Source organism: Plecotus auritus (assembly GCF_963455305.1).
Source record: "Plecotus auritus genome assembly, chromosome: 1".
NCBI classification, from domain to species: domain Eukaryota; kingdom Metazoa; phylum Chordata; class Mammalia; order Chiroptera; family Vespertilionidae; genus Plecotus; species Plecotus auritus.
The window spans coordinates 61,008,774-61,297,131 of record NC_137770.1 but is presented as its reverse complement, the minus strand read 5'-3'; the positions used below and the strand labels follow the sequence as shown (position 1 = coordinate 61,297,131).

Here is a 288,358-nt window from a genome sequence, read left to right as displayed (position 1 = left end):
CAGCGGCAGTGTCACATGGAAACTTGTTAGAAATGCAAAGTCCAGGGCCACACGCAGATCTACTGAATCAAACACGTGGTGGGCCAGCATCCTGTGTTTGAACAAACCCTCTAGGTCAGTGGTCGGCAAACTCATTAGTCAACAGAGCCAAATATCAACAGTACAACAATTGAAATTTCTTTTGGGAGCCAAATATTTTAAACTTAAACTTCTTCTAATGCCACTTCTTCAAAATAGACTCGCCCAGGCCATGGTATTTTGTGGAAGAGCCACACTCAAGGGGCAAAAGAGCCGCATGTGGTTTGCGAGCTGTGGTTTGCCGACCACGGGCCTAGGTGATCCTGATGAAAGATCAAGTTGAGAATCTCTGCTCTTAACTGTTAGTATGTGGGTTTTATTTAAATGTATCAGCTGGGATTCTAATTCTTTCTGCTCTCTTCTCTCACTCTTTTCTTCTGAGTCCTCCAGTGACAAGGAATCACTTCTTTGGTTCCCCAGTCCCTTTATACCCTTTGAACCTCTACTCGTGGGGCCTGGGTGGGCTGCTTGATTTTAGGATGTGCTAGCAACACTATCAGTCACCTCATTAGAACTTAGCAATTAAGCCAGAGTTTTCCATCTGGTTTGATTAAGCAGCACTGCTAACCTTCTGGGCTGGCCTAGGTAGCTGCACACTTATTGGAAAGAAAGCAAATTATTGCCTTTGTGTCTCTATCCCCCTCCACCCAGCATCATAGGGGAGAGGTAAGGGACAGCCCACCTCAAAAATATTTAGAAAAGCAGCCTGGCAGTTTTAAGATTTCATTCTTGAAAATTTCTACTGGTTTTCTCTATGAGACTGGTGTGATGGAAGTCCACAACCCACCTAGAATTTTCAAAGACCAATTGCATTGAAAGATGCATAGCCATCTTCTATGCTGTATGTGAGATTACAGGACTCAGGAAAATGTCAGTTTGCATTGTTGCCTAAACATTGTATCTCCTTGTTCAAAGGCTCGGAGATAGGAGCAGGGAGGTTTGAGATCCAGATTCATTGGTCCTAACCAACAAAGTTTACTGGAACCAAATATGTTGAAGAAAAACACTGTGGTGTGGTATTTTTTATCCCCACTGAAGCTGCCTTTGATAAAATGTGGGTGTCATTTGAAAAGGGCATCATTTTCAATGAATTCTAAAAGTGTCACACAGGGTATTGATTGATCAGTCTTGCCGTCAGCATGACTGGGGCCAGCGTGGAACTGTCCCTGTGATCCAATTTTCAGAGCTTACAGACACCTTCACTCCCTGGCAAATAGCATCAGCAAGTGGCAGGACAGGGTGGGGGAGGCGGAGGTATGGGGGTGTGTGCAGAAATAGTCTGGCAGAAAGGAGGCAAGAATGAATGATTTTGTATCATGGTCAGTTTGTGTAATCAGTACATGCTGAAAGCTGCAACTATCATACCCTAGGTGTGTTGAATGATTAGGAGCCTGCTTTATTTTCTTTAACAAGCAACATTAAGCCATGAATAAGTCAAAAGTAGGTTCTAATCAATGAGAAATACCAATACCATTAGTGAAATCATTTTAAGGTAACATTAGTGTCTACGTTTATGTTTATTTTTGCCTTGCAAGTTCATATGCACAGTACAGATATGGGGAGAAGTATCCACCCAACTGTATTTCCTTTGCAGTACAAACCATGGTTATACTTAATACAGGTGATCCTTAGAATTACAACTACACAGTCTAGGCAAGTGACTTCCAAGTGTGCCTTCCTCGCTCTAGAATTGCCTGTATGAACGGATGCATGGATACATATGGTAGATAGATCTATGTTGGCCCATATCACAAAGAGTTTGTAGGTTGGCTGAATGACTTTAGGCAAGATGTGGGCTCCCATTTTTCTACTTATATTTTTTTCCATAGGTTTTACTCGGGGCAAAAAGATTGAGGCAGTAGAATAGGGGGTTGGTTTGAACAGAATGGTAGTGGCTGAGGGCTCTCTGCCTCCTGTGAAAATAGTTTCCTGGTGTGTGAACTCTGGACTACTTGATAAGAAAAATAAGCACCAAATTTGCAGCTGGGTGGGTCAGCTCCAGGGTTCTTCCCTGGAGCTTCCACTTCCCAACTCTTGGCTCTCTGGACCTCAAGACAAGGACTAATGTTGCTGAAACCGTGCAGCTGCAGGAACTGGGCAAGAAGTACTCATAGGAATTACAGACATCCTCCTTTCTGAACTGAGGGTCCCAAGGGTCTTTGCTTCTCCTTAGTACTCCTATCGGGGACCCACAGGGTACACTGTAGTGGGAAACATGCAAATGTGTTTCTTTCACAAGAGAATAGCATGCGGTGATTTACCTTCTCTAATTCTTACATACTCTTTCAACTTTGTGAGTCTGCTACATTCTGTGCTCATTTTCTCCTTGTGCTTTTCCCAGTCTGGCAGCCCATGCCCAGTCATGGATTGGTACATTTTTACACAGCAAGATCTCACAGGGCTGCTGGGAGGTTAAATCCTGCGCAGCATCAAAAACTTAAATCCTGTGCAGCATTTGGTTATTATTTCCAGTGGACTGCAAACCCCTCAGATACTAGAATGGTACATATTCTATTTAGCATTCTCTTTGCTTAGCACATTGTGGAGCTTAATGAATGCTAGTTCAATAAAGAAAGCAGTTCAAGACCTGCCTCTGTAGTTATTACAAGTGACTCACCCTCTGGATTCTTAGAGTAGTTTAGGAAAAAGCATTGGTATTTGTTATTGGCAAGGAGAATGGTCACTTAGACTTCTGCCATTTTTGTGGACAGTGTGTTCATGTGGTGCTTGGATCTGTTGACAGTGATTCTCTATCAGAAGAGAATCCAGGTAGAAAATTCTGTCCAACTTTTGACTTAATCTTGTTAAAGGTATACCTAGCTTCAACCTTTGTTCTCTTGCTGGAACTTGGCTTATAGTTCACTTTTGTTTGTTCCCAGATATAGGCAGGTCAATGGACTGGCTCAGCCTGGCCTCCTGCCTCACCCCCCTGGAGGCCTGTGCCATTGGTCATCACCTCCCTTGGCAGGAGGCCTCTTCACCATCAGCCTGGATGTGTGCAGTGGAAATAGGGACAGTCATCCTGCCACAGGGGTGAGTGACATCTATACTGGCACCATTCTAGATGATGAAACTGAAGGGCTACTTTATAAACTAGCCAGTCCAACCAGAAGAAGGGTAAAGAAAAATCAAATAATTATTATTTTAGAGGGGAAGTGAGAACTGGAACTTAGTGATGTCAAGTACTTTGCCTGGTTTTCCAGTGGTCCATCATACTTTTTAGTATTATGATTAAAAGTGATTTTATCTGTTTGAATGAAAAAAAAATACTAAAGTGTAAAGAAGTTCAGTGATCCACCCTCACCCCTAATCCTATATAATAAAGAGCTAATATGCTAATTAGACCAGATGGTGGAACAACCTTCCAGAACGACCAGTGGGTGGGGCCGTGGGGCCATGCAGCTGCCGGGGCTGTGAGAGCCGAGCCCCTTGCATGAATTTAGTGCATCAGGCCTTTAGTTGATTAATGATTTTATGGGGTCTAGAATCCAGAGCAATTGACCTAAAGTCCTTGTTTCTACTGCACCACACAGCCTCCAGATATCTAGTCATTCCTGTCTTATTGTTGGTTTGCTGACTCTCCTATTCACCTCTGAAAAACTTTCTATCACTTGCTGGGGGAAAAGTCCAGCTACTTTCTAAACCATTTCCCCAAATAGCCCAGTCCCTACCTCTGCTCCACTGGTGACTCCTCAGTTAGGAAAATCACAATGCAAACATTTCATTATACTTTGAGAACTATCCTAAATGATTTCAAAGGTAAGTTACTGTTCCATTTTTTCCACATTTTTATGTTTATTTTTTCCTAGAAACATTATATATGCAAGTTGAAAAAACACTTGGGTAAGAGAAAAAAATGATTATAATCTCATAATTCCTACCTGACATTATTACTGGCCTTTAGAAACTTTCTTTCCAGTATATTTTTTTCTGTGTCCATTTCTTTCCATCTAGTCATAATGATATTGTTGATAATATCTGCTAGTCCCTTCTACTTAATGTTAGAGTGGAGGAATTTCTCCTTGTTACATATTCTTTATAACCATCCGTGCTTTATAATGGCTCATTACCTTGAGTGACTGTACGCAACTTAATAATTTCATATTTTTAAAATTTAGATTTTTTTGTTTTCTTTTGTTTGGTGCTATTTTCATGGACCACTGATGTGAACCTCTTTAAGCATATTTTTCATTATTTAAAATTATGTCTATAGATTAGATTAAAAAGATATATTCATTCTAACGGCTATTGATATATGCTGCTCAGTTATTTTTTAAAATGGTTTTTAAACTAACTTACACTGCCTACGGGATATTCATATTACCATATTTCATCAATCATGAATTACCATTACTTTTTTTTTTGCTAATTGATAGATAAAAATGGTAACATATTTTAATTTGTATTTTTAATTTTGTTTTTAATTGCTTTTCCTTTAATTGTTTATCACTGGAATCTTGAGTTGAAGTAAATTAAAAAAAGATTAAATACAAGTAATTGAGAAACACTAAAAAAATCTGTGACATAGTTAAGTGAATAAATAAGCAGATGAAAGCATGGGAGCTAGCTTATATTGGTCAATTAAGTCTCTCGGACAACTGATAGTTCCAAGTGGAAAGAGAAGGTTTTTTGGGGGAGGAGGATTAAAATGGGGTTACTGAGGGCCCACTCCATACAATTTTAGAAAAAATTTAAAACACTGAAACTGGATAACAGACATTTGAAGCAGCCTTACCTTCCAGCTTGTCTATTTGGGAAATTTTGCTCTTGTAAGAACAATTTTTTTTCTAGCAAAACAAATTATTTTTTTTTGAAAATATATTTGTGAATAACATGTGACCTGGGTACCAGTGTCCAGATCAATGCAATATTTTACTCATAAGACACCATAGTCATCTTTTCATCTAATTGCTACCAGGAGATAAATGATTTCCTCTACTGAAAACTCCAAAGGCAGTAAAGAACGTGGGATCCAGAGGTGTGATTTGTAGATCTGGTCTGAGACGACTTGGAAGTAATTACTGCTAAGCATAGCCTCGTGGTCTGCTTATAACACACACTAGCTATTATTCCAATGATTTGTATTGTTGCACCTTATATCTGGCAGATGTGTGTTTATAAGGATTTTGTACTTTCTGTCTCTTCCTTAAAGAAAGGGATTTGTTCATAGGCACTTTCTTAACCTTGCTCTGCTGATTAAAAAGTGTAAGGACCACATTTTATGTCTTCTGAATGCTCATTCATGAAATTCCAGGAGGGATGAGTATGTTGAAAAAGAATTGTTTTCTAGAAGAGAAAGCAATGCAATCAGAATGACTCAATTAAATTATAAATGACTCAAAGCAATTGAATATTGCTTATTCAAAAGCCAAGGGTGAGAAGGAAGTATTGTTTTTGAAAATAAAGTGCTCACCTGTAATGGGATATGACAGCAAACAGGCAACAGGGAAAAAGAGCATGTTAGTTCTCCTAACCCTCTTTTTTTGGGCTTGTTCTGTGTTGGATTTAAGAATTATTTCAAATAATGGTAAGAGAAAAGACGGACTAACCAAACAAGAATGAGTGAGGGACTAGTATTTCAGACAGTTTGGGACCAAATGAAGGTAAAAGAGAAAAGGAAAGAAAAGACAAGTAGACTAATGGGAGATAGGCACTTTCACCACTGGTAAATTGGGCTCCTGCATGCTCTAATTCCTGCTGCTTCCTGGACTGATAACACGCCTTGATAAAGAGGAGAAAAGAAAGGAGGGGGAAAAAAAATCCATGCGGGAGGCTGTGAGTGTACACAGTCTGTTCCGAGCTCCCTCCACAGGCAGACACGGATCAATAAATCAATAGGAAATGTTCACTGGCTGTAAAATGGGTAGAGAATCCAGCGTCAAGCTGCTCCAAGATGGATGGACAGCAGGCTTGCTCTCTACCGAAAGGCCAGAGGTGACTATCACCTTGAGATACGATCAGTGACCAACAGCCTTGCAGCCCTTTGAACTCCGAGTCTATGATTGAGGACCTGGGCCAGGCTTAAAACAGTCCCAGTGTGACCTACGGTGACATCCCCTCTACTTTGTGCATCACCCCCCAACACTAACACCTCGTGGTGAGGCTGATGGTTTGCCATGCGGAGCCTGGCTGCTGTCTGTCCCTGGCCTGCTTTGCCGTCATTGAAGTAAAGGCTACAGGAGACTGAATCAGAAATTACTAGATGCCCTAGTGGTAGGAAGCATCGATCGGAAAGGGTAGGGATTTTCTGCACAACAGTTGGATTTCTCCTTTTATATAAAGGGGGTTTAACATAATACAGGCGGTGCTTTCTCTTCACAGCACTGGATGTTAACCCTTGCTTTCGTGGACTTAACCTAGGGCTGCCACAGGGGTGGCTGCAGCTGGTCTCTCTGAAATTCAGAAAAGTGCTTTCTGTTTGAAGGCAATTGGGTCAGGCCAGCTGGCTATGTGGGGTGGCCACTGTAGCCCTCGTGCTGTGTGGGGGCTCTATTGGAGCAGTGGGTGGCTTTTCTTCAGCTGTGCCTGGGCCAGCGGGCTGCAACATGGCTGGGTTTCCACATAGAGCAGCGACAGTCTCACTCGGGAGTCCCTGCTACTTTGACAGGCAGGGGATGGTGTATTCCTTGTCCTCTCTGTGACCCCAACTTATTCTCACTTTTGAGGACACAGGGCTCCTAACCTTTTATAATGAAGACCAAGTACTCACTTTAGGTTCAAACACTGTGCCATCTACCTCCTGTTTAGTTCTCAGAATGTGGGCCTGTCCAGAAGACAGGATGGCTTATCCTGGAGAAAATGTTAAAAGCAAATTTTCGGTAATATTTTAGCTTAGCAATTAGATAATTTACCAATATCTGGCCATATGTACAGTGTATGTATCTTATTTATTTCTTAAATTATTTATTCAATAAATGTTTTAAAATTTTCTGCCACTTGCCAATCCTACTATGTGCTAGAGATGGGCAAGAAGATCAAAGAAAGCTTTGTTCTAGCCCTACAGGAATGAGGGGTCCCTGAAAATAATTTATAAAACTTCTGTTTCTAGTATGTCTAGAAGCTCTTATTTTTTTTAAAAGACTTTAAAAAAATCTGTTTGTTTTTTAATCAATGTTTCTGAATAGACAGAAAATGCAGTTTTTTGGGATAGTCAGAAAAAGTAAAATGATATATTAGATTCATAATTAAATGAAGGCTGCATGGTGTAATGGAAAATTCATTGGAGAAGATTTATTCACTCATTCATTCATTCTCTCATTTCTCTACAAATGTTTATTGACTATTCTGTGCCTGGCAAACTGCTGATACTGAATTGCCTGGTGGATAGCAGACATTCAACACAGAACCCTACAAACAAATGTATGAAGGTATAGAGCACTATCTGGGCGAGTAGGAGGAGGATCTAATTTAGATGGGGTGGAGGTAAGGGAAGGCTTTACGTTGAGAACTAAGGAGGAGAAGGAGTTAGAGTGAAGAAAAATGGGGACATGGGCTAGGCTTCTCATCCTGGTTCTGTCACTAACCAGATGTGTGACCATAGGCAAGACCCTTGTTTTCCTGGGCCTATGATTTCCCATCTGTTGAATAAGGGGTTCATAATAGATAATTTATATGAGCCCTTTTGGCTTTGAAGTAGTATGATCCCTTAAAAAAGTCCATGTATGTGAAGGCTACGAAGAGGTCTGTGAATTGGGATTAGAAATAGCATTCTCAGGAGTGATTCAGATATTTCCAAAAGAACACAGAGTTGTTGGTTGTTGCTATATAACCTCAGTGGAGACAATCATCTGGAAAACAGTTAAGTAGTGCTCTTTCCCAGAGCTCTTTACTATGGCCGTAAAAAAGATGACTTGAGTCCTGGTCCAAATAACTCCTGGAGCTATGTAGAAAGACTGTGATCCATCAGATTGTATGTGATTCAGACATGAAGTTTGACTACCACACTTCAATTTCTGGTTAAAAAAAAGAAAGAAAAATGTATGATAGGCTGCATTTAGAAGCACTAACAGGCCTGGCCAGTGTGGCTCAGTGGTTGAGCATCAACCTATGAGCCTGGAGGTCATGGTTCACTTCCCAGTCAGGGCACATGCCCAGGTTGTGGCTCAATCCCCAGTGTGGGGGGTGCAGGAGGCAGCCAATTGATAATTCTCTCTCATCATTGATGTTTCTATCTCTCCCTCTCCCTTCCTCTCTGAAATCTTGATAGAAAGGGAGGGAAAGATGAATCAGACTAGCATTCTGTCCTCAAAAAGCTATTTAACTGAATGTAGAAAAAAGAGTAGTATTTAAATAATTGTATATATTTGATCCATGCATACTGAATACAGAGCCGATCCATTCAAAGATTTACATAATTATGTCAGAGGCTATTGCCTTTTGTCATCCCATTATAGTTGCCCATCTCTATTCACCTTCTTTATCTATATAGATGGAGACACACTGACTCAAGTTCAGATGTTGGCTAGCAATATTCATTATTTGTTCACTGGTATTAAATGTCAGCTTGCTCCTCTATCTAAAGTCCTGATGCTACAAAGAGGTCTGTGAATTGGGACAGCTACTCCACTTGGGTCAGGGGGAGCAGGAAGATGGAGCACACTGGTGGAGAGTACACATATGTCAGAAGCTGCTAGAAAAATGCCATTTGAACCCATATCTGTCCCTCCTGATTTGCTCCAGTCCCAGATGATACAAAGTGTCACACATGCCAAATGACTTCCAGTCATAACCAATGTTAAAGGTGGTGACCTGGGACCTGACAGTCCCTAGGATATGATGATATTAGGAGATCTACACCAGGATCTCTTGAGAAGGGTGATAAAAGGAGTCACCCTGAAGTGCGTCCCACTGGCTTGGTGGGGTCTGCTGGTGTGTCTAGGAAGCCCTTTAAACATGGCCTTCTTTTAATGTGGGCTGTCTTTGATACTAGGTATGTTGCTAGCGATCTCTACCAACCCAGGTTTTTGGTTGATTTCCTTTTTTAGTTTAGCTGATTTAGAAATTGCTTTTAGATCTATATATGGGTAACCTGAATGTTGCAGATGCCCCTGGCCCGGAGGCTGCTGAATTCTCACATAAGTATCTGGAAAGCCTTTGCCTCTTGGCCTTGCTGGTGGTCCTTTCTTGTAACCATCCCAGAGAAGCCTGCTGCTGCCTAGTTCAGGCTCGGGCTCTATAGAGACTTTGGCTCAAGTCCTGACTTTCCAGTTATTATCTCTGTGATCTTATAAAGGTTAATTTTACTTTTTCTATATCTCAGTTTCCTTACCCAGAAAATGGATTGTTGTGATAATTTAATGTAATGATACCTTTAAAAATACTGGCAAATAGATAGCCCTCAAAAGATGGTAACTCTTGTTATTATTAATAACTAGTGGCCTGGTGCACGAAATTCGTGCACAGAGGGGGCGGTTCTCTCAACCCAGCCTGCACCCTCTCCAATAGGGAACCCCTTCGGGGATGTCCGACTGCCAGTTTAGGCCCGATCGGGATCGGGCCTAAACTGACAGTCGGACATCCCTCTCGCAATTTGCGACCGCTGGCTCCTAACCACTCACCTGCCTGCCTGCCTGATTGCCCCTAACTGCCTCTGCCTGCCTGATCACCCCTAATTGCCCTTCCTTGCCGGCCTGATCTTGCCCCCAACTGCTCTCTCCTGTCGGCCTGATCTCACCCCCAACTGCCCTCCCCTGCCAGCCTGGTTGCCCCCAACTGCCCTCCCCTGCCAGCCTGATCTCGCCCCCAAAGGCCCTCCCCTGCCAGCCTGATCTTGCCCCCAATGGCCCTCCCCTGCCCGTCTGATCTCGCCCCCAACTGCCCTACCCTTGCCGGCCTGGTTGCCCCCAACTGTCCTCCCCTGCTGGCCTGATCTCACCCCCAACTGCCCTCCTCTGCTGGCCAATTTGGTTCTAATTGGTCAGTTTCCATGCCAGTCAGCGTCAAAAGCTCCGCCTCCTAGGCAGCCATTGGCTCCTCACAGTTGACCCAGATTTGGTTCTGATTGGTCAGTTTCTATGACAGTCAGTGCCAAAGCTCTGTCTCCTAGGCAGCCACTGCCTCCTCACAGTTGACCCAGATTTGGTTCTGATTGGCCGATTTCTATGCCAGTCAGTGTCTCTGGGCCTATCAACGAGGCCTGATCAGAAAGGCAGGGCTGATCAACAGCCCTGGTGGAAGCCTGGAGAGAAATGGAGGCAGGGCTGCTGGCCAGGCTCGGAGGGAAAGAGAGGCAAGTGATGGTCAAAAGCTGCCTCAGACGCTATAGATCAGCCCCTGCTTCTCTCTTCAGGTCTCTTTCCAGGCCTGATTCAAAGCCCCCTCAGCATTCACTGCTGGGTCACCGGGCCTGCAGCCACAGTAGTCAGCGCTGAGTCCCCATAGCAACGCAGCGCTGACTTCCAGGTGGTCAGCCGTTGGTCGTGATCGGTCGTTATACCCTGGCTCTTTATTATAGAGATAATATTAATTGCAGTTTAATATAACATCTAGTGTAACCTTGGCTATCATTAGATCTGAAATCTAATGAACCTGAGATCTGAGAACTGCATGTCTCATGTGTCCCTTCCACAACCACTCTTGGATAATGAGTGAAATATAGGATTCTCTTGTCCTGAGCCTCTGTCACTCTGCACGCTCAGATCTTTGGCTTGACCCTTTTGCAGCTCTCTGCCAGTATGTCATTCTAAGTGCCTTCTTTTACTTCAACACTTTATATCAGTTTTGCTTAAACATATTCCTGGTTACCACATTTTTTATCCTTCTGGCGTCCCACTGTTACATGTGCTTATTGGTTGGTTCTTCTTGAGGCTCCTGGAGGGTCTCCATTTCTGATAAGACTACTGCTTGCCTCAGTATGCACAGCCAGTTTGAGGGGGTCTCTTTACTATTTTCTCAAAGACCCATTTCCCCCATAGTTCTGCTCAAAGACTTGTGCATAAGACACTTTCATCCCAAATCTCCAAAGATTATGATTGAGGTTTTAAAGCAGATCTGACTTTTTATCTGTAGCCTCTCCCACCTCACCTGAGCCTTGGGTAGTTCATCTCATGGTAAAATTCATGAACATGCAATGAAACTAAAGCAGTCATATTTTTGTGCAAAAAAATTAAAATTTAAAGTTATCAAGACTGCATTATAAAATTTACAAAAGCCTCCATTAATCAAAAAAGGGGGGATAGTAGGGTAATAATGTAAGGAAAAATATCCTATAAGTAAATTACATCTAGAAAATTTTTACTTTACAAAATTAATTTTCATTTGTAATGCTAACAGCAAGACATGGTGTCTAAATAAGACCGAGGATATTTTTCCATTGATTTTTAGAGAGAGTGGAAGAGAGAGGGAAAGACAGAGAGGAACATCAATGTGAGAGAAACACATCGATTGGTTGCCTCCTGCACGCGCCCTGACCAGGGCCCAGGCAAGGAAGGAGCCTGCAACCGAGGTACGTTCCCTTGACCGGAATCGAACCTGGGACCCTTCGGTTCTACCCACTGAGCCAAACCAGCTAGGGATATCTTAACCATTTTTAAGTGCACGGTAAAGTAGTGGTAACAATATACACCTTGTTGTGCAATAGATCTCTAGAATTTCTTCATATTGCAGAAGTGAAACACTGTATCAACAACTCTCCTTTTCTCCCTCTCCCAAGCCCCTGGCAACCACCTTCCTATTTTCTGTTCCTAAAAGTTAGACTATTTTATTTTATTTATTTATTTTTATTTTTTAATTTCTTTATTGATTACGGTGTTACATATGTGTCCTTATTCCCCCATACAACCCCCCAATGCCCTTACCACCCTGTTGTCTGTGTCCATTGATTAGGCTTATATGCATGCATACAAGTCCTTTGGTTGATCTCTCCCCCTTACCCCCACCTTCCCCTACCCTCCCTCTGAGGTTTAATGGTCTGATCGATGTTTCTCTGTCTCCAGATCTATTTTTGTTCATCAGTTTATGTTCTTCATTATATTCCATAAATGAGTGAGATCATGTGGTATTTATCTTTCTCTGCCTGGCTTATTTCACTTAGCATAATGCTCTCCAGTTCCACCCATGCTGTTGCAAATGCTAAGAACTCCTTTTTTATTGCAGCATTGCATTCCATTGTGTAGATGTACCACAAGTTTTTTAATCCACTCATCTGCTAATGGGTACTTAGGCTGTTTCCAAATCTTAGCTATGGTAAATTGTGCTGCTATGAACATAGGGGTGTATATGTCCTTTATAATTGGTGTTTCTAGTTTCTTGGGGTATATTCCTAGAAGTGGGATCACTGGGTCAAATGGGAGTTACATTTTTAGTTTCTTGAGGAAATGCCATACTGTTTTCCACAGTGGTTGCACCAGTCTGCATTCCCACCAGCAGTGCAAGAGGGTTCCTTTTTCTCTGCATCCTCTCCTGCACTTGTCGTTTGTTGATTTTTTGATGATAGCCATTATGACAGGTGTGAGATGGTACCTCATTGTCATTTTGATTTGAACCTCTTGGATGATTAGTGACTTGGAGCATGTTTTCATATGCATCTTGGTCTCCCTTCTGTCTTTTTTGAAAAGTACCTATTTAGGTCCATTGCCCATTTTTTGATTGGGTTGTTTATTTTCCTTTTGTTGAGTTGTATAAGTTCCCTGTAGATGTTGGAGATTAAGCCCTTATTAAGGTGATAATATTGGCAAATATGTTCTCCCATGCAGTGGGCTTTCTTGTTGTTTTGTTGATGGTTTCTTTTACTGTATAAAAGCTTTTTATTTTGATGTAGTCCCATTTGTTTATTTTCTCTTTAGTTTCAATTGCCCTAGGAGCAGTATCAGTGAAGAAATTGCTTTAGCATATGTCTGAGATTTTGCTGCCTATGGATTCCTCTAGTATTATTATGGTTTCCGGTCTTATGTTTAAATCCTTTATCCATTTTGAGTTTATTTTTGTGTATGGTGTAAGTTGGTGGTCTAGTGTCATTTTTTTGCATGTATCTGTCCAATTTTCCCAACACCATTTATTGAAGAGACTGTCTTGACTCCATTGTATGTTCATGCCTCCTTTGTCGAATATTAATTGAGCATAGTGGCTTGGGTCGATTTCTGGATTCTCTATTCTAGTCCATTGATCTATATGTCTGTTCTTGTGCCAGTACCAGGCTGTTTTGAGAACAGTGGCTTTGTAATACAGCTTGATATCTGGTATTGAGATCCCACCTACTTTGTTCTTCTTTCTCAGGATTGATGTAGCTATTCGGGGACATTTTTTATTCCAGATGAATTTTTGGAGAGTTCGTTCTAGGTCTGTAAAATATGATGTTGGTATTTTAATGGGGAATGCATTGAATCTATAGATTGCTTTGGATAGTATGGACATTTTAATGATGTTGATTCTACCAATCCATGAACACCGTATGTTCTTCCATCTGTTTCCGTCTTCTTCTATCTCTTTTTTCAGTGTCCTGTAGTTTTCCGAGTACAGGTCTTTTGCCTCCTTAGTTAAGTTTATTCCTAGGTATCTTAATTTTTTTGGTGCGATGGTAAATGGGATTTCTTTTTTAGTCTCTCTTTCTGTAAGTTCACTATTGGTGTTTATAAATGCCATAGATTTCTTGGTGTTAATTTTGTATCCTGCTACATTGCCGAATTCATTTATTAAGTCTAATAATTTTTTGATGGAGTCTTTAGGTTTTTCTATGTACAGTATCATGTCATCTGTGAATAAAGACAGTTTTACTTCTTCTTTTCCAATTTGGATGCCTTTTATTTCTTCTTCTTGTCTAATTGCAATGGCTAGTACTTCCAGTACTATGTTGAACAGGGGTGGTGAGAGTGGGCATCCCTGTCTTGTTCCTGTTCTTAGGGGAAGTGGTTTTCGCTTTTGCCCATTGAATATGATTGGTTGTGGGTTTGTCATATATGGCTTTTATGATGTTGAGGTATGATCCTTCTATTCCCACCTTGCTGAGAGTTTTTATCAAGAAAGGGTGTTGGATTTTGTCAAATGCTTTTTCTGCATCAATTGATAATACTAGGTGATTTTTATCTCTCAATTTGTTTATGTAATGTATCACGTTTATTGATTTGTGGATATTGTACCATCCTTGTCTCCTCGGGATAAATCCTACTTGGTCATGGTGTATGATCTTTCTGATGTACTGCTGGATACGATTTGCTAGAATTTTGTTGAGGATTTTGGCATCTATGTTCATGAGGGATATTGGCCTATAATTCTCTTTCATTGTGTTGTCTTTATCTGGTTTTGGTATTAGGGTGATGCTAGCTTCATAAAATGAGCTTGGTAGTCTTCCTTCCTCTTGAATTTTTTGGAATAGTCTGAGGAGGATAGGTTTTAGTTCTTCCTTGAATGTTTGGTAAAATTCCCCTGTGAAGCCGCCTGGCCCCGGGCTTTTGTTTGCTGGAAGCTTTTTGATGACTGCTTCAATTTCTTCAATAGTTATTGGCCTATTGAGATTTTTAGAATCTTCCTGATTGAGTTTTGGAAGGTTGTATTTTTCTAGGAATATGTCCATTTCCTCCAGGTTGTCCAGTTTGTTGGAATAGAGTTGTTCATAGTATTTTTTAACAAGCCTTTGTATTTCTGTGGGGTCTGTTGTTTTTTCAACTCTTTCATTTCTGATTTTGTTTATTCGGGTCCTCTCTCTTTGCTTCTTGGTGAGTCTGGCTAGAGGTTCATCAATCTTGTTTATCCTTTCAAAGAACGAGCTCTTGGTTTCATTGATCTTTTGTATTGATTTTTTGGTCTCTATGTCATTTATTTTTGCTCTGATCTTTATTATCTCCTTCCTTCTACTCACTCTGGGCTTTTATTGTTGCTCTCTTTCTAATTCTTTGAGTTGTAGAGTTAGATGATTTATTATCATTTTTTCTTGTTTTTTTGAGGTAGGCCTGTAGCGCTATAAACTTCCCTCTTAGGACTGCTTTCATTGTGTTCCATAGATTTTTGGATTGTTATGATTTTTATTGTCATTAGTTTCCAGGATGTTTTTAATTTCTTCTTTGATCTCTCTGGTAACCCAATCACTGTTTAATAGCATTCTATTCAACTTCCAAGTGTTTGAATTTTTTGGGCTGTTTTTATTGTAGTTTATTTCTAATATTATGCCATTGTGGTCTGAGAAAATGCTTGATATGATTTCAATCTTCTTGAATTTGGGGAGACTTTGCTTGTGACCCAATTATATGGTCTATTTATGAAAATGTCCCATGCTCACTTGAGAAGAACATATATTCCATGGCTTTGGGGTGAAATGTTCTGAAGATCGTCAATTAAGTCCATCTGATCTAGTGAGTCATTTAGGATTGCTGTTTCTTTGCTCATTTTTTGTCTAAAGGATTTATCCAGTGATGTCATTGGTGTATTAAAGTCCCGTACTATGATTGTATTGTATTGTTGTCGATCTTTCCCTTGATATCTTCCAGAATTTTTTTTATGTATTTGGGTGCTCCTGCATTGGGTGCATATATGTTTACCAGAGTTATATCCTCTTGATATATCAATCCCTTTAATATTATGAAATGGCCTTCTGTATCTCTTGTTATGGCCTTCATTTTGAGGTCTATTTTGTCAGATATAAGTATTGCTACCCCAGCTTTTTTTTTTTTAAATAAATCTTTATTCAGATTATTACAATTGTTTCTCCTTTTTCCCCGCATAGCTCCCCTCCACCCAGTTCCCACCCCACCTTCTGCCCTTCCCCCCCCCCACTGTCCTCATTCATAGGTGTATGATTTTTGTCCAGTCTCTTCATGAACCCCCCATACCCCTTTCCCCCTGAGAATTATCAGTCCACTCCCTTTCTATGCCCCTGATTCTATTATATTCACCAGATTATTCTGTTCCTCAGGTTTTTAATTCACTTGATTTTTAGGTTCACTTGTTGATAGATATGTCTTTGTTGTTCATAATTTTTATCTTTACTTTTTTCTTCTTCCTCTTCTTTAAGAATACCTTTCAGCATTTCATATAATACTGGTTTGGTGGTGATGAACTCCTTTAGCTTTTTCTTATCTGTGAAGCTCTTTATCTGCCCTTCAATTCTGAATGATAGCTTTGCTGGGTAGAGTAATCTTGGTTGTAGGTTCTTGCTATTCATCACATTGAAAATTTCTTGCCACTCCCGTCTGACCTGCATAGTTTCTGTTGAGAAATCAGCTGACAGTCGTATGGGTGCTCCCTTGTAGGTAACTAACTGTTTTTCTCTTGCTGCTTTTAATATTCTCTCTTTGTCTTTTGCTCTTGGCATTTTAATTATGATGTGTCTTGGTGTGGTCCTCTTTGGATTCCTTTTGTTTGGGGTTCTGTGCGCTTCCTGGACTTGTAAGTGTATTTTTTTCACCAGGTGGGGGAAGTTTTCTGTCAGTATTTCTTCAAATAGGTTTTCAGTATCTTGCTCTCTCTCTTCTTCTGGCACCCCCATAATTCTGATGTTGGTATGCTTGAAGTTGTCCCAGAGTCTTCTTACACTATCTTCAACTTTTTGGATTTTTTTTTTTGCTTTTTGCTTTTTCGGTTGAGTGTTTTTTGCTTCTTTGTGTTTCAATTCTTTGACTTGATTCTTGTGTTCCTCTAGTCTGTTTTTGGGTCTCTGTATAATATTTTTTATTTCAGTCAGTGTATGTTTAATTTCTAGTTGGTCCTTTTTCATATCTTTGAGGGTCTCGTTATATTTATCGGCCTTTTCTAGGATATTCTTGAAAAGCCATATAACTGTGGTTTTGAATTCTATATCCAGTCGTTTGTTTTTCTCCTTTTCTTTCATTTGTGATCTGTTTCTTTGACGCCACATTTTCACTGCTTTCCTTAGTTGGTAGGGTAAATTTGTGTGCTAGGTTTCCTATATGGCCCAGTGGGTCGGCCTCCCCAGTTAACCTGAGGTGGACACTCTTAGTGCACCCCTTTGTGGACTGTGTGTACAGCCTTGTTGTAGTTAAGTCTTGATTGTTGTTGGTATCACTGGGAGGAATTGACCTCCAGGCCAGTTGGCTGTAAGGATCAGCTGCGTCTATGCTGGGAGAAGTTCGGTGCTGGAGACAGCATTATAGGATTAGACTTGCCAAATTGCAATAGCCTCTGTGCTCGGCTTGGATGGGGGGGAGTCTCAGGGCTGAGCAGACAGTCTTGGCTTCCCGGCAGCCTTGCCCTTGTGCGCATGCGCAGTCCTCTGCCTTCCCCGGCTCCCGAGTCTCCACCGGAGAGTCCAGACTCCCCCTACAAGAGCGTGGGTCCCCAGGGGCTTGCCTGGAACCGGGGTTCAGTGCAGTCAGAATTGGGACCCAGTGCGGTCAGGAGCCTCCGACTCCCTTCCAGTAGGGAAAGCCTGTGGCAACCTTTGCAGCCTTTGTGCGCACTGGCACGAGCGCGCCTTCAGACTTCTGCCTTCCCCAGCTCCCGAGTCTCCGCCCGAGAGTCCAGATTCCCCCCACAAGAGTGTGGGTCCCCAGGGGCTCGCCTGGAACTGGGGTCCAGTGCAGTCAGAACTGGGTCTCAGTGCGGTCAGGAGCCTCCGACTCTCTTCCACTAGGGAAAGCCTGTGGCAACCTCCGCAGCCTTTGTGCGCACTGGCACGCCGCGCCTTCAGACTTCTGCCTTCCCCAGCTCCCGAGTCTCCGCCTGAGAGTCCAGACTCCCCCCGTAAGAGCATGGGTCCCCAGGGGCTTGCCCGGAACTGGGGTTCAGTGCAGTCAGAACTGGGGTTCAGTGTGGTCGGGGGCTTCCTTCCCCCTTCCACCAGAGAAAGTCAGCCAGGCTCTCAGCCGCCCTTCCTCTCTGCGCGCACAAAGACCCTTTGCCGTACCTCCAATTCTCTGTGAGCTTTTCTCTTTCCTTCTAGTTGTAGAATTTTCACTCAGCCAGCTTTCCTGTGGTTCTGGATGGTGTCTGTTCTGTCTTTTAGTTGTAGTTTTGAAATTGTTGTGCGAGGCAGCAGTTTAGGTGTTTACCTATGCTGCCATCTTGGTTTCTCCCCCAGCTTTTTTTTCATTTCCATTTGCCTGAAAGATATTTTTCCATCCCTTCACTTTCAGTCTGTGTGAGTCCCTTGTTCTAAGGTGGGTCTCTTGTAGACAGCATATATATGGTCATGTTTTTTATCCATTCACTCACTCGAAGTCTTTTGATTTGAGCATTTAGTTGTTTATGTTTAAAGTTATTATTGAAAGGTAATTGTTTGTAGCCATTTTTACTTTTTGTTCCTGTGTTCTTGTATTGCTGCCTTGGTAGTGATAAATTCCCTTAGCCTTTTTTTTTTTTTTTTTTTTTTTTTTGTCAGTGAAGCTCCTTATTTCCCCTTCAATTTTGAATGATAGCCTTGCTGGATAGAGTATTCTTGGATTCAGTCCCTTGCTTTGCATCACTTTGTAAATTTCCTTCCATTCTTTTCTGGCCTGATGTGTTTCTGTTGAGAAATAATTTGATAATCTAATGGGAGCTCCCTTGTATGTAACTTTCTGTCTCTCTCTTGCAGCCCTTAGGATTCTCTTTGTCCTGAACATTTGCCATCATAATTATGATGTGTCTTGGTGTGGATCTTTTCAGGTTCATCTTGTTTGGGACACTATGAGCTTATGTTACTTTTTCTTCCCCACATCAAGGAAGTTTTCTGACATTATTTCTTCAAATAGGTTTTCTAACCCTTGTTCCTCTTCCTGTTGTTCTGGCACCCCTATTATTCGAATGTTGCTTTGTTTCATGTTGTCCCATAGCTCCCTTAGGTTCTCCTCCTGTCTTTTAATTTTTTTCTCCAATTGCAGTTCAGTTTGGGTGTGTTTTCCTTCCCTGTCTTCTAATTTGCTAATTCGGTCCTCTGCTTCTCCTAGTCTACTGTTGAAACCTTCCATGGTGTTTTTTATTGCAGCTATATCACTCTTCATTTCTTTTTGATTCTTACATAAGTTGTTGATTTTTTTCCTCCATCCGGTTTATAAAATGTATGACCCTTATTCTGTATTCCTTTTCTTACATATTTCTTGCCTCTGTTTCACTTAGCAGCTTTTCTGGCAATTTCTCCTTTCTTTCCTTTGGGGGTTTCTTTGTCTACCCATTTTTGGTCTCACCGATTGATCTAGATGTAGAGTCATGCAGGGGCTGCTCCTTGGGTGGCAATGGCTCCTCGGGTTGCAGTTGTTCCTCAGGTGGTCGTTGAAGTGGCTGCTCCTCAGTTGGCAGCGGTTCCTCCGGTGGGTGCTATTTTCAGCAGTGGTGTCTCCTCTGGCTGGTGGGGAAGGCTGGTTGCACAGCTGCTGTTCCTTGGATGGGAGGTGGGCTGCTCGCGTGGCTGCTGCTCCTCGGACAGGGGCGGACTGCTCATGTGGCTGCTGCTCCACGGATCAGGGCTGGCTGCATGCTGATGCCATTCCTCAGATGGGGCGGCTGCTCGTGAGGCTGCCGCTTCTTGGATAGGGGCAGGTTGCTTGCCAGGCTGGTGCTCCTCATATGGGTGCAGGCTCCTCACGCAGCTGGTGCTCCTTGGACAGGGGACGGGCTGCTTGCTTGGCTGTTGCTCCTCAGGTGGGAGTGAGCTGCACATACGGCTGCTGCTCCTTGGATGGGGGTGGGCTGCTCACCCAGCTGCTGCTCATCGGTTAGGTGCAGGCTGCGTGTAGCTCCTGCTCCTCGGACCAGTGCAGGCAGCGCAGGACTGCCACTCCTCGGACGTGGGAAGTCTGCTCATGTGGCTACTGCTCCTTGGACGGGAGTGAGTTGCACGTGCGGCTGCTGCTCCTTGGCTGGGGGTGGGCCGCTCAGCCAGCTGCTTCCCATCAGACCAGTATGGGCTGCGCAGGGCTGCAGCTCCTTGGATGTGGATGGGCTGCTCGGGTGGCTGCTGCTCCTTGAATGGGTGCGGGCTGCTCACACCGCTGCTGCTCCTCGGATGAGGGCAGGCTGCTTGTGCGGCTGCTGTTCCTTGGACAGGGGCAGGTTGCTTGCGCAGCTGCTGCTCCTCGGACAGGTGCAGGGTGTGGGCTGCACACAGCTGCTGCTCCTCAGATGGGGGCGGGCTGTGTGGGGCTGCCGCTCCTCAAATGTGGGCGGGCTGCTCTTGTGGCTGCTGCTCTTCAGATGGGGCAGGCTGCTCGCATTGTTGCTGCTCCTTGGACGGGAGAGTGGGCCACTTATACAGCTGCTGCTCCTCGGACAGGGGCAGGCCACGTGAGGCTGCTGCTCTTAGGCCTGGGGCGCGCTGCTTGCGGGGCTGCTGCTCTTTGGACAGCAGTGGGCTGCTCAAGTGTCTGCTGCTCATCTGGTTGCAGTGCCCTGGGCCGCTGAGTCTCCTTCACCAATTTGGGTTGGATGTTATTCGTTTCAGCTGTTCTTTCTATCTGCTCTGGGACAAGGCTCAGGACACGTCTGTCTGTTCTGCCACCATTTTGTCTCCCCCAGAGTTAGACTATTTTAGATACCTCATTTAAGAAGATTAATGCAGTCTTTGTCTTTTTGTGACTAGTTTATTTCACTTAGTATAATGTCCATAAGATTCATCCATGTTGTAGCATATGACAGTATTTACTTATTTTTTAATGCTGTATAATATTCCATTATATGTATATACCACATTTTCTTGATCTGTTCATTTGTCAGTGGGCATTTAGATTACTTTCATCTCTTGGGTATTGTGAATAGTACTGCAACAAACATGGGTGTACACATATATCTTTGAGATCCTGTCTCAAATTCTTTTGTATATATACAAGTGGGGTTGTTAAATCATATAGTAATTTTATTTTTAAGTTGTTGAGGAACCTTCATACTGTTTCATAGCAGCCACACCATTTTACATTCCTATAAACAGTGCACAAGGTTTCCAGTTCCTTTGCATTCTTGCCAATACTTATTTTCTGTTTGTCTGTTTTGTTTTGCGTTAAGGGCCATCCTAATGGGTGTGAGGTGATATCTTAATTGTTGTTTTGATTTGCATTTTTCTAGTGCTTACAGATATTGAGCATCCTCTTATATGCTTCTTAGTTCTTCTTATATCTTCTTAGAAAAATGTGTATTCGAGTACTATTTGCTCTTTGTTGCCAAGTTGTGGGCATTCTTGATATATTCTTGCTATTAACTCTTTATCAGATAAATATGGTTTGCAGATATTTTTGCCTATTCTGTAGGATGACTTTTAATTCTGTTGATTTTTCCTCTCTGCACAGAAGTTTGTAAGTTTGATGTAGTCCTATTCTTGCTTTTATTGCCTATGCTTTTGGTATCATACCCAAGAAATAATAGTCACACCTAGTGCCATGAAGCTTTCCTTCTAAGTTTTCTTCTAAAAGTTTTATGTTTTGGTCTTCAATCATTTTGAGTTAATTTTTGTATCTGGTTTAAGATTAGGTTCCAACTTTATCCTTTTGCATGTGGGTATCTGATTTTCCTAACACTATTTTTTTTTTTTTACTAATGTAGCTTTTTAATATATTTTAAATCAGGACATGTGAGGCCTCCAGCTTTATTTTCTTTCTCCATGTTGAGATATTTAAGAATTGAGTATTCGTTTTATCCAGTCCCTCTCTCTTCTTGCCTGCCAACTAGATGTCAATGCCATGTGGCTCAGAATCTCAAGTTGAAGATGGCAGAACCACTGGAACCCTGAGTCTCCGAATGACTGGATAGAGCACAGCACCATCCACTCCACCTTCCTCCCACCTGGGCCTGCACTGGATGATTACATGATCAAGAAATAAGCTTCTGCACTGTTAATTCACTGAATCTTGAGGATTTATATGTCCCAGATGTTGGCCAACCTTACATAATACTGTGCATATAAAGAAGTAATGAGAGTGGGAGCAAAGGGAATGCAGTTTGGAGTTGGTTTTTCCCAGCTTCTTTGTTTCAAGTTGGCTTTGTTACTGTAAGAATTACAGAGAGGAGGAAAAGGAGCTTCCATTCCCTGCATGATAATGAACATACTCGCTGATAAACGGATATCTTGATGGCTCATCTGAAATGGTTTTATAGCCAGAGCTAGAAATTAATATTGAAATTATTTTTTCTTTTTTTTCTTTACTTCATGGGAAGAAAGTGTTAATGTTTGGACTGTTCATTTCACCTAGTATTTTCATACGCATGACTCTCTTTTATCTCTGCACAGCCCTGTGAGGGGATGGAAACTTATTGATTTGGGGCTTGGAGAGGTTTAGTGAGTTGCCCAAGGCCACATAACTCCAGATTCAAACTCAGGTTTTCTGAATTCTAGGCTTGTGGTACCCTGTGTGTATCTATAAAGTCTCCTTTTCCATAAGAAAAAGCAATTTGAAGAACCCTATCCCAGGGAGTTTTTCCCTTGCAAAGATGAAAGGAAGGCTGGAGGCATGCCTGGTCAGACCACACTGATCGGCGAGGCCTTTGCAGCAGGTCAGAGCCTCAGTCCAAACTTTCAGGTGTGAAAGAAGTTCACTTCTTAATTTTCCTGAACTCAAATAAAATCAGACTCAGAACCTTCATTTTGATAGGATTCTGGGTTATTCAGACTTAACCGTTACCTGGACCTCTCCCCCATCTAAATAACCCAGGCAGCTATGTGGTGTTTGAGAAAGGAGAGCGCGGTCTTTTACATCCAGCCCGTTCTCATTGCCACTGACACCCTCACAGGGCAGACCTTGACGTCAGCTGGCTCTGCTTTGCTGCCATGTTTGGGGTATACATATTCATGGTTTCACCTCCTTAAATGTACCTTTAAGACCACTGAAATCTTGCTACCTTGCTTGGAGGCTCCCTCACAGGGTGTGGGCCTCTGTTCTCCCCTCCTAGCACTGTTCCTAGAGGGAAATCTCTCTTTCCTATGATTGCCCTAAAAAGCTCAGTGTATCATCATGTTGATGAGGTGAGGATTTTGCCATAGAAGGGAAAAATCATTATCTTTCTGCATTTTGGGATTTTGCAAAAGTCCTGGAGGCAAGGATTACTAAGGAGCAGGGTCCTGCCTGGAAGAGGGGCATCTGAGTATATAGGTTAAGCACAGTCAAATTGGCTTAATATAAAATTTGATTCAGTTCAGATTGTTCATAATTGCACTGGAGACTCATTCATTCAACAAATACTGCACACCTTTCTTTTGCCAGGCTATGATCCAGAGAGTGGAGAGATGATGGTGGACATGGAACTTGTACTCTAGTAGGATAACTTCTGATAATGACAGGTGCTATGAAGGATAGAAAACAAAACAATAAAGAGGGAGTGAGGGATGGTGGAACCAAGGGGTGCCTCTGAAGGGACAGTGTTTGAGCCGAGACCTGCATCATGAAAACTTCATGGTGACAATGAGACCACGCCATGCAGAGGTCTGTGGGTAATGTATTCCTGGCAGTGGCCACACAGGTACCAATGCCCTAAGGCAGTGGTCGGCAAACTCATTAGTCAACAGAGCCAAATATCAACAGTACAACGATTGAAATTTCTTTTGAGAGCCAAATTTTTTAAACTTAAACTTCTTCTAACGCCACTTCTTCAAAATAGACTCGCCCAGGCCGTGGTATTTTGTGGAAGAGTCACACTCAAGGGGCCAAAGAGCCACATGTGGCTCGCGAGCCGCGGTTTGCCGACCACTGCCCTAAGGCTATGGAAAGAAATCTGGATTTTATTCCAGTCCTGCGATAAGCTTTGGAAGGTTTAAAAAAAATGGACTAAAGGCTAGACGTGGAGCATCAACTTCTAGTATCAGTCTCTACCTCTCAAGAATTTAGGATTTAACTGGATGGCAAAACCTGTGCATGACAATACTGCAGTTCAGTTTGCTATCAGAGTTTTTTATGAAATCTTTTTCCTATCATGTTTAAATCTCAAAACAACCTTATGAACTCAATGGAACTGATAAGGAAACTATAAATTATTTATGCAAGTCAGTCCTTGATTCTGGTCCTATTATTCTTATACTACTGCTTTGGGTACTGCTATTGATTCATCAGGAAGCTGATCCTGTCTGGCCCCTGCTACAGGTTGAGCTATTCAATAGTGACCGCCCCCCGCGCCCCCCGCCAATGCCTCTTTACCTTGTATATACTTTTAAAAAATATATATTTTTATTGATTTCAGAGAGGAAGGGAGAAGGAGAGAGAGATAGAAACAGCAATGATGAGAGATAATCATTGATTGGCTGTCTCCTGCATGCCCCACACTGGGAATCGAGCCTGCAACCTGGGCATGTTTCCTGACCAGGAATCGAACCGTGACCTCCTGGTTCATAGGTTGACTCTCAACCATTGAGTCATTGCATATACTTTTATTTCTTCATGTCTTTTGAACATGAAGTGACAAAAACACAGTCTCTAGCTGTGCTTTTGACTTCCCTTGTGCACTAGATAAACAAAATGGGCATTCAGATGGGTATGTGTTGAATAAATAAATGTCAGCTATATGGCACTAACTTGTGAAAGGAAAACAAGATGGGCATGGACTGTCAAGGTGGAGGAGAGCCTCATGGACAAAGGAACTGGACTTTGCTCCTGGAAATGAGGGGATCATTCCAGGCAGGAGACCGAGGGGAGCAGAGGCACTTCTTGGCTTCTGTATGGTACTGAGCATGGTGTATGTATGAACAAGGCAGGTGACAGTCAGTAGAGAAAAAGTGTGCCCAAGGGGGCAGTTCATGCTCAGGAGCAGGAGTGATATGGCTGGAGCATAAGCTGGATCCACATGGTAAGGGCTACAAATGCCAGGCTCTGGAATGAGAATTTATTGGGTAGACTGTGAGGGGATCCAGTGAAGGTTTCTGAGGTGGGACAATCACATGATTAAGCTGGTATTTTAGAAAACTTGAGCTGACCTTTGAGGACCTCAAGAACAAGGGAAGCCAGCATGTGTGAAAGAAGCCGGGGGGATTTTTTTCCTGCCACAATTTTGGCTTCATGTAATAAGTTCTTGGGGGAAGGTGGTGGGAATGGAGGGGAAGGCATAGAGATGACAGAGCATTAGGTGGGCTCCCATGCCAAAGGGAGTCTTTACTGCCCCTGAGGAAGTTGGTATGATTTTACCTGTGAATTCTGATCCTGGTTCTGCCACTCACTGGGATGTTTTGAGGGTTGAGAGAAATAACATACATGAAGTACCTGAATGACGTGTGTTGAGCAAGTAGCATCTCTTGCCTATCCCCATGAGTGGAAGTCTGAACACTTCTGCAGCATCTTGGTATGAGAGTTGCCAAGGAAAACACAACATGGTAAACACAATAAGGATGGAACAACACTTTACTCCCATAGAAAGGAGACAGCAAGATCAGCTTTAGTAGTGGGCGTTGGTCCCCCATGGCCAGCGGAGCCCTCTCAGTAGGTGATTCAGGGCTGTTGGCCTGCATACACCTCTCCTGTGCTGGAGGAGTGGGTTGGCCAGGTGCCCTATGAGACACATCCTTAAGCAGAACTACGGAGTACACACTGAGCCTGAACAGGGAAAGATAGTCCTACATAAGGTGATAAGCCCAGCACAGGCTGTGAGGGCTTCTTAACTCTTGGTAAGGAAATGCTCTAGGCCCCAGAAAAGCTGCATACATGAGACTGCCTTTCCCAACAAGGTGAACCATCAATATGCACCTACGGATGGGTTGGTGTATTAGATAAAAGCATAGATTTTGAAGTCAGACTTGGGATTCAGTCTAACTCATAACCTTTACAAGAATAGGAGATATGTCTGCTTGTTCATTATGTCTCTCCAAGAGGGCCTGCCCCAGGGCCTGGTCTGTGGTTGGTGATGCGTAAGTAACTGAACTCTGGCTACATAGTTTACTAGCTTCATGTCTTTGGGGAAGTTACTTAATCTCAAAGGTCATCTTTAAAATGGGAAGAATAATAGCAGATAACTGATAGGTTTTTGGTGAGAATTAAATGAGTTAATAAATGTAAAGTCTCACTTAGCAAAGTGCCTTGTACACAGCTTAATATTAATAGCTTTATTACTATTAATATTATTTCATTAATCAGAATAAACTTTGGGGTTTATGGAAAAGAGAAAAGGAGCTAGCTAAATCAATTTTGCCAAAAAAAAAGGCTAATCCCCATTGAAATAGAATATTTTAAACATCTTCATGACCAATGAATCACTGAGGCTTGCATGTCTCCCCATTCGGAAAACATTTGGGATTCACATGTACACTGAGTTTTACTTGCAAACGATAGAGTCACAGATGATCTAGTCAGAGCTATAAAAGGTCACTCTGGTTTTTCACAATGTTGATAACTTCCCAGCCACAAATAATGGATTTTTGTGACAGATATTTTGGCAGCAATTGGACATGTTTTGTTAGCTAATTCAAGTAGTCATCACACTTTCCTGGGCATGTTGAAAGCTTTCAACATCATAATTACCTACTCATTTCAATCTGTAGTGCTTCAACAATCACCCACCATGGTAACTATTTCCAGGGAATTTTAAAAAGAGGAAACACATTGTCCTAAGTCCTGTGGGCATTTTGTGGAAAAAAAATAAACACACGGGCAATCTGAAGCATGACATTTTATTGACAGCCATTTGGGGGAAATATGTAAAATATGGCAGTTCGATATTGCAGAATTATCTAAAAAATTTGAAGGAAATGAGTCTTCACAGGTAATATATATTACATTCTGGGTTTTGACATACCACTTGCTTATGAACTACACATGATGTATTTATAATGCACTTATCATGCACTGATCTTTCATTACAGTATTCCTTAACAAGGGGAACGATTGGGAATTCATTAACAAACTATATCTATATAAATATCCCAGAGTTAAAGATTCTTAATAAATGTATTATAACTGAGAACTTAATAAAAGTGCCTTTCATGCCCATCTGAGTATGACAGAATGATTTGTGAACTAAAGACTTGATCAAGTATAATTTTCTGATCATCCCAACTACTACCGATAGTTAATCTTATCATCTCCATTCCATCTAGGTGAATGAGTTAGTGGTGTAAATATCAAATCAGACAAATGGTTTTATGCCCTGGCTTTACCACTTAACTGTTGTGGCCTTGAGCAATTATCTCATCTCCCTAAGACTTTTTCTCTCTTATAATGTGGGGATAATAGTACCTATGTTATAGGTTTGTTGTTAGGATAAATAAGATCAAGTTTGTAAAAAAAAATGCTAATCACAGAGAGCATGTTATAGAGCATGTTCTCAGAAGAAAGAAACAAGTATTATATGATTTTTATTACTAGAGACAGAAAAATACATAATTCATATTACAAAAGTGTTAACATATCAAAGTATACTGGAAAGTCTGAGAAGTAAGGGTAGTAACAGTTTGAAGGTTTTTAGCTCTAACATAACTAGAACCTACGTGTTCAAGATGGGTCACAGGATCTTATGGAATAGTCCCAGGGAATTGGACTGTCCACAGCTTTTCATCCTGCCAGAATGATTGCCTTTATAGAGTCTATGTCAATCTCAACAAAAAAACAACTAACAGTGTAAAAAGTTGGCTAATCAAATAGCTATTGAATGGATGCTTAGACCGCCAAAATATCTGATGCCAAACTATTGGTTTGGCAACCTTTTTATACTTAATTGACCTATTTTTATTTGGCTCTTATTATGTAGATGTAGTCATCAGCATGGGTATGTAAGAAATGTGTATTTAAATTTATGGTAGAGGGGCAAATTAGGAATTTAGCAAAATGATAGTTATTAAATTCACATCAAAGGCTTATCAAATAACAAACAGGGCATTGATATGGGGGGGGGAAGAGAAGGAAATGCATTAATAAGTAAAATTGTTTGCTACTAGCCTAATTATCAGTCTATTGTATTTATATAGATTTTTGAACACATAAATCTATTCACTAATTGTTGTTATTGCTATAAACAATTAAAAATGCTAATCGATTGGCAAGATAATTCTCTATGTTCAAAATTTTCTTAGACCAAAGAAGCAAACCAGTGCTCGATAATTTCTGTTTATGTTATTCAGGGTCTCATGTTTCTTTATCACCTTTGTTCCATATAGAAAAAAATGTGAAATTATTTTTGGAAATATAGCAGACTTAGCTCTGAGTACAAAAATAAATTACTGTTTAAGGGGCCAGAAGACAAGGTGATGTTATGTGTTTAATTTGCTCAGTTATGAAAGAACCTCCAGGGTATTGGGATATGAAAAACAGTGGTTATTTTGAGAGAAAATGGAGACAAATTGGGTGTATTTTAAACACTTTCCGATGTGTTTAGTATTGGATGGGACCTCCAGGTTGGGGTAGAGGGTGGGAGACTCTGTTCCATTGTTCGCTCTATCCACTTTGGGGAAATGCTCCTGCCTCCGACTCTGTTCTGAACACAGGCATTTCTCTAGATTGCTTTCTTGGAAATGGCAACGGAAAATGGGAGCAATAATAGGTTTTAAGGTGCTTGGCAGTGAATCATGCCATTTTATAAATTCATCTCCTTACACTTTATTTCCTTGCTGTGAGATAATTTAGACGAATGTCAGCAAGGGAAAAAGAAAGTGATTGGTGATTCCACCTCCCCCAATAAAGCAAATTCCTAATTTTCTGTCTTTTATCTTTTGCCATTCTTTTGTGCTCCTCTTTGGCCTTGTCAAAACATATCGTTCAGTTAGAGACTAAAAATATTTTCCCATCGATTGGGGTTATTGATTTTTTTTAATCTGTACTTTGGCTTGAAGAGCGCGGGTGAAGGGTGAAAGTTCACCAGCTTAGTCTGCCGTTTTATCTGGACAGCAGAAGAATGTATTGGCAGCAGATTTGATTTACCTTGTTGGGCAGTTGTAGACACTTCAGCCACTAGAGACAATCCTCTAGCATGTCCTGCTGCTGCTGCCTTTGTGAGTGTGTGTGTGTGTGTGTGTGTGTGTGTGTGTGTGTGTGTGTGTGTGTGCGCGCGCGCGCGCGCGCGCACACACCCAGGAACTCTTGAAAGATCCACATTCATATTGATTTCTCTGTTTCCAAGGGAGAGTTTTTTTTTCTTTTTCTTCTCATTCTAGGATTCCAAATTAGGCCTTTTGGAGAGTTCATGATGCTTTATGGACACATGGTAAATAAAATAGGATGGCATGCATCTGCTGAGGTTTGGCCACTCTGCTCATTTAACTTAAGTCTCAGATCATGTTCATCTACAATGTCACAGCAGAATCATAAATGACTGAATCAAATTTGTTGAGATCCTGACTCCCCATCACAGCTGCTCAGACACAAATGCTCAGGACAGCATTTGACTCCTAATCTGAGTCCAAGGATGGGACCTAAACCTTCCTAATGAGCACCAGGAATGTGGAAGGTGGCGCCACAGCCACTGTCAGAGAAAAAAAAAGTGTCATGACTAAAGTTATGGCTTCTTTCTTGATTAGAATTTCGGCTTCCACACTTGCCATCTGGGTCACCCTAGACAAGTTGCTTAGTTGCTTAGTGTTTTAGTTTTCTCATCAGTGAAATGTGGACAGAAATTGTACCTATTTCCTCAGGTGGTTGTCAGCTCACATGAATAAATACATATAAGAGTTCTGGAACACTGGAAGTTTTCAGCTAATGTCAGCTATTCTATGATTATACACAAGGAAGCTGAACTGGTGTGAGGGAGTGTTAAGAAACACAGGCAAGTTTTACACAGAGGAAGACAGAGAGAACTGACTCTCAGTATCAGAGATGTTGGGTACAGTGCCACAGCTGGCCTCCTGATTGCTGCCACAATTCTTACAATATGGTCTTGGCTGCTTAGTTGGTTCCTTCTGGTATTGGGTGTGGAGGCTCTAGGGTGAAACCTGAGGTTGCTGACCAGTGGGGCTGCTGGATTCACCATGCTCTGTAGAGAATTAGTCTGGATTTTGAGTTCCTGCCTTTGTATCACTGGGGCACCTCACCCTTACTGTAGACTCAGTCCTGCCACCACGAAGACAAACATTCAACGTGAAGCAAATGTACTTAAAGCCCAGAGGGCAGGCCTCCTTCAGAGAGGAAGTGCTGTGATGGACAGTGGTTCTAGAATGTCATTGTATACAAAATTACCTAGACCAGCGGTCGCCTACCTTTTGGACCTCACAGACCACCAATGGTCCGCGGACCACTGGTTGGCGACCGCTGACCTAGACAGTACCTGATTCAGGAGTGCTGGGCCTGAGTTTTTAACAAGCATGTCAGGTGACTTGGACACAGTTTGCCTGAGTCCATACTTAGAAAAATACTGAAATGGGCTATGGACATGAACAGACTTGGGTTAGAATTTGCTTATCAGTTAGGTTTATGAGGGCAAGTCATTTAATTCCTCTGAGCCTCAACTATAAAATGGACCAGTGAACTAATAATATATTGAAAGTGTTTGGCATAGTGCCTGACACCTAGGATGTCCTTCATAAATGTTAAAGATCCCATCCCCTTCCCTGATTCTATTTGCTGTCTTGGACTCCAGAGAATTTTGTACTCTGTTGGAATTAATTTTTCTTAATTTCTCTTTCCTCACTCATGCCTGTTGTTGATTTCCTGTCTGAACTGCACCTGATCTTACTATCCCCTTATAAACGCTTTCTTGTTTAGATAAGGTTGACTTTATTCCTACAAGTCTTTGTTCTTTCTTTTTCTTATCTGCGCTTAACACCATGCTGGTGACATTCTGACATCTGGGCTGGGTCTGTGTGCAGCTTGAGGACTAGAGTTCCTCTTGCCTTTCCTTGACCATCAGGGCTTGAGGTCTAGTGATGCTGAAGGCCATATCTTGCCTTTGTCTGCAGTGTAGCTAATGAATCTCTTCCCTCAGCCCCCATTTGGCTCCCAATGTTGGCATTTCTTGCTACCTCTCAATAACAGCCATGTGCTCCCATGATCTGACCAAGAGAGGACAAATTGGCTAACCACCCTGAGTTAACAAATATATGAGCTTGTAATGAGCCAATGGCATTTGTTTTTTACCCTTAATATCTAAACCTGGCTGGATAGTCAAGGCTGTGTTTTATGTGGAAGGGAAGGCATTGAATTAAACTGATGTCAAAACAGTTGACCTGCTTGTTCTCTTCACTCAAACACATGATCAATTGTGAGTGTAGGGAAATGCCATATCATGTATTTGGTCAATTCAGTCCAAATGGTAGTTTTCTGTAAACATGATCTTTAGCTTTAATAGACCGAAAGATCTATTGGCCAAAGAAAGGTAAGAGAAATGCTGGTCTTACAAGCAGATACTCTTTTGGGAATGCTGCTAACATGTCAGCTAGGGGGAAAAATGAAAGACATAAAGCAAAGGCTTGTAGGAATAAGATCAACACCACTAAAACAGGAATGAACTGTCAACTTAATGGAGAACTAGAAAAATATCTTGGAAATATGTTTACTATAAGTCATGGATAAAGGAATATGCTCTTACCTTGTATTAACAAGGGAGAAAACGATATCAATAGGTCATTTGATTTAGGGACTACATTAAATCTAGGACAATTTCATCTCAAGATTCTTAACTAATTATATCTTCAAAGACCCTATTTCCCAATAAGATCACATTCTGATGTTCTGGGTAGACATAGATTTTGTGGGGACACTGTTCAACCTATTACAGTACACAGGACCGGTAGGCTTGATATAGCTCCAATATATAATAAAAATCCAGAATCTGGGAAGTATGAGGCCATTTCTACCTACCCCTGTTTCATTCTACTGCAAGAGCCTTAGAAGCAGGGACTTGTGTAGAGAGGCTTGCATGGCAGGGCTCAGCAAGTATTTTCTGAAAGAGTAAACTAGGGATGGAGGGTCAGGACCAAAAGAAGTTCCCCGAGGATGAAGCCATTCTCAGAAGTATCCATTTCCATCTCTTCCACAACCATTTTAATGTGCTATGAACAGTCAGTTTTATGGCTGAGTGGACCATTTGAATCACAAATATTTAATCCACTACAAAGACAATTTCCCGGTTGGAGGAAGATAAAAACAGATGTGCACACAGTGTGTTGGTATTCTGAGAAGAGGGAACATACAGATGTTCTTTAATGAAAACATGCACTAAAAGTGTAGTGACACGTTAAAAAGGATGAGCTATGTCATTGAGCAGGGAGAGAACTAGTACGATTGGTCATACTCATGACAGATTTAGTTGATTGGCAGTACTTGGGAAGGATGTTTAAAATGAATAAATTCACTTACTGGTTTTTAACTCTTTAAAAACAAGATAGATCACCCACTCGAGTAGCTTAAGGCTATAGTCAAAAAGTGACAAACAGGCGCATAAAGACAGAAGTATTCAGTCCATTTGGGTGTGGACCCTCTTACTAGTTCCTGAAAATTGACCTATTTTATTGCATCCTTTTTACAACCAATTCCAGGTGGTTGAATTGAGTATATTTTTCATTCTGACTTGTTGACTTCTGGCCCATTAAGGCAGCCAATCCAATTAGGCAGGTTTTCTCTTGGTTTGCCTCCTGACAGAGCATCTGATTGGCTCACAGCTCTTGCTAAGTGACAGGCCTTCCACAACTGTGAATTATCTTTCTTAAAGGGATCTTATCTCTGGTTCTCTCTTTAAAATGCCTGCCTTTTTCCTGGTTTTGCTTAGGATTGGGTTTTAGGATGTTTCTCTTTCAAGTACATATTTGAGTTTGGATGTTTGAAGTTAGAAACTAGGCTGAGTGATGAGCCAGCTGAGTTGCTAGAGTGCACATTTTGACACAGTTCCTGCATTACCAATCACGATAGGCTGAATAATGCCCCTCTCTTCCCTACCCTCTAAGGAAAATCCATGTCCTAATCTCTGGAACTTGTGAGTGTTGCTTTACTAGTATGGGGACGGGGCGGGGGGCGGGGGGGGGGGGGTAGAGGACTTGGAAGATGTGATTAACCAAAGGATTTTGAAATGGGGAGATTATCCTGGATTGTCCAGGTGGACCCTACATACAGTGACATGTGTCCTTATAAGAGGAAGATTGAACACAAACACATACAAAAATAAAGCCATATAAAGGACACAGAGAGAAGAATCAGAGAAAGAAGGGGCTAGGCCACAGGCTGTGAAGACAGAGGAAGGGGTCATGAGCCAAGCAACGCAGATCTAGAAGCTGGAAAAGGGGAGGAAACAGATTTTATTTGAGAGTCCCTGGAGGGAGAGTGGCCCTGCAGACATCTTGGTCTGGGCCCAATAAAGCTGATTTTGGAATTTTGGTTTCCAAAACTGTGAGAGAATAAATTCTGTTAATCAAATTTGAGGTGATTTATTATAGCAGCCACAGGAAACATACATCAAAGAAGACCATCTCTGCCAAGACTAAATCCCTGAGTAATGTATGTTGCAGGCCTATGAACATCAGTTATGCTATTTTTTCATGTATTTGTCTATATTTTTGCTTTCAAGGATAATTTTGAGTGTGATTTTTGACTTTTACTAGTAACCTTCATTTGAGCTATTATCTGAAAAATTTGATGAGATTTGCTGGACTAAAATGAGAGACTTTATAAACCTTCCGTATAGTAATTCAGGTTCCTTGATCTATTAAAACTTTTTATATCAAGATTACCCAAACCCAAGGTTACTTATGGACCTTCATTTTCATTTAGCTATATGGACACTTAGCACTCACTTACCTGTTCCTTCTTGAAATTCTCTTATTCTTGGAACTTTATTCTTTGTATTAGGGTTCTACAGAGAAACAGAATCAATAGGATATCTATCTATCTATCTATCTATCTATCATATACCTACTTACCTACCTACCTATATCTATCTGCCTATCTATATTTATTGGTCTATATAATTCAGTTTCATATATATGCTATAAATATATTTATAATAAGAATTGACTCACATGATTATGGAGTTTGTCAAATTCCAGGATCTGCAGTTGGCAAGTGGGAGATCCAGTACTGATGGTATAGTTCCAGGCTGAGAAAGAGGTAATGTTTTGATTTGGATCTGAAGGTAGCTCAAGGCAGTCAGGCAAGAGAACTTCCCTCTTATTATAGGTTGGCTAGTATTTTTCTTTTAAATGTAAACCTTCAATTAATTGGCAGGGGAATAACATTAGAGAGGGCCATCTGCTTTACTTAATCTACAGATTCCAATGTTAATCTCATCCAGGAACACCCTCACAGACCTACTCAGAATAATGTTTGACCAAATATCTGGGTACCTCAAGTTTACACATAAAATTAATCATCACATTCTGTATTATCTGCTTTTCTTCTCATCCCCCAACTTTATTTTTATTCTCATTTCTGAAAGTGGATAACCCTGAGTTGAAGTCACTCACTGCTATTCTTCCTCTCTAAGTGGAGAGTTCCTTAACACTCTTCATCCCTCACACATCTTCAGCTCCATCTCCACCCCTAACTCACCACCGAGCAAGTAAAGCTTAGCCTTATTAAAATCAAACATCTCAAAATTGTAACAAATTACCTACCCTTTAGATGTTCATAATTCTTGCAATGATGTCACCATTGTTCCAGGCACCAGGCTCAAAACCAGGGAGGCATCATTGAAACCATCAATTTTTTCATAGAAAAACAAACAAAACAAAACAAAACAAAAACAACTGTTATTGTTTCTTCTTTAGAAGTTTTCCTCCCCTTGTTTCCTTTCTTCTTTCCTCCATTCCTCCTGCCTACACGCTAATCCCTGCCACAGCACGTGGCTATTGCTGCTGCTCCTACTCCTGACCAGATGTCATTTAATAAGCACTCCCTCTGTGCTAGATGCAGTACTGTGCACTTTACCTGTGTTATCTCACTCATTTGTCCCCCAAAATGCTTTAAAGCAGGTATTATTATTCCATATTTTACAACTCCCTTGAAGTTTAGAGAGGTTAAGTGATCTGTGCAAGGTTTCCTAGCTGGTAGGTAGCAGAATAAGAATTAAAACACAGGCTTATTTGAGTCAATAGCCTCTTTGGACTTTCTAAAATTTATTCCAACTCATGGTTCATTGAGTTTATTCCAAGTCAATGGTTTCACCTGGAACCATTCCCAGTGCCAATCACTGACAGTAAAATCTGGACACAGAATATTTGTCAGTTTCTTTACTTGCTCAAAAACTTTCAGTGGCTCCCATTGCACAGAGAAATTAATTTCAGTCAAGGCTTTCTTACAGACGTATCTCCTCATCCCTTCTGTTCCACTGCATACCTCCAATGGACTCACTCAGTTTATTGTACTTTCATTCCTTGGTTCATACTCTCCCTTGTATCAGGTATAGTTGTCCCTGACTATCCCAGCTGATACATTGCAGGGCATCCTTCCATATCCAGCTCATATGTCTCCAGCCTGAAAAAACCACCTAGAACCTCCACACTTTCATTTTCCCACTCATAGAACTAAACCTTTGTCCCATAACTTTGGTGAGAATGTGACTCATTGTGTTATAATTTAGTCACCAGTCTGTCTTCCTGATGGAGTAAATTTTTACTTCTGACTTGTTGACAAGTTGAGTTTGACAAGGACAGGGCCAGCATCCTACTCATCCCTGAATTGCACCTCCAGATATCCTCCTCTCCCCTTGAGGATTAAATCAATCATTCATTTCTTTGTTGAGGGTGTTTCTGATTGACGCGCTCAACTGAGGCCCTCTTCTTGAATTGCCTTTAGCTGAAGACAGCAGCCCTCATCCAGTGATTGGTTTATGTGGGTTAGGTCTGGCCCCTTGCTTTAACATGGGACAACTTGGAAGGGCCATCTCAGCTCCAGAGCTTCCCATGGGATTGACAGAGTCCTTTGTTGCCACTGCTTTGCTCTCCCACTTTCTCCTCTGTTTCGTTATGCTTCCTGCCTCCCTCTACAGGTGTTGATCTTGAGCGCTTCCAATACACTTCCTGCACATGAACCTTCCCTTCAGCATTTGTTTCCCAAGGAGCTTGACTGTGACAGGGAGGTCTACACTTGGTTGCCCACAGTATTTCAGTTGAGTGACAGAAGGCGGCTGGAGGCTTACCTTTTAGGATGAGGACTTTTTCTTATTCTCCTCTGTTTCACTACAGTGCTTTTGTTCTGCCTGTGTCACAAGTCTGGATTTTCTTTGGTTCATTTTCTCCAGAGAATAAACCTCTCAGTGTGGTAAGAGATGGCTGGTTGTTTGGCCGCTTGGGAGGGAACCTGGAATCTGAATGCCTCATATACCAACATTTGTCCACTTGTCCTGTTTTCAATCCCACGTACCCTTTATGTGATGGTACTGGGCATCTCCAATTCCTGAGCTTCCCAAAGATGCTGTTGGGGGAACTGTTGTATTTCTTATTCTTCTCTGCAAGTATTTAGTTGTTAAAATTTTTTACTTCTTTTAATTCCTCCCACTCTGTAAATTCCATTTTTTTTTTTGCTATCCTTCACTTGCTGTTGTTTACTTCTCTCTTCTTCTTCTCCTCCTCCTCTTCCTCCTCCTCCTCCTCCTCCTCCTCCTCCTCCTCCTCCTCCTCCTCCTTCTTCTTTTTACATTCAAAGGCTTGTAATTTATACATTCTTTACTCATGTTTCAGTGGAGTGTCTGGAGGAACCCAGGTTGACCAAAGGTATAAAATATGTCTTTTTAAACCAGGAATATGGGATATTCACAGTTTGTTATCAATTTTGGAGCATCTTGATTTTATTTAAAAAATAAAGCAATGGTTTTTAATTAGAAAAGACATTTTTATTTATTAGGGAAAAATTAGGGTGATATGTGGAGTACTGGGTTAAAGTCAGCCTGTTTTCATTCACCAGAAGTGAGAAGGGCATCACCAGCCTCTGTCTTGCCCAAGGACATGCGGGCTGAGGGATGCTGGCTAAGGTTGAGCCTTCCCTTCATATGCCTAGACACCAGAAAAAAGGGAAACCTTTGATCAGTCAGCTAGATGTTTTGCCTGCATGTTAAGAAAAATGTGGAGGTGACTAAGTATCTGAATGTTTGGTGCCCTGTAGACAGTATATCTATATAACTGCCTGAATTTTTCTTATCTAATTCTGATGTTTGGCCTCATGGAGATACAACTGTAGGCTAACCAATTGCATTACTGCATATGTCAATTATAGTGGGATCAATTAAAAACCATGCTTTTTTTGTTTCAGACTGTGTTTGATGCCTGCAGTCACATTTTGGTTCATATTTAGTACACGTTTTTAAAAAAAGATAAGGGCTAATTTCTGGAGAGTGGGCATGTGTACCGGAGGTGGTCTGCTGTGGTGCAGCCTGCCAATCAAAATCTGCCAGCAATGTCATTCAAGGTCAGAGACCCAGTGAACTGCCAATCAAAGTCTGCAGGGCTGTTCATGTTCACTTGTCAGTGTTGGAAAGAGGTCAGTCTCTCTTTGGTGTGGCCAGTGTGTGAACAATGAGAGTGTTTCAGTGATCAGAGCACATTCTGCCACCTACCCCCTGGCAATTTCAGGATGCTTGCCAAGGTTTTTTATCCTACAGGGATACAGGGCAGGGTAGTGGAAAAAGCCAACAGTATTAAAAAAAACCACACTGAGTTATGGATTCTCTATTCTAAAAGCACACATGGTGCCAAATTTAGTACATGGCTTTGTTTAATATTATTTGCTTAAATGTCTGTCTATAAGGAGGGATAACAAAGGAAAATTAGAAATATAATTTTAGATATCTAAATGAGATACCTCCTTTAAACATTTTGTACTTGATATTCAGTTTGTGTTCTTGGCTTCACTCAGATAATTATTATTTTATTTAATTTTCACTGTGCAAAGATAAGCTTTGCATTTCCGGGGAAAATGGCAATGTTTAGGATGCTTTAACATCACAGAATAAAGCTTGGAAAATTTCAGTTTCAGGGTCTGGTAGACAATAATGGTAAAAATATTAAGTTTTGCATTTCAGTAGGATCTTGATGGATTTTCAAATCTGAGCTCTTTCTGAGACCAAAGAGATGATTAATCATAATCAAGATGATTTGTCATTCAAAGTTATTTCAGCAGCAGCAAATACTGTGGTGGGCAGCTGTTCAGAGTTCAGTCAGGGTGCCTCCCTGATGGCAAAACCTCCAAATGATCTATTCTCTGAATGTATTGCTTCCCATGGTAAAATATCCAGGTATTTATGTAATGCAAGTGTAAGCACCTGCTTTAGTCATAGTCTTATCTTATTAAAATGTGTTAGTAACAGCATTTCAAAAGGCCACAGAAATAAAACACTAAAATGAGGCAAAGGGTATGTATACTAGGTGTGAGGACTCAGTAGAGATTTTTCTCTAATTTGTATAAGTCAATGGGAAATGCATTATTTAGAATTGGCCACAGAGCAAGAGCCTTTAAGGTTGGGAATGTCTTTGGGTTTCACTTCTAATTTATTTTGGTGTGGCATCACAGGGACTGGTGGAGGAGGCATAGCTAGTGGCAGAGGCAATCCCTGGGCCTGCTGTTGAGTTTTGGGCTCCTCCCCCATCAGGCTTCTAATCCAGCTGGGAAGGCTGTGGTAGAGGTGAGTTTTCTGAAGCTGCTTATGAAGTGAAAAAGAGAGGCTTTGGGAACTATTGTGAGAAAATAGCTCAGCAGACGCACCTGACCCACTCAGGTAGAGAGAGAACTGAGGGTTCACACAGGAAAGCCAGGGTCTCGGTGATGCAAAAAGACGGGGTAAGAGAAGAGAGCATGCTCCAAATTATCCAGGGAAGCTAAGCATCCTCTTTAAAATGGACTGTACCTGCTCTCCATTCTGGATTAGAAATATTCTTGGTCATCAGGAGCAACAATTTTTTTTCCTGTCAGTCCATGTTTGAGGGTGACGGACTCTCCATAGAAAGTACCTGCTTCTAGCCTTCAGGCTCGGCTGACTGTTCGATAGTAGAGTATGGGAGTGAGATGTGTGGGCAAGGGAGTACAGGTCATATTTTCCTTCCCTTCCTCTGATATTCTGATAAACACCCATAGGCTTGGAGGAAAGATTAAAATCCATGAAGACAAAGAGGAGTGAATCAAGCGTGACCAGCTTCTTTCACAGATGTGAAGGGGGCTGGCCGAGAGGCACAAGGCAGCCAATTTTCAGCTCTGACAGCTGCCGAGGTCATCAGCTTCCTAACGGCACCCCTCAATTCCTCTGAGGCCAGAGTGTCCTTTGAACTCAGTGGTTGTTACACTTCCAAAGCTAAGCTGAGAAGGGGAGAAACCTGCAAATTTTGCTGGCTCCTGAGTACACAATTACCAGGCCATTGAGACCTTAGGCTGAGGACTTAGGGTTCTGTATCGCCTCTGACCTGCAAATCAATAGTTGCTCCCAGATGATTCATAATACAGACACAGTGTGTGTGTGTGTGTGTGTGTGTGTGTGTGTGTGTGTGTGTGTGTGTATGTGATGTGTGTGTATTTGTGAGATAGAGGAAGGGAATGGTGTTTATATGCTAAGAGTTTCTAGGGTGGCAGCAGGAGTTTCTGAGAAAGCCCAATGCCCCAGTTCAAAGGATCTTACAGTGGGAGAGCAAGGAGCCTGAGAAATGCAGGTAGTCTTGCAATCTGCTTTTGAAGTGGGTTTTAGTACCTGGGAATATACTGGTCCAGTATTTGTGGAGCTTCAACTCCAGTGGGTAGGAGAGGGCTTGCAGTCTGGAGATCCACTGCTTCATACCCAAGTCACTTGGCTTGAGGTAATGATGTGGGAATTCAGGCCTGGGAAGTCCATGTTGGTGGGGAGCTCCCTGACCCCCCATAGAAGCAACATGATGGATAAGGAAGGCACTTGGAAAACTTCAGTATAGTATGATGGAGCATGGTGCATTATTTGAAACTTGTTTATAGAATTACATTATGTTAGCAATAAACAATGACCAATGAGCAACATATAAATAGTGTTTAGGACTATCATCAGATGAAACATTTAAACTACCATGAGTTAGAATTTTCAGAGTCCTTAATCTGCAGAGTAATGTAGCTTAAGTGGATGGCTGTTCGTTTAGCAATACAAAATAATCTTGCTCAATCGAACTTGTAATTTTTTCTTCCTTTCATGGTTAATTCATTGTTATCTATATTTAACTGTGATACTAGGTGCAATTTAATGCTTATCCTATATTCTGGTCTCACTCACAGAAGCAGAGGATGTATAACTGACCCATTCCTCCAAATGAATGAGCAAGTACAGATAAAAGGGAACCGTTATAGATATAAAAAAAATGATATAATAGGCTTTCACTGAAAAGCTCCCAAATTATACTAGTGATTTCACAATTGTTATAGCAGAAGATGGAAGAACACTTGAAAATTATTGTTTCAGAGAAGATCAAAAATAATTGCTCATGTTTCCTTCTATGGCGTATCTCTTTCTTCCTTCTCTCCCTCCCTCCCCCCACCCTCTCTGTTTCCAGCTATTTTCTACAGTCAGCTCAGTCCCTGGTCTTGAACCAAGGCCACAAATCCTAAAGCTGAGGCTGCCCTAGCTTTGAGAAGTGAGGCATTATTCTAGATGGAAATGACTATTCCCTACCTTGATCTGGATCTCAGTTCTCTATCCCTCATCTAACACTAGCTACATGGCTGGTGGATATCCCTTAAGACCTTCATTTATGTCTTCACAAGTATAGATTCCAAGCTTTTGAAGAGCATAGATCTGCCTTTCTGATCTCACAAGCATTGCCTGGCCCAATGTCTTGCATATGCAGGGCTTCATTCACTACCTAGAGGTTTGGCTCATATGAGGGTACTTGGTTGTCCTTGCCATAGAGACAGGACCAAGGGCACCTTGAGGCCAAACCATGATGGCATTGCATTGCAGCTTTAGTTAGCAGCCTCCCCTGGAGGAGCTCTTCTTCACTGGAATAGAAGTGTTTATCACACTCATGGAGGGGGATATTTCTGCCCAGGGAGGAATGTGATCTTGTAACCCCCTTTCTATCTATCTCTGCTTATCCTAAGAAACAAGCAGATACATTATTTCTGACTAGAGGCCTGGTGCACGAAATTCGTGCATGGGGGCGGGGTGTGTGTGTCCCTCAGCCCAGCCTGCACCCTCTCCAATCTGGGACCCCTCGAGGGAGGTCCAACTGCCCGTTTAGGCCCGATCCAGGTAGGATCGGGCCTAAATAGGCAGTCGGACATCCCTCTCACAATCCAGGACTGCTGGCTCCCAACTGCTCGCCTGCCTGCCTTCCTGATTGCCCCTAACCGCTTCTGCCTGCCAGCCTGATCACCCCCTAACCACTCCCCTGCCAGCCTGATTGATGCCTAACTGCTCCCCTGCCAGCCTATTTGCCCCTAAATGCCTTCCCCTGCAGGCCTGGTCACCCCTAACTTCCCTCCCCTGCAGGCCTAGTACCCCCCAACTGCTCTCCCCTGCAGGCCTGGGTCCCCCGCAACTGCCCTTCCCTGCAGGCCCATTCACCCCCAACTTCCCTCCTCTGCCGGCGTGGTCACCCCTAACTGCCCTCCCCTGCAGGCTTGATCACCCCCAACTGCCCTCCCTTGCAGGCCTGGTCCCTCCCAACTGCCCTTCCCTGCTGGCCTGATCGCCCACAACTGCCCTCCCTTGCAGGCCTGGTTCCTCCCAACTGCCCTCCCCTGCTGGCCATCTTGTGTCCACATGGGGGCAGCCATCTTGTGTGTTGGAGTGATGGTCAATTTGCATATTACTCTTTTATTAGATAGGATAGAGGCCTGGTGCATGGGTGGGGGCTGGCTGGTTTGCCCTGAGAGGTGTCCTGGATCAGGGTGGGTTCCCTTGGGGTGTGGGGCAGCCTGGGTGAGGGGCCTGTGGTGGTTTGCAGGCCGGCCATGCGCCCCGGCGACCCAAGCGGAGGCTCCGGTATCTGGGATTTATTTATCTTCTATAATTGAAACTTTGTAGCCTTGAGTGGAGGCCAGGGCCGGCCAGGGTGGGTGGGAAACTTGGCTTCCTCCATTGCCAGGGGCAACCCAAGCCTAATGCTTGCTCCAGCTCGGTAGCCGCTGCCATATTTGTTGGGTTAATTAGCATACTCACTCCTGATTGGCTGGTGGGCGTGGCTTGTGGGCATAGCGGAGGTATGGTCAATTTGCATGTTTCTCTTTTATTAGATAGGATAATGTATGTGACCCTCCATCCCTCAGGAAGTTCACATTAAAAAATTTTCCTGGTCCAGTTTTATTGAGAAATAAGTGATATATATCACTGTGAAAGTTTAAGTTATACAGCATAATGATTTGATTCACAGATATTGTGAAATGATAACCACAGTTGGTTTGGATAACATCCATTATTTCATATAGATACAATCAAAAGAAAGGAAAAAAATTCTCCTTGTAATGAGAACTCTTAGGGTGTACTACTTAACAACTTTTCTATATATCACACAGCAATGTTAACTATAGTCATCATGTTGTACATAACATCTCTAGTAATTATTTATCTTATAACTAGAGGCTTGGTGCACGAAATTTGTGCACGGGGGGGGGTGTCCCCTCAGTCCAGCCTGCACCCTCTCCAATCCGGGACCCCTTGGGGATGTCCGACTGCCAGTTTGGACATCCCTCTCACAATCCTTGACCGCTGGCTCCTAATCGCTCAGCTGCCTGCCTGCCAGGTCACCTCTTACTTCCCCCACTGCCAGCCTGGTCACCCCCAACTGCCCCCCTCTGCTGGCCTGGTCACCACTAACTGCCCCCCCTGCCAGCCTGGTCACCCCCAACTGCCCCCCCTTGCTGGCCTAGTCACTCCTCACTGCCCCCCTGCCAACCTAATCGACCACAACTGCCCCCCCCGCTACTGGCCTGGTCGCCCCAACTGCACCCCCCACCAGCCTGGTCGCCCCTAACTGCCCCCCATGCCGGCCTGATCGCCCCCAACTGCCCCAGCCTGCCAGCCTGGTCACCTCCAACTGCCTCCCCCCCCCCCCCCCCCCCGCCAGCCTGGTCACCTCTTACTGCCCCCCCTGCCGGCCTGGTCTCTCCCAACTGCTCCCCTCCCCCCCTGCCAGTCTGGTTGCCCCACTCAGCCTGCTTGTTCAGTCGTTTGGTCGCCCCTCACTAACCCCCGTGCCAGCCTGGTCATAGATAGCCATCTTGTGAGGGCGTGGGGCTCAATTTGCATGTTACCTCTTTATTATACAGGATTGGAAGTTGTACCTTTTGACCACCTTCCTCCAATTCCCTCACCCTTGGGATGCTCATATTATAACCGGTAAAAAAATGTTGCTGCTAAATTCAACAAACAGAATGGAGTGATAATTATAGGAACCTCAGGAATCAGCAGTGTTTTTCTATTGGGGGTGGTGATGTGGGGATGTAATGTGGGACAGACAGCTGCTCAGGGTAGCCAGGGAAGGGGATCTTTGTATAATTTCTGAATTTACACCTGCAGGTGACCACTTTCTCTGGCAAGATAACAAGAAGGGTTTCCCTTTTGGATCATGTTTTGCTTTCCTATGACACTCTTATCCCTTGCAATTAAATTTTCTTGACCTTTTGCTGCCTAAGTAAGGAATTGAATGGGAGATAGGGTGGACTCTTTTTCCCTTCTTTCTTTCTTCTCCCCAACAACCCCCAGTTTTTTTAGTACTGTGATTATTTTTTCTTTACTGTTTGTTTCCCATTCAACCCCCTTCCTTAGCTGGTTATCTTCAGCGTTTGTCTGCCTTGTCCTTTCTGGGATCATGATGTTTCCTGGGGCAGGTCGAGAAGCATTTGATTAGGTCTGATAGTAGCTGGCAGTGCACCCTGAGCATAGTCAGTTTATTTTAGAGTTTGAGTTATTTTGTTACCTACTCTGAGCTCTGTCTTTTTTCTGGAGAGAGTTCACGATCTCTATTCGCCAACTTGACATTTTTCTGCCCTTTCCTTCATTCCCAGCACTTCTTTCTGTCATTCACAACCCTGATTCCAGAGTGACCTACTTGTATTGGGTTTTTATTTTTGCACACTTTACAGTGACATCTTTTATTTTGATATACAGAATCACGGATCTTTAAAGAATATCTCTCGTGTTTCTACTTGCTCTGTAAAATAAAATTCTCCAGCCCACCTCCTTCCCTCTCCCAACTTAGTCTTCTCATAAAGCCTCTCTCCTGACCCTGCCAGGAAGGAATGTTTGCATTTTCCTGCTCTTGAACGTGTTTCCTCCTTATTACCTGGCATCATGCTACTGCCTGCCATTCTGAATTATATGAGATTCCCTGGAAACACTATACCCTTTCATGACTCTGAAAAGGTTATCTGTTTGCCTGGAATTCCTTTTAGGTCCCCTTTCTTTTGTAGAAATAACTTCCCTCCTCATCTGATCCCACTGGGGCTTGCCCATATGTGTGAATTCCTATGTAATCTGCAAGTCTTAGACGGTTGTCTCCTTTGACCTATTTTTTTGACTCTCTCCTTATGTCATACTGCTTCCTTTACCCCTAGTCTCTGGTATAATATATCTCTCTTATTACTCATCTCATAATATTTTAGTGATTTATGTGCCTATCTGCTTATATAGCAAGAACCTTGCCTTCTTCAACTCTGCACCTAGAAAGAGAGTTCTTTCGAGTTTCTGAATGAATAAATGAACCAAAGTGGCACACCAGCTAAATCTGACTATTTTGATGACTTCCTAGTGAAGGGGTGAGAATTGTACGAGAGAAGACAGCCTTGAATCCTGGATCAACTTCTGTAAATTGCATGTGAGTTTTTTTCTGGGGCTAGAAGCAAAAGTGTGTCTCTCTAGAAACAGACAATTTGGTAAAAAAACAAATTTGTTGAATCACATTGAACAAAGTAGCAAATTGGTTAAAATTTTCCATGTGGACAAAAAAAGAAAATTTCAGTTAAGTGGAGTTTTACATATTGACAGATTTTTGTGCACCATATAGATAATACTGCAGTATTGTATATACTTTTAATAATACTTTTATTATTATCTGTATTCAGGAGTTTTTAGGGGGTGTGGGCCAATTCTGTGGCTTTGAAGAATTCTTACAAGTTAGTGTTGCAGTTTTAAAATATTTTTTGGGTGCAGGAGAATTTTCAATGTGGGGTCCTCAAACTGTTTAAAGAGGGGGCCAGTTCACTGTCCCTCAGGCCGTTGGAGGGCCGGACTATAGTTTAAAAAAAAAACAACAACTATGAACAAATTCCTATGCGCACTGCGGGCCCGGGACGAGTCGGCTGCTAAGCAGGACAGGCAGCGGCACCTGGCGGGCTGGATAAATGTCCTCGGCGGGCCATAGTTTGAGGATGCCTGATAGAAGTTGGACAAATTGAAACCATTCTTTGGCCCTATTTCTGTTGAGAAATGAAATTGAAGGCCCAGACAAGAATTATATAATTAAAACATTTCCAAACAAGTAGAGATATATTTGATTTTAAATGAGTTAGAGATTTTTAAATGTTCAAACTTAAAAAATGAGCAAAATGCTAAAAATAGATGGGAAAGACTAGGGCCTAACCGGACATTCTGCTTCTCACTCCTGAGATAGACCCTGTGGCATTCCTGTGGAACCAAGGGCTCTGGGCAGCCTCGCTTCAAAACCAGTGACCATGCCCAACCCTCTCATTTTACAGATGCAGAAACTACAGTCCAAAGAAGGCAAGTGAGCCATGACTCAAACATGACTCTTGTGGGGCAGTGATAGAAGGAGGAAACCTGTTTTGACTCCAGACTCAAATTTTTTCTGAGAGGGAAAATGTGGTGTCATTATGTCATTGGATATGAGTGGAATTATGTTTAAAACATTTCCAAACCAGTAGAGATATATTTGGTTTGGAAATGTTTCAGGACATTTTAAAACTTGTTGAGTAAGTATTGGATGCATGCCATCTTAGAGGCAGGAAAGGCCCCAGTCATTGGTAAAGTACATCCTTGGGCATCCATACACATGACTTTCGTTTTCAGGCATGTTCTTAGTACAACCCTATAGAGTAAAGTCATGTGATCCATGTCACCTATCTGGGTCTCAGGGTCATCCTTTTGACAGGAAAGGGTTAAACAGTAGCCAAGACATGGAAACAACCTAAGTGTCCTTCAATGGATGATTGGATAAAGAAGTTGTGGTACATATATACAATGGAACACTACCCAGCCATAAGAAAGGATGAAATACTGCCATTGCAACATGGATGGAGCCTGAAAGTATCATGCTAGGAGAAATAAGTTAGATGGAAAAGAACAAGAACCATATGATTTCACTCATATCTATATATGTAAAAGCCTAAGTGACCATCGCAACCGAATGGACGACCAAACAGGCTGCTGCATGGGGCAACCAGGCCGGCAGGGGGGTTAGTGAGGGGCGACCAAACGACTGAGCAGCAGGCTGCGTGGGGCAACCAGGCCGGCAGTTGGGGGCTACCAGGCCGGCAGGGGAGGCAGTAAGGGGCGACCATGCCGGTGGGGGGGGGGGCAGTTGGGAGTCATCAGGCTGGCAGGAAGGGCAGTAAGGGGTGACCAGGCCGGCAGGGGGCAGTTAGGGGCGACCAGGCCAGCTGGGGGGGGGGCAGTTGGGCGTGACTAGGCCAGCAGGGGGGGCAGTTAGGGGTGATCAGGCAGGCAGGTGAGCAGTTAGGAGCCAGTGGTCCGGATTGTAAGAGGGATGTCCTGGATTGGAGAGGGTTCAGGCTGGGCTGAGGGGGGGACCCCCCGCCTGTGCATGAATTTCGTGCACCGGGTCTCTAGTGTGATATATAAAACAGAAAGCAACAAACAGACAAACAAACAAAACAAACTCATAGACACAGACCACAGAAGGGTGGTTACCAATAGGAAAGAAGGGTGAGGGAGGATGAAGAGGGAAAAGGAAGGCAAATATATGGTTTTTGAGGGAATCTAGACTTTGGGTTGTGAGAACATAATACAATATACAGATGAGGTATTATAGAATTGTACTCTCAAAACTTATATAATGTTATTAACCAATTTTGTCCCAATAAATTAAATAAAAAATACAATAAAAGGTTAAACTTCTAAAAAATAAAATAAGTAAAGTAAAATGAAGGGTTGGAAGATATCATTTCTGGGGTCCTTCTGGGTTTGGCATTCCATGATGTAGGGGACATGAGACACTTCCTATAGCTGAGTTTTCTCTTTATAAAGGGTCTCATTCCATTTCCTTAGCACAGATAGGGACACAACCAATCTTCTAATTTCTAGACTACTTTATATGGAGTGGTAAAATTTATTTGTTATAAAGAAGATTAAGAAAAGTTGGTTTGTAAAAGAAGCATGGGTTTTATCTTTTCATCTTAGGCTTGTTATGGCATTCTCTGGGACTTGACTGATGCTTTCATTCATTCAGTATATTTTGAGTAGATAATTGTGCTAGACTCTGGGCCAGGGACTAGGGGTTAAAGAGGTGAATAAAACTTCATCTGTGATCCAGAGGAGTCCACATTCCTCTGGGAGAGACATTCTTATAAACAAATATAATCCTTAGAATCAGGATAAGATATTCATAGGACAATGATAAAAATGACTAAGACTTTGCATGCATTCTTTCCTCAAGTACTCTCAACTATCATGCTCATTAAATAAATGGGATAGATAAAGATAATAAGGTTCAGAGAGGTTAGGTACTTTCCCAAGGTAATACCACCACGGATAATAGATTAATTGGGATAGACTTTAGGCAATGGGATCCTAGTAAGGAAATTATTGCAAAAGTCTAGGTGGGTGATGATGTAGGTTTCAATTCAGCAAAAGACCATGGGCATGATGGGTAGGACAAGCTTCAATATGCTGACTTGCTTGTATTCCCCCTTTAAGGGGTTCCTGCTGTAGTACTCTTTCATATAAGTAATCATATTGATATAGACTATTATCTGTTGAATCAAGAAAGGATGTTTAACATTTGGAACAACATGGATGAACCTGGGAGACATTATGCTAAGTGAAATAAGCCTGACACAGAAGTACAAAAACTACATGATACTGCTTATAAGAGGAATCTAAAATAGTCAAACTGAGAGAAGCAGAGAGAGGAAATGGTGGTTTTCAGGGATTGGGAGAAATGGGGTAATATTAGTCAATAATAATAATTTCAGTTATGAAAGAGCTACTGTACAGTTCAGTGCCTATTGCTGATAATAATGTATTAGATACTTACAAAGTTGCTGAGAGTAGAACTTTTAAGTGTTCTTATCACACACACAGACACACACACTAATCTTACCTAATAAAAGAGAAACATGCAAATTAACCATCACTCCTCTATGCCCACAGCCAATCAGAGTGAGTATGCAAATTAACCCAACAAAGATGGAGGTTAATTTGCATATGCAGGCGTGGATTGGAGCGGAGTGAAGCCTGCTATGAGGGGAAGGGGGGCATGGAGGGAGCTACTGTAGTGGTGCTTCAGACAGAAGCAAGGACTTGCCGGCTCTGGGCGGCCAGGGAGCTGGGATTTGCCGGCTCCCGGGCAGCTGGGAGTGAAACCAGGGGAAGGAAGGCCTATTCTTGCATGAATATCGTGCAACGGGCCTCTAGTAATAATAATAATAATAATAATAATAATAATAATAATAATAATAAATAAAGAGAGTGAGAGGACACTTTTAGAGGTGATGAGTATGTTTCTGTTATAGATTGTGATGATGGTTTCACAGATGTATACTTATGGAGATCAAGTTGCATACATTAAATATATAAAATTCTTATGTGTCAATCATATCTCAATAAAGTGGTCAAAAAAAAGAATGGGTGCTTAATCTAAGAATAGCCCATCTAGAGACTTGACTAGTGGTCAATAGAATAATCTGTCACAAAAGTCATAGAAAGTAGGGGTGGTTGAACAATTAGATTTGTGACTTGAAGTATTTGAACTTGAGAAATAGAGAAAGAATTAAATAGCCAGAAGCCAGAGTGAAAGTTGAAAGGACATAGAGCAAAGCAAAATCTGGTGAAATAGTTGGACTGTGATCAATAAACTCCTGATGGCAAGGTACCTTGGTAACTAGAGTCATGCTGGATCCTGAATGAACCTCAAGTTACCCAAGCAAGTTCTATCACGTTGAGCCATGCTGTGTGGCCAAATTTCCATGGTCAAGATGTTCATCATCTCAATTCCTACATGTCTGAAGTAAACCAAAGCCTCTTTGTCTGAAATAAACCAAATTATATCTTTTCCTTGAAACCAAAACAACTAATCTAAAATTGGGATTGAGAGTAGGAACCAAATTTGGGGAGCTTACCTGAAGAAAAAAGCTGATGGGATTTGATGACCAGTTTTTATCACTATTGATTATTTTCAAAAGCTAGAACTATTGGGAGAGAGAAGACCACTGCATTTTACAGCAAACCACACAAAAACAAATCTGACACATATGGTTTCAAACCATTCAGAGTCTCAATTTCTAGCAAAATTAAGGAGATAATAGACTAAAGAAATATCAGAGGATATAATAACCAGAAGCAACATAAAATGGAAAATGCATCACAAGAAATTAAAAGAACTGGTATGGTTTGAAGCAACCACAATTGAACTCTGCTGGAGCTGCCTTTGTCTCTCAACCTTAACATGTATTTGTTACTGCAGATTAATAGCGTCCATTTGGGGAAGAAATGGCCCTGGATCATTGTTCCATTTTAGGAACCACAGGTATTGTTGTACACATTCTGTTTATAACCGTAGGCGTGAGTGAAAAACAACACTCAACCAAGAAAACAGCCACCACAGACCAGAATGAGCTTTGCCAACATTTCCATCCTAATAATTCCTACACAATCTGACACATAATAGTATGATAATGAGCACAAAGTTCCACTGCCAATGTGGAATGCCAATTTTAAATAAGAGTGAAGACATGAGTGTGTGTGTATGTGAGAAAGAATTAAACAAAATTTAATGTGAGTAATCTACTCATGTCTTGCATATTAAGTAACCTTCTGAAGTTACCTCATTGAAGGGGCCACTCGTTTTGAAGAATGTAGATTAATAAGCCTCCTTGCTTAAAAAATGAGCTTCAATATTTGTGTGAATCATAGAGTCAAAAGAAAAAAATCGATGGGTTATTGACTACTAGGGATGATCACATTCATTTTGCCCTTTGTGGTTGGTGAAATCCATGCTGCAATTACAGAGACAGGCTGGCAGCAAAGAGCCTCAGTCGGGCTTTCAGCTCCACATTAATCCAAAACTCCCCATTTTAATGCAGATATAGATTGCCAGGAGTCAATAGCTGACTTCTTGAATTGTGAAGTAGCAGCTCCAGCGGCTCTGGCAGGCCTGAGCTTACAGTATTTGGGAATTTCAAAGCTTTTCTGAGAGAACCAGCATAGCTAAGGCTTGAGGGGAGGTGCGCTTGTGCTGATGCTGTTGAAAAGATCTATCTTTGGGATCTAAAACACAGATTATAGAAAATTCAAGGTGGGCGGGTCATAGACTCATAGATTGTAGATCTGGATAGGACCTCAGAGGTCACCTGGTCCATCTCCTTTCTTAAAGATGAGGAAATTGAGGTCCTTAGAGGTTAACTAACTTGCATGTGGTTACACAGCTAGTCAGCAGAGGACTTCATATTAGAAAAAGAGATGTATCCTCCTGGGCTTTCCACTACTTTACATAGGTTATATTAGAACAAAAGCAGAATTTGCTTTATATGCTTCTCACACACGTGAGCATGCAGTTAGTATGTCACTGAATAGGTTTCATTTAATCAATTTTTAGTATTCAGTGATCCATGAAGTGGGGTAATGAGGAAATCCTCATCACTGGTAGTATGTATGCAGCTATGCCAACATAAAAAATCATCTGTTACATGCTACAGTGGAGGGAAAGGCAAGATCCTGTGTTTGAGGCATTAAATAGGACAAAATTTAATAAAGTGCTTTGTAAGTGGTAAGGCATTATACCTATGAGGGCTATTTTAAGGCACACTTTTTGGGGGCAGATTTCTATTTTGTGCAGTGTTTTACTTATATCAAATTTGACTGTGAAAGCATTGAGAATAAGAAATAGTATCTTCTATCATCAGCAAATAGCATGGTGCTTGGCATGCAGTAGATGCTCAAGAAATGTGTTGAATGTTGTGTATCTAAATCCATATAATAAGCCTTTGCACTCAAAGTGTGGTCTGTGGTTCAGCAACATTGACATCGCCTGCCAGTTTGTTAGAAATGCAGATTCTCTGGCCCCATGCCAGACCTACTGAAGCAGAACCTGAATTTGAACAAGATCCCCAGGTATTTAGCAGTCTCAGAAAGTTTGATGCCTTGCAATAAGCTATGTGGAGCCAGGTTTGTAATCACTCAAACCTTATTGCAATGAGTTTAGGTATAAAGTGTGCACATGAGGTGACAATTCTGAGTGATTAAAATTATTCCTAAATGAATGTCCCTAAGATCATCCACACACCATATGGGATTGGGAGCTGGGAGGGGTGTGTGTGTATGTAAGGGGTATGGGGGCTGCAGGTTGTTGTCCATTATTCAACTGAGGGAATAGTGGGTTTACTTCTCCCTTATCATTCCTAATCTGAACATGTTTTTAAAACACAATAACAATGTCATTTAAATAACAATCTTTCTCCCTAACTCATGCAATGTAATTCAAGTTAAATACACTTATGACGAGACTCCATTGTCCATGGAAAATATTTCTTCTAAGTGCAGTGACATGCTTCTAGTATTATGACCTGAATATATTGCCTGGTTCACCAAGTTCAGTTATAACAACTAGTCACATTGAAATTCAGCGTTTTCACTCAGTTATTCTGAACTTTACTGGAGAATCTATAATAATAAAAGTGTAATATGCTAATTAGACCGGACAGCCGAACGACCTTCTGAAAGTCATTCTGGACGTCCTTTTGGATGAAGCCGCGGCAGCAGGGGCTGAGGCAGAGGTGGTTAGGGGTGATCAGGCAGGCAGGTGAGCAGTTAGGGGCAATCAGACAGGCAGGCAGAGTGGTTAGGGGAGATCAGGCAGGCAGGCGAGCAGTTAGGGGCATTAGGCAAGCAGGCAGAGCGGTTAGGGGAGATCAGGCAGGCAGGCGAGCAGTTAGGGGCATTAGGCAAGCAGGTAGAGTGGTTAGGGGTGATCAGGCAGGCAGGCAGGCAGAGTCAGTTAGGGGCGATCAGGCAGGCAGGCGAGCAGTTAGGGATGATCAGGCAGGCAGGCGAGTGGTTAGGGGTGATCAGGCAGGCAGACGAGTGGTTAGGGGTGATGATCAGGCAGGCAGGCGAGTGGTTAGGGGTGATGAGGCAGGCAGGCAGGCCAGTGGCTAGGAGCCAGCAGTCCCGGATTGCAAGAGTGATGTCCGACTGCCATCCCCTGAGGGGTCCCAGATTTCAAGAGGGTGCAGGCTGGGCTGAGGGACTCCCCGTCCCACCCCGCCCCTGTGCATGAATTTCGTGCACAGGGTCTCTAGTTATAGTTATAAACATCTTCTTTCAGTTGGAATTTTAAAATAGGGCCATGGGCATGAATTGTTAGTGTCTCTCTCACAACACTCTTAATACCAGTGGGCTTCGTGGGTTATTTAAGGCCTGAGTAGCTCCCTGGACACCACACATATCTCAAAAGAAACAGAGTGGCCTTGGCCTAGGAAGCTCTGATTCTGCATCCTGTGCTGTTTTGTAAGTATCTGCAGGACCTGAGCTGATGCCTGAATGACCAGACTTGGGCTCCAGCAAAGAGCATTAGCATCAGGTTTTTCTGTCTTCTTTCTTGATCACACAACAGAAAATTCAATTTGAGCCAAGGCTGAGAGAAAATCTACATAGGACGAGAGTGTTCCCCTGCTTTGCTCCTGCCCTGGGCCATCTTCCATTCTGTTGATGTGGGCTTCATTACCTACACTGAAATGCTTTGAGAAGGCAGATACATGAGTGATGGTGTGGGGCTTGCCTTGCTCAGCAATGGGATGATCAAATTCAACCACTGAAAAGGGACATCTTCAGCTTACTTTTACCGGCTTTAAAGTGAACACCAGGATGCTCTAGGCCAGTGGTCAGCAAACTCATTAGTCAACAGAGCCAAATATCAATAGTACAACGATTGAAATTTCTTTTGAGAGCCAAATTTTTTAAACTTAAACTTCTTCTAACACCACTTCTTCAGAATAGACTCGCCCAGGCCGTGGTATTTTGTGGAAGAGCCACACTCAAGGGGCCAAAGAGCCGCACGTGGCTCGCGAGCCGCAGTTTGCCAACCACGGCTCTAGGCTTCCATAAAGAGAAGTGAGTTTGCCCTTCAGAGAAAGCACTGGAAGGATTGATTGGGAGTAAAAGGGATTCTCCAAGGACATTTCTGATCTCTGTGGTGTCTGCTGCCCTGTTTCATTCCCACCCTAGTCCTCCATCTCTCCAATGCTTTTTGCTGTGCCATTTTCTTTTTCAGTCTAAATTACTTTGTAAATTTTCTCTCTTGTCTTCCCTCATCATAAATGATTTATGTAGTGTGGGCTGAGCACTCTCAGTAGTTGTAGGCAGGTTCTGTTTGTAAGGGGGTAGCTTCAGCAGTATCTCTCTATGGTGTTACTATTGTTTACATGAAAGTAATTTACCAGATCAGCAAACAGGAGCTGGAAACCTCTTGCCTTATGACAGAACAGATCAGTTCAAACTGAACAGTTTACTGGAACATATTGCCAGGCAGCCTAGCTTGGCTTCAAAGAAAGCTGCTTCTGTTCCCACTGGTGCTGACCAGTTCAACTCAATGGCATGCTTTTAGACACCAGCATATATCCTGAAAGAAGGATAAAAATTGGAGTTGGCCTACACTGTATTGCTTTTAAGCAACCATGACTCTCTGAGTGGACAGCCTGCTTTAGGAAAATGATTTGCCCCAAGTAGAATTTGGACATTTTTTTGATTGAAGCAAAGGCATTGCTACATAATGGCATAACTATAATCAACATTTTTTGGCTGTAGTTCCTATAAACAAGATCAATATCAGTGTCATTATTTGTTTCTTTATTCACATACTCTTGTAAAATTATAATTAAAAAGCAAGTTGTTTAAAATGGAGATATGAGTCAATTTAACACCTCCAATCCCAAAATTCCATGGAAATGGCTGAAGAAATCTAAAAATGGGGCATGTGTGTCAATACCAGCATTGGAAGTAAGGGAAAGGCTGGACACTTTAAGTAAGGAGCAAACATTACCTTAAAGTAGCTATTCAATGAGGCAGATAAGGCCTCATTGTTATGTAAAAAGATGTATCAGACTTTTGGTGGTTTGAATGACTTAAAACCAATCTGTTTTATCCTTAATCCCATTGATGCAGATTTTTAAGATTTATATAAAAATGTAAAACCTCTAGAATAGTCAAAAACAAATTTGAAAAAGAAGGATAAATTTGTAGAGCTTTTACTTTCCAATTTTAAAACTTATTATACACCTACAATTTTCAAGACAGTGTGGCACTAGAATAAGAATAGCTATGGATCAGTGGAACAGATTGTAAGTTTAGAAATAAATCTTTTATATTTGCAATCAATTAATTTTTTTTACAAAGGTGCCAAGGTAATTCTTTGGAGAAAGTGTAGTTAGTTCAATAAATGGTGCAGGGACAATTGGATATCTATATCTGAAAAGATAATTTAGACCCTCAGCTCATACCCTACACAAAAATTAACTCAAACTGAATTATACACTTTAAAGCAAAAGCTTAAACTACAAAAATTTGGGGAGAAAACAGAATAAAATCTTTGACACCTTGAATTAGGCAATGATATTTTAGATATGACAGTGAATAAAAAGAAAATATTGATAAAGTGGACCTTATTAAGTTAAAAACTTTTGCTCTTCAAAAGACACCATTAATAAAATAAAGAGACAGACAAAAAACTGGGAGACAATATTTGCAAAATAAATACCTAGTAATAGAATTTGTATCCAGAATTTACAAAGAACTCAGAATTGAGCAATAAGAAGACAAACCACCCAAACAAAAATGGGCAAAAATTATGAACAGACATTTCATCAAAGAAGGTATATGAATGCCTAAAAAATGAATGAATACAAGAAGATGTGCTTATCATTACTCATTAAGGAAATGATTTACACCCACTAGAATGGTTATACTAATAAGAAGAAAATAACAAATGTCAGTGAACATTTGGTGAAATAGTAACCCTCCTACATCATTAATGGGAATGTCAAATGGTGCATACACCTTGAAAACAGTAATTTTCTTTAAAAGTTAAACGAAAACAACTATATGGCCCAGCAATTCCACTCTTAGCATATACTCAAAAGAAATGAAAATATAAGTCCACACAAAGGCTTGCACACAAATATCCATAGCAGCATTACTGGATAAGAACTCAACATTGAAAACAGCCTAAATGTCCATCAACTGGTGAATGGATAAAGAGAATGTGGAATCCTATCTAATAAAAGAGTAATATGCAAATTGACCATACCTCCGCTACACCCACAAGCCACGCCCACCAGCCAATCAGGAGTGAGTATGCAAATTAACCCAACCAAGGTGGCTGTGGCCATGGAGCAAGCAGGAGGCTTGGGTTTCCCTGGCAATGGAGGAAGCCAAGCTTTCCGCACACCCTGGCTAGCCCAGGCCTCCACTCAAGGCTACAAAGTTTTAATTATAGAAGATAAATAAATCCCAACAAAAATGGCAGCAGCCACCGAGCTGGAGCAAGCATTAGGCTTGGGTTGCCCCTGGCAATGGAGGAAGCCAAGTTTCCCACCCACCCTGGCCGGCCCTGGCCTCCACTCAAGGCTACAAAGTTTCAATTATAGAAGATAAATAAATCCCAGATACCGGAGCCTCCGCTTGGGTCGCCGGGGCGCATGGCCGGCCTGCAAACCACCACAGGCCCCTCACCCAGGCTGCCCCACACCCCAAGGGAACCCACCCTGATCCAGGACACCTCTCAGGGCAAACCAGCCAGCCCCCACCCATGCACCAGGCCTCTATCCTATCTAATAAAAGAGTAATATGCAAATTGACCATCACTCCAACACACAAGATGGCTGCCCCCATGTGGACACAAGATGGCCAGCAGGGGAGGGCAGTTGGGAGGAACCAGGCCTGCAAGGGAGGGCAGTTGTGGGCGATCAGGCCAGCAGGGAAGGGCAGTTGGGAGGGACCAGGCCTGCAAGGGAGGGCAGTTGGGGGTGATCAAGCCTGCAGGGGAGGGCAGTTAGGGGTGACCACGCCGGCAGAGGAGGGAAGTTGGGGGTGAACGGGCCTGCAGGGAAGGGCAGTTGCGGGGGACCCAGGCCTGCAGGGGAGAGCAGTTGGGGGGGACCAGGCCTGCAGGGGAGGGCAGTTAAGGGTGACCAGACCTGCAGGGGAGGGCAGTTAGGGGCAAACAGGCTGGCAAGGGAGCAGTTAGGCATCAATCAGGCTGGCAGGGGAGTGGTTAGGGGGTGATCAGGCTGGCAGGCAGAAGCGGTTAGGGGCAATCAGGAAGGCAGGCAGGCGAGCAATTGGGAGCCAGCAGTCCTGGATTGTGAGAGGGACATCCCTCGAGGGGTCCCAGATTGGAGAGGGTGCAGGCTGGGCTGAGGGACACCCCACCCTGTACACGAATTTCATGCACCGGGCCTCTTGTAGTCTTATAATGAAATACTACTCAGCAATAGAAAAGAATAAACTGCTCTTATTGAGGGGATAAAAATGTTCTAAAACTGATTTATGGTGATGATTGTATCACTCAAGTTACTAAATATCACTGGATTATACAGCTGAAGTGGATTAAATAAAATATGCCTCAGTATAAAAGTTTAACTTGCTCTACTATGAGTAGATGAGAGAAGGTGACATGGTTCTGGGTCTGGGAGGTGGTAGACATTGGAACCACCCTGAGAAGTGCCTGCATCTGTAAAAGCAAGAAATGAATGAAGAAAATGCAACATCCACAAACTCTTAGACTTAAAATAACCCTACTTCTTGATAAAATATCATCAAATAAATGTATTCAAGACCCCAAAAGTGACAAAATGATGGCAAAACCAAGAAGTGAGTTTTGAATCCAGTTAAGAGTTAGAACCATGACTAAACAAGTGTGAAAGTTATGGTGGCTGAATAGGATGCCAATGTTATAAACTATGGAAAATGTAAAATTATTACTAACCCAAATTAGAGAGTCAGGCAGATGGAAGGTGAAAGAAAGTGTAGGTGAGATTATTTCCTCACCTTTCATAGCAAGAAATCAGTAACTACTGTGTCAAGTTGAAACATGATAAAAATAAACTATGATGGTTCTAAACCTTTAAAACTATAGAAGATTCTTTAGAAGGTGATGAAAAAACATTTATCCAATGTACAGTAATTTCCTCGGTTTCATTTCAGGTTCCTTTTCTTCGATTAAAGTCAAGTACAATTTCTCCACATATTTATCTATCTGTCTTTCTATTTATATATTAATGGGGCTATAATGATTTTCACTCAAGGTTAATGATTAATAGATATCTCTTGATAGTGAGACTTACGGTGATTTTTAAAATTTAAAATGTTTTCCAAAGTGGCCTGATTTAAAAAAAATAATGATCAGGCATCATTTTTTAAAAGTTCATTATATTAAAAAATACAAAATAAAACAAAAATAACTCTTAAGGATTAGGGGATGCTCTTAGGATTGTTATCCTTTTTTTATTCGATCCTCATAGAATTTAGTTGTATATCTGTTATGAAATTCTCCCGTGTTGTTTTGTACCACACTTAGTCCTTATAAACTTGTCTAATTTTCTACTGTTACTGCTAGATTTGAGCTCTTTGAGAAGGAGTTACATAGGACATAGGAGGCCCTAATTTATACATATGGTAGGTGCACTTCTTGTGTTTTTTACTCCTATGGTTTGACGATTATGGATAACACATGAGACATCATGTTTAACTGACAGCCTTTTCTTGGAAGTTAAGCTGATTTTTCAATAACCCTTAAGGTCAGCAATTTTGTCAGCACTGCTCAGCTGTATATAAAACTCATAATTTAGGGTTCACAACTTATTTTTAGAGTACCCAAACAATAGTTATTTCAGATCTGCCACTATAGTTATGTATCTTTGGGTAAATTACTTAACCAAAACCTCAGTTTCTCCAGTGGTGAAATGGGGACAGTAACAGACCCCAACTCTTACTATTGTTGAGAGGATCAAAAGAGTGAGTCTGGAAAACCCTGGGAGTAATTGTTGGTAAAAAGTATCTCTTTAATAACTGTTGGTTGTTTTTCTTTGCAGAAGAGAGCCTGGAGTGTAGTATAAAGAATGTTAGTCTAGAGGTTAGGGTTTTAGACTCAGCTCTGTCCATCAGTAGCTGGGCAACATTGGGGGAACCAATTCTCTTTCCTGGGTTGGAGTTTCATCTTGTTAAAAGAAGAAAAGAATGAAGTAAATGATCCCCAAACCCTCCTGAATCAGTCACTCTGCAAATTTGAGACCATGATAGTTCTGTTAGCTAATTAAAAGTTTAAGGTTGAAAAATTATTGATATAAATTATCTTTATTGTAGTTATTGCCCACAATAATGGATGTTCCAGAATAATTGTTCTCCCTTATTTATTTCAACAGCATAAACTCGGTGTAAAACCATGTATTTTTCTTTCTCTGTTCCTTTTAGCCTTCCTTAACCCCATCAGATTTTTCTGACCTGTTCATTTCATGTTTTGATCTTCTGAATTAGGATGAAATTTTGTTGCTCCAAACCTCGGAACCAATATGATGTACAACAGAATCCACTACTTTGAACAATCCCCGATTGGAATAAGAAGATCCTTATAAACCATGCCTTTTACAGTGTGTACATGGAACCTCATTCTGTAGATTTTCATTACTCCATGTGATTTTTTTTTATTATTAGTTCTTAACAAAATAGGAGGAGGAAAAGTAAATTGTTATCATCCCCTCAGGCATTTCTTAGTTACAGGAATAGAAGTTTAACTATTGGTGGAGACTCCATGGGAATTTGAAATAGTTTTACAGTTTAACCAAACTACTTTCTATGAAAAAGGTAACCATTGCCATTGATTTAATAGTAGTTTTTCGATTCAATTATGTAAACACTTGGCACTTTTGATTCTTCTGGATTATTATTAAATTTTAAAAATACCTTTTAGCATACTAAGGATAAAATGTATTCCATCTGTCTATCTAAAAACATAATATAATATAAAGGTAAGAAATATTGAAGACAGAGTTTTCTTTGAGATATGTAAACAATGTAATTTCCACTTTCAATTATCAATGGCATTAATTGTGTAAAATAATGAATATAGATGAAGTCAGGTATTCTAAGCTCTTGCATACTTTGACTATATTACCAATAATGGATGGGGGTCTCCCTCTATTGGAGTGAAATGCCCACTGTGATTACCTACCATCAGGTGAATTGACATTTATTCTTCAGCTAAAAGATACTAATACAGAGAAGGAGGGCCAAAGCACATGATCCATTCATCTGCATTTTTCCTACATTAATATTCCTACAAAAATATTAATTTTAAAATGAAAAGAAATACACTTATATACTTAGAATCACTGCATAAAGAAAGTTCCAAAAATGCAAACTCCTTTGTATAAATTTATCTGTGATCATTTTTTCACTATAAAGAGTGAAGAGAGAGAACCAATATGGCAGCATAGGTAAACACCTATACTTGCTGCCTCTCACAACCACATCAAAATTACAACTAAAAGGCAGAACAACTACCACCCAGAACCACGGAAAGCTGGCTGAGTGGAAGTTCCACAACTAGAGAGGTGAAGAAAGTGCATTGAGACTGGTAAGAGGCGTGGAAACGCAGAAAGTGCTGGCACCTGGATGTGCTGCTCTTTTAATCATGAGGGAAATACAAGCTCCCGCTTGCTCTGAACTCCAGTTCTGGGTGAGACTCTGGGGGACCCAGACACATACAGGGAGAAACTGGACTGTCTGGTATCGGGACAGGAACGCGAGGGCACCGTTCTCTCAGAGGTGCTTGCAGCGATCAATGTTCCTGCACGGGGGCCTCGGGGACCTCTCTGGTGCAGGGCTGACTGGGGCTCTCTGACCCAGCTGTTTGCTCAGCCCTGGTGATTCCCAGAGACCCCGCCCCACCCAATTTACAACCCCACCCAAGCTGTGTGCATTGGCTTTTGCATATGAATGGCCTGTCCTTTCTCCATCTAAAACCTGTCAAACTGCAGCTGGTTCAGAGAGCCCCAGAGCTTCCAAAAGAAGGCCCAAGGCCTGGCAGCAGCAGCCAACCCTGCTTCACAGCTGGGCCTCTTCTGGGCACTTCCAAACCCCATACAAAGAGGAGGAATCTGCAGATGTTTCTGTAGCTCCTGCTGGGCAGCCCCAGACAGTGGCTGACTTTGCACCTCCTTGGAGATCCAAGAGCCAGTGAACCCTGTGGTCAATGTGAGACCATACCAGATTACAACTCTTCATATCTATAAGAGACACACTCAAGGGGCAGACTCAGTAAGCACCAAAGCCCCACTGAAGCAAGTGCTGCCCCATAGGGGTATCTCCTGCGCAACAGATCTTCCAGTGTAGACACAGCTGGTCATCACAGCCAATTGGCCTGGAGGTCAATTCCTCCCAGTGAGAGCAACAACAACCAAGGCTTAAGTACAAGAAGACTGTGCACACAGCTTTCAAAGGGTTGCACCCAGAGCGTCCACCTCAGGTGACTGAGGAGGCTGAGCTACTGGGCCCTATAGGACACCTACCACACAAGGCCACTCTATCAACTCAAGGAGACTTAGCAGCTACCCAGTACATAGAAACAAACACAGGGAAGCAGCCAAAATGCGGAGACAGAGAAACAAGTCACAAATGAAAGAAATGGATGAAAGCAAACTACTGGATATAGAGTTCAAAACCATGGTTATAAGGTTACTCAAGAATCTTCTAGAAACCTCCAAGAAATTTAGTGAGACCTTCAAGGATATGGAAAAGGACCAATCAGATATTAAGCATACACTGACTGAAATAAAGAATAATATACAGAGATTCAACAGCAGACTAGAGGATCCCAAGAATCAAGTCAAAGATTTGAAATACGAAGAAGCAAAAAACACCCAACCGGAAAAGCAAAAAGAAAAAAGAATCCAAAAATAAAAAGATAGTGTAGGGATCCTCTGGGACAACTTCAAGCATACCAACATCCGAATTGTAGGGGTGCCAGAAGAAGAGAGAGAGCAAGATACTGAAAACCTATTTGAAGAAATAATAACAGAAAACTTCCCCCACCTGGTGAGAGAAATAAACTTGTAAGTCCAGGAAGCGCAGAGAACCCCAAACAAGAGGAATCCAAAGAGGGCCACACCAAGACACATCATAATTAAAATGCCAAGGGCAAAAGACAAAGAGAGAATCTTAAAAGCAGCAAGAGAAAAACAGTTAGTTACCTACAAGGGAGTAACCATACAACTGTCAGCTGATTTCTCAACAGAAACTATGCAGGCTAGAAGGGAGTGGCAAGAAATATTCAAAGTGATGAATAACAAGAACCTACAACCAAGATTACTCTACCAGCAAATCTATCATTCAGAATTGAAGGTCAGATAAAGAGCTTCACAGACAAGAAAAAGCTAAAGGAGTTCATCACCACCAAACCAGTATTATATGAAATGCTGAAGGGTATTCTCTAAGAAGAGGAAGGAGAAGAAAAAGGTAAAGATAAAAAAATTATGAACAACAAAGTGACAAAAAATACATATCTATCAACAAGTGAATCTAAAAATCAAATGAATAAAAATCCTGATGAACAGAACAAACTGATGAATGTAATAGAATCAGGGGCATGGAAAGGGAGCAGACTGACAATTCTCTGGGGGCAGGGATTGTGGGGGGTGCAGGAAGAGATTGGACAAAGAGCTTACACCTATGGACGAGGTCAGTGGCGGGGGGGGGTGAGGCATGGAGTGGGGGGGACAAGGTGGAGGGGAGCTATGGGGGGAAAAAAGAGGAACATCTGTAATAATCTGAACAATAAAGATAAAAAAAAGAGTGAATATCGTCTTAGGTACTTTTTCTCTTTTTTAAAAAATTTAAAATGTGTTTTTATTGATTTCAGAGCGAAGGAGGGAGAGAGAGATAGAAATATTGATGAGAGAGAAACATTGATTGGCTGCCTCCTTCACACCGCCTACTGGGGATCAAGCCCACAACCTGGGCATGTGCCCTGACTAGGAATCAAACCAGTATCCTCCCAGTGCATGGGATGACGCACAACCAACCGAGCAACACTGGCAAGGCTAGTTTTCTTCTTTTTCTGAAGAAAGACCATCCAGTTTGTTCCTAGTGGCCAGGAATGTGCTCTGTTCCTCCTCCTTGTACTTGAGGACTCAAACTGTCTTAATTCTTCTTCCATGAGCCTTGACATTAGGGCAGCCTTAGGGAAGAGAAATTAAGAACAGTTTGGGTTGTCTCTTTTTCAATAATTATGAATTGCCTTTCTCATAACACACCTGGCTTACCTTGGTTTGGCTTTTCCTTTTGCTGCCTGGCTCGGAATTTATCCACTCTTGTTTCCCAATGCCTGATATCTTTGTTTTATAATCTCAATTCTTAAAGGGGCTTAACATTATGATTATTGTTTATTATTCGAATTTATAAAGTCACAGTGTAGGTTTGCCACCTAGCTATGCAGTGTTTTATTTTTTTGCTTTTAAAGTTAAACTTGCAGATATTCTAAATCATGAGGACATATGTTAAATTGTCCAATCCTCCTGGACTTAACTTTGCATTTTCTTTCTTGTGACTTTTAAATTAGTTGTTCCAACAGTGTTGTATGACAGAATCATGTCTGCAGAATAAAAAGAATACTGAAACCTCATAAATGTATTGAATCAGAGACTCTGGGGTGAGGTTATGTCTTGAGGTTACAGTACCAACATGACAAATGAGTTGTACAATTAAAATTCTTTCTTTTGGAAATGTAATTCAGAATACATGGACACTGAGGCAGAACTATCATAAGTATTATGGAAATAAGGGATCTATCATAGGAATTGGTCCTTCACAAGTATGGGAGAACTGGGAAAGCGAGTCTGGAAGGGGAAGTTGGAGAGTCAGAGAAATGGTCATTAAGGAGCCCACCTGTAGAATCGGTAAAGGCAGACAAGTTAAAGCTGGTAGGGAACTCAGAGAGAATAACACATGTCTGGCTGTAGAGTGGGCTGTATAGGGAAAGTTTGTGGAGAATTCTATGGAAAGGCCACTCTGAGGAAGCTGTGGGTCCTCAGCCACGTTCCTAGTAGTGGGACACTCTGAAACTGCTGTTGGTTAAAAGGTCCAGCAGCTGAAAAGATGAGTTAGAAATGTTTCAGAAGAGATCAAGAATATGCTGACTCCAATGAGGCACCCCTGCACAATGTCTGACTATGATGGGTCTCCAAGACAATGGCTTCTAATTCTCTTCTTCCTTCCAAATCTTATACAAGTTCCTTTTTTTTTTTTTGCCCAGCTCCAACTCCCACCCATACAGGGAAGGGAATTCTGGGAAATGTAGCTCCTAGCCTTAGCAAAGTTATAGTGCAATGTAACACAGTGATCACATGCCAAACTTTTGAGGGAGAAATAACTATGAATAAGGGAAGTAGCCAGACCAACAGAGAGAGGGGAATGTATCATATTTATGAAGAAGCAAGGGATTATTTTTCCAACGAGAGTTGGCAAGAATGACTCAGCCACCTTGGTTCTCAATGACTTGTCAATTTCAGATCCTTTATGTTTTTAGAGTTAATCTGTATTTTTCTGAAGTATTTGAGTACCATTATCTTGCAAACAAAAGAACCTATTTATCTAAAAATTGTCCCCCAAATAAAATTGGATAAGCAGTAAAGGGCTTTTAATTAGCTGCTAAAAGATTTGTCCTAATTGACTAGAAAATGTATAGTCAGGGTCTAGTACAGTATATGTTGGCATATTGCTAGTATTAAAAAAGTATTTGTAGAATGAATGAATGTAGGCCATGGGCTATTCTGTCAATTTTTTATACACAAATTAATGAAACTATATATGAGAACCTAATGCTTTAGATCCTCCATCAAACTAAGCAGGTGCTGTGAGTTGATTTGTCAGGAACAGTAATTAACTTTGCTGAGTCTTCTTTGATATTACTTGGTGTCCAGTGTCATGCTTTATATAAGAAGATATGTCAGAGTTAGGTAACCTCTCTGGGGCCCTAGAACATTCTGAAGATTGTGGGTAGATATGATAGTTAAATCTACGATGACATTTGATTCATTACCATATTACTTGGAATAGTTGAGCTATTCTTTGTCTAGAATATTAAGTTTTAAATACCTGAGCAAAGCCTTTTGTTGAGATGGCCTTTTAACTCTAGGGTAATCAGTTTTTTTAAGTGAAATTTTACTCATTATTTGGGGATATAAAATGTGAACCCATGTGAGCAACACACCAACTTACAGGTATGCATTTTACATATTCTTACAATTATTGAAAGGAACAGACTTTAACTCTTTATATTTTACATTTCTCCCTTTGTTATTCTGGACAGGCAAGGGTAATAGGAGTGAGGGTTGTTCCTATCTGTAATGGTGTAGAGAAAGATGTGCTAGCTTCTTTTTCTTCATTGAAGTCAGGGTGGAGGTTGGATAGACTTCTAGAGGAAAGTGATCCCAAATATAGGGCTGAAATAAAAATAGATTCAACTCTTCAATGTTAGACTAAAACTAAATTATGAGGCCATGAGGATTCAAAACACATTCATATAATCAGTACCCTGATCTGGAAATGGAGCATCACAGTGTACCTAAAGCCTCTTGTGTTTGCTTCTGGTCACTACCTTCCAAGTAGACACTTTTCTGATTTTTGACATAATCAATAATAAGACTTGCCTGTTTTTGAATTTCATACTGCCTGGCAAGGAACGGATATTGAAATATTAGATCTCTTCTCTGAGCTCTTTCTTCTTCCTTGTCACAACAAAGGAAGAAGATACTGCAATACTTAATGTGTCAGTGGCTTAATGAAGCAAGTTCTGACTACATGATCTCCATGAAAAGTGAACAATCCAGCTCACTGACCAGCTGACCTTCCACACATCTAGTCTTAGAGCTGTAGCTAAAATAGTTGTTTGCCTGATTGAATTGTTCACTCTGCATTCAGATATTTAGACTTTGGTTAGATACCCACTAAATGAGGCAAGTGTGTGCAAAGCATTCCGAACTGGGCACATACAAAGAAATATTATCCTTTAGTACCCATTTGATCTCCCTTTTTAACCCAAGAAAACATAAATGCAACAATAGATCAATTTGACTGTAAATATTATCTAAGTATGTCCTTTAAAAGCCAAAGGAATGTCAGATACAATTTATTTTCCACCAGTGCAAGCTGAGACATTAAGTGGCAATTCTACTTCCATTAGCTAAATCTGGCAAATATGCAACTGTTTAAAGGCATTGTCGATAGCCATTGCACAATTAAGTATTTGTACTGATGCCTTATTAAATTACCCTTTTCAAGTAGGCATAATAAACTAGGAGTTCACTATACAGATTTTCATGGGGAAAGTCAGACCAGTATGGGATTTATTTAGACAGAATTTAGTGCACCAAGTAATGAAGTAAATGTCATATGTTTTGACCAAATAAATCTTAATTTCCTTAAAGCTTTTTTAGGGTCAAGAAACAGCAAAATAAAAATCCCTGCAAATATAATTGTCATGATTTGTAATGTTATCAAAGCAACTCTATAATTGAAATTGTCTTTTTAATAACAAAATCTATTTTGCTTATAACTGATAGCATTGCCCTACACAAGGATTTTTAATCTTCCCATAAAAAGTTGGTATTTTCCCCAAACTTTAAGATCCCTACTGGGGCTGAATGATAAATGGGTGAATGGGAAGGAGGATGATGAAGGAAGGTCATGGAGGAAGAATTTGGACAAGGAGCTACGTAGAAGATTGTTAAACAACCAGCTAAATAAGGCTTTGAGACCTACTGGGAGATCCTAATCTTCTGGATAGAGCCTTCTGCATCTTTTCTGCAAAGCAATGTTAACTATAAAGTTCTTTATTTAGTAATGCATTGATCTCTCTTTTTTTTAGTCACTGGATATAGTTTTTGTCACACAAGTCTCTTTTATTGGTCAAGTTTTATTGAGAAATAATTGATACACATCATTGTATATGTTTAAAGCATATAGCATGATAGTTTAATTTACATATATTGTGAAATGATAATCACAATAGGTTCAGCCAACATCCATTTTCTCATATAGATACAAAAGAAAGAAAAGAAAGAGGGAAACAATTTTCTCCTTTTGATGAAAACTCTTAGAATTTACTCTCTTAACAACTTTCCTATATATTATTTATCAGTGTTAGCTATAGTCATCATGTTGTACATTATAGAACTTATTTATCTTAAAACTGGAAGTTTGTAATTTCTGCCCACCTTTCTCCATTCCCCCGCCTCTTACCTTCTGCCTCTTATAACCACATGTCTGATCTCTTTGTCTGTGAATTATTTATTATTTATTTTTTGTAGAATTCCACATATAAGTGAGATCATATGGTATTCATATAGTATTTAATGTCTCTGTCTGATTTATTTCACTTAGTATAATGCCTTCAAAGTCCATCTAAGTTGTTGCAAATAATAGGGTTTCCTTTCTTTTTTTTTAAATTTTTTTTTAAAATATATTTTATTGATTTTTTACAGAGAGGAAGGAAGAGGGATAGACAGTCAGAAACATCGATGAGAGAGAAACATCGATCAGCTGCCTCCTGCACACCCCCCACTGGGGATGTGCCCGCAACCAAGTTACATGCCCTTGACCGGAATCGAACCCGGGACCCCTCAGTCCGCAGGCTGACGCTCTATCCACTAAGCCAAACCGGTTTTGGCAGGTTTCCTTTCTTATGGCTCAATAATATCTATATATCTATATATATCTATATCTATCTCTATATATATACATATACATACATATACATACACACACACACACACACACATATATATATATATCACAACTTCTTTATCCATTGGTGGATGCTTAGGTTGTTTTCATGTCTTGGCTATTATAAACAATGCTGCTATGAACATGAGGGTGCATACATGTTTTTGAGTTAGTCTTTTCATTTCCTTTAGATATATTCCCAGAAAGGGAATTGCTGGATCACATGATAGTTCTATTTTTAATTTTTTGAGGATACTCTGTATTGTTTTCCATAGTGACTGTACCAACTCACATTCCCACCAACAGCGCACAGATGTTCCCTTTTCTCCACACCCATGCAGCATTTATTATCTCTTGTCTTCTTCTAACAGGAATGAGGTGATATCTCATTGTGGTTTTAATTTGCATTTCCCTGATGACTAATGATTTTTTTTTAATATATTTTATTGATATTTTACAGAGAGGAAGGGAGAGGGATAGAGAGCTAGAAACATCGATGAGAGAGAAACATCGATCAGCTGCCTCCTGCACACCTCCCATTGGGGATGTGCCCGCAACCAAGGTACATGCTCTTGACTGGAATCAAACCCGGGACCCTTCAGTCCACAGGCCGACGCTCTATCCACTGAGCCAAACCGGTTTCGGCTGATGACTAATGATTTTAAGCATCTTTTCATGTTCCTGCTGACTTTTTGTATATCTTCCTTGGAAAAATGTCTCTTGAGGCCCTTTGCCATATTTTAATAGGGTTATTTATTGTTCTTTTGCTATTGAGTTGTATGATTATACACACACACACACACACTAGTGGCCCAGTGCATGAATTCGTGCACATTGAAAGGAAATTAATTAGAAGAAATATTTTAATATTGCTATTTGCCCTTTCTCTATAATAGAAGGGTCAACCAAATTCACGATCGACAATGACAGATTGAAACATACATGTACAATTGGCACCAGTGAGAGCTTTACCGGTGTATATATCATGCATGCGTGAGTCAACTTAGCCTTTTATAGATATAGAATAAACTTGCTTAATTAGATCTGCTTTCTGATTTAACTAAACTTTTTCCAGCCCAGTGAAGCACCCCAATTTCTCTTTCAAATAATTGTCAGCAACACAGCAGTAAATATCAACATGAAGCAGATTATTATTGTAGATCATGCAGGGAGAACAAAGGGTAAAATATTTAACTGTAGCAGTGTTTGACTATATTCTGTGCAGTGAGAAAACCTGAAGTCATTTTCAAGGTCCACCATTTCTTACTTCTTTTCAGTCGGGTCAAGTTTCTAAACTTTCTAAATCTCCATTTTCTGGCTAATGAAAAGAAAATAAGATTCTACCAAGTCTCCTATCTACCTACTCCAGGACTTCTGTGAAGATCAAGTGAAATGAGGCATGGGAACATGCTTCACAGACATTTGGTTACAGTGTGAAATGTTTCCATCTGGCTATAAAGCAAGTCATGTTCCTGGGCTGAAGAAACTTCAAGGAGGCTAGTCGTCACTAGGGAGAGGAAGCTGGGCATTGCTACATAATGTCATTACCCAGTCAGACACTTAGCATATTAGCCTTTTATATATATAGATGGCCTGTCACTAGGGAGAGGAAGCCAGGTGTTGCTATGTGACGTTATTACCTGGTGCCCACAGTGACTGTTTCTGGGCTGGGCTGGGCTGTGGGCAGCATTTTGTGCCATGGAGTCTCAGCAGTATTGGCTGTGATTTGGTAGGCTGTTGCTCTGGGGTGCTGGCAGGGCCTGTGTCCCACTTGGGGGAAGCTGAGTGTTGCTTTGTCGGTGCCAGGTCCACACTGCTGTTTCTCTGTAAATGGCCAGTGCGCATTAAGGCAGCTCTTTCGTCGAGTGTCTGCCCCCTGGTGGTCAGTGCACATCATAATGACCAGTCAGACGGGTGGAGAGACACTTAGCATATTAGCCATATATATATATATTAGAGGCCCGGTGCACTAAAATTCATGCACTTGGGGGGTCTCTCAGCCCAGCCTGCATGCTCTCACAATCCGGACCCCTTGGGTAGGGTTCAGTCCCATCGCAGCATGGCTCTGGTTCCCTGGGCCTGTGGGCTACAGGGGTGAGGGACCAAGAGGCCAGTCCAATGGCAGCATGGCTCTGTTCCCACAGCTCCCTCCCGCCGCCATGCCGAGGGCCACCGGGACCCAGGACTGACTCCCACCGCTGGCCTCCGGGACCCAGGACTGACTTCCACCACGCCAGCCCAGACCCTAGCCTGGTGGTCGGTCATCTGTCCGGATGTTTAGGTCATGACGGACCCTGGCTCTTTATATATTAGGGTGATATATATATGATATATAATTAACCCCTTATCATATATATGATATGCAGATACTTTTTTTCCCATTCTGTAGGTTGTCTTTTCACTTTGTTGATGGTTTCTCTTGCTGTGCAGAAGGTTTTTAGTCTGATGTAGTCCATTTATTTATTTTTTTTAATTTTGTTACTTGTGCTTTAGGTTATCATATTAAAAATTTCATTACTAAGACCCATGTCAAGAAGCTTTATTCTTATGTTTTCTTCTAGGAGTGTCATAATTTTAGGTCTTATACTAGTATTTAAGTCTTTAGTCCATTTTGAGTTAATTTTTGTGAGTGGTGTTATGATATGGGTTCAGCTTCATTCTTTTAGATGTGAATATCCAATTATCTCAGCACTATTTATTGAAGAGACTTTTTTTTCCATAGAGTATTCTTGGATCCCTTGTCAAATATTAGTTTTTCACATAATTTTAAAGCAATGATTATGCCTTTCTGGTATGGTACCATATAACTTCCATATAAAAATAATTCAACACACATTTTCCTCATTCATATCCACTTACTAAACTTAAACATATTTGGATCCTGGTTGGCCTTTAATTGCTGAGTTTTCCAAATGCCAAATTTTCTAGCACTACGGTTTCTTCATAGAAAACAGTGATTATTTCTTATTTGATATGAATGAAATAAGTGAATTTTTGAATTCTCTTAACATTTTAGATGATGACAGTCTCTTTGCCTTTCTTGTTGCTAACATTGCCAAGGAAAATGCTTTTGCTTTCAAATTTTCCATAATGTAAAATATAATCTTGGGAATAGTTGCTCTAAAGGAAAATTTCTATAAGATAAATCATATTGGTGATACTTTAGGAAAGGCTCTTGAGGTAATTGTAGTAAATCTTTTTGTAATGGAAAGAATCATTTCAATTTACCTCTCCTGGATACCTTTTATTTTATTTGTTGAAGGTGAGACTATGTTTGTATTTTGAATTTTTTGAATGCTGATTTTAATCTTTAATTGTTTGTACCATGTTTATATGGGCTGATGACAGATAAAAAAACTGAGGTACCGGTGGATTTTTTTTTCCAGTGAACTTTTGCACAAGGTAAAACTAGGATTGGATATCAAGATGGCTAGTTTTTAAGCCATCAAATCAACACTTTGTTACTTCTGTGCCATATTTCTAAAAAAGCTGTGATTCTTTGAATTATGTAAAAATATGCACAGTCTTTCATAGATTTTCTAATAAATGTTATCTTTTTATATGCCAATATATAGATTTTATTATTTAATTTTAGGACTTATATTTAAGTCTTTAGTCCATTTTGAGTTAATTTTTGTGAGTGGTGTTATGATATTGGCTAGTTTTATTCCTTTACATGTGCATATACAATTATTAGCTCAGCACTATTTATTGAAGAGACTTCTTTTTTTCCATGAGTATTCTTGGATCCCTTGTCAAATATTAGTTTTATTATTCCTACCACTTATTGTCTTAAAAAATACTTCAGAGACGGAAAGTGAGATGTGGTAGAGGAAATTATTAGAAGATGGGAGATGTGTTCTCGTCTAAGATTTGCTACTAACTTTGAAAATTTGAGCAAATCACTTGTTTTTTCTGGCTTTAGTTTCCCCAAGGCAGTTGAAGTAGGCAATATGTTAAGAACAAGGAAGAGTTCAAAATTTGTTGTTTTGTTTTGTCTTTTTCAGTCTGTTCTGGGCCCAGGGACACAGGCTCATTAGTTAGGGGCAAGTGTTGAAGTGGAAACCAGGAAAAACCACAGTGCAGTGTTTCTGGAAGTATAGTTAGTGCACTGTCTTTTAAACAATACAAATCCCTAGGCCTTATCATTTCAAGGCAGAATTTTCTAGAAGGTGGATAGAGGTGAGGTGGGTCTGTAATTCTAACATGTACCTCAGGCGAGTCCAATGCTCACTGAAATTTAAGAATCACTTCTATAAGATAAACACATGGGATAAACATTCTGTTTTACTGAGGACACTCGTTCAAAAATTAGTATTTCTTACAGGACATGGAGGCATAATCTCTAGGTCCTTTCAGAGTGATAATGGTCAAGGGTGCCTAGTATAGTCATGAGGCCAGACTGGCCAGTGAGACCAGGGACACTGAAGAACTCTGAGACTTCTCATGAGAGTTCCTGGAGGCTTCTAATCAAATGATCAGGAGAAGGGAGTTGCTGAGAAGATGGTGGGCCTGAGACCTGGCTCTGGGAGATGATCTTTGAAGAGCCAGTGTGCAGTGTCTTAATACAGAGTAAACCCAGAGAGTTAAGACGGACCAGCACCAAGTGGGAGGCTGGAGGAGACAGACCCAAGGCCAGAGACATGGAAAACAGTGGGCAGAGCAATGCCAGTGGCAGCTTAGTTCTTTCCTGCAGTTAGAGCTGGCAATCTGGGTACTATAAGAAAGTCTTGGGGGCCCAGGGACCCTGCAGCCAGCCAGCCCAAATGAGATCTTGCCTATAGCTTTGACCAGAGTACTACAGAACCCAGCAAGGAGATGATGGCACAATACCTCCTGTGTCTACATCACGTGGAGTTTGATCTCTCTTTCCACCTTTGCATGTATAGAGTTGACCCTAAGTGTTGTTTTATATGTTCCCAACTGATTCTTACTGTGGCTTGTACAACATTCAGAGTGAGAAATTTTCTTTAGGTAGTATAAATCAATAATCTCAGAACTAGGCGGTTCTCAAAATAAAAAGTAAAAGACACTATAGGAGCATCAAAATCGGGCCCCCGCTAGAAACTGCACACATCAACCCAGAGCCTCTTACACTGTGATGGTCCGTAAGAAGTCACTGGAGGGTTAGTGGTTGAGAGTCTTGGCTTGGGAGCCTGACTGCTTGGGGTTCTCAATCCTGCCCTAAACTTGTGTGAAATATGTGTGAAGGGCTTAGAACAGTCCCTGAGTGAATGTTGTTATGGTTAACTCTTCTCTGCCCAGAGTAACACAGGCAGTTGTCTGTGATGTAGGACTCGAAGGATCCCAAAGCATCATGACTTTGGGGTATCAGTGGGGTCCGAAAGTACCATTATGGATGCTCTTGGTTAAGATGGCAGATTCTAGAATGGTTGAGTATGATTCTGGAGGTTTACATGTGAAGTCATTACACTATGATACACTTTGATTTTATCACATGAGATAGCCAGGCTCAGAGGGACTGCCCTTAAATTAGCACCAGTATGAGCAAATCAAGAAAGTTCCAGTAGGACATACCAAGGTGAGGACCTCTGTGGGCAGCCCAATGATGCATTAAGCAAGAGGTGAGGAGGAGAGCATGCTTTCTGTTTTGACTCCTCTATCAGCCTTGCCTATGAGAGAAATCAATGCTAGAGGTATTCTGACACTTAAACAGAAATCTAGGTGGGTTTGTGTCCTGTTGAATATTCATGGTTTTCTCCCTTGGTTAAGGAAGCATGCATCCCTCTGTGTTTATTAGGAGCTCTGTGCAGCACTAGACTGAAGTCCTCTATTGATCTCCAGATAGTACAGTCAAGCTCCCATCTGCCCTGGCGTGCCTTCACTCAGGGTCCAGAAGCCTGCAAACATTGCTGCCTTGGTATTCACTGGGAAGGCCTCTTGCTCATACAGACACTATCCAATCCTGTGCAATGTAATGTGAAAAAAAAATGGCTCTTGAACAAGAGCTTACAATTGTAGGAGGAGAAGTGGAGGGAGGGACAGCAGCCATCTTATCCAAGGGTAAATGAATTTAGGATTTATTTGAACCACTTAGTCCACCTTTTGTCTACATGATCTTCTGTCACATTGAAAGAAATGGATGCTTATTAATTTCCAATAATGAGCAGGATCTTGACTTTAAATCAGAGAATTTACGGAATCTCTTCATTTATTTAGTGTCTTTATGATTTCAGATAACTTATTCTTGACTACTATATGATCCATATCCATAATTTGTGTATTTATATATTAAAAATTTATAACTTGGTATATTTACTTGGTTTATTTTACATGCAGCATTTAAGTAGAATTCATTTCATTGACATACTATAAAGCCCCCCTAATATTCTTGTTATTGATTTTGTTATTTCAGAAGTATTATTTATGGTGACACCTACTGGGAAGCAAATTTTAGTTATATCAATAGATATTATTATAATATAGAAAACATTAATATTTGATGGTGACATAAGTATGACACAAAGGCAATAAACTCATTAATAAACACAGACTTGCCATTAATAAAATATTCTAAGATGGCAACTATGAATTTTCACCCCTTGTTCTTAAAGTTCACTATTCATTTATCAAGTATATGTTGCATGTTGCCCATTGTTCAAAAAAGCTATTTTCAATAAGTGAGGCTAACCCTTCTTTATAGTAACATGCAGCTGAAAAATATAATGATATCAGTATGAAATTCACAAATTTCTTTTAAAAAGATCTTTATCAAAAAATAACAATGCTTCCCTCCCTTTTTCTTTTTCGTGTGTGTGTGTGTGTGTGTGTGTGTGTGTGTGTGTGTTGCTTGGCAACCATCATTGATCTGTCCAAAAAAAAAAAAAAATCACATGACTTAAGAATTGCTAGTGGCACTATTACTCTGTCATTTTTCTTTCTCATACTAAGCTGATGAGCGTACTGCTAACTGAAATCCCTATTAATTGTTTATTCTTTCTTTAAAAGTTAATTTCCGTGTGTTTACTATGCATTGAAAATGGTTCTGCTAAAAATGCTGGCCTAGAAGAGATGGCTTGAGAGGAAGAGCTGAGTAGAAAAGACTTCTTTGAGATAAAGGAGAGCAGTCAGTATCACATTCAATTTTCCGTAATTCATCAGGTCAATCTTGCCTTCTCAGAATACCAATCCTGGCAAAATCTAGAGTCAGATACCTTCATTTGCCCGCACTTATATTTGGAAACTATATGCCAGAAATCTGCTAATTGCATCCATGAGGCTGATGAGTGTGTGTGTGCCTATGTGTTTATTAGAACTATCTTCTGACCTGCTCCAGCATCAGTGCACACATACATCAGTGCATCTTCCCATCAGTCTGGTGTGCCCCACTCCTGCCTATGCAGTTCAGATCCCTGCTTAATGTTGTCCTCCCTTCACTGGGACACTCAGCTCTCAGATGAAATCTTTGATCTGCAGCCTTATTTTTATTTTATTTTATTTTATTTTTTGCTAAAAGCTGCTGCTGACAAAACATCCAACATTTTGGGGCCACCCTTCCATTGCTGTCAGAGACTCTAGTTAGAATTCAACAAAACTCAGGACATGAACAGTGGGGATTTCACTGAACTCCATAAAATACTATTTTTCCCCCATTTTATTTTATTATTTATTATTAAAATTTGTTTTTTATTGCAGTAATATTGGTTTATAACATTAGGTGTTGACATCTGTATATACTACATCATGCTCACCACCAAAAGTCTAGTTTCTGTCCGTCACCATACAATTTACCCCCTTTACTTATTTCACCTTCCCTGTACTCCCTTCCCCTCTGCTAACCAATAATCTTTAGTCTGCCTCTGTAAGCTTGTTTTTGTTTTGTTTGTTCATTTGCTTTTATACTCTGCATATGCGTGAAATCATACAATGTTTGTCTATTTCCGTCTGACTTATTTCACTTAGCATAATACCTTCCTGGTCAATCCATGTCATTGCACATATATTATTTTTATAAAGTGTTTTTTTTTTTTTTAATAGTTTCTTTCTTTCTTTCTTTTTTTAAGAATCAGCCTGGAAGAAATTGCTTTGCCTGCAGGTAGGGGGCAAAGAGCAATACCGATACACCAATCAAATGGTCAAAACTATGTCACAAGTAAATAGAAGTTATTTTCCTTTCCAAATCCCCTGTCTTTTATCTACAGATACTTGTTTTTTTTTTTAAAGGCTTTGAAACATATTCAGCATCTGAAGTATATCCAGTTTCACATTCTCTCTGTATTACATTTCCATGTTTGTGAGAATGGATGCTGTTTGCTCAAATTGCTTTTGTGGCTTCCCCCACCCCACCCCACCCCACCCCACCCCATGTAAGAATCTAACAAGGCAGAAGCTCTGAGACTCTTTATTGGCTAATACCTGACCCCTTTCTCTCACATTACAGCTCCTAGTGACCATTTTCAAGGCAAAAGGTCATCCTCATCCCCATCCCTTTGGAACCAATGTGCATCAACCTTCTAACCTCTGCCTCAGAGAGATGATGGCTGTTGGGGCTGCAATCCCTTCATTACAGATGGACCATATTTTATATTTAGTGTAGGAGGTCAAATTTAGGAAAGCAATTTCTCTTAAAGCTTGGAGTTCCAATAATCCAACATCTTCTATTGGCGTATGGGTGAGTGGGCAATAATGGGTTTATGGGAAGCGCCTGCTGGTCTGTCTTTTCCAGAGAGGGGATTATTCCTGTCAATCTAAATTTTTAGAATTGGTGAGCTCCCATTGTTTATTATTCAGCAAGCTTTTATTAGATTGTCTCTAAGCACAATGCAGCAAGTGGGGCATCCTTCTGAGCAGGCTAGCAGGCTGGATCAATATCTCTAGGCATTTAAAATCTTAGATAAAATAATGCTACATTTTCATCTCAGCTCCAGAAGAGTCTTGAATGTAGTTCTGTTACAGAGACAACATGCAGAAAGATGCACAATGACTTTAGCACAAACAAGAATTGTTTAACGATGATAAAATTCATGGGTAGGATGGTGAATTTTTTCAGGTAAATGTACATTTAAGATAATATTTTACTCCTTTGTGACAGTTTAGTCTAAATTTACCACCCCCCACCCCCATGGCATGACTGGGTTATACAAATGCATTTATTGTGCTAATGTCAATTAAAATGCCAGAGAACGGTGGCATGAATTTTAAAATTAGCAATGTAAATGAATTTTGATTTTTTACTACATGTACATATGTATGGGGTATGACAGAGACTAGATAAACTCACTCATATGTAGCAGATGAATCAAATCAAGCACAGTGAATTGGGACCTACAAGAAGCCATGTGACCCCAGGGCCTTTGGTTGTGCAAGCCACAGAAGGCCAAACTATCCTAAGGAAATGTGGGTAGGGGAGGTGGGTCGCAACCTCTACGTCTAGGTTGAATATTCTCATCCTTAATGAACTCTAGAAGCAAAGCAAAGAAAATACTCTAGGCTTTTATTTTCAGTCATCAGGTTTAAAATTTCCTTATTCTGATTTTCCAATTTACCTGATTAGAAATTAGGCTGGGGTAGAACTGACTCTAGGAAGGAAAGTCCCCTGAGACTTAAGCAATCCTATATAATAAAAATGTAATATGCAAATGGTCGTTATGCTGTGAAGCGTAATGACTGACCACATAAAAACCAGATCACAGATCAGCAGGAGGGTGGGGCAGCGAGCTATGAGGGGGAGGGGCAGGGGGCGGGGCAGCGGGCGGAGAGCTACTGGAGGGTGGCAGCGAGCTACTGGCAAGCTACTGGTGCACTGATTCGTGCACAGGGCTACTAGTGTTGAGATAATCATGGTCTCTTCACCTATCTGCCCATTCCCTCCATTGGTCATAAAGACATGTGGGGACACACAAGTGTCACAGACAAAATTGAATCATATCATCAGGTTGTTCACCTGTGTTTTAATAACAATAATAGGATGCCCTGGCCAGTGTTGCTCAGTGGTTGGATCATCGACCTGCACACTGAAGGATCTCGGGTTCGATTCCTGCTCAAGAGCATGTACCTGGGTGGGAAATATTCTTGGGCAACCAATCGATGTGTCTCTTTCTTGTTGATATTTCTCTCTCTCTCTTCCCCTCCCTCCCTCCCTTCCACTCTATCTAGAAGCAATGGAAAACATCCTTGGGCGAGGGTAATAATAATAATAGTAATAATATAGTAATGATGGCAATGGTAGATGCTACTATTATTACTTTTATCATTGTTAAATATTTACTGTGTTTTAGATATTCCCACAATATTTTCTCAAAGGTTCCTTTGAGACAAACCATTATTATTATCTAGTTACCTTACAATCAAGAAGCTGAGGGGCAGGAAGGACGTGAATGTTTGAGTATCTCTTATGTGTCAGTCAATATGATTGGAATTTTTTATATATTATTTAATTTTATTCTTAAAAATTTTAGGAGAATATTAATTGCAATACATAGGTGAGGAATCTGAGACTCAGAAAAGTTAAATAATTTGCTCAAATTCACAGAGCTAGTATGTGGTAGAGTTGGGTTAAAAATAACCAGGTTTGCTTTGTTCCTAAGTGTATGCTGTTTTCACTTGAATATGATGCCTGTGAGAAGGAGCAAATACCATTCCCACCCACATTGAGGTCCTTTGTCTTATCTTTAGAGGTGTTTGTCTCAGCACTGCATATGTGCACTCAGATCTCAAGATATTTGACCCTGAAAGTATTGGCCAGATGGAGATGTGAGAACCCACGAGTTGAAACCCCATATTATTACTCTCAGGCTCATAGAGGGCCACAAAGTCTGGAAGTCTCCAAAGATGGTCTAGTGCAGTGGTCAGCAAACCGCAGCTCGTGAGCCACATGCAGCTCTTTGGCCCCTTGAGTGTGGCTCTTCCACAAAATACCACGTGCAGGCGCACACGTACAATGCGATTGAAACTTCGTGGCCCAGGCGCAGAAGTCAAAAAGAAATTTCATTCGTTGTACTGTTGATATTTGGCTCTGTTGACTAATGAGTTTGCTGACCACTGGTCTAGTGGAATCATGATGCTGGGATCAGGAGACAGGAAGACCAAGAGGAACTCAAGATGGTGGTTTAATCCCAAAGACTTATACACTAACTCTCTCTTTAAAGCCTATGCTATAACTTTCATACCTAAAGGTCTTATTCAACACTGAGTTAAAGCCACTTGGTTCTTGTAGAGCATTTCAAAGAATTTGTATTGCAGTCTTGACTAACCTTTTAATGGGTCAGGCAGTTGCAAAAATCCACATAGGAAATGAACAAGAGTACCGTGAGGACACAGAAGAGGCAGATCTGGCATCATTGTGGATATCTGATCCCCACTTCCCCTGCTTGAGCAGCCTGAGAACTTATTACTGCCATGACCTTTGGGGCTCCTTCTTAAAGGAGTTTTATGGGTAAAATAGGCAGGTTTAGGAAATTTTAGGAATTAAGGGGTCCATGGGAAAAGCACAGGGTTGCAAAGCTGGGAGCTGCCAGAAGGTATACATTTACAGAATAAAGGGAAGGAAGCCCCTCATGCAGAGAGGGAAGAGGAAGGCCAAAAGGAATAGAAAAACAATAAGGGAGAAGAAGAAGGGAACCTCACATGAGGTTTGAGCTCTGAAGCTGCTACAGTGACCAATCAGAGGGGATATCAAGATACAAAGAACTGCAGCCTTTATAAACCGTAGAAAAAACGACTTAGTGGGACTCTCTCCCCCTCCCCACGTGGGAGCCTGTGCTTGTTTCTCAATAAATTTCCACCTTTTCCTATACCACCTTTTGTCCGTAGTTTCATTCTTAAACTCCACCTGGTCAAGAACCTGGGAAGCCATCCTGCCCAGGGGAACACCATGCATTCCAGTTCAATTTTCGCATTTCACTTCTGTGCCTCAGTTCCTCACATTAAAATTAGGATGATGCCATGGCTACCCCACAACCTAATTGATTAAAGAATAACTTTCAAAAAAAGCAGTGGGGTCCTAATAATGCTTATCTATTTGGATGAAGAGGGAGAGAAACCCAGACCTGAGCGCACAGTGGAGAATCTGACCTCAGGAACACAGTACTTTGTCTCTGCTGTCCAAATGAGAGAATGCAGGAGAGGCAACATTCAAACGTGACTAGGAAATATCAGGGAGAACACTTTGCAAAGTGTATGATTATCTGACCACTTTGCTGAATATCTGAAACTAATACAAAATAATATTTAATGTAAACTGTAATTAAGATCATTAAAAAGAAAAGTTTGTGACTAAATTCCAGGCTGTCTTTCTTTAAAAGAGCATGAAAGAAGCCTCTCTGATACTGATGTGCTTGAAGGAGTCCATGAGAATAGCCAAAGGCAGTGACTCAGAGGAAAATGGGTTATTAGCACCTTCCCTTCTCATTAGCTCTAAAAAGATAGTCAAAGGAGGAATCACAATTTAGCCTCTTGGAGGGCATTGGTTGGTAAAATGTTTACATGAACATAGAGTCAGCTAAGGTATGGAAACCTGAGAACAGCATATTAATCTAGAAAGTTATATAACTAGTAGCCCTGTGCACAAACACGTGCGCCAGTAGCTTGCTGCCGCCCTCCAGTAGCTCTCCGCCCACTGCCCTGCCCTCCTGTAGCTTCCCCTGCTCCCCCTCCCTCCTGTCCACCCCTCATAGCTTGCTGCCCTGCCCTTCCTGTAGCTCTCTGCCACCTGCTTGTAGCTTGTTGCCTCACCCTCCTGCTGATCTGTGATCCAGTCGTTATGCGATCGGTCGTTACACATGAAGGTATAACAACCATTTGCATATTATATCTTTATTATATAGGATGTGGACTGTCCTCCCCCACACCCCGCCCCACCCAAAGTGGCATGAATCCTGGGGCCTGGAGATCTGGTCTGGAATCTCAGCTCTGCCACTTAACTCAGTGAGTTACTTCAGTTCTCTAAGTCTCAGTTTCCTTAGTAATATTTCCCACCTTGTATAGTTTTTTATTTTTTAAAATTTTTATTGAATTTATTGGGCTGACATTGGTTAATAAAATTATATAAATTTCATCTCTCATGTAGCAGAATTTTCACAGGTACATCTCCTAGGGCAAGAGAAGCAAAGGAAAAAATAAACAAATGGGACTACATCAAAATAAAAAGCTTCTGCATAGCAAAAGAAACCATCAACAAAATACAAAGGGAACTCAACGTATAGAAGAACATTTTTTGTCAATGATACATCAAATAAGGGGTTAATTTCTAAAACATATAAAGAACTCATACAACTCAATAAATGGAAGACACACAATCCAATTAAAAAATGGGTAAAGGACCTAAATAGACACTTCTCCAAAGAGGACACATATAGATGGCCAAGAGACATATGAAAAAGTGCTCAAAGTCACTAATCATCAGAGAAATGCAAATTAAAATGACAATGAGGTATCACCTTACACATGCCAGAATGGCTACCACCAATAAATCAACAAAAAACAAGTGTTTGCCAGGATGTAGAGAAAAGAGAACCCTAATATACAGCTGGTGGAATTGCAGACTGGTGCAGCCACTGTAGAAAACAGTATGGAGTTTCCTCAAAAAATTAAAAATGGAACTGCCATTTGACCTGGATAACCCACTTCTGGGAATATATCATAAGAAACGCGAAACACCAATCAGAAAGAATGTATGTACCCCTATGTTCGTAGCAGTGCAATTTACAATAGATAAGATCTGGAAACAGCCCAAGTGCCCATCAGTAAATGAGTGGATAAAAAAGCTGTGGTACATTTATACCATGGATTACTATGCAGTTGTATAAAAGAAGTGTCTCTTTCCCTTTGAGACAGCATGGAGGGATATGGAGAGTATTATGCTAAGAGAAATAAATAAGCCAGTCAGAGAAAGACAAGTATCACATGATCTCACTTATATGTGGAATCTAATGAACAAAATAAACAGACAAAATAGTTCCAGAGGCATGGAAGCATGGCTCAGACTGAGGGATCTCAGAGGGAAGCGGGTAGGGGAGGTGGGAAGATATTAACCAAAGAACTTATATGCATATATGCATAGCCCATGGACACAGACAATAATATGTTGAAGGCCTGGGGTGTGGTAGGAACTGGGTGGAGGGGGGTAATGGAAGAAATTGGGGGACATCTGTAATAATCTCAATAATCCTATCTAATAAAAGAGTAATATGCAAATTGACCATCACTCCAACACACAAGATGGCTGCCCCCATGTGGACACAAGATGGCCACCACAAGATGGCTGGCCGGGGAGGGCAGTTGGGGGGACCAGGCCTGTAGGGGAGGTCAGTTGGGATTGACCAGGCCTGCAAGGGAGGACAGTTGTGGGGGACCAGGCCTGCAGGGGAGGGCAGTTGGGGGAGACCCAGGCCTGCAGGGGAGGGCAGTTGAGGGGGACCAGGCTGGCAGGGGAGGGCAGTTGAGGGGTGATTAGGCTGGCAGGCAGAAGCAGTTAGGGGCAATCAGGCAGGCAGGCAGGCAGGCAGGCAAATGTTTTTAGCCAGCAGTCCTGGATTGTGAGAGGGATGTCCCAGATTGGAGAGGGTGCAGGCTGGGCTGAGGGATACACCCCTCCCTGTGCACAAATTTTGTGCACCGGGCCTCTAGTAAAGATATAAAAGAGGTATCTATTTCTCTAGCAGACTCCCATCTCTCCCCGGTGGGTAGAATCCCCACTGCTTTTCACAGCCAGATGTTCTGTGGGCACCTCTTCCTGGCTCTGGTGCTCTGGGCTGGGGAGCCTGGCATGGGGTTGAGACCCCATGCTTTTTTGGGGAAAACTTTGCAGGTGAGATATCCCTCCAGAATCTCAGCCACTGGCCATGGAAACAGGCCATCCATTTTGGCGTCTCTGCCCTTCCTTCCAGTCTTAATGTGGCTTCTGTAAATTCTTGGTTATAAAACTTGTATTTAGCAAGTCTTCAGCAGGTTATTCAGGTTGATTGCTCTATATTATAGTTATAATTCCAGTTTGGTCCTGGGAGGAGGTGAGTATAGTTTTCCACCTATTCCACGGCAATCTTGCATCTCCCCACAATTTATAAGGTTTAAGGTTTAAATTGAAGAACTGCATTTAGCACAATCCCTGGAACATTTAAAAAACTCCCTATAGAATAAGCTATAATAATCATTATTATTCACTCTAAGAAGAAGGCTAGGTAAAGAAAGCATGATGAACAAAAGTTGATGGTGGTCAGATAATTTTGTAATGCCTAGGAGTTTCTTTCTTTTTACAGTATTGAAAACTTGTTTTGCAAATGTTTGTAATGAGATGCATTGCATTTTATATTATTTGTAGGAAAAGCACTAAAGTGACATTCACTCTTGCTTTCTCCATCACAGATGATTGGTATTTTGATAGAAAAGGAGTTCAGAACAGTCTGATTATAAGGTAGCATTTCTCAAAATGTGTGTTCAGAACACAAGTTCCTAAGATAAATCCTTGTGAAATTCACAATACATGCTCTTATGTGAAAGGCTCTGCGAAGTTCCCAATAAGGTCATTTAGTTTTGTTAAACTCAGTATTTTCCAAACTTTTAACCACAGCATTTGCATTGCACAATTTACCTGTTAACATTCCCAAAAACACTTTGGGGAAAGTGAATCTAAGCCAAAAGCACTTTGTTTCCAGGGAAATCTGCTGACATTGTAGGCATGGAACCCAGGAGGAAATACTGAGTTTTTATAAATCCAGAACTAAACACCCCAACATTAAATTACTATGAAAATCTTTGCTAATAACTGGAAAAAAAATCCAGTTGTGTGTGTGTGTGTGTGTGTGTGTGTGTGTGTGTGTGAAAGAGAGAGAGAGAGAGAGAGAGAGAGAGAGAGAGAGAGAGAGACGCAGAAATAAGCACAGTCTCCAGGGCACCATTTAATGAGTACTTACATATTTATTAAGTGTTCACACTTGATGAACATTTCTGGGTGGCACAAGTTGAAATCTGACAGTGCCATAGAACTGCTTGCTAAATACTGGTGACTCATTTTGCTGAGAGTTAATTATAATTCTGCAGGAAGAAGTCACAGTGCAGTGAAGAGCGGGCCAGTGTGAGAGGAGAAGGGAAACAGCTCCACCCAGCAGCCTGCTATATTTTCCCTCTGCCTGGACATAGCAGTGCATGTGAAGAACAAGGAATCTGAGTATGTTGTCACTGAAAAAGGCAGAAAAGGCCTTACCTTTCCTTTCGGGGTCCGGAATTTGAAGTTGCCACAAGCTGATTCTAACGTAGTGTGCTTTGTCAATCCTAATTCATACACCAATTGTATATCAGATTTTTGTCTTCCAGGAAACAATGTTTTTAAAAAGTGGTTCATTCCTAACTACAAGGGTCTATTTCAGCTGTTTTCCCTAAGCTGTTAGGATCTCTTCATCCTAATCCTGGTAGTAGAAGTGACAAATTTTACCATTTATCTAGTTAACAAAGATTTCCTCATTTGCAATGCTCTGGGATGCAAAGATTAAAAATATTTAGTCCTCATCCTCAAGGTGCTTGTTGGGTAGGTGATATACGATATAAACAAATAATTAGTAGACAAAGGAGCTTTTGAAATGGAAACAAAGTACACTGGAATTATTTCTGGTTGCATAATCATGGATTTGTGGAGGCGGCATTTAAGCTTAGCCTCACTGAATAGGGAGAAATTTAACAGAGAAAAAGGGATAGGCACTTCAGAAGAAATGCTTTGAATTCACCTCTTAAAAACAATTACCAGGAGCCTGGCAAGTAAACGTATTTCTCATGCTCCATGGTTTTCTGGTGCCAAGATCTCAGAGATGAGATAGTTTCTGCGGGTCTGACACAGCAGCTCTCTCACTCACTAGGATGTGCATAGTAAAACTGCAGTTAACAAGTCTTTGTGGTCCCTGAGAGAAATCTCTATTTGCTGATTGCACTGTACTGAAGTAAAATTACAAGAGTCCATTAAAATCCTTTGTAAAGAAAGTTGAAGGCATTACAAAAATGCTTGGGCATCTTGGGCATTAATATTTGATTCAGTATCTTTTAGTTGCATATGGCATATTTTGATGGAAGAGGCGTGTGTAGATATAAATACAAATTGGAGAACCACCAGGGCCAGTGCTAGATGTCAGTAAGACTCCTGGTAGGCGGGATGCATTCGACCTCACCCCATAGAGACTTTTTGAGGTCATATCCTGAAGTAAAAAGAATCAAGGGAAGTTTTCCCCCCTTGTCTATTCCATTGTTTGAGAAAGGAGAAGCAGGGGGCATTTGCAACCAACAACCGTACACACCCAATAAGGATGGCTAGAGCACCTACTAAGTCCAAATACTGTGCTCAGACACTACCATAGTAGCGAAAAGATAAGCACAGTTTCTCTTCTCAAGGAGCTCATAGTCTAGTGAGGGGAAGACACATAAATAGCAAGTGAATGTGAAAACAGCAAAGTAAGTGCTTGAAGAAGAGAGGAGGGGAGGATGAGACCCTGCAAGTATACATCATATGGAAAACTCTGTTGCATTTCATTGAAAATGTTCTTTTCTGTTTCCATTCATAAACCACCCACTTGAGACTTTCTGGATCATCCCAGACCCATACAGGCATTGCGGACATTCTCTTCTTTTCTGTGTTGTTCAGCTCAGCCCTGATAGAGCAGCTTGTGGAAGAGGCTTTCCTCACTACCTTTCTATCACAGGCTTCAATTGCAGTCCACTCAAGTTCAGTTAAGCAGAGAAGGATTTATTACACAGTATCAGGCAGCTTACAGATTTTTGGGGGCAGTCAGAGAACCAGGCTTGGATGCCACACAGCAGAAGTGAGCAGCCAGGAAGAATGCTCAATCATGCCATGGACTGTTCCCGCAGAAAGTCCACTGCTGCTGCCACTTGTCACTCAGCACTCATGCACTCTCCACCTGAGCAGCAGATTAACGCAACCCCTCCAGGACCATGCTTTCCAGGAGCCTGTGGTCTCATAGAATTCACCTTTCTCTCCCAAGTCTCACTGGACAAATCTGCTTGGTTGGAGCTAGTCACATGCAAGGGAGGCTTGAAATGAAAGTTTTGGATTCTGCCAGGGAAGAACACAATCCACAATGTGGAAAATTACCAAAATGGGGGGAGATGGGTTAATAAAATCATTAGCAATCACAAGCGAGAGAGGTCTATTGCATCACCTCCCAGATTTTTAAAATATTTTTTACTAGAGGCCCAGTGCACGAAATTCGTGCACTAGGGGTGGGGTGTCCCTCAGCCCAGCCTGCACCCTCTCCAATCTGGACACCTCGAGGGATGTCCAACTGCCCATTTAGGCCCTCCCCTGCTGGCCTGATTGCCCACAACTGCCCTCCCTTGCAGTCCTGGTCCCTCCCAACTGCCCTCCCTTGCTGGCCATCTTGTGGTGGCCATCTTGTGTCCACATGGCTCCCAACTGCTCACCTGCCTGCCTTCCTGATGCCCCTAACCGCTTCTGCCTGCCAGCCTGATCACCCCCTAACCACTCCCCTGCCAGCCTGATTGATGCCTAACTGCTCCCCTGCCAGCCTGTATGCCCCCAACTTCCCTCCCCTGCAGGCCTGGTCACCCCTAAGTGCTCTCCCCTGCATGCTTGATCACCCCCAACTGCCCTCCCTTGCAGGCCTGGTCCCTCCCAATGGCCCTCCCCTGCTGGCTTGATTGCCCACAACTGCCCTCCCTTGCAGTCCTGGTCCCTCCCAACTGCCCTCCCTTGCTGGCCATCTTGTGGTGGCCATCTTGTGTCCACATGGGGGCAGGATCTTTGACCACATGGGGGCAGCCATCTTGTGTGTTGGAGTGATGGTCAATCTGCATATTACTCTTTTATTAGATAGGATAGAGGCCTGGTGCACGGGTGGGGGCCAGCTGGTTTGCCCTGAAGGGTGTCCCGGATCAGGGTGGGGGTTCCCTTGGGGCGTGAGGCAACCTGGGCGAGGGGCCTGTGGTGGTATGCAGGCTGGCCACGCCCCCTGGCGTCCCAAGTGGAGGCACTGGGATCTGGGGTTTATTTATCTTCTACAATTGAAACTTTGTAGCCTGGAGCAGAGCCAAGCCTTCTGCTTGCTCCGTGGCTGCCGCCATTTGTTTTTGGGTTTATATATCTTCTATTGAAACTTTGTTGCCTTGAGTGGAGGCCTAGGCTGGCAAGGGCAGGTGGAAATTTTGGCTTCCTCCATTGCCAGGGAAATCCAAGCCTCCCTCCTGCTCTCTGTGGCCGTAGCCATCTTGGTTGGATTTATTTGCATATTTGCTCCTGAATGGCTGGTGGGCGTGGCTTGTGGGTGTAGCAGAGTGATGGTTAATTTGCATATTACTCTTTTATTAGATAGGATTGTTTAAAGTATTATATATATTAGTACATGAATCTCCTTTTTTTTCCCCCATTGACCTTCCCCCAGCCTCCCCTATCCCCTGTCGCATGCCCTCATCCCACCCTCCCAGTGTCTTGTGTCCATTGGTGTGCTTATATGCATGCATACAAGTACTTTGGTTGATCTATTTCCCTCCCTCCCCAACACTCCCCAGCCTTCCCACTGTAATTTGACAGTCTATTGGGTGCTTTACTGCCTGTGTATCTATCTTTTTATTTATCAGGTTATAATATTGTTTATTTTCCATAAATGAGTGAGATCATGTGGTATTTTTCTTTCATTGCCTGGCTTATTTCACTTAACATAATGCTCTCCAGGTTCATCCATGTTGCTGCAAATGATAAGAATTCCTTCATTTTTATAGCAGTGTAGTATTCCATTGTGTAGATGTACCATAGTTTTCTAACCCATTCATCTGCTGATGGGCATTTAGGCTGTTTCCAAATCTTAGCTATGGTGAATATTGCTGCTATGAACATAGGGGTGCATATATCCTTTCTGATGGGTGTTTCTAGTTTCTTGGGATATATTCCTAGAAGGGGGATTACTGGGTCAAATGGGAGCTCCATTTTTAGTTTTTTGAGGAAACTCCATACTGTTCTCCACAGTGGCTGCACCAGTCTGCATTCCCACCAGCAGTGAACAAGGGTTCCTTTTTCTCCGCATCCTCGCCAGCACTTGTCGTTTGTTGATTTGTTGATGATTACCATTCTGACAGGTGTGAGATGGTACCACATTGTCGTTTGATTTGCATTTCTTGGATAATTAGTGACTTTGAGCATGTTTTCATGTGTCTCTTGGCCTTCCTTCTGTCTTCTTTCCAAAAGATTCTATTTAGGTCCGTTGCCCATTTTTTTATTGGATCATTTATCTTCCTTTTATTAAGTTGTATAAGTTCCCTGTAAATGTTGGAGATTAAACCTTTATCAGTGATGACATTTGGAAATATGTTCTCCCATACAGCGGGCTTTCTTGTTGTTATGTTGATGGTTTCTTTTGCTGTGAAAAAGCTTTTTATTTTGATGTAGTCCCATTTGTTTATTTTCTCTTTAGCTTCCATTGCCCTAGGAGCAGTATCGGTGAAGAAATTGTTTCGGCATATGTCTGAGATTTCTCTGCCTGTGGATTCCTCTAGTATTTTTATGGTTTCCCGTCTTATGTTTAAGTCCTTGATCCATTTTGAGTTTATTTTTGTGTATGGTGTAAGTTGGGGGTCTAGTGTCATTTTTTTTGCATGTATCTGTCCAATTTTCCAAACACCATTTGTTGAAGAGACTGTCTTGACTCCATTGTATGTTCATGCCTCCTTTGTCAAATATTAATTGAGCATAGTGGCTTGGGTCAATATCTGGATTCTCTATTCTATTCCATTGCTCCATATGTCTGTTCTTGTGCCAGTACCAGGCTGTTTGGAGAACAGTGGCTTTGTAATACATCTTGAAATCTGGTATTGAGATCCCACCTACTTTGTTCTTCTTTCTCAGGATTGCTGTGGCTATTCGGGGTCTTTTTTTATTCCAGATGAATTTTTGGAGAGTTCTTTCTAGGTCTGTAAAATATGCCATTGGTATTTTAATGGGGAGTGCATTGAATCTATAGATTGCTTTGGGTAGTATGGACATTTTAATGATGTTGATACTACCAATCTATGAACATGGTATGTTCTTCTATCTGTTTACGTCTTCCTCTATCTCTTTTTTCAGTGTCCTGTCGTTTTCTGCATATAGGTCTTTTACCTATTTAGTTAAGTTTATTCCTAGGTATCTTAATTTTTTTGGTGCGATGGTAAATGGGATTGCTTTTTTAGTCTCTCTTTCTGTAAGTTCACTATTGGTATATAAAAATGCCATAGATTTCGTGGCATTAATTTTGTATCCTGCTACATTGACAAATTCATTTATAAAGTCTAATAGTTTTTTGATGGAGTCTTTCGGGTTTCTTATGTACAATATCATGCCATCTGCAAATAAGTACAGCTTTACTTCTTCTTTTCCAATTTGGATGCCTTTTATTTCTTCTTCTTGTCTAATCACAATGGTTAATACTTCCAGTACTATGTTGAATAGGAGTGGTGAGAGTGGGCATCCCTGTCTTATTCCTGTTCTTAAGGGAAGTGGTTTTAGTTTTTGCCCACTGAGTATGACGTTACCTCTGGGTTTATTTTATATGGCTTTTATTATGTTGAGGTATGATCCTTCTATTCCCACCTTGTTGAGAGTTTTTATCAAGAAAGGGTGTTGGATTTTGTCAAATGCTTTTTCTGCATCAATTGATATGACTATGTGATTTTTATCTCTAAATTTGTTTATGTGATGTATCACGTTAATTGATTTGCGGATATTGTACCATCCTTGCATTCCTGGGATAAATCCTACTTGGTCATGGTGTATGATCTTTCTGATGTACTGCTGGATCTGATTTGCTAGAATTTTGTTGAGGATTTTGGCATCTATGATCATGAGGGATATTGGCCTGTAATTCTCTTTCATTGTGTTGTCTTTATCTGGTTTTGGTATTAGAGTGATGCTGGCTTCATAGAAGGAGCTTGGAAGTGTTCCTTCCTCTTGAATTTTTTGGAATAGTCTGAGGAGGATAGGTTTTAGTTCTTCCTTGAATGTTTGGTAAAACTCCCCTGTGAAGCCATTTGGCCCTGGGCTTTTGTTTGCTGGAAGCTTTTTGATGACTGCTTCAATTTCTTTCATAGTTATTGGCCTTTGAGATGTTTAGATTCTTCTTGATTGAGTTTTGGAAGGTTATATTTTTTTAGGAATATGTCCATCTCCTCCAGGTTGTCCAGTTTGTGAGAATAGAGTTGTTCATAGTATTTTTTAACAATCCTTTGTATTTCTGTGGGGTCTGTTGTTATTTCACCTCTTTCATTTCTGATTTTGTTTACTTGGGTCCTCTCTCTTTGCTTCTTGGTGAGCCTGGCTAGAGGTTCATCAATGTTGTTTATCCTTTCAAAGAACCAGCTCTTGGTTTTGTTGATCTTTTGTATTTTTTATTTTATTTTATTTTATTTTTTTTTGTTTCAATGTCATTTATCTCCACTCTGATCTTTATTATTTCCTTCCTTCTGCTTACACTGGGCTTTTCTTGTTGCTCTCTTTCTAACTCTTTGAGTTGTAGGGTTAGGTAATTTATTACCATTGTTTCTTGTTTTTTGCAGTAGGCTTGTAGAGCTATGAACTTCCCTCTCAAGACTGCTTTCGCTGTGTCCCATAGATTTTGGATTGTTGTATTTTCATTGTCATTTGTTACCATGATGTTTTTTATTTCTTCTTCGATCTCTCTGGTAACCCAGTCATTGTTTCATAGCATGCTGTTTCGTCTCCATGTGTTTGATTTTTTTGGATTGTTTTTTTTTTTGTAGTTGATTTCCAGTTTTATGCTACTGTGATCTGAGAAGATTCTTGATATGATTTCTATCTTCTTGAATTTGAAGAGACTTTGCCTGTGACCCAACATATGGTCTATCTTTGAAAATGACCCATGTGCACTTGAGAAGAATGTATATTCTGTGGCTTTGGGGTGAAATGTTCTGAAGATGTCAATTAATTCCATCAGGTCTAGTGAGTCATTTAGGATTGATGTTTCTTTGCTGATGTTTTCTTTAGAGGATTTGTCCAATGGTGATAGTGGGGTATTAAAGTCTCTTACTATGATTGTATTGCTGTCATTCTCTCCCTTTATATCCCCCAGGAGATTTTTTATGTATTTGGGTGCTCATGTATTGAGTACATATATGTTTACCAGAGTTATATCCTCTTGTTGGATTGATCCCTTTAGTATTATGAAGTGGCCTTCCTTATCTCTTGTTATGTCCTTCACTTTGAAATCTAATTTGTCAGATATAAGTATTGCTACCCCAGCTTTTTATATTTTCTTTTCCATTTGCTTGAAAAACCTTTTTCTATCCCTTCACCCTCAGTCTGTGTGTGTCTTTTTTTCTGAGGTCTGTTTTTTGGAGACAGCAGATATATGGGTCATGTTTTCTTATCCAATCCGTTACCCTATGTCTTTTGATTGGGGCATTTAATCCATTTACATTTAAAGTTATTATTGATAGGTACTTATTTGTCACCGTTTTTATTCTTTACCCCTGTGTTTCTTCTTCTCTTCCTATTTCTTTCTTTCTTTCTTTTTTTTTTTTTTTTTACAGCAGACCCTTTAGCATTTCTTGCATTGCTTGTTTGGTGGTAATAAATTCCCTTATTCCTTTTTTGTCTGTGATGCTCCTGATTTCACCTTCAATTTTGATTGTTAGCCTTGCTGGGTACAGTATTCTTGGATTCAGAGCCTTCCTTTGCATGACTTTGTATATTTCATTCCATTCCATTCTGGCCTGATGAGCTTCTGTTGAGAAATCAATAGCTAGTCTGATGGGCGTTCCTTTGTAGGTAACTTTCTGTCTCTCTCTGGCCGCTTTTAAGATTCTTACTTTGTCGTTGGTGTTCGCCAATTTAATTATAATGTGCCTTGGTGTTGGTCTTTTGGGGTTCATTTTGCTTGGGACTCTGTGAGCTTCTTGGATTTGTGTGGGTTTTTTCTTCCCTATAACAGGGAAGTTTTCTGTCATTATTTCTTCAAACAGGTTTTCTATTCCTTTCTCAGTTTCCTCTCCTTCTGGCACCTCTATTATGTGGATGTTGTTTCATTTTGTGTTGTCCGAAAGTTCCCTTAGGCTCTCTTCCTTCTTTATCATTTTTTTTTTCTAGAAGCTGCTCTACTTGGGTATTTTTTCCTACCTTGTCTTCTAGCTCACTGATGCGGTCCTCTGCTTCTTCTGGTCTACTCTTGATGCTTTCTATTGAGTTCTTTACAGCAGTGATGTCATTTTTCATTTCTTCTTGGTTCTTCTTCATTTCCTCTTGGTTCTTACACATATTGTCGAATTTGTCTTCCATTCTTTTCAGCCACCTTATGACGATTTCTCTGAATTCTTTCTCTGACAGGTTGCTTGCCTCCATTTCATTTACTTCCTTTTCTGATGGTGCCTACTTTTCTTTCATATGCAGGCTGTTTCTTTGTCTCCCCATGGTCTCTCTTCTCTGGGTGTCTGGTTATGTAGTTCTCTCTCTCCTGCATTTATTTAAAGGCACAAAATACAACACAACCAGGTACAACACACAAGGCACTGAACAGAAATGTATTCACGATATTAATAACCCCAAATAAAGGTGACCGCCAGAGAAAGGCAAATCAGAGGATAGGAGAGTAAGAAGAAGAGGAAAAAAAAAAAAAAAGAAAGGAGTGCAAAAATGAAATTGGGAAAAGAAAAAAAAAAGTAAGACAGAAAGGAAAGAGAATAAGATAGAAGAGGGGAACAAACTATATATATGGGGAGAAACTCTAATAGAACAGCCACTAATCCCAACAAATCCCAGCAACAAGTACCTAGAGATGAATACAAACTACAAACAACAACTAATATCAAGTGAGGCGAGAGAAAACAGAAGGAAAAAACAAACAAAAGCAAAACAAACAAACAAACAAAAAGAATAAGCAAAACAATCTCACAAACAAGCATAAAAATAGATATAATCAACATTCAAGCAAACAACAACAAAGGACAGAGAGAAAAACAATTTTTGTATAGTGAAGAGAGAGAAGAGATAGGTGTGTATGGACTTGCAGCAGGGGATTGGAAATTAGATATATATGTAGGGTGAAATTTTAACAGGAGGGTAAAAAGAAAGAATAGGGAAAATATAAAGCAGAAAAAGGGTAAGAGAAACAGGACAACAAAAGGGAAAAAGTTAGGAAGAGAGTGATGGCATAAAGGTAAAGTTGAGATAGAGTAAATTGATTCTAAAGGAAAGATGAGAATAGAATGTAGAACACTAATCCCAAAGTAAAATAAAGAGAAAATAAAATGACACTTTTTTTAAAAAAGAAAGGTAAAATAGTAGTAGTAATAATACTGATTGAAAATAAAAATATAATAATTAAAAAGGTAAAATCAAGTGAGGAAAAAAGAAAAAAAATTAGTTTCTTAAGTAAAAGATGAAAAAAATAAAAAAATAAAAAAATGTGCAGTATTGAAGGTCATTCACTTCCTCTATTGTTCTGTTTGGCACGCCTGTTTCCTAGTCAGGACAGTATTGCAGTTCCCTGCATTCCACTGCTCCTCAGTGTTGTAAGCCAGTCCTGATTTTTAAGCAGGCAGTGTGTCTTAATTTCTTGTATTCTTTTATTTGTGATTACACAAGAGTCAATTTGTGATTCAACCCCTGGGTGGCAGTGTTTCTGGATTGACCTCCAGGTCTATAGGTCCTCTCTAGCCAGTGCTTAGATCCTGCTTTCCCTGTGGCACTCAATACAGGTTTGTGGGAGTGGGTTGCCCCAGAGCTGGTTCTCTGATGGTTATTCCCTGCTCTGATCCCCAGGTTCCAGAAAAACAACTTTCCCCTGCAGTCTCTTAGGGTGTCCCAAATTGGGTGATCCTATGTATTGGGCTTAGTAATCAGAAGCAAGGATTTAAAGAGGAAAAAGAAAAAAAAAAAAATCCAGCGTAAGTGTGCGAACTCTGCGGCTGCGCACAAGTCTGTGCAGTGTTTTTTTCTCCCTTGGGTCTAAGCAGCCGGCACTTTTAAAATTTTTAGGCTGTCCTTTTGCATCAGATCAAAATGGGTTGCTTTTTAGAGATCCCTTCTGTTAGCAGCTCTGAGGACCCCCTTCCACATTCACAGATCACGCCAGCCCCAACAGCCACGGATTTTTCTAGGCGCAGACTTCCCCTGGTCCTCCAGCTCCTGCAGTGTGCACATTTCTCTCTCCTGCCAGGACCAAAGACCTCACGTTATCCCAGGCTAAATCTGACCTTTCAGTGGTGGAGTGTAGAGCTCCTCTGAATCCGTGTGTTTGCGCCAATTGGGGACTGTTGTTCTGGGGTTTGCAGCTGTTCGGTGGGTGCCGTAGTTGTAGATTTTCAGGCTTCCAATAACATCCACTTTCCCCTTCAAGGTGGCACGGTCTCCGTGTCTGAGCAGGTCGCTCCAGGAGGGAACCCAGCAGCAGTGGGGGCTGCCCGGTCAGGGGAGCTCCATCCAGTAGTCCCCCACCTTCTCCTCGAGTATAGCTGTCCCTCAATCACCAACAAACACTCCCCATGAGGCCCTCAGCTGTTCTTTCTATCTGCTCCAGGACAAGGCTCGGGACATGTCTGTCTATTCCGCCACCATTTTTTTTTTTTTTTGTCCTTAAGAAAGTTTAATCACAGGTTTTAAAATTTAATGATATTTACAGATTGGCTTGATACAGAACAGCTTTTCAACATTTTACCAGGGACAGCAGTACAGCCTGAACTTTCTTGGCACATCTCGAAGAGAAGCAAAGATGGCCAAGAGCTGAGCTCCTCATTTGCTTTACTTCTGTCTCTTATGCTCCTGAACTCAGAGGCCCTATGCCAGTCATATTCCTGAATGACTGATCATTATGTCATTCAGGGCAGCCTCTAATGTGTTAAGAGAGTATATTAATTTTCTCTGAATGAACCAGGTTAGTATTAATGAGAGGCCAAAATTAAGCATTTTTGGGATTGTATTTCTATATAGTTATTTTAACCAGAATTTGATGTCAAGGAGTACAAATCTTATCTCACTGATGCAAACTTAAAGGAAGTTTGATTATAATGATACCAAGAGGCTCATTTAATGCCCAGGCCTCCACAAGGGTAAGACAAGGGCAGCAGAAGTCAGTAGATTTAACACCGATGATATAAATCCATTACATGTTTGTCGGTTTCTGTTCTGCCACTACTTGTTTCCAAGACAGCAATCGAATTGGCCCAGCTCTCCTTTCTGCTCTAAGGCGCAGGTTGCTAACCAACCTTGGGAAGCCCCCTCTTCAGGTCAGGGGTTCCGTTTGGTCTAATAAACTGTCCTGGGTTGGGAAGGGGGCTGCGTGATCTACAGCCCTCTTAGCAAAGGCTGTGGGTGGCATCTGATTCCCTGAGAAGGGACACAGTCAGCGTAGTCCATCACAGTCTGTCTGTTAGGAGAAGACTCTCCAAGGCTCTTGATTGGCCCTTGTACATGTTTGGCAGGCTGGTAGGGAAGGGTGGCTAAAGGTCTGTTTTCATGAGGACCTGAAGGGCTACCAGAGAGGGATCTTTTCATAAGGTAAGAGAGAGCCAAGCATGTGGTACCTGACCATGTTGTGGAAGTTGGAGGGAGGGGCAAACATTGTGGTGATTGTCATTCACAGTCTTTTAGTCAGGGCCTTATTGGAAAAGAAGACAAGAGTTGAAATTTAAAAGGCCTATTTGACATGGAATACTATGCAGCTGTAAAAAAGAAGGGTAAGAGACATCATGGAAAGACCTGGAGAGATTATGCTAAGTGAAATAAGCCACTCAGAGAAAGACAAGTATAACATGATCTCACTCATATATGAAATCTAATGAACAAAATAAACTGATGAACTTAGAAGCATGGACCAGACTGATGAATCTCAGAGGGAAGATAGGAGTCAGGGGGTGGGTGGGGAGAGATTAACCCAACAATTTACATGCATAACCCATAGACACAGACAATAGTGTGCTGAGGGCCTGGGGAGAATGCGGGTGGAGGGGGTCAATGGGAAAAAAAGGGGACATTTGTAATACTTTCAATAATAAAGATACATTTTTATAAAAGGCCTGTTTGAAACTCAAGAAACTGTTTTGAATTCTCTCCAAGAGAACATAATACCTACAGGGAGCAAGATAAGCAGATACTCTTTTCCTTTAGCCTCTGAATATGGTGGCTCTTTGGACCCCTGGGCATTGGCTTTTGCCAGCAGAAGAGGCCTGATTAGGATGATAGGTTGACTCATTGCACCTATTCTTAGGAGAACCCTTGGGATTCTAGTCAAACTTAGGAGCATTTTCCAGGAGGCTGGGTCTTGGTGATGCATTGGGAGCAAGGGCCAGTGACATATAGGATTATTATTAATGCGATCCTGTTTGTATCTGTAGGCTAACAGGCTAATGTCATGTGGAGAGATATCTAGTGCTAATTTAGTTAAGTTATTTATGAACAATCTAAATCACTTATTTGTTTCAAACCAGGTTACTTTATTTTATAATTTCTACCTGTTTGCCATCAGATAATATATCTTAATTGAGTTTGAATAGTTTTAAATATTTTAGGAGCTCAATATTATTAAAGCATAGGAATGATATTCCATAAAATCTATATACATGCTGCCCTGCCAGTGTGACTCAGTTGGTTGAGTCATCCCATGCATGGAAAGGTCACTGGTTTAATTCCCTGTCAGGGCACATGCCCAGGTTGCAGGTTCGATCCCTGGTTGAGGTGCATGCAGGAGGCAACTGGTTGACATTTCTCTCTCCCTCCCTCTTCCTTTCTCTCTAAAAATATCAGTGAAAAAATATTTTTTAAAAGCGTAAAAAACACACTACTATATACATGCTGCTAATTAGTGACCTTGCTAAAGCAGTGGGTAGACAGTTTGGATTTCTTTGTTAGTATTCATTTATCTAAACTCCTGAAGGGATTCACTAATTGCTGTCTCCAGCCATTGTCCAGCTTCCAAATACCATTGCTATCAGTCTTCTCTCATCACAGCCTCATGGCCTAACCTCAGTTAAGAACAACGAACTAAGTTTCAAATTTTATCCATAGAACTGATTATTGAAATAATGATTGGAAAACAAAGCTAAGCAAACATACAAATGACAAAAAGTTGTTTCAGATGAGCAAAGTCCTCTGTACTTCAGCCTTCTCCCAACAATTGCTAGTCAGCTCCTGGGAGTGAATATTTTTAGTGAGAATGGCTGATTTCTGATTGATGAATCTAACAGAATCTGATTCATATTTTCTCTCTCAAATTCTCTTATATATGCAAGTTTACCAACTCAAGTATTTTTTTCAGTGGGGAGAGCTTAAGGATGTTGCCATAAAATTCTTATCTTTGGAATTAGGATTAGGCTTAGAGGAAGGTAGACAAATACATCTCATACTTGGATTTAGGATCTAAATTTCCTCCTAAGCATTTCCCCATTTGCTCTTTTTATTTTCTCTTCTCATGTTTTATTTTCTTTCTCTCCTTTATTTTTTTCTTGGCCTTGCCCACCCCCCTTTCTTCCCTTCTTGATCCTTTCCCCTCCGTCTCCTCTCCCTCCGTTTCTTTCCTTTTCACCAACCCTAGTAATTCTTCTGGAGAGTGGGGATGGTGGTGGAGGAAAGGTGGTGTTTTAAATGGTTTTCTTCCCAGATTTGCCTCTAAGGGGACATTTGACCATGTTTGGAGACCTCTTTGGTTATTATAACTTGGGGGTTATGGGGCATAGCACTTTACATATCCCCCAGTAGAGAACACTGGGTAGGGGCCAGCAATATTGCCAAACATTCTAAAATGCACAGGATATCCCTTTCCCCCAACTCCCCCCAAATTTTTTCAGTCCCAAATATCAATAGTGGTGAGGTTGAGAGACCTTACTTTACATGAAGATTACTCTATATTCATGAAGAACATGGTTAGATGAGTGGAGAGGGAGCCTTATAGGGTTTTGCTCCTTTCTTTCTAACTGCAAATGCTGGCTGGCCTTTTAATTTAACTCTTAATCTATTATAGTGAGCATAAGGTTTATGTGCATAGACCCACCTCTGCAGGCAGCAGTGATTATAGACCCACCTCTGCAGGCAGCAGTGATTATAGATTCAAACAAGCAGACAGAAAAATCCATTAAAGTTGTGTATGTGGGAAATGTGAAAACAACCTTTCTCTCTTTTTAAAAAATATACTTTTATTGATTTCAGAGAAGAAGGGAGAGGGAGAGAGAGAGATAGAAACATCAATGATGAGAGAGAATCATTGATCAGCTGCCTCCTGCACACCCTCTACTGGGGATTGAGCCTGCAACTTGGACGTGTGCCCTGACAGGGAATCGAACTGTGACCTCCTGGTTCATAGGTTGATCAATGCTCAACCAATGAGCTACACTGGCCAGGCAAAACAATCTTGCTCTTGATTTATTTTTTCAAAATGTGTATGTGGTGGAGGATATGCTAGGAAGAATACACGTGAATAAATATGATATAAATGTTCATCTAGGCATTTTATGGGGTTGGGGAGATTACATATTTTCTGGGTTACTATGACAATTGTGACAGATAGGTTTAAAGGATTAAAGATCAAATTAATAAAGTGAACAAGGAAGTCTATAAATATCTGGTCTTATTGTAATTGAGATGGTTAACCATAAAGCAATGAAAGAAAACCCATAGAAAACAATTGGTTCACAAGTAACAAAAATAGTTAAAATTTACATTAGTATTGGCAGGGAAATTTAGATGATAAATACTTGTAGTACCAGTTCTAATAACTAATTAACTGTGGCCCAAATACCTAGATGCCATTGCATGTAAGATGTGAATATTAGTGGGCCGATTTCTCTGGGTCATTTGACCATAGCAGAAGAAGGGCAATTGGCATCTAAAATTTATTTCCTTCCCAGATTACAAAACAGAAGAACTAGCCAGGTTGTAACCTAACTAAACTGGTCAGTAAAAACCAATCACAGTTTTATAGCATCTACACTAATGCTGGGAAAGATAAACTACAATTCAGCAGAAAATTTACCAACATGCCAGAAGAAAAAAAAGTTGCATGAGACTTACTGGTAACAGCTAACCTTAATAAAATTGCACATAGCAGTTGAGATCCCTACGCCATTGGGCCAGATATTACTGGGGGCCCTTGGGAAGCTTCTGTACAAGGCTAACGTGGAGAGAAGATGCATGGGACCCCATACTTCTCTGGCTCTTGGCTTGTTTTGCCCCCTAACAGCATTACCCAGAAAGTGGAAAACTCGAGATCAGTTAATTCAATCCAAGTCCAAGTTCTTGGACATCATATATATGCTATTACTAATCTTTCCTCAATCTGTTGTCTCCATATTTCTCTGGGGCATCTTCTTCCTTGATTCTTGGCTGCACCCCAGATCTCCCTCTCTATATTTTCCATTGTGTCTCTGGTACTTCAGCCTCATCTCACAGCACTCCTCCTTTCTGCCACTAACCATGACTTACTTCTCATCTGGTGACACAAATAGTCTTGTGTCCTAGATGAGTCTATGCTTCTCTCTGTCCATGGCATCTCTCACTCTCCATGGCTTCTTTGATACCATTTCTCTTCATTCCCCAAACATTCTCCCTGATTTGAAGACCACACGGTGGAGCTTGCTTATCTTCCTGTCTATGCCCTATTGCTGGTGATATGCTCTCTTCCCCTTCTAATCCCCCTTGTGACATGCAGACTTTTATCCTCTCCAACTTCTATTAATAACCGTGTGAAGTCTTCCATCATGTAGGCAGTTGGCACCCTCTTTCCAATTCCTTGATCTCCTCAACACCAGTGGCCTTCATCTCTACTCCATGTTAACAATTCTTATCCACAGCAACACCTTGCCATCATGCAGACTGTTCCATGCCTGAAATTTCAAGTTTGATGATTCTTCTTTATGATGGCAACTTCCATCCTCCCTGCTTTCTCTTTCACTCCAACACTACCTATTTGTCAAGCTTCTCAGTTTGTCAGTTTTCTTTTGACTTCTTTTCTTTCTGCACCAGCCTGAAATTGCTGCTGTTCATCGTAACTATTCTCTTACCAATACCTTTATATCTCTCTCCGCTTATGCTTTTGACACATTTTTTACACATGTCTAGCTGCACAGCCATTCTGTTGACTACTGTTCGGGAAAGTCACAAATGATACATATTTGTGTCAGTCCAAGATCATGACTTCTCGTATCCTTTGGGCTCAAGATCCCCTACCACTTCTCTTTCTTTTCTTGTCAGTGCTTTCCCTTCCTTCAACAGCTCTGTCCCCTCTCCAATGCCTGTAATAATACCTCTCAGTAGATGGATGACCCTATATAGCTACTTTAAATCATGTATGGAACATAATGGTGTTTAATGTAAATAATTAGCCTTGGTTTATACTTAGTGAGAAGTTTGAGATTAATCAGGAACTCTTTAATTTCTTGTCTCCTCCTTGTCTGGAAATTTATTTTCCTCTGATTCCATTCTCTAGACCCAAAGGAGGTGTTATCCTCCCTGTTCTGTTCCTCCTGTCTCATATGGAATCTTAGCTGCTTTGTCAACACTCTGCATTTTCTGGGGAGTCTTTAGTTTCTTTCTCTCTGCTCATTCCCTTACACTAACCTGTGATCAAGTTCTCCCATTCTAGGCAAAACCAGAACAAAACCTACTTTTTGTTCTATGATGGTTTTGAGTTTTTAGACAACATCTCTTTTTCCTATCAGAGTTCATTCTATTTACACCTCACAGTCACATTTACTAAAGCCACTACAACCTGGCCTTGGACATTGATACCTTGCAGAGCAAGGTCTCTGTTGACTTCCATATCACAGACACTCTGGGGAATGTTCTGTTCATGTCCCATGTCAACTTCTCTGCAGCAATTGACATTTGGGGCCCACTCCTGTTTTCAAGGCTCCCACATCCCCTTTTTCACCTCAGTGGCATGAAGTGTTGTGTTGACCTGAATGTACCAGGTGACTGCACCCATCTCTGCCTTGCACTTGCCCTGTCTTCTCTTGGGGATGCCTTTTTCTCAGTTCCCATCTGCCTGGCAAAGTCTCATTCATTGTTCAAATTCCGGTTTAGACATCACCTCCTCTGAGCTGCTGTGGCAGACTTAATTTCTCTGCATTGACCTCTTATTATTAAGACTGCCTCAGCTGAAGACCTCTTCTATAAGTTGAGTTCCAAAATAATCTTTTAGTCACAAAGTCTTCTATTTTATATTAGAAATAGAAAAACAGGGGAAAACTTAAATCTTCTTCATTGCTATCAAACCTTATTATGCATACCTTTCTATTTGCATATGATGGCAGTGTTAACATAGTATTACTAACTAGTCATTCCTTTCTCTATCTTCTCTATTTTATTAATGCATTTAATTAGCATTGACTCTGGCTAATTAGCATTGACTTCTAACACTAAAGTTGACCCAAAAGAATTATTTATGATGTTTGTTTCAAAACTCAAACTAACTTCTCTTTTTAAAACCTGAGTTGTAGGGAGGCCCTTTGTCTTTTCCTTAACAAATAGAATTATTTAAAAAAGACATGTACACATGCATATAAGCATAACCAATGGATACAAGACATTGGGGGGAGGCAGGTAAAGGCATGTAACTGGGGGTAGGGGAGGCTGGCGGGGAGGTCAATGGGGAAAAAAAAGACATATGTACTACTATTTGTAATACTTCAAACAATAAAAAAAATAAAAAAGACATGGTTTTCCTTATAGCAAGATACATGCCTGTGTTTTGTAGGAGAAGCATAGTGTGTAGGTTTAGGTTAAAATATAAACCTAATTATATTAGGCAAACAACAACAACAATATTGTCATATTGTTATTGTGAAGGCCAAAAATTAACTCAAATATGAATTATTCAACACAACTGAGTGACATTCATCAAGCACTTTATATTAGGTTTTAGTTTTTACCTTTTCAGGGAAAAGTATTAAATAGGAAAATGGGCGCTGATGATACGGAAGTCCTGTCTATAATTGGGCTGGAAAGATCTCTCTAGCTGTGCTCTGGGCTGACTCCTGTCTCTTCTGTTGCTTACGTACTAATGGCACTGGTGTCACTGATACTTCTAGGCCCTATTGCCATGCAGATTGATAGCAAAAACAGTTCTGGCCAATATGGCTTTTAGATGTCGCCTGTCTAGACACAGTCATGATTACTGGAAACATGTCTCTTTTCTTTATTTCATGGATACTTTACCCTTTTGCACTTAAACCTCAGTCTCTAAGGGGACAGACATATCTTTTTAGCTTTGATATTTCACAGGGATTATGGGTTTTGTTTTATGTTATTATTAGTGGCCTGGTGCATGGATTCGTGCACTTTGAAAGGAAAACAATTAGAAGAAATATTTTAATATTGCTATTTGCCATTTCTCTGTAATGGATGCTGGTTGCCGTCTGCAGGGCGATCAGCTGGGCAATTCCCCCACTCACACCTGCTATGGCCTGGCGCCACCCGCTCACCTGCTCCCCATCTCACTGTGGTTCCGCTCTTGGTCAGGGCCCATCAGGGCCGGCAGTGCCTCCACTGCCACTTGCTGCCAGCATCTGGTTGCTGATGCCCACCATGTTCCGCACTGCCCCTGGTGGTCAGCACACGTCATACTGAGCAGTCAAACTCCCAGTCAAGGGGACAATTTGCATATTAGGCTTTTATTATATAGGATAGCTACATTTGTTTGGCTCTACTCTCTTCTCTCTAGTTCCTCCTGACTTAGTGGAATCGATTTGAAAGATACCCTGAGTATTTTGCATATTGTCATGTGTAATAAGTGTAATACTTTTGAAATGACTCCATTCTTTGCTTCTTGGGTCAGATTTCTTTCTCCCTGTATCCCACCACTGTTATAGTTGGGCAGAGTGTGTAATTTAAATGCTGCCTTTGAAGGAGGACAGCAAGACTGAGGGGAGTTCAGTGCCAACAGAGAGAGTGAGGAGATAGCCCATTGCTCCTGGCCCCAGAGGGATCATGGGGAGAATGAGTATATCAGAAGTAAAGTGGGGGAGTCAGCATGTTCTTGAGGGGGTCTTGCAGTGAAGGACACCCATATGGGTGGTGGGAGGATGCCACGTGGAACTTAGCTGTCTCCTCTGCAATTAGGTTTTCCTATATACCCAAGGCCATTTTGAAGAAGAGTGGAAGGAAATCTGAATCCTGAATCTTTAAACCAAATGAGATTACTGAGGTACCTAAAGTAACTGTTTCAAGTATACTGGTCCTTCTGAGTTCACTCGATTGGACTAAATTTAACCACTATTAACTCTGCTGCCCTCGATGCTGTGGTCCTGTGGGAAAGATAAGTTCAAGCATGAAAACAAGAAAATTACATTATTTCTTTGCACATAGGAGTACATTTTAAGTACATTTGGGACCCTGTTATATATAGTAGCCCTGTGCATGGATTCATGCACATTGAAAGGAAAATAATTAGGAGAAATATTTTAATATTGCTATTTGCCCTTTCTCTGTAATGGATGCTGGTTGCCATCTATGGGGTGATCAGTAGGGCGATTGGGTCCCGCTCCCACCCGCCTTGGCCTGGCGCCTCCCTCTCACCTGCTCCACCATCCACTGTGGTCCCGCTCTCCTCGGGGCCCATTGAGGCCAACAGCACCTCCACTGCCTCCCACTGCCAGTGCCGGGTCGCCAACACCGCCATGTTCCGCGCAGCTCCCTAGTGGTCAGCGCACATCATAGCAAGAGGTTGAACTCCCAGTCAAGGGGACAATTTGCATATTAGGCTTTTATTATATAGGATGAGAAAGCATACCTTTCCCTTTCCAAAACATTGAGTTAATGGTCATGAATGTAGGTGCAGGCACAGGGCAGGAAGGCCTTATCCCAAGGTAAAACTGGTTAACACACCCTGAAAGTGGAAAATAGCTCTCTGCACATTAGGATTGGGGAAAGTACTTGGTGGGGGCAAGGCCCTTGAATGTGGGGATTGACCCTTGCTAGGGAAAGGTGTGAGAGCTTCTTTGGCCATTTGCTTGTCAGATTATATGGACATTGTGGTGGACTCACCTACCTCCATTCCATACCAGCTGATTATTAGTGCTAATTACAGCGTTTTTTAGTCTCATTGCCAGTAATCAGTTGAGGAATGGATAAGCTTACACTTCTTTGAGCCAATGAAAGGCAAGGAAAGTCTTTCTTCGGCCTTCTCAAAAAGAAACTCTGCTCTTAAGAGACAGAAGTGACAGTTAGCCTAATGATCTGAATGGCGAAGTAGAGAAATGATGGAACCAGGTTTCAGATGGCAGGATTGAACCACTGGATCAATGGCCCTGAAGCCTGCTGCACCTCTGGACTGCTTCTAGGATGAGCTAATGTATTTCTTTGTAGTTTAAGTCTCTTTTAGATGAGATTCAGTTACTTGCAGTGCCAAGCACTTGACTGAGATAGACCATTAGTATTTTTCTCTGTGACAAAGAGTGGAATTTCTCAGAGAGACAAACCAGTTTTACCACTGCTTTGATGCCAAGTACATATTCCACAGGACATTTTCTAAAAATCTATTTGTAATGCTTCCAAGTAGATGGGACATTTGTTAACTTGGTAGTTTGGACATTTGATTTTATTCCTGATTCTTGAAGTAACTAAGTGGTAAACATTCGTTTCTTTAGGCTTCTTTTCCCTCAGTTGTGGGATGAAGGTGTTAGACGTGAATCTCAATGATTCTTAGAGCTTAATGTAGATTTTTTAAAATATAGGGGAAGAGTGCTTAAAATACAGATTCTTGGGGCCCTCTTTAGAGATTCTAATTAGTTGTAATCAAGTGTAATATTAGAGGTAATTCTATTTTTTTGTGTGTGTAGAAGCAAATTTTATTTTGAAATTTCAAATTCACAAGAACAAAATGTCTAGGAATACAAGCAATAAGCTGGTATTATAATTAGCTTTGTTTCTTGGTCCGAATAGTTTTCTAATTTCTTATTTATAATTTCTGAAGACAGCCAGGGCAGGCACTGGATTGATATTTACCTACCCAGGATTCCCCTCCCCTCTCTTGTTAGCATAACTCCATAAGTATATTCAGGGCAGCGATATGCACAATTAAACATGTTTTTCTCCCCAGACCACCCTATATGGGTTGGAGGACGTGCAGAATGTGTCCTTGTTTACCAGTTTCAAAGAGAGGTAAGCAAAGAGATAAGGCTAGGCTTCTGGGAAGCTATTTCTTCTGACTCACACATCATTCTACTGTACGAAACCAATGAAGCATCTCATCATGTAGAGTACATAACTGAAGGCAGGACAGAAAAACTCTCTCAGCATCACTGTACCAACCTGCATTGGAAAGAAAGCCACCTAAAACAAAGCCAACCTGAATGGCTTTTTCCTTTACTGCAGCATCTGGTTCTACTATTTAAGAGCGCCTTCTGCTAAATGAGTAGGCTAAAACTGAAGCGACTCTCACACCATGATCCAGCAAAGCCTGGAAACAGTGATGAAGCAAATGTCTTTTATCCAGAGCTCTCAATACTTCAGCAAAAACTTCCAATTCACAAAATTCACTGCCCAGTTGACATAAGCATCCCTGCTGGTAAAGTTTATAGTAAACATCGAACTGGATGTTCTCAGGGTCAAGGAGCAGATGTCCCGGTGGAGTGGATGGGCAGCGGCAGCCATGCAGGTACCGGGCAGAAGGGGATGGCTGCCCTGGCTCCTCGGGGGCAGCAGCAGCAGGTGGAGGGCCTGGGGAAAGCGGGACAGGGAGCTGTGGACTGTGGGCCCAGGCCTCACATCCTGGGTTTGAGAGAAACCTGGGTTCTGTCCTAGCACAGATCTCTGCAGGGGCAGACTAATTCTATTTTTAAAAATATATATTTTTATTGATTGCAGAGAGGAAGGGAAAGATATGGAGAGGTAGAAACAATAATGATGAGAGAGAAACATTTATTGGCTCTCTCCTACACACCCCACACTGGGGATTGAGCCTGCAACCCGGGCATGTGCCCTGACCGGAATTGAACAGTGACCTCCTGGTTCATAGGTCAATGTTCAACTACTGAGCCATGCTGGCCAGGCTAGAGATAATTCTAATGCAAAGTGATTCAAGGGCTACATCAAGGAAATCTGAACTAGAGACACAATAAGATTCTTTCAAGTTAGCTTGGAGTCCAATTCATCTTACCCATCAACAATTCTGGCCTGTACCATGTCTGTACTTGATTCTTTCAGTTGTGAAGAAACCATGGGGTCTAACAGTGAAGCTTTATTGGGATAGATGACCAAATGTAGGGGGTTATAGAATCACCAAGCAGGAAGGAACCACAAGAGGTCAATGCAGTTCACCACCCTGCTTCTGAGCTGGACTCCATCAAAAATGCCCAGATAAATGGTTGTGTGCTTTTGTTCACAGGGATCTCAATAAAGTGGTGCCATATGTACTCTAGGTTGTTGCTTCATGTAACCTCCTTCTAAACGGACAGGTCAGGGAGTCATATAGTGTGACTAGTCATATAGTTTCATTTGAGGATTTTCATATTAGCCTGGTATGGGTGCCTGATTGTCAAATAATTGGGAAATAAAACAAAACATTTGAAACTAATATTATCCTGAGTACCATTTAATCATTGGAGTGTCAAAAAGGAATTCTTCATCTCATTAGGATTAATGCTTGAACTGGCAATATAAGAAGGCTGGTTAAGTTGAAGTTCACCATAGTGAGAATGCTAAAAGTGGAAGTTCTTCCTTATGGTTGGTTTAATTTCCTCCTACTGCGATTTAAGCTGGTTTTCTATTATACTCCTTGTAGAGTGGAAATAAATTCTGGTTACCATTCTCTCCATAATAATCCTTCATTCATTTGAAGAGCTATTAACTTTCCCTTCATACTTCCCTTAACCTTTCCTCACATGTTTCGTTTTCCAAACATTAATAATTTTCATTATGTGTCCCTGGATTTGCTTCAAATTTTCTACATCTTTAAGCAGTGGTGTTGTAAATAATACCAGAATAAAAGCTCTGGCCCTTATAAGATCTGGTTTCCATGTATTTGCATAGAGAGTGCAGTGTAGTGGCATGGAGTATAGACTTGTCAGGCTGCCAAGGTTCAAATCCCAGGTCTGACACTTTGGCCTGTTATTTAAGCCCTGAACTGAGTTTCCTTATCTGTGAAATGGGCATAATAGTGCCTAACTCATAGGTTATTCAAAGTACTAAATGAGTCTATATACATAAAGAACTCACAACGATACCTGGCATGTAGCTACTATCACAGAGACATAAGCTATGGAAAGAGAGAATGTAGAAAGAGTATTAGCCTTCTTAAATACAGCTAGCTTTATGCATAGAGAGGCCAAGTTATTTGTAAATGGCGTAAGGATCACAATCTATGGGACAAAAACGTTCACCGTTGGGAGTGAAACACTATAATGTTGCATTAAAGTTTTTCACTGCTGGCTTTTCCTACTGGCTCTCAGGGACAGGTTGCAAGGTACTTGGGTTTGGGGTTCTTACTTTTTAGCTATGTGATTCCCTCAAATGTCTTGGGATATAGTGGATACATCCATAAAATAGGAATAATAACAACAACACATCTTCCTGAACTACACAAAGTTTTCAGTTACTTTTGGGGATCTAGTATGTGGGTTTCTAATACCAAAGTTTGCTTAATGGGTGGTTGGGAAAATAAAGCCACAAATAATGACAAGTTACAATCTACTGAAAAAGTGAGGGAGAAAAGATGGAAATAAATGAGCTCCCGAGCCTCCCCTCTAATACCAAAATCCAGTAGCAGAACTTGAATCCAGCTTGGTTTTAAAAGCCTGTTTTTCTATCTTATTTGGAGATAATATGGTAATATGATTTATCATGTAGGCACTGGCATTGACTTGAATTTAGATTCTGACTACAGGATACTAGTCAGGTTACTTTTTCTCCTAGGCTTCAAATTGGGGCTTATCTGTAAAATGGGGATATTTATGCATACCTTACAGGGTTATTTTAGGAATAAAAATAGGAGAATACATGTAAAACACTCAGCAGAGGAACCGCACATTGTAAGTGCTCAACAAATGGTTCGTGGTATGTTAGTTCTCTATTTGGGGTACCAGAATTCAAAATAAGGAACACTTCCTGGACTTTCTGAACACATATCATTCCAAATACTGTGCCTGGAGTTTACCTGTGGGAGCCTCAGGTTTTGGGAAGTGAAGGTTCAAGTGATGACATGGGAACAAGGAGTGGGTTGGCAGTATCTCCTTTCCAAATCTGAACACATTTGCTCCAGTTCAGTGTTGGTGGGGGATCAAGGGCAGGGCCAGCGGAGATCTGAGGTGGGGGAGGCAGAATGGGAAGCCACATGTGATAATGCAAACCACATTTCCTGGCTCAACCACTTAGTTCTTTCCCTTGGGAAATTTTTACTGGTATTTTGCCTTACTGTGAGTCTTTGCACTTCCTGTCATGAACTGGTTAAGAAGATAATTATAACATGGTTATGGGAAATGGTAATGAAATATACCTTACTATACACTGAGGGAACAAGTCTTCTGACATTTGGGAGAGACAGGAAAAGCAAACCCCCTTTCTTAAAGCAACATTTATTACTTTTTAAATTATAAAGTAATCTCATTTTATTTTTGACATTTTTGATAAACACAGATATATAAGAATTATTAAAATGACAAATGTTCTCACCATTTGGTGGTAATTAGAGTTTGTATTTTGTCAAGTTTTTCTTTTCCTTTTTTCAATCACAAGTAATTATATATATACTTATGCATATATTTTAAGTACAGCATATGATATTTAAATGATTCATATAATATTTAAACAAAATCTGAATTAATATGTACATATATAAAAATATACTTACATACATATACATATACATATGTAATTTTATATCCTGCTTGTAGTAGTAATGTATGGTAAAGATTTCTTCACATAATTACATTTTTAAAGTGCATAATATTTTGTAATTAATTTAATATAATTATTTGTAGCTGTTTGGCATTTAGGCTATTACAACATTTTTTGTTATAAATAAAACCACTATAATCATTCTTCCACAAAAATTTCTACGCACATCGGTGGTTGTCTTTGGGATAAATTTCTCCCTAAATATGTTAAGATTCCCTACTAGGAAGATGGTGGCATATTACAGTTTGCTAGTAATGTATGAAAGTTTTTATGTTACTTCATCATCACAAATTAACATAATTATTTTTGAATCTTTGTTAGTTTGCTGTGTAGTCTCTCATTGTTTTTGTAATATGTGTGCATGTGCTAGGGTGTGAAAAATAGGTGAATTTGAAAGGATTGTTACTTATTTGTATATATATATTTCTTTAATTTATTAATTTCTATTAATATACTTTGGCCATCAATGGAATATTTTATTTATTTTATTATGAGTCTATACACATTTGTATATGTATGTGTATGGTTATATATTTGTTAAGGTTATAATGCCTATCATAAATGTTACATTTTCTCTAGTTTTTTCATTGGTATTTGTATTTTGTTTATGAAATCATTTGATATGACTTTCTCAAATTTAGTGTATTTAGCTCTAACTTTATCAATACTTTTCTTGGTGTTTTTAATACTTAGAAATTCTTAAGATCAATGCACTGCTTTTTAAAAAAAATCAATTTTTATGGCTTATTTTTATTTGTAAAATAAAACTGTTTAATCCATCTTGAATTTATTTTGGTAAAGAGTGCAAATTAACAATCTTTGTTAACCAAATTAACAAAGGTTTTTGTTTGTTTTTTGTCTTTTTGGTAAGAAACAAAAATTTCCTTAAACCAAGCAAAGACTGCAGAAACAATCCAATCTGTCTGAGCCACTGCAGGCCATATGAGGTGAGACGGAAGGGGCAGTCACTGGCCCCTGGTTCTGGGGGAGTCTTCAGCCATGGGCCAATGTTGCCATAGCAGAGCTGGCCTGTTTCTATATTAAGAGAGAGGCATTTAGACACGGAGGCTCTCAAGGTTCCTAGTAGAGTCATAGAAGCAACAATCTTCTGTTGATTGAATCTTAACTTAATTTAATTTAATTTCCATGGCAATCACAGATGGTGACATCCAGCAGCTAGAGGCTAAAAAGGGGCACTCTACAAACTGAATGAAAGCATATTGAATTAGAATCAGAAGCACAAGCAAATGGAAGCAAAAGTGTGACTAGCAACAGTGAGTTGCAGCATGGATTCTCAGTACAGCACAGGGTGGGGCTGGTCTCCATCAAGTGCTTTGTGCAAGTTTAAACACCAACAGGGATGTTGCCACCTAAGGAAGACTCTTCTCAGGGTTAGAATCCACAAAGGAAGGTTCAAAAATGTTAAACAAAAATGATGAAGGAAAGCATTACAGTGGACTTCAATGAGGAGAATCCATACAGTTAAAATTGCATTTGATTGGAAACAACAGAAATAATTTTTTAGCTAAGAGTAGAATTTTATCTCAGTCGAAAGCAGGGGAAGACAAACACCTTGGCTTTGTTGATTATGCTTCCACTTTGCCATATAACATAGTGATTGCAAAAAAAATATGACCTTTTTATTTTATTTTTTTTGATGTTTGACATTTTATGTTGCCTGAAATTACAAGGCTCTCCGTTTCTGATGAAAAGATAGGGCATGAGATATGTCTCATGCGGGGAGAAGAGCTATGCAGGAGAGTCAGGCAGGAGGGGGCTCTGAATCGTTTTAGAACCTCTGCCTCCAGATGTGTTATTTATTCACCCAGTTAACAGCCATTTCCTGTAATCAGTAAAAGCTGATCAATCGCCCCTGATGAAGATGGAGCCAAGAGGTTTCTGGCCAGGGAAATGTCTGTGTTGCTTCTGGTCTACCCACATGATGGAGTGGAGGGGAAATAGCTACAACCCTCTGTGCTGGAAAAACAACAACACTGAGCTCTCGCCCCAGCTGCTTGGTCCTCTTTATTGCAGGTGTCGAAGCTCAGGCCTGGGCTATTTTCACATGCAACCCTGATATGATGATGCTCTCTTTCTGTCAGTCGTGGCTGTATTTTGGATGTTTCAAGTAATATTTGCTGGGATATAAACTCACCATTGTTCATTTTTTCCCAATCTTGGTGAATAAATGGTATGCTTTCACAAAAATTTGTTAAAATGCAACCCAGATAAGCAAGTAGATCTAAAGGTGGCTTTCAAATACATCCCCCTGTTTTTTAATAGAAAACCGGCACTTTGAAATGCTCAAATTGTACTATTTTCTATACCCTTGTAACAGGTCAGGTGCCAAAGCTTGATGAACGAGATAGAATCACACAATGGGATCAAAGGGCCAGCCAGCCCAGTTCATTTCCAGAGGAAAAGCTTCCCAGTACACAAAGGAGAAAAAAGGACTCGGCTTGAAACCAATTCTTCCCTGAAGTACAAACATAAGAGAAAGGACATCACCAGGAGCAGTTATCCCTCTGGTTATAGTAGTCTGGTAAGCCAGGCCTGTTCACGTAGAAGTAAATTATTTGATGAACCAGGAAATACATGCAGTTCATTTGGATGAAAAGGAAACCCTCATTCAAACTAGATCTTAAAAATTATCTGGATAATTCAGGTGAAAGCAGCCTTTTCTCTCTTCTGAATTATTTAGGTAATTGATTATGTCCATCTGTTCCTCTTCAGAGAACTCAAGGACCAAATGCTTTTTTGGCATCTCCTTTTCTATTCTTCCCTTTTATGTGACAGTACTCCTGTCTGAATCAGGAGGATCTGTGAATAATCACCCACCAGCTGTCACTGGTTCTGTTTTCACCTGTCCTATTTGCAAATCTGAGCAATCCCAACCTGCCTGGGTGGCATTCCCCAACTGGCCCAGAGTACCTAAACGGTTCTTCAGCTAAAAGATTATCGGCCACTTTAAAAGGTGTGATTAGTCTGCCTTTTGGATATGTGCAATCTAATTGGTGTGCAGATAGAATTTTATTTGTGGAGAGAGCTTATTACAGGGCTGCTTGTCTTCACACATGGAAATTCAGGAACCTAAATTCTGGCCAGAATAGTTATTTGTTTTTAAGTGGTAACTCCAGTTTCACCACAGCTGTTTTTTGCCCGCTGGCTTTGGTCCTATTCTAGTGATGGTGGAGCACTTCAAACTCAAGAGAGCAAATGGAAAAGGGTCGGGATCTGGTTCCTGGAAATGGCCTGTGCCCTGACAGGGCACCCCCATAAGCTGAGTGCTAAGACCCTAGTGCGAATACGGGAGCCCACTCGTGGAATGAGTAATCCCCAGCTGAAATACATATATGGATGCAATGTTAAAAAGAAAGTGGGGCAACAAAAGGGAACATCTGTAATACTTTCCACAATAACGATTAATTTTAAAAAGTGTTCATTTTGATGTAATTTAATTTTGTAGCAAAACTATAAGTAAGCTGTGTAATTGATATGTAAACAGAAGATCTCTAAACTTGAAACCCCAAACCCTTGGGTTATCCCCTCTGATAATTATTAGATAAACCACGTAGGTTTTCTGAGCTAGGAGTTCTGCATTTGAGCCTCTCTGGGTTGACATGAGGTTTGAATAGGAACCTGAAAACATTTAGTGAACTGTAAATAAGCTGCATCATTACATGACAAAGGGGTGCCTGGTTTAGAATAATAACAACATGCATTGAGCACCTACTATGGATCAGGCATTGTTATAACTATTTTATATCTGGTTACTCATTTAATTGTCATCACAACCCCTGTGAGACGGGTACTATCATTATTAGTTCCACTTTTCAGATATAGACACTAAAGCACAGAGAGGTCAAATAACTTGTCTTAGTTAACCTGGCAGAGAAGATCCTGGCTCTAGAGTCTGAGATCTTAACTCTCCTACTTACATGCTTCTCTAGGAGCAGTGGGTTTTTGTAAGTGGGTCTGGATCTTTGAGAAGTACCAGTCTAAGTCCTTACTTTGGCTAAATTGGCTGACTGGCTGGTCTTACCAAAAAAGACCTACTCATTCAGGGAAGTGTAAGGCCTCAATTATGTGGGACCATTGGGCATGGTACTTGTGGGTAATATGAGTGTAGCCACCTGAATCCCCTCCTCCTCCCGCCAGTCTCTCACTCACTCTCCTGGCCCTTCCAGGAAGCTGTTGTGAAATTATGGCAGGATTTGTGAGAGATGGAGGAACAGTTGAGGAACCCTATGGGGCCATTTTACAGTTCCTCCTTGAATTTGTCCTTTTCCCCCTCATTTTCAGGATTCAGCCACGATTATTGTCCCCTAGGGGAGCAAGAATCTGCATCTTCCTGTACTCCACCTGGGGTACCTACCACCTTCCTTTTGTCTTCAGGACTTCAGGGGGGATTCTTCCTGATCAAATCCATGCTTGCCTGTTAGGGGCTGATCAACTCAAATCCAGGAGGTCCAGTGATTGACTCCCTGGATAATTTTTCTTGGGGGAAAAGACAAATCATCAGGAGTTTTGAACATATGTCTCTTCAACCCATGCTACCTTGCTACGTGCTGTGTATGAAGTTTCACATGATAAATCATAAGATCTTGGCAAGATTCTGCTTGTTTGTCAATGAATTTTGATTTGGCTTTAGAGCCGTGGGAAGTGCAAATATAATTAGGTTTGAAAATTATTCAAGAAACATTTTAATGCTCCCAGGAGATTGCTCTGCTAACCTATATGGATTTCTTCTCCCTATCAGAATTTAAGCACTTCAGGGTAGTTTTTGATTAGGAAAAAAGATGTAAGGTCTTTTAGATTCAGACCATTTGGAAATGGACATAAATTATTGGATAGTTGCTCATATTTGCTTAATGCTTTGGAGAGATATAAAAGGATATCTGAGATTTTAAATTTCATGTAATATGACATCTGAAAACTTATCTTGATTTTCTTTATCAAATATTTCTTTATAAAAATGATAATAATAATAGCTAGTATTTATGAGCCACCTTCTTTATATTATAAACTTTATATAATATCTGCTAGTCCTCCCAGTCATCTTTGCAAGCTAGAGGTGATAATATTTTACTTTATGCATGATAAAGTTTATTGTACCCTCAGAGAAGTTAAGTAACATGCCCAGAGTCACAGACTTGGTAAGCAATGGAACTGGAATTAAAATCTTAGACATTATAACTGCAACCCCACAGTATCTCAGACCTGCTGGCTCCTCAGAAGGAAGGGGAAGGTATAGAACTTCAGTCTCACCCCTTCTCTGACATCACTAGTTAGTGACTGATGTCACAGCCTCAGCCGGTGGTTGACCAAGTACAGCTAGAATCAGCCAGGAATGTACAAGGGCCTCAAGACAAAATTCCAGAATAGGCTCTTTTCACTGGACTAGCGGAATAATAGAGCATAATGGTTAAGATTTGGTTCCAATCCTAGCTTTATTAATCTGGGCAACTTTCTTACCCTCTCTGAATTTTAATTCTTGAATTATAAATGGAGCACAATAATTATATATAGTTTGTGTGGATTAAACAAGAGATTGTAGGTAAAGCATTTAGCATACTGTCTGGCATGTGGAAGGTTCAATATTATCATTTCTTATTTTTGTTATGCATTGCTTTGGAGGGAGAAAAGCTCACAGTTGGCAGAGGTCACACCCATTGCTCAGATTATAGCTTTATTCACATGGTTTCCTTGTTTCTCCTATGCACCAAAACTCCTTAAATAGTAAACACTGTGTACCTTTAAAGAAGAGAAGGTAAATTTTAGCTTATATCTGTATAATTTTATCAAATGTTTTTAAATACGTCATGCATATGTCATTTCCTGTGATCTTCACAATGACATTGGATTGTCTATAAGTAGGTGTCATATTCCCATTTTCATAGATGAGGAAGCCTGGATGCAGCTCAAATGATTCACTTAAGAACACATTGCTAACTAATGGCAAAATCAAAACTTGATTCCCAGTCTTCAGAGTCTACTTCCAGGTTTCTCTTTAGCACACAAAGATAGGGTTTTATAGAACCCTCTAAGTGGTTGGTAATACCACCAATATAATGATAAAAAATATTCACATTGCACCTGTTGTGCTAAGCACTTTATACACATGATCTGATTTAGTCCACAGAACTAAACTAGGCAGTAGATACAGGTGAGGAAACTGGGACTTGGAGGGGTTAAGTGGCCTCTGGTCACATGTTACATGAATGTGAAGCTGTTGTCCATCTTCAATACTGAGATATTACAATGCTCCACCCTCTCTGTTGTAATTCCTTCAGGAATAAATTAACCTATAGATCTGAATAAGAAATTCAGGTCTATAGCCATGAGACCCACAATCTGGTCTTATTCAGGTTGCTGTGGGTGTGGCTCCTTTCTTGGATTGGGACCCAGCTCCCTCTCTCAAATAAGGGGCATGCAGCCCTGGGGCATGTCTGTGGGCTGCAGGCTCAGAATTACATGAAGATATAGGGAAACCTTTTCTTTTTATATTAAGACCAATGTGGAAATAGTATGGACACAGATGCTAAATATGCGTAAATATTAAAGAACAAACAGGAGACTTCAGCAACATTTTGGGCTTTGGGGTTCTGTTTATGAATCCCCTAGGGACACAACCTTATTGGCTAATGCTATGAGGGGCACTTTGGTGGAGAAGTTTTGGAAATCCTGACTCAGCCAGTATACAAAGTCTATTCCTTGCTCTGGCAAATGATGAATGCAAAGATCACTGAGCTACAATTGCTTTTTGCAACTCATTCCAGCAAGAAGCTGTTGGCCATTGATTAGCAATGGGCACATTTTTCACCAAAGGCTTTGCCCTCCCCTTGCTCTGCTAATCCTGTTTGCAAGCATTTCCCCATAGAGATCGCTACTTCCTAATAATGAATAAGCTCACACTTGTGAGTTCAGACTGGCAAATTGCCACCAGACATTTATTAGCTCTGGATTAATGGATCAAGACTCAAACTTTCTAGTTAAAAGAACAAGACAAGCCCTCAGGATTCAAGACTCTTAAAAAAAATCCTCATTCACTTGGCATTACTGCTTTTTGCAGTCCTGGCAATTAGTTTTTTCCCCTCTTTCCATCCCTTGTAGAGTTTGATTTGTAAATAAAGTTGTGAAAAAGAGTTATTTTTCAAGCATTTTTGGAACAAGGAAAATTGTCAAGCCAGGAAAGTGTTCACATTATAGTTTTGGGAATTTTGAATGGGGCTGGTGTTCTGGCAGAAGTTATTGCTTAGTGGGTGGGATAATGGAATATGTCAGGAGACTAACGTGGCTGCTGCATATGAGTTTGAAAGGGCAGGAGGAGTCAAGGTGGTCAGCCTGGAGAAGAAAAGACTCCAGCGGCTTTGTTGATTGTCTGAGGATTGCAGGCAGACTGACCTGGGGGAAGAAAGTCATTCATTCTTAGCATTCTAGACAGCTGAACAGGGACCACTGGGTGGGAACCTTGGGAGACAGATTTTGATTCAAAAAGAGGATAGAGTTTCTAGAATAGTCAAAGAAGCTCACAGTTATAAGAGCTGCTTTGGGAAGCATTGTATCTTTATGCCAAGAGGAAAGGCGAGAGAAGGAGGAGGTTACTTAAGAGAACACATACTATGAGCTGGGACTTTCCCTGATTAACTCTTTTTATCTTCTCAGCACCACTACACAAATCTTTCACTCTCATTGTACACAGGAGGAGAGTCTAAGACCTGAGGTAGAGATGACTGATGAGAGAGAGAAGCAGGTTCACTGGAAGAAGAAGCGGGATGGTGGAGTGGGAGGGTGACCATGTGGCATTTCAGGTTTTTAAAATGAACAGGTTAGCTAGAAGGTTTAAGTGATGATATTTAAACTTTCCCATTGGCAGCTTAAATGACATAGAATTGAAGGTTGTTCAAATTGGAGTGATCAAATAACTGTGAGCCAGGGTCATCTATGTGGATGCTGAAGCCATCCGAAAGATGCAGAGAATTATGAGAACAGAGCTAGAGTCATATGGGAGAAAAAATACAATCACCATCCTAAAGCTTCCAGGATGGAGGCAAAAAAGTGGATAGTGCTGGCTTTAGAAGAAAGAGATTATTGATATTTTGTCAAGAAACAATGATCTGAAAGCTGCCTCAGGAGTTCAATAATCTGTCTTCTTCCCTCTAGTATCCTAAACATTAATCACTAATATCCTAAACATTAATTGTTTCAATATGCAGAACTATTATATTTATACTCAGTGTAGCCAAGGATATGCATTCTGATTGGGTAGACACGTATTCACGAAGCAATATGGGGGTCTTAGGTTTGAAGAACCTTTTGTATTTTTTACTTGAAAGAATCAGCCGAGGGTGAGGTAGAGGGCATTGAAAATAAGGATGCCTCAAGAATTTCATTGGAGGGAAGTGGCAATACCACCCAGGAAGTGATTGGCAAGATGTGTTCTAGAGTTTCCTGGAGTTGGTGAGTAGCATTGTCTGAAGGAGGGCCTTGAGCCTTATTCAAATGAAGCTGAGAAACTTAAATTTAACTCCGATGCTGTGGTCATGGTCCCCAATGGAGGGAAAAAAAGATGGAAAGATCTTAGTCAAAGGATAATTGCTCATTAGAGTACAATTGAAAGGAAAATTCATCTTCTCTCAGTGTTTCAGCTACTACTTTCTAGCAGATGATTTTCAAATGTGTATTGTTAATGCCCACATTTCCCTCTCAGTCTTCACTACCTGTTTCAATGATACCTACATTGCCAAGTCAAATGCCAACATTGTTATTATTCTTCCTTATAACCACTCCTTCCATGGTCACATTATCCTCAGTGGCCCTCTTATGTTCTGATACTCTTTAAGAATGAGTCATCTGAGGTTATCCCCAAACTCTCTTTCTTCCTGCTTTTGACATTTAATGGTTGATTATTGTGTGTCAAGTGCTGTGTTGGGGAAATCAAGTTGAATAAGTCTTGGTACCTGGCCTAGAAGAGCTGCTACGTTACCCAGAGGAAATAGTGTGGAAGGTACTCGTGGTTATGGTGACAGAAGTGTCTGGGGAGCGGCACCTGGAAGCCTGAGGTGAGGGAGGCAAGAAAGGTCATCTGAAGCTGACATCCAGAGCAAGGGTGAGGAGTTGAATGGAGCTAAAAGGGGAGAAGGGAGGGTCATTTCAAAAAGAGGGAAACGTACATACGAAGCACAGAGATGAGAACAGTGACTATTTTTGGAGCATCAGCTGAAGCAAGGAGTGTTTGGAAATGAGGCTAGTTGGTTAGCCCTCATCCAGAGATTCCTAGTTTGATCATTTCTACCCAATTTCCCAGATATTATCTTGACAGAGCTGAATTATCTAATCAACGAGGCTACCCAGAAACACACGTTTATTTAAACCTAGTTCTTATAATACCAAATAATGTCATTGAAAGAGTCCCAAATCTGTTTTGAATTACATATAACTTCCCATTATTGTTTTAAGATCCTTCCCTGAAAATGCCTCCTCTCCCCACTCTGTGCGTTATCTAATTGTTAGCATGATTCCAGGTTGTGTGGGGTGGGGACCTTGATGAGGTCACCTTTTTGTTCCTGATACTACACTTGCTGCATCCACCACCCAGCTCTCACCCAGGACATTGATTATCCCTCCTGTTGGCAAACCATGCCCATCCCTTCCTTCCAATCCCATAGAGGCTTCCGCCTTTCACTAACTGCTTCTGCCTAGAGTTGGTTTTAGTTTTAATTTTTGTTTATTAATCCTTACTGGAGGATATATTTTCCATTGATTTTTAGAGCAAGTAGAAGGGAGGGAGGGAGAGGAAAAAGAGAAAGAGAGAAACAACAGTGTGAGAGAGGCACATCAACTGGTTGCTTCCTGCATATGCCCTGACCAGGGTTGGGATTGAACCTGCAAACCAGGTATGTGCCCTTGACCTAGAATAGAACCCAAGACCCTTCGGAGGGCAGGTCAATGCTCTAATCACTGAGCAACACTGGCCAGGACTGAAGATTTACTTTTTAAAAATCCAAAAGAATGCTGGCTCGGTTGGAGTGTTGTCTCATACGCCAAAAGGTTTTGGGTTTGATTCCTAGTCGTGGTGCCTATGGGAGGAAACTGATTAATGTTCTCTCACATCAGTGTTTCTCTCTCCCTTCCTCTCTCTCTAAAAATCAATGAAAGCATGTCCTCGGGGAGGATTAAAAAAATCCAAAAGAAAGATAATTTCTGTGCCTTTTTTAACTGCAGAAAAATATTTATAGTATCCAATGTTGTTTATATAATAGTCACATAGAATCTCTTTTAGGAAAATGTTTGTTTCTTTTGATTAAGTGGTATGCTTTCTTTTATCAGATAATGAGAGCCTTTAATCTTTCCCTTTAGTTTCATTCTGGAAGCTCAGAGCTAACTTTGTTGTTTAACTGTAGTAACTATATTAGGTAGATTTTTAGCTCACTGTGGTGTTTAGATCTTTGTTACACATGAGGCTGCTCAGCAGACTACCTCAAGTAATGAACTTAGCACTGTACAAACCAGGTTGGAGGACCACATGTCAGAAATTTTTTATTCCATATTTTATACTTGAATGCCTTCAGTGAAAAGGACAGAGAGGGTAGTAACAGCAAAAGTAGTAAGCAGTGGAGTGGAGATTTAAACCCACACAATATGGCTCCCTAGTCCTTTCTCTTAACTTTTATGCCACCCTGCTTTCCCAGGTGATCAAAGAGAAGCATCTAAAAGGATTAATGAGATGGAATGAAGACCACAGAAAGCAATTCTGTATCAGGGTATATATTTGAGCAAAAGTTTAAAATTGTACTCTGATTCCCACCCTTTATCCTATATATTTAATGCTGTTAATCAAGTACGAGTCTTATATAGTGCTCCCCAGGGTCATATTTAGAATGTCTATATCATAGGTGGAATGCTCTGCTTTTGCAGAAAAATGAGAAAATTGACTAGATACTTTCTGGCAGATGATTTTCAAATGTTTGTTAATACTGATACTTCCCTCTCAACCTTCACTAGCTGTTTCTATGATACCTGCCTTGACAACGATACTTACCCTATGGGTTACATTCTAAAATCCTTTCATAAGTCAAGGCATTGGTAATGCATTTTCACATTATTTTATTCAGTTAGCTCAGCAAATGTTTCTTGAGAACTTTCTACATGCCAGGCAATATTAATGACATCAGGGATACAGCAGTGAACAAAACTAACAAATATACCTGCCTACATGGAGCTTAGACTGTATGGACACAGGTAATAAATATTAAATACAACAAATGAAAATATATAGCATATTAGAAGAAGGTAAGTGATGTGAATACTGAAGTGGTCAGTGTAAACCTTATTCAGAAGCTGACATTGTGTAAAGACTTGAGAGAGGTGTGGGAGTAAGTTGAGTATGTGGATATTTGGGCAAGGAACATGTTAGGCAGAGGGAACAACTAGTGCAAAGGCCCTGAGGTAGAAGCATGCCTGATGTGTTTGAGGGATAGCAAGGAGGTCAGTGGCTATAGCAGAGTAAATGAGGGGGCAGTGGTAGGGGTTGAGATCAGAGAGGTAATTGGGCCCCAGCCATTCAGGATCTTATAAGCCATTTTAAGGACAATTTTTATTCTGAGTGAAATTGGGAGGCATTAGAGGGTTTGGAGCAGAAAAGTGACATGATCTCTTTCTAGTTGCAGTGTTGTGAAGAGACTGTTGGGGACAAGAATAGAAGCAGTTAGATGATTATTAGAGTAATTCAGGAGAGATGATAGTGGCTCCCACAGTGAGGTATTAGAAGTAACCATATTCTGGATTTACTGTGAAGTCCATAGAATTTTCTGACAAATTGGATGTGGAGTGTGAGAGAAAAAGAGGAGTCAAGAATGATTGCAAAGGGGGAATGCAGTCAACATTGACTAGGGTGGAGGAGAACTACCTAGAGTTTGCTTTTAGACATTTTGATTTTGAAATATCTATTAGAACTAGTAGGCAGCTGATCAGTGAGTCTGGAATTCAGAAGAGGTCTGGTAGTTGTTGGCAAATAGTATGTCAATAATGGGATTTGATGATATCAATAAGGAAGTATGGGGAGTCGATAAAGAATATAAAAGAACCAGTTACTTTAACATTAAAAGTTTGCGGAGAACTGAGAAGGAGCACCAGTTAACAAGAGGAAAACCAAGACTGTAGTATTCTGAAAACCAGGTGAGTTCAGTGTGTCAAGGAGGAGAAGGTAATTAACTATGTCAAATACTAGTAATAGATCAAGATGACTACTGGATTTATCAATATGGAAGTTATGGTAACTTGAAAAAATATAAGAAGGAAATATGCATAATGATAACAGGGTCAGGCAAGACTATTTTATTTAATCCTTAATGCATTTTGCAGCATAGCAATGCTATGCTACTTGCAGCCACATTTCTCATGGAAAATATGCTTAGCATTACAATGAATAAGTATTTATTGACTATCTATTGTGTGTTCAACAATCTGTGAGGACTGTTGAGGAGGTTCATGAGTTGTGTCTTATACTGCACCATACAATGGAGACTGTGGGAGAAAATTATGGCTTAGTTGAAAAGGAAAGAAACAAGAATGTGAACTATTATCAATGGAGAAGACAGGAACTTAGCCTCAGCTCTCCCAGATGTGAAGAGCAATGCATCTGGGAAGATGAGCAAGACTAAAGATGTATTTTCCCCACATTCTTGTTGTGTACTTGTCCTTCCAGGGAAATATATTTGAACAGTAAGTGAACAAGCTCATGGAGGTCTTCTTGGTAGAGTAGGTCATAGCTGGCCAATTGTGTTTTCTTGGTGTGGTTAAGACTATGGCTAGGGATGGAGCAGGGTTGGGAAAACCAGAAGATAGACCAGGACAAGGAAGTAGGGCAGACTCACAATGGAGGTAGATACTCATGTAGTTTTTCAGCAGGAGATATTCTAGGGGGAAGTACAAGCAGGCATTTTAGACCATGCCAGGAAGCTCTGATATAAGGCAAAAGCAAACATTTCTGAAAAAACTGAAAAGATAATAGTGGGATATTGAACACTTAGGTAGCAGCCACTACACTAAGTATTTTGATCTTTTAACGCATTTATTCTGATGTCATTAATCCTATGAGGAAGGTATTATTAATATTCCTATTTTTAGATGAGGGATCTAAGGGATCAAGTGACTTGTCCAAGGTCACAGGACTATTAAGGGTAGAGTCAAAATTCAAACCCATGTGATTTGATTCTAGGTAATCTGGAGCATTACCACCATATGATACTGCCTCCCAAAAAGCTGTGTTTTGGCCAAAGTATCCCCCCAAAATACCCTCATAATATTATTTGAATACCAGAGGCCTGGTGCACAAAATTTGTGCACTCGAGGGGAGGGGTAGGTTCCTCAGCCCGGATTGTGAAAGGGTGCCGGCCAGGCCGAGGGACCCCACTGGTGCACGATTGGGCCAGGGTGGGATGCAGGAGGTTGGCCAGCCAGGGAGGGATCAAGGAAGGACTCCAGGGTATGTCTGGCCCATCTTGCTCAGTCCCGATGGGCTGGACCCAGCAGCAAGCTAACTTACCTGATGGAGTGTCTGCCCCCTGGTAGTCCATGCATGTCATAATGAGTGATTGAGCAGCCTTAGCATATCATTAGCATATTATGCTTTGATTGGTTGAATGGCTGACCGGACGACTGGACACTTAGCATGTCAGGCTTTTATTATATAGGATTCTAATATATTATATCTCTTTTTATAAAAGGAGAAAAAGAGGTGAAGTGCATCATCGCAGGTCACATAGTGGATAAGGAGGCAGAGTGGATGTGAGAGCCAATTTTGTGATGGACTTCTATGACAATGGGCTGCTTCTAGCAGGAGAAGAACTGATTTTGGAGTTTCAGGTAGGGACAGGACTGCAGATGGCCCTGTCTACACAGATTAGTGGTCAAGTGTGAAGACAGAGCCTTTACAATCAGACTGAACTGGGCAAGAGTCCCTAGCTGCCCCTTCATAAAGGCTTACCCTTGGGCACTTTAACTTCCTTGGGCCTCCAGGAACTTCTCTTGAAAATGAGAATAAGCTATCCACATCATAAGGTTTAATTTTAAGTGAACATAGTGAAAGTGTGCATCGTGAAAATTTCCTCAGTAGTGGATAGTCTTATTTTATATCCAAATTGGCTCTGTAGTTCTGTAGACGTGACTACAGCATCCAAATTCCATACAATATCAAAGTCTTAGGATAAAACCCACAGAGTTCTCTGAAATAACTTTCTTAGTAACTGAACTTGATGTGGTAATTACTGTACTTTCTGTGTTTTGTGTTCAATAATTTCAAATGCTAAGAATGGAAACAAATACCATATTTTCTGATAAAGGAAGAGATAAAGAAGCCTATTAGTTGTTTTGCTTTTCTGAAGACCTGTTGTGATTTTCAAAATATAGCAAATCATTTGCTGTGGGAGATTCCAAAATGAAATTGAAATGATTAGTTGAGGACTCAGTGAGTTAAATATGAATTGGTTGTTTTTGTAACCAGTCTCTAATTGATGGAAAATCATGGGTTTTAGTTGCTTAAGGGAAGATAATATCTCTAGCACTAAGCAGTGTTATTTGGTCTGTGTGGGAGACTGGGGAATTGATAATTCCATAGAGAAGGTCTGATCTGGAAGCCATGATGTTGTTGCACTGGAGTTAGTTTGGACAAATGTGAGATTTATGGAAGGAGCTACTGTTACCTTCTTTTAAAGGATAAATAGAAAACTGTATTCTTCAATTGCCACAATATTTATTGGGAGAGTCTGTTATGCTATCCTCAAATAAAAATGTTGACCCAAAGCTATGGCATAAAGATTAGTGGCGTGGAAGTTTGCATGCTATGAGAGCTTCATGAGCTTAGGAAAGTCACTTTACTCCCACAAACCTCAGTTTCCTCATATGTAAAAGTGATGTTATATGTACTTGTTGAAGCCTTATGATAACCCAAACACAGAGATACATTTTCACCTCCATTTTAGTAATTTCAATCTGAAATTTGATGTCCTTCCCTGCAGCATATTTAGCTACAAGGGGCTCTATGGGAAACAGAATTACTTAATCAGAAAGGATTCTATGGGCCACAAGTGATCACATTTTCCTATTTTAATGTCAATGCCTTCATCTTCACTTTAGTGCTTGTAGTGGAAGGGCCTTAGCAAGTTCCAGTCCTTTGCATTTTTGTTTTGCTATTTATGCTGAGACAGTTGATCTTTGATTCAATGTGCAATTGAATAATGACCATACTGCCATTTCTTTTCCATGTGTACCTTTTACATAGTCAACAAATAAATTTAATTTTAGACATTGTAGCTTACATCTCAAATGCTGTTAGCTTCCCTCTGCAGTTAAAAGTGCTTATATTTTAATTTACAAATTGAGGACTCTAGTTCTCTTAATTAATACATATATTGGTGACATGTATTCCATTTTCCACATTGAAATCTTTTAAACCAGAAACTGGGAGACCAAAAAGACCTTGTTTGTTATAATTATTTCTATAACTAACATCTTAATCATCATGAGCATATTTTGAGCATTATACTTAAAGCCATAAGTATATTTTGAGCATCCAATAATTCACATATGTTATCAAATATCTATCAATAATCCCTGGCAGGGTAGATCAGTTGGTTAGAGCATAATTCCAAGATGCCAAAGTTGCAGGTTCGATCCTTGGTCAGGGCACATATAAGAATCAACCAATGAATTTATAAAATAAGTAGAACAATAAATGTTTCTCTCTCTCCCTCCACCCTCTCTCTAAAATCAATTTTAAAAAATCTTTTTAAAAAGTGTCTATTGATAAATGGTTAGAATCTGGAGCTTATAAGAATAAGCAATAATAACAGTAATAATAGTAAAGGTAATGCTAACATTGGTTGAATGGCATTGTGCTAAGTGTTCTATACAAATTATCTAGTTTAATTTAATCCCCATAATGACCTTCTGAGATTGTTATTGCCTCTATTTTACAAAGGAGAAAGCTGAGGCTCAGAGAGGTAATGAGATGTGTCCAGGTTCACACACATCTATATGCACGTGGGCTGGCTTGAAATACAAGCTATTGTTTCCTGTTCTCAGCAACAACCCTCCCAGGAGATTCCCGGTCCATTTGTGATCCCTTCTAACTTGCCCTGCCTTTCTCTCTTGTGTGTCTCTGATCCCTCCTTCGTACATCCCCACAGTGTTTGTCCTTGCTCCCTTCCATGTGTATTATAAACTCTCCTCCTTCCTCATTACTCTGTCTTAAGAGGAATTTTTGATTCCCAAAACTATTTCAGCTCTAGGTTGGTGGTTCTGAAAAAGAGTTTGAACAACTCCTAGGACATAATTTACCAGGCAAGAGGGCATTTTCCACCCAACTGGTTAGTGTTTAAATATTTTGGCTGCTCTTTTTCCTCTGGCAAGCCCCTTACTTCCTCTCTCCCCTAATCATCATCTCCATCATTTCTGTGCTCATAAAAAGCTTTGCCTTGTGTTTCTCATATGTCCTTCCTCTTACTGACTTCTCACCTGGAAAGCACTTCCTCTCCCTCTCTAACTATTAAAATTATGTTTATTTTTCAGGCTCTGCCTGAAATATCTATATCTTCTAAAGTTTTTCTGTTTCTCCATTGGGAGCCTTTTCCTTTGAATCCTATGGTACTTTGCCTACATCCTGTATCTTATAATAATAGTAGTAGTGATGATGGTGATAAGGATGAGAAGGAGGAGCAGAAGGAGGAAGAGCAACGATGAAGGAGGAGGAGAGGAGAAGAAGATGAAGATGAAGACAAAGATGAAAGAAAAGGAGTAGGAAGAGGAAGAAGAAACCTGTAACATGCCATGTGCTTCACATGTAATATCTCAATAAATCCTCAAAATGACCCTAGAGATTATATGATGTTATCACCTTTTACAGATGAGAACACTGAGGCTTAGAAAGATCCTGTGCATGTCCATATGCTATCCCAATTAGGAGGTGGTCTCCTCTGTCTACTGAAAATGGGTTATCTTTACTACACAGTTTCTTCAGTGCCTTTCACAGTGCCCTGCATCCAGTGGGTTCTCAATGATTACTTTTTGATTGAGTACAAGAGGTAATTAACCAATTAATTAACAAGTGCTATACTCACATTACCTACACACAGGGGCTGCTTTTCCATGTTTTCTGTCCCTTCTCCTGACCTTTCTCTTTGGAGTGTCATGTGTGGCAGAGATGATGTCACATGGTCACACAGGAAAGCTCCCTGCTTTCTTGCTTTGACTGAGGCTGTGTGACTACATTCTCCTGATCAAATACAGGTGGGTATGACATGCATCATTCCAGGCCTGGCCTTTAAAACTCCACCAGATTGTTCTTGTTCTCCCTCTTCCTAAATGTAGAGCATCCAGCAGAGAATCCTGAGTTCTAGACTCAAGGAGAGCCTGGATCCCTGACTAATCAAATGAAGCTCCCACACCCACGCAACCGACCTGCATTAGATTAGGCATGAAGAAGACATGTTATTTTATTATGGTAAGCAGTTGAGGTTTGGGGATTACTATAGCAGGTAGCGTCACTTATTTCTGATCAATACATGTGATGTGGAGTCCAGGCATGTACGAAAACAAGTCTGTCCTATGGTTTTGAATGAAGCCGCCTAGGCTGGGTGTCAGTATTTTTGAGGCAGCAGTCAACTTAACATGATCCTGCAAGGACAATCCATCTTATTATCTCAGATTCCTGACTTAAGGAAGAGGTCCATTTGAGGTTTTCCAAATGCCCTATCTAGTGATATAAAATTTTTTATATAAAACAATGGCAACAAAACAACAATGGCAAAAAATAGCAACAAAAATTTATGAAGGATTTTTTTTCCTTTTTCACCATTGTCCTGTCTTCCCAAATTAGATCGTTTTGTTTCCAAACTGTTTATGATGCTGGAAAATTCTCTATGGCTTTCCTGGATTGCTCCAATATCTAAAGATGTCCCTCACCTCTGGATTTATTACTGGGCTTCTCTGAGTGGGGTCAGAGGTCATCCTGAGCCCTATATTCTGAACCTCCTCCTTCTCTTATGTGCTCCATAACTCTCCTTTGCCATTTATTGACATTTGAGACAATTGATCTATGACTGCCTTTCTCTCCCCCTCTCCTCCCCTGTATCCATGCCTTGGTTTCCAGGGACAGCAGGAATATATTATTTCAAGAGTGAAAACAGGGCCAATTTATTTAAATGCCATGAGCAAATTATGGATAGAATTTTGCATAGGTTGACATCACATTTAAGTCTTAAGATTCAACATAGCACTGAACACATTATTTGGATTCCAGATCCACCAGAATGAATTGAAGATTCCCATGGTGCTATGCTCTAAATCTTGGCTTGTCTCACGTGTCCTGTGAGGTAGGCGTCATCTCTGTGTTAGGAGGGACCAAGACTCAGAGACTGATCACAGTGAGGATAGAATTGGAAATGAGGCCAAGTGTTCTGGCACTTTCCCCCTGGACCATCGCAAGCTCCCCTCTTTATACAGGACTTAGTTCTAAAAAACTGTAATTTATATAGAGCAAAAATTAGGAAATGCTTTGAAAAAAAACATACAGACCGGACCTGAAATTTTCCAGTTTAGAAAATCAGCTTGGCCTCACTGCCAGGAGGATGTGCAGTCACTGCTCACAGTGGGGGTGGGAGGAGACTTCTGACGGATGCTGGCCCTGCTCATCAAACGTCACAACTCTGGTCAGCTCCCTGCTAGACCAGAAGGGCTGCTGAGGACTCGTGAATTTGGATGGCTTTGGTTTCTTTATTCTTATTTCCAACCTTTCATTCTATAAAATGACTTAGAATACTGACTTTAAAAATCAGCTGCTAGGCTTTAGGGAGGTGTGACAATACTGAGAACAGAATAGCCTCGCTCTGTGGTTACTAAACTCTGATCTTTGGAAGGACACTTGACCAAGGTGCATCCTCTATTGGTGCAGGAAAATGAGAAAATAAGGACAATTGTGCATTTTCTTAATAGACTATTTTCATTCAGTTTAAAGGCCTTTATTCCAAGATTATATAATATATATATATATATATTACATATTACATAATATTACATTACATATTATATATTATGTATTAGTATATTGTTTTCTAATTTTTGATGGTAAAATGGTTGAGAAAATAGAATTTTCTTTTATAATTCTTGATTGGTAAAATTAAAAGTTAGAAACCCTATGTTCTTCCCTAAATTTAACAGATATATAAACATATATATAAAATATTAGTCAATCAATCAAAAGTTTGGAAACTACTGGTTTAGCAGGTATTTTTCCAGACATAGTAATCACTGTCATTTGGGGGGGAAAGACTGTCCTTTTGATATGTTATCAGTCTTGGGCAATCAGTCTTTATTTTTTTATCTGAGCAAAGTAAAAATTTTATCTTCACCTTCATATCAATCAATTTGTCTGTGAAAGAGCTTTGGTCTGCATTGGCTATAGGGATTGAGATCTGTCTCTTTGTGTGTGTGCTTTAGGGAGCAGGGTTGACCTTTTAAGGTGAGGCCACAGGAACTGACTTAGAGCAGTTCAGGTTTTTTGACACACAGAAATAAATGAACTTGCTTACCATCAGCCACAGTGTTATTGGATATATTTTATTTTTATACCTAATGCAATAGTGTTAGTAAAGTCATTGAATAAATTATTATGAGACAAGAAAGGAAGATGTAGAATCTACTACATTAATAAATATCTTTCATTGATAGATTAGATCAGATATACCAGGAGTTATATCTGTTGTCTATTTTTTTTTTTTTAAATTAGGACTTAGTCTTAAGAATTGGTAGGGCCAAGTAAGAAAATCACCGATATTGATTGTTGCAAAACTGAATATACAATAGAGTTGGGGAACTGGATTCCATGATCACTCATTATTGTTAAAATAAAACATCACCAACATATACTTCTTTAAGGCTCACTGTGGTTCTTTGTGACATACAGGAACAATTGGGAGCATTTTGGTCTTTATTTATTGGGGCTGCATAATCTAATTATCTCTCATTAGTCCAGAGCTGATTATTTCATTTATCTTTGTAAATGTGACAACAAAAGGCTCACTTTAATTAAGCAGATCAGCAATTAGCTCTTGTTTTATAGGAGTTTTAAACATCCCTGTACTAATAGCAGGGAGCATGATTATAATCGGAAGCCCAGGGAAGAATGGTGGCAGAAGACAGGTTGATTTAGAGCTCCATTTAAGTGAAAGCTATGGAGGCAAAGTGGCTCTCCAAAGACAAAGGTCCAGAAAGGACTGGCCAGACCAGAAGACAGACTTGAGAGGCCCAGGGTAAGACCTTCTCACCTCCATTATAACATAAACAGTGACTTCATTTCTTTTTGCAAAAAATCTGTTCACTTCTAATAGTAATTGTTATTGTTTACAAATTGCCTTCTATGCCCCAGGCATTGCATCTATGACTTAACTATATTTATCTTTTGAAACATCACAATAGCCCTAAAGTGGGTATTATTAACCTATCCCCCATTTTACAGATGAGCTAACTGAAGTTTAGAGAGGTTAAGTCACTTGTCCATGTTTACACAGCTAAGGATTAGAATCCTTATTTGATTTTGTACTCTAAAATTTATTTTTCTCTCCTCCATCTTCCACCTTGCTTCTTCCTTCCTCTTTCTTCCCCCTTCCTTTTCCCCTCTTTTTTCTTGATATGCAATGCACTGTGCACTGGGCTGGGATAGTAAGATGAGCAAAACTTGGCCAGGATCTTTGAGAAACTCACAGTGTATTGGAGACAAAGACTTAAACTAAGCATTGCAATGCCTGAGACAGTGCTAGGACACAGCTGGACAGTGCTAGATTTTTCCATGGAGGCAAAGATCTAGGATGATTGGCACCCCTGGATGCTAATTCAGCATATATTTTTTATTTTTCAATTAAAGTTGGCATTTAATATTATTTTACATTAGTTTCAGGTGTACAGTATAGTGGTTAGACAATTATATAATTTACAAAGTGATCTCCCCAATAGGTCTAGTACCCACCGGGCAGCATACATAGTTATTACAATATTATTGACTATATTCCCTATGCTGTACTTTACATCCCATGATTATTTGTAACTACCAATTTGTACTTCTTAATCACTTTACCTCTTTTATCCAGTCCCCAAAACCTACTTTCATCTGACAACCATCAGTTTGTTCTCTGTATCTATGAGTCTGTTTCTTTTTTCATTTATTTTGTTGTTTAGATTCCACACATTAGTGAAATCATGTGGTATTTGTCTTTCTCTATCTCACTTATTTCATATATATACTAGGATAATACCTTCTAGGTCCATCCATGTTGTTGCAAATGGTGGGAATGAGTGACTGGAGGATGGTCTCCTATCTTCCATGGGGATAGGCTAGTGACCAGCAGTACAGAGGAATAAACCAGTTAGGGCCAGGGAAGCTTCTGGATGGTCAGGCTGATGGGCTCTGGTCCTTTGCAAGATCCTCACTAGGTCTGATCACATCACCTTGGAGACCAGATAGTGTTGTTACCTCTACACTATACCTGTCACCACTAACCACATAGTCCTAAGATTATCAGAACTTCTGGAAATAGTTTAAATTAGTGAGTTTTTTTTAGCATTATTTTATACCAGGCACTATACAAAAATGCTTTACATAGGTAATTTTATTTTTACAGTTATATTGTGAAGTAGGTATTATCTTCATTGTGTGGATGAGAAAACTGAGGCACATACAGGCAAATTAACTTACCTGGATATTCACAGTGGTGGAGCTTAGAATTGAACCTATACTTATAATCATTACTTAATAACTGCCACCCTTTTTTGGGCTTTCTGACTCACCAAGAGCACCTGGCCTTAGAACTTATAAAAATTTAATTTAGTTATTGCTTCAGAAAACATGTCTTTATATGTTTCATGAGCCACAGACAGGGGACTATTACTGTAGGCAATAGGGAGCTATTGAAGGATCTAAACTGAAGTATAACACAATCAAAGCAGTGTTTTAAAAATGTGGAGTAATATTTGGAAAGAAACCCCTCGAGTTAGGGATGTTGAGTAGGTGAGTATTCCACACACAAGTAGGCACAATCCTGGTGGCAGTTGAAATGGGGATAAAAGGTACAGGTGTGAGAAAAATTATTAACAATGATACCCCATAATCATAGGAGTAAAAGATGGAGAACAATGAAAGTTTACTGTGTTTTTGCATCTGCATGACTAATAGAAATACAGAAGTCATGTGCAGTTGAGTAGATGAACTACGTAATATAAATGTTGACCATGGTGATAGGTCATTGGTGACCTAAGAAGTGTGGATTCAATGAGGTTGGAGCCAATTTGAAGGGAATTAGGAGAGACTGGATGGCGAAGAAGGTGATAGAGAGCATGTAAGATATTTTCAGACTAGGTAGACACATGTCTATTTTAAGGTAGAAAGTGTCTGATTCCCCCTCCCTCCACCTGAGCCCACCCCTGCCCAAGATAAGTCCTATGAAGATGGTAACTACCACCTCTCCCATCCTGTTCATGAGACTGAGATGCAATGTAAGGATAGGGACCTGATTTGTTTTATTCATGTCTGCATTTCCAGCACCTAAAACAGTGCCTGGTGCAGAAAAGGTGCTGAATGAATAATTGTGTACTGACTGAATAATAAATGAGTGAGAGACTGAGGCTCTAGAATGACCTCAGGTGGCAGGGAGGTCAAGATGATCACATAGGGAAACTGGGAATGGGAAAAACCAGGAAACCAAAGCTGAGAGTCAAAATGAGAGGAGTTGAATGTTATCATTTAGTCTGAGGGTGAGCATTGCAAAGGGGAAATGGCAGGGATTAAAGCTCTGTGGCAGAAACATTGTTAAGAAAAGGAATCCTGCACCTGAAGTTATATTTATTGGTACCAGGGGTTTGGCATGTAGATGGGGTGAAACTAGAAGCAAGTCTTCTGTCCTTAACTGACAGGTCTTTACAGAGATAGAGAGACAGATTTGAAAGGTATTAGTAAAAAGTAAGCAAGTGTAATTGTCACTCTTCTTCCCCACGAAAAACCATGGAGAAAAGGTGATAGTGGGGGTGAGGGGTGTGGTGTTGGGGTCATGGATATTCACTAATCTAAAGGATTAATAGGCTTAATGTGTTTCTTACTACTCTAAGTAGGCCTTGAAGTAGGGTCAGGGGGAACCATTCTGACATCCTGTGAGTGCCCACAGGGCCCTTATTTGTCTGCCTAAGGACGTCAAATGACCAAAACAACAAGCTCTCATTCAAGGTAGATTTTGCTGGGGAGCCTCAAGCTCTGGGTGCTCCTTACCAATTAAGTAGTTTTATCAATTTAAAGGCACAGATTTGGGGACATCAGAGAGAAAGGAGTTAGTAACATGAAAGAGATTTAAGATGCGGGCTGGAGAGGGCATAATTGAAAGCACAAGACTGTGAAGTCACAGAATGTCATGGTTGGAAGGGATCTCCTATCTAGTACACAAATGTCTGTAAAAATTTCCAGAAAAATAGTCACATGAGAGCTGGGAGCAAGTGGAGTCAAGGGACAGGGAGCAGCATTCATTCTGATATGGAGAAGGAAGAGCTCTTCTCTGAGAAAGGGTGGTGGGTGAGAGGGTAGGGATCTGGGAAGAAGTTATTTTGAAATAGAGAGGAGGAATATTAGGGCTTTCATGTGAAGAAGTAGAAGTTTTACCTCTCCCCCCTCCAATTGTATTTCTCTCCCCTCTTCTGCACAAGGAGTTTGAATGGCGTGGGGGATATACGACTTTTACTTGCTCCACTTCACTGCTAACACTATGCAGCACATAAATTGGCTCACTGGCAACAGCTAAACCAATGATGCTTACATCCTGAAATTGAAACTTTAAGGAAAGGAAATATTAATTGCAAACACTTTTCAGTTTCTTAAACAGCAGTTTTCTTACCCTGTCTTTCAAAAAAGAGAAAATTATTAGCTTCCCACAAAATAGTATTTCTTCCTAAGTGTGACAATTAACAGAGGTTAAATGCACACACACACACACACATACACTGAGTGGTTAGATTATTATGATCTCTGAATGCATAATAATCTGTCCACTCAGTGTGTGGGTGGGTGTATATATATAGTAGAGGCCTGGTGCATGAATTCTTGCATGGGTGGGGTCCTGGCCAGAGGGAGGGGACATGGGCGGTTGGCTGGCCTGCCTGCGGGTCAAACTCCTGGTCAAGGTGACAATTTGCATATTAGCCTTTTATTATCTAGGATATACACGGAGTGGCCAAATTATTCTGCATTCAGAGATCATAATAATCTGGCCACTCAGTGTATATTTATATTATACATACACATAACACATACCCATATATTTATATTATTATAAAAAAAGTTAAACAAACATACACAATAATACTGAGGTTGATTCAAAGCCTTTGTTTATACCAAAGCATAAAGATATCCTATATAATAAAGAGGTAATATGCAAATTGACCATCACTCCAACACACAAGATGGCCACCCGCATGTGGACATAAGATGGCTGGCAGAGGAGGGCAGTTGTGGGCGATCAGGCCAGCAGGGGAGGGCAGTTGGGGGAAACCAGGCCTACAGGGGAGGTCAGTTAGGGCCAACCAGGCCGGCAGGGGAGCAGTTAGGTGTCGATCAGGCTGGCAGGGGAGTGTTTAGGGGGTGATCAGGCTGGCAGGCAGAAGTGGTTAGGGGCAATCCGGCAGGCAGTTAGGGGTGACTAGGCCTGCAGGGGAGGTCAGTTAGGGGCAATCAGGCCGGCAGGGGAGGGCAGTTGGGGGCAACCAGGACTGCAGGGGAGGGCAGTTAGGGCCAACCAGGCCGGCAGGGGAGCAGTTAGGTGTCGATCAGGCTGGCAGGGGAGTGTTTAGGGGGTGATCAGGCTGGCAGGCAGAAGTGGTTAGGGGCAATCCGGCAGGCAGGCAGGTGAACGGTGGGGAGCCAGCAGTCCTGGATTGTGAGAGGGATGTCCCAGATTGGAGAGGGTACAGGCTGGGCTGAGGGACACCCTCCCCGCCCCGCCCCCCGCCCCCCCCCAGTGCATGAATTTTGTGCACCAGGCCTCTAGTAGGTGGTATAAAGGACTGATTGTATATCCTGACAAAACTCAGAAAGCTAGGCTTTAAGGCTACATAAAAGGGATAGAAGAAGATATGTACACAAGTACTTTGAGCACAAAAGTCTTCCAGACAGAAGACCAAGCTGGCAGGGTTTACCTGGTGCCTAACTGAGGAGAGTAGGTGTGTAATGTAATGAGAGCAATGTTGGGGTAGATCATCAAGCTGGCAGTGTAAATACTAGTAAATGCCTGCTCTGTGCTGAAGGTAGATGTTTTAGTTTAATCCACACAATGACTCTGTGAAGTCATTCAGAGATTTTAGATGAGGTTCAAAGTGGTTAAGTAACTTGCATGAAGTCATCTGGCTTCAAAATGGGGGAACAACCTTTAGCATCTTGGGTTTCTGCTCTTAAGAGTTTCTTTCCTCCTCATTGAGCTGCTCAGTGCCCCTGCCCATGCCTGTGGCCTGACCTCCAGGGACTTGGGAACTGACTGTAAATGCATGCTGGTGTTTTCTATTTGCTTTTGTTCATTTGGTTACTTCTTGTCTCCAGATTAGTTTTTCAGCTTAATTCATTTTGGCTTTGAGGCTTTTTATACACTTATCCTCCCTACCTGGTTTAAGAAATTGTATTCCATTTGGTATTTTCTGACCTTACACTTGGGTGAAGGAATAATAGAGTATTTTACACAGGAATGAATTGTGATGTCATAGGTGAATGTGTGGGAGCTCATAAATCAACAGTGATCCCTGGGGACTAGGAAGGGCCTCCTGGCCCTGGCCAGTGCTCTTTAGACCTCTTTATGCTAATAAAACAGAGATTTCTCTCTGAAGGGCTCCACCTTTGCAAATGACATTCATAATAAGCTTAGAGCAGTTTTGCAGTGATAGGCTGTTTACCTGCTGGTAATTGATAATTTAGCCAATGTAAAAGGGCTAATGGTCTATCTTCTCCATTTAGAGAATTAAGAAGTAGAATTTTGGCCAAGTAAACTGCATGTGTCTGTGGAAGGCCCTGGAGAGAGCCATGGACAAGGAATATGTTTTCTAAGGGAATTCTTAATAAAACTACAGGTATGTGAAGACATGTAGGGTTATTCATGTCCCAATTTTCATATGAGTTACCGAATTTCTGTGAAGGGACTTTGTTATTTGGCCATCTTGGTAAATGGAAAATGGGGTAAATTTATCAAAATGGCAAAGAATAGATTATCCTAATTCCTTGTTCTAGTAATTATGACATGGAACAATGAATGCTAGTGAAAGAATAGCATGATTATCTAAAACTTGCCTATTTTAGTCTACATAGGGTTAGTATGAATATATCATTATAGGGCTTGAGGGGAAAGAGAGGAAAAAATGCTACTTTTCTAAACTAAATCATCACATATAAAGATTTTTAAAAGTGATGATATGTCAACAAAATGAAGAATTTTGGAGATGTTAAAATAATAAATAAAAATACTTAGAAATAAGAAAATTTTATAATATGTACATAGTGAAAAAAAGCACCAAATTGTATGTTCTCTTCTGAGATGTATGTAAAGTAAATGTGTATATGGACAGATGCTGAGGAGAAATATGCAAATATGAAAATAGCTGGGAGAATGTGCATTTGTAAATCTAAGGCAAACTATGAGGGATACAAAATTCATTTTGGCCAATGGGACTCAGTGAATAGGCTCATTTGTTTTACTACTAGTAAGAACAATCATATCTTTCTAGTGAGACAATCTTGGTCTTAATTCATTCTAACAGTAGGATTCCTGTAGGTCAATGTTATCACAGAATAGATTGGTTTGGTATTTTGAGACCTCAGAGAAGGGAGCATTTCTTTCTGCCTGGGCCTCATATAAATGTTCCTATGGAAAGGAAAGAATTTACAAATGGTCCTGATATATATGAATTTTGTCAGGTAGACATGGAGCTGAAGATATTTCAAATGTATTAGGAGTATGACTGAGAGCTTGGGATAGGCAAGTGTTGCAAATGAAAATGCACAGAGATAATTGAGTGCTTATCTTTTAAGACAACTTTTTTGTCTTGCAACAATACTATTACGATATAACTAATGTGCAGTTGCTCTAATATCTGCTAGTATGATGTTTTTGCTCTCCTTTTAAAAAATTATTTGTAGATCTTTATTTTTCTATATAAATTTTAAATATTTTTATTTGTATACATTCCTCCAATGCTCTTTTGGAATATTAATTGGGGTTACATTAAATTTTGTAATGAATCTAGATACAATTGATACTTTTATAATGTGAAATTATCTCAAATATGATATATCTCTCCCTTTATTCATATTTTTATTTATCATAAAGGTTTGTGCTTTCTTAGTTACATTAATTTTTACATTAATTACTGTAATAGCTACTTTATTTACTTAATTTCTTTTGCATTTTCTAATTAATTATTGCTGATATAGAGGGAAGTTTTTGATCTTTATATATTCATCTTGCATCATTATTTTCTTGGGTTTTCTATGTTAATAATTATATCATCTACAGTTGATGATTTTGTGTATTTCCTCCCATCCTGCATCATTTATTTTTTTCTCCTATTACTGAATTGGCCAGGGACCAGCAGTGTTTGGTTGAGCTACAACTACAATAGCAGGCATTACTGTGATTTTTCTCTTCTGGGTCATTAATGTAGTAAATTGAAAGATATTTGATATTGAACTCAGAAAGAATGCTATATTTAATCTTGATGTGTTACAAACAGTACACTGTTGGTTTAAATTAACTAATGTTTTATTTAGGAATTTGTATAAATGAAATTGGTCTATATTTTTTCCCTTTATATTTATACCTCTTTTTTGGTAATAGCATGAAGGTATTATTCATGAGATAACCTCCTTTCTTTGTTTTCTATAAAAACTTGCTTTTCTACACCACACTTATAAAATCATCTCTCAGATCATTTTTTATAGGGGAGGGATGGTGGGGGAGGGAAGCTTCTCATGGCTGATTTCTAGGTTCCTTATTGGCCATTCCATGTGTTTTATGTCTTCCTGTATTAATGTTAATATTTTATAATTTTATAGAAATTTATTCATTTCATCCCAGTTTTCAGATTTCCTAGCATGCTGTTGCTAATAACATTCTTCTGTTTCCTTTTTTAGAATTTTGAATATTGTTTATTTGATTTCTTGCTTTTTTTTTCTAGCTCAATCTTGTCAGCATTTTATCCCTTTTGTTAGTCTTTTCAATGAACCATTTTTGGGGATTTCCTAATGACCTTTAATATTTAATTGTTGTTTTTTTCAATGATTTTAACTTTTTTTTTTTTTTTACTATTTTTATTCTTGCTTTTCTGAATTGATTCTGTTGCTGTTTTTACTACATTTTTAAATTAAATCTCACTTATTTTTATTACTTCTAGCTTTCTATAAACTATAATTAAGATTAAATGTCCCTTAGAGTACTGCTTTAACTGCATGCAATGCATTTTGGCATTTAATCCTTTTATGCATTTCATAATTTCTCTGGTCATTTCCTCTTTATCCTATAAATTATTTAACCATATATATTTAGATGTATAGACATAAAAATTAAGATGTATTTTTATTAATGTTTTATTTTATTGCATTGTGGAAAAACATATTGTATCTGATGCCCATCTTCACAATTTATTGATCCTATCTTTGTGACTTTTTATATGACCAATTTGGGGGAATTTTTATATATGCTCTTTATGAAAGTTTACTCTATGCCAAATGGCTACCGAGTTTATATATTTAGATCAAAATTACTTATTATTTAATCTTTGATTTATCAGTTGCTGCAAGGGGCAATTTATCTATTTCTCCCTGTAATTCTATCAATTATTTTATCTATTTTGAGGCTACATTATTGAATAGCTATTTACACATGATTGCTATATATTTTTATTTCTTCAACCTATAAATGATCATTTTTTCATATTAACTCTATTTTGCCTGATATAAAAATAGCTATTTTGTTTATTATATACTTACTAGAGGCCTGGTGCACGAAATTCATGCATAGGTAGGGTCCCTAGGCCTGACTGGTGATCAGGGCTGATCTGTGAGGCAAACGGCCAGGTGATTGGGGACCCCCCCCCCCGCCCCGCTTGCACCCACCTTGGCCGGCCTGGTGCTGTCCACTCGCCAGCCCCACCCTCTGCTGCCACCAGTCGTCTCCCTATGCAAGGCAACTGTGGGGGCCCCTGCTTGCACCTGCCTTGGCTGGCCTGGAGCCTGTGCACTGGGAGAAGCTCCTCCATTGAGCATCTTCCCCCTGGTGGTCAGTGTGCGTCATAGCGACCAGTCATTCTGCCGTTTGGTCGATTTGCATATTAGGCTTTTATTATTTAGGATCACTTTATTTTCAACTTTCTTTGTCATGTATATTTTTAAATTCCTCTTATAGACAATATATATTCATGAAATGTTGACTTTTTATTGGTGAGTCTAAATCATTTAATTTTATAATAACCATTGCTTTTTATTTTGGTCATTTGGTTCCATATTTTCTTTTTCTGTTTTTTTTTTTCCAGCTTCCCCTTACATACCCTTTTTATATCAAGTGGATTGGTTGAATTTTATTTTGCTGGTTTGAGTTACACTGCCAACCCATATGTTGAGTTCTCTATCCTAGAAAGTATGTTTAACAAAAGTCAAATTGTTTCTCTGTTTTTTCTTGCTTCATGTTTTTTATAGTCTTTCTAATCTCTCTGAAATTATTTATACCATATATTTTAACCTCTTAAACTGTTTCATGAGTTTTGCTTCTTCTGGTATAACTTTATCCATCAGTTGTCTCTCTTTTATTTTTCTCAAACTTCTCAGATTCTTGTAATGTTTCCATTTCATCTTATTGTTAGCCTTGTGGGATATCACCTAACTTGATTGATAATGTTCCTAAAAGATGCACAAAGCCCGGGCTCCTTTGGGTGACTTTAGGGAGTCCTAGGTGTCCTTTAAGGAGGAGAGCCTCAAGTATTCCAGTGTAGGTTCGGCCACTCTCTGTTGTTTCCCCAGGCATTGCTCTTGTCTACAAATAGACCCCTGTCTATTTGTAGGGGGAAACAGAGGAAGAAGCTACCCCGCTGCTCTGGCTGAGAACATCTATTGCATCATCTAGGCACTGAGAGAGTGAGTGGTGATCGCTACAAACCAGTAAGTGTATTCACACTCATGCAGGTGTGTGTGTGTGTGTGTGTGTGTGTGTTTAAAAACAGCATGCTTTTTGCGTTTTTGAGTCTCTGAGCATTTCCTTAGTTTTGGAAGGTGCTATATACATAAGAATCTTTGGTCCTATATATTCATTCCTTCCCCCCACCCCAAGGTTTACAATGCACACCAGGACAGAAATACCTATTTAACTTGTTTGATCTGAGGATTCCCAAATTAATTTCATCTCAGAGTCTTGTACCTGAAGATAGCATATTAGATCCCGGGAAACTATTTTCTGGGAACAAACTTTAGGAAATGTTAATTTAGGAAACTCAATTTTCTCACCTATGAAAATTGTGTGAACTATATACAGGTAATGATGACGTTGATCATGCAGCTAAGGTGGGGTCTGCCAGGTATCTCCACTGCCAAGTTACTCATTTTCCATTTCCATACTCTATTCATTAGAAGCAGGTCACTAAGTCCAGCCCCTTCTCAAGGGGAGGGGAGTTAAGTTTTATCTCTTTAGCAAAGAATATGAACACTGTTGCAGATCTATGTTAAAATCACCACAGTAATTAATAATTATTTTAGGAAAAAATACATATCCTCTCCTGATGGCTTGAGTTTGCATTCATTCCTCAGGCCTGACTGCTTTCTTTTTTGTGCTGGGCATCTCTTACTTACTCCTCCAGGTCCACTCCCCACCCTTCTCCACCCTCCTCTCTGCCTCAGAGGATGTTCCTGTGTTGCATTCACAGGGCTGTGCCCTCTGATTTCCAAATGGGGAGGGTCCAGTGGGAGATCTGAGAGCAGAAGAGCATGATTAGGACATTTTTCTCCCTGCACCCTCCCTCCATGAGGGGGTCACTTCAGGCTCTTTGTGTCCCTCAAAAGAAGGCAACCAGATATGCATGACTTTTGGTCCTTCAGGCTCTGGAAACCTTCCCTCCTCTTGTCCCTTCTGGTGACAGCTCTGCTGCTGTGAGGTCAGGGTCCTGCCCTGTGCCTTGTAGCTCTTCATTTCCACATACACCTTTGTGTTAGTCCTCATAATAAACTCTCTTTGGGATATCCTAAATTGAGTATGTCTGTTTCCTGTTGGGATCCTGACTAATACTTTAACTGTGGCTTCTAAGAGACATACCTCCATTATTGTTTTTAATCAATTACTTAAAAAAATTTTTTTGCTTAAATTACATTAAATTTCATTTCATTTATTGCAACCAAAAGCATGTTGTCTCAGAGATTATAATGCTAACTTCTATATAACTACAACAATAATAAATGCTAACTAGCTCTTTAAAATAATGCATTTTATTCAGGGTGTTTTTTTTACATGCAAACACCCATGTTTATGCCTCCTTTGCAAATGAGGAAAATGAAGCACAAAGTCCAAATGACCTATTTAAGTTTACAGAATTAGTATCTGGTAGAGCAGAGACTGGATTTCAAGTCATCTGGTGATAATCCTGTGTTCTTAGAGCATCATTGTGCCTCCCGATCTTATGTACACATTCTCTATGGCTATATTTGAGTTAATCACTGTCTGTAAGATATCAATCTGCAGACCACATTCCCATAACTCCTAAAAGTGATGGAATTAAAGCCCAAGTCCTGAGGTGGCACAGAAACAAGGGGCTTTAGATTTTATCTTTATTAAATAATGTCAGAAATTTGCACTAATATGTACATATTATTTCCCAAGATGCATTATGAGGAAAACTAGTCCCTTAAAATACAGCCCTAGTATGAAAATAGTCCTTGAAGATCACAAGGCACATTGGCATATGAAAGGCTCTGAGAAAATCTGCAGCTTCTTAGCTTATTTCATTATATGCAACCCAGTTTCCCCAAACTCCTTTTCCATAACTCTTTGGCTGTGTCCACACCATAGAAAGTACTGGTGTAGAATAGAAATAGAAATTATTTATATAAAACATCATCCAAGTTGAATTTGTCTTTTAAGTAACAAAAAGTTGTCTAATGTAGATCATTCAAACCACCTACACCCCTGCCACTCTGGCAAGAGACTGGGAGTGGTGAATTACCTATTTGGCTAAATCTACAGCCCAAATTCACTGGATAGGGGCCAACTCCAGACTTGACTTTGCTTCTACATAGACCTATCTCCAACATAATAACTCCTCAGTTACAGAGCGATTTAGAGGTAGATTAGGTTTCTTCTTATCCCATGACTTGTTGTTTCAACCTTGACCTGGTAAAATTGCCCTTTTTCAGGAGGAATTGGTAATGAAATCAGTGCCATCACTCAATTGCATATACTTCAAGAGGCCAAGGAAATAATACATAGGAGAGTTTCCATGAGAGAAAATCCAGTGTAATATTTTTAGCTACAGCAAACCAAGGGATTATACTATTTTGTCAAAATCACTGTACAAAATATGGACCCAAAAGAGCCCATATAACTTTTTCTTTTTTAAAAAAATATATTTTATTGATTTTTTACAGAGAGGAAGGGAGAGGGACAGAGAGTTAGAAACATTGATGAGAGAGAAACATCGATCAGCTGCCTCCTGCACACCCTCCCCCCCCCCCCCCGGGGACGTGCCCGCAACCAAGGTACATGCCCTTGACTGGAATCGAACCTGGGACCCTTCAGTCCGTAGGCTGACGCTCTATCCACTGAGCCAAACTGGTTTCGGCTGTATAACTTTTCTTATCCAAATTTCAACACTACTACAAATAGCTTTGAAAATCCCATTTTGAGATGAAATAGGCCTTTTATAAAATTATGCTATGAAATGAAGCTATGTGGGAAAAGCCTAGCAGTTCTTGGACCTTCTCTGAGCCATCATACTTGTTTTAGATAATATGCTCAGGGATCAGCACAGATGAATGTGGAGGTCTTCTGCTTGTGTAACTTTCATTCAGAGAACAATTCAAACGTTTTCCTCAAAAATTAAAACACAAATCTTAACCAGTGGCTGTCAATTGGGAATGATTTTGCTCCCTAGGAGACATTTGGTAATGTCTGGAGACATTTTTGGTTGTCACTACTTTGCAGAAAGGGGATGTTATTGGCATCCAATGGATAGAGGCCAGAGATGCTGCTATGTGTCCTGCAATGCACAGGACAGTCCCCACAACAAAGAATTATATTGTCCAAAATGCCAATAGTGTCGAGGTTGAGAAGCCCTGCTCCAAGTGGCATCTTGCTTAAATAAGTATCACTTAAAACATGCAGCCATGTATGAATGAGCATAAATATTACTCCACTACACCATGTTAGTTCTTCAGACATGGAAAATATACCCTTGGAATCATTGAAAGGCCTAGTATTATCTGATTTAATTTGTGATCTACTCATTATGTTCATCACAATTACAGACTAAATGAAACTGTGATTTTTCTCAATTCATGGAAATGAATAATTTTCATCTTCAGTTCCCCCATAAAATTAATGTCTAGTAGTAGTTGCAAGGGAACCACACACAAGCAGGGGAACAGATGTATGTACACACACACACACACATACACACACACACACACAGTCACCCATAACAACAGTGCCTTTCATGTTGCACCTAAATTGTTTGCAAAGTATAGAAACAATTACAGAACAAATTCCAGGTCTCAATCTGCCTCTATAAAAGACTGGCTCAGAGGTGCTCTGAGTTATTTACTGCTGGAGCAAACAGAACACTTAACTATGCAGATAAACTTCTCATTCTTTTATGTGAGGCAGCAAAATAAACATCTTAACAGTTCATGGTTCCCAGAGTGCATTAGTTAATCGGTCCAATATCATTCTAATTTTCCTCATAGCTCATTGAATCGGAGCCTGTGAGCAGATAGAATGTATCTTTAGCTACCATGTACTTATTCCAATGACTCTGTGGTTGATGGATGACTTTCTGATTTTTTGAAACAATGCCAGCCCAGGGCCTCGTGGCGGCTGCACAGTGCCTGAGATCTCTTGTTGTGCTTTGGGGCATAGGGAGAGTGGAGGGGGCTCTGCAGTATGAGGTCTGGCTCAGTCATTTTCAAAATCAATACTTGCTCTCCAAGCCTTGGATAATTTAGAGAACATAATTCAGAATTCTCCCTTTCAGCATGTATCCTCCATCAAAGGGGTGTTTTCATCCAGAGTCAGCACAATGCGTGTGTGACCCAGGAATGCACAGATAAGGTTAAAAAGAAAAAGAAAAGGTGCATTTATTCTCTTCCTTCTCTCTCCAAGTATCTTTCGGACTGAACATATGTGTGTTTGTATACCTTATTGTGAAAATTTCTACTTAGAACAGAGAACTTAAATTATGGTGTCTCATGATATTGCTTCATTTGTAAGGCTTTTTTTTTTGGGGGGGGAGGTGTTTTCTAGTATAAACCCTTAGCCTAAGGGATGTCAGCCTCAGATAATTTATTCCCAGCAGGTCAGATTAGGATACAAAAATTTCAGCTTAAGGACTATTAAATCCTGATTTCCACTTCATTTCAGAAAATGCCATCAAAGTAATGTTTTGTTACAGTGATAAAATTTTGTGTTCCTGTGCACAGAAACAATAGGACTTTATTTGCTTAAAAACAAACATGGCACCAATTATTTAATCCTTCAGACTCTATTCACTCAGTTGCTCTAAAAAAGGAGCCCCAGTGGAAAACATCTTGGTCATTTAAGTACAAAGAGCTTCAGATTTTATAGCAATTTTCCAATACTAATTACATTTCGTACTATCTATCATATGCATGGCTTGCAAAACCCTATTGATTTTAATGGATACTAGTGCATTGGGAACAGGTTATTTTATGACATGTTATGTTATAGGACCTTTATGAAATACCTAGATCTTAAAATGTGGACACATATATACTCTCAATTATCCACAAGTGGATTATCCACTTGGTCTATTACCCACAACATATTTTAAATTAAAGCTGCTGTCATTAGGTGACTCAGCGGCCCTCGGCCAATTTCTGTCATCAATTTTCTGTGCTGCTGATTGCAAGCTCATTTTGATAGCCTTTGCTAACATGATTAGTAGGTATATGCTATTGGAGTTGTTGCCAACATGTAAACACAAAAGACTTGTGGATTGTGTTTTATTCCGGATTATCCTTGTCACAATGCCTTCCTACAGCAAGAAAAATCAAGAGACCAAGTACAAACATGGGTTCATTGACACATTGTAAGTATCAAGTATCCTGAGAAATAAGCATAGTCTTGCACTGTCTGCAAACCATTGGTAAAATAGTTCAGGCTGAAATGGCACCCACTTTGTGGAACCTTCCTGCATGTTGTCCTTCAGAATTGTTCACCTCTCCCCCGGGACAGCCTTGAGTAGAGGAATAAGAGCATAGGGTTTGGAATGAGAAAAATCCTGCTTTGTGATTCTATAACTTATTAGCTGAGCTATCTGGAAAGAGTACTTAACCTTGCTGAACCTCACTTTCCTTATATTTAAAAGTGGCCATAATATCTATCAAAATAATATAATGTATGTGAAGTTCACAGTTTCTGGTATTTGGCAAATAACCATGCACTCAATACATGCTTATTTCTTTCCCTTACCTTACCTACTTTTCATTATATTCTGAGTTCCTTGGAAGCAATGGTCATTATTTAATTCATCTTTGAACCTCCCAGTGTTTAGTAAATTATCTTATAAGTAGGACTTAATAATATTTGATCAATTAAAGTATAAACTAAAATTGTCTTTTGGTTTTGTATCTGAAATAAATCATAACATCTTTCAAAGTCCATAAACCTGTTAAATTATTTTGCTGTTAACTTAATAGAAAAAATAAATGTGAGGTCAATGTTTTTATATGGAAATATCAGCAATTGGGCATAAGATTTTTCATAAGTAAAAAATTTATCCTTGAGATTATTAAAATATGTATATGGATATATTATGTGTGTATTATATGTGTATGAAGACCAAATACCAACCAACATCAACAGCAAGAAAAACTCCTTAGCAAGTCTATAAATTATTTTATTGCCTTTAGAACTATTCTTAAGACTACATGTTGAAATGAGTCTTTGCTATGATTAAAATAGCATATATTTTAAACTTACTATGTTGTTTTTTTTTGTGTGTTTTTTTTTTGACTGAGGACATGATACAACAAAGCATCCATAGACTTATAATCTTAACGAAAGCATATGTCCTTATTGTAAGAAACAGTTAATCCTGGGAAATAAGAGATTTTTAAAATTGTGTTTCTTAGCCATGAACTGCAGCATTCTCTCTTCATATGTGTCCAATTGAAGTTAGTGCCATATTCATTCCTTAAACATTTATTTTGTGCCGTCTCTGTCCGTGGTGCTGAGTAGTTCCCGTGGCATAGATCAAACATGGAATGAAGTCAAGCTGGGATAATTCTGCTTATATCCCTGAATGTTGGGCTTGGGTGACTGACAGTGTAACAGCAGCATCATTCTTTTCAGTGTATTTATTTGCTTAATTTGTAACTAACTACATAATAATTTTATTTAAAAACTGTATTTATAAAAGTAATATGTGCTTATAAAATATCATAGAAATATATAGTCTGGAAAGTTTGTCATTTGTTTAAACAAGCATACTTTTAGTTAGGGTCCATCGATGCTAAATGCAAAATGGACTAAGATAACTCTTGGATATAGGTTATGTTTCAAATCTGTAGCTATAATGTGCAAACATTTGTAGGTGCATTTTTTAAAAGAAGCACTGATGTTTGCATCTTTTTCTAACATCTGTGTGTGCATTTAAATCAGCAACAAAAACACCAGGCATTTGGGCTTTCCCTTCTAAAATGTTTCTTATTTACTTTGACATTTTGGATAATTAGATCTAAGATGATGTTCTCTTTATTTTAGTATCCGGAGACACTATGAACTGCTTTCATTCTCACCAACATAGTACTAATAAAAAGGACAAATAACGGGGTCTCTCTTAGTTACCTCTGTGCAACAGCTTAAATACATAAGTGCATAGCAACAATATGTGAATAACGTATCAAAATAAGTATGTTCAAGTGCATTAGTTTGAGTGGGTTGTGTGGGGTCAGCGTTGTGAATGGGGGTTAATTTCTGTTCAGTCAGGTGAGGTACACACGCATCAACTTTGCTGGAAAATGGTTCCAATTGTGGCTGAATGGACTAGTTTCCTGTGGGAGACAAGCAGCCTATTATTTCATGTTTTAAAAGCCTTATTCAGGTTTGACCATTTGGATCGAAGGCAATACAAGGGAGGATAGGGACAAACATCAGAGCTCACACCAAGTGCACCATTGAGGCCAAGCCTCCATGCCCATCAATTCTCTAGTAACCCAGAAGAAAATGCGCCTTTTGGTGTGGCAGCACCAGGTACTACATGGTCCAATTCACTATTTCAGGCCTTACTTCATTACTAATAAGGTAATTTAGGGTGGGAATCAGAGTCGGTTGTTGTTGCCTACCTAACTCTTCTTACGCCATGACTGAAGTGAATCAGTCTGGAGGAAACCCAGTCATTCCTCAGTGAATTTGGGCTGACCAGATACCTGTCTGCAAAAGACAGGCGGCTAACATGTTTATGTAAGTGATCTAAAAATCTACTGAAATGTTCAGCGTCTTTGATTGTGTGGTATGTGGGTAGGATCCCTAGGCCTGGCTGGCAATCAGGGCCTATTGGGGCTTTCCTTACCCTGGCTGCCAGCAGCTGGCCCCACCCCTGCCACTGCCATTGCTTTCTATCTGTGCAGCACTGTCCCCCTTTCCCCCACCAGTTGCTTCCCTCTGCGGGTGATAGGCATGGGGTGTGATAGCTTGGCTGGCCTGGGCCTCCCTCTGGGGGGCGATCGCTGGCCAGCCCCGCACACCCACTACAGCGTTGGTGGCTGGTGGCCTGGGCCTCCCTCTGCGGGGTGATCATAGGGTGATGGTGGGCCCGCCGACCGATCGCATCGCACCCGCCTTGGCTGGCCTGGCACCAGTGCATGTCATAGCATGGTCGTCTGGAAGGTCATCCGGAAGGTCTTTTTGCTGTTCAGTCATTTGGTCAATTTGCATATTACACTTTTATTATTATACATAATGAATTATTTTAGTTTTAGGGGCATTTACATAAAATTACAGAACATACAAAATAAGAATCTTTTTTTTCGGACACCTAAGAAAGAATCTCAAATCATGGGCATTGAATTACTGGGATTTCACTTGGGACGGCCTATCTCTGAATCATTTGAGTCCAAAGATAGGTTTACACTGCTCAATTCTTCTGTGAACAAAATGAGAGAGAGCCATGATAATTTTGCTAGTATATTTAGGTTTTGTAAAAAGTTATATATAGTATAGTAACACCTTACCTGGTATGATTTTTTTCATACCCTGATTTTTACCAGAAAATGAATAGCCTCATTCTCCATATTATACCCAGATTGGGATCTCATTCACATTTTCACTGCAGTAAAATCCATCAAATCTGCCAGACTCCAATTTGAATTGATTCTAAGTTTTAGGTCCCCTAGATGGAATGGTCTTTTTTTGTCCCATGAAGTTGTATGAGTTTTCACACTAAAGTAGCCTCTCACAAATTAATCCTCCAATTCTTCCCCAGGCAGGTATTGGGATGAGCTTTGATGCAATCGGGTTCTCTGTCCAAATCCACCGAGTGCCATCTTGAGCTGCAGACCTATTGAAAGATGCCTAGGGAAAATGTCTTCATTCTATATTACACACGCTTTATGATTATTGGCAACTGCAAAAGAGGACTCCTGGTCATTTGGCCAAAAATTTACCTGAACACAAATCTCATGTAGGGACTACATCTGAGGGCAATGACCAGAAGGGAAGTGGATGAACCATCCATTCCTGACAGTTCTACTTTGACAGTATCAAAGAATCTGAAAAATAAATAACAAAGCAGCCTGTTAAATGTTTGCTTTTGTTCTGAGATTCATGAGGTAGAGTCAAGACATGAGAAACCTGATTTGTGTCTATGTAAGAAGCATCAGTTTTGTGAGAAACTCTATGAGAGGTTGGGAAATAAATAACTACTAATTTAAAAGAAATAATTTATTAACTTTTGTTGAATGATCTAAAACATCTTTTTTAAAATAGGCACTATATAGGGCAAATTGAATTAAGGTGGCTTTACAAAATCTAGAGTATTTTTTTCTCTATATTGTGATTTGATAGTTTTTAATTTTAAATGTTTATCTAAATTCATCTACAATCCTTGTGAAAGATCATAACAAATTTATTTTAAGGAACTGGACATATTCATTTTCTTCTCTTGGGGACTCCTTGCTATCTCAAACACCTCCCTCATTTTTCCTTAAAGGAATCTGCAGTTCTTATATTCAAGTAGGAAACTGCTTCTAAACCTTTCTGTTTTGTGCTAAAGCAAAAGCTGAAATGCATTCTGATGTCCACTCCACCCTCCCCCACTGCCCGAGTCACTGCGTGGGCCTCCTATCTCTTAAACCACCTGCTAATCATCACAATTGCTAATTTGAGCTCTTTTTAGTCACTTCTGGTGACACTGACAATGCCATCCAGTTTGCAATGGCCATGTGGTCAGTCAGTCCCCCACCCATCCTAGCAGGCTGCTGCTGCTGTGCCTTTAGCTGGGGTCTCCATTGTTCTCCCCGCCTCTGCTGACCATAAGCAATTCCTTCTTCCCTAATCTCAGGGGATCTGCTTCTTTCATAATGGGGGCAGGGCCGTTTGCTTTGTGTGCAAGATAATCTTCCCCAGAATTGTTCACATATGCAAACATACACATAAAAAACCCTAAATCCCTGGATGTGAAAGGATATATGTATCTATATATGGCTACACATGTGTATGCACACACAGTTTAGTATTAGCAATTATAATCACTTATCAGTTCTGCCTGGATATTTTCAAGTCACTCAATAATAGCTATTAATTTCAGTTATTTGGGGTTCTTCTTGTCTTATTTTTAAGTCATGATATTTTTGTTCTCAGGCACAGCAATACTGATTTTCAGCATCACTAAGTTCTCCACTTTAAGCTTGTTGAAGCGCCTGCATACCCTGCCCAGGCCTCAGGAAAGCATTTTGGGAATGACTTGGAGATGGAGGTGGATGCAGGTCCCTGGCCCAGGTGAATGATTAGGAGGGAGGAATTGATCGTCTATACAGGCAGGCCTGAGCGCTACTTGGGAGCATCCCTTGGCTGAATAGCATATAAAACTTACTGGATTTCCATGCCTGAACCTTTGCAATTGCACTCTGTACTCCACTTTGATGGATTTAAAGCTGGTCATTATGTTACAGGGCAAGTTGCAGCAAGAATAAAAGCAGGTCGTTTCAACCAGCCATTTTAATCAGGAGACAACCTTACTCTGTTATCATAAAAGCTTGCCACATGCCATAGAAAAGGATAGAAACATACCCGACTTTTAGGGCAGATTGAAAAAAAAAAAAAAAGGTTTGCTTTTGTAGGAAGGCAGAAAGGAAGTAATCGATTTATATATATATTTTAAATATTTCTCTGCCTCAGTAAAGAAGGCAGTTTTTGTAAGCTCCCTTTGGGATTGTGTCTCTCCTTTCTCCTAAAACGTTGAAGTAAATTAAAAAGCGAAAAAAACACAAAAACCCCAAAACAAACAAACAAAACCACCACCCCGCTCCGGCATTTTTGGTGGTTCTGCTGGGAGCAGCGATGCTCCTGGGCTGCCGAGCACGTCGAGAGCGCCCCCTGGGCGTTGGCGCGTGACACGGCAGGGAGAAGTGGTGGCTGATTTATAACTGGCTGCATGTATCTGTGTTCAAATCCACGCACGAAGTGACCATTCTCTGCGTCCCCTGTCTGAGGGTGAACTCACAAGTGTCTCCACTTGCTTCAGAAGTTTCAGCTGAGGCAGCTCCAGGTACTCCAGCCTTTCTTCGTGTACTTATGACAAAAATGCTGTGGAGAGTGATTTTGAAATGAAAATGAAGCATGCTGGCTCCCAGTGGTCCAGGTTGGTGTCCCTACTAAGGCTTGGGCACATATTCTGTGGTTCATCCTTTGCCTCCTGGTGCTGTGGGATTTCACAGGGCACCTTGTGGGGGGCAAGGTTGTCTGTCACCCAAAAAGCATGGTTGCCTCTTTAAACTTGTGACCTAAGACTCAAGGAAGCCACCTGGGAGTAAGGAAAAGGGCACTGGACTTTGAAACCAAATGTTCCCATATTAATCTTGGCTCTTTTTACAAGCTGTGTGACTGGACAAATCACTCCACCTCTCTGAGCTTTAGGCTAGTTCCTTTATAAAAAGGGACAGATTTGGTCATTCTCCATGATTGTGCCTAATTATAAAGTCTGTCTTTGACCTCAGTATTGAAAATTTTTGTTTTAAAGTGTGCCAGCCAAATCAACATAACATGATTGAATTCTTGAAAGATTCAAATTGGCCAAAAGAACAGACTATATTTGTCTTGGAAGTCATGTCTATTGGTCATGACCAGCAAAATGTCAATTCAGTTGACTCTGTGGCATCTTCATAACCAATACAAATTTCCATTTGATGTTAGTCAAAGGCAGGCCTGTTGTCCAAGTTGAGCAACTCTCCTCCCATTCTGGCTCTCCCTTTCTGGCACATAGACTAGCATCCACATTGATCCAAATGGTGGTGCTCCTACGCCCTTTTTCATCCTTCCTGGCCTGGTGCCTGATTACTGATGGATAATTGATCCTCCATTTACATGTCACTGGTAGGTAGCTTCTCCCATTGGCAACCCCTGGAGTCATTTTTACGTGAGGCAAATTCATCTGCAGGTGTTTGTTTATAAGACTGCCTGATAAAAACTTACTTGTTTTTGTTTGTGAAAGTTACTCTGATGATGGCAATTGAAGGAGAGGGATCTGTATTTCTGTCTGGGTGGGGATGACAGGGCATTCACCCAGGGTTTCTTTACTGCAGGGCTAAGGATGTAGGTCAAGGTAAGAGTAGAGATGGGGCATGCTCAATGTCAACAATGTGGCCATTTTGGATTTTTGGAAAATCCATGCAACCACTTACCACTTATCTATGCAGTGGTGGTAATTTGTCTTTCTATCAATAATAATGATAGTAATACTGGTCACTTTCCCTTTTTCAGTTAAAACTCTACCCTGCTCTCTTAAACTTCTGTGACTTTGCCACACTGTCTCCTTCCCTGAAAACCCTCTCTGAACTTGTCTGGCTGGCAAGGTCTCTGATCAAAAAGCTTCTATGTCAAACAGGTGTTCTGAGATTGATTTAAAAGCTACAATTTCTTAGCTATTTCTAGAGAGTCACATGCTTAGGGAAAATTTATTTAAACTCAGTATGGCATAGAAGCAAAAGATTTCTTTTTAGGACCCGTGTCAGTCAAGTAGATAATCCTCTTGGTTACATGTGGTTTTTGTTTGGCTCAATTTGACTCAAAATATGAGCATGGGTATAATCATTTGGGATGTGTGTGGCTGTATGATATTATTGGAATTATATATGTGTGTATATATATATATGTATATATATATATATTTGAAATCAATGATATCTTGGAATTTAAGCATTTAGTAGGGGACAACTATAAAATTGTTGAAAACTGTCTTTTAACTTTCAAGCAATAATAATATCTTATATAAAAATTCCTTTAATATTAATAAGAAACTTCAAAAATAATCCATAGTAGGTAATATTATGCCCATTTCTTAGACAAAGCAACTCAGATTCAGGTAGGTTAAATGACACAGAGCTAAAGAGAGGAGTTAAGTTGGGACCAAGGTTGGCCTCCTCCTTCTCTGGTATAGTGTTATATGGAATCTAGGGATTGTGTTGCCTTGGCAGGAGGGCCAATATAAGGTCCATGTAAGACATTAAGCACCGGTCCCAGGCACAAGTTTAGAAAGGCAGCAATGCAGGGGATGCAGGTTTTGCAACTCATCTGAAACCTGGGCTGAGCAGTGCCCAGAACATGGCTAGGACCAGCATGCGTGAGCCATACTATTTCCCAAACAGGCTCTGTTGCTTCTAATGTCATCTCAGTTGCTCCAGTGTTTCTCCATTTTCCCATGGGCTTGAACCATTTCTTCGGCTCTTCACAAATGGGATTTTGGGTTCTGGGTCTGAGGGTGTGAACAGCTCATGTGCAATCCCTATGCTATGTAGAAGACACAGGGAAGAAATAATGTAGAGTGCAGAGTCAAGCTGGGATCCTGCTAGAAATGCACGTAGAGGGGCTTCCTACTTCTCCCTTGTCCTCCCTCTGCACAAGCTCTTTGTCTCAAAGAGGATGCGGTGCTGCTTTAGGAGTCACCATCCAGGTACCAGCCCTAGATGCCCTGAAGAAAGACCCAGGATTCAGTGTGCAGAGTTAATGCAGTCAGTTATGGCCACAGCTCTTCATGGTGGGTTACCTGGCACTTGGGTTGCAGTTTTATCAACATAGAAACATAAGCTTAGCTATGTGATGGTAGAGCAAGAATTGTGGAGGCAGGGTGGCATGGTGAATGAGAGCACAGATTTTTTTCAGCCACACTTACCTGGATTTAAATTCCCGCTCTGACATATAGTAACTCTGGTCTTAGGCAAGTTCCTTAATCTTTCTTTGTCTCATTTTCCTCATCTGTAAAATGGGTACAACAGTGACTACTTGACAGAATTGTTGTGAGGGGTAAATGAGAGAATGTATATAACATACTTGGCATCATGCTGGACAAGGAAGTGCTTATTAAAGGTAGCCACTATTATCATCATCGTAAGAGTTTAGGTTTACTGTGGGATTGGAGTTAAGAGTAGGAGAGTATGCTAGGCTTAGGCACCCCAGGTTATGGGGATGATTACTTGAAAAAAAAAAAAAAAGGACAAAAGAAGGAAGGAAGGTAATAGCCATAAGCCATTCTGCAATCCTGCATTCACCCTTTTCAGTACATATACATGTCTATAATGTGATTTCAGTCTGTTCTCTTTACACCTTTATGGTCCCTATTGGGAAAGAGGATGGTGGGAATGATTCTGTGGTTCCATTTGACTAGGCATGAATTAGAATTTATTGTGAGGACACTCTTGCCTTCATCACATTAATCAGGCCATATATAGGAAAGCATCCCCTAAAGTCCACATATATAATATTTTCTGATTTGCAAATCTATTTTAAAATTTAAAAAGCTCTCTGAGAAAAAAGCAGAGGAAGCATTGCTATCTTTGTATTATGCATGGGAAAACCGAAGCTTAGCGAGAATAAAGCATGGGAAAGCCCCCATAACACATAGTACATGCTGATTTCCTTCATCATTATCCTACTGAGAAATGGCAGAGCCATTTACAAGGAGCTATAGGTCAAGGATTAACAGATACTTGGCTCCAGGTTCATGCTCTGCTCACCCTACCCTGCTTTCCAGATGTCTTAACTTTGGGTTGGGAGAACACTTTTCTGAATGGTAGATCTTTGGGATACAGGTCCCTTCTTGTGGTCTGTGGGGTTTCAAACCCTCCTCACATCCTTTGCTTAGTCTGACCCAAGATGCTTATGGAATGCAAGGTCCCTGGTCCCATATAGAACACTATTGCCTGTATTATGACACATTTCATTGCCCATACATTTTCTGATTTTGAAATGGCATCTGACTTGCATGAAATTTGTCACCCAACGGCCAGATGGTTCAAGAACTTTCAGCCCAGAACTCCCTGGAAATACCTTTTTTATAAAATTTTATTTTATTGTTTAAGGTAGTACAAATAGTAGCACATATGTCTCCTTTTCTTTCCCCCCAGTGACCTCCCCCCGGCCTCCCCTACCCCCTAGCACTTGCCCTCATCCCCCTGCCCCCAGTGTCTTGCATCTGTTGGTTGTGCTTATATGCATGCATACAAGTCCTTCGGTTGATCTCTTATCCCCCCCAACCCTCCCGTACCTTCCTGCTGTAGTTTGACAGTCTGTTCAATGCTTCTTTGCCTCTGTCTATTTTTGTTTAACAGTTTGTAATGTTCTTTATTATCCATAAATGAGTGAGATGATGTGGTATTTACGTTTCACTGACTGGCTTATTTCACTTAGCATAATGGTCTCCAGATCTATCCATGCCGTTGCAAATGGTAAGAATTCTTTTTTTTTTTTTTTTTACAGCAGCATAGTATTCCATTGTGTAGATGTACCACAGTTTTCTAATGCACTCATCTGCTGATGGGCATTTAGGCTGTTTCAAATCTTAGCTATTGTAAATTGTGCGACTGAACATAGGGGTGCATATATCCTTTCTGATTGGTGTTTCTGTTTTCTTAGGATATATTCCTAGAAGTAGTATTACTGAGTCAAATGGGAGTTTCATTTTTAATTTTTTGAGGAAACACCATACTGTTTTCCACAGGGGCTGCACCAGTCTGCATTCCCACCAGCAGTAAAGGAGGGTTTCTTTTTCTTGGCATCCTTGCCCGCACTTGTCATTTGTTGATTTGTTGATGATAGCCATTCTGACAGGTGTGAAACAGTATCTCATTGTTGTTTTGATTTGCATCTCTCAGATGATTAGTGACTTTGAGCATGTTTTCAAATGTCTATTGGCTTTCTGAATGTCCTCTTTTGAAAAGTGCCTATTTAGGTCCTTTGCCCATTTTTTGATTGGATTGTTTATCTTCCTTTTGTTAAGTTGTATGAGTTCCTTGAAAACGTTGGAGATTAAACCCTTATTGGAGATATTGTGGGCTTTCTTGTTGTTTTGTTGATGGTTTCCTTTGCTGTGCAGAAGCTTTTTATTTTGATGTAGTCCCATTTGTTTATTTTCTCTATAGTTTCCATTGCCCTAGGAGCTGTGTCAGTAAAGATATTGCTAAAACAGATGTCTGCTATTTTGTTGCCTATGGCTTCTTCTAAAATTTTTATGGTTTCCTATCTTATGTTTAAGTCCTTTATCCATTTTGAGTTTATTTTTGTGTATAGTATAAGTTGGTGGTCTAGTTTCATTTTTTGCAAGTATCTGTCCAGTTTTCCCAACACCATTTATTGAAGAGACTGTATTGTCTCCATTGTATGCTCTTGCCTCCTTTGTCAAATATTAATTGAGGATAGTGGTTTGGGTTGATTTCTGGGTTCTCTATTCTATTCCATTGGTATATATGTCTGTTCTTGTGCCAGTACCAGGCTGTTTTGAGAACAGTGGCTTTGTAATACAGCTTGAAATCTGGTATTGAGATCCTACCTACTTTGTTCTTCTTTCTCAGGATTGCTGCAGCTATTCGGGATCTTTTTTTTTATTCCAGATGAATTTTTGGAGAATTCTTTCTAGAGCTGTGAAATAAATTGTTGGTATTTTAATGGGGAGTGCATTGAATCTATAGATTGCTTTGGGTAGTATGGACATTTTAATGATGTTGATTCTACCAATCCATGAACACAGTATGTTCTTCCATCAGTTTATGTCTTCCTCTATCTCTTTTTTCAACGTCCTGTAATTTTCTGAGTAGAGGTCTTTTACCTCCTTAGTTAAGTTTATTCCTAGGTATCTTAATTTTTTGTGTGCAATGGTAAATGGGACTTCTTTAAATCTCTCTTTCTGTAAGTTCACTATTGGTGTATAAAAATGCCATAGATTTCTGGGTGTTAATTTTGTATCCTGCTACATTGCTGAATTCATTTATTAAGTCTAGTAGTTTTTTGATGGAGTCTTTGGGGTTTTCTATGTACAATATCATTTCATCTGCGAATAAGGAGAGTTTTACTTCTTCTTTTCCAATTTGGATGCCTTTTATTTCTTCTTATTGTCTGATTGCAATGGCTAATACTTCCAGTACTATGTTGAACAGGAGTGGTGAGAGTGGGCATGCCTATCTTGTTCCTGTTCTTAGGGGAAATGGTGTTAGTTTTTGCCCATTGAGTATGATGTTGGCTGTGTGTTTGTCATATATGGCTTTTATTATATTGAGGTATGATCCTTCCATTCCCACCTTGATGAGTGTTTTTATCAAGAAAGGGTGTTGGATTTTGTCAAATGCCTTTTCTGCATCAATGGATATGATTATATGATTTTTATCCCTCAGTTTGTTTATGTGGTATATCGCATTTATTGATTTGCGGATGTTGTACCATCCTTGAATCCCTGGGATAAATCCCACTTTGTCATAGTGTATGATCTTTCTAATGTAATGCTGGATTCGGTTTGCTAGAATTTTGTTGAGGATTTTGGCTTCTATATTCATGAGGGATATTGGCCTGTAATTCTCTTTCTTTGTATTGTCTTTATCTGGTTTTGGGATTAGGGTAATGCTGGCTTCCTAGAGAGTGCTTGGAAGTGCTCCTTCCTCTTGAATTTTTTTGAATAGTCTGAGGAAGATAGGTTTTATTTCTTCTTTGAATGTTTGATAAAACTCCCCTGTGAAGCTGTCTGGTCCAAGGCTTTTGTTTCTTGGAAGTTTTTTGATGACTGCTTCAATTTCCTCCATAGTTATCAGCCTATTCAGATTTTTTTATTCCTCCTGGTTGAGTTTTGGAAGGTTGTATTTTTTTAGAACTATGTCCATTTCTTCTAGATTGACCAGTTTGTTGGAGTAGAGTTGCTCATAGTATTTTTTTACGATTCTTCATATTTCTGTGGGGTCTGTTGTTATTTCACCTCTTTCGTTTCTGATTTTGTTTATTTGGGTCCTCGCTCTTTGCTTCTTGGTAAGCCTGGCTAGAAGTTCATCAATCTTGTTTATCCTTTGAAAGAACCAGCTCTTGGTTTCATTGATCTTTTGTATTTTTTTTTTCCGGTCTCTATGTCATTTATTTCCGCTCTGATCGGTATTATTTCCTTCCTTCTGCTCAAACTGGGTTTTTCTGGTTGCTCTCTTTCTAATTCTTCAAGTTGCAGAGTTAGCTGGTTTATTACCAGGTTGTTTTTTGTTTGTTTTGTTTGTTTTGTTTGTTTGTTTGTTTGTTTGTTTTTAGGTAGGCCTGTAATGCTACGAACTTCCCTCTCAGGACTGCTTTCACTGTCCCAAAGATTTTGGATTGTTGTGTTTTCATTGTTGTTTGTTTCCAGGATGTGTTTTATTTCTTCTTTGATCTCTTTGGTTTTTTGTTTTTGTTTTTTTAATTTAATAAATCTTTATTGTTCAGATTATTACAATTGTTTCTCCTTTTTCCCCCCATAACTCCCCTCCACCAGGTTCCCACCCCACCCTTTGCCCTTACCTCCCCCCACACTGTCCTCATCCATAGGTGTACGATTTTTGTCCAGTCTCTTCCTGCACCACCCCTACCCCTTTCCCCCTGAGAATTATCAGTCCACTCCCTTTCTATGCCCCTGATTCTATTATATTCACCAGTTTATTCTGTTCCTCAGATTTTTAATTCACTTGATTTTTAGGTTCACTTGTTGATAGATATGTATTTGTTGTTCATAATTTTTATCTTTACTTTTTTCTTCTTCCTCTTCTTAAAGAATACCTTTCAGCATTTCATATAATACTGGTTTGGTGGTGATGAACTCCTTTAGCTTTTTCTTATCTGTGAAGCTCTTTATCTGACCATCAATTCTGAATAATAGCTTTGCTGGGTAGAGTAGTCTTGGTTGTAAGTTCTTGCTATTCATCACTTTGAATATTTCTTGCCACTCCCGTCTGGCCTGCATAGTTTCTGTTGAGAAATCAGTTGACAGTCGTATGGGTGCTCCCTTGTAGGTAACTAACTCTTTTTCTCTTGCTGCTTTTAATATTCTCTCTTTGTCTTTTGCTCTTGGCATTTTAATTATGATGTGTCTTGGTGTGGTCCTCTTTGGATTCCTTTTGTTTGGGGTTCTGTGCATTTCCTGGACTTGTAAGTCTATTTCTTTCACCAGGTCGGGGAAGTTTTCTGTCATTATTTCTTCCAACAGGTTTCCAGTATGTTGCTCTCTCTCTTCTTCTGGCACCCCCATAATTCTGATGTTGGTACACTTGAAGTTGTCCCAGAGTCTTCTTACACTATCTTCAACTTTTTGGATTCTTTTTTCTTTTTTTTGCTTTTCCAGTGGAGTGTTTTTTGCTTCTTTGTATTTCAAATCTTTGACTTGATTCTTGCGTTCCTCTAGTCTGCTGTTGGGTCTCTGTATAATATTTTTTATTTTAGTCAGTGTATGTTTAATTTCTAGTTGGTCCTTTTTCATATCTTCGAGGGTCTCGTTATATTTATCGGCCTTTTCTAGGATATTCTTGAAAAGCCTTATAACCGTGGTTTTGAATTCTATATCCAGTCGTTTGTTTTTCTCCATTTCTTTCGTTTGTGATCTGTTTCTTCATCTCCCCATTTTTCACTGCTTCCCTGAGTTGGTAGAGTAGCTTTGTGTGCTAGGTTTCCTATATGGCCCAGTGGGTCGGCCTCCCCAGTTAACCTGAGGTGGACACTCTTGGTGCACCACTTTGTGGACTGTGTGTACAGCCTTTTTGTAGTTAAGTCTTGATTGTTGTTGGTATCACTGGGAGGAATTGACCTGCAGGCCAGTTGGCTGTGAGGATCAGCTGTGTCTACGCTAGGAGAAGCCCGGTGCTGGAGACACCCTTATAGGATTAGCCTTGCCAGATTGCAAAAGCCTCTGTGCTCAGCTTGGAAGGAGTGGAGTCTCAGGGCGGGGCAGACGGTCTTGGATTCCCATCAACCCTGCCCTTGCGCACGAGTCTCCAGACCTATGCCTTCCACAGTTCCTGAGTTTCCGCCTTACAGTCCAGATTTCCCCCGTAAGAGCATGGGTCCCCAGGGGCTCTCCCGGAACTGCGGTTCAGTGCAGTTGGAACTGGGGTTCAGTGCAGTTAGGAGCTTCCGACTCCCTTCCGCTAGGGAAAGCCTGTGGTAACCTCCGCAGTCAGTCTTTGTGCACACTCGTGCCTTCAGACCCCTGCCGCCGTGGCTCCCCTGAGTCTCTGAGTCTCTGTGTGCCTTTCTCTCTACCTGACAGTCCAAACTCCCCCTGTATGAGCCTGGGTCCACAGGGTTTCACCCGGAACTGAGGTTCAGTGCAGTTGGAACTGGGGTTCAGTGCAGTCGGGGGCTTCTTTCCCCCTTCCACCAGAGAAAGCCAGCCAGGCACTCTGCCGCCCTTCCTCTCTGCGCATGCGTGTCTCCGTACCTCAGCTCTTTGCCGCTCCTTCTCCGTGAGATTTCCTTTTTCCTTCTAGTTGTAGAATTTCCACTCAGCCAGCTTTCCTGTGGTTCTGGATGGTGTCCGTTCTGTCTTTTAGTTGTAGTTTTGAAATTGTTGTGCGGGGCAGCAGTTTAGGTGCTTACCTATGCTGCCATCTTGGTTTCTCCTCTATTTCTTCTTTGATCTCTTTGGTAACCCACTCATTGTTTAATAATATGCTAGTCAGCCTCCAAGTGTTTGAATTTTTGTGATTGTTTTTACTGTAGTTGATTTCTAATTTTATGCCATTGTGATCTGAGAAGATGCTTGATATGATTTCAATCCTCTTGAATTTGGAGAGACTTTGCCTGTGTCCCAATATGTGGGCTATCTTTGAAAATGTCTCATGTGTGCTTGAGAAGAATGTATATTCTGTAGTTTTGGGGTGGAATGTTCTAAAGATGTCAATTAAATCTATCTGATCTAGTGAGTTGTTTAGGATTGATGTTTCTTTGCTAATTTATTTTTTTGTCTAGAGGACTTACCCAGTGATATTAATGGGGTATTAAAGTCTCCTACTATGATTGTGTTGCTGTCAATCTCTCCCCTGATATCTTCCAGAAGTGTTTTTTATGTATTTAGGTGCTCCTGCATTGGATGCATATATGTTTACCAGAGTTATATCTTCTTGTTGTATGGATCCCTTTAGAATTATGAAGTGGCCTTTTTTGTCTCTTGTTATGGTCTTCACTTTGAGGTCTATTTTGTCAGATATAAGTAATGCTACCCCAGCTTTTTTTTTCACTTGTTTGCCTGAAAGATATTTTCCCATCCCTTCACTTTCAGTCTGTGTGAGTCCCTTGTTCTGAGGTGGGTCTCCTGTAGACAGCATATATATGGGTCATGTTTTCTTATCCATTCACTCACTCGATGTCTTTTTATTGAAGCATTTAATCCATTTACCTTTAATGTTATTATTGATAGGTACTTGTTTGTAGCCATTTCATTACTTATGCCTGTGTTCCTTCCTGCCTTTCTATTTCTTCTTTTTACAGCATTCCCTTTAGCATTTCTTGCATTGCTGGCTTGGTATTGATAAAGTCCCTTAACCATTTTTTTGTCTGCAAAGCTCCTGATTTCCCCTTCAATTTTGATTGATAGTCTTGCTGGATAGAGTATTCTTGCATTCAGTCCTTTGCTTTGCATCACTTTGTATACCTCCTTCCATTCCCTTCTAGCTTGATGTGTTTCTGTTGAGAAATCATTTGATAATCTGATGGGGGATCCTTTGTAGGTAACTCTCTTTCTCTCTCTTGCAGCCTTTAAGATTCTCTCTTTGTCGTTAACATTTGCTATTGTAATTATGACGTTTCTTGGTGGGGTCTTTTGGGATTTGTCTTGCTTGGGACTATCTGTACTTGTGTAACTTTTTTATTCCCCACATCAGGGAAGTTTTCTGTCATTATTTCTTCAAATAGATTTTCTAATACTTGCTGCTCTTCTTGTCCTTCTGGCAGCCCTATTATACGTATTTTACTTCGTTTCATGTTGTCCCAAATCTCCCTTAGGCTCTTCTCCTGCTTTTTATTTTTTTCTCCAGTTGCTGTTCAAATTGGGCTTGTTTCTCTACCGTATTGTCTAACTCACTAATTCGGTCCTCTGCTTCTTCTAGTCTACTCTTGAAACCTTCCATGGTGTTTTTGATTGTAGCTATATCACTTTTAATTTCTTCCTGATTTTTGCATAGGTCGTTGATTTTCTCATCCATCTGGTGTATGAACTATTTGAACATTACTCTGAATTCTTTTTTCTGTCATGTTGCATGCTTCCGTTTCACTTATTTCCTTTCTTGGCAATTCCTCCTTTTCTTTCCTCTGGGGATTGTTTTGTTGTCTCCCCATTCTAACTATCACCAGAAGGTTCAAACGTCGAGTTGCGTGGGCCTGGGCCGTGTGCAGTGGAGCTTCTCACCACCTGAATGTCACTGAAGAGCTCCGACACCAAGATGTGTGGCTGCTGTGGGTTGGTGGGAGCCACGCTTGCCCAGGATCAGAGTCATCGGTGCTCAATGTGGCCTCGTGTGCACACCTAGAATCAGGGACCCTGCCTGCGCTGCGCTGCAAAAGAGACCCCACTGGTGTGTATTGAAAATCAGAATCCCATAGTGCGTGCCAAGAGTCATAGTCCCCCTGTGCCCGCACCAAGAATTGAGTATCCGAGTCTCTGTTGCTTGGTGTCGCCTCGCGCCAAGAATCAGGGTCCCTATGTGTGCATGCACCAAGAATTGGAGTCACTGGATCTTAGTGTTTTGCACTGGCAATCAGGGATCCCAGGCATGTGCGATGAGAAACAGAGTCAAGACACTGGTGCTCAGTGCTGCCTCTTGCGTGGAGAATCAGAGTCCCTGGTCTGCTTGGGGGACCGGGTTGCACAGTTGCATTGTGTCAGCAGGAGGTCCACTCCTGTGCTGTGGAACACAACCTTCTGTGTGTGCTTGCCCAGAATTGAAATCAGGTGGAGGGGCCGCCCTGCGTGGGCATGGAGTTTGATCGCCTGATTGCATTGCAGGGAACAGATTCTCAGTGTCCGAGCGTGCGCTCAGGCTCAAATTCTCATAGTGGAGCTGCAGCCCTGTGTGAGGGGCGGGTCTAGCAGTTCCTATGGTGCTGCAGTGAGCCTGTGGGGAGGGAGATGGGCTCTGTGACTCACAGAAGTCTCCAGCCAGGATGTCTGGATTCTTGGTGTCTGTGGGTCTGCAGCTGTAGTTGTAGGTCTTTGTCCCTAGTGGCTGTAGGGTCCCGGTTTGCGTCTGAGACCAGATTGGGTGGTGCTGAGACTAGGATCCTAGTCTAAAGCAGTTCTGTTTTTCAAGATGGCGTGGTCTCTGTGCCCATGCTGGCCGCCCCCAGAGTGTCCGCAGTGGCAGCGGGGTTTCGCTGTCTAAGACTGCCTGATTTGGCAGACCCTTGGAAGACCTGCAGGATCTAACTGTCCCTAGCTCACACACACACACACACACAACACACGTCCACACACTCCTCTATTGCTCCCTCACTCTCTCACACTCTCTCCCTCCCTACCTTCTTGCCAGTCGCCATTTTCCCTATCTGGAAATACCTTTAATATGAATGCTCTAATGTGGGAAGTCATATAGGCTGATATGAGCTATAGGTTAGCCCACGTGAATGAATGAGCTGGGTCACTCTGAACTTGGATGTGTATAGGACAAGACATTGAGGTTTCCCCAGCCGAGAAGGCTCTTATTCATTCATTCATTTATTTTTAGTTGACAGTGGGAGCATTGGTAGAAATTTCCTGGTCTGATATTAACAAAATATCAAACCAGGCTTTTACTTATTTTCATTAATTATTCTCCCTCAAATCCCATGAATACATTGGATACATCATTAAGGGTTCTTCTGCCCACATTGAGAGTTTCATCAGCACAAAAGAAAACATCATGAAACAGTATAAACCTTAGAAACCTATGTTTATTTTGTTGTGAAGAATTTCAAGTACTTCCCAGTACTTGGAAGTCTGTTACTAAAAGGAAGGGTTACCTAAAAATAGATTTGTTCTAGGAAACTGACTTAGACGTTCCACTGTGCTTCCTTTCGCACAGGTCGGATTTCCAGAGTCAGGCAGTTTTCCAGACCAGGCCGACCTTGCCCTCTTCCTCACCCTGTGCTTTCTGTGGCCTGTTATCCACATAGCTGCTTCTTTTCTCCACTTCCCTGGGGCCTTTGGCCTCTGAATTATCCCCAGGGAAAAGCTCCCATTTGACTGGCAAGCCTTTGAGAATGAATTGGTGAGGAAGAGGGTGTAGAACTTCCACTGACCCTTCATGGAAACTTACTCAGTGCTGGGGCTGGTTCTACCTTAGTTTCCTTTGTCTTTTGAAAGACTGGTGGAACTTGCATTTATTTTTATCTTTTTAACAAAAAATGGTCATTTATTTATTCATCATATTATTCACATATATATTATACACATATTTTATTTATTTATTTATTTATTTATTTATTTATTTATTTATTTAGCAGCTTTGTGTTAGACTCTGATGACACAGTTTCCTGAGGCTAAATTCCTGGGTTCAAGAACCTCTTTGTTCAGTGAGTTATGGAACTTACTGCTCCCTTCATTGTAGGAAGGGGCAGCATCAAAAACCTCTTTCCTTATTCTTAGGCCTTTATCTCCTCACTTCCAACTCTCTACCTATCTTATGTGGCCAAGTAACATACAGCCTCTAAGACTAAGCTCTTACCTGCCTTTCTCCCAATGAGCTTTTCATGGTCACACCTACCCTGCATCCTTCTCTGAATACATGTAATATTTTTCTTTGCATAGCCTTTACTTCTATATGTATCATATAGTTATTTATGTATATGCCAATAGTCCCAAACTATAATCAGGTTTATATGTAATAGGTGCTCAATAAATGTTAAATGTTGAACAAATGTTTCTAGCATTTCTCTAAAAACTGCTTTCAGCTGAAGTGAGGTTGAGTGGCTGCCAGAAAAAGACACATTACCTTATTCCAATGTTAGTAAAATAAAAATCTTGGAAATGACAGCGTCATGCCTGGCTTGGGGTTATGCTGCCAATTCTATGCATAAAAACAACATTGGTACATTGTATCATGGTCCCTGGGAAGGGGGAGTGGTTGAGGGCACGTTTTTCCTTCAATATATAAAATGACTTTTCATCTCTGGAGGAAAAGAACTGGTCCATACGTGCAATAAAAATCCAATTTACTAAGCAGAAGGATGTAGTCTTCTGGTAAACAGTTAAGTTAAACATTCTTTTAATTTTATTTCCTTTTGGAAAGTTTGCCAAAATGTCCATTTTGGTGGCTCATGAAATATGTTAGAGGTGAAATACTGATAACTGAGGTCTCATAGTACATTTGGCTCATGATTTTAAATGTTAGGTATGATTGTGCTTTCATATCATGGACATGGATATAAAAGTTAAAGGAGATTGGGTTATATTGGCCCAAGGCTAAATATTTTCAGATTTTTAATTTTATTTATTTATTTATTTATTTATTTATTTATTTATTTATGTACTTGCTTATTTATTTATGCTATTTTATTTTAAATATTTTTTTTATTTTTCAATTACAGTTGGCATACAATATTATATTAGTTTCAGGTGTACACCTCAGTGATTAGACATTATATAACTTTCTAAGTGATTATCCCAAAAAATCTAGTACAATCTGACACCATACATAGTTATTACAATACTAGAAGCCCGGTGCACGAAATTCGTGCACGGGGGTGTGTGTCCCTCAGCCCAGCCTGCACCCTCTCCAATCCGGGACCCCTTGGGGGATGTCCGACTGCCCGTTTAAACCCGATCCCGGTGGGATTGGGCCTAAACGGGCAGTCGGACATCCCTCTCACAATCCAGGACTGCTGGCTCCCAACTGCTTGCCTGCTTGCCTTCCTGATTGCCCCTAACCGCTTTTGCCTGCCAGCCTGATCACCCCCTAACCACTACCCTGCCAGCCTGATTGATGCCTAACTGCTCCCCTGCCAGCCATTTTGCCCCTAACTGCCCTCCCCTGCAGGCCTGGTCACCCCTAACTGCCCTCCCCTGCAGGCCTGGGTCCCTCCCAACTACTTTTCCCTGCAGGCCTGGTTGCCCCCAACTTCCCTCCTCTGCTGGCTTGGTCACCCCTAACTGCCCTCCTCTGCAGGCTTGATCGCCCCCAACTGCCCTCCTTTGCAGGCCTGATCACCCACAACTGCCCTCCCCACCTGGCCATCTTGTGGTGGCCATCTTGTGTCCACATGGGGGCAGGATCTTTGACCACATGGGGGCAGCCATCTTGTGTGTTGGAATGATGGTCAATCTGCATATTACTCTTTTATTAGACAGGATAGAGGCCTGGTGCACGGGTGGGGGCCAGCTGGTTTGCCCTGAAGGGTATCCCGGATCAGGGTGGGGGTTCCCTTGGGGCGTGAGGCGGCCTGGGTGAGGGGCCTGTGGTGGTTTGCAGGCCGGCCACACCCCCTGGCAACCCAAGCAGAGGCCCTGGTATCTGGGGTTTATTTATCTTCTACAATTGAAACTTTGTAGCCTGGAGTGGAGCCAAGCCTTCTGCTTGCTCCGGGGCGGCAGCCATTTCTATTGTGATTTATGTATCTTCTATAATTGAAACTTTGTAGCCTTAAGCGAGGCCTGGGCCGGCCAGGGTGTGCGGAAAGCTTGGCTTCCTCCATCGCCGTGGGCAACCTTAGCCTCCTGCTCTTCCCAGCTCCGTGACTGCTGCCCTTTCTGTTTGGGTTTATGTATCTTCTATCATTGAAACTTTGTAGCCTTGAGTGGAGGCCTAGGCTGGCAAGGGCAGGCAGAAAGCTTGGCTTCCTCCATTGCCGGGGAAATGCAAGCCTCCCTCCTGCTCTCTGTGGCTGTAGCCATCTTAGTTGGGTTTATTTGCATATTTGCTCCTGATTGGCTTGTGGGTGTGGCTTGTGGGTGTAGTGGAGTGATGGTTAATTTGCATATTACTCTTTTATTAGATAGGATTATTGACTATATTTCCTATGCTGTACTTTACCACCCCATGACTAGTTTGTAACTACCTATTTATACTTTTTAATTCCTTCACTTTTTTCAGCCATCCCTCCAACCCCTTGCCCATCTGGCAACCGTCAAAATGTTCTCTGTATCTGTGACTCTGTTTCTGTTCTGCTTATTTGTTTATTTTGTTTTTTTGATTTAATTGTTGATAGATAGATTTTTATTGTTCATATTTTTTTTCCCTTCCTCTTAAGACAACCCTTTAACATTTCATGTTATATTGGTTTTGTGATGATGAACTCCTTTAGCTTTTTCTAGTCTGGAAAGCTCTTTATATGTCCTTTGATTCTAAATGATAACTTTGCTGGGTAGAGTAATCTTGGTTATTGGTCCTTGCTCTTCATTGCTTTGAATATTTCTTGCTAATCCCTTCTGGCCTGCAAAGAAATCAACTGACAATCTTATGGGAGCTCCCCTGTAGGTAATTAACTGCTTTTCTCTTGCTGCTTTTAAGATTCTCTTTTTGTCTTTAGCCTTTTGCATTTTAATTTTGATTCGTCTTGGTGTGGGCCTCTTTGTGTTCATCTTGGGACTCTCTGTGCTTCTGAGACTTGTATGCCTATTTTCTTCACCAGGTTAGGAAAGTTTTCTGTCATTATTTTTTTCAAATAGGTATTTAATTTCTTGCTTTTTCTCATTCCTTCTGACATCTCCATGATGCGAATGTTGGCATGCTTGACATTGACCCAGACATTCCTTACATTATTCTCAGTTTTTAGATCCTCCCTCCCTCCCTCCCTCCCTCCCTCCCTCCCTCCCTCCCTCCCTCCCTCCCTCCCTCCCTCCCTTCCTTCCTTCCTTCCTTCCTTCCTTCCTTCCTTCCTTCCTTCCTTCCTTCCTTCCTAATCTTCACGCAAGGATATGTTTATTGATTTTAGAGAGAGAAGAAGTGAGAGAGAGGAGGCACGCAGAGAGAGAAACATAGGTGTGAGAGAGAAATATCAATCAGTTACTTCCAATATGTGCCCTGACCAGGGATTGAACCTTCAGCCTTTTGGTGTATGGTATGATGTTCCAACCAACTGAACCTCCTGGCCAGAGCTAGAATCTTTTTTCTTTTTGCTGTTTTGATTGGGTGGTTTTTGTTTTCTTATATTCCAAATCACTGTTTTAATTCTTGGTTTCATCTACTCTACTGTTGATTACTTGTAAATTATTCTTCGTTTCAGTTAGTGTACCCTTCATTTCTGATTTTCTTTAAAAAATGTTTTTCATATCCTTTTTTATACTGTTGAATTTCTCTTTAAGTACATCTATTTTTCCCCTAAGTTCATTGAGCAACTTTATAACCAGTGTTTTGAATTCTGCATCTAGTAAGTTGCTTGTCTCATTTTGTTTAGTTCTTTTTCTGGAGATTTGTTCTGTTCTTTAATTTGGGATATGTTTCTTTGTCTCCTCATTTTGGAAGCCTCCCTGTGTTTGTTTCTAGGATATAGTCATAAAAATAAAATCCTAAATATATCTGGTTCGTAAAGGGGCTCAACTTAGATGGTCATAGCCAATAGATGTTAATGTGGAGTAGCTGTTGGGACTTTCCATGAACTACATTTTATTGACAAGGTTCAGTCCTCAAGTTTTCTTTCCTTAGGTAGGTCTACAGGGCCATAGAAAAAATAAATAATTCATGAGAAAAAATGGTGTTTTCTTAATTCACTCAGGTTATGATTCATTCTTCTTCTTTTTCATCTCAATCAGTTTGTGCCATATCTTTATTTAGCATCAAAGAATTGGAAGGTTTTGGTTAATCAGAGTCTCTGATTAATGAGAAGTATCCATGTATCTCATTACTGACAAATGCGGGAAGAATTTTAAGTGCAGTGAAATTCATGATATATGGGCACACTGATGAAAGTAATATGGTTTTGCCTCAGTGATTCAGAAAGGTGTCAGTGTTATGATTTAGGGTCACACTTTTAAACAGCAGGAATAACTGCAGTAGAAATATGTAGATGATGGATAATAGAAAATTCCAGTTAACTGAATGGAAGGGAATAGCTGTTCTTTTCTTCAGTTACAAGTTAATAAATAAGTGAGTTGGGATGGTGATTTGGCTCATCCTTTTGGCTTTATATTCCTATATTTCTGTCCATGCCATTGTTCCTTGGCAATGGTTAAGGATGTTATATCAGAGAGCAGGGGAGGATTCTTACAGGGACATTACTTCAGGCCCAATACCACCCTGGGAATCCTTCTCTTTCCATGTGGTTTCCAAAGATGATACACTCATTCCAGAGGAAAGAATTATGCCGTAGGTGAGATGCTTAGATGAAATGCAATATAGAAATGTAAAATACTACTCATTGGAAATTAAAATTTTGTTTTTTTTTTACTACTTTATATTTATTGTCCAAGTCCTGCTGGGCCCATTAGAGTTAAGGTTATATAGTGTTTCCATTTTAAATTTCTAGTGTACCCTTTTTAAGTGCTTTTGCCATGTGCATGTTTTCTTTCTTTTTATTTTATTCTTTTTTATTTTTTTCTTTATTGATTAAGGTATTACAAATGTGTCCTTATCCCCCCTTTGTTCCCCCACCCCCCTCAGTTTTGCCGTCACCCTCACCCCCTGTTGTCTGCGTCCATCGCTTATGCTTATATGCATGCATACAAGTCCTTTGGTTGATCTCTCCCCCTTACCCCCACCCTCTCCTACCTTCCCTCTGAGGTTTGAGCATCTGATTAATGCTTCTCTGTCTCTAGATCTGTTTTTGTTCATTGGTTTATGTTGTTTATTATAATCCACAAATGAGTGAGATCATGAGATATTTATCTTTCTCTGACTGACTTATTTCACTTAGCATAATGCTCTCCAGTTCCATCCATGCTGTTGCAAATGGTAGGAGTTCTTTCCTTTTAAAAGCAGCATAGTATTCCATTGTGTAGATGTGCCACAGTACTTTAATCCACTCATCTGTTGATGGGCACTTAGGCTGTTTCCAAATCTTAGCTATTGTAAATTGTGTTTCTATGAACATAGGGGTGCATATATCCTTTCTGATTGGTGTTTCTAGTTTCTTGGGATATATTCCTAGAAGTGGGATCACTGGGTCAAATGGGAGTTACATTTTTAGTTTTTTGAGGAAACTCCATACTGTTCTCCACAGTGGCAGCACCAGTCTGCATTCCCACCAGCAGTGCACGAGGGTTCCTTTTTTTCCGCATCCTCACCAGCACTTGTCGTTTGTTGATTTGTTGATGATAGCCATTCTGACAGGTGTGAGATGGTACCTCATTGTTGTTTTGTTTTGCATCTCTGGAATGATTAGTGACTGAGCATGTTTTCATATGTCTCTTGGCCTTCCTTCTATCTTCTTTCAAAAAGTATCTATTTAGGTCCTTTGCCCATTTTTTGATAGGGTTGTCTGTCTTCCTTTTGTTAAGTTGTATGAGTTCCCTGTAAATGTTGGAACTTAAACCCTTATTGGAGATATCGTTGGGAAATATGTTCTCCCATGCAGTGGGTTTTCTTGTTTTGTTGATGGTTTCTTTTACTGTGCAGAAGCTTTTTATTTTGATGTAGTCCCATTTGTTTATTTTCTCTATAGTTTCCATTGCTTAGGAGCTGTGTCGGTAAAGATATTGCTTCGGCATATATCTGAGATTTTGCTGCCTGTGTATTCCTCTAATATTTTATGGTTTTCCGTCGTACATTTAAGTCCTTTATCCATTTTGAGTTTATTTCTGGGTATGGTGTAAGTTGGGGGTCTAGTTTCATTTTTTGCATGTGTCTGACCAAATTTCCCAGCACCATTTATTGAAGAGATTGTCTTGACTCCATTGTATGTTCTTGCCTCCTTTGTCAAATATTAAGCATAGTGGTTTGGGTTGATTTCTGGGTTCTCTATTCTATTCCATTGGTCCATATGTCTGTTCTTGTGCCAGTATCAGGCAGTTTTGAGAACAGTGGCTTTATAATACATCTTGATATCTGGTATTGAGATCCCTCCTACTTTGTTCTTCTTTCTCAGGATCGCTACAGCTATTTGGAGTCTTTTTTTAATTCCAGATGAATTTTTGGAGAGTTCTTTCTAGGTCTGTGAAGTATGATGTTGGTATTTTAATGGGGAGTGCATTGAATCTATAGATTGCTTTGGGTAGTATGGACATTTTAATGATGTTGATTCTACCAATCCATGAACACAGTATGTTCTTCCATTTGTTTATATCTTCCTCTTCCTCTTTTTTCAATGTCCTGTAGTTTTCTGAGTAGAGGCCTTTTACCTCCTTAGTTAAGTTTATTCCTAGGTATCTTAATTTTTTGTGTGCAATGGTAAATGGGATTTTTTTTAAATCTCTCTTTCTGTAAGTTCACTATTGGTGTATAAAAATGCCATAGATTTCTTGGCGTTAATTTTGTATCCAGCTACATTGCCAAATTCATTTATTAAGTCTAATAATTTTTTGATGCAGTCTTTAGAGTTTTCCATGTACAGCATCATGTCATCTGTGAATAATGACAATTTTACTTCTTTTTTAATTTAGATGCCTTTCTTCTTCTTGTCTGATCTCTTTGGCTAGCACTTCCAGTACTATGTTGAACAGGAGTGGTGAAAGCAGGCATACCTGTCTTGTTCCTGTTCTTAAGGGAAATGATTTTAGTTTTTGCCCATTGAGTATGATGTTGGCTGTAGGTTTGTCATATAAGGCTTTTATTATGTTGAGGTATAATCATTCTATTCTCACTTTGCTGAGCATTTTTATCAGAAAAGGGTGTTGGACTTTGTCAAATGCCTTTTCTGCATCAATTGATATGATTATATGGTTTTTATCCCTCAGTTTGTTTATGTGGTATATCACATTTATTGATTTGTGGATGTTGTACCATCCTTGCATCCCCGGGATAAATCCCTCTTGGTCATGGTATATGATCTTTCTAATGTAATGCTGGATCCAGTTTGCTAGAATTTTGTTGAGAATTTTAGCATCTATGTTCATGAGGGATATTGGTCTATAATTCTCTTTCTTTGTGGTGTCTTTATCTGGTTTTGGGATTAGGATAATGCTGGCTTCATAGAAAGAGGTTCAAAGTGTGCCTTCCTCTTGAATTTTTTTTTTTAATAGTCTGAGAAGGATTGGTTTTAGTTCTTCTTTGAATGTTTGGTAAAACTCCCCTGTGAAATCATCTGGTCCAGGGCTTTTGTTTGCTGGAAGCTTTTTGATAACTGTTTCAATTTCATCAGTAGTTATTGGCCTATTCAGGTTTTTTTATTCTTCCTGATTGAGTTTTGGAAGCTTGTATTTTTCTAGGAATGTGTCTAGGAATTGTATTGGGGAGTCTAGTGTGTATGTTTCTAGGAATTTCACAGAGGTTGTCCAGTTTGTTGGAGTAGAGTTTTTCATAGCATTTTTTTTACAATCCTTTGTATATCAGTGGAGTCAGTTTTTACTTCACCTCTTTCATTTCTGGTTTTGTTTATTTGGATCCTCTCTCTTTGTTTCTTCATGAGCCTGGCTAGAGGTTTTCAATCTTGTTTATCCTTTGAAAGAACAAGCTCTTGGTTTCATTGATCTTTTGTATTGTTGTGTTTTTTTTTTGTTTGTTTGTTTTTTTTTTTGTTGTTTTTTTTTGTCTCTGTGTCATTTATTTCTGCTCTGATCTTTTTTATTTCCTTCTTTCTGGATACTGTGGGCTTTTCTTATTGCTCTCTTTCTAATTCTTTAAGTTGCAAGGTTAGATAATTTATTACCAAATTTTCTTGTTTTTTTGAGGTAGGTCTGTAGAGCTATGAACTTCCCTCTCAGGACTGCTTTCATTGTGTCCCATAGATTTTGGATTGTTGTGTTTTTATTGTCATTTGTTTCCAGGATGCTTTTCATTTTTTCTTTGATCTCTTTGGTAACCCAATCATTGTTTAATAGCATGCTATTTAGCCTCCAAGTGTTTTATTTTTTTTCATTGTTTTTATTATAGTTGATTTCCAGTTTTATGCCATTGTGATCTAAGAAGCTGCTTGTTATGATTTCTATCCTCTTGAATTTGAAGAGACTTTGCCTGTGTCCTAATATGTGGTCTATATTTGAAAATATCCCATGTGCACTGGAGAAGAATGTATATTCTGTAGCTTTGGGGTGAAATATTCTGACGATGTCAATTAAGTCCATCTGATCTAGTGAGTCATTTGGGATTGCTGTTTCTTTGCTGATTTTTTGTTTAGAGGAATTATCCAGTGGTGTCAGTGGGGTATTAAAGTCTCCTACTACGACTGTATTGCTATTGATCTCTCCCTTGATATCTTCCAGAAGTTGTTTTATGTATTTGGGTGCTCCTGTATTGGGTGCATATATGTTTACCAGAGTTATATCTTCTTGTTGAATTGCTCCTTGTAGTATTATGTAGTGGCATTCCTTATCTCTTGTTATGGCCTTTACTTTGGGGTCTATTTTGTCAGATATAAGTATCACAACCCCAGCTTTTTTCTCATTTCCATTTGCCTGAAAAATTTTTTTCCATCCCTTCATTCTCAGTCTGTGTGAATCCTTTGTTCTGTGGTGGGTCTCTTGCAGACAGCAAATATATGGGTCATGTTTTCTTATCAATTCAGCTACCCTATTTCTTTTTATTGGAACATTTAATCCATTTACGTTTAATGTTATTATTTTTAAGTACTTGTTTGTCATTATTTGTATTCTTAATGTTTGTGTTTCTTCTTGCCTTTCTGTTTCTTCTTTTTACAGCAGTCCATTTTGCATTTCTTGCATTGCTGGATTGGTGGTAATAAACTCTCTTAGCCCTTTTTTGTTTGCGAAGTTCCTGATTTCACCTTCAATTTTGAATGATAGTCTAGCTGGGTATAATATTCTTGGATTCAGTCCCTTGCTTTGCATCACTTTGTATATTTCATTGCATTCCCTTCTGGCCTTGTGGGTTTCTGTTGAGAAATCAGTTGATATTATAATAGGAGCTCCCTTGTAGATAACTTTGTCTCTCTCTGGCAGCCTTTAAGATTCTTACTTTGTTGTTGGTGTTTGCCAGTTTAATTATGATGTGTCTTGGTGTCGGCCTTTTGGGGTTCATCTTGTTTGGGAGTCTGTGCTTCTTGGACTTGCATAGTTTTTTTCTTGCCAATATCAGGGAAGTTTTCTGTCATTATTTCTTCAAACAGGTTTTCTATTCCTTGCTTCTCTTCCTCTCCTTCTGATACCCCTATTATGCGAATGTTGTTTCATTTTGTGTTGTCCCAAAGCTCCCTTATGCTCTCCTCTTGCTTTTTAAATTTTCTTTCCAGTTACTGCTGTGTTTGTGTGTTTTTTCCTACCTTGTCTTCTAAATTGCTGATGTGGTCCTCAGCCTCTTCTAGTCTACTGTTTAAGCCTTCTATTATGTTATTTATTGCAGCTGTGTCGTTCTTCATTTCCTCTTGGTTCCTTTTCATGTTGGTGACATTCTCATTCAGCTCCTTATAATTCTCGTAAGTTGTGTGTATTTTTCACTGAGTTGTGTGTATTTGTTATCCAGCCATTTGAGCATCCTTATAAACATCACTCTGAATTCTTTCTCTGACATGTCACTTGCCTCAATTTCATTTAAATCCCTTTCCGGTGATTCCTCTTTTTCTTTTCTTTGGGGATTGCTTTTTTGTCTTCCCATGTTTTGCTGTAATGTTTTAATTATAAATCCGATTGATTTGTTAACCAGGTTTTTTTGGGGATGGTGCTACTGGTGTGATCTTTCAGGTCTCCTGTGCTTGGTAATCTAGTGTAGTTCCCTACTTGAGCTATTTGGGTTCTCTTGATGTAGGCCCGTGAGCTGGAAAGGTGCAACTGCAGTGTCTAGAAGTCAGCAGCCATGGAGGGGGAGTGTCCCAATTTTTGCCGTCTTGCACCCTTGGTTGAAATTGTGCGTGCCCAGCAGGGACTCACAGTAGCACCCAGGAGCCATCTTTCAGGGTGGTGGGGCTCAGGAGGCCTGCACTCTGGAAAGGCGTGACTGTGGTGTCCAGAGTTCTGTAGCTGTAGGGTGGGCAGACTCAGCTTTTGCTGCTGCTCCTGTGGTTGGATACATGCGCCCCCAGTGGCAGCTCACAGGGGCACCCGCAGTGTGTTTGCCAGCAGGGTGTACTGATGTACTCTGAAGGGCCCTGGCACTGAAGCCACATGGTCGAGGTATCTGTGGGCAGGTATCCAGGAAGAGGGAATTCAGAGTTTCTACAGCCCAGCAGTATGCCCCTGTTTGTATAAGTGCATGCCCAGTGGTGTCTCACAGTGGCACCCACGAGCTATCTGTGGAGCAGTGGGCTTGGGAGGCCTGCGTGGTGGAAAAGCATGTGACTGTAGTGTCCAGAGTTCTGCAGCTGTGGGGTAGGAAGACTCAGTTTTTGCTGCTGTGCTCGTGGTTGGATATGTGTGCGCTCCCAGTGGCGGCTCACAGGGGCACCCATGGTGCATTTGCTAGTGCAGCACACTGATGCACTCTGAAGGGCCCTGGCACTGAAGCCGTGCAATCGAGGTATCTGTGGGCAGGTATCCAGGATGAGTGAATTCAGAATTTCTACTGCTGGGGGAGTGTGTCCCTGTTTGTCCAAGATTGCACCTGGGGGTGCTCACAGAGGCTCCCAAGAGCGCCCTGTGGATTGATGGGCTCAGGGGGCCTGCTTGCTGGAAATGCATGACTGTGGCAGTGCATTTGCCGGTGCAGAGCTCTGACCGACATGTGTATGTTTTCAAGCCAGAGGGGATTTTATCTTAACACTAATGGCCTGGTGCATGAAATTCGTGCACATTAAAAAGGGTTTAATTAGAGGAAATAATTTAATATTGCTATTTGCCCTTTCTCTATAATAGAAGTGTCAGAGATGAAAGAAAATTATTAAAATGTATATGAAAACCTTCCTCCTGTCAGAGTCTGGGGCACACCATGGGACCCAGAGTCAAGTCCCCGTCCACCCACATGCGCCTCAAAATCACGTGAGACCTAGACCCGGTCGCCACCCCCCCTCATTGGGATAGATCCAGACCTGGCTAGTCCCACCCTTGTCAAGCCCTGCAGGGCAGGGAACGTAGCCTCAGGTCCCCTGGCCTGGCACCAGGATGGGGGGCATGGCCTGAGGTCCCCCAGCCCAGACTGGGGTGGGGGGGCATGCCTTGAGGTCTCCTGTCAAGCCCCGCCAGGTGTGGGACATGGCTTGAGATCCCCTTTCAAGCCCTGCTGGGTGGGGGGCATGGCCTGAGGTTCCTCATCAAGCCCCACCAGGTGGGGGGCACTACCTGAGGTCCCCTAGCCCAGCAACAGGACAGGAAGTGCACCTTGAGGTCCCCTGTCAAGCCCTGCTGGTGGGGGGTGGCCTGAGTCCCCTGTCAAGCCCCACCTGGTGGGGGGTGCGGCCTGAGGTCCCCTGGCCCAGCACCAGGACAGGAAGCGCATCTTGAAATCCCCTGTCAAGCCCCATGGGGGCGGGGGAAGGAGTAGCCTCAGGTCCCTGCTGATTGCTTGTTAAGGCTCCTTATGGGAAGTTGGCCTCAGCTGTGGGTGCAACCATCTTTGTGACGGAGTGATGGTTAATTAGCATATTCCCTCTTTATTAGATAGGAAATTGTGAGGGAAAAAACAATCTGATTGCACATTTTTCATGTAAGGGAACCAAATAAAATAAGTTAGTGTTTTCAAATAGTATTTTGTACCTCTGTAACTTATAAATAAGATCTTTTTTAAACAGAATTTTGTTGAATTTTTACATTATCACACATTTGTATTAGGATTTATGACATGAAAGCAAGGAAGGGATTAGTTAATCAGAGCAGGAAACAAAGTCAATAGAAATGACCAGCTTGGAATAATCAATGTTGTCACAGAGATTTTATATTGCAAATATCTCAGTGCTGATTCCAACTATCAGCCTCATGTAGTTACATAGGTTTTTGCTCCATAGCTTTCCTTATGGGTATTCATATCTCTTCATTTTAGCTTCTTATCATTGGGAATATTGGCCTAAGCTAAATAACCCCAGAAGAAATACGTGATCTGTGAATTTTAGTTAGAATTTACTCCATCCCAAAGGAAAGGTAGAATATCAATTTAAGATATTCTTCATACATTTAGGTTCAAAATTTTCCTTCAGAGCTACACAGAAAATAGAAAGTAAATCAGTTGGAATCTAAAGACAGGGTTTCATCTAAAAATGTCTGGATATTTCTTAGTTTAAGGGCCCTTATATTCAGATACAAGGCTTGTGATGCAAGGAGGGTTCAAAACCAGACTGAGTATAACTTGCCTGTGTTTCTGACACCTTTGCCCTAAATAATCCCACAGAGTCAAGCTTATACACCCTTCAAATATAGAAGAAATGAGCTCATTAAATTTTAATCATCAACATGATCCATCTAATTATGTTGTCTTGTTTTAACTCATGATTGCTGTATAATACACTTAATTACTTTAGTGTGTATATATATATATTTATATATATGTATATATATGTATATATATATGTGTGTGTGTGTGTGTGTGTGTATATATATATATATATATATATTTATATGTTTCCAGTGAGTGCAGAGTTGCAGACTCCTGTGAACAAGGGAAATGAATAACCCTTAATTTTCAAATCATGACCTCATAAGAGCACATGTGTATGTGTGTGGGCATGTGTGTGTAAAATTTGTTATTCTAAGGAGAAAGGCAACACCTTTATAATTAGACCTCCGCTTGGGCCTCAAGGGTATCCTAATAAAGAAAATTTCATACATTGATGTGCTTCCCATCTCTTCATTTCTTTGTTCTATCATCCTGTTGTTAATAACACCCTGCAGCAAAAAAATGTTTGTGAAGCCAAGAGCTGTCCAGATAAGAGAAAAGGTCATGATCCCCCTCCTGCGGGTTCATCAGCAAAGGAACAGCAATCTGAAAGTAAGAGGATGCCTGTCAATATGGAGTGGGCAGGCGCAGCATACGGTCAAATTGAAGGCAGCGGATGCTCACACAGTTGTACTGAGCTCCAACCTTAACCCCAAATCAATAATCACCAAAGTATTACAATATGAAGTGACTGAATCATAGGTGGAGGGAGGAGACGTTTGGATGAAGCTTTATAAATGCTAAAAGTAAGGAATGTGGGATATTACTTATCATATTTGGATTTCTAAGATGACTGTTCCAGACAATTAAGTGAATAAAATGGCTGTGGAGAGCCTAAGGCATGTGAGTCCCATTTTACTAACGCAGTGTGGTGGGTTTCTTAAATTTCTAACTCAGGAAAATGGAGAATGTGAAGCTGCTTGCTTGATTTCAGGCCTAAAATTTGAGTGCAATGAGGAATATTAACATATATATATTCATTTTATAGCCTTAGATAATTGCATAAACAGCATATGTGTCATAGGACAAATGTCATTCTTATGATGGAAAGGAGTAAAAATCCTTACAGACTAGATTTTTTAAAGACATGAGTGAAGAGTCATATTTTTCTTTCTTTGTTCAGCTTGGTTTAAACAGAGCCCCCTGTCTTTCTTTCCCTGGAGCTCTTGGCTTTGAGGCATTTTATGAGAAAACCCTCCTCTTCCAGGAAGACTTCTGAGATCAGGTAAAATAAGAGAATTTCCCTACCCAATGGCTTAAATACTAACTGCCCTCAGGCAAGTAGTATTTCTAATACAAAAATTTAATAATGCACAATAAAAAATGTGAGATTTTAATTAAAATCTATACAAAACTTGTATGTTTATAGGCTGCTTCTGTAGGTATAATTGTCACTCTCCTGTTTATTATAAATTCCTGAATAATATTTCTTTTGGAGGAGCGGGAACCACAGACAAAACTATAAAACATATTGTTAGAGTAAATATAGTTGGTAATAATGAGAGGTTTTTCTTGTATTTACTTTTAAAAGTGTAAATGTTTTGCTCTTTCTAGTAATCCATTTGATTTCATTATTTTCTGTTTTGTCTGTCTCTGTATATGTATACGTATTGTGTATGTATCTATTTATATAGCATATATCTATCCATGTATATGTATCTATGTTTGTATCTGTTATCTATCTATCTATTTATATATCGACCTATCTGTCTGTGTATTTCTTTTTTTAAAATATATGTTTGATTTCATAGAAAGGGAGAGACAGAGAGATAGAAACATCAATGATGAGAGAGAATCATTGACTGGCTGCCTCCTGCACACCCCACACTGGGGATCGAGCCCTCAACCTGGGCATGTGCCTGACTGAGAATCAACCTGGGGACCTCCTGGTTCATGGGTCAATGCTCAACCACTGAGCCACACCTGTCAGGCTATCTATTTCTGATTCCATTTACTTGTGCTGCTGGTGGCCTAAGAAGTCCAGAATTGGGAACTTCCCTGCCTGCTATCTTAATAAGCAAAAACTTAAAATCTTGTTCCTTCCAACATTTAACCTTAGGTAAAAATCTAAGAATATTGGATGAGATTAAACAATCAAGTTCCATAAGGTTCTGTCAGGTAACTTAGGTAGGCCTGAAAAATAGAACTGGGAGGAGGCCGTTTGCTTGTCATGATGTTTCAATGTGCCTGACTGTTCATGAAACTTAGTCAGTTGTTAGAAAATCCCACCTTGAAATTCCCTCTTAATTATTACTTCTCTTACAGCTCAAGATATCTTGTACTTCCTCTGTTGACACACCCTCCCCATACAGGCAGATACAAACACATATGCATGGGCAACAAAAATACCTGCACAACACCTTTATCAAAAGCATACTTATGCTATAAATAAAAATAAAAATAAACAAACAAGAATAAGGAATCTATCTGCTGGAAATAAGACTATTCAGTTTTCTCCCCTAAGTTTCCAAAAGACATTTATATGTTAAGTAGAGGAGAGGTAGGGGTAGGGAGTAAAGACCAAGCAAACTATAAAACACCCATAGGGAAGTTGGCTAGGGAATGCTGGAGGACCTTTCTCAGTTGCTGGCCAGTATTCTTTGAAGTGTATATGCTGCAGTGATGCGTGGGTGCCTGGAGCTCAGCTAGAATGCCAAATCCATTTTCTCTCTCTGATAACACAGGAGACCTTTTGCAGAGACAGAGGCATAGACAAACATCATTGTAGCTCTCATATTGTGGACCAGGAGGTTCATTAGAGATTTTGCTACTATTTCCAGGGAGGAATAAGAATACAATCTAAGAATATTAAATTTAATTAAATATTTAAGTTTTAAGGTTCATGAATTTCTCACATTACATAAGAAAATTATAGCTTTATTTTTCTTGTAAGTAAACAGGTTTTCTTTGCAGTGTAGAGAGTAGTTTCTTAGCCTATACTTCAGAATAAAGTCTTTTTCAAGTCTGGGAGCAGCCTACCTGGTGAGCACAGTGAAAGGGGCCGCGACATTGTGGGGAAGTGAGTGCTGGGGAAGTTGCAGGAGTGAAGGGTGCTAGGGATGGAGTTCTGTCTTTTGATTAACAATTGCTTAAGCAACTATATGGAGAAAGCATTTACAGAAAAATTCAGGTCAACCTATACCAGGTCAACTTCTATGCCTTGAATAGAATACAGAATTCCCATTCAGTACATAACACAATGCTCTTCACACAGGAATAAATCAATAAATGCTGTTGACTGGTGACTGACTTTACTTAATGTCTACCCTTTACGTACCTCAAACTGCTTTGACAGTATTCACTCACAGATTTTTTTTTTTTTTAACAACTCATTGTTAAGTGTAAAATTTCTTCCTCTCCCCCATAATTAAGCAAATAAGGCAGTTAGCAGAATGGGTTCTAGGCTTCTCTTCCTCACTGATAATGTCCAAGTTATATCACTTTTATGGGCCAGTTTCTTTCCCTGTGAAACAATGTTTTTGAACCAAGGAACTTTGAAAGTCAAGGTTTCTTCCAGTCAAAACAAACAAACTAACAACCATACAGAACAAAAACTCTTAGGAGCTGATGGCAGTGTGGTCATTGCAAAAATGCACAACATCCCTTAGCAACATTATTGTGGTATTATTATCATTACTAGAGGCCTGGTGCACAAAATTCATGCATGGCAGGGGGTCCTCGGCCTGGCCTGCACCCTCTCCAATCTGGGACCCCTCGGGGGATGTCCGACTGCCTGTTTAGGCCCGATACCACAGGGATCGGGCCTAAACAGGCAGTCGGACATTTCTCTCTCAATCCGGGACCACTGGCTCCTAACTGCTCACCTGCCTGCCTGCCTGATTACCCCTAACCCCTCTGCCTCCAGGCCTGATCGCCCCTACCTTGCCCCCCTACCCGCCTGATCGCCCCTACCTTGCCCCCCTGCTGGCCTGATTGCCCCTAACTGCCTCTGCCCCAGCCCCCAGTCTGGCCTCCATCTGTGGGAGGCAACCTGGCGGATCAGGGGAAGGCACCACTCCCATTACCCTGCAGATGCTTCCACTGCCGGCCTGAGCCTCAGCCCTTCGAAGCCGCCCACGGCTGCCTGAGCCTCGGCCCTCACAGCTGCTGCAGCTTTGTCTGGAAGGACGTCTGGAAGACGTCCACTCTAATTAGCGTATTATCCTTTTATTAGTATAGATTTGGGGACTGTTACAACCACACAGAACTTAAAGAAAACACATGGCCCTGGCCAGTTTGGCTTAATGGAGAGAGCATCGGCCTGTGGACTGAAGGGTCCCAGGTTTGATTCTGGTCAGGGGCACATGCCTGGGTTACGGGCTCGATCCCCAGTAGGGGGCCTATGGGAGGCAGCTGATCAGTGATTCTTATCATTGATGTTTCTATCTCTCTCGCTCCCTTTCTCTCTGAAATCAATAAAAAAATATTTTTTAAAAAAGAAAACACATGATCTTCACTTTGGGCTTTGTCATTTTACAATATCCTTTGTGCAGTATTTTAACTACCCTCAACTTTCCTTTACCCACTCTTAAATGCAGTCTATTTTGGGGAAGATGATCAGGAAAGTGATTCTAGTGGGTAGAAGTTTTTTTTGGAGGGGATGGGGTCATGACAATATTTAAAAATTGAGCATGGTGATGGTTGTACCACTCTGAATTTACTTTAGAAAACCAGTTCATTGTACACTTTAGAGGACATGTACAGTATATGAATTATATCTCAACAAAGCTGTTCTTTTATTTCTTTTTAAATAAAGACCAGTCTTATAATCACTTGCAGATGTTTTCAGAGGCCCCCCCCACCCGACCCCAGGATTTGCTACCGCATCCCAAACCACGGCTTCGACTCCCAGTTGCCTCCAGTCCTGGTGGATCTGGATGGTGTGGTTTGCAAAGGAGAAGGTGGCAAGGGGCTTGTGGAATTTCTGCAACCCTATTCCCGCCATCTCCTCATAGGGCACCAGGGCCATTTCCACTGTGCCAGCTCTCTGCTTCCTTTAACCTGATGGGCAAAAGAATCCTGCATGCTCTGGCCAGAAAGTGCATTCTCTCTTAGGTGGCCCGAATGCTTTTTTTAAGGTCGTTTTATGGATTCCAAAGAATAAACAGAAATGTGGAAAGCTTTTGTCGAATTCCTTTACATGGTTCTTCCAGTCTCCTGGGAAGTGAGATGTGGCTCTGAATTCATCCCAATAGGGTGTCTTTGGGCAAAAGCACCCAGAATGGCACAACTCCTGCAGGATGCCCTACACACTTCACTGTCAGGACTCAGGGGGGCTTGAGGGTGAGCGAGGCGGTGGTGCCAGCACAGGACCCGGGAGAAGGTAGCTTTCTACACTGCCCAGGCCTGCGTGGACTGCAGCTGCGCCCGCCGAGGTGGGCAGGGTGTTTCTGCTGTTTTGTTTTGGTCTGGCCTCCACCCCGTCATCCATGGACCCGTGCCTGCACTGAGACTGTGAATGGTTCCATGGTCCTACTTTTTGGTGAACGGTGGACACACTCCCACCTCCCAGAGACAGGCAGTTAGACACTGGTGGCTTCCGAGTCACTCATGGCGAGAGTGCGGCCCTAGGTCCAGAACAGACTCCGGCATCCTCGGCTAGGAGGCCTCCCTGGGCTAGGGGCTGCTGGCGGTTTGAAGGCTGGCTACGACCTCCATTGTGGCAGGGGTCCCCTCTGGGGACCTAGCTGGCCTGGGCTAGGGCCGCCCACGGTTTGAAGGCTGGCTACGACCTCCATTGTGGCAGGGGTCCCCTCTGGGGACCTAGCTGGCCTGGGCTAGGGCCGCCCACGGTTTGAAGGCTGGCCATGCCCCTTCAGCTCCCTAGCCTGGTGTTCGGTAGAGCCTTCAGTCGTTTTGGACGTTATGGACCCTGGGGTTTTATATATTAGGACTAGAGGCCCGGTGCATGAAATCTGTGCACAGGGAGGGTTCCCCTCAGCCCAGCCTGCACACTCTCCAATCCGGGACCCCTCGGGGGATGTCCGACTGCCGGTTTAGGCCTGATCCCCAGGATCATTGGCAGTCGGACATCCCTCTCACAAACCGGGACCATTGGCTCCTAACTGCTCTCCTGCCCACCTTCCTGATTGCCCCTAACTACCCCCCTGCTGGCCTGGTCACCCCCAACTAGCCCCCCTGCCACCATAGTCGCCCACAACTGCCCCACCCTTGCCGGCCTGGTTGCCCCTAACTGCCCCCCTGCTGGCCTGGTCACCCCTAACTGCCCCCCTGCCAGCCTGGTCGCCCCTTACTGCCCCCCCTGCCGGCCTGGTCGCCTCACATAGCCTGCTGCTCGCTTGTTTGTTTGCCCCTCACTGACCCCCCTGCTGGCCTGGTCGCCCCATGCGGCTCACTGCTCAGTCATTTGGTCACGCCTCACTAACCCCCTTACTGGCCTGGTCACCCCATGCAGCCTCCTGCTTGCTCGTTTGGTTGCCCCTCACTAACCCCCCTGCCAGTCTGGTCGCCCCATGCAGCCTGCTGCCCAGTCGTTTGGTCACCCCTCACTAACCCCTGTGCCGGCCTACTTGCCCTATGCAGCCTGTTAGGTCATCCATTCGGTTGTGATAGTTGCTTAGGCTTTTATATATATAGATTACCAAGTTTAACATTGGTTGTGCTTAGCACTGTGCTTAGTACATGGTCTCATTTAATCCTCACACTAAGCATATGAGGTAGGTGCTATTATTTTCCCCATTTTATAGGTGAGGAAATAGGCAGAGAAAAACTTACAAAGTTGGCCATGCTCACACAATTGTGAGTGGTGGGGCCATTATTTATTGCATGTGGAATTAGATTGCAAGACCTTTAAAGAGTACTCTCTTTTCTTTTTCTTTCTGTATCTTCCTCCCCTTCCTCATACTAATACATACACATGCACATACACACACACAGATGCATGCCCACACACATGCACACACCATACCACACTGCCTTGTCCATGGAAATTCTTGATATATTTCAAACACTTGAACCCATAAAACTCTAAAATCAAATCCAATCTATTAATTTAAAGGAATAGCAAATTCAGTCATCCTCAATATTATCTTGAGATACAACCCATAACAAAATTTTTATCCCCTCCCCCAAAGTGTCCCAATTTATATGTGACAAGGTCCCAAATTATCTAAGTAACTAGAATTATATATATGACAAGGTTGATTTTCCTGTGTGACAGGTGGAATCAGTATCATTACTTTATAGTCACATCTCACGTTTTCCTAAATTATTGAACCAGGAGAAAATGAGAACATCAAATTATTCTCTGAAGGGAATCTCATCTGAGTTGATATTTTATCAGAGTCTCTGATAAGTATTGATTCATGGATTGATGGACTGATTTGAATCTGAGTCTATACCAGACTTGTTAGGATACACTTCCTCATTAAACTTTTGGGGGAGCAGAGCAGATTCTTTTTGATTTCATATTTTAATGATTGGTTGTCAGAAAAGAAGACTCCCAGAAGTAGGGCTTTTTTGGGGGATCCCGATGTGAATTTATGTTACTTTTCCTATACCACTGCTATATTAAAAATATAAGTAAAAGGGTCCCAGTGTATTTTCTTTTTATTGCTAACCCCAAAGACGTGTGAGTTGTTTTTTTATTCAGGTTTACTTCAAGGCTATGACTTCTGGCCTTACTTGTTCAGATCAGTGGTCAGTGTGGGATCCTCTTTCCCCCAACATAAACCCTGAAATTGAAAATCAGAAGAATGCTGGCAGTCCTTTCGTTTATCATGCAAAGCTAAAGCCTCTGGCTTGCTAGCTGCTTGAGGAAATTAGACTCCATCCTGCTGCAGGCCACATTGTCAAGAACACTGATTTCTTAGAGAGCAAAGAAATTTGGATAATCAGCAACTTCCTAGGTGCCTGAGAACTATAGCCTAAAGCAAAGAAGAAGTTGGATAGAATAAGTAGTGGAGGATCCCAAGACCAAGTCTCCCTTAGAGTTATAACACATGTCATCATAGCCAATGAGGGCAGGTCTCTTTCTACATCTAGTCAAATGGGGGTGGGAGGTGGCAGGGCTTAAAGGAGACCTAGAGAATAAAACACACACTTTTCTGAGCCCTGATCAATTGTCAGAACCCTATTTTTTCCTATCCTTCTAAGTATATACTACATTTTCTTACCCTGCTGTGAAGGCTTACCTGGCACAGATGACTTCTGAAAAAATGCCCCATCAGCAAGTTGGCAAGCTTATTACCTTGTTAATTTGGGTCACTGCTCACTAATAATTTAGCCATTAACATGGTATTTTTTTTAACAAGGCATTTATTGCATTTATTATTTCTTTTGGCTAGAGCTATAATAAATACTGTTAAATTTATTAATTTATGAAGCTTTTATCTAATACAAATGCATTGGCCATAGTCTTAAATTTTTAAGTCTTTATATTCATATTCTATTGCTGTCATGTTTTCCTAACTCTGAGATACAAGGTTTCCCTGTCCCAAGTACCTTCATCTGTAACAATACCTATCTTACAAGACTATTTTAAGGATTAAAGGAGATAATATATAGGAAATATACACAATTACATATAAGAATTTAGCAATGGGAAAAAAAGAAATTATTTATTAACACATCGTGTTGAACCAATTCAGTAGTCATCCAGAAAAAATTAAATTTTATTCCTACTTCATTTAAACTTATATAAATGTTAGGTTGTTTAAATATTTAATTATATATATCAAATAAAACCCATTAACTTTATTCCTACTCATCCCTAAAGGAACTATTTTTATTATTTTCTGATGTATTCTTTCTGTGTTTCTTGCAAAAATAAGGATACAGTAGATCCTCGTGTAGGGTGTGACATAAGGCAATTTTCGCTGTAAGTCGGAACCCACCTACATAAGCACCTACGTCACTCACATGGAGCACATACACAGCAGTAATGAAGTGAAACAGTAAAAAAATTTAAAAGAAAGATAACAATTCCTGACCTTTACTTGTGGTAAATAAATAATAAAAAACATAAAGCACATATGTACATACGTCGAAATGACGGAACTTTTTTTAAATAAATAAATGGGAGATGGCGACGTAACCACGAAACAACATATGTGGAGTCCCACATAACCCGAGGACTGCCTGTATATACATATATATATTTCTCTTTTCTTTCATATGTCGAAGTAGTTACTATACATACACTCTTTTGCACTTGGCTTTTAAATTTAATAATATATACATATCAGTTCACTGAGATCTTTCTCATCCTTTTGGATGGCTGTATAGAAGTAACAGTTTATTTAGCCAGAATCTAGTGATAAGCATATAGGTTATTTCCAATATTTTGCTGCTATAATAATGCTGGAATGAGTAACTTTAGGCATATGCTATATAATAAGAGAGGAATATGCTAATTATCTGTTATGCCTTGAGGCATAACGACCAGATCACGGATCTGCAGGAGGGTAGGCAGCGATCTACAAGCGGGAGGCAAAAAGCTACAGGAGGGGACAGGGCAGCAACCTATGAGGGGGGAGGGAGGAGCTAAAGGAGGGCGGCAGAGAGCTACTGGCGCACAGATTCATGCGCAGGGCTACTAGTGTTGTTATAAAAGTAAACTATCAGTTTTTGAAACATGTTAGCATGTTTTCATCATGATGCCTTCTGTGCATATCATGATGTATTTTATAACCTGCAGAGACTTTTGGCAACCAGTATACGTAAATGGCAGAAGTAATGATCCATCACTATGTATCAGGCAATATCCTAAGATCATTATATGATCTTTTGAAGTATTATATGTATGCTATTTTATTAGGCCACACAAGCACAAGGAAAGGGTATACATTACTCTCTTCTTCTTTCAGCTTTCCTGTTAACTTGATATTTGTAAAAAAATGAGGGGACATATTAATACCCTTAATATGCTTATAAGCAAGTGATGGCCACTATTTAGAAATAACATACACTCCAGGAAAATTCAAACATTAGGATCTTATCAAAGAAAAATATGAAGACTTTGACTAAGTGCAGAAATTTAATATCAAAGCCTCCACTGAAAATTTCCCTACATTTTTTTTTCTGCAGTTTTGTGGGAATGCAGGAACCTAGAAACACTTTAAAGTCACTTTGCCCTTTTTATAAAGTCATCCTACTTTGCTTGTAAGCAGTTGGAATTCCACAAATTCCATTTATTCCTGAAAAAACTGTTTGTATCAAGGGCTTGCTTTGGGGCATGTTGCTGGTGCTCCATATCTCTGTTTTCTAAGGAACCCGAGGGGACCAGATGGAGTGATGGTGAGAAGCAATGCAGATCATTGGCCTGCCCTGCCTTCAACCCTGTTTCTCATTTTGTTCTTTCTCAGACTCCAAGTCTTCTGCATTGTTCATTCTCAAGCATAGTGTCTTCTGTGGAGCAGGAGTGCTGTGGTTGTCGGTGAAACACCTGGAAGTGGTGATGTTGGCATGGCAGCCAGTTGGAAGCCAATGCTGCCATCTACATGGAAGTCTCTAGTTAGACATTGACCCCACTCTTGTCTATGTGGTCACAAAATCTTCTCTAACTCATCCTGTCTTCTGTCCTCGCCCCTCCTGCTAGTCCATGTGATTCTGTCTAGGAACAAAAGCTTTGCTTTTATCTCATATGCTCCTAAATTTCTTATCCATGCATCCAAATTCTTGTCATTTTTTAAGACCTAGGCTTTTGAATCTCAAATACCAAAAATCTGGCTTGTCAAGACATCCCTCTCTTGAGGCAATGAATGCAGATTGCCTAACTGATGGGGAAAAGGATAAAGGAGAATCATTTCTGTTAATATTAGGTATTTCTTCATGCCGAATGCCGTGACACTCTTGTCCCATTCTCCTCACTTGCTTCCCCTTAAGAATCTCATTGGAAAAACATCATCTGCCAAAAGAGATTCAGAAATGGTCTTACTTTCAACATTATTATTTCCTAGAGGGCAATGGGACAGTAGGAGCTTTATTTAAGTGTTTTTAAAGCCTTTTGTGTCCATTATCCATCTCTTTGGTCATTGCTCATCTCCAAGTCCAAATCTTGGTCTTTGGAGAGACAAATAGAGCCGGCACTAAATCCTGATTCTGAAAGAGAATAAGACTTTACATTTAGTGTTAACATCTGTAAGATGGGAATAAAGTACTTATTTGACAGATTTATAACTAGGATTTAACAAATTATATTTACAGTGCCTAGCACAGATCAGTACCTCCTCACTTCTGCTTTTGTCGCCCTTTTTTCTCTCTTCCCAAATATGTATCTATTGCTCAAATATTGCAATTAGCAATAATAAAGAAAATAAAATCAAAGGTAATGCCCTATAATTTCATAATCATTTGATTATTTAAATTTCCAAGTTTCATTTCTGTCTAACACTGAAGGATCTTTATAGTCTGTAGTGAAAAAGGCACATTTTTAAAATGAATTTTATTTTTTTAAAATATATTTTTATTTATCTCAGAGAGGAAGGGAGAGGTAGAGAGGGATAGAAACATCAATGATGAGAGAGAATCATTGATTGGCTGCCTCTTGCATGCCCCCTACTCGGCAACCCGGGCATGTGCCCTTGACCGGAATCGAACCCGGGACTCTTCAATCCACAGACACTCTGTCCACTGAGCCAAACCAGCTAGGGCTAAAATGAATTTTCATATTAATGTGATTCAGGTATTCTTTTAGAGTGGCTGCATCAGTTCTATTTTGTGACATTTTTAAGTCTTGAGAACTGAGGAATTGGGGTGGGGCTAAATTGAAGGTGAACAGAGAAAGAAGAGAAAAAAAAAGGTGAGATGGGATGATGGGGACAAAAGAACGAGAGTTGTAAGGATAAAGGCAGGTGGGTTGCTGATTGTCTTATAAAATAGAGCTGGTGAAGCATCCTCTCCAAGATAGCTTTCTTCTTTTCTTACCTTGTGTGATAAGATAAATTTTCTTTTCAGGTTGTGATTATGGATTAATTTATGACTTTCCTTAATTGTCTGAGCAATGCAGGGTTAATGTCCTGGTAAGGACAAGTTCTCTTTTACTTTATGAGAGCAATCACTCAACGAAAATTAGGCTATTACTTTTTATCTCCCTCTCCTTGGCAATGCCTGATACCATGGACCACTTCTGCAAATTTTCTTCCCCTCCTGCTGTGTTAGAGAGTAGATCTCAATTTGGCTTTGACACTTTGAATATTTCCTGATAGTTGATAACAAGATTGAACTCCAGAAATGTCATCTGATAAATCAGGTTGGAGCAGTATATGTTCCCAGGGCTGTGAAGGTTCCTTGTTGAGTAAATGTTGATTCTAGGGGAAGCTACCACTAAAAGGGAATTAAGTACCAGAAGAGACCCAAGGGGGTATGACAACTCCCCTTCTGTTTCCCAACCGTTGAATTAGGGCTGAAGTAGACATAAAGTTGTCAAAAAGTACAGTTTGGGGGCCATAGATTAGTCTGGGGTTGATTCTTCCAAGTACTAGATGTGTGAATTAGAGCAAATATTTAATTATTATTAACCTCAGTTTCCTCATCTATAGAATGGGGAGAAATATACCTACCTTGTTGGATTCTTTCACTAGCGATTAATTTTATGAACACTCACTGGATTCTATTCCATATCACTTTACTCCACATAACTTTATTAGTTTTTAATGGAATGTCTTAGATAGGCTTGTTAAAGCAGACCTGAGACAAGGATTTTCCTGGAAATGATTTATAAAGGAATGCTTCCAGAAGAAACCTGTAATGAAAGGGTAGAAATACCAAAGGGGAAGGAGCCAAGCAAGGTGCGATTTCCAGTCAAGTTTTGCAGCAGGTAGGTTTAGCCTGATACCACAGGAGAACCCAGAGTGTAAGTTATACCCCAGTATTTATTTCAACTAATGGCAAAGGGATCTGGGCTTCTGTACTCTAGTCCCATTAGTCAGTGGGTAAGGTGTGTCCTCTGGATGAAGGGTGAATATAAACTCCAGCTCTTGGTCTGTGTAGGCAAAATGGTTCTATTGACTTAAAGTTAGTCCTCCAAAGAGGGTTGCAGACATGGGCTATTAGAAACAGAAGATTAGAGAAGGGAAACCTATGGACTGAAAGCAGATTCCAGTGTCCCTAGGGCATATAGCAGTGAGCAAAATAAACGTGGTCTCTGACCTCATAGGTTTTATACTTTAAAGAGGAGATACAGATAAGTGAACAGGCATTGCGGTGCTATGAGTGCTGTTATGGAGGAAGGTCAAGGTGCTCTGGGAGCACAAAGGATCAAGGAAGTCTCCCCAAAGGACGTGATGAATAGGACCTACCCAGGCAGGGAAGTACTTTGGTCATGCTGTGCCAGGTAAGAGGCACCATATAAAGAGGACACTTGCAGAGAGCCCAGCTTAGAAAAGAGTGTCATATCCACTTGGAAGATTAGGTAGAGGTCTGGCTGTAGCATTTGAGGTACCAGGGCCTAGGTAAGTATGGTTCTGTAATGTGTGCAGGACTGTGAAACCTGGCTCTTGGGCTTATGATCTACAAAGAGAAGGAAGATGCCATGTCCTCAGGAAAACCTCATTTATTGATTCATTTAACAAGTGTTTATTAAGTACCTCTATGTGCCAAGCACTTTTGGAGATACTACAGGGAATAAAACAGTCAAGAAAACCTGTATGTCTGAAGCTTAACTTGTCAGGAAAGCCAGGCAGTAAGCAAATATATAGTATGTCAAATGGTGATGAAGTCTAGGGAGAAAGATAAGGCAACATCAGGGTGATAGAGAGGCTGAGGATGGGATGGGAGGGCTAGGTTACATCAGGTGGTCAGGAAAGGCATCTTAGATAAGATGGCATTTTAGCAAAAATGTGGAGTGCTTCATACACAAAGGTGGAACAAGCCAGGCCATGGGACTCTCACATTTCCTCCCAGCAACCCCCCCTCCACCCGCTTCTCCCGTGCACCATTCTCCATGCTGTTCCTTGGTTCTGGCTCTAGTGTCTCAATCCCAGACAAGTAACAGCTGGCCTCATCCTTTGTTTCTCCTGCCCCCTACACTCCCGCTCCCCCCCCCCACACACACACACACAATTCTCCTTATACATAATTGCTGCTGCTCATTCCTGCAAGACTGTTATCTGGTTCCCAACATGTTCCTCCTCACAAACCTTTAGAGAAAATAATTTTCACAGAATAAAGTCCATGCTGCTGAGTGCATACAAAGTCTTCGAGGATCAAGTCCCCACTAACCTTCTCAGCTGTCTCTCCTGCTGTTGCCTTTATCAAACCTCACTTTCAGGTGAAAACAAACTCCTACTTTCCAAGTCCAACACTGCTTTCCCTTCTCACCCCGTGGACCTTCTGTTCCCATTCCTTCCCCTTGGAACATTCTTCCCCAAGCTCTTCCTTCCAATATCCTACTCTTCAAGACTCATGCCATTCTGTATCCATGAAGATTTCCTCATCTCCTTGAGAATATCTACACACCTCTTTTCCATTTTATATTATCATTTTTTCCTACTAGATTGTAAGCGTGACCCAAAATAGACTATTGGAGGGAGTAGTAGGGGAACAAGGTCAATTGCAATTGGGAGCCATGCAGGTAGCATAAAAGAGTATCCTAGTATGTGAATACAGGACAGTAGGGTGGGGTAGGGCCTCTGGAGAACTGGAAAGTACATGCCTTTTCCAAAGTCACATCTTTTTTTTTTTTTTTTTTTTTTTTTAATCATTGTGCCAGATAAGCAAAGCTCATGTACTTAGTTCTTGGACCATGTATCTGTAATTTCTGGAATAAGGGTTAAGGAATCAGATTGATATGGACTTAAGTTCCGGCTTTTTTTCTTATTAGATGTGCAAATTTTAGCAGGTTATTTAACTCCTTTAATTCTCTGTTTCTTCATTGGTGTCTTGCGGGTATTAGTTACTTTCTCAAAATATCAATGAGAGCTACCTACAGTGCTTGACATATAGTAGGTGTTCACATACCCTCTGTTATTTATGCCTTTCATGATGTCAAGCACAGTACTTATCACACGATAAGTCTCCACTACTGTTTGCTGCATTAGACTATTTTATATAAGGGCCTAAAGAGTAAAGACATCAACTAAAGGATGTCCCAGCCATAAGTAATAAGAGTATTGAGAGGGAAAAAATGAATATGGGACAGAAGTGTCAGGGGAGGCCCATGGAGCATAAAATCAGTAATATTTCTTAAAAAAATGTGGTTAGCATATCTTTAAAAAGTTTCAAATGAAACTTGAAATATTTAGTTACATAAATTGGATTTTTCTGTTTCATGCCAGAACTGAGCCAAAACCAGTTGGTTATATTAGGTTGCCATTTGAAATCTTTCTAATACATATAACTTTATACATTTATGCTCCAAATGACATAGTTTCCATATTGTATTGATATTTTCATTTATATTGAAAACTTTTTGAAAATAGTTTATGTGAAATAATATTAGGACAGATATTGTTTTGACTGAATTTTCAAGGAGGCTCTTTTAAAAGTCCCCATTGTTTCTGTGAAACAAAAGCCCCATCATAATGAATCAAATTGCAATTAGAAATAATGTTCTCCCTCCCCAATGGATGATATTAATAGACATAACATTGTTAATATTTAATTTAAAAGAACATCTTTCAGAATTAGCATAAGAACTTGACACATGATTTATGGCCCAAGCATTCAGCATACATGTTAAATTCTGTGATATCAGTCATAGTGTTTGTTATTCAGACATCAGTGATTATTCTCAGGGGAATTTCGTTGTAGAAAATCATATTAAAAATAACTCTTTTATATAAAACCAAACATATTATTTGAAATTATTCATGAAAAACATGAATTACAAATCAAAGAAAGGTACACACAAATTTCTAGAACTCTTTTTCTTTGGCACTTGGAAGTTCATCTTGCCTATTCCTAGAACATATTTTCTCATCCCATTGATGATTTGTGCTTAAATCCCTTATCTCATGCAAATTCAGTTGACATGGGAAAGGTCTCGATGTTCTGACTCTATTCCTCGAGTGGGTTCCAGAGCAGCCTGTCTCCCCTTGCATTAATAGCTTGAAGCCAGAATTATCTTAGGGTGCCTCTTTGAAGTCATGAAAAGCATTTTTTGAGCCTTGAGATTTCTATACTGTACTTTTAAAGACCAGATAAATACAGACAATGGAAATGTTCCCTACCTCTAAACAGGACATAAGCTATAATTGCCAGAAAGTGGATTTCTCCTATCATGCCTCGTGGTCCATTGAGTTCATTCAAGATGTAATTGGAAAACAAATAGAGCAACACCATCCTCTGGACAGACAAGAGTGCTTGTGTTGGGAATTGGGTGTTGTATAGTGTTACAGACTTTATTTCCACCGACACTCCTCATTCTTAACTAGCAAAGTACTATGCTACACCTTTTGCAAACCTATCACAATAGTTAAAGTGCATACACTGCCTTCCCATAAAATTCCAAGGAACATTTTAACAGCAATTAAGTGCAAAAATGATACGAGTTCTGGGAAGCAGGTCCTGCTCATTACCATAATGGTGGGCTAATCTGTTTCCCTCATGAACTAGCCAAAGGCAACAACGGAAGCCGAGCACTTGAGCTCTGAATACTGAGTTCTTCCTTCTGTAGTAGAGTGACTGGCAGTAGATTCTTCTCACCCTGTTCTCCTCAGTGTTCATTAAACAAAAACAAACAAACAAAACCCTCCCTAATCAGCAGTGGAAAATGACTAAAAGGAGAAAATCCTCTTGGAGTTAGAGAAACTACATTCGAGGATTTTAGGACGAACCAGTCTTTTGTGTAAGCAGCCAAGTGGAATTGTTGGGGTTTGATGTTGGAAAGTACTTGGCTTGAATGTCAGCTTTGTCTTGGGCAAGTTATTCTCTGCACTGCAGTTTCCTCATCCATGAAATGGGGCTAATAACACCTCCTTCATAAGCTTGTTGCAATGATCAATGGAGATATTCCATGACAAGTGCCTGGCCATGTATCATCATAAAGACACAGTTGTTTGAGAACTACCTATATAGGATGCCAGGATCTCACACAATAGAAAGAGATGGCTTTGTTCTTGCCACTGGGGCAAGGTCGTGTTCCAGGCATCTTTACCATGTGTCACTATTGCGGCAAAGCATCACAGGAGACAGTAGAAAGGCAGCCGAATGGGAGAATTCAACTTACACATTAATCACTGGGTCATTGGGGAGCACTCAGTGCTTTTTCATGGAATTCCTTCAACAAATGTGGATTAGATGCTTACTATGTACTAGTACACCAGGCAGAAGCCCAGTTAGAGTGGCTCTAGATGTGGCTAAGAAATGTTCTGTTCTGTTCCCATGAAGATTGGGGAGATAGTTATGTGAACTAGTAAAGACAATCTGGTGTGATGAAAGTGGTCATTAAGCTGCTTGTTACATGTTGGGGACACAGGCACTGCTTTGACATTGGAAAGACTATAAAGGAGTCAATTTGAACTGAGCCTGAAGAATGAGTGGAATTCAAGGAAAAGGGCATGTGCATAAGCTTGGAGGTGCAAAACAGCATTATGGGGAAACTCTTTTAGAGTGGTGGAAACAGATAATATGGTGGGGAGTCTATGGGGCCTGACTTAAAGGGCTCCCTTTGTCCTTTATCTAGTAAGCAGTGTGTGGGAGGCTCTGCGGCAGTGGTGCTGGTGATGGAGGAGGCAGGACACTTTCTTATGAGGCTGTAAGGAGTAGTCAAGCAAGAGATAATGAGGGCTCAGACCAGGACAGAGGCCTGTATTTGCTGTAGGGTGAAGGAGAGAAAGGATGCAAGAATGAACCCGAGATTTCTAGCTTGAGCTATGGGATGGCAACATTGGGATCATTAACCTTGGCTGACTAGACTAGCTGCCTATATCCTCAGGTTTTGAGGTTTTGCTACCTGTTTGAGTACCTCTTCTGTTTCTTAAACAACTCGAGCAGTCCAAGATCTGTCAGCAGCCTGCCCTCCTTCAGTGTCATCAGAGGGAGAAAATTATAGTGGAATGACTCAGATCATTCTCCGGGAGGGCTCCATTGTTACCTAGGATAGCATTTCTCAATGTAGTCTGTGGACCCCTGTGGGTTCCAAGACCCTTTCAGAGGATCTGCCAGCTCAGAACTATTTTCATAATAGGGCTAAGATGCTATTTGCTGTTTTTACTCTTATTCTTTCACAGGCATTCAGACATGTGCTAACAACATTGCTTTGATGGAATATGTGTTTGGGTATTTTTGTGTTTTCTAGAATTTTCTAAGGATAGTAGCTTTAGGGTAAAAATATGAGCATTTTTACAAATGTCAGTATATTTTCAATACTTCTGCTGTATCCTTAATAGCAGGTTATATTTGCTATATACCTGTAGCTTCACTAACATCCATTAAATCATGATTTTAAAGTTTTTCTTTTGCCCATATGGAAACATAGTAAGAAATATACTTCATTGCCTTGTTCTGCAATATTTTAAAAATACATAAAAGTATTGTAAATATAAAAATATTTCTTAACTTTTAAATTTTATCTTAAAACCTTCTGGGAATCCTATATAATAAAGAGGCAATATGCAAATTGACCATCACTCTAACACACAAGATGGCCGCCCCCATGTGGTCAAAGATGGCCACCCCCATGTGGACACAAGATGGCCGCCACAAGATGGCCAGCAGGGGAGGGCAGTTAGGGGCAATCAGGCTGGCAGGGGAGCAGTTAGGTGTCTATCAGGCTGGCAGGGGAGTGGTTAGGGGGTGATCAGGCTGGCAGGCAGAAGCGGTTAGGGGCAATTGACAGGCAGGCAGGCGAGCCGTTGGGAGCCAGCAGTCCTGGATGTGAGAGGGATGTCCAACTGCCCGTTTAGGCCCGATCCCATAAGTAGTTTTACATTTTCTTTTTTTCTAATAGAGTAAATATAAAAAGGTATAGTGCATATAAACAAATGCTCTTTGCATCTTGGACATTCCTCAAGGGGTCCCAGATTGGAGAGGGTGCAGGCTGGGCTGAGGGACACACACACACCCCATGCACGAATTTCGTGCACCGGGCCTCTAGTTTAATAGTATTTACTTTTGAAATTAAGATAAATTATATCTATATTTAAGGTGAATTGTTGGCCTAAAAATGGGAAATTAGAAGATTAGTTTTTTTCAATCCCCAGCTAACCCATCTATATCTAAAGATGATGAAAAAGGTGAAACTGACTATAGAGCGTTCACTGCTCATGGATGGGAGGACTCTGGGTGGAGCTGTAAATAAGGAAAAAAAGTATGATGAAAATTATCTTCCTTTTGTCTTTGGTGATGCTCATCATTAATTTTATTGTGTCATGTGCAATAGAACATTTTTGAATAGTATCAAGGTGTCAGTGTGGTGACATTTTGGGATCAATCTTTCAGAGTTTAAAAAAAGTAATTGAGCATTTTACTATAGATATAAGATCTCTAAAAACTAAACTATTTTCAAACTAGGAATAAAATAGTTACAGAAGCATCTAATAGGTAAATTATTTTATTGCATTGGCTAGAGAAGCACACATAATAGCTGAGAGACTAATCAAGCTATGTGTATTTAAAGATGGAATGAATATCTCACCTGAAGATTTATACTTTTGCTTTATAAATGAGTGAATATATGTTTGCTTGTATCCCTCTGGCATCCACAACAAGGAATCATCAAAGAAAATCTTCTTTTATGTGAAACCTTGGCAACAAACATAAGTGGTACTGAAATATTCAAAAGTATTGAGTAACTTTTTTTGAATCTCATGGTTTATCTTGGAACAACTGTGTTGACATTTACACTAATAGTGCAAAGCAATGGTGGGTGAAACTGCAGGTGTTTTAGCAGACATGAAAGCAGTACCACCAAAGTGTCTTTTGTAGTCATTGTAATTCCTACCAGACATTTGCAATTTTTAAAAATCCAGAGTCACTTAAAAATTTCCTGGGCAAAGCTGTGAAATTATAAATTTTATTAAGTCTTAATTATTGAGTATATATCTTTATAATATTCTGTATTATAATACTGGACATATGCATAAAGCACATCTGCTTCATTCTGAAGGACTAGAGTTGTCTTAAGAAAAGCGCTTGTACGATTATTTGAGTTGGGAGCTTATCTAGGCACCATTGTTATGGAACATCATTTTTACTCAAAAGAATGACTGGGCAGACAAACTATGGGCTTTCAGGTTTTGGCATTTATCAGACATTATCTCCAAAATGAACGAAGTGAGCCTGTCTCATCAGGGAAAAGTATGACAAAAGCAATCCTTCATCTGGCTCTAGCAATGTTAATAATTTACTTATTGTGTCATGAGCAACAGAACATTTTTGAGTAGCATTATGGTGTCGGGTGTGGCATCATCTTGAGACCAATCTTTCAGAGTTTAAAGAAACATAATTGAATATTTTAAATGTAAATGTGATGAGCTGACGGGATGTGTCATCAAATAGATAAAATTAAAGTTTTCAAGCAAATATTAGAGTTTTGGAAAGTTTACCATGAGCTTGAGAACCTTCCAGTACTCATAGACTTTTCTGAGAAGATAGACAGTGGATAGTAAGGAATGTCACATATTTAAATGTCTAGTTTAATGAGGCATAATTTACATATAGTAAAATTTAACCTTTCAGATATGTATTATTAGTTATATTAGTTTTAGCAAATATATAGTCATGTATGCATTTGATACCACAAATAGGATATAGAATATTTATATCAACCCCCAAAAGTCTCCAGGTGTTCCATTATAGTCAATTCTCTCCTCTCACTCCCAGGACTTAAATGCTATTCAAATATTCCTATCTTTAGCTACACACATATCTGTATGAGGCCAGATAGTCTCCATATACTTCAACCAGAATGACATAGTGGACCAGATTGGATGCAGAAGCAGAGAATCCAGCTGTCTTCTATTAAGCCAGACATGAAGGAGTATTGAAAAACTGCAAAACAAAGGCACCTATCTTGATAATTGTTTTGTTGTGGAAAATATATATTTTTATAGACACATTATTTATGTTAATATGTAATAGGTTTGTGGCTGTAAGTAATGAATAAGTAGTTTTACATTTTATTTTTTTCTAATAGAGTAAATATAAAAAGGTATAGTGCATATAAACAAATGCTCTTTGCATCTTCGATAATTTTTAAGAGAGTAAAAGGTCCTGAGACCAAAAAGTTTGAGAGCCGCTGACCTAGGCAGATTGGCAGTTGTCACCAGATAATGAGAACAGCTGGAGAGGGACAGGGAGAGGGAGAGGGAGGAAGAATGGGAGCAAATTGCTTCTCTGATTCCTTGGCTCATAGTAACATCTAAATACATGGTTGTGGAATAAATGGAAGTTAGATCATAAGCCAATGTAGTCAGGCTAATCAATTCAAGAGAAAGAAGTCTCTGAAATGAATAGGTTATTTTATCAAGGTCCATTATCCTGGCTCAGTGGGACATCCAGGTTGTTCCAGCTGCTAACCCAGTTGATCTAGAAGAGACTGGGGGTGAGCTCAGGGTTGTTGCTGATGATTTGGTTAAAAGTCTAAGCAAACCCTTCAGGTATAACAAAATGTCAAATGTCAATGAAGAAGCCCAGCTCAGGGTCTGAGGCAGAAGTAGCCAGGTTTAGGGAGTCAGCTGGGAAGGATGGAAGGAGTTTATGTGGTGAGAGGACCAGCTAACTGGCCAACTAGTAGTTGAACCAGCAGATCTGGATTTGATCTGGGTCATCTGGAGGCTTCTTCTGAGGCTGACATGGTCTTAGGTCAGGTCCCACAATGGCAGAATCTGAGTGGTATCCCACTGGGAGTGGCAGGCAGCAAATGGAGACTGGTGGTGGTGATGTTGGGGGAGAGAGTGGGCAGTGTTATTGGAATTTCTCCTCACATTTCCCCTCTCACTATACCTTTGACCTAACTCTAGAGATTGAGTTTTATTTAGTCCTGATCTTTAGTAGAGGCCATAGCTAGGTTTGGTTGGGGCAGGAAGTGGGATGGGACTGGATAGAGTGTCTCAGCACCCCTGAGCTTCTGTGTCCCAGCCTCCTGACTTGCTCTCACTTATACACTTATTGTCCAGTTATTATCCTAGGGGACACCTGATTATTTTTAAGCAGATAATTTAAAAATAGACGCCAGTGCTGCTGTAAAATCACTTTCACATCTCTTTGTCCTAAAAATGTAATAGTCTTTCTCCAAAATATGGCAAAGTCAGAGCTGTTAAATGTGCTTTGTTAAAATAAAAGGTTAGATGGAACAGGATTAAACACAGGTTAACCTAGATTCTTTATTAATATTGTATTTGTGGTAACAGTGCATTACACATAATTCTATAGGAATTCTATTCTAATTTGGTAATAATTCATGTCCATGTGTTCAGTATGACAGCATCATTAATTATGTTGCAATGAGTATAGAAAATATATAAGCTGCTAATACTAAGTATTACTAGAGGTTGTATCAAATTGTGCATGTTACTGAATAAATAGTAATATCAACACTTTAGATTTAATAAACCAAGCGAGTACCCCAACCTGACAATTTTTTTCTTACAATGTGTGTTGATAAATATAAATATTTACTATAGAAAATGCCAAGTATATAATTTGTCTGGAAGAATTTAGCCTCTTAGAAAGAGCATGATTATTTGCTTACCTTCTGCTGTCTGCTTCCTATCTGCAGCTGATTCTCCCTTTCTTCCTAATATCCTGTGAAGGTGCCAATTACCCTGCTGATTATCAGTTGAAAACTATGCCTGGTGCAAAGGGAACATCAATTATTTGTGAGCAGAGAGCTAAGGCTGCTGGAATCATAATAAAGGATGCTGGAGCTTCCAGCTAATAGAATATATCAAAAGGCAGTGTGTAGACCAAAGAGAGCACGTTTCAGAAGTCTATGCCTCAAAGATAAAATTAGGCCTGATTTGCAGGCTTCAATGCTATGTAACTTATATAAGAATTTTGCTAATGTTAATGAACAGAAATGGCAGGGTGTTTTCCTTTAATCCACATGGCTTTTTAACACACACTGTGGAATTAATACTACTGACTTTTCCTTCTGAGTCTGGGGTTGTGTGTATGTTTGCTTTGCTCCCAAAAGATAGCCAAACACCAAGGAAGTTAGAGCCCAGCTTCCTCAGCCCCTTTGTCTTCCACAGTGAAGAGCCTTTAAGGATGAGTTTGTAAACTTGCCATGATTGTTATGGCCTTGGAGTGGGACTTAACTTTCTATTTGAAAGAGGTGGTTAAAGAGATTGGTGGGTGTGGAAATGTCACCATCAGTTAAGTTGGTTTAGGAGTTTTATTTCCAGTTCTATGAATAGGGTTTCCAACTGCTGAGAAGAGCTTACACTTCTCTTTCTCCTGATACCCTATATAATAAAAGCCTAATATGCAAATAGACCAAATGGTGGAATGACTGGTTGCTATGATGTGCACTGACCACCAGGGGGCAGACGCTCAACACAGGAGCTGCCCCCAGCCTGCAAGCCCCAGGCCAGCCAAGGAGGCAACCAGCAATGGCGGTGCGGTGATGGGGGGGGGGGAGTGGAGCCGGCCAGCTAGCAGGCCGAGGCTGCCCCCCAATTGCCCTTCCAGTCACCTCCCACAGAAGAAGGCATCTGGCAGCGGTGGCAGGGGCGTGGGGCCAGCGAGTGGGCGGCACCAGGCCGGCCAAAGTGTGGGCCAGCAGGGGGTCCCCCTGATCACCTTGCTGGTCACCCCACAGATTGGCTCTGATCACCAGCCAGGCCTAGCAACCCTACCCATGCATGAATTTCATGCACTGGGCCTCTAGTATTCATATAAAACTAGACCCCTGATGCACAAAATTCATGCAAGAATAGGCCTTCCTTCCCCTGGCTGCTGGCATCGGCTTCCCTCTGGCACCCGGGACCAGGCTTCCCTCATAGCCGCAGTGGCATGCCTCGACCCAAGGCAACCATGGCTACTGCCTTGGCCCTTGCAAGCCCCAGATTCGTCTGGAAGGTCGCCAGAAGGATGTCTGGTCTAATCAGCATATTATACTTTTATTAAATAGGATAAGCAGCCCACTTAAACTTTCTGATTAAATTTATAAGGATGCCCACCAAAATTTCAAAGGATTTGAATATGACTTTAATAGAAATGAAGAAGATGCCTTTTCAGGCAGAAAGCTAATCTCCAATCTGCCACTAACCCTTTTTGTACGGGTGTGGATAGAGAAAAATTTTCAGCTTGGTAAATGTACGTGAGGATTCCTATTGCTTTGTTTTTAGAGTAGTTTTCAATATATAGGGAAGTTGCAAAGATAGTACATAGAGTTCCAGATATCCCTGCACCCTGCTCTCCTATTGTTAACATTTTATGTTACCATGGAACATTTGTCACAACTAGGAAACCAATATTGATACATTATTATCTATTGATTTTTAATTTCCCCGGGTTTTTATTATTTGTAGGAGACTGATCCACATTAGGAATTTTTCCAGTGTTCACTTATTATTATATTAATTTTTCCAAATCAGTTATATTTAACAAGCCAGCTTACTGCCGTTCAAGTGGATGGCCTATTTGCTCTTGATGGCGCTTTACCTTTAAGGATCCCAAGTGTAACCAAGTCCCTGTGTTTCTCTCAGCTCCTGAGATCCTCAGGGATCAAGGTCAGATGCACTGAGTGATATTTCAGTTTCAGGACCAGGAAATTGCTAATGAGAAAAGGCACTTTCACAACCACCCCACTCAGTCCATGTATTTTACAGAGAGAGGAGGAAAAGGAGGCCCGTGGAAGTGAGGTGACTCACCCAAGGTCACACACTGCTGGTGGCAGGGTCTGGACGGAAGCCCAGCCTCTTAACTCTTCCACACTTACGGCCTCTGATAAAATTTTCACAGTGACGCTTTTATTCTATTTATTATTTATACCCTGCCTACTTTAAAAAAGAATTGGAGCCAGCATCTCTGTGATTTACTTTGCTTTGAACACAATATAGATCACTGGATCCTGCATGGTTTAAAAAAAAATGCTCTCATCTATAATTACTTAATAAATGGTTCATATCACCTAATCGCCACACTATTGATGCCTTGCACATAGTAGGCACCCAATAAATATAGGTAAAATGAGCAAATGCATAATGCTAGCTTGGGATTTATAAACAAAAAGAGTTCACTGCACAAGCATGGCTGAGTGAGCAGGAAGAAATACGATCCTCTGTTCTTGGGTCTGGAAAAGACAGGGCCGGTGAAACACTGGAAAAAATGACGATTTGGGCTTGTGATTCCCTGTATACAGTCAAATGAACTGCGGAGGTGGAGCACACATCGGTGGGGGTCTGACCTCGCAGAAAGTGTTCCAAGTCCCAGGTGTGGCTCTGGGCAAGTTGCTGGCCTTCTCTGAGCGTTAGGTCCCTCACCTGTTGGGTGTGATTACCCTTCTCTTCCGGTAGGGCAAAAACTGCTAGTGGGCTACTCTAGCCTTGCTCATTCCCCTTCACCCCATCAGTCAAGTATTCCGTTCCAATATTTGGCTTTCTCTCTCTCTCCCTTTCTCTCTTCCTTCCTCCCTCCCTCCCTCCCTCTTTTTCAACCTGTTATTAGGGAGGTGGTGGAGAAACCTTGGCAAGCATGGAGATTCTCTTTAGGTAAGCGGGGGTGTGTATTAATAGAAACCTTTTCCAATCAAAATACTCAAAGTGACTCTGCACTTCTGAGCTACAGCTTCTGGAGGTCAGACAAAGCGAGGGCCGAATGAGAACCAACAGCAGTTGCATAAAACGGCTGCCAACATATGGTCTCACAAATTGCCCTCTTTAAGAGATCTTTGTTTTTACTAGCTGGGACTTGGTTCATTTAATGCTGCACTGCTCCAGGCAAAACTGAGAACTGGGTGACCTTGGTTTTGCCTTCTTGCCTGTGTTTTCCTTAATGTCTCCGTGTCTCATACACCTGGGGCCTCTGCTGCGCTGTCTGGGCTAGCTCAGCCCACCCCATACAGGATGCTCTGACATCCATGTCTTCTCTGTTCCTTCACTTGTCGTTTTCATCCCATTTAAATGTGGCTTGACTGTATCTCATTCCCTTAGGGCCTGTTCCGTGCTCCAAACCTTAAAAACTCAACCCCTGTCCATGTAGAATAAAGTTAATGAGCCTCCATCCTGGGTAATAACATGCTCAAAGAATTGATTTGGGAAAAATCAGTTTGGTTTTAGAAAAGTTGGTATACGTAGGATATCCATACAGATCTACCCTTCAGTCAGACAGATTGATAACTGGGAAAGAGGCCAGGACAGGGGATGTAAATTTTGGAATAATTTAGAGGAATAGAGATTAGACTCACTGTGTGGCCCCAGAGGGTGGAAGAGAGTGATGTTTGGTAAGACAGGTAATGTTCCTGCTTCTCTGTTGGATCTCATAGTTTAATTGATACAAGACACTTCATTTTTTGGACTTAAAGTTATGAGTGTGAAGATATCTCAACATTTCCTTATAAAGTGGCAGAGAGGAAAAATCCTTCATGACTAATCAACTTTGGGTTTTCATTCACTCATCCATTCAACCAACAAATACTAGTATTTACTGTGTTCACTATTTACCAGATGCTATTCTAGGAACTGAACATAAAACAACAAGCAGAACAGGTAAAGTCACTGACTTCATGGAAGTTACCTAATGGGAGGAGACAGATGATTAACAGAAAGTGGAATAAAACACTAAATATGTTAAAAGGTGATAAGTGCCTGGGAGAACAGTAAAATGGTGTAAGAGGATAGATGGGCTGGGAGTGGAGGCACTAGTTTACATAGGTGGTGAGGAGTGGACTCTCCTCGGGTGATGTTTACCAGGGACCTGAATGAAATTAGAGTTGGGACTTGATACATTTCCTATCTTCCATGATTAGCCAGTCAGCTGAGGCCATCCTTACTGGGGTGTATGCCAGTGAGAACTAAGACATGGGATCTAAGAACCCATCCAGATTGGTACCTACACTATTCTGCTGCTCAATGTTGCTCATTGTCTCCTCATTGGAGACTCCTTCATTTTGGAGGCAGTGGTAGTTGGAATGAATCTACTGCTTCATTTAGAAAGAGAATAGCATTTAGTAGTACTTTCCTGTTCTGGGAGAGTTATGGAATAAGCTGTTCCATAGAAGGAATATTCCTCATTGCAAAATATTTTTCAACTAGCATATCCCTTTAGTTCCTGAATTTAACTTAATAAAACATTTGGAGTGAAATCTTCTAGTATCTTTTCTACATTGTACATATATCAAAAACAGTTTGTTGGGCAAGAAAGGAAAAAAAATGTACCATATCTTTAAGGAAAGTTAAATATCTCCTAGTGCTATGCCACAGGAAATTTCTCCTGGGATAAGTTGAACATAATCTAAGTCCTGTGCATTAAATTTATTTTGAATGGCAACTATTTATCAATAAAATATTTCAAGAAACTATTGAAATATTGTCTATTGTTTTTCCCTGAAATGAAGAGGATTCAGAATGATGGTTTTTTGAATGCTTGTTTATTATTCTCATTGTCTTTTTGCCTTTTCTCTGAGTTTCAATCTGATGGCCATGGCTGTGTCATACTGTCAATGCCTAGGCTTTTAGTAGAATATTCTTCTACTTGAATAATTTTTGGCTTCTGATCTGCCATCCATAGACAGCATAATAATTATGCTTGCAGAATTATATTTAGAGTAATAAATAACAATAAAAACCATAACATCACTTATGAGCATTTACTACATACTAGGCAGTATTCTAAACACTTTGTATATATGATCTTATTTAATCCTGTTGATAGTCTGATGAGGGACAAAAATTACTATATCCATTTTACAGATAAGAACATCAAGGCTCAGAAGGGTGGCCCAACTTGTCCAATGTCTCACATGTGTAGGTGGGCTAAGAACCAGGCAGCCTGACTACAGGGCTAGGATGTGAGAAATTCTCACAGTGGGATGGCTTGATACTACCTGTGTTTGTTTATCAAAGCTTCTCTCCCACCCTCACAACCCCACTTGCCTCTTGTGCTCTGGATGGTGCAGTTCCTAATTAGCAGGCTCCTGATAAGTGAGGTATGTGGATAAAGGATCTTGTTTGGCAAGAGAAGATGCTGTCTGAGAGGAACTGGACTTCTATGGCCTGGCCCTATCCCTTTGAAATACAGTGTCTGAATTCTAATCCTCAATCTTCTTTTTATTCACTTCTTCAGAGAAAGGTCATGCATCTCTAGATCGTTTTTCCAGCTATAAAATTTAATATTGTAGAGTTTTATACAAAGTTGAAATGAGAAAGAAATATAAAAATATTTAAAAGAAATAATATTCCTTTGTTCCCCATTATGAATAAGGAATTATCTACCACATGCTTTTTGTAGAGGCTTCTATTAATGGAACCTTATACAGTTTTTTAAAAAATATTGTTTTATTGATGAGAGAGAGAGAGAGAGAGTAAAACATCGATCGGTCACCTCCTGTACGACCCCCACTGGGGATCGCGCCCACAACCCAGGCATGTGCCCTGACCAGGAATCGAACCAGTGACCTCTTGGTGCATGGTCCGGACCATGCTCAACTGAACCACACCGGCCAGGGCTAGGAACCTTATACTGTTTTAACTTGCTAAATGAATCCATTTATTTTTTTAAATGTTATGTCATTAAACGTTATTTCATTTTTTAAATAACATTTAAAAAAATAAGTGGCTTCATTTAGCAAGTTAAAACTGTATAAGGTTCCTAGCCCTGGCCGGTGTGGTTTCTAATATTTCTCAAATATGGTTGAGAAATATTAATACACAAAAATATTTTATGTGATGGAAAATATATAAAAATTTATTTCGTATATTTTCCATCACATAAAATATTTTTGTGTATTAATATTTCTCAACCATATTTCTGGTATCTTTTTTATATTGCACTGTCCGTTCATGCAGAATTGACCAGAAGCTCAAGTGTATAATGGAATCCTCCATTTAAATTTAGAAATTGGTAAACAAAGATAGGAGCCTCAAAGTCTGTGGTAGTGCAGCTAATAATCTTTTTGGCTTTTAAACAAACGTAAATACTCTAAAACTTGCTCTCAGCAAGTAACTTCATAATTAGGTTAATGTAATAGCACTTTGTCCTTTTGTATCACATTTCAGTTGAAGACCTAGAAGGGATTTTAACAAATGCAAGTGCTTTTTACCTTGGTTCCTGTAAAACAGTTTGCTTGGTTCATTATGCTCACATGATGACAGTCACATCAGGGCATTAGGGCTGGTCACAGGGTTGGGCATGGATTACCCCCACGGGCCAAATTCACCTGGATTCAACACAGCGAGTCACCTTGTACTTTGTAGGTCAGTTCCAGCATTACCTCGTAAACATAACCCCCGGAATGTACCAGTGACTGGAGGTTAATTTCCATATCTCTAAAAGGCTCATCAATATGGCTTGGGTTTTGTCTTGACTTTAAAAGATGCCTGCTTTAAAGATGCAGGCATGTCCATGAATATAGGATGAAGCAGTGGAAGAAGGAATTCAGGGATTCAGTCAGGGTGAACTGATATGCAAGGGAGGAGTGGGGCTGCATGGTGAAGAAGGGAGAAAATGAGGAGGGGCAGGACTGCATGGGGCCTGTCTTTAGTATTGATTTGCTGTCTGGTCTTAGGTCTATGAGCCTTGTGATGAATGAACCTACATGGAGAAATTGAGAAGGTATTTTCATGGGAACATAGTCAGATGTAGGGGCATTGGGAATGTTGTTTTGATACCAGATGGTGATATGGGACTGAGTGGGACGAGGGTCAGCTTCTCCACTGCTGTACAAGATACACCAGTGTTGTTGCCTCTGCAAGCTCAGGAGACTTCATCCTTAACATGGAGCACTTGGCACAGTGGGAATGGCAGCAACAGGACGCTCTCAAGGCCTCTCACCATGGACACTGGTGGTGGGCCGGGACAGAAAGAGATTCTCATAGATATTCTGATAAATTCTTGAACACTCCTGAGGCACCTCTGGGGACTTTTAGAGATTCTAGGGTCAGACTTCACAGGGGGGCGGAAATCTCACATGAGCAAGGTCTAAAAGCAAGAGCTAGAGAAACTTAGGTTCCTACTCCTATTCTGATTCTGTTATCTCAGTTCATGGGCTGCTGAGGTCTAGAGAAATTCAGGCCTCATATGGTGAAATTATACAATTAGAAAAAACTATCTGGACAGGCTTGACTCAGACTTTTAGTTTATAAACACAGAAAGCAAGGCTATTGTTAAATCAGAAGTGACTGAATGTCAGATTTACCAAAATGGAGCAGTTCCAGGTTTCTCTTTTTGTACTGGTGGTTATCTGCCCAGTTCCTTTCAGGAAGTAGCTCAGCAGGCTGGCACAGCCCAGAAGTAGATGGCAAATCCCTCCCTGGCTTGCTGTAACCGCAGCTACTAACTGAAGACCAGTTCTCAAGTTTCTGCACTGCCATTCGTGAGTTGGGACATTTACTCTCCGGGAGGTAAATTATAATACACCAGAGGGTTTATAAAAGCCTGGCCATGTGTAATCATAGCTCCCTGGGCCTTTAGGTGCCCTGCTTGTCAGATTCCCACTCACACCAGGCAAAGCGGAATGAATTTGAACCCCAGGCATCTGACCAAAGCTTCCCAGGAAATGTCCTTAAAGTTTCCACTTTTATCTTAAAAATGCTTGTAAAATTTTTTATTCTACTCCATGATATGTTTGTTTTACTTTTAAGTGAAATTGATGAACCCCTGCCCCCAAATTGTTTATTCAGTGCTCTAGCAGAGCCCCCAGCATTTCCCCTGTGTACCCCCATATGTGTGTGTGTGTGATTTATCGTCACACATATTTTACATACCCATATAAAATACATGTTCATGCATGTTTAAAAATATATGAGTCCTTTTTTTTTTTTTTTTTAGTAAGACATTTTAGCAGCAACATGTGGTGGGGCCATTGCTGAGAGCACAGCGGTTCATTGGTGGAGAGGGGAAGATGCTTCTGGGATCCCTGGGGGTGGGAAAGTTGACAGGAATAGTCTTGGCTGCCCCTGACACACTGTGCTCCATGGGGTCTGGCCTGGCCACGGTCTGAGGGGAAGATGCCAGTCAGTCTCAAGGTTCTGGAAGACCAGCTACTTGCTCTTCTCATGATTAGCCTTCCAGTGTGCATAGAAGTGAGCACCCAGGGAGCAGGAACAGACAAAAGACAGCAAGCAAGATAGAAAGCAGCCAAAACTGATTGATTGAAAAGGTCAAAACTCTCTGACCACCTGAACTTGATCTGAAAGTGTTTTTGATGATGGATGGAGGAGATGCTGTAGGAAGGTTGTGAAGGGTTTAGTGAGATAGTACATAAAAAATTAGATTTTATATTTAAAGTATTTTGTTTATTGTTCCAAGAACATCAAAATAGCATCAATAAAAGGAGAATCTACACCCATGTGATGCCAAAGCATTAGTGTGTTCATTTTTCTGTTTCCTTTTCGCTTGTATATGATATTGATTCTTTTTACTAGAAACATAGTAACCATTTGGAATTCAGCTTCCTCAGCTAGCTGTACACAGTCAATGTTCATTTCTTTGTTGCTAATCCTGAGTTTCTAAGTGCAAAAAATGGGACCATGTCTCCTGAGGAGGAAGGACAAATGAGAGGAGCAGAAACAAGGACAGGGGAGAGGGGGAATAAGTGAAAGACAGATGGGCATTGTAGAGAATCTAGGGAGGATGCACTAACGGAGAGACTGCAGGGCGAGCCACTATCACATTGAATGAAACTTCAGTGATATCAGCAAAGCATCTGAATATTTTGCTTTGTTTGCAATAAGCATGTGTGCTTCTTTGAGAGACTTTACTAAAGGTTGTAATTCCATTTTGATGTCTTGGGTCAATGTTAGATTTGTGTGTCTTCTTAATAAGACAACAAACTGAGACAGGAGATGAGGTGTGTTATGAACTGAATGTCATTCATATGTTGAAGCCCTAGCCTTCATTGTGGCTATATTTGGAGATGGAGTTTCTAAGGAAGTAATTGAAGTTAAATGAGCTCATAAGGGTGGGGATCTGATCCAATAGGATTAGTGTCTTTACCATAAAAAACACCTTCCTTTTTCCCAAAAAAGAATTTCTTTTCTCTCTCATCTTCTACACATACCAAGGAAAGGATATATAGAAAGGTGACCAACTTCCAATCAGGAAGATAATTTTTACCCAAAATCAAATTTGTGGGCACTTTGACCATGTACTTGTAGCATCCAGAATTTTGAATTTTGAGAAAATAAATGTCTGTTATTTAAGCCACCAGCCTATGGTATTTTGTTATGGCAGCTTGATCAGACTAATTCAAGATATATCAGCCATTTTGGGGTTACACTAAATTTGGTCTTATTAATCTCTTTTATTTAGGTTTTTATATAGCTCTCCAATGTCAGTGTATATTACTCACTGATTTTTATCTCTAATTACACAAAGCCTGGAAGATCATTTTAGATCCCTTTATCCCATCCACATTCCATGCTGCTTCCTCCCTCTACCTGCTCTCCCCACCCCATACATGCAAAGACTAGTCAAAGTAACTGACACAGGCAAGGACTTCTGTCTTGTTCTAAATTCTGTATGCTCTTTTGCCCTCTGTCCTTTCTTGTCAATCATCTCAGATGCAGCCTTCACCGATCAGCTTGTGGTGTGGGCTCTGGCACCTTTTGTGGCACTTAACAAAGATAGTGTGGAAAGAAACATCATGAGCACAGAAAGAGATATCCGTGTACAGAAACTCTCACTTTCTTTTTGTTTTGTAATCATAAGGAATAAAGTCTTATTTCAGAATTTCAGCCCAAGCAATATTTCTGTGATTCTTGGCCTCAATGCCATAAATGGGTATAGACTGACTTTTCCAGCACAGAACTATGTTATGAAGGTGAGAGAAGATTAAAAGAAAAATCAACACTACAGTCCTGCCACTCAATTGTTTGTTTCGAGGGCCATCAAAGATTCCTGCTGCTAATTCTACTTAAGCATTCTTCACAGCTTGGCTCCTTGCCCTCCCTGAAGTAGGGCTTCTCCTCTGCCACAGCTGCCTTTGATACAAGCTTGATTCCTGCCACGAGATGGCTGAAGGAGGGGAAGCACCTGTAGCTCCCAGAGATGCTGAGAGCCCTTCTCACAGATCCCCAGCTTTTCTCCCCTGGAAGTGAGGAGAAACACATCTCAGAAATGGCACATGCAGGGCTTTAGAGAACCAAGCCAGATTGGAGGTGAGGGGTGTGTGATGTAAACTCTCATCATGACCTGGGCCACAGGATGAATGCCTATATGCCCTAGAGGCTGTACTAACTCCTGGTAAAGACTGGGGCTCTCAGGACTGTAGAAGATTTTTGTCTTCTCAAATGAGGGTTACCTCTGTTGTAAACAGTTTCTTTTAAGATTAGAGAGGTTCCCAACAACCCCACATGGTAAGCATCATCCCACATCTACTAAGGAAACAGATTAAGGCAGGTTTTATTACTTGCTCAAGTATCCAGAATTAGTAAATGGTGGGGCTAGCATTGAAAGTCAATTCTGTCAGACCCTAATAATCCATATATCTTTCCTTAAAAAAATAGAACATACATTTCTGATAAATATCTAAAATATTAATGTGACCCCCCTTCTTTTTGTCCAGGCCACATTAGCCTGGGTATGGGTAATATAGCTATAACTATAATACAAACATTATTATTCTAAACCCTGAACCAGGCTCCATTCTGAGTGCCCCTTCCCCTCTTTCTCTCCTAAGTATTTCTAGGCATTCTCAGGAAAGATTGCAAATACAGCCTTCTTAATTCCCATTAGAATGCACCATTTCCCATTCTCATGCTTGAGTGATAATGTCTTCTTTCCAGGTCTTTGATGGAAACAGCCATTGTGAGGGTGCCACAAATCCATCACTGTCCGAGTGCATCAATAGCACCAATACCTACTGAAGGTGATATTTTCTTCAGCCCAAACAGGGCTAATTCTACCTGTTAGTCAGGCTCTTGGGTCTTCTCAGGACTCCAGAGAGTTTGAAGAGATGTCTCATGGAAAGGCGCCTGGTACCCACCTACAGATACTACATGCCACAGGAAAAACTAGAAAGTGGCCAGTGCATGTAATATTTGAGGTTTAAGCAAAGACCTCTTTTAGAATTTTTTGTTCCCTTTTGTTTCCCAGCTATCTCTTCTTTACACTCAGACATGAGACCATAGATTCAGGACCACAGATCAAGGTAATATGGTATCTTTGGGTATTATAAAAATACAACATTTTCTTTAAAACTTACACTTCTGTTGGTTATTATATTATCCTAATAAACTAATTTTGGAGGAATGAGACACTTTACTGACATATACCAGGAGATTGCTGTAATACATAAATTTGTAGTTTCTATACTATTACCAGTGTCCTATGCTTACATGAATGCAAAATGGATCTAGTCTTTTTTTGTTTTTTAACTTATTGATTAGAGAGAGGGAGAGAGAGAGAGATTTGTTGTCCCACTTATCTGTGCATTCATTGGTGTTTCTTGTATGTGCCCTAACTGGAGATTGAACCCACAGCTTTGTATCAGGACAATGCTTGAACCGACTGAGCTTCCCGGCCAGGGCTGAATCTAGTACATTAAAATCAAAACACAAGCACAGCCTCAATGAGACATAGTGATACAGCCTGGAACTAGCAGTCCAAAAACTTAGGTAATTTAATGTCTTGGGTCCTCAATTTGCTCATCTGTAAAATAGCAGTAATAGTATCTGACATGGCTTTCAGAATTTTATGTGGATCAAATGAGATAGAAGATGATTAAGAATGTTGGACACCTGTAAGGAGCATCAGATGACAGCTAAAGCAACCATGGATGCTGGGTTTGGGAACAGTGTGTGATCATGAGGGAAAAGTACCCTTGCAATGAGAAGCTTCTGATTCACTCAGCCTTGGGAACATGCTGGAGAGGGAGCTCTCTGTATCCTCCATACCACATTTTCACTCCTAATTTAAGAAGGGTCAAAGTTTGAACATGTGAATGCTGGTGATAACCAGACTCTAATACATGAGAGGTTAAACTGCATGAATAGACTGCAGTTTGCTTTCTTCTAGGCCTAACACTCAGGGTTTTTGATTGAAACTTCTCAGAATATCAAGCTCTCCATTTTCAAATAATGACTGACATATTCGCCAATGATTTCCTAATCTTTGTGTCTTTGTTGTTGCTTGATTTTTAGATGCACTTTCCTCCTTTTAAAATACAGTGAGATCCTGGGGTGGGGGGTGGGGGTAGACTGGAGGGGGTCAATGTGTGTGGGGGGAAAGGAAACAATAAAGAATTATAAAAAAATACTCTCTGGGATATATATATGAATGTAACAATGCTTTTTAAAAAAGCATTTTGGGATGATTCCTTGAGATAATTGAAGGTGCCTCAGGGTGACACACCCCAGGCCTGGAAATGACTGTAGCAAAGCAATGTCACCGACAATCAGCAAACACCAGGTCATGCTTCAAATGAAGAGAGACAAAGGGAGAATCACGAGGAACGTGCCATGAAGCCTGGTTTTCAATTCTGTCCAGATCAGTTTGACCAGTGGCTTCCACAGGCTGGGGTGCTGACACACTGGACATTTAGAGGAACAAATAAAAGGGTCCAATACCACACACCCAGAACATTGCTGGTTAATGGCTTCTGAGTGTTGGGTGCTGGAGCAGCGTGTCAGGAAACCCTCCACACATAAGACTGCAGCTTAATGTGTTAGTGTTCAAATCCAGTGTTTCGTGTTTGTTTGTTTGCTTGCTTAGTGGCTGCCGAAGTAGTTCGATTTTCGGACACATTGCTTTTACTTTCAACACTATACCAGTCTGGGATTCAAATCCTGGCCGAGACTCCTGAGTGACTTTACACAGGTCCTGAAATTGCTATGAATTTCACTTTCTCTCTGTACAAAAGGGCTCATGCAAACCACCTTGCTGTTGTGAATTTTAAATGAGATAATCTACGCAAAGTGTCTTACATAATGCTTAGTGAAGAATAGCCATTTGAAGACGAGGAATAAATATTAGGGGAAGAATAAGAATCTAAGAGACAACACATGTGAGATCTATGTCTAGTTCAACCTCTAATGAGTTCTGTGAGTTGAGGCAAGTCATTTAGCTATTCTATGCTTCAGTTTACCCATCTATCAAATTGTCAACTGGTATTTGATAGTTTACCTATAATGATTGAGGGTGAAGCTGCTTTGCAAATATTATGAGCTTAACATATATTTGCCAAAGGGTCAAATAGGTACAGAGAATGTTTTGAGAATTAAAATGACTAAAGATATAGCATATTAAAAGTGATAGATTTCTTGGACAAAACCGTACAAAAACTTTACATTTTGTGGACAGCCAGCCCCTCATGCATCCTACTAAGGACACTAAGATGAATACCAAGGAGGATTTTTAAAAAGTCTTTCCTTCTTCCCCTTCCTCTGCTCTGAAACAATCATCAATTACTCTTATCCACTGGCACCATCTCATCTAAGTTCATTTTCAAGATGAAGTTTCCTCGTTGGATGGTGGCTGTCCAATCCTCCTTCTGTCCATCACTGACTGCCTCCAAGCTGTCCCCTGATTGACAGTTTGAGAGCGAATCAATAATAATTATCTGGCTGCAGCCATGGCGAGCTGTGTAATTCTGCCACGGGATAGCATTGTGCAAACAGAGCTGCCTCTCTGGCTGCAGGTTTAAATATGCAGGCTGGGGCTGTCCATTTAGGTGTGCTGATCATGTGATTACCAGGAGGTAGTGCTTCTTCCCTGATGCATTAAAACCCTTTCAAATGATACACTCACCTTCTGGGACTCTGCTGCTGGCCAGCATTGCACTATGTAAAACATTGCCTTCAGGGCCTAGAACATAAATCAGTGATTTAAAGGCACAGCCCTAGGAGAGGAGACATAGTTTGCTTCCCTTGTTTACAAAGACTGTGGGAAGAACCACTGATGGTGAATGTGTAAGCACGAATAAAAGGGTGGGATATCAGATATGTTTGGGTCCATATTTATTTCACCTCATCCTAGCCAAACTAACTGCTTTCTGAAATTATTTGTATCTCACTTTAAAGATCAGAACTAATTCAGTATTAAAATTTTGTTGATTTCAGAGGTACAGGTTTGTCATTTCCCATTTGAACAAGAAAATGATGCTTTATTGAGTTGAATATAATCTATTATTTTTTAAAGTGACTTTAGCATACTGTGTAGAAGTTAGTGCTGATTGCTGGTGCGGGTTACTCTATTGAATAGGCAGCAATATTTCATTGATCATAATTAGGCCATTTAAATACTGAAGGTGGTAAGATTTCATTGGTGTTATTTTCTGGGAATCTGTTTCCGTCAACAAATTAAAAGAGGGGAAGTTCTTGTGGGGGCACATTCAATTTTTTAACAGAACTCAATGAGAGCTGGGCATGTAACCAAAGTAGGGTGATCATAAAATCCCAATCATAAATGGGATTTTAGTCCTGGCCTGTGTGGCTCAGTTGGTTGGAACATTGTCCTGGACAATGGAAGGTCATGGGCTAGATTCCTGGTCAGGACACATACATACCTAGGTTTCGTGTCCCATCCCTGGTTGGGCAGGTTTACAGGAGGCAAATAATCAATGTTTCTCTCTCTCTCCTACTTCCTCTTTTTCTAAGATCAATTTAAAAAATTGGGATTTTACATTTGGAATAGGTTCATAAAATAATCTATATGTTATTAGCAAATGATGAGAAACAAAAATAGTGTGTCTCATAGTTATATGCTCTATGCTGTTTAAGTTTTTTAATATATTCATATGCATATAAATATATTACATATAAGTATGTATATATGTTTTATATACTTGTGTGTGATGGGATTCTTTCATTTTCTGTATTTTTTTCTTTAATATAAAAATCTTAAAAATAAGTACATGTAGAAAAAAATGTAATGAGGTTCATTTGGTAGGTAGCACGTTTCCCTTCATTGGATGTAATCAAACTGAAGCAGAATGAGTATTCAGCAAATATTTTATGTAGGTTATTTAAAAACTAGAGGCCTGGTGCATGAAATTCGTGGAAGGGGGCTGTGTCCCTCAGCCCAGCCTGCATCCTCTCCAATCTGGGACCCCTATTTGGATTGGGCCTAAACGGGCAGTCGGACATCCCTCTCACAATCCAGGACTGCTGGCTCCCAACTGCTCGACTGCCTGCCTTCCTGATTGCCCCTAACCCAGGGGTGGGCAAACTTTTTGACTCGAGGGCCACAATGGGTTCTTAAACTGGACCGGAGGGCCGGAACAAAAGCATGGATGGAGTGTTTGTGTGAACTAATATAAATTCAAAGTAAAGGAGCAGAGGGGATAGCAAGAGAACCCTCCTCTCTTTCGGCTCCGCGGGCCGGATAGAACAGCCGAACGGGCCGGATCTGGCCCGCGGGCCGTAGTTTGCCCACGGCTGCCCTAAACACTTCTGCCTGCCAGCCTGATCACCCCCTAACCACTCCCCTGCCAGCCTGATTGATGCCTAACTGCTCCCCTGCCAGCCATTTTGCCCATAACTGCCCTCCCCTGCAGGCCTGGTCCCCCCCAACTGCTCTCTCCTGCAAGCCTGGGTCACCCCCAACTGCCCTCCCCTGCAGGCTTGATCGTCCCCAACTGTCCTCCCTTGCAGGCCTGGTCCCTCCCAACTGCCCTCCCCTGCTGGCCTGATCACCCACAACTGCCCTCCATTGCAGGCCTGGTCCCTCCCAATTGCCCACCCCTGCTGGCCATCTTGTGGCAGCCATCTTGTGTCCACATGGGGCAGCCATCTTGTGTGTTGGAGTGATGGTCAATTTGCATATTATTCTTTTATTAGATAGGATAGAGGCCTGGTGCACGGGTGTGGACCGGCTGGTTTGCCCTGAAGGGTGTCCCAGATCAGGGTGGGGGTTCCCTTAGGGCATGGGGCAGCCTGGGTGAGGGGCCTGTGGTGGTTTGCAGGCTGGCCACACCCCCCGGCGACCCAAGCAGAGGCCCTGGTATCTGGGATTTATTTATCTTCTATAATTAAAACTTTGTAGCCTTGAGCGGAGGCCTGGGCCAGCCAGGGCAGGTGTAAAGCTTGGCTTCCTCCATTGCCAGGGAAACCCAAGCCTCCTGCTCTCTCTGTGGCCGCAGCCATCTTGGTTGGGTTAATTGGCATACTCACTCCTGATTGGCTGGTGGGCATGGCTTGTGGGTGTAGCAGAGGTACAGTCAATTTGCATATTACTCTTTTATTACTAGAAAATGTAAAATATCTTCTGACTCCAAAATTGTAGGATCATTCTCTAGGTCTATAGGTGGAAGAGAAACAGTGGGAAACATGGGAAAATTACAGCAAAGTCTTACATCTTAGTTGTGTTGAGCTTTGTCTATAATTACTTAGTAAGGCAACATTAGCAGTTCTTTAACTCATTATTGCTTTATTCCTCCCAGTTATTTTGCTGGCTTCTTAGTTTCTTAGTAGTAAAAAAAATTTCTTGAAGAAGAGAAGATATAAAGTTGATTAAAGGGAGCTTAGCTATACCTTATAATTGATAATAGGATCAAAGATGAGTAGGGAAAGGAGATTCAGATAAAATAGAAAAATTTTCCTCCCTCCCCTCTACCTTTCTTCTTTCCCTCCTCCCCTTCCCCTCTCCCTTCTTCCCTTTCATCCTTTCACCCTCCCATTCAATCAGCTAACTAATCAAACAGATTGTCAACCAAACCATCCACCTTATTAACTACCCTTTACTGCTGAGCACATATATGGACCAGATCAGAATCTTGTCCTTTGAGAACATGCAGGCTAGTCAGGGAGATATGACATGGGGATACTAATTATGGCCCTATAACACAGGGGGAATGTATTAATTGCCAACAGAAATACAGAGGAAGTGGCAAAGGGTTTCAGAGCCTGGACAGATTTCTAGCTAGGGGGTTATATTTGTATCTAAACCATCCTGTGATCAAAGCATATACCTGCTATTTTGCAATATATTAATTAACTATTAAGAAGCCAGGGAGCCAATTAAAAGACTTAGAAAAAATAAAACAGTCATGAGTTAAAATTCAAAGAACCATACATATTGGACACAGTAGGAACAATTTTAAATGATATGAAAAAAGACTATAGAAATAGAAATCACATAATTAGATCTGGGTTTTGGAAGTCAATAAAGAAAATAATGTATTTCTATGTAGAAAAAAATTCTTTGAGATTTATAGACTCTCTGCTACTGAATTGAATGACAGAGCTATTATTCTGTTTTAACTTGTAAGACTTTCAATCCTCACCTCCTCCATAAGACTTTCATGTTTCTTTTCCTACAGTTCAGGCTTCCTCTGAACTCTTGCAGTCTCTATGTTTGCACCATTCATTTGACCACCTTGTATGGCACGGAGGTCCTTCCAGGTGAGCTCTTCTGGAGAAGCATGAAAACAGACATGCCAACCAGAACCATACTCACCAGGAAGGTTAACATATTCCCTGAATTCAACTTGGTAATAAACTTTCAGAGAAAATTGAGATAGCTTGACTGAGGTGGGCTGCTTTGTGGGATCCATACTATTTTAGCCAATTATCAGAAAATTTTATGCAAAATTATTTATACTGTCCTAAGAAAGTACCAAAGTTCATTGTGGCTCCAAGAATAGTAATAGTAAGATCTAGCTTGTCTGTGGTTCTTTCTGCTGGCTTCCCCTGGCCCCCACCCTCACTTCTCCTGGGGGAGGGAAGGAGAGGAGCAAGTGGCCTACAGATGGGAGGTGGGAGGAGGAACCAAGGCTGGAGTTTGATTACTCAGAGTGCTGTGAAACATACTAGTAACTATGAAGGTTAGAAATTGAACTCATTCTTATGGGCATTTTGGAAGCATAGATTAGAAATAATATTTTTGAAAGTTGATATTATGAAAATCAACCTTATTATCCTACTATCTGGAAGACTGCCAGGAACAAATTCCTGGTGTTCTAAGGGAATGGCCCCTTATGGCCTTTTTAAAAAAGAACTGTGTCTGGAGGCATTAAATAATTTTCTCAGAATTAATGACTAGTGAAGGACATAGTTAGGACTTGGATCCTCCACCTTCACTGCCCCCCCCCCCCCCCCCCCCGCCAAGCAAACCTCTATTCTCTTTCATTTTTAAAACCTTGGAATCCTTTTTCCATATTGAATTGTCACACAAATCCAATATATAAAACATAAGAAGCTATTTTCCTTTCTCTTCCCAACCCTGTCATTAGTCCCCAGGGCTCTGAGGAGCACAGTTAGCAAAACTTTGTTTTTTGCAGAGAGACTTCCTAGGAAGCTGAGTCCGTTCTCTGATATCTTCACTCATCCAAGCCCCTGAAGTTAGATACCCATTATATCTCTCAGGAGGTTGAACCAGGAGACCCCGGCAGTCTCTGATTCTGGTCCCCATCACGTCAGAACTCAAGACCACACACACAGGTCACACTGGGGGCTTGGGGAAATGCATGGCTGAGATCCCAGCCAGTGTGGGCGGTGCTGTGTGTGGCTCTGGAGAGCCTCTGATGCTACTTTGTATTGGTCCCACTTGTGCCTCTTGACTTTCAGGTGAGCTGTAATTCTGTTTCTAGGGCAAATGGAGAACCTGGAGAATTATTGCCTGGTAAGCAATCAGAAAAGAAACCAATGTTCAGAAATAGCTTAGTGCTTCCAAGGATGGTGGGAAAAAATATCCTAGCCAGGCAAATAGCTCAAGGTGAGAATGTGGGCATCTAGCATTTCTCACTGAAGAGTTGGAGGCTGGTAGAGTCAGGAAGGTTTTGCATACTTGGCGGTGACTTCAGAGACAACAATGCTGTGAGAGTTTGGACCTTGACTGCAGGTTTATAAAAATCTTATTTCTTGGCTTTTGAAAGTACTTGTGAAACCTTATTAACATAGGCAAGATCATTCCCTGAGATAGCAACCTTCTGGCAGAACACAATGCGGGGGAGTTTTGGGGACAGCCTGACATGCTTCCTGAAGTTTGCTGGTTTCCTACACCTAGAGCCCAGTGTAGAGTATTGGGGAGGTGTGAGCCCCCCTTAGGGAGTCCACATCAGCAGGCCATAATGGGACTATGTTTTTGGGATTTATTAAAAAGAGGGGCCAACCCATGCCTCATCGTGGTTTGCTCTAGCCTTTGTTGGGGACATAAGAGAACCCAGTGGTTCCTGGAGGCTCAGCATGGAGGAGGATGAAGTGAGAGACAGGAGTCATAAGGTTGCCCAGGTGGGTTGCAAGCCAAGTGAAGGGAAACCTGACCAGAAAGTGTCATTGAAATATGGCGACACAGGGGAAGTGATGCTTGCTCCTCAGTAATAAGAGAGCTCCAGGCAAAGGCAGACCTTGCCTGTAGACAATTATGAGCACCCCCTAAATGGACACCAGCATAGAGCAGAGATCTCCCGACAGATGGAAACATCCTAAGCAGGGTTGGGACTAGGATGAGACAGGGAGATGCTTAGAGCACCAATTTAAGGAGGCCTTCCCTCTTAGCATTGGGCAAGTGCAGGGTTGGTGCCACCTTTGCCTCAGCCTAGTCCCAGCCTGTGAGCTAAAGTGGATCAGAGATTTCTGTTTCTTCTATAACCGTCTCACTCCAGCGAAGGGTGGGGTCTCAGGGAGGGAGAGTGGGCCTTGGGAACAAATGTATTTCCCTCTTTCCTCCTCCCTCCTTCCTACCACCTCCTGGAGCCACAGTCCTAGTCTCAATAGACTAGAGCTTTAAACTGGAGATCAAGACTGTGTTGGGTTATCCTATATAATAAAAAGGTAATATGCAAATTGACCCTCACACCCTCATGTCACAAGATGGCCACCCCCATGTTGTCACAAGATGGGCACCCCCATGTCATCACAAGATGGCTTCCCCCACATGGTCACAAGATGGCCACCACAAGGTGGCTGCCCCCACATCATCACAAGGTGGCTGCCACAAGATGGCCGCCCTCATGTCATCACAAGATGGCCACCCCCACGTCATCACAAGATGGCTGCCCCCACATTGTCACAAGATGGCCAGCAGGGGAGGGCATCTGGGGGTGACCAGGCCTGCAGGGGAGGGCAGTTGGGGGCGATCGGGCCAGCAGGGGAGTGGTTAGGGGGTGATCAGGCTGGCAGGCAGAAGCTGTTAGGAGCCATCAGTCCTGGATTGTGAGAGGGAAGTTCGACTGCCAGTTGACAGTCTGGCAGTCAGACGTCAGACATCCCCTGAGGGGTCTCAGATTGGAGAGGGTGCAGCTGGGCTGAGGGGAAACCCTCCCCCCCCAGTGCACAAAATTCGTGCACTGGGCCTCTAGTGTTTAAATAATTAAAAGGGTCTGAATAATTGTGGAATTGGGATAAGGTGTCATAAAAGGGGGCCACAGCAAATAAAGACTGGGGTCATTGATATCACACAATTGAAACATAGACATTTAAAAAAAACAAGTTCATGTAACAAGTTATTGGGACCCTCCAATAAAGTGGTTGCATAAGCCACTCTGAAGAGGGAGGAAAGGGAAGTCAGAGCAGAAAAGGGGTTGTGGAGGGAGACTCTAAATTATCTACTCTTTAAAATTAGTGGTCCTGCCTGTGGAGGGATTGGATGTCCGGCTGGCCTGGGTTCGAATCCTGGTTCTATCACTTACAGCTGTGAGACTTGGGCAAAGTATTCAAGTCCATTTCTGACTTGTGAACAGGACTAAGAACACTACTCTTACTCCATATCACTGTCATAAGGATAAAATGGCAGAATAAGTAAAGCACTAGGATTGTTAGCACCTGGAAGTATAAATGGCAGTTGTGTCCACTGGCCTTACCTCTGTTCCCCGAAGGGAAGGAACTTGCACAGTGGACCATATGAGCGTGTGTGTATGTTGGGGTTGTGTGTGGAGGAACAAGGTGAGAGATAATCTTGGAAAATACAGGACTGGGCAAGGAGGAACTCTGAAGGTAGAAATAACAACATGCTGTCAGTCTGTATAGGAATATAAGTTCACAAAGTTAGGAAACATTCGAACTGAGTGCTTAATTGTGAGTGTCACTGACTTGTAGCAGCCCGTGAAACTTTACAGAGGTTATGATGGACACATAAAAGGATGTTACTCTCTTCAGTGGTAGTCAATTCGTGGACCTAAGATATACATAAAGCAAATATGTCGTTTTTCAGGTGATTGGACATAACTATGGAGGTCAGTAATGGAACTCTTTCTTATGGACATTTCTGATGCATAGATTAGAAATCATATTTTTGGAAGTAGATATTATGAAAATCAATGTTATCATCCTACTGTCTGGGAGACTGTCAGGGACAAATTCATGGGCCTAGTATCCTAAGGGAATGGCCCCTTATGGCATTTAAAAAATGTTCATGTGTCTAACAAAATCCTAGGTTTTCTTTGTGCTTTTCCAGATTTCTGGAGGAAAATATCTGCCACATGTAAACAATAGTGTTTGCTCTTTATAAGTAAAAGAAAAAAAATAAAAGAAACTAGCCAGAGGCATTGTAATAATACTGAGAACATTAGAAGGAGGAATGACCACATATACTGGGGTGGCTGATCTATAACATGCATCACGTTTTGACTTGATATGTTATGAAAAGACAAATCATTTTGTTTACACTAATAGAGAAATTAATTTTTTTTCTTTTGAAGTTTAAGTTTGGAATTATCCTATCTTATCCCCTCCCAACATTTCTTTTAGAAGGATGGGTGATTACTGAATTGGTCTTTCTTGAAAATCTAATACTTTTCTCATTATCATAATAATGGTATTTATGCTGTGATATCAATAGGTTTTTTTCCCCCAGTGGACATTTCTTTTTAAAGCCCTTTGTTGAGACATTTTAAATCCAGCCATAAATATTTCTTTGAAACTGGGCTTGGGAGGTTTGATTTTCAGTGCTTTGGAGAAAAAGAAAGTTTAAATTATCTATAGTCATATTGGAACACTGAAATGAGAGTTCATTAAAAATGTATTTAAATTTAAAAAAATATTTATGTCAAGTAAGGTTTTTTGGGTACGTTTTAAAGTAAGGAAATATGTTAGACATATTGCTTCAGATTTTGTTGGAAAGTGGGCCATACCTGTTTATCCAGTATCTGATCTATATTTCGCTTAAATGAATAATTTTATGGTTTATCCAGTTTTCCTAAATTACCAACAATTTACCTCTATTATAATGAGAAAAGCTGTGTATGTTTTATGTAGATATATGTGTCGAGTTAATTAACACCAAACTCAAAATTAAATGAGAGAAGCAGGGGATCTAATGAATGCATGGGTGATATCAAAAGCAATCTCCACACTATTTCTTTCCAAGAATATGATTGGCAGTGGGACCTCTTGGCTTAGTACACAAACAGAGGAGATGGGGAAAAGAAGTGCTGGTATTTTACAGTTTATTTTCCATTATTGTATTTCATTTTTAAAAGGACATTGGAATCCTTTGGGAATTCTATCACTGCCTAAAATTCTGCTGCCAATTTCACATTTTATTTTAAGTTGATGTAGTGATAAAATTAAATATGGCTTAAAATAAAATAATATTGAAAACTTACAAGAACAAACATCCCTGGAAGAATGGAAGATACATATCTGAAAGAGAATATCTATATATTTAATTCTTTAAAAACACCCTAATTTTAATAGCTGTATAAATGCCAACAGAGATGCACAGCTATCAATGATCAGACAGACTTGTACTTTGAAACCTCTACCAGAATCAGGGCCTACAGAAATGACCTTTTGAAAGGCTATTAATAATCTAAAGTATTATAAACCATAGTCCCACTTTAGCTGCTTTCCTTTTAATTTATATTTAATGTGATTTGCTTCTATTTATGTAAATTCATAAATAGAATTTACAGTTCACGGTAACATAGTATAGGCTCTTATAAGTCCTGCAGTAAAGAAACATTAAATTCTGTTTATCCTAATGCTTCCCAATATTATTCACTATGGAAGACTTTCAGTTCATTGAACTCCTCTTTATATTCCTAGGAGATGGATGTTCCACAAATCCCAATGTGGGAAATACCCATCTAACTTTCTGAAATTTGGCTTCTATAAAAAACACAAAAGAGATTATTTTTAGTCAAGATATTCTCTAATTATTCTGATTTATATCAGATAGATTGGGCATTTATATCATTGTACTATATTTATTTTTAAAATGCATAGTTATGTGCTAGGCAAATCTAATCACTATGTAAATATCAGTTACTTAATCCTCATAATGAGGTAGTTATCCCATTTTAGAGATGTGGAATTAAAACACAGAAAGGTTAAGTAACTTGCCCAAGTAAACAGAGTAGATGATAAAGGTGGGTTTTGTTCCCAGGCAGCTGAAGTGTTTCTCCTACTATATCCGTACTGTTGGTCTTTTTCCCAGATTAATGCAGGCTCCACGCAGCTTTCCCTCTCTCTCACATCCACTTTAACTAACTAGGGTCTCTGAGATTAGGAGTAGTGAGTCAGCAGTCTTTCAGCATAAGCGAAAGGAAGTCTGAATGGAGCTCAGCACAGGCCTTACATCTCTCACCTAGATGGAGCTGAATTTTAATATTATGACGATAACTGTTATCAGTTTTTCCTTATCCCATTTTGTTTTTTGTTGTGGTGGTTAATCCTCACCTGAGGATATTTTTCCCATTGATTTTTAGAGAGAGTGAAAGGGAGGGAGGGAGGGAGGGAGAAAAAGAGAGAGAGAGAGAGAGAGAGAGAGAGAGAGAGAGAGAGAGAGAGAGAGAGAGAGTCATCAGTGTGAAAGAGACACATTGATTGTTTGCCTCCAGCACGCTCCCTAATCAGGTCGAGAATCAAACCTGCAACCCAGGTATGTACCCTTGACTTGGAATCAAACCCATGACCCTTGGGTGCACGGGCCAAAGTTCTAACCACTGAGAACACCATCTGGGCCTGTTTTTTTTTCCTCCCTGGAGCTTAAATATGAATCATGTTCATCATCTTTATATTCAGTTAGCCTGAGAAGCAGGGAGGCCCAGTGTTTGGGAATAAGACTCAGTGAACCATGTTAAATCCATGATCTGCCACTAAGAGGTGGATGACCTAGGAAAAGCCATGCTTCCTCTTTGAGCCTCAGTTCTTTCATCTGTAGAAGAGAATTGAACTAAGGGACTTTCAAGACTCTGCCCAACACTATGACTTTATACCTGACATTTATTTATTTATTTATTTATTTATTTATTTTTAAATATATTTTATTGATATTTTACAGAGAGGAAGGGAGAGGGAGAGGGATAGAGAGCTAGAAACATCGATGAGAGAGAAACATCGATCAGCTGCCTCCTGCACACCTCCCACTGGGGATGTGCCCGCAACCAAGGTACATGCCCTTGACCGGAATCGAACCTGGGACCCTTCAGTCCGCAGGCCGACGCTTTATCCACTGAGCCAAACCGGTTTTGGCCCTGACATTTATTTTTAAACTAGAGGCCCAGTGCATGAAAATTCGTGCACTTGGGGGGGGGTCCCTCAGCCCAGCCTGCACCCTCACAGTCCAGGACCCCTCGGGGATGTCCGACTGCCGGCTTAGGCCCACTCCCCTAAGCCGGCAGTCGGACTTCCTTCGCACTGCTAAAGAGGCAGGAGAGGCTCCCACCACCACTGCTGCGCTCACAGCTGTCAGCCTGGCTTGTGGCTGACTGGAGCTCCCCCTGTAGGAGCGCACTGAACACCAGGGGGCAGCTCTTGTGTTGAGCGTCTGCCCCCTAGTGGTCAGTGTGCGTCATAGTGACTGGTCATCCTGGTGGTTCTGCCTTTAGGATCAATAGTATATTTGCATATTAGCCTTTTATTATATAGGACTAGTGGCCCAGTGCATGAAATTTATGCACTTTAAAAGGGAATTAATTAGAGGAAATATTTTAATATTGCTATTTGCCCTATCTCTATAATAGAAGTGTCAGAGATGAAAGAAAATTAGTAAAATGTCTATGAAAATCTCCCTCCTGTCAGAGTCTGGGGTGCGCTGTGGGACCCAGACTCAAGTCCCCGCCCACCCACACATGCCTCGAAATTGCACGAGACCCAGACCCAGCCGGCCCCACCCCCATTGGGTGAGACCCAGACCCAGCCGGCCCCACCCCCATCAAGCCCTGCCGGGTGGGAGGCCGCGGCCTGAGGTTCCCCGGCCCAGCGCCAGGGCTGGGGGCACGGCCTGAGGTCCACCATCAAGCCCCGCCAGGCAGGGGGCATGGCCTGAGATCCTCCACCCCGGCCAGGCACCACATAGCCTCAGTTCCCTGCTGATTGGTCATTATGGCATATGCGAATAAAGAGCTAATATGCAAATATACTATTTGCATATTAGCTCTTTATTATATAAGCTTGCTTTTTTCATTAAAAGTGTTGAAAATTAGAAAATTGGAGTTACTGAACAATGTGTTTTTTCCTCTGTGTTCATGCTTATATTCCTTAGAGTGGATTGAAGAATTCCATGGTTAAGAAATTTCCCCGAATGGGGAGACTGTGATGAATGACTCCAAAGGTCCTTGTTCTTTGATTTCTTACAAATAAGCTTCTTCACAGCTTTGTATCTTTTCAAGATAATACCAATCTAGGAACATTCTAGATAATTACTAGCTTAGGAGTCCTCCCAGTTGTGAGCTTGTGAACAAAGAGCTGTTTTATTCATCAATATATTGTCAATTGTACCTATCAGAGCGTGTTGCACATAGTAGGGACATAACAATAATGTTCAAAATCAATTGACCTCAACTTGGGAGGTTTGCTTGATTTTGCATTTAGTCAGTTGGCAATATTTATTAGCATCTTGGGTACATTCCAACAGAAAATTTAACTTAGTCAAAACAAATGAAAATAAAAAACAAGATTAAATAATTTTGAAAATGGTGGAAGTGTCTCATTAAAATGAAAAGGAATTGACTGTAAATCTACATTTTCTTGGTGAAAATTGGAGTTTATTAGTATAATTCATCAAATTAGGAAGCAAAGTTGATTAGAGTTATTTGATTGAGACTGCATTGATTAAGGTATTGAAAAAAGCTATAAATCTAATCAAGAAAAACATCCCTCCACATGGGACAAGTACTGGGTTGACATTTAATAGACAGTTGCTTTTTATAGAAGCTCATTTAATACTAGAGGCCTGGTGCATACAATTCTTGCACAGGTAGGGTCCCTAGGCTTGGCAAGTGATCAGGGCCAACCAGTACCTTCCTTCCCCCAGCTGCTGGCTGCCAGCTGCTGGCCGGGGCCTTCTTTCATTCCACGCCTCCCCCTGGTGGTCAACGCATGTCATAGCAAGCAGTCGAACTCCTGATGGAACAATTTGCATATTAGCCTTTTATTATATAGGATTCACAATTATGAAGATTTACCAATTTTTGACTTAGCATAACTCTTGGGAAATCTGTCTTAACAGAGTCTGAAGGAAAGGGCTTGTCATATCTCAGGAGAATACAAATAGCAAGATCTTCCTCCTTTTAGGTGAAATGCAAGTAGAACAATAATTTTGGACACTTACCCCAGTTGGGTATTTAATCAGAATAATTTAGGCAGAATCCTCCCTTTGTGATCTCAGTAATGCTATTTCTCTCTACTTTCAGCATCTCCCTGTTGTGTGCACATGGCTTGGGAAAATATTTATTTATTTATTTATTTATTTATTTATTTATAAATATGTTTTTATTGATTTCAGAGAGGAAAGGTCAGGGAGAGAGAGACAGAAACATTACTGATGAGAGAGAATCACTGATCAGCTGCCTCCTGCATGCCCCACACTGGGGATCGAGCCCGCAACCCGGGCATTTGCCCTGACCGGGAATCAAACTGTGACCTCCTGGTTCATAGGTCGATGCTCAACCACTGAGCCAAGCCAGCTGAGCTTGGATAAGTATTTAAACTTTTTTCTTCATTTCTGGGTGTGCAGAGATAGCCTTTATGGATGAAGGACGATGGAGCATTTATTTTTAGAAAATAAAATGCTGCCCTTTCACTGAAAACATTTTTTTTTCCTGGAGAGCCTCTACAGATCAAACGTATTCTTTTTCACAATTGAACCAATCCTTGCAAAAGCTGTGACCACAGTTTTTGATTTATTTTGGCTTGAGATGAAAGGCTAGCACTTTGAAAACAATTCCACCAATGGCTTTCGCTAGGGAGAGCACCCCGAGTGGGATCACAGGAAACATTTTGAAGGATGGAATGGTGAAAACATGTTTCTTGTTAAAATGCACTTTATGTTGAGATTCTACCACTTGAAAATATTTACCAGTGTCTTGAAGGATTTTAAAATATTTACAGCCATTATATGCCCAGCTATGCTATATAGTTTATTTTCTAGAGCTGTGAAATCTACTTGGAGTGATATCTTCTAATTCACTTTGGAAATTATTCTCATCACAGCAGAGGCTTTACCCTGACCAATGCCTGAATAGCTACCATATGCTGTCAGCAATTCCGTCAAACTATATCCTGTCTGTAACTACTTTTGCTCCCACCTTAATAACTCCCAAGATAATTACATCTCAGCATGGACAACTGTAAAGGCTCCAAAGGGATCTTCCAACTTTCACATCAACCCTCCTTCCCATCATGGAAGTGTAATCTTCCTATGGCAGCCAGCTTTTAATACTTAAATAACTTCTTATTAACCTCCAAAGGACATCACACTTGGAATAAAATTCAAAATCTTAACAAAGCCTGTATGATCTTGCATCTTTCTCTCAGACCTCATTTCTACACTCTTGGTTCACTCTGCTGTGGACATCCTGGTATTCTTTCTGTTTCTCAAAACATGCCAAACAAGTTTCTGTCTCAAGACCTTTGCTGTTTCTTCAGCCTGGAGCCCAAATCCAAGAATTTACCTCATTAGGTCCCTACTCACTGATACCTCCTCAGAGAAGCATTTCTTCACACCACGCCTCCCCCCGACATTTTTTAGCGCTTTTATCCTGCTTTGTTTTTCTTCAAAGCACATGAGGGCAGGGACTTAGTTTTGTCAATTACTATCTCACTTCACATAGTCCAAATAAATGTTTTCACAAACTGGGTGGTTTAAACAAGACAAATGTATTGTCTTACCATTCTAGAGGCAAGAAATCCAAGATCAAGGTATCAGCAAGGTTGGTTCCTTCTGTGGGCTGGGAAGAAGAATCTGTTCCATGCCTACCCCTTATCTTCTGGTGGTTGCTGGCAACCTTTGACTCTTGGGCTTATAGAAATATCAGTCTAACCTCTCCCGCTTCACCTTGTGTTCTCCCTTAGTGCATGTCTCTGTGTCCGAATTTCTCTTTTTTATAAGGACATCAGCCATATTAGATTAGGACCCATCCTACTCCAGTATGACCTCATCTTAACTAATTATATCTGCGGTGACCCTATTTTCAAATAAATTTACATTCTGAGGTGCTGGGGTTAGGACTTCAACATATGAATTTGAGGGGGGGGGGCACAACTCAACTCTTAACAATGCCCCTTCCTATGATTGTGGTCAGGCCTGAGGACCTAATTATCTGATAACTAGCCATTGCTTTGCAAATGAACATTAAAGACAAAACCTGTGGGTGAGTTAGGGACTGTTTTTGTCCCTTAGTTCCTTTAGCACTTCATTGTTGAAGAAGAGGATGTTTTTATTTCTGACAACAGTTGTTTATCATCCATGGGATTTATGCCTCTCTCCCTCCCAGTGGATTACAACTCATAGGGAGCCTTATGCTCCCTATGAGAAAAGATTCTGAGTAGGATGACAGAACTTGTGCATTCTTGCTGTGTCAGTTTCTCCCTTCCTGCACACCTGCACCACTGAGGGTGCTCTCTTTGGTTTCTCACTCTGTCCGCTATCTTATGAGCACTCAGTGGAGTTCTATGGAAAACAACCTGTGAGTGAGTATAGATTTCCTTGTGTTCTGGGGCTCACAAGAGTTCTATATTGTCAGAATAGCCCATACTCGGCCTTTAGCATTTGCTAAAATTGTCTGATTTCATCTTACTTGCTCATATGGTAGCTAGCACATCTTCCTCCTGTGCTGAGTCAGTCTGCATGACCCATATCTTCTCTGAAGTATCTGTCTCTTGGCAATTCAAGATATTTGGTTGTGTTGTGACATCAGGTGACCAAGAAGTTCAAAATCATGGCATTTCTTTGTTGTTAGAGTTGTTAGCAGCATTCTTTCTAGCTTTCTATATCCTAAACAGAAATAGAACTCTTCTACATCCTTTATTTTATAGAAGCACAGTGCAAGCATGCACTTCAACTGTGCGATCATTAGTAAGTGACAAAACAAAAAACTAGAACCCATGTTTTCTGTTTCCTAGTAAAGTCTCAAGCAATTATTTCAACATGCCTAAGGCCATTCCCTCCCTCCCCTCTGAGTTCTATCTTTCTTTTTTTTTTTTTTTGATAACTCATCCCATTTTTCAAAATCAAATTTCCTCCACGGTCAAACCCTTGGCCTACTGTTTGTCTGCCTTTTCTCCTTGGGTCAGTCTAGTCATTCTCAAGACCTCACCTATCATCTCCATGCTGATTGCCTAAAACATGCATTTCAATTTTTATTTCTAATCTAGATACCATCTTTTTATCTGCTAATTAAATTGCTCTAGACTGATGTAACTTTATCATCTCAACTTTAACAAGTGCTGAACCACATATTTAACCTCTGAATCCCTTGCCCTTTCACCCACTCCTCCCCATTCCCACATTAGTGTTTTTTGCTGACTCCCATTTTCCTGTCGGTGGTAAATTCCTTCTGGTTCTCTACTATTGTAACTTAGGATTCCTATTTTACAATTGTCTATTTATCTATACCAGTCAGTCTTCACAATAAAATAATCACATTTTCAGTCTCATTGGCCTTTATGATCCTTTCTTCCCAAATTGTGATTTAGATCATGTCTTAGTCCATTAGGGAGTGTTATGACCTATTATGATAGACTGGGTGGTTTATAAACAACAGACATTTATTACTCACAGTTCCTGAAGTTGGGAAGTCTAAGATCAAGATACCAACAGAGTTGGTATCTGGTGAGAGTCCACTTTCTGATTCAGAGATGGCTATCTTCTTGCCTTGCCCACAGATGGTGGAAAGGGTGAAGATACTCTGTAGGATTTCTTGCCAATAATCCCATTCACAAGGCCTCTACTCTCATCACCTAATCACCTCACAAAAGCCCCACCTCCTAATACCATCATACTGGGGATTGGGTTTCAACATATGAATTTCAGGGGGACACAAACATTTAGTCTATAGTGGACCCTTTTGGTCTGATTATGGACTAGAGGCCCAATGCATGAAATTTGTGCAAAAGTAGGCCTTCCTTTCCCCGACTGCCAGCACTGGCTAGCCTCTGGCACCCAGGACTCAAGCTTCCCTTGCAACCCCAGCTTCATCCAGAAGGTTATCCGGAAGCACATCTGGAAGAATGTCTGGTCTAATTAGCATTACACTTTTATTATTATATAAGATTATTGCCATAATAAGCATCCGAAACATCCTTGGCTTTCCTTCTCTTTCCCATCCAACTCCTATTCCCTTATCCATCCCCTCCCACAATTGCCAAGCATTCACAATAGACCTATCTTCCAGAAACATTGCTTTTACCTCATCAATTCTCAGCTTAAGAATCTATAATAACTAAATATAATTTTGTAGATAAAATCCAAATACCTCTTATTCTAGAATTCAGGGCCCTCTATCAACTCAACATCACTTCTATCAACTTAGCGTCATCTTTTACTATGCTTACTAGAGTTACTTTAAAGTATACGTTTATGCTTTCCCCCACCCCCAGTGCCCCATCTCACATATGCACATTAAATGTGGGCATGTAGGTGCATAAAGAATCATTGCTAACTCAATTACTGAAAACAGCTTCATTTATCCAATGTGCTATGTGTTCCTAGACATAGGTGACATGAAGTTTTCTTTCATTGGGCTGGCACAGTGATGACAATAAGACTCTTTATTATAGATATACTATACAAGAGAGTAGTTAGCATTGAAAACAAACAAACAAACAAACAAACAAAAAACAGATGCCATAACGAAGAGATTCTTGTCTTTAAGTAAGGAATAATACGCTTGGTGGTTAGATTTAGATTCCTACATGTAATTGATGGCTGATTTAGGAAGTCTTCTCTTACACACAGCAATGTGCTGTTTAAATTAAAATAGATGAGAGAAATGATTCCCCCATGGAAGAATCTCTTTAAATTTTAATTTTAGTCATTTGAATGAAAATTGTGCACCAAGAAGCAGAATGTCAAAGATTATTTGAAACCTGTCAAAAAAAATTACTGGCTATTTGAGACTTGCATTTCCTGAATGACTTAGAGAGAGGGCATAAGGCCTGGTAGTAAATCTTGGCTTGTTTGATAACTTGATTCTGTATATATTATTCCAGATGTCTACTTGTCTGAATTATTTTATTTAGGAAGAGATGGAGAGAAAAAGCAGTGATGAAACTAGATGGAATTGTTTAGATAGAAAGAATTCCATTTAAGTGTAATTCCCCTGATAGCATTAATTTGGTAAAAAACCTCGTACATGACCTGCTCCTAACCTTATATTGAGCAGTCAAAGATAGCTTGTAAAAAAAGGCACTGTCAATTCTAAGCTACAATAGCTGTCGTTTGCCACCAACAATGGCACCTCATATTCTGTGTGCAAAGTAACTAATAGGGCCTGATTGAAGTTTGACTTCTATTATTCCAGTCATGGTGGAGTCCCTTGAGGATGAGTAGGAAATGCCACTAGGCCACCCACGGTCTGTGCCTGATTTCTAAATTCTGAGCCTTTCCTCCCCTGCAGCAGCTACTGCTGCTCAGACTAATAATGTTTGTGTATGTCTCCAATAACTCTCAGACATTTCACAGGACTGGCACGTGGAAGTTCAACTTAATCATTGCAGGACTAACAAATATTGATAATTCATTTATTTCCTTCTCCCCCTTTAATTTCTTCCCTCTTTCCTTCCTTTCCTCCCTCCGTCTTTCTGATCTGTTCATCTATTTTTAGAGAACATATTCAAAAGATGATACCTCTTGGCTTAAATCAGCTATTCCATCCATGATTAAAAGTAGATTATTTTCCCTCTTTGTTGCCTCTATTTTTTCCCCGCTCTTTTAAGTCTTCTGGAGAGAGTAGAAGGATAGTCATATGAGGAAGAAATAGGAAAACAGACAGAGGAGGAAGGAAATGAGGGAGTGCAGATGGTAACACAGAGGTTAATTGAGAGGAATAACAGCCAAATATGAGAAGGGAAAAATAAATTGAAATTGTAAAGAAATGATAAATGAGTGAAAGAGTTCAACCAGCAATTTATGGTGAGACCTCTTAATATTCTCAGACTTCAGTTTGGTTTTCTATAAAATGGGAGTGCTTTTCCTTCTTGGTAAAATACTCTTTGAAGTCTTTGTATTATAGACAATCTTTCCCAGTGAATTATTAAGCTTCTTTTAAAAAAACACAAACAGATTTCTAGTGAATGCCGGGATCAGTTATTTTTCTCTGTTTTAAGGCTATAGAATATATTGGAAAATATTGATTATTCAAAAATCACCTTGGGCCTTTCTGGCCAATTCTATATAATACATTTTCCTCTTTTACCTCTTAGGATATAAATTTAATAAGTAGACAATTCTTAACAATTGTGCTCTTTGCCATTTAACTTTAGGATGCATGTGTATGCTCCAAAGGTATATATAAAACATTTTAGAATCACTAAACTTTTAGAAAATAATTATGATATTATTTAAAATCAGTCATCTTTATTTTCTTTTACAAGCCAATCTGAAAGGACAATGTTTGGGCCATCTACCCATAGGTCAGCCTTCTGATCTTGTAAATGGATTTCTTTATTTTGTCTTTCCAGCTGTAGCCCAATCCTGTCAAACTAAATTTTTTTTATCCTCCCCTGGAGGATATGTTTCCATTGATGAGGGAGGGAGGAAGGAAGGGAGGAGAGGGAGAGAGAGAGAGAGAGAGAGAGAGAGAGAGAGAGAGAGAGAGAGAAGAAGGGAGGGGAAGAGAGAAAGGAGGGAGGAGAGAGAGAAAACAAGAGGGAGACAGAGAAACATTGATGTGAGAGAGAAATGTCCATTGGTTGCCTCCTTGTATGAACCCCCACTGGGAATTGAACCTGCAACCTAGGTATATGCCCTGTTTGGGAATCAAACCCACAACCTTTTGGTGTACAGAACTATGCTCCAACCACCTGAGCCACCAGACAGGGCCTGAGAAACTAAATTTGCTGAGAAGATAATTTTTAAAAGTTCTATAAAGAACCCATGTGGCCCACCTCTAGAGCTTTGCCTCTCCTTCTTATTGTCTTACTAGAGGCCCGGTGCACGAAATTCGTGCACGGGTACAGTCCCTAGGCCTGTCCTGCGATCAGGACCATCTTCCCCAGCTGCTTACAGCTGGTCCCGCCCCCCCCCCACTCACCCCCCCCCCCCATTCCCCATTTGCCATCAGGTGATCAGAGCCTGCTGGCCAGGGGAAGGGACCAAGAGGTTGGCCGTTCCCGCCCACTCACCAGCCCCACCCCCGCCATGGGTCACCCTCTGTATGTGGGGTGACCGGCAGGGCGGGGGCCTTGGCCTGGCACTGCCCACATTTCTCACCATCCACCCCAGTTCTCCATTCGCCATTCGGCAATCAGAGCCTGCTGGATGGGGAAAGGGACCAAAAGGTGGTTGGTGTGCCTCATAGTGACTGGTCAAGTGGTTATTCTGCTGTTATGGTCAATTTGCATATTACCCTTCTATTATATAGGATAGAGGCTAGGTGCATGGGTGGGAGCCGGCCAGCCTGCCCTGGTGGGGCATTGGGGTGGGGGTCCCCGCTGGGGGGCAGGGCTGGCCAGGGCGAGGGGCCACAGTCATTCTGGTCTCTGGTCGTTTTGGTTGTTTGCTGTTTTGGTCACAGGGCTTTTATTATATAGAATATTAGGTGAAGAAAGCTTCTACAAGAGGGATGAATTGTTCTTGTAAAGCTGCTTTTCTGTTAATATATCCCCCATTCAACCTCTTGGCCTATACATTACTGCATTTTACATTACTTCATTACTGTACATTTTGTTATTGATTTTGATTAAATCCATTTGGAAGTCAATATTCACAACAGTAAAAACAGAGGGTATGCCTGACTATTACATACAGTACATTTATCCTTCTCCAGCCTACCCCTAAATGTGTGTTAAAGATCTGAAAGTATCTTCTGCCTCTTCAGTAAATCTCATCATGAGGTACTTCCAAAGCAAGAAATTATATCCAGCCTATGACTTATTGGGGCCTTCCAAGCATGTAAGAGCTGGAAGATGGTCAGTGTTTATAAGGCTTTAAAAGCACTCCTCAGCCTCACACTGTCCCTGTCACCAGCTGGCTGAGTTACAGTTTATTATTTATCATGTGCTGGGAGCACACTGTGTCTATGAGAAAACCCCTTTACTGTCCTTGCTACTCCCAAGGCAGAGGGAGGCTTCAGTAGCCACAGGGAAAGCAGCACCTTTGCTATTGGCATTAGCTTCCAAGGGAAGAGGTACAGGGCCAAGGAATGCAGCCAGCTGAGATCAGTCAGCTGTGATACAGAGAGTAACTCATCAATAGTGAAAATAGCCAATCAGCTGAAAATGGACTTCCAAAGCTTCAGAACACTGTCACCTGCCAGCTGAACAGCGATCATGCACTGTTGCTGAAAAGAGCAAAAGATTGAGCCTTACTCGCAAGGGCTCTTAAAAAGCTGCAAATGATTATCTCCCCACTCCCCGCCCCCATATTTCTGGTTCTACCCCTGGCCATTCTATAATAGATAATTGTGTAATAGTTTTTCAAATATGGAAAACAAATACCCTCCTAAAAGTAACATTACATTTTAATTAAAAATTTTGATATCTGAAAACAATTGATATCTGGTTCATTCCAGAATTTTGTACTAATTTTTATTTTAAAAATATCAAATTACTTATAAAAATGTCAAATATTTATCTTGATTGTAATATTTTTGGTGTCTCTTTAAATTTTGCACCTGAGGTGAATGCCTCACTCACGTGATCCTACTCCCAGCCCTGTTAATTAAGCATCACCACTTGCTCACAGCATCACAGCAAGATAGATACTGTAACTATTTTATAGATCACTAGAGGCCCGGTGCATGAAATTCGTGCATGGGTAGGGTCCCTAGACCTGGTCGGCGATCAGGGCTGATCAGGGCCTTCCTTCCCCTGGCTGCCAGCTGCCGGCCTGGGCCTTGCTTCATTCTGCGCTGCCCCATGGTGGTCAGTGTACATCATAGCGAGCGGTCAAACTCAAACTCCTGGTCGGTCAAACTCCCGAGGGGACAATTTGCATATTAGCCTTTTATTATATAAGATAATCTGAGGCTGATGAAGGTTAAAAGTCATGACTAAGAAAGATTATGGCTGAAATGGGTCTAGAACTCTGGTTTTCTGAATCCTGTTCTGGTATTCTTTTCATTTTGGAAATTCCAGGCCATCCTAGTTACACACAAATGAATGTTAACCATTTTTACAATTAACATGCATACAGTATAACACTTTATATATAAAGCACATGTGCACACTTAATCCTCATGGCAGTCTATATATGGTACCATAATTTTCCCTGTTTATAAAAAAAAAAAAAAGAATTAGAGCGGGCACAGAAATAAAATAACTTGACCAGGATCTCACAGAAAATAAATGGTAGAATATGGACACAAACCCAAGTTTTTTGAGTTTCAATATTATGCCCTTTTAAAATGGGCAGGCAAAGATATTTTTTTAAACAAAACACAAAAGCTGTTAAATAAAAAATAAAATATTTATAAAAAATGACCAAATTAAAATTAACATCTTAGTAAATGAACCTTAAAACAATAGTTACAAATGAGGAGAGTTACAAATGGAGAAACTATTTCCAATGTATATAACTACAAGAGACTGGTATGAAGAAGATGTAAAGAAACAAATGAATAAGCAAAACAAGCAACAGATAAATGGACAAAAGTATAAATAAATATATGAAGAGAAGTTCAGCATCATTCATTATCAGGGAAATGAAAATTAAATCCATGATGAGATTCCATTTTATATTCACTTAGTGTGCAAAATATTCACATGCCAACATGCCAAGTGTTAGGACATGGGTCCACACAAATGCTCATACAATGCTGCTGGGAGTGAAATATGGTACAGCCATCTGGGAAAGCAGTTTGCCATTAGCTCCTAAAACTGACCTATATGTACCTATGACCCAGCAATTCCACTTTTAGGTTTAGTCCCAAGATAAACTCTTGTACTTGCATAATAGGAGTCATGTACACAAATTATACATATACACACATACAGAGAGGAGAATTTGTGGGAATTATTTATTATTTTACTTAACAATTGTTTGTTGGGCATCCACTATAAATCAGGTTTTGTTACATCTTTTTAAATGATAAAAATGAGCAAAATACAGATCCTGCTATTATGAATATGCTGTACAGTCAGAGACATGTAAACAATACTTGTAGTAGAATTTGGTCTTTTCATAGAATTATAAGCAAAGTGCTTTGAAAGCCCAGAAGAGGGAGGAACTAATTCTAGAGGAGAGAACTTTTGAGCAGGTATTTGAATCTAGAAGAAACAAACTATATGGGACCAATGTGGTGGCCCACAGATCCACTGCGAAGGATTTGAACTTGGCCTGAAATGCTGGCTAGGGCTGGATGATGAGCAGGATGGATAGTCCAAATTTGGGAGAGCAGGATGACGCACAGAGAATAGTGGGGTCATTGACACACAGCTGAATGGAGAAATAAAAAACAACAGAACTGAGGGAGTAGTGCTTGGATGGGTTTTATTCAACAAGACTACAGGCCTTGGATGAGGAGGACTCATGACTTGATGTGAGAAAGAGAACACAGAACTTTAGGCTTCTGAACAAGGGCATCACATAAAGGAGGCTTGTTTTAAGGTCTTTGCTGATGAGTGGCTTCCTTCAGGAGATCTTCCTGCTCTGGACATTGGCTAAGCTAAATGGGAGTCAGTCAACATGGTTTTGCTTGGCTACATGTGGGAGGAGGAATGGTGATTATCTCCAATCAGAGCCCAGGCCGGCTTTCTCTCTACAGCGCATGCTGGGTTTGGAGAAAGGTTAGCCCAGCTTGCAGAAGGCAGAATTGGGTGGAAGAAAGAACACCAGAGTTTCAGGTTCCAGAAAAGAAGAGAGGCTTTAAACCCTCAAAAATGACAGACCATAAAATAGAGCAGATGAAGGAGAGGTAGAGGAGCACAAAGGTCATCGCTGTGGGAAGTGGCTGCATAATAATAATTACAGCACTCAATTAATACCTTATACTTGCAGAACACTTATGACACCTTATCATTAAAAACTGATTTCACTCTTGAGGGTCAATTTCACAGATGCTGAACCTGATTTTGATCTGATAGCTGGATTCAAAAGAGAAGATTGGGCAGGCAATTGGTGGAGGGTTTTTTTGAAAAGACAAATGACAATTGATAATTAATTATGAAAGCATGCAGTTGAGAAGGTGCCCCAAATTACTAAGAATTAGTAATGTAGACCTTCTCCAAGTGAGAATACAAGAAGTTGGCAGTTTGAAATCAGAAGAGGGCCCTCAGGGAGCACACAGTTGATCATAATAGCCAAAGAAGAAATGAATAAAGACCTGCCAGCAGAAATTCATGAGTATTTATCAGTATTTGAGAATTCCATTGGTGCTGTGGATGACATGCTGGCCACCATGATGTCTGTTTCTAGAAATGAGTTGTTGCAGAAGTTGGACCCACTTGAACAAGCAGAAGTAGATTTAATTTCTGCTTACATGTTAAATTTAATGTTTTGGGTTTGTTTGGCAACTCATGGGGTTAATCCCAAGGAATATCCAGTAAAGCAGGAATTGGAAAGAATCAGAGTAGACATGAATAGAGTTAAGGAAATAACAGACCAGGAGAAGGCTGCCAAGCTGGACAGACGTGCAGCTTCAAGATTTATAAAAAATGCCTGCTGGGAACCAAAACCTAAAAATGCACCCAAAGTTGCCAGTAAAGGAAAAAGTAAAAATTACCTTTTGGTTTTGATGTACACATGTTCAAAAAGTACATCATTTTTATTGTTTTACACAAAATAGGTGATTATGCGGCAATGCATGGTTTAAATGCATTTCTTCTTGAATTCATATAATATTTACATTTAAATTTGTAATGCTAAATATATTTTCCCCCAGAAAACAAACAAACAAAAAAAACCACAAAAAACTGGGCCATGTAATTTAATGAGATGTTTCTTTGTTTTATTGAGGAAAGACCGAGGTAGGTCAGGGGACATGGATCCTAGAACCAAGCAATTTTAGAGTCAGCAGACACCTTTGATCTTTTCTTCCAAACCTCTCTTTTAATCCTATAGCACATTATGTCTCTTTCTACAGTTATGTTTCCATATCTATTCATACCAAATGTGAGCATTGCATTTGCCTTTTAATTCCTTAGCATATTTCATAAACCTAGATAATGCAATTTTGCTTAAAATCAAGTTATAGATGGTTTCATCTTTAGCCCACATCTTCCATGACCTCAATTACTGTATTATAATATTGTTAGCAAATTAACAATAAATAATAGCATTTATTACACAAGATCAAATTCACTTTACAAGTAATTTACATATTGTCACAATGACTGTGCCAGTTGCCTATGATTTTGACATTGTTTGTGGGAGAGTGGCCAGCACTAAAACACAGGATCGAGACAATTTATTATGACACACTCTATGCTGTGGGGCAGGCGTCCTCAAACTGCGGCCCGCGGGCCACATGTGGCCCGCCGAGGACATTTATCTGGCCTGCCGGGTGCCGCTGCCTGTCCTGCTTAGCAGCCGACTCTTCCCGGGCCCGCAGTTTGCATAGGAATTTGTTCATCGTTGTTTTTTTTTAAACTATAGTCCGGCCCTCCAATGGTCTGAGGGACAGTGAACTGGCCCCCTGTTTAAAAAGTTTGAGGACCCCTGCTGTGGGGTATTGAAGGAATTAGTGCAATATAGCAGAAGTCAGTGCACATAATCAGTGTGGCTCTTGGGATTGTCCTAATTTAGGATATGGCAATGTAGTAATGGTTCTACCTGCTGACTTCTGAAGCAGAAAGTGTCCAGTACCGATTGAGCTCAGGAATATAAGAAGAAATAAAAAGATGGCTTTCTAAGCAATAATTTGAGGAATCTCATGTGTCTTCTTTTACCTCGATGCATCTTTCTTAGTTTTGTCTCTATGCAATGCTTTGGGTAGTGTAATGGCCAAGTGCAAAGGTGTGGAGCAGGATTGCCTGGGTTCAAATTCTGACTCTGCTACATTTTATCAGTGTGGCCCTGGGCAACTCATTTAACCATTCTATGCCTAAATTTCCTCACATATAAAGTGGGACTAGTCATACTGATTATCTTACAGATTGTTGTGAGGATTAAATGAGTTAACAGAAAAATGCCTCACTTGCAGTAAGCACCACAAATGCATTGGCTATTCATTAGTATTAGTCATGCTGTTATGCATTTCTATATCTCTTTTTACCTTCTTCTTTGTACTATAGTATTAATATTAGATCACATTTTCTTTCCTTGACATACCTGCCATCCTCCCTAATTCTAACTTCCTTGAGGGTAGATATTATACTTGCTTCACTTTGATTTAGCCCCAGCATATATGTTGGTTATGTAGTTGTACAATATTAGAGATAAGTGTACATTCAATGTGTATAATTTCTGAAGTAGTTCATTCTTTTCTAATAGAGTTAGCAAAAGAGAGCTTTTGAAAACTGTAGTACTCAGATGTCTGGGGGCTTGAGAATTCCTGTCTTTTGCCCTCTCCCTTGCTGTTGCCTCTCAGCCCATCTGGTAGTTGCTCAGGGCTTCTCCATTGAGAACCACTGGCAAACCTGAACTGATTTCAGTCTTTCCATGTGTAGGTAAGCGAGAGTATTCTGTTTCTGTATATCCAAGTCCCAGAATGGCCTCAGAGATATCCATATTCAGGAACCCATAAATGTCTTTTTTCCCCTGCTGTACTTCTCATAATAGCAGAAGCAAAAAGCAGTGGTTCTCAGAAATAGTGGTTCTCTAAATGTGGTCCTGTGATTAGCAGTAGCAAGGGCAGCATCTGGGAAGTTGTTAGAAATGCAAATTCTCGGCCCCACCCCAGACTTACTGCAGTAGAAGCCTTGCTGGAGGAGCCCAGCAACCGTGTTTTAACAAGCCCTCCCAATGAATGTGCTGCACGCTGAAGTTTAAGAACCACTGCTCAATCTATGAGTTTGTCTCTGTTTTGCTTGATTGAGCAGTGGTTCTTACACTTTAGCATGCGGTCAGATAACTCTGGTGTGTGGGAGCAGGAAGGTTGGAGGAATTGAGCAAAAAAGAAAAAAAAAAGTGATAACTCATGGACATGAACAACAGTGTGGTGATTGCAGGGGCAGGGGAATGGGGTGGGTGGAGGTGGAAGAGGGCATAGAGGGGATAAAAGGTGATGGAAAAAATAAAAAGAACCACTGCTGAAAAGGGTCATGATTCTCCAGTAGGACATCAGCAACAGCTACTGCAAAAGGGTGAAGAAAGGCTGAGCAGCCATCACCATAATAAACTATCACAGAGTGGTAGGTCTGTACCAGGTGCAGTGGTGCTTTCAGATGTATTAGGTCAGGGGTCCGCAAACTCATTAGCCAACAGAGCCAAATATCAACAGTACAACGATTGAAATTTCTTTTGAGAGCCAAATTTTTTAAACTTAAACTTCTTCTAACGCCACTTCTTCAAAATAGACTTGCCCAGGCTGTGGTATTTTGTGGAAGAGCCACACTCAAGGGGCCAAAGAGCCACATGTGGCTCGCAAGCCGCGGTTTGCCGACCACTGTATTAGGTTATTTAATTCTGACCACCGTCTCTTAAAAAGATGATATTAGCTCTGTGTTGCCAGGGGAGGAAACTGAGGCACAAATCTTTACCCACGGTCACTAAGCAGTTAAGTCACAGAGCTAGAAATAAAACTCTGGTCAGCTGATCCCCAAACTCATGTTTCTTCCACTATTTGACTTGGCTGCCCAAACCTTTAAAAAATGCACATCTTCATTCTTTGTGCTTAGTTTAAATTATTTCTATCTCAGGCACACGTTCTTTCTCTCTTTTTTAGAATGCCATATATTTGTATATATCTGTATGTGAGTACTCTAGCTAAATTCTGTACCCTGATAATATAGGTTAGCTATTTCATTTCAGCAAACATTTGTTGAGGGCCTACTATGTGTTGGGTATTGTAAAGGCATATACAAGGTGCTCATGTTGGCATCCTTGACCTCAAAATGATCAATCAACCAACTTGCTGGATCTAAAATTGTATGCAGAAAAATTAAGTTTAAAATATCCCAGATATTTAATTCAGATAGATCTTAAATACATAAGACGTATGATACTAAGATAATGAGACACTTCTTAATGGTTAATCATTTCTTAATGGTTAATCATAGTAGTTAATGTTGAGATTGACCAACATTGCTGACTAATTTTTATATTAGCTAGTTTAAGTAATGGTCTGAGGCAAGGGACAATGAGTAGCAAGTTTAGAATATAGAGTTGCATCCACATGTTTATAACCACTCATTCTTTCCACAGAATTTACTGAGGATTTACTTTGTGTCTCACACTTTACAAGATGCTGCATGTGATAAGAACGAAAAAATAGTCCCTGCTCTCAAGGAGGTAGCAAGGGACTTTGTCCTTTGACTTGCCCAGCTGTTATCAAGATCAGTCACTTGTTTTAACATAAAATGTTCTATTTTGCTTAGACTATTAGTGATCATCCTCATATAAAAATTTGATTTGATTTCTCACTGGCAGTTTTGAATTTCATTTAATATCCAGGGGTCCCAGCTCAGCCAACTTTAAAAAAAAATCAGATCTGTACTCAAAACATAAAGACAACTAATGTAACAAATGCTTGACTTTTACTCATTCTGCAAATTGAAGAGTGCTATGGGATGCAAAGATGAAAAAGAGAGTCCCACACACCATGAAGTCACAGTCAGGCATGTAAACAAGTTATTACAATGAAAAGAAATGCATACTATCCTGGGTGTATATAAATAATTAATGTTCATAAGAACAGAGCAGTAGATCTGTGTGGTGAATTGCTTCATGGAGGCAGTGATAACGGAGAGGAGTCTTGAAGAATGATTAGATATTCTCTAAGTAGACACCAGGGAAGGAAATTCTAAGCATAGGGAACAACATTTACAAAGGAATAGGTACATGAAGTTGACATATTAGGAAAACCCTGGTTAGAGTTTGGATGTATTTAAGGGAAAGGGTAAATAATTTAGGGAAAAGAAAAGTTTTGAATACCATGTTTGGGAACTTGGAACTCACTTGATGGGCAATGAGACCCACTGCAGGATGTTAAGCAAGGCCAGATGATCATTAAACAAAAGAATTAGAAGTTCTGTGTGGCTGCAATGTGAAGAATGAGCAGAATTATTCTAGAGTTAGAGTGTTATTGAGGACTAGACAAAGACTTGGGAATATACTTGACAGGAATTAACAATTGAATGTGTAAGGTAAAGAACATTCAGCAGAATGTACAAATCAGCTTTACTTTTTAAATATTTGTTAGTCTGTGTTTGACTTCTGTTAAAAATCTATACTGTTTGCACTATTGTGAGTGTAACAAAGACCAAGTGGCCTATTGCCCCTTTCAAAGCACGTACTTACAAAGTATAGGCTTACTTTCCACAAGAGTTTCAAAGAGCCTGTTTGCAACTTGGACTTTGAGGCTGAGTCTATAATATTGCCTAGAGCCACCATTTCCACATTGATGGCGAAGCAAGCAATCAAACATCAAATGATTAATCCAATTCTCCAGGCTTACTGCTCATACACCCTAACTGCTCAAGCTATTGCCAGAGTGGAGGCAGAAACAACACCCAAATCAACTCAATTTCTTATGGCATCTAGATATGGCTCTGTATGTTAAATCATCCCTGATTCCACCCTACCCCACTCCCATTATATGTCTTCTCTAATCTCTTGAAATTCTTTACTGCCAACTCTCTTGTCATTTCTACCACAGTTTCTATATGTGCCTAGATTGTAAACTCCAAGAAGTCATGCTCTTTGTCATAGTCATTTTTCTGTTAATCCCATTATTTTAAATAGAAACATACTTATGATGGCTCAAGTTTTTATCACCACACTTCTACAATTTAAAAAAAAATCATTAATAAGATATTGCCTACTCTACCACCTCATCTCCACCATGATGACCAGAACTTGTAATCTAGAAACTGTGGCTAGACTGACAAACTGACCAAGTCAGTGATGAATCAGCTGGAGCCAGGTCAATGCCATCAGTGGAGATAAGGAAACATGGCTGGCTTATTCCTGAGATGGAAAATTTACCAGAGGTAGTAAAATCTTGTGCTTCTGAACTATGTTTTCATAAAAGCATCATCTTTTTAAAAAAATATAATGATGGCTTAGTGAAATTTTTTAAAAATATATTTTATTGATATTTTTACAGAGAGGAAGGGAGAGGGATAGAGAGTTAGAAACATTGATGAGAGAGAAACATCGATCAGCTGCCTCCTGCACACCCCCTACTGGGGATGTGCCCGCAACCAAGGTACATGCCCTTGACCGGAATCGAACCTGGTACCTTTCAGTCCGCAGGCCGACGCTCTATCCACTGAGCCAAACCAGCTAGGGCGTGAAATTTAAAATAAGATATTGTCAGCACAATAAAGGGATAGTTAATACCTTAAGGAAGAGGACTAATTGGTATATATAATCAGAGAGAGTTTGGGGAAAAGCCCTATAGGGGACCTCTGACCTACCATGGCTGAATGGTCAACTCCTTCTGAAACATCTTTGGCTCTATATCAGGAATTTTTCATAAGCACTATAATAAGCACTGTAGAAGATTTGTTGAATATGAATCCCTTGTGTGTTATTAAAGTAAAAGAAATATTGAAATGGGAGTTTTTAAGCTTTTGTCACATCCCAGTCCCACACTGACTGGCTGGTTGTCCCTTTGCTGGGCCTCAGTTTCTTTATTGACTGGGTTGGATCAGATAATCCCAATGTCTTCCAGCTCTAACTCAGTGACTCTATGTTGCTGTGAAAAACAGTCTGCAATTCTCATGGAGCACTGTCCCTGGCTGGATATTTTACAAAATCTTGAAAAAAAATCATACCAATGATTTCCTTAAATCATATTTTATAATTTTGAATTAATAAGTCTATAAATTGTTTTAACTTATATGAGTATATAGAAAAAGGTAACTGGAAGGGGGAAATGGGAGATATCTGTAATACTACCAAAAATAAAAATATATTTAAAAATGAATATATATATATATATATATATATATATATATATATATATATATAAGGTAACTGAAGATGATATCTAATAACTTTCTGAGGCAATGTTTTTGTTCAGTCCTGGTGTACCACACTGGGCTATGTTTCTCTGTAGGAAGTGGTAAGATATACATCCCAGGACTTGCATATGGAAAAGAGGCAATTTTCTGAGTCAAGGGAAAGTTTGAAAGAAAGGCAGAAAAATCATTATTTAGAGAGGGGTGTAATTGGAACAGTGATTCTCAGCTTCTGAGAGTTCTTTTCATTTGGGGGGGCAGACATAAGTCCAATTTGTTTTGTATTCTTGATATCAAGAATGTGTTCCTTGTACAATTTTCATTTTATTCTAAGTGGAAAACCCTTTGGAAGTTAGATGATGGTAAATAACATGGTAAAAACATGGTTCAGGTCCTCAGATCATTCATAATTTTGACAAGATAAAATAGACTAAGAAGCAATCAAGATAGTAAGCTCATTCAAATTACAAATGCTTCAAGGTTTAAATATATTTAAAGTCAACATTATTAAATAATAACATACTAAAGCAAAAAAAAGAACAGCCATTGTCAACAAAATGCTTTATTTTTCTTACTCAAATGATTGGTTTGAGCTTTGGATTTTATGGTTAGAACTTTCAGAACAGAACATCAAGAAGTATAAAGAGATATTAGTGCAGTGGAATGAGAAAAGCACACGGCCAAGAAATAAGAAACCCAGATGCTAGTTCTGGCTTTACTGCTAACTGACTGGCTTTGAAAAGTTATATTCCTTCTTTGGGCCTCAGTTTCCTCCACTTTGAGGAAAGTGAGAAAATTATACTTATCAGAGGCTCTCCCCCTTGAGAATTTATAGACAGCTTTGAACATTACATAGAACCCAGGAACCCAGGAACCCTAGTTTGAAAAATACTGCCATAAAGTTAGACTTGATTTCTTGACCCACTATGATTATAAATATAAGCCCAAATAATGCTGCTAAAATTCTGGGACCACTCTCCATTATATGGTGGTCATCCAATTGCCTCAGTGTTTGCTTATCTTAATTACTCCATTGGGCAAATAAGTACTTACTTTGTGCTAGAACTGTTCTCAGCATTGGGGATATATCCAAGAACATAATGGACAAAATCAGTGCCCTCATGATGCTTAAATCCTAGGAGAGAGAAACAGATTATAAACAGTAGATAATAAATAAAAAACTTAATTTGAAATAAAAATTTAAAGTTATTTTCATAGGCAATTCAAGGACTCCTCCCCTGGAAATATATCCATGGATCATAGTTTGAGAAGCATCTGACTAGAGGGGTCCCTTGATGTTTCTGGCTCAGGGACTCTTGGTCACCTTTCTTAAAATATATATTTTTTTCTCCTTTTTATTTCAGAGAGGAAGGGAAAGGGAGAGATAGAAACATCAATGATGAGAGAGAATCATTGATCGGCTGCCTTTTGCACATCTCTGACTGGGGATTGAGCTGGCAACCTGGGCATGTGCCCTGACCAGGAATTGAACTGTGCCCTCTTGGTTCATAGGTCGATGCACAACCACTGAGCCACACTGGCTGGTCTCTTGGTCACCTTTTCAGCAATCAGAGCGCTTCCCTACCAAGCAGGCTAACTGAACAGAAATTGTTTTACTAGCAGTCTCACCAGATTCCAGAAACAGCAAGGAATTTTTCTTGCTGTTGCTTTCGTGTGTACTTTACCCAGCTCTGAGCAACATGGAGGCGCTTCTAGGCACAGGGCCAAAACATCATTGCAGGGCTCAGAGAGAGCACAACTTGGGAAAAAAATCATTAAATTAGGCAAAGATCCAATAAACTTAAATTTTCTGTTTTTGATTGCTTGCTGTGAGGAACACTATGACATGATTTAAAACGATGATTTAATGTAGCAAGACGAGAGGGACTCAAAAAACCAAATAGTGCAGTCATACAGTTCTAATAAAATTAGTCTATTATGTGCAAATTGATTGCTAGTGCCTAGATTTACATGATGTTTATGATATCAGAATATCTGACAAAAATTGATGTCAATATTTATGCCTCTATAAATTACTCACACGGCACTATTATGATGGCTTCTAATTAAAGTGGAACCAAACTAATTGACCTTTAAATCCAAAGGACTTTGTAATCCAACACGCATCCACACTGGGATGGCAGGCTGCACTAGCTTGGGAAAAAAGAGGGTTTTGTGGGAAGTACACTGTTTAACTATGAAAAAATAATTATACATCTGCAAGAGCTGGTTCCACTAAAAGATAGATTTTAGATTTGATTCAACCTGTATTAAACTGCTGCTCTGTAGATTCATGACAAACCACATTTGTGTCTTTATACTTAGGGTGTTTAAAAATTTCTTCTTTTTTTTTTTCAGCCAAGAAATACCTTCTCTCTGCTTTTGAAAAGGTCAAATGAGACAAAAGTTCAAATCAAAGATCCTCCTTTTTGTTTGTTTTATTTTAACAGTTTTATATTTACAGAAAGGCTGTGGACTAGATTTTTTGCTCCGTGAAGTCAGGGATTGTATTTTAGTCATTTTTAAATAACCTCCTTTAATGCCTAACAGAGGGTCTGAAAAAAAGCAGAAGTGCAATAGAATTTGACTTGTTTTTAGGAAGAAGACTAAAAGGATGAAAACAAGCAGTGCTCCTGCTATTTTAGGACATAAGATGTCTCATCCTTATTCTGGACAAATCTTGGCCTTGGCTTTCCTCCTCCTCTGTTAATTGATAGTCAATTATGTTTGACTAATGACTTTATTTAAAATAAATCCAAATATTATTCTTTGACTACACATTACTAGAAACACAAATATCAATGAAAATGATTAATTGGGGAAATTTAAGTAACCTATAGGGGAAGAAACCTAATTGCGAGTCTGGAGTCAGAATATGGATTCTTAGTTTATTTCTGGTACAAACTTTTTCTGTGTCCTTGAGCAACTAACTCTTATTGAGCATCTTGCCTCCTCAATTGTAAAATTAGGAAAGTGAATTGTGTTTTTTCAGGTTCTTTACTTGAAAATGCTATTGCTTCCGATTCAACTCTGGGAGTGTGTGTGTGTATTTCCATTGGTCTTCACTTTCTTTTCCTCTCTGCTCTCCTTTCATACTGAAAGTGCAAACAGGCAAAATGATGAGATGCAGTTATTGCACTGCAGTGCATTTTGATTAATGTAGTTAACTAAAGATTGTTGCATATTCCAAGTTCATCAGTTATGGTTTTCACACTGTGCGTTGTCAGTGTTCAATTGTAAATCTTTCTTGTCATTGTACTGAAAAGATTTCTATCTGCATTTCAGAGAGGGCTTTTCAGTTTTGTTATAAAACCTCATTACTTTTTTGGTACAGACTTAGTGGAGCCTTCTCTGTTGAATTGAATCATATGATTCACTATTAGCTGGACATTTAATACTATATCGTCTTTATACTGTTCAGTATACTTGGTTCTTTTATTTGCACTTTGGAAACATCTCAGGAGAAAGAATTGAAAGATAATATTTCTTTGAAATAATTCACCCCTGTCTCAGGAAAGCAGTGCTTTAAAGATAATTATTTAAACAAAATATACTCAAGCTCCTTGCAGTAGTGAATAGGAAGAATAAATAGTTAACTGATCCAGAAAATAATGTATTTTTTCACAAACTAGAAATATTTTCTTGAAAAAGAAGTCCTTCAAGGATCATCATCATGTGTCTCCTATTTTGTGAAATTTTCCTAAATTTCCCAAGGTGCCAACCTCTGTTACTGCTCTTATTAAGGTTTCTTGTACTGCTCCTTAAGAAAAGGGAGTTCTCTCAGTCAGTTATTAGACACCCATATTTGTTGAGTTAAATAAGAGACACCCCCCAACAAATTTTTACAATTATCTAACAAAACTATCTGGGAAGCAGATGTGCCATGGCTAAACATTTGCTTTTATAAATGTATGCCTTACCTTCTTCAAAGTTTCTATGGTCTTAGTAGCTGACTAGAGGGTCTAATTTAGACAACTTAGATGGTCTGGTTCCCTATTGCTGGTAACAAACTACCTCTAAGCATAGTTTCTGAAAATAATAATAATTTTCTGGGTGAGGAATTTGGGAAGGGCTCAACTGGTTCATTTGTGATCCAGAGGCATCAGCTGGGAGAACAGCTGAAGGACACACTTTCAGCTTGGCCTCATCACTTCATGTGTGTGGTGCCTCAGTGCTCCTTGGACTCCCTCTCTTCTCTTTCTCTATGTGGTGTCTCCTCCTTCAGGGCCATTCCATATGACTTGTGCTTTTTACAGCATGGCAGTCTCAGGGTAATCAGACTTCTTACATGGTAGCTCCAGAGTGATCATTCCAGGAAGAAACGGCAAGGTTTCTAGGAGCCTCAGTAGTCCCAGAACCCTACTTTCATCCTACTCTATTGGCTAAGCAAATCATTCAGGCTGGCCCACGTTAAAGAGGAGGGGAGCCAGGGAGGAATAGATTTTACCTCTTAATGGGGGAATGACATGGGCAGACAGAAAGAGAAGAAATCAATGGTGGCCATCTTAAAGACAAGCTGTCACAGCAGGGGGAAAAATATTTTTAGTTGAAAAGCAATAGAGATAATACAATTCAACTCCCTTTTTCTATGGTCAGACAATAATTATTATATATTTATTGCTCATTTTGACTCCTCCATCTGTCTATCAAAAACCTTTGGCTAGTTTTGAGTGTCCTTAGTGGCAATGATAAATAGGTCAATCATTTATGATAACTTGCAGCCATTTTTGCTAGAAACCTACACACATTCACAAAACTACCAGAAAAATGAGCTTGAAAATTTATTTACTTTTGAAGTTTTCTCCTTTGCAGCAAAATCACTAGGCCAAACACATGAGCCAATGTGGATTCTAGAAAACATTCAGTTCTCTTACACTTACCTTAAGCATGTTAACAAAACAATCAAGTTCTCCATCTCCAAGATTCAGATCTTATTCATTTACAACCCAAGACCATCTTGCTGAGATCTCATCTTCTATATACTACACAAATATTTCCCAATCTCCTTCCCATACTGTAGCTACTTAGCCCAATTTTAGTTTACTTCATTTGCATGTGGCTTTCCTCATTAGAATGTAATTAACATGAAAAAGACTCCATACCCAATGAAACTAGGAATGTATCCTTTGCAGTTCAGTCTTGACTCAAAATTCTGCTCCATTGAACTTCCAAGCTGTCATCTTGGTTCTCACATTACAAGAATTTAAGTAATCTAAAATTTTCCTCTTCATGTTGTCCATTTATTCCAACCTCAAGTACTTGGTTCTTACTAAACTTGATAAGGCTAGAGACTTATAAAGACTTTTATATATCCCTGCTCAAATATCAACTCATCAGAGAAACCTTCCCTGACCAGGCCATCTAATGTAGTAACCCTCCCAGTCCTTTCTATAATAAACATTTCATTCTTAGCAATTTTTATCTGAAATTACTCTTTGTAATTATTTAGTTGTTTATTAACTCTAATTTCTACTGTTGTATGTTCAAATTCTAGTACCTGGTTCCAAGTATCTGAGTAGGTGCTTAGTAACTATTTGTTGAGTAAATTAAATAACCATATAGATAACTAAAAAATATTTGCTATTAATTTATTGGTACTATAGTGACAGAGTCAAAGTATATTTTTGTGTCAAAAATCATTTGTGATATCATTAAAGTAAAACCAGTTTTTTTAAAAATATATTTTTATTGATTTCAGAGAGGAAGGAGGAGGGAGAGAGAGATAGAAATATCAATGATGAGAGGGAATCATTGATCAGCTGTCTCCTGCATGCTCCCCACTGGGGATCAAGTCTGCAATCCAGGCATGTCTCCTTGACTGGAATCGAAGCTGGGCCCCTTCAGTCTACAGGCCAGTGCTCTATCCACTGAACAAAACCAGCCAGGGCAAAACCAGTTTCTTCAGTGTGGAAAAAGCTTTCTATTGAGGAATTAAAATAATCAAAATACATATTTAAAATCTACTAGAAGCCCGATGCACAAAATTTGTGCATTGACGGGGGTGGGGGGGGGGGCGTGGGGGAGTGGAGGGGAGGGGCCCTCAGCCCAGCCTGCACCATCTCCAATCTGGAACCCCTCGGGGGATGTCCGACAACCGGCAGTCGGACATCCTTCTCACAATCCGGGACTGCTGGCTCCTAACCACTCGCCTGCCTAATTGCCCCTAACCACTTCTGCCTGCCTGCCTGATCACCCACTAACTGCTCCCCTGCTGGCCCGATGGCCCCCAACTGCCCTCCCCTACCAGCCTGGTCACCCCCAACTACCCTCCCCTGCCAGCCTGATCGCCCACAACTGCCCTCCCCTGCTGGCCATCTTGTGACAACATGGGGGCGGTCATCTTGTGATGATGTGGCAGTGGCCATCTTGTGACAGCCATCTTGTGATGACGTGGGGGCAGCCATATTGTGGCGGCCATCTTGTGATGACATGGGGGCAGCCATTGTGTGATAATGTGAGGGTGCAAGGGCCACCTAGGCTTTTATTAGTATAGATAGTATTGGGTACAGTTGGCAGGTGGACATTCACAATAAGAACTGAGACATTTAGCTTTGGCCAATGTAGCTCAGTTGCTTCAGCATTGTTCTGTGCACTGAAAGGTCTCCAGTTCAATTCCCAATCAGGGCACATACCCAGTTTGTGGGTTTGATCCCTGGTGCATATAGGAGGCAACCTATTGATGTTTCTCTCTCCCTCTCCCTTCCTCTGTCTCTAAAAATCAATTTAAAAATAAAAAGAATATATTTTAAAAAGAGAACTGAGACATTTAATAGCACTTTGAGGGAATAATATTTTATGTTGAACAGGTATTATCAAATGCTATTGGTGAGAGTATAAATTAGGGAAAGTACTAATATGTATCAAGAACATTGAAAAGAGTTCTTGCTTTTACTTAGTAATTCCATTTCTATAAAACTTCATCATAAGAAAAAAATATGAAAAAGAAAAATAGTAAGTATAATAATGTTTATTAAAATATTGGATATGCAACTCTATGTCTAACAGTTGTGGAATGATTCAGTAGGATATGACACACCTACATAATATTACTTTCTCTATAAAAATCACATTTACCAAAAGTGAATTAACATCATACTGGTAAACTACCTATGATACAACTTCCAAGTTTCAAAAGGCAGAGTACAAAATTACATGCATAATTTCCTTTCAATTATGCCCAAATATAAGTGTAAAGAAAAAAATTTGAAATGAAATATACCAGGAAGTTTGCATTATTTATTGCTAGATGGTTAAACAGAGGTTGAGTTCTTTTTTCTTTATATCTCAATGTATTTTTCAAATTTCGAAGCATTTATTAGTTTCATAAGCAGAACAAGAAGCTACCTAAAATTTAAAAGGCTTACAAGAGATCAGTGCAATATTATTAACCAGTGCTCTTTCAGTAATCCTGCAACTGGTTAGCTAACTGCATTGTCAAAAGAACCTAAAATCTAGTTCCGACTCTAAAATGTAACAACTGAATGGGGGAAAAAGCAATGGCTGATGTTTCAGTCTATGAAGATTATTTTTATTTTGTTTTTTGCTGTGTGTGTGTATTCAAGACAATTAATAATCCTTTATTTCATTTAAATTAAAATATTTTTGTTATTATTTCAATGAAAATGCCAAAATTTTGCCTTTTCTGATCCACAAGAAAAGGCATTTTCACACATTTGTCTTAATATTTTCTGTATTAAATACTAAGATACTAACAATGCCTAGTGATTTTTGTAATACTGTGTACTGTAACTTTTTTTTTTTTGGCAAGTAATATTGACATGCATCTTCAAATAAATGACTGTTCACATCCAGACTCATTTGGCAGAAACAATAAGTTTTCATGCCAATCCAGATAGGGGAGAGATTCAGAAAGACAAAAGGGTTGAGAGACATTTTACAATATATCAAATATGAATAATGATATCTCAGTTTGTACTTTAAAAAGCACTGGTGATACTTAATCTTTCAATAACACATTATAGCTTACAAAACATGTTCTCATTCATTATCTGATTTAACCCTCAAAACCTTAGAGGAAGATAATTTTATCCTCACCTTACTGTTTCTGAGTACTTTTGATTTACAAGGTCAGACAGCTAAAAAGTGGAAGAGTTAAGATTTGAACCCGGATTAGCCATCTATATGACAGGTAAAATTTGCTAGTTAATTTGTGCATGAAAAGAAAATTTAAGTTTATAGAAATGAATGATAGCCAATAATTAAAGTTTGGAAATCTACTCATTTCTGAAGATAATTGTGAGAGGTTGGCTTGTATTTCTCTCTTAAATTATGCTCATATTCTTAACGATGATCTAATTTGTTTCAGTTTTAAAATTAATGCTTTAAATTGTTTGTGATTATAACTTTCAAAAATATATACATATGCTTTTGAATTAACAACAGCAACAAAAAAGAATCAATTTTTAGGACTAGTGTTTCTGGCAAATGCAAGAATTGATTTGAAATTGAAATGCAATTGAAAATCTATATAGCAGTCTGTGAAGTATGGATTTTCAAAATCACTATTTTCCAAAATGCATATTAATATATGTAGGACGAAGTGGAGAGTCTTTTATTCTTAGAAGTCCTGAGATTCACTTTGAGAATTATTTCCTCTTTTGAATCTAGCAAATAATGTCATTTTAAATAAACTAACCACCCAGGGTGACAGAGAAGGTGTTTAGTAGCTTTTGCAGGCAGAGCAACCCTGGGTGTCATCCTAAACAGTTTGCTTCTTGCCTAGAGAAAGAGGCATTCAGAGACCGAGTCTGAAGAACAGAGCCTAATTCGAACGAGGCTTTTCTGTTTGTCCTGTCAGTGGCTTCTCCTTTCACCTGATAAATAAAACACAGCATTCCTACTGGTTAGGGATTTAAGGAAAATCCCACTAGTCCAGCCCATTTCACATTTATGGAATCACTGTTTGCCAGTTTCCTATTTGTTTGGGGCCACGTAAATCACAAAATAAATAACAGCCACCCTTTCTCATAATGCAATGAGCTGCACCACACATAAGAGAAACTAAAATTATACTTATATTGGATTTTTCTGTGTACAATCTCATTAAGGATCACATGCCCTAAAGGAAATTTTAAAAAATCTTTCACCCTTATCTCTTGGTCTCATAAATGTGTTTATTAAAGGGAAAATTTATATTGGGAAATAATTTGCTTCTTTCTCTCCAAAGTACCCAGGTTCTTTTCTTTGTTGTAAACAGATATTCTATTTTAAAATGATCAGTGCTTCTCCTAAAAATATTGAGAAAATGCCCTTTATAAATCAGCATTAAAAGGAAATGCATGAGAACGTTCCTGGGTCAACAGTAAATGCATGCATCATCCACTTATGATTGTAATTTTGAGTGATTTGCTTAACCTTTGAAATTTTGAAAGCTCCTATTTGTTGTGCCATATGCTAGTTTTTATGATGTATATTTATTCTCATATGGCAAATCTCTGTCTTTGTGAATATTCTTTTCAAAAACAGACACTAACAGTGTCCTGATTTCATGTGTGGCTAAAGCAAACTCAATCTGTGAGCTGGAATGCATTGGACATTGTTTCCAGTAGGTCAATAAAATGACAGATGGATTTGAGCCAAGTTGTAGCAGAGGACACACATCCTCTGTTGAAATAGCTGAAAAGACAAATTAATATTGAAGTGTGGAATACTGAACTGGACTGTTTTTCATTGCATAGAAATAGACTAAGGTAGATTATCAAAATGAGGCATGTGCAGGTCAGGCAACTACAACAGACATGCTATGCAAACAAGAGGTGGTAGATGAAGACTTGAATGTAATATTCTGAAAGTGGTAACAGTTCAGCTGCTATAATCTTCTTCTATAATAATAAAAGGGTAATATGCTAATTAGACCAGATGTCTTTCGGACATCATTCTGGATGTCCTTCCTGATGAAGCCAGGGCCAGAGGGAAGCCAGCCCGGGTTCCGGGTGCCTGCCGACATCCAGAGGAGGGAAGCCTAGGTCTCAGGTGCTGGGGCAAAGCCGGTGCCAGCAGCCAGGGGAAGGAAGGCCTACTCTTGCATGAATTTTCGTACATTGGGCCTCCAGTATGCAATAAAGGAATCATAGAAATACTTTGAACTTTAGGACCTTTTCAACCTTCAGCTTGAAATTAAAAAATATTTGCAACTCCAATCCAAAATTATCTTTGTCATTTTTATTGCACTCTAAATAAGAGTATGTATTTTTAAAGAATATTTCTGAAAATATTTAGAGTTGGGGAGAAAGTATTGGCCCCACTTAGTTTAATAATGAAGGAGAAGAAAAACACAACAAAATAACACAAAACTTTAAATGTTTAGTCAATACCTACATGACACCCATTGCACCCCCCCCAACCGACACACATACACACACACACACACACACACACACACACACAAAGTTAAAATTTCTCTTATAATATAACACCTAAAGTACTTCATGATCAGAGCTTATATTTTATTTTCTACTAGAGGCCTGATGCATGAAATTTGTGCAAGGGGCTTGGCCCTCGCAGCAGCTCCAGCTGCCTCGCAGTCCTACCCCTCGCCCACTGGTCATTCCGGAAGGTCGTTCCAGAAGGTCATTCCTCTGTCCAGTCTAATTAGCATATTAGCTCTTTATTATATAGGATAACATTTTTTATAGGTCAAATTCTGGGAGAAAGGGGGATCTTTATTTTCACTAATTTTTAAGTGAAATTTAGTATTAAAGAATGCAGGGAACCAGTCACTGTAGTTTTAGCAGCTATAATTTTTATCAGCAATGGAAATTACAGGTATTTTCTTATCACATTAAAGTTGCAGGTCTCTTGAAATATATTGTTTATAGTTCATCATTACTTTGAAATTCTGGTTGTTATTACTCACACATATATGATTATAATATCACACAAATTATATTTTTATAATTGCATTTCATTGTATTATAGTATTCATTAAAAATAAATTTGACAACGAGGCCTATGTCAAAAGAAAGGTTATTAATCTTTAGAAAAACTGACTTTAATAATGACTCCCAAACTTCTAGGCATTCAATTTTAATTTTGTACCCTTACCTGGAAGGTTGTTACCCTTATCATTTAATGTACAATCCAGATGTTACCACATCCATTAGATTGCTCCTAATCCCACTAGTTGGTATCAGTTGTTCCTTCAGATCTTATTCAAAATTGCTTTTTGCATTTTTATTAGAACATAACCTATCTTTTATTCTAATTATTTGCTTTTTTCTACATTTGGCTTCTAGAGTATAATGTTGGGAGCAGGAATATTGTCTTATTTAATTACCACTTAATTATTGAATATAATCTTATTGTGATTGGAAAGTGTGGTCTCTATATTGATGCTTTAGAATTTACTTAGATTTGCTTTATGGCTTGGTATGCAACCAGTTTTCGTAAATGTTCCATTCATGTTTGGATATGTGGTATAATATGAAGCACCTGGGTGCAGTTTTGTTAATTGTGTGATTAATATCTATGTCCCTACTGGGTTTACTTTTCCCTGCTTGAGTTATTATTTACAAAGGTGTGTTAAAGTCTCCTGGTATGCTGGTAGATGTGTACATTTCTTATTTTAGTTCTGTCATTTAATTTTATGTATTTTTTACTCAATATTATTAGGTACATAAAAATTCAGAATTGTTATATCTTCCTGATAACCTGCACCTTTAATTAACATGCGATGATTTTATCTCTAGTAATGCTTCTTCGCAGTACAATAAATTTTCTCTAATACTGATATAACTTAGATGTCTGTTGTGTAAGAATTTTACTGCTATCTTATTTCATTACTTTCAACTTTTCTGTGCCATAATGCTTTTGATGTATTTTTTGAAAATAGCATAATGCAGAATTTTGTATATTTAAAAAATTTGTTCTGAAAAAACCTTGTCTTTTGCCTTAAAAGTTTTATAAGTTTATAATATTTGTAATTATTGATATATTTTTATTCATTTCTAACGTCTTTTGCACTTTACTTTGGCTCTGCCTTTTCTAGAATTTTATTCTTTTCTTGAAAAAAAAGTTTTTCAGATTAAGATTTTTTTCTCTCACTACACTTTTTCTATTAATTAGAAAGTTTTAATTCTATTTTTATTATTTTAATCATCCCCTAGAATGTTTATTTTTAAAATTTCTTTATTGATTAAGGTATTACATATGTGTCCTTATTCCCCCATTACCCCTCCACCCCCCACTCATGCCCTCACCCCCCTGTTGTCTATGTCCATTGGTTAGGCTTATATGCATGCATACAAGTCTTTTGTTTGATCTCTCCCCTAACCCCCACGCTCCCCTACCTTCCCTCTGAGGTTTGATGGTCTGATCGATGCTTCTCTGACTCTGGATCTGTTTTTGTTCATCAGTTTATATTGTTCATTATATTCCATAAATGAGTGTTTAATGTTTATATTTCTAAGTCTAACATTTATCGATGTCTTTACTTTCCTCCCAAATAACATAAGGAATGTGAACAAGTTTAGCTCACTCCTTACTGGCTTATTTATTTGCTATTGTCATTCTAGACCCACAAATTTCTATATATATGGCATTTTATCTACTGATCATTCCTTTTTCTCAGATTTTTGTATCATCTTACTTATGCCTCTAGAATTTCTTTTACTTTTTTGAAAGGTAAAAATTCTGTTTTTTTTATATAAAATGTATTTTATTGTTATTCCTTCCTTCATTTAAATAATTTTGCTTCACACAAGATTATAAATTGTAAGCAATTTTTTTCTAAGTTTTTGAAAATATGGTACAGTTGAATTGGGATTTCTGTTTTACTAAGTTATTTATTAACCAATTTTTCTGTGTAAGTAATCTGCCCAAATCCATTTCCTGAGCTAATTTTTATCTCTGGTATCCTGTAATTTCAGTACACAGTGTCTAGGTGTGGATTATTTTTTGTTTATTCTGCTTTGGATCTGATTAGACTCCTAAATTTGAGGATTTTATATCTTTCATTATATCTGGATAAGGTATAGTCATTATGTTACTGAATATTCTATTGCCCCTCTCTCATTCTCTCTATTGTCTTATTCTAGGTCTACAGTTAGACATACATTGGACCATCTCACTCTATCCTCATGTCTCAACTTCTCTCTCATATTTTCATCTCTTTTTTACACTTTGCTATATTCTATATAGGTAATTTCTCTTGTCTATCTTCCACTTTTCCATTTTTCTTTAGCTGTGTCTAATTTGTTTAGCACATATATTAAATTTCTAAATTAAGTTACTGAACTTTTCGTATTAGAAATTCTGGTTTGTTTGTTTTTCAAATCTACATGACATACTTTATGGTTTTGTTCCTTTGTAGTACTTTTCTCTCTTTTATATCTTCAAACATATTAACCAATCTTACTTAATACTCTACATCTGTCAAGTTCAACATTTGCTTTATTTGCTGGTCTGATTTTGTAGTATGTTGCTTCTGCAGATTCTTTCTCATGATAATTTATTGCCTTGTGTGGTTAGTAATTTTTTAAAATTTTGAGCTCACATTTCTTGGACTTTTTATTGTTGCTGTAATAAGTTACCATAAACTTGGTAGCTTAAAACAACACAGATTTATTCTCTTACAGTTCTAAAGGTCAGAAGTCCAGAAAGGGTTTTATTGGGCTGAAACCAAGATATTGGCAAAATTGCACTTCCTCCAGAGGCTTTGAAAATTAATCTGTTCCCTTGCCTACTTTAGCTTCTGGAGCTGCATTGCTTGCATTTCTTGGTTCATGGCACCTTCCTCCATCTTCAAGGCTAGTAGTGTGACATTCAAATCTCTCTCTGCAATGTCTTTACATAACATTCTCCTCTGTGTCAAGTCTCCCTCTTATAAGGACACTGTGATTACATTTAGGGCTCACTTAGATAACTTCTGGTAATCTCCCCCTATCAAAACTCTTAATCATATCTGCAAAGTCACATTTTGGGGATTAGAATATGAACATTTTGAGGAGCCATTGTTTAGTCTTCCACAGACTTTATCTGTGAAAATTATTTGACACCTGATTTTAAAGTTTATTCCTGTGTAAAAGACTTGTACTTCTCCCAGGTTTTGCTCCCAGAAATAATTTAAACTAAACTTTTATATTTTGAGGGCCAGACAGGTAGTATATCTTTTCGGCCTAGACCTGCATGAATGCAGTTTACAGAGGAGATCTCCTTAAAAAAATCATCTAGAACCAAGTTTTAGACAGTCATGTATTCAACCATCTTCTGTTGTGGGATGATACTTTTTTTTCTATTTTCCCCACTGAGAGTATTGCCTCGTGAAGATCCTGGCTTTAGGTGAGGCTTCTATCTAACTTCTTCACTCAAGCTCTAAACTTTGTCTTTTGTTTCTTGGAGAGGTCTATTAAAACTCAGACTATAGGCCACCAGAATGGATGTATTCTTCCTGGGAAAATTCTGGTTCCAACAGTCATCCCTGTGGATTAGCACTTCTGCATTTGTCTTTCTGATCTCCAAAAAATTCTCTTACTTTTCTGTCACCACAGACATGCTTTACTTTAAAAATATATATATTTTTTATTCAGCATTTTTAAGTGTGCTGTATTAGCAGGGAATTATCTGAATTTAGGTTTCAATGTTGCCAGAAACAGAAGTCACATATTGAAAAAAGCATCTAATTTATCCTACCCCCCAAACACCTAAAACAATGACTAGTGATTATTAAATTAAATAAAAATATAGCAAATTGGAGCTTGGAGGGGTATTAAAATTGGGTAGTAACAGAGACCATATGGTCCAGAGAGCCTAAAGTATTTACCATCTGGCCTGCTATGGAAGAAATTTGCCTTGTCTGGAGAGTTTATTTTAACCCCTCCACATGGCCAGCATAGTGATGGTGATAAGTTCATCCTCAGAGGTCTCAGTATGTCCTGGGGAGACTGTCCTTCATCTTGGGGATGGCGAACCATCTGGCCTTCGAAATGCCTCTGAACTTTGTGAACCCAAGGCTTACCTACCATGTCTATTTTCTCTGCAACCACAGATGCAGCTAATATGCAAAGAGCCAGCACATGAATATCTTTTACTGACACTCCTCTCCTTTACTGTGTGTCAACCCGACTCATGAATTGCTGAGGTGATAACTTGTGGCTTCACACTGACTTACAAATTTAATATGTTTGAAGGAGAAAAACTGGAATCTTGGGTGATAACTCGGCTCTGCTGCCAATTGGCAAAATGGCTGTGGAGAAGCCATATATCTCTGGACTTCACTCTCATTATCCATAGAAAGAAAGGTAAATGCAGTGACCTGCAAGCTCCCTTGTACTGCAGTGTTCTCTGATTCTGAAGTCAGAATAAAAAGTTGTATCTCTTTTTCTCAAGGTATAGTCCCTTTCTCCTTTAGGAAGATTACATAAATAAGTATATGTGAAGTCCTGATAACAGGCTTGGCACAAAATACATCCTCAATGAAGGCTGCTATTATATTGTTGTCGTTAATATTACCAAAAGCCTCTAAGACATGGTGAAAACCTGCAATTATTAATCCTTTTTTTAATGGATAGTCATCCCGCATATTTTCTGGTGAGAATTTGGGCACCTGTAGCACTGGACAGGAATTCTGAGCAGCATAAAGCAGCATCCCAGTGTTCTCTAGGCTTTCAGAGGGATTGATTAACCTCCCCACTGCTGCTGACTGCATCGCCAGCAGGTGAACCACAAGCCACAAAGCATTGACCAAAATGTGCATCTGCAAAAGAAAGAGGGGGAATAAGGAAACAAACAAACAAACAAAAAGACAGCTTTGCAACCTCAGGCTGGGCCAAGTTTCCCTGGTGATGTCTACACACTAAACTGGGGGAGTAAATGTTATCGTGATGGATATGAACAGGGCATGCTCATTGCAGAGGTGAGGAGGACTCTCAGGCACGCTGACTTTAACTAGAAATATGATGTCCCACATGTTTTCTATATCACTCCGGGTCCTAGAAGGAAATCATTTACCCCAGATAGTTCAAATGAAGAAGCATTAATCTACAAAGGAGGCAAGATTAAGGCAAGTTTAAAAGAACCATCAAGGGATGTTGAGGCAAGCAGAGAATAGAAAGGGTGGGAATAGTTATCATCACTAGAACTAAAGAGGAAAGGGAATAAATTATGTGACTGCCTCCCAGAGAGCTGGGGCCAAGGAGGCTGGGCTACCTGGCAAAGGGCAGTTACAGAATATGTTATTGGCAGGGAGCTCTCTGTGTCCCCAATCTGTTGCTGGGAGAGGTGGGCTTCTGGCCATGTCATGAGAAGAAGGATTTTCTGAAACTCATGCAGGGGAATGAATAGCATCTATTTACATGATATATTCCTGCCTTTCCACGGTCCCATTTCCCTTTGTGGATGAAAGGGGCCACATGCTGACCTGACAAGCTCAGGGAAGGCCTGCATGACAGTCTTGCAAACTCAGAGACCTAAAGTAACCACAAAGGATGGTCTGAAATTAAACTTTAACTAAACGCAGTTATGGTGGGCAGTTACATCCTAGGCCAGTATCTTCACTGACAAGGTCAACCTTTACCTTAACTGAGCCTATCTGTCTTTTTGCATCTATGATAACATACCCCTGAAATGTCTGGGTAACTTGTAACTTCCCTTTTTCTGGAGCCCCTCGGGCACAACCAAATGTGGTGGGCACCAGGACGGATGCCACAGATTCCTTCATTATCATGTTAATTGTTCCTGCACCCACCTAAGTATGCGTCCATCATTTTACTTTTTATCCAATCCCAGGGGTTTCCCACCGCTTTGCTTTATCCCACCTCCTTAATCTATCACCAATGAATTTCATGTAACCCGCCTATGTCCCTCCTTTGATTGCAATGTATAAATACAAATGTAACCCGCCATTCTCCAGAGCATTATCTCAATTTGTTGAGGTTCTGCTTCCCGGCATATGTTGACAGTTTGGCTCAAATAAACTCACAAAAATTATTTACAGGTTTCAATGTTTTTTGTTTTTTTTTTACGTTAACACCTTTGTCCTGCAAAGGAATAAGTCCATCTGTGTCTTCAGCAGGGCTAGTATTAAAGCCATTACCCAGAGTTTCTGTTCTATATTGGAACACAGTCCTCCAATCCAGCATCAGGCTAGCTTAGTTTGGTTCCCAGCTGCAGACCATCAATCCATTGCATGTGAAGTTCGCATGGCCACGGGCCATGTAGCTTCTAGGAATACAAGCAAATACAAGGAAACAGGAGCAGAACCAGAGGCACAAGAAAACAAAGAGCCAAGAGCGCCAAGAGAGCAATAATTCCTTTGTTTTGGGATTATGTATTTTCAAATTTTCAAGGCTTGCAATGACCCTATCCCCTCTGGCCAGCGATCTCTGTTCCAGGTTAGACTGGCAGATTACCTTCCCTAAGCCACTCTGACTTTACTGTGCATGCATCCATCTCCCCTGTGTCCAGACCCTTCCCCCAGTAATTTGCAGGGAATGGACAGGTGGTTCCCTGGGGAGTGTGACATTTCACTTTCCTGGTGAAGCCACCAGATGACCATGCTTACTAGCATAATGTCTGGCCTTCCCTTTGCTCCTTTCCTATTATTAGCACTAACGACATAATTACAATGGCAACAGATGCAGCTACTTCCAGAGAAGCAGGAAAGGAACAGGGAAGATACCTCAGCTCCTGATCTCCATGGCCTTTGATCACTTGTGATGCCTCCCATTGGCTGAATCCAGTTAGAAACCAGACAGCAAAGGAGCACAGGAAATGCCTCCATTGCACAGGGCAGGGCAGAGAGGGAGCAGAGAATAAGGAGAGGTTGCAGGGGGAACAGAGCAACCTCCAGAACTTTTATGGGGATGCCTCTCTGGCTGGATATTTTGGTCGTGCCTTTGACATGTGGTCTACTGGTAGATGAGAATGTGTGAGGGCTAGTGTGTATTGTTCTTGCTAGTCTACATATTGTAATGAAAAAAAAAGTACCCAGTTTAAAGCAAGATATCTGAATCTTGGACTGTTAATGGAAAAAAAATTATTCATGACACTTCTTGAAACAGTAAGGCAGATATTATTCAGGACTACTGCAATTGGATTTGCAGTAAGGTAGAGAGAGTAAGCTCAATTACGAATACAACAAGAAAAGTGGGCATTTATAGCCAAGGAGCAGGGTGAGGGAGTCAATAGATGGAAAGGTACTAAAAACAACAGAAGTATTGGAGGATTCTGGCTAAACAGGTCTGGCAGGATTCTTGCTGAAGTCAAGCTAGGGTGATTAGACATCACCTGGGAGATGTTGGGGATGAGGAATTTGGTTGCATATCTTGGGTGGGGATTCTAGCTATACTGACTGTACAGCATTCTTTTTAAAACTGAACTCTGGAGGCATGCCAATGAACAGGGTCTGGTCAGGCTCACAGGAGCCTGTCTAGAGTTTGGTTAAGGAGAGAGTCCTTGTTAGGTCTCAGCTTGGCCAAAAACTTGGATAAACTTAGGCAAGTTGCTTAACCTCTCAAAGACTTGTTTTTTTATCTCTAAAACTGAGTTAATAACATTTGCCCAATCTTTCTCATCAGGGTTCAAGAATCAAATGGAATAATGATTAAAAGCGAGCTTCAAAATCAATGTGAGGAGATAAGCCCTGAGACTAGAGTGGGAGCTGAAGGGACCGTTTTTATTATGGACTTTGTGATTCTTGGTGTACAAATGATGTGGCTTGGGATCTGGTGACAACACATAGATAAATGTGGCAGAGGCTGCTGGTTATCCACCAGTTCCATTCTTCTCTATTTCCAAAGCATTGAATTCTAATTTGGCATATAGCTGCCCAGAGACACTCCATCTTCTAACCTCCCTTGCTGGGTGTTTACATATGAGTTGAGTACAACCTCTCCAGTGAGATGTGAGCAGAAGTGATGTGAGCCACTTTCAGGCTTGTCCCATGAACCCTCTCACATTCATTTCTTTTAATTATGGCCAAACAGCCAGCCACCTTTTCATGATGGCCTAAGAGGTAAGGATGGTTTTCATCTATTTAAATGGTTCTATAAGAATTTAAGTAAAACCTTTGATTTTGACTCTTTTTTATTGTTTAAATATTATAAATAGTAGTACATGTATCTCCTTTTCTTTCCCCCAGTTGACCTTCCCCCAGCCTCCCCTACCCCTTGACGCATGCCCTCATCCCACACCCCACCCCAGTGTCTTGTGACCATTGGTTATACTTATATGCATGCATACAAGTCCTTCTGTTGATCTCTTTCCCGCCCTCCCAAATACTCCCCAACCTTCCCACTGTAATTTGACAGTCTGTTCGATGCTTTACTGCCTCTGTATCTATCTTTTTGTTCATCAGGTTATAATGTTCTTTATTTTCCATAACTGAGTGAGATCATGTGGTATTTTTCTTTCATTGCCTGGCTTATTTCACTGAGCATAATGCTCTCCAGTTCCATCCATGCTGCTGCAAATGGTAAAAATTCCTTCTTTTATATAGCAGCGTAGTATTCCATCGTGTAGATGTACCACTGTTTTCTAATCCACTCATCTGTGAAGGGTATTAAGGCTGTTTCCAAATCTTAGCTATGGTGAATTGTGCTGCTATGAAAATAGGGGTGCATATATCCTTTCTGATGGGTGTTTCTAGTTTCTTGGGATATATTCCTAGAAGTAGGATTACTGGGTCAAATGGGAGTTCCATTTTTAACTTTTTGAGGAAACTCCATACTGTTCTCCACAGTGGCTGCACCAGTCTGCAGTCCCACCAGCAGTGCACGAGGGTTCCTTTTTCTCCACATTCACGCCAGCATTTGTCGTTTGTTGATTTGTTGATGATAGCCATTCTGACAGGTGTGAAATGGTACCGCATTGTCGTTTTGATTTGCATCTCTCAGATAATTAGTGACTTTGAGCATGTTTTCATATGTCTCTTGGCCTTCCTTCTATCTTCTTTCAAAAAGTATCTATTTAGGTACGTTGCCCATTTTTTTTATTGGATCATTTATCTTCCTTTTATTAAGTTGTATGAGTTCCCGGTAAATGTTGGAGATTAAACCTTCATTGGTGATAACATTGGCAAATATGTTCTCCCATACAGTGGGCTTTCTTGTTGTTTTGTTGATGGTTTCTTTTGCTGTGCAAAAGCTTTTTATTTTGATGTAGTCCCATTTGTTTATTTTCTCTTTAGCTTCCATTGCCCTAGGAGCAGTATCAGTGAAGAAATTGCTTGGGCATATGTCTGAGATTTCGCTGCCTGCGGATTCCTCTAGTATTTTTATCTTTTCCTGTCTTATGTTTAAGTCCTTTATCCATTTTGAGTTTATTTTTGTTTATGGTGTAAATTGGTGGTCTAGTTTCATTTTTTTGCATGTATCTGTCCAATTTTCCCAACACCATTTATTGAAGAGACTGTCTAGACTCCATTGTATGTTCATGCCTCCTTTGTCAAATATTAATTGAGCATAGTAGTTTGGGTCCATTTCTGGGTTCTCTATTGTATTCCATTGATCTATATGTCTGTTTTTGTGCCAGTACCAGGCTGTTTTGAGAACAGTGGTTTGTAATACAGCTTGAAATCTGGTATTGAGATCCCACCTACTTTGTTCTTCTTTCTCAGGATTGCTATGGCTATTTGGGGTCTTTTTTTATTCCAGATGAATTTTTGGAGAGTTCTTTCTAGAGCTGTGAAATATGCCATTGGTATTTTAATGGGGAGTGCATTGAATCTATAGATTGCTTTGGGTAGTATGGACATTTTAATGATGTTGATTCTACCAATCCATGAACATGGAATGTTCTTCCATCTGTTTATGTCTTCCTCTATCTCTTTAGTCAATGTCCTGTAGTTTTCTACATATAGGTCTTTTACCTCCTTAGTTAAGTTTATTCCTAGGTATCTTAATTTTTTTGGTGTGATGGTAAATGGGATTGCTTTTTTAGTCTCTCTTTCTATAAGTTCACTGTTGGTGTATAGAAATGCCATAGATTTATTGGTGTTCATTTTGTATCCTGCTACATTGCTGAATTCATTTATTAAGTCTAATAATATTTTGATGGAGTCTTTATGGTTTTTCTGTACAATATCATGTCATCTGCGAATAAGGAGAGTTTTACTTCTTCTTTTCCAATTTGGATGCGTTTTATTTCTTCTTCTTGTCTAATCACAATGGCTAATACTTCCAGTACTATGTCAAACAAGAGTGGTGAGAGTGGGCATCCCTGTCTTGTTCCTGTTCTTAGGGGAAATGATTTTAGTTTTTGCCCATTGAGTATGATGTTGACTGTGGGTTTGTCATATATGGCTTTTATTATGTTGAGGTATGATCCTTCTATTCCCACCTTGCTGAGAGTTTTTATCAAGAAAGGGTGTTGGATTTTGTCAAATGCCTTTTCTGTATCAATTGATATGACTATGATTATTATCTCTCAATTTGTCTATGTAATGCATCACGTTTATTGATTTGTGGATATTGTACCATCCTTGCATCCCTGGGATAAATCCTACTTGGTCATGGTGTATGATCTTTCTGATGTACTGCTGGATCTGATTTGCTAGAATTTTGTTGAGGATTTTGGCATCTATGTTCTTCAGGGATATTGGCCTGTAATTCTCTTTCATTGTGTTGTCTTTATCTGCTTTTGGTATCAGGGTAATGCTGGCTTCATAATGAGCTTGGAAGTGCTCCTTCCTCTTGAATTTTTTGGAAGAGTCTGAGGAGGATAGGTTTTAGTTCTTTGTTGAATGTTTGGTAAAACTCCCCTGTGAAGCCATGTGGCCCCGGGCTTTTGTTTGCTGGAAGCTTTTTGATAACTTTTTCAATTTCTTTCATAGTTATTGGCCTATTGATATGTTTAGATTATCCCTGATTGAGTTTTGGAAGGTTGTATTTTTCTAGGAATATGTCCATTTCCTCCAGGTTGTTCAGTTTGTGAGAATAGAGTTGTTCATAGTATTTATTAACAATCCTTCGTATTTTGGTGGGTTCTGTTGTTATTTCACCTCTTTCATTTCTGATTTTGTTTATTTGGGTCCTCTCTCTTTGCTTCTTGGTGAGTCTAGCTAGAGGTTCATCAATCTTGTTTATCCTGTCTAAGAACCAGCTCTTGGTTTTGTTGATCTTTTGTATTGTTTTTTTTTTTTTTTGTCTCTATGTCATTTATCTCCACTCTGATCTTTATTATTTCCTTTGTTCTGCTTACACTGGGCTTTTCTTGTTGCTCTCTTTCTAACTCTTTGAGTTGTAGGGTTAGGTAATTTATTACCATTGTTTATTGTTTTTTGCAGTAGGCTTGTAGAGCTATGAACTTCCCTCTCAAGACTGCTTTCGCTGTGTCCCATAGATTTTGGATTGTTGTGTTTTCATTTTTGTTTGTTGCCATAATGTTTTTTATTTCTTCTTTAATCCAGTCATTGTTTAATAGCATGCTATTTAGTCGCCATGTGTTTGATTTTTTTTTAAATTGTTTTTATTGTAGCTGATTTCCAGTTTTGTGCCATTGTGATCTGAGAAGATGCTTGATATGATTTCTATCTTCTTGAATTTGAAGAGACTTTGCTTGTGACCCAATATATGGTCTATCTTTGAAAATGACCCATGTTCACTTGAGAAAAATGTATATTCTGTGGCTTTGGGGTGAAATGTGCTGAAGATGTCAATTATTTCCATCTGATCTAGTGAGTCATTTAGGATTGCTGTTTCTTTACTGATTTTTTGTTTAGAGGATTTGTTCAGTGGTGATAGTGGGGTATTAAAGTCCCCTACTTTGATTTTAATGCTGTCAATCTCTCCCTTGATGTCCTCCAGAAGTTTTTTTCTTTTATGTATTTGGGTGCTCCTGTATTGGGTGCATATATGTTTACCAGAATTATTTCTTCTTGTTGGATTGCTCCCTTTAGTATTATGAAGTGGCCTTTCTTATCTCTTGTTATGTCCTTCACTTTGAGATCCAATTTGTCAGATATAAGTATTGCTACCCCAGCTTTTTTTTTTTTTTTTTTTCATTTCCATTTGCCTGAAAAACCTTTTTCCATCCCTTCACCACCAGTCTGTGTGCGTCTCTTTTTCTGAGGTGGGTTTCTTATAGACAGCAGATATATGGGGCATGTTTTCTTATCCACTCAGTTACCTTATGTCTTTTGATTGGGGCATTTAATCCATTTACATTTAAAGTTATTATTGACAGGTACTTGTTGGTCACCATTTTAATTCTTTTTTTTAAAATAAATCTTTATTGTTCAGATTATTACAATTGTTTCTCCTTTTTCCCCCCATAGCTCCCCTCTACCCGGTTCCCACGCCACCCTTTGCCCTTATCTCCCCCCACACTGTCCTCATCCATAGGTGTACGATTTTTGTCCAGTCTCTTCCTGCACCTCCATACCCCTTTCCCCCTGAGAATTATCAGTCCACTCCCTTTCTATGCCCCTGATTCTATTATATTCACCAGTTTATTCTGTTCATCAGATTTTTAATTCACTTGATTTTTAGGTTCACTTGTTGATAGATATGTATTTGTTGTTCATAATTTTTCTCTTTATTTTTTCTTGTTCCTCTTCTTAAAGAATACCTTTCAGCATTTCATATAATACTGGTTTGGTGGTGATGAACTCCTTTAGCTTTTTCTTATCTGTGAAGCTCTTTATCTGACCTTCCATTCTGAATAATAGCTTTGCTGGGTAGAGTAGTCTTGGTTGTAGGTTCTTGCTATTCATCACTTTGAATATTTCTTCCACTCCCTTCTGGCCTGCATAGTTTCTGTTGAGAAATCAGCTGACAGTCGTATGGGTGCTCCCTTGTAGGTAATTAACTGTTTTTCTCTTGCTGCTTTTAATATTCTCTCTTTGTCTTTTGCTCTTGGCATTTTAATTATGATGTGTCTTGGTGTGGTCCTCTTTGGATTCCTTTTGTTTGGTGTTCTGTGCACTTCCTGGACTTGTAAGTCTATTTCTTTCACCAGGTGGGGGAAGTTTTCTGTCAGTATTTCTTCAAATAGGTTTTCAGTATCTTGCTCTCTCTCTTCTTCTGGCACCCCCATAATTCTGATGTTGGTACGCTTGAAGTTGTCCCAGAGGCTTCTTACACGATCTTCAACTTTTTGGATTCTTTTTTCTTTTTTTTTGCTTTTCCAGTTGAGTGTTTTTTGCTTCTTTGTATTTCAAATCTTTTACTTGATTCTTGCGTTCCTCTAGTCTGCTGTTGGGTCTCTGTATAATATTTTTTATTTCAGTCAGTGTATGTTTAATTTCTAGTTGGTCCTTTTTCATGTCTTTGAGGGTCTCGTTATATTTATCAGCCTTTTCTAGGATATTCTTGAAAAGCCTTATAACCATGGTTTTGAATTCTATATCCAGTCGTTTGTTTTCCTCCATTTCTTTCATTTGTGATCTGTTTCTTCATATCCCCATTTTTCACTGCTTCCCTGAGTTGGTAGGGTAGCTTTGTGTGCTAGGTTTCCTATATGGTCCAGTGGGTCGGCCTCCCCGGTTAACCTGAGGTGGAAATATGAAATTGGGAAAAGGAAATAAAAGTAAGAGAGAAATGAAAGAGAATAAAAAAGAAGAGGGGAAAAAACTATTTATATGGGGAGAATACTCCAATAGGACAGCCACTAATCCCAACAAATGCAAGCAACAAAACTTAGAGATGAATGCAAAGTACATACAACTAACATCATTCGAGGCGAGGGAAAACAGAAGCAAAAAAACAAACAAAAAACAAAAAGAAAAAATGAAACAATCTCACAAATAAGCATTAAAAAAAACAATATAATCAACAATCAAGCAAACAACAACAAAAGGACAGAGAGAGAAAAAAATTTGGATAGCGAAGAAAGAGAAGAGAGAGGTGTGTATGGACTTAGAGCAGGGGATTGGAAATTAGATATATAAATAGGGTGAAATTTTAAAAGCGGGTAAAAAGAAGGAATAGGGAAAATCTAATGCAGGAATAGGGTAAGAGAAACAGGACAACAAAAGGGGAAAAGTGAGGAAGAGAGTGTTGGCATAAAGGTAAAGTTGAAATAGAGTAAAATGATGCTAAAGGAAAGATGAAAATAGAATGTAGAACACTAATCCCAAAATAAAATAAAGAGAAAATAAAATGACACTTAAAAAAAAGGTAAAATAGTAGTAGTAATAATACTGATTAAAAATAAAAATATAATAATTAAAAAGATAAAATCAAGTGTGGAAAAAGAAAGAATTTAGTTTCTTAAGTAAAAGATGAAAAAAAAAAAGTGCAGTAGTGAAGGTCATTCACTTCCTCTACTGTTCTGTTTGGCACGCCTGTTTCCTAGTCAGGACAGTATTGAAGTTCCCTGTGTTCCACTGCTCCTCAGTGTTGTAAGCCACAGTCCTGATTTTCAAGCAGGCAGTACTTCTTTGTTTCTTATACTCCTTTATTTGTATTTACACAAGAGTCAATTTGTGATTCAACCCCTGGGTGGCAGTGTTTCTGGATTGACCTCCGGTCTATAGGTCCTCTCTAGCTAGTGCTTAGATTTTGTTTTCCCTGTGGCACTTAATACCGGTTTGGGGAAATGGGCTGCCCCAGAGCTGGTTCTCTGATGGTTATTCCCCGCTCTGATACCCAGGTTCCACAAAAGCAACTTTCGCCTGTAGTCTCTTAGAGTGTCCCCAATTGGGTGATCCTATGTATTGGGCTTAGTAATCAAAAGCAAGGATTTAAAGGAAAAAAAAGAAAAGAAAAAGAAAAAAAAGAGCCAGAGTAAGTACGCGAACACCAGTGCTGTGCGCAAGCCTGTGCAGTCTTTTTTCCCCTTGGCTCTAAGCAGCCTGCACACTGTTAAAATTTCTAGGCTGCCCTTTTGCGCCCAGTTCAGCTATGGGTTGCTTAGAGTTCCCTTCTGTTAGCAGCCCTGTGGATCCCCTTCCACATTCCCGGATCACACTAGCCCCAACAGCCGTGGATTTTTGGGGGGTGCAGACTTCCCCAGATCCTCTAGGTCCTGTTGAGCATGTTTCTTTCTCCTGCCTGGATCACAGACCTCACCTTATCCTAGGCGAAATCTGACCTTTCTGTGAGAGGGTGTAGAGCTCCTCTGAATCCACGTGTTCATGCTGCTGCTTGGGGACCGGTGTTCCTGGGTTCGCAGCTGTTCACTGGGTGGTGTTGTTGTAGATTCCCAGGATTTTTAGGCTTCTGATAATAGCCTCTCTCCCCTCCAAGATGGCGTGGTCTCCACGTCAGAGCCCTTTGCTCTGGGAGGGATTTCAGCAGCAGTGGAGGCTGCCAGGTCAGGGGAACCCCGTCTGGCAATTTCCAACAGTCCCTTGGAGTATAGCTGTCCCTCAACTCACAAATAAACACTCCCTGTGCGACCACACACTCTCCTTTCATTCTCTCACTCACACACTATCTTACAGTCTGCCTTCCCACTGGCAACCATCTTCAACCTCTCGACTGCATTCTTTGCAGCAATTTTAGAAGGTGATATATTGATGTGGTTGCTTGTGTTGTCTCACTGAAGGTGTCAGCCATGAAGTCTGATTTTGCCTCTTGGCCTACAGAGTCTAAAATGTTTACTATCACCCTAGCTCAGTGGTTGGCAAACTGTGGCTCATGAGCCACATGGAGCTCTTTGGCCCCTTGAGTGTGGCTCTCCCACAAAATACCATGGCCTGGGTGAGTCTATTTTGAAGAAGTGGCGTTAGAAGAAGTTTAAGTTTAAAAAATTTGGCTCTCAAAAGAAATTTCAATCGTTATACTGTTGATATTTGGCTCTGTTGACTAATGAATTTGCCGATCATTGCCCTAGCTGGTTTGGCTCAGTGGATAGAGCGTCAGCCTGCAGACTGAAAGGTCCTGGGTTTGATTCCGGTCAAGGGCACATGCCTGGGTTGCAGGTTCGATCCCCAATAGGGGCTGTGCAGGAGGCATCCAATCAATGATTCTCTGTCATCATTGATGTTTTTCTCTCTCTTTCCCTCTCCATTCCTCTCTGAAATCAATAAAAATATTTTTAAAAAATTAAAAAAAATAAAATGTTTACTATCTGGCCCTTTAAGAAAAAGTTTGCTAACTCCTAGTTTAGAACCACACTCTGTCTCTGGATATGGGCCACCTTTCCTGGAGTCACATGGATGGTATTGGGGAATTTCGAAATGCTAGGAAAGCTCACCTGGAAACATGAGGATAGAAACATGTATTGTAGGAATATCAGATACTCATTAACTTTGATTAACTATGTCTCAATTTTCTCCATTAGTGCATATTAATAATCCTATTAGTCAGTATTTATTATGTTTATTATTTTGTGTTGAACACTCCTTTAGGCACCAAGATAATCATCAGAACTTGCCTATGAAGAATTTATCATCCTCAATCTTGACCAAACACATAAGACTCTCTTGATCTTTTGTTTTGGTGTGGTGTGGGGTTGAGGGAAGGCAAGTAATTCCTATGCAAAGTGGACCATCTAGTTCCTAGGGCATCATATCAAATGATATAAAGCACTAAAAGTAGTAAGATCTTAGTGCAGACTGGAGTCACCCATAAATGGTGTTCACTTAAGCTCTCCAAAAGGCTTCAACAATAGTATAAAACTTGGTCCTGTGCTTTGAATGTAGAGGAATGTGCAATTTAGATTTTAAAAATCAATGTAAATTAGTCTTAATCTGAATTCATTTCAAGAGAAAGCAATAGTCCAGGAGATAGGATAATGATTATAAATCAATTTTTACTGGTTTCATTTTTTAAAATGTCTCATATATTCAGTATATGAGACCAGCTTTATAATGAAGTTTAAAAAAAGGTAAAAATACCAGTAGAACATAGCAGATGACTGGCTCCTATTATTTACTTAACAGGCTTTCAGACAGTGGTTTAATTTAGGATTTACTGGTTGAAGCTGATGCTTGGAAGGGAAGCCTGTGGTGCAAATAATAATCCCTGCCCAACTATCTGGGGCCATAAAGAAATTGACCAAAGGGCAAGGAGAGAAGGGTCACAAAATTGCTCATGGTCTGCAGTGAGAGCTGCTGGCCCAGAACACAGTGTTTTATTTTTTTTGCGTGTGTGTGTTTTTTTGTTGTTTTGTTTTTGTTTTCATTTGACATCACCTGGGGGATGGTGGGAGATAAGGAATTTGGTTGCATATTGAGGGTGGGGATTCTAGCTACACTGACTGAACAGCATTCTTTCTAAAACTGAACTCTGGAGGACATGCCAAAGAACAGGGTCTGGTCAGGCTCAGAGGAGCCTGTCTAGAGTTTGGTAAAGGAAAGAATCCTTGTCAGGTCTCAGCTCTGCCAAAAACATGGGCAACATTAGGCAAGTCACTTAACTTCTCAAAGACTTGTTTTTTGAGGTGCTGATTTAAATCACTGCTTAAGATGTGACCTGAGACAATTTTGGTGAAATTTATGGTTTACAAACTGTAAAGTACAATGAGATTATTAGGTATATGTTTATTCTTCTATGTCAGTTCTCTCACATATCCCTCATTTCTCTTATAATCAATATCTGGTCCAATTCCTGCCAAGAGAGGGAGGTCACACCTAAAGCATGGAGGTTCTAGACCTGAGAGAAGAACTGTAAGTGTGAGTGTGTGCATGTGTGCATGCATGTGTGTCTCTATGTCATGAATCACAGGATTAGCCATTGATCTGACAAGATGGGATAATAAGAATCAAAATACTAGCTGCAATTTATTGAGATTCTACTATAAGCCAGGTGCCATACATGTCTCTTTTCCTATATTATTTCCAATCTACACAAGTACTTATGGTTACATATCATCCATGGCCTATAGATGAGGAAACGGCTTGGAGAGGTTTGATAGCCTGCCAGGCTCACACAGGTAGTGCATAGTAGAGCATGGACTCTTCCCCTTGGCCACAGAGCCTGCTGTGGGACAGCTGGTATATCCTGAAATGATGGAGAACAGCTAATGGCAAACATCTTGTGGCTCTCTAGGCTTTCTCGGGTGGTGGAAGACCTTTCAGAAAGGAGAATAATTTTATTTTGGAAAACTGGGGTGGGGCTGGAATGCTCTCTGTGCAATAAAATAACAAAACAATAACAATAGTAGTTAACACTCACTGAGAGATTACTGCCTATTACCTGGAGTGTACATTCCATGATTATTATCTGTACTTCTCCCTTTTCCTCTTAATTGAATTAGAGAAAGGATGAGAAATTTGCTAAGGTCACATGGATCCTAGAGGCAGATCCAAGGTTCACACCCATACCATTGGAGGGGCACACATGCTGAGCAGTTTCTCTAGGCAAAGCAGTCGGCCTGGAGGCCCACCTCTGCAGATAACTGGCCAGTCAGCATGTCCCCTTGTGGCTCCTAAGCTTCTTTTAGAGTCCCATCTATAAAACAAGGGTGAGTTCCATCCTGGCGGTCCTCCCCTCTCACTCACCTTAGGGATGGGAGGACTTTCTTTAGGGGCTGGTTTTTGTTTTCTTCTTCTTTTTTTTAATTGAATATTTTTATTGATTTTAGAGAGGAAGGGAGAGGGAGAGAGAGACAGAAACATCAATGATGAGAGAGAATCATTGTTCGCTGTCTCCTACATGCCCCACACTGGGGATCGAGCCCGCCACCAGGGCATTTGCCCTGACCGGGAATGGAACTAAGACCTCCTGGTTCATAGGTTGATGTTCAACCACTGAGCCACGTCGGCCAGACTTTGTTTTTGTTGGCACTCTTTGGCCTGTGACTAAAGTTGACAAGAGAGGAAACAAGGAGTTCCCAGTTTAGGGCCCACTCAAGATTTGAAAAAAAAAGAGAAGAGAAAAAAAAGCATTCTCTATTTGCTTCTAGATCTCAGTTAGCTACACACTATATTGCTGAATGTTGCACTCATATTACCCATGTATTTTTTTCTGATCAGAGGGTTGGTTAGGGGATCCAGGAGGGACATTTCCCCAGAGCAAACACCATGCTCATATTTGGGAATCAGTGGCTCCCAGGAGCTCTCCCACCATAAGGGCCAAATCAAAACAAACTGGTAGAAGACCTACAGAGGATGCGGGCTTAGGGCACCAAGACCACCCTGAGTAGACCCCAGCAGGGCATCCAAGAGCACCCAGGTGGCAGTTGCTCCGGCAACCTATCAGCGTTAACATTGAGGCTCTGCAGCTTGCGCCAATTTTTCCATCCCAAAAGGAAAGCAGCTCCCATGGCCACAGGCAGGAAGGCTTAGGTGTCAACAGATCTGATGTTCTTCGTAGCCCCGCCACTGGGGCCTGCCTGGTATGGGATCTGGCTCCAGTGAAACCTCATCAAACTTGCTACCTTACTCTGTCTCTGTGGATATTTCACTTCTCTCAGAGGCATTTTTCTTTATAAAAGATCATAGTAACATTCACCTTGTGGGATCATTTGAAGAGACAATTCTTATAAACAAACTACAAAGCATTATATAAATGTGAGAGATGTAAGAAAGCCCATTCTTTTTACCATTTCTCAGATATGCCCCAAAAAACAAACTGTCCCAGTACTTAGGGTACAGAGCCATGAGGGTCTGGGGACCCAGCTACATAGGACATTTTGGAGGACTGAATCATGCACTGAAAAATGTAGTGTTTGGTCAAGGAGGATTTTGTAATAAAACCCCTGATTCACACATAAGCCCATTGTTTCTGCACTGGTTTCTAAACAGAGAAATTTCCTCAGTCAGTGAACCTGCTCTGGTTGTCAGTTTGGCTGTTCAACAGATGTTTAGTTTCTCCTCTTCAGGGCACGTGAGAATCACATTTCTCTGCCCCTCCTTGAGGTGGAATGCCCATGGGTGCTGAGAATTCTCTGCCCGTTAGATATGTTCCCTCCCTTTTCTGCTCAGCTCCCTGCTCCAGAGGGCCGATCTCTAGGGACTGCACATTACAGGGACCTTAATAACTTTGTCACCATCTAACCTAAATGTTAGAATGAGCTGTCTCCTCTTTTAAACTTCAGGTGAAACTAACCTACCTACCCCCAGCTTCAGGGATTGGCTTGCTATCCTGAATGCACTGTCATTATTTTATATTTTTTCTCCCAGATATATTCTATTTAACAATGCCCACTCCCCAAACCCACAACCATAAAGCTTTTGTGTGGGTAACAGACTATTTGGAGAAGAAGGAGGCAGTTTCTATGACAGATAGGCAAACAGTATTGAAGAGCAGATATTCTTGTCCTTTTGTTCTTTCCACCAATTCAGGCTCCTTCCAAACCCAATTCTGGGCCTCTCTGTGTAACCAGGGGGGCAGAGTCTCTGGATCTCCCCTCCTCCTCCTCCACCTGTCTCTGCAGTGGGAAGGGAGCTGAACAGACAAACCAGTACATTCCCCTTCAACATAGAGTCTGTCACTGTGTCCCCCCATCCTCTACAGCCTCTCTATCCCCAGGCACCTTCAGGACACAAAAGCAGGTATAGCCAGTTTAAGTTTTAAATGCTGATCCCTTCTATACACACCCACATTCCAGGTTGTGTTGCCTTTTTTGGCTTCTTTTCACCATAGGTATGGGAAGTTTTGAAGGTGCTAACCAAGAGAAAAAGGGCCAAGGAGGCCTGGTTCTAGAAAAGTCCATAGACAACCAGGCTGCTGTGCAGTTGCTGACCACAAAGGCATCCTGTTGGGGTGCGGGAACCAGAGCCAGCTTGTTAGCAACTTTGGTCAGCGGCTAGACGTACTCTCCTTAGTCTCTAGATAGAGATACCCTAAGAGCTTAAACAGGGGTGTTCCTAGCTTGGGGAGTTCTGGATCTGGTCATCTCTCCATTTCTTTCTACCACAAAACACAGACTATCAAATCAAATGCCTCGTCATTACTGGGCCACCAATGCAAAGCTTAAGCCACAGCCTGTCTAACTCAGAGCCGCTCCTCTTTGTCATCCTCCTCACTGGAGTGCTACTTCAGGTCCCCTCAGTCCCTGCCAGGACCAGCTGCCTCCAGATGGTCGGCACGCCTTCTGCTCCTCTGTTACCCTGCCTGTCCTCACACTGCCACTGGGGAGCCTCCTAAAATCAGATGTGTGATTGGGTCAACACCTTCTCTGTTAGTATTTTAGTTAAAAAATACTTTCTTTCTGGATTTCAGCTTTAACAGTAGAGGTAGAACTTACCTATTAAAATACAGACAAAAAATATTTGGAGAGAAGAAGTGAAAGTCCTTCAGACCCTGCTTTGATCACTTCCTGGAGGTAGCCACAGTCAATGGTTTATTGTGTATCCCTCTGTACATTTTTCTATGTGTGTACAAGCACGTGCACAGACATAAGTACACATAACACACACACACATTCATGCACACTTTGACACATACTTTTCTGCAACTTGATTTCACTTAAAAATATATGGAGAGATCTTCTAATGTCAATACACATCAACCTACCCTTTATTTTCAAAGGCTGTGAAATAGTCAATTTATTTCATGGATTTACTGATATTATTTAACCAGTCCCTACTGATGAACATTTAAGTTAACTGTCTTCACTGTTACAGACTACGTGTTTCATTGAAGTTGTATATCTATCAACCTGCTGACTTTTTCTGTCAGGCTTGTAGCATTTTAAAAAATTCAGATCATTTCCTAAGTCATAAATTTACAGTTTAAATGATCAAAGAGCACTACTAGAAATATAATAAAAACAAGAGGATTGCCTTGCCCCTCCCTGTATGCAACTTTTTTCACCTCTGTTTCCTATACTATAATCTAACTTCTTGTCCCATTCAATTTATTATTTTTTCTTGAATTATTAATTATTTTTTATTTTTAAAATTTTCCATCTACGTATTATTTATTCACCCCCAATTTATCAATAGAAGTGAAAATCTTCTTTCTATACTTTTTTAAAACTGTATTTTTTTTTATTTCAGAGAGGAAGGGAAAAGAAGAGAGAGAGAAACATCAGTGATGAGAGAGAATCATTGATTAGCTGTCTCTTGCGTGCCCCACACTGGGGATTGAGCCCACAACCTTGGCATGTGCCCTGACCAGGAAATGAACTGTGAACTCCTGGTTCATAGGTCGACACTCAACCACTGAATCATGCCGACTGGGCTCTATACTTTTAAACTCTGGTCATTCCAACAGCTTACTTTTTTCTTGGATACACATTTTTCTACAGATTTCTGTCCTTTTTATTGCTAATCAGAGATCATTTTTTTTCTAGGACTGCTGCACAACTGTCAGTTGTCATCTCAGGACTTGCATTCATATCAACTTGGGTCCTCCCTTCATCTCTCTCCTCTGTTGAATTTCCTGTTTCTCCAGTGATAGGTTTTCCTTTTTGTCTCATTTACCATGATATTTATAGCACCTAGCACAATACCTCCAAAGAGGGAGTATTCAAATATTTGTTGATTAACAGAAGGAATAGAGGTGTGATTAAATTAATTTCTTACTGCTAGGTTAGACCATTAGTTGAAACTCAAAAAAAAAATATTTCCATATTTACTAAGAATTCAATGAAATTCTCAGAGAATTAACCTGAGGAGACACCAGTAAAAGTAAACACACATGTGTGCAGTTCATGGTATATCTTAATGGTGGAATCCATAACAGTGGAAAAGTCTAAAGCTAACTGGTCTTTGTAGGATTCAGCCTCCTGCCCTTGACCTCATTAACTCCCTACTCTATTCAACTGAGCCAACCAGTTATAGGCAAGCAGCTCATGAAATAGCCTGGTAAGCTGGTCCCCATAATACAGTCCCTGGGTTTCTGGTCCTAATGAGGATGGCTATTGTCCTTGAATTTAGCCCAATTTCTCCCAGCAGGCTGCCCTTTAAGGATGTGTCTTATCAGCAGTCATTGCCCCAACAAGGTGAGGTGGGTTTCCTCCTCTCATAATGACTCTCTATGTATTTTGTCCAGACCAATTTACTACTGCAACCCACCTTCACATAGTGGAGCTTTGCTCTAAGCTCCAGAGGTTAAGGTCAAGCTTTCTTCAAAAGCCTTTCTTCCAAAACCTTAAATCATTTATTTGTTTGCCTTCCACTGCACTCTTTCAAGCTCAGTCAGCATTACCCTTTTCTTGCCCACAGTTCAGAATTGCAGGGACCTCATTGAACACAGGCTGTGGATGCCTCCCAGGGCCTCTTTGACTCTCAGATTTTCATGAGAACAGACAGCCTGCAAGTAAATGCCATTCTCTTTTGGCTGCCACTGCGAATTTCAGAATTCTTGGTTGTCAGGCACACTTGCTTTCATTTGATTGCACAGATGTGGAAACGATCCAGTGAGCAGGTAAAGGTGAGACTGCACCTTTCAAAAGGGTATTAAAGGGCATGTGTGATGAGGCCGGAGGCTAACCAGAGTGGGAGTTGATCGAGGCAGTTTTCTCTTTCATGTCCCAAGGTGGGAGACTTTCCCTCAAAATAATGTTGACTCATCCTTACCAAGGACCTGTGCTGATACTACATATACACTGAGTGGCCAGATTATTATGATCTCTGAAAGCATAATAATCTGGCCACTCAGTGTGTATATATATATTAGAGGCCCGGTGCATGAATTCGTGCATGGGTGGGGTCCGGCCAGCCTGGCCAGGGGGAGGGGACATGGGCGGTTGGCCGGCCTGCCTGCTGGTCGAACTCCTGGTCGAGGGGACAATTTGCATATTAGCCTTTTATTATATAGGCTATACACCGAGTGGCCAGATTATTATGCGTTCAGAGATCATAATAATCTGGCCACTCAGTGTATATCATATTATTGAATCTTTACAAAAACCCCACAAGGAAGAAGAAAAGTGGAGGCTTCACAGGATGAATAGCCCAATGAGCAGCCCAGCTGTAATTTAAATCCAGGCTTGAATATCTTCAAAGGCCAAGCTTATTCTCAAACCCAGTAGGTGGACCAGAGACAGGAGAGATAAAGTAAAAACCAGGCCCCCCAGGATAGGGAGAATAGCATCCCTTCTCCCTGTGGGGAACCAGAGATGCACCTTTCTTGTATTGTAGCAAGAACTGCCACCATGGGCTCAGCGGACAGCCTCTACCTGAAGCCCCTTCAAGGTCTGCCTCAGCTTTGGGGCCTGAGGCTCAGTGAGACATGGTGCCCAACATAGAAAAAGTGCTAGGGTGACCAGCTGTCCCAATTTACTGAGAACTACGAGGCTCCTATGCGGACAACTTACATTGCTGAAATAAGGAAAGTCTTGGGCAAGCCAGGACAAATTGGTGACTCTATGACAACACTGATGGGCCATATCTATTCAACAGATCATCACTGGTTTGGCCAAGGCTTTGTCTGACCTCTGATGTGCATCCAGTCCTACTTTTCCCTCTGTCCAATCTGTTTCTTCCCCTCTTTTCAATAGGCATTGATCCCTGATAAGCATCTTGCACATCACATTCTATCTCAGCTCTGTTTCTGGAGACCCCCCTGCAAACTTCCACTGTTACAGAGCATCAAAGTTGCAGAGGAATGCAAACCCCAACCAGCCAAAGCCCAGGGCATAAAGAGATATAGTATGTGGGAGAGATTTGGAGCAGGGCTACTTACATTTCCACTCTCAGGCACAGGGACTGAACTGCAAAAGTCATGGTACACAGGACAGGCTGATGATATTCTGACTTGCTAACCTCCCATTGGTTAGAAGAGAGGAGGAAGCAGGCTACAGGTAGCCAGAGACATGTGCAAGGGTGCAAAGAGTGATGGGCAGTATTGGCTTGCTCAAACATTTATACAGCTATTGCTCCTTCCAGCCATGCTTGTGTCACCCTCTGGCCTCAGCTGCTTGGCTACGCTCTTCCTTTCTAATCCTACCCAGGGTTTTCATTGTGGCCTTATTTAGTGAGAATATCTTACATCTGACGTAATGGCTTTCTAGATGCAGGTTTCTTAATTTAAAAGTGGATTTTGGTGAGGATGTACTGTTTCAGTTAAAAAAAAAATCCTAGTCCTAGAAATGATCTTTGTCCTTATCTACAGGTCGTAGATGATCTTTTCCCCCTGGAAAATCCACCTCTAAGTCCCAGTGTGGTCACGTGTCCATCCTACTCAGGTGTGCATGGAGACAGCACATGCCTCTTTGCCACCATTCCTAAGGCCTCTGAAGTTGCCAAGGCAGGATGGTTTGGGACAGGTATTTGGACAGTAGCTGAGGAGGCATATCTTCTGCTAGTCAAAGTCCTCTCTGTCTGACAGCTCTGCCACATCCACCTCACATACTTCTTAACACTTCATCACACTTGGTCACACTTACGGGCATTGACGAATCAATTAACAGCATCCTTTAGGTGCTCACACATCACTTTGCATCAAACCAACCATTCTTTTGACAGGGACTGACGTTTACCATCCTTGTTGGAAACTTGCCAAGGAATGAATCAAAATGCAACAAACTTGGCTGCAAAACCATTGAGAGGATTAGTAAGGTCCACAAGCAATTCAAGTTGTAAGTGAGAGTGAAATCTCTGTTATTTTAATGTGACAGCCATTGCAATGTGTGGTGTGCCAACTGCCACTTGTTGTGCATTTGACCTTGGGGCAAGAAGATTTCCTCTGAACTGAGTTTAATCATTAGAAAAATGCAGATAATAACACCTACTATAATTTTTATATCACAGAGTTGTTGAGGATCTAGTGAAACAGTGTGTGTGAAAGCATTCTTGCCAAATACCAAAGAACTGTGTCATTGCTAGGCATTTGGTATACTGCAAAAACATAAACTATAAAACAGGGGTCCTCAAACTTTTTAAACAGGGGGCCAGTTCACTGTCCCTCAGACCATTGGAGGGCCGGACTATAGTTAAAAAAAAATAAAACTATGAACAAATTCCTATGTGCACTGCGGGCCCGGGACGAGTCAGCTGCTAAGCAGGACAGGCAGCGGCACCCAGTGTGCCGGATAAATGTCCTCGGCAGGCCGCATGTGGCCCGTGGGCCGCAGTTTAAGGACCCCTGCTATAAAACAACAAAACAAACAGATAATCCAATCTAATAGATTAATGAAGAAGCTTATTGATTAGTATTGATTAGAAATACTGGTAAATTAAAAAAATTGGTGGTATTGGTCATTACAGGTCACACAGCCAGATCAAATTAAGTATTAAGGAGAGATTATTCTGTTGATGATATTTTGTAATGCTTTCTGATAATAAGGCACCAAAAGTTTGATTAAAGTTAGGCAGAATGTCGTTCTTAAAGAGTGGTGTGAAAAAGGCACAGAGAGGTTAAGTAACAGCTAGTAAGTTTTAGAGCTGGGATTCAGTCCATCCAGGCAGTCTGTCCCCAAAGCCATGTGTGCAACATTCACTACACTGCATCTCAGAAGGAGAAGGAAAAAAGGTGGGTGATTGACAGGCTCTGAGTGGGGCAAGGAGAAGGAAAGTATTTAGTGAAGAATATATTGTGATGTGCAGCTCTGAGCATTGTCAGGAAGCCATGGGGAAGGGGAGATCAGGGAAGCTGCCAGTTGATTTTGGCAGGCAGCAGAGGCTTAGTTTTGGCAAGAGCAGCTCAGCAGCAGTATGAACAGCCTGAGAAATGCAGAAGTTGATCCTCAGATATGAAATCTACATGGGTTTGTTGAGTGACAGACTGAGATCGTGGGTGTCTGGAAACAAGAGGGCCACTGGGCATGCTCAAGTTTTTCAAGACACAGCTTCACACATGTGTCAAAACAACAATGACCACATCGGCAAATAGAAGACAGCAGCAAACTTGCTCTGGCATTCCTGTGTGAGATCTTAAGACTTTCCAGACAGCTCTGAGCCAGGCCCTTAATCAATACCAAGGCAAACATGTACCACGAAGACCAGAGGAATAAAAGCCACTACTGTGCACAATCCAAGTCACCCCTTGTCAGTGGGAGAAGTCTCTTCCTCTAGTCAGTGTGCATGCTTTAAGTGGATCTTAACCCTTTGCCGGGATTTGAATGGATCTTTCATCCTGTTGCCTGCTCTGGATTTTTTTTCTCTCCCTGGGAATTGGCATGGTAGTTGCCTTGTAGACTGACTATCATTCTGTCCCAGAATGAATTTCTGTAAAAGGGAGTATTTTCCATCCATCAATATAAGGACTTACTCTTCTCCTGAATCAAGGATCTTGCTAGGCCTCAGGACAGGCATTTGGTCGCCTATCCAAATCACACCACAAAGGGGCCCTCTTTTGTCCAGCGGGTAGAGTTTGGGATACTTGGATGAGGTACCATGGTTCTTTTCCTTTCTTTCACCACCAGCCTTCTCATTCCTTAATCCCTGCACTTTGTCCCTATCCAGCCACAGAAAGAGATCTCCTCCATGTCACTGGTGATCGCCAAGTCCATCTACCTCCCCTTAGTCCACATGCTTTCTAATATCCAGGCTGCACTCAACATGGTTTCACTCCAGCTCTTTCTTAACACTGTCTTCTTCCTTAGAATCCCCCACTCTACTTGGCCTAGGTTTTTCTCTTCCCTCCCTGGGCATGGCTGCTCTCCCTCCTGTGCGCCCTGCTCCTTCCCGTGACTGGGTGCCATGCACACGGCTTAGCTCTCAGGTGATTGCTGGGTACTGTCATGAGGGGCTGAGCAAAACAGGCTGCTTCAGCGATGGTTTCTCTTTACCTGGGGCAGCTTAGGGAACTGGGATAGGGGCCTCCTATGCAAAAATATAGGGGCATGCAGAATAATTTTGACTTCTGGCAATTTTACCTTTAATTGGAGAATTAGGCTTATTGAAGAACTTTATTTTTGCTTATTTTTCAAAAGAGACATTTTGTGCTCTGACAGTTTGGTACTGTGTATGAAATTGCTGATTTATCTTGTTTGAGAACAGATCTGGCAGCTAAAGGTCTATGATTCTTATTTTTATAAATATAAATATTTCATAACTAGGCCTTTTAAAAGCACTGGTGTCAAGGGCCAGAAAAGCCTTCATCCTTATTGGGTGGCCAGTTTATGTGAAATTATGTTTTAAGAGGTGACAATGCCCTATGGCAAAGCTGGATCAACATAACGGGCATGCTATAACACTGGTCAGCCAGATACTAAAATGTGGTATGTTTGGTTTAAGGTACACCAGGGTGATTTTGAGTGTCATTTGCTCCATGAATGGTGACTGTTATGCTTTCTCTCAGTCTCTCCAATGAGGTTTCGCACAGTTACGTTGAGAATGAAAGCAAGTGAAATTTGTGTTAAGACTCAGTAATCTTTTAATTCATTGAATTAAGGATTTCCCAATTAGAGGTAAAAGGCAGATGTAGGAAAAGAAATGTCTGAGTATTTACTTTCTGTTTAAAGACTTTTTGGATTAAAAGATATTGGAGCAGATAACAGCACAAAATTAGTTTTTGCTATGATGGCAAGGTTAAGACTTCTGCTGTTGCTAGGATATACCGCCCTATCACAGCTGATCTTGAAGGTGAAAATTGGTGCCTTAATTTCCCAGTGGTCCGTGCTACTTCTGACTTAGACCTCATTCTGGTTAATCACACTGTCATTCTCGCTGCAGATTGCCTTTTGACATCTTCATCTGCACAAGGGTCCTGCAGCCAAGACTTGGTGTGTGGAGTCAATTCAACAGTCCTCAGTGGTCAGAGCCTGGTCTCTGGGACCTGGTGCTGATGGGGGAGGAGAGGGGCTTGGGAAGGACAGCTGGAAGCAAGATTGTAAGTAAATGACATTTTTCTTTGTGAGCATGGGGCTGTGATTTGGAGCTATATGTAAATGAAATTATGGGGAGAGATTTAATGTGCAGAGTTAAAGTCTGCAGTAATTAGAACCAGTGTTTTCTAGTGAAATAAACTAATGGGGGAAAAATCTATCATTTACATTTTTAAATTCTGGGAAGATGGAAAAATTTGGTGTATTATACTTGAAAATCTAGCTTTAATCAACCCCTATTTTATATCTTTAACTAGTCAGTTCTATATAATAAAAGCACAGCAACTGAACAATGAAACAACCAGAACGACTGGTCAACCAGACGCTATGACACACATTGACCACCAGGGGGCAGGCACTTAATGAAGGAGCTTCCCCCTGGTGGTCAGTGTGCTCCCACAGTGGGAGCATTGCTCTGCTGACTGGGATGAGCAGCTGCCAATCCCCGCAGGCCACGCCCCCCCCCACCAGTGCAAGAATCCATGCACTGGGCCTCTAGTACATGCATAAAAGTCTTTGAGCTCGGACTTCATTTCCTAAGTCTATGATGGCTCATCTAAAGTATTTCCATGTTGCCAGTTACTTGTTCTAATATTTTTTAAAATGTCAAGAGCAGGTGTTTTTCATTAGAGTGTTATCTCAATGAAAGCTTTGACTTGAATTATCACTATCATTTTTTCAGCATTCGATTTTAGATCTAGTATGTAACAGACATATCTCTAAAACTCACACAGCTCTATGCAGTAGGTATGAAGGAACTAAGGTTTGGAGATGTTAGGTCATTTGCCCTGGGACACAGAGCTAGTAAATGGCAAACCCAATTTGAATATTTACCTTTCTGTCCTTAAAGCCTATAGTCTTTCCATTACAATATTTTTAAACTGCCTCCTTACCACACTGGAAGTTGTATCATATATTTCTGGATGCATATAACTCATAAATTGTAACTTATAAATAGTATGTTTATGCCTGTTTTTCCATTGCAATGTTTTTCCTTATGATTATGTTATAGATAGTATTCTGGGCTAGGGCCACCCAAAGAACCTATAATCTGTCAGCAAGAGGTTGCAAGTAGAGAGGGGAAGTAGGAGGCAATTTTTTTGCCACCAAGAGTTTGGGGAAATTACTTTAATAGAATGAAAGAGAAATATGACTTAATCCACTAACTCAACATGTGACCTTGGGCAAGTCACTTAAACTCTCCCAAGATTTCCACAAAATGAGCAGACAAGACTGTGTGCTCTAGAGTTCTGTTCCAGTAAAAAATTATGTGATCAAAACCCTGGAGATGAACCGTGGTGATATTTAGTATGTTCACATGTTGGCAGGTTATGTTCATCCAACTCAGTTATACTTCATCTCTTCATGCTGAGGGAAGCCTCACAGTTTAGGAAATGGTTCTTCCTCAAAGAAATTGCAGATATGCCTACCTGACAGGACAGCCTAAAGGGGTGTTATGGGTTCTCACATAGTGATCCATTTTCTCTCCCCAACTTTTAGCATCTCAGTTTCCATACAATAAAACTAGCGAGGACTCACATTTTTGAGCACTTGCTTAATGCGTTTGTGAAATACTTTACCATGACTGATCTTGTCATCCTCCCAATATACCCAATAAGACAAGTGCAGTTCTCATTCCGATGTATAGATGAGGAAACTGAGGCCAGAGAAGCACACTGACATACATTTAGACAGAGCTAATTAGTGGGAAGGCTGGATTGGAACCCTGTCTGTCTGACCCCCAGTCTGTGACTTCCCTCGTCATAGCACGGCCTCCTATTTGGTGGCTAATATACACCTAGGTCTGATTTCCATAACTCCAGATGTTAAACAGATGTGTGTTTTTACTCTACAGATGCCAGTAGGAAAACAGTCACTGTTTTTGCTTAATAGAGAGCTAATTAAAAACAAACAAACCCAAACCTCCAGTTTTCCTCTCTGGAGTGCTAATACCAGTAAGTCACATCTCTGGGATGGAGTGTGCACAGGGTCCTGCCAATGAATAGACCTCAGCACACAGTGGGGCCCTCCCAGCTACTTCTCCTCCTTCCTTATTGCCCTATTGATTGGCCTCTTTCATTTACAAAGCATGTTGCACTTGAAGAAGGAGATAAATGGCCCAGTGTCTGCCCTGATCCCCTTCCTTCCTGTTAATGACTGAAGAAATCTGAAATACCAGGTTTGGGGCCAGTGGATAGACACACCTTCCAAAACACAAAAACTAGGAGTCAAACAGACAAAGAGGCAACAGCAAACCTGAAGCAGCCACTGCCTCTTCCTTTGTCTGCAGTTGAAGCAGCATCTCCTCAAGACCTTCTCATTTTTATAGGCCAAATGGATTTCTCAGTTCTAAAGAAAGGTAGACAGCTAAAGTGCTCATTCAAGTTTTTCCCCCTTTGTTAAAATAAGCAGGTTGGCAAGTCAAAAAAGTACTATATGGCATATTCTTGTTGAATGAAAGAAAATATTCCCCTGGAACAGACCATTTCTATCTTCTTTATTAACCACCTCTTTCTAAAACGTCAGTTAGGGCCTCGGAACATATCAGGGAAATTGACCTCTCTCCTCTGCAGGGCCCAGTGCAGCAGTCAGCACGTGCGGCTCAGAGGTAAAGGTTAACACCTCTGTAACAACCCCCAGGTAGCATGCACAGTGTGCCGGGGTGGGTTTGCATATGCTGAAGAGGAGACTGTATTGAAAGGTGCTGGGAATTGGTGCCTTCACAAACAGCATGTGCGGCTGAAGCAGCTCAGGTCATGACAACAATTTTGGAAGAGGATGCAAGCTGGCCCTCATCCTAGGCGGTCCATCCCCTCCCCTTTTGTGGAGTTTGTCTTCGCTCTGGCACCGTGACTAAATACTCCACCCAAAATGATTCTGTTTTCCAGTGATTCACATTTTGTAAAATAGATTCAATCTCGTTTGACTCTGGCAAATTCAAGGGCTTCTTCCAGCTGACCACATGTTTCCCCCATCAGTGCCAATCAGGTGGACAGAAGTCGTTTTTCCAGTACATCCCACCTGTGTGCGCTCCAGTGTTTAGTCCATGGATCCCCACAGAACAAGCACTTTAACTGTTTACAAGCCACATGCTCTGAATAGATGTAAAAGTCAACACTGATTTCTGTTGTAAGCTTAGAGAGGGTTCACTCGCTCTCTCTGTAGTGGATGCTGCCAACAGTACACTGTGCAAGTGATCCAGATCGGCCAAAGCATCTGAAATAACAGGAATGAGCTAGAATGGAAGTGAGCAGTTTCTTTTTCCTTCACTCTTTAGTACAGGTTGCAACATTTATCACACCTTGCTATACTTCAGTAGTAAGATATGTACCTTTCTTTTCTTTATAAAATAATTGACTAAAGTATCAATAATCATGACCTCTCCTGTAGCACTTTTTAGCAAGTAAAGTATAGCTATTCTTTAAAATGCTAAGAGACTACATGGGGTTTTCAAACACTTTTGTGAGGTAGAGCATTCTCTTCTCCTTACTAGCAGAAGGGAAAACTGAAGCTCAGAGAGGTTGAGTGATTTAGCTAAGGCCACACAGGTAGTACAGGGCAGACCAGAAATACAAAATCAGGCCACATAGTTTCAGAGTCAGGGCTGTTTCCATTATTCTATGCTGCCTCTTGAGAATGCCTTCATGGAAGAAATTTTTGCCTCTAAAACCCTGTAATGGTCTCTTCAACACGCTGAAGTCAAAGTCATAGGATCCAGGGGCATATACCACTCGGCCACATCCACAAAGAGCAGACAGTCACAGAGGGACGCAGGGCATACAAACGGCTGCTGGAAAGCCCAGCCATCAATATGGATTACTGCACAGCTGATGGCGTCCAGGAGACCGCATCAATTTCCCAACAGGCAGTGATGAACAGTGGGAGCTCTGCCGTCGTCTATTTAGCACACACCTGGAGATGGGCAAACTTGCCACTTGAAAAATAGCAGGGTACACAACCCAGACAGCTCCCCTACTGCACACAAAGCCCTCCCTTCTGGTCTGTGCTGTGAGAGGGTCTGGCTGAGGCTGCAGCATTGTCACCATCAGCAGCAGAGCGGGCTCCATGAGAGCCAGCCTCTATTGGCGAGTCCTGGACCTTCCTGCAGGCTCTGTCCTTCACCTTCCCATCCCCCACCGCTGCCGTGCAGCTGACAATAAAAAACAATGCCCTAGGCTGTCCTGTTTTTATTATTAGTTATATGGCATCATAAATGTACATAGAGATGTTCAGTAAATGAAATTGTGCCAAACACCAAACAGGGCCACTGCCCCAAAGATCTTTTGGCCTTAGGGCAATGGCAGAACAATATAAGAGGAATAAAGGGAGCTGGGAGACAGATGAGGTGAGGTTTTAGTACTGTTTGGCTTTTGAGGGGGGGTGGGAGGAGCGGTCAGGCAGGCTGATGGAAAGGTACAGCGGCAGAAAGCAATCACCGCCATGAAGGGACTTTGAGGCATATAGACTGCCTCTCAGGAATGGGCTGGGGATGATTTGGGGAAGTCAGGGGAATCAGGCACTTCTGTTATTTAATAAGATAAATTCAAGAGGGGGAAAGGTGCAATGACTGGCTTTTGATCGTGAGCCATCCGACTTCCTTAGGAGAGGCATAAACTGCAGGCTCACCCTCTTTGTAAGTGTCTCTTCGGATTCCACACAGTATTAAATTGCACAGATTTCTCCAGCAGATGCAATGTGTAAATATAGGACAATAACTGGAAATTTATGAGGTTAAATACCGAGGAATTGCTGAGTAGTAAAATGAAGAGACATAAATTACAGGAAATGCTGCCCTTCAATGAATACATTATGCATAATAATGAAACTTTTAAAAGGTAACAGAAATCAAATATCAGAAGAGGGTCTAAAAGGAGAAAAGCCAAGTAAAGAACTAGGACTAGGACAGTCCAAAGTCAGAGCTGCTTTGTCACTGCTAAATGGTCATATCAGTTCCCTTAGATTTCTGTGGCTCTTTGTCCTCAGGGACAAAGCAGTGTCATTCTTTAAAGGTGACCTGGTAGAGTGAAAAAGAGTATGGAGAGGGCAGTCTGAGGAAGCTGCCTTGCTACCCACATAAACTTGTCCAAGTTACTTTATCTCTATCGTCTCAGTTTCTCCATCTGTAGAATGGTTTTAGTAAAATGGGTTTCATAGAATTATTATGTGAATTAAAAAGGACAGACATGTAAACCACTTAGCCCAGCATATAGGAATGTTTATTTTTTATTTTTTTAAATGAGTTCCCTCTACTAGTAAGTCCTATATAAAAAAAATTACATTTAGCAAAATACAGAGGAGGAAGGTAGATTCTGACCAGAGAGATTGGGAAAGCCTTCTGAGGTGGGGAAGCATTTGATGCAGAGATGGGAAGGACATGAATCAAAGCAAGGGAGAGAGAAAGAGAGAGAGAGAGAGAGAGAGAGAGAGAGAGAGAGAGAGAGAGAGAGAGAGGATTCTGGAACCAGAAGGCAAGGGGGAAAAAGAGGAGGAAGCAAAATAGGCATTGGGCCCAAACCCAGAGGGTCTTGGCTGGCATGCTAGTCATCTATCCGGTCATGACTCTGAAGGCACTAGGGAGACATCAGAGGCATCAGAACAGGGAGCGATATGATGAGAGAGCTATTTCAAGAATGTGACTCTGGAACAGTGTGGAAAATATATTGGAGTGGGGACAGACTAGGGGCAGGGAGGCCAACCAGGAGATGGTGGAAGTTCTCCAGGTAAGAACTAATAAAGAACAGAGGCAGTGGGGGGGGGGGGTGTGAAATGAAGGGACAAATGAGGAGGCTGTTCTGGCTATTGATTGATTGTGGGGTGAGGGACAGTAAGGAGTGTAAGAAGGCTTAAGGTTCTAAGTCCAGGGGACTAAAGATCTGATTATGTCATTAACAAAAAAAGGAAGACAGGGAAATGGGTAAAAATAAAGTTAGTTTTATTGAGTCTGGGGTGCCAATAACATTTCTAAGAAGGACTGTTGAAGATATTACTGGCAATGCAGGTCTGTAGCTTGAGTCTTGATTAATACCAAAACTTTGGAGTCATTTACATTGTAGCCAAGTTGAAACCATGGTAGTGATTGGTCCACCAAGGGAGATAGAATGAAGTTGAGGGTAGAAGCAAGTGGAAAAGATGGCAGGAGAGGAGGAAGGCAAATGCCAGAAAATGTGTTTGTTTTGGAGCAGAAAAAGGAGGCTGCAGAGGAGGTGGAGACAGCATGAGAGAGACAGAGCCAAGGAGGGCATTTCTAGGAGACGGGACCATCAACAGTGTCAAAATCAGAGAAGACCCAAGATGGGTAAAAGCTAAGGATCCATAGGTCTTGGTGACTTTAGTAACTTGGATTTACTCCCTGTCTTTTTCCCAAAAGTAGTTGAAGAAACCTGAAAGATTAGAACACACCTCAAAAAGTACAGTTTAAATAAACATTTTAAGACAACAATTCAAAAGCTAACTAGACAATGGCTCTAGGGGTCAGGTAAGTGCTACAACTGAGCACTAAATTGGCACTGCACCCCTGACACGTAGGAAATTTTGAGGTGGTGTGCCTTTAAGGTTCAGTTACATCAGGGATAGGAGACACACAACTTAAAATGCAAAGGGATATGGAGCAAGAAAGGAAGTGGAAGAGCAAGTTTAGACCTCTGAGAGTGGTTTTGTGGTGCAGAGAAGGAGAAAGAAGGACAATCTTGGAGCCTGGGATAGGATGTAAGTTGTGGTGCTACAGACAGAAAAAGGAGAAATAGATACCCCGGCCAAGCATAGGAGAGAGACCAAAGCAGCCTCTCATATACCTTAGCTACAGATATATATGTGTATCAAAATGTATAAGAAATCAGAATGACCTGTGTGAGTCATAGGTAAAGCTACAGAGAAAGAACTGGCAATGGGAGAATGGGGCGGGTGCAGCTCCAGAAAGGTGCTGAAGTGGACAATGCATGGTGGCTCTTGAGTGGTGAAGAGCCTGTTTCTTGAACCACATTTCATGGTCTTCCTCTTGAGCTCCACTCAGTACAAAGGTTTTCT

At 40.5% G+C, this 288,358-nt stretch overlaps 1 protein-coding gene across 1 annotated transcript; it reads left to right on the top strand.

The window, feature by feature from the left end:
* Positions 1 to 103,951: 103,951 nt before the first annotated feature.
* Positions 103,952 to 235,551, top strand: LOC308234407 (nuclear nucleic acid-binding protein C1D-like; the record flags this gene model as incomplete). Its single annotated transcript, XM_080642050.1, has 2 exons — positions 103,952 to 104,198; positions 235,067 to 235,551. 2 exons carry the CDS (start codon positions 103,952 to 103,954, stop codon positions 235,549 to 235,551), a joined length of 732 nt encoding a protein of 243 aa, XP_080498176.1.
* Positions 235,552 to 288,358: the final 52,807 nt, after the last annotated feature.